This window comes from Leptosomus discolor, chromosome 13 (assembly GCF_034619465.1).
Source record: "Leptosomus discolor isolate bLepDis1 chromosome 13, bLepDis1.hap2, whole genome shotgun sequence".
In the NCBI taxonomy this organism is placed as follows: domain Eukaryota; kingdom Metazoa; phylum Chordata; class Aves; order Leptosomiformes; family Leptosomidae; genus Leptosomus; species Leptosomus discolor.
Window position 1 is genome coordinate 1,814,098 of NC_141403.1, and position 288,358 is coordinate 2,102,455.

The window sequence follows — 288,358 nt, forward strand, 5'->3', positions numbered from 1 at the left end:
TCTCCCCTAATGTTGTTAACACTGTAAGGTGAAGAGACATTTTCTTACCACCAAAACCCAACATCCAAGGCTGATGCTTCAGTAACGCTAAAAACTCTCCTCACTTTCTGTACATACTGATGTTTCTGTCATTCCAAGGGGAGCGATTTTATCGGCTGAGTTAAAGGTGCCCCAACATTTTCTTGTGAATGAACTTTCTTGTTACGGTTAAGCGAACTCCAGGTCATTTCAGAAATCAGTCCATTTGCTGCAAAGCTGTGGAAGAGAAGAATTTTCAACGGGAACTGACAGCCACCTTTTAAGACAGAAACTAGGGAACTCTCAGTTCCTTGAGAACTGTTGAGTGGCAGAGCAAGACTTGTAGAGTGCTTTTTCTTGCCTTTTTGGCACTGGAAACATGGCCTAGCCACTGCACGTGGTCACTAAAACACTTGCAGTTAGCTTGCCATTAATGCACAAGTGTGTCCTGCTTGTTTATTGCTGCTGCTTAACTTTTATTTTCACTTTGAGAATGATGCTAGAATTCCTCCAATGCAGTTCCCAAACCTGTATAGTGGCACTCTGCAAACCTAAAAGCACGGCCTCTGCAACTTCTTCCGTTAAGTCCATCGGTCAGGAGGTGACTAGTAAAGTACCAAGGTGTTCCTCTGACTCACATTGCTCCCTGCAGGTGAGTGAGTTATTTGCAGAAGATTTCCAGATCTCAGCGTACTGAAAGGTATCTGGCCTTGCAGGTCCAGTGTAAGCCCCAAGCACTCTTGTGTGGAAACCACCACATTTCTGGTTCCCCGTTCGGCTGAGGCAATCAAGGAACTACTCCATCACATGTCATGGAGATGTCACAATATAGTCCACATGAAAAATGGTCAGCCCAAACCAGACTCCTCACGTCCCACCCCACAAACTCATGCTCAGAAAAAGCCCTAGGAGGTGAGGAATGCAGGTGTGAATCCCCTTGTGTGATGGACAGTCCTGGCTCACAGGCACCAACATGAAAGAAAACGAGTTTACCCCATTGTGTTTATGTTTGACTGGCCAATTCCTTCCCAAGATGAGGGTATGAGCTTTTGAATCATACTTCTAAGGCACTTGATTCTCTCATAATTTATATGGAACACAGCTCATAGCTCCGGATTTGGGATGATACTTATGGGGACAGGTTTTTTAAAACAGGCATTGTGCTGTCTAAAGTAGATATATCAAAGTTTTTTGGTCAGGCCCTTGGGGAACCAAAGGCTTAGACATCTTTGACTTCAGTTGTCAGTCAAAGCCAGTAGGAAGCACATTTAAGTCTGGAACAGATACCACTGTAGCGCTTCGGTGCTAAACCTGCACTCAAGTTCTGATTCTATCGTTACTGAAACAAGCCGCAGCACACTATCTGATAAAGACTTTCCCCGAAAAAGCTCAGAAGTTGGAGCAGTACTTTCTTCCTTCTTCTCCCAGCTGCATCTGGTTCAGTGTAAAAATCATAAGCGAGATGCACACTTGCAGGAGGTGCGTTCTGCAGGATGACACCTCTTTTTCAGTTTACCCTTAGGTGAATATACACAGCAAATGCACTCCCTTTCTGCAGCACACTGCAGCAGTTTGAATTTTTGCCCGTTCCATCATAGCCCTGCTGTGAATGGATGGGAAAAATGTATGCTTCCCAAGGAAGGGTCTGGTGGCGCCTTTGACCTACGATTTCTAGGGACCATGGTTTGAGAAACCCTGCAATATGGAATATTCATACACAGCTCCTGTGGTGTCCCTAGATAAAGCTTCTCTTTAATGTTTGATGATGCAATTTCCAAACAGTCTTTTAGTGGAAGACAGTTGGTGTTCAGATCTAATTTCATGTGAAGAATGGGAGGTCAGAGTGCTTGTACTGCAGTTTGTTCCATGCCCACCCAAAGAAATTTAACCCCTTTTTCCCTGCTTAAGCTCTCTGGGGAGTCTCTGTATCTCATCACAGGTAAATATTGTAGATGATCTAGTCTCTTCCTTCGTGAGAGATAATATATAAATGCAGTATTTTTATTACAGTCATAGCATATATTTTTAAAAATCATGGTACTAAGACGCATTAGTGCAAAATTGTTATTACAACAGAAACATATATTTTTAATGAGCCCTGAAGCCAATATAACCACAATTACTGATGTAATTCACTACTATAATAAAGTAATTTATTTATCATAATAAATTATCTGAGAATTAGAAAATAAAATATTACTTTAGCTACAGCCTGTCAGAGGGAGCAGATGTAAGTATTCTGCTTTATATGAGACATTGGAACAGACAAGTCAGGCAATTTTATATTAGATAATTAAAGGCCTTTTGAAAACCATTCGCGTTTGGAAGAAAGAAAAGAAAACATAATTCCCAACGGAGCAGAGAATCCGACTTCATCTTTAAGAAAAAAAAAAAGCTAAATCAGAAAGAATTTTTTTTTTTTTTTTTCTTTTGGGTGAACAAAAAACAAGTATAGATCTCAGATTCTAAGGATTAAGTTATAAAAAGCCCCTCAGACTGACCTCTAGTATGTTGGAAGAAAGCCCAGTGTGTAATGAGGGAGTAAGAGAAAGAGAAAGATGGAAAAAGAAACTTTTTTTTTGTTTTGTACACTTACAGAGCCTTCAGGGACTTTATCTGGGTACGCTGGGTAAACACCACCACGGCATTACACCGGTAGTCTCTCCCTCGCGGCATGTTTAAATTATGCAACAACTGTTTGATTGGTGGCTTCTTTGTACTGAAAAGCGCCTGATCCCTGCATCCCACTGCTAAAAGAGAACTTTACTTAAAGGGAAGTGCGTTAGAAAAGAAACCAGCCACATACAAATATTTGGCAGCAAAATCACCGTGAGAAATTGAAGCATCCTCTCTACTATAAGCAAGCAACCCTGAGAACTGGAAGCAAAAGATTTCGAATGGCCTGGGAATCTGGCTGCCTCTGTGGCAGATGCAGTAAACAGCTTCAGAAACGATTGTGTGTTTCTGCTAATCGCTTAGGCCATAAGATAACAGCTAAGTTGACATTATGTGTGCAAGAAGTGAAACTGCTTACTCCTGTTCCCTATTCTCTGTAAGCTTTACAGAGCAGTGACTGTCAGCAGCATACCCTCAGTGCAATAATGTCACAGCACGCTGGCGAAAAGACAACCTTGAGACTTATGGGCCCCCAAACGCAAGTCCTGTCTGAAATTCTTTCATGTTTTAAAATGATAAATGTTACTATCTCCTCTGTGCATCATCTAGTAAGAATGCAAAGAGTGCAAAAAAAACCCAATCCTTGTAGTCGAAGGTTACTTGGGCCTTCCTTTTTTAGAAATATGCCCAGCACTTGCTCTTTAGCTTGCTTTCTTACCACACTTCCATATGCAGTTCCATCACTGCTGGTTAACGGTAATTTCATGACTCGGTGTTGGAATTGGTTTTAATATTAGATGGAATTGGTTTTAATATTAGAACTGATTTAAAACATTTCTCCCTCCTCTTCATCCACAGCTGTACATTTCTGTTTGCACCCAGAGATTCTTCCACCCCAGCTTTGCTGATGAAAGCATTAATTGGACCACACTGTATTTGTCATTGATGATATCATCCTTGTTAAAAACAGCTCCCTTTTTGGGGAGATAGAAGTAGTGTTATAACTAAAGATGCAACGAACCTTTAATCTTGAGGTCTGAGGACAGTTTGCTCTTCACCAGGTCATGTAAAAACTCACTCCCCCAGGTACAGCATAATATTGTTCCAGACCTCCATCTTCTTCAGACTTCTTTCTTCCCATGACCACTTCCTTTTTTTTTTTTTTTACTAAGAAATGCACCAAGACTGCTGTGATCTATTCATGGCTTGAAGGTCATATCACTCATAGTCTGTAATGTCTTCCTCTGATATCATGCCTTTTCTAAAGTTACAGTTAGTTTTAATGCACTGAATCTGTCACAAGTATCACTTTGCTCTACAAAAAAGGAGCGAAATATTAAAAATTGCCTGCCTGTGAAATTGTATTTCACATTTCTGTCTGCACATAAATAGATGCTTACAGTTATTACCCTGATTAATTTTACAGTCAAATGTGTGATTCTAATGCTGAAGAGAGGCTGCATATGATCTTCAGTCACCCATTCTACATGTCTCAGTAGTGAGCATCCATAGCCTCTTTGGAAGAAGCGCATCTAAAATAGGAACAGGTTTGTGTAAAAATCCTGGTGGTCCACCCTTTCCCCTAGTGAAATTACCGAGATTTTGTCAAGGGGTGGGGGAAAGATTTTTTTTTGAAAGCTTGCTGAATGCTTCCATCAATGATATGGAAAGTGTCAGATCGCATAAGGAGTAAATATGGAAAGTAGATTCAATTCAAGCATTTCAGGAAGCAGAGAAAGAAAATACCTAGAGACATGAGAAATAAGCTATACGGTGATAAAGGAGAGTAGAGGTGAATGTTTCCATAGGAACCAGGAGAAAAGAGATTTGTCTATGCTCAGAATCTCTTCAACGACATTTAGAAAGGGGTCAGCAAGTTTCTTGGTACAATTCTTTGTTTTCCTTGCACTCTTGAAAACTCTTTAGATACTTGGAAAGTAAAAAAGAGTTTGAAATGTGGACAGGACTCCAGACTAGGGTAACTTCAAAGTTAATGCTGCCTAGTTACATGAGGCCTTATATGATATCATGCACCTTTAAGTGCTGATAAATGTGTGTATAAAGAGCTGATGAGTACTAACTAGGCTGCATCTTCTTTGGGTTGTTGGGTCTGTGTGATATGGAACCTTTTTCTCCTCTGGCAGAATGATAAGAAAACAAGTAAATCTCACCGAAGCAGAACTGGCCAGAGGAAACATGACTTTCACGTCCCTAGATATACCGACTAAAAGCTTCTTCTCCTGTAAGGGAATATTCTGTCACATGTCCAGGAAGAAAAATGTGATTTGTTTAGAGAACAGAACCAAAATGCTTCCAAAGCCCGGATATTCCAGGAGAAGGAAGTACGTGACATGCTTCATACCAAAAGAGATCTGGGGCTGAAAGCAGGGAAATAGCCAGGTAGGAGTTAGCAATGCATTGCCGTGGCAATAAAAAGTAACGCAACCTTGAGTAGCAAAGCAAGAGAACAATCACTCTGTGAACAGTGTTGTTATTGTACCTCTCTGGTCTAGATCACACACGGACTGTTGACTTCAGTTCTACCACCTACAGCAAGGTGCCAAGATATACAGGGTTAAAGCAATGGAAGGAGGGAGTTAAAGATGAGGAACAATTAAAAGGTCCTCACCGTTTTACTTAGCCAAACAGCAAATATGGAAATGGGTGCGCTGATACATGACAAATATACTTATGAAACAGGGTGAGGAAATGATCTAAACTTAGAATGATATTATGGTTAAATAAATATAGGCTGCATATAAAAACAGTGTGTTTTTTTAGTGGAAATGTTTTCCCCACGGGAATGCCATCATTTTTACAGCAAGCTTGGGGAAAACACTGGAGAGCATACGTCAGAGCGTAATCATGCACTAGTAGTTACAAGAATGCATTTATCATATATTTCTCATTATCATCATTATTATTATTCTATGAATCATACTCAGTTAAAAATAAGAGGGAGGGGAATAGTGAGTTGCAGGAGAGAGGGAAAGGTGTAGTTACATGCTCCTAATTAGGTTTGTAAATGACAATAAGAGTTAATTTCTTTGTAGTTAGGAATAAAAGGAAAAATATGGAATGCAAAGTGTGAGGTAAAGGTCAGTGGGAATTAAGCCTGAGTGCTCAGAGTTCTGCCATGAAATCATAGAAGCTTTATCAAGTAATGTTGAATGGGACATCTCTTCAAGGAAACACTTTTTCCAGAAGTCTGGACTTATTTCCCCCACAACTTGAATATCTGTAAAGCCCTGAGTCGAGGTTTCTGGTAACGCTGCATTCTTCAGGCCACACACCAAAGAAAAGCTTTGCCTTAACGTTAGACGTTAGTGAGAAGAAATACATGAGACAGCCAGACTGTCCGGTTTGGAGTCCCTCCAGCCCGGCAGTGGCATGACCGTTGCCGCGCAGAAGGCAGCTGAGAGCCTGGATTAATCGGGGGAGTTTGTCAAGAATCAATTTGAAACCCATTGTAACAAGGCTAGCAGCTGCTGTTCCAAACAGAAATGAAAAAGGGAACAAACTCAGATATAGTCTCAAGGCCCTCATTCTTTCACCACCATGGAGATTATTGTTCTGACAATCCATACTAGGATCTTGAAAATGACACACTACAGCGTGCTGGAAAGCCAGTCATGTAAAAAGTTAAGAAATAAGCTAGTAAAGAAAATTCATGTTATCCTTACTGGCTTTGCCAGTTGGTTTAAATAAGAATGATAGAGTTACATTTCCTTCACTGGCATTGTAGTTCTTCCTCTGGTTTTCTATAAGCCTGTTGTGGAAGACAGAATTTAAATGTCATGGATCATAGCCAACAGAAAAAAGAAACTTTTCTGGGGTGGGGGCAGAAAATGTCAATAGCTTGTTTGAGCCTCGGATTCATTTTGCAGACACGCAACTCAATTCAAGGAGATTTGGGAGGCTGAGATAAACAAGTGTTGACAAAATGTAGAGAAGAAACAGACTCTCACATACTTATGGAAGGTAGGTAAGCTGCTTCGCTGAAAGGGAGCACTTTAGAGGCTGATCTCATGCCAGGCTTAAGCTGCAGATTGCTATGTAGCTTGTCTGTGTTTCGTTCCTTTCCTTGGGTCAGACGTGGTTTCTCATCCTTCCCAAATGAAAGGCGGGGGGGCAGAAAAAGGATGTTTTTTTTCTCCGATTTTGTTGGTCTCAGAAAGAGAAGACCCAAGTGTAGCACCATCACTGATTTATGTGAAAGCTATCCATACACAAATTAAGAGAGCCTGAAAATATATCTAAAGGAAAGCCCTCGATTTTAATGCTGTACGTTAGGTGGAAAATTCAGCTCTCAGACACTTTTTAGAGTAGAGTTCTCTTTTAATTTTCTGTCAAGACATCCATAAAAAGTTCTGTGCTTCTAGTGCTTTACTGAAACAGACTGAAGGATGCAAGTCTCTGAGCTATTTTACTCCTTGATTTGGTAAATAGATTTTAATGGGATAATTTACATTATTAAAACTAATCACACCATTAAAGCATTTGTCTGAAATAGGGTCCTATGCACTACTAAGATAATCTTTTCCCGAACAGGAAGCAAGATTAGGGCTTTGCAGACAGAATTATCAGTTCTGATTGGGTGGATTTGATGTGCTATTTGTTTCTGATTTTGAATTTGCTTAGTTTAAAGTCAGATTCTCTTCCCAGATTTGTCATCTTTCACAAATTTTTCTGCATGCTTACCACCTATGGAATCTGTACACAGGTACCTGTGCAAACTATTAGTTAACCTTCATTTTGATATAACTGTCCTTATATTTATCCCAAATATTTAAACAACGAAGGACAAAATCTGTCAGTAGACTAGCATGAAATACTCTTCATGAATTTACTATGGCAAGTAAACATAAAAATTAAGTGACTGAATGAAGAGACAATTTCTTATGTATGTTCAAAGTCCTTTGCACACACAGGTGTCCATTTGCACATGCCTCTTGCTATAGGAAATACGTTAGGTGTATCCGAGAGAAACTATATACAACTCCACTTCTTCTGAACTCTCCGTCTGTAGCTGTTGCATTTCCCAAAGGATCAAATATTACGGTTTCTTAAATCCTCTTCAGAGTAGCACCATAATTCAGTCCAAACACTAATTCTTATGAATGGTTCTCACTATGTGCTATGGTGTATTCGATCTGTTTTAGCCTCTGTCTGGGAAATAATAATAGTAACCTGAGCCCTACTTCCACATAGATTTTTCCATATGTTTTTGGCCCAAGCAAAATAAAATAGAGAGAGGAGAAAAAAGAGTGCAGGGCTTAACCTTCTGCCTGTGATTAACAGTCCCAGGACTTTATATTGTCTGATGAAAAGAGTACAAAAATGCTGACTGTACTATATATGCGACAAACAGCTCCATGCTGACAGAGTTCTAGACAAGGAAGGTGAAACAATTGCGTCATCATGTTGGCAAAACCCTTAAATTAAGTATGTCTATAAGTTCTCATTTCAAGCTTTATTAAGAAAATGAGTGCAAATCTAGCTAAGCAAACAAGTACCATGACTTTTCTATCAGTAGGCCGCACCAAAGATAATTCAACATTGCCTGTGGTCCCTAACTGAAGCTGGGGTGAAGGAAGGTGAAGTACTGCTCAGTGAACCCTAGGGTACCCAGTGACTACCCTGTGTTTGGATCCTAGAGCCATCCATGCCCTTCAGCAAGCCTTGAACCAGGATTTTGTGGCATGAGGATGAAAAATAACAAGGGTGACATCCATAAACCGACTCTAGAGCAAAATAAATGTCATCAGTAAAAAAGAATCAGGACCCTCACATTCATAGGCAAAGAGTCTGCACATCATTTTCCTTATTCACTGGTCAGTAACGACAACTAGAAAAAATTATATTTCCATTTGCTTTGACAACAAACACATTCAATCTACAGTTACTGAAGCTAGTTACTTCAATATCAATTTATTAGCAGCATTAACACAAATGCTTATTGTTTTTAAATGTGAAACAATGTCTTTGTCACTAATTTTAGAACTAATTTCAATTTGAACTTGACATTAATATAAACATGACAATGCCACTTTGCCACTATGTATTGCCATCATGTATTTTTATTTTCTCATGGGAACTGACAGAATATGATTCATAATGACAATATTAATATAAGCCTATGAATAACAATAAGGATTTGTAATAATATTAACATATATAACATCATCTGTATTGAATCTGTCGACATTAATAACTTAGATTTTTTTTCCCTACGTGGTATACATTTTCATGTGTCTATAAATCTCTTCATTAATATACATTTATGATTATTATTAAGCTTATGCATAGTCTCTTTTATTATGCAAATAAGGGTCATAACACACTCAAAGACAGCGACTCTCCATACATCACTTTTATCTTTAATAAGTCCTATAAAAAGCGAGTAGGTTAAAAACTCAGCCCCATTAATTAAAATCGGTTTGCGTTCTTGAACTAAAAATGTTCGTAGTAGAGAATGTCTATGGAGCTATTAATTACCCAGCTCTATTTATCTATATAAAATCTGTCACAAAACACTATGACAAAAAAAGTATTTCTCAGAACTGACAAAAAAAATAATGAAAAGAAGGAAATTTACAGCTTGGAGTGAAAGTTTTATCTCTACACACATCCTGATACAACTGGGAACAATAAGACAGCCACAAAGGTGGTTCTACATGATGCATAGTTGTTGGAGGGCATATGGTACATTTTACTCTTAACTGAGACTTTTTCTATCCTTTTAGTGCTTTATGTTAGAATCTTAACAAGATTTGTTAGTCCAGCTTGTTTTCTTTAAAGTACAGTTGCTAAAAAAAGCCAAGGAGGAAAACTAGTGTCACAGCCATCTGTGAAAAGCGCCAGAGCAATAAATGTCTTGAATTGTGATGCGATCTACACCAGTAACGATGAAAGTCTCTGGGGAAATCTTCATATGCTGTTGATCTTCTGCTGAAATGGACCATCAAACACATCACCAACATTACATGGGAATAAAGACTTTTCTCTCCATCTTCCTTTGCTGAAAAAACCCTCATCTGAACAGATTAATAAATAAACTATCTCAAGATGAGGATGTGAGTGACATCTTTTAGCTCCAAAGAGTTTGGAAATTATCCTCCTGTTCTTGTGAGAGTACAAACGGATTAAATAGTCCCTGTTGTCCAGGTTGAAGTAAAAGCTACCTGGAAGTGAAAGCTTTGATTCAAAAAGCTGCTTCAGAATGTCTATAGGCAACTCATATATTCGTGTGGAAACTTCAACTTGGGAGCTTTCCTGGACACGTACTGAAGCTAGTTGCTGAAATCCACACAGGTCAGTAATAGAGGCATACCTAATGCATAATTGCTAAGGCTCCGTACCATAGTCCTTTCTCTAGCTTGTGTCATCACTCATGAGCAGATAAATCTTGTCATGTATGATTTAAAATGTATTAATTAAAATTATTGTGTCAAAAGGTTAACTATATGATTTATGCTATTCAATTATGAGTGACTTCAGAGAAATGTTAGGCTGGATTCCTGTTTACACCAGAAGACATGTTCCCTTTTAGCTCAGAAAGATGAGTTTTACTAAGGGAAAAGAGGAAGGACGGGCTGAGAAAACACTGCTTTTTCTCAGAAACGGCTTCAAGAACCCTTTGCAGCTAAGCTTGTGTGGGGATGGGTGGGGGCAACCCTACTCTGGGCACTGGCCTGACAACGACTGTTGCATACAGAGTAGAAGGAAGGACCGTGGACAATGACTGCTGCTTCTGGGAGGGGCTTCCCAGCCCTGCACTGCAGCACTCCGGGCCACCAGGCGACACAACCTGTCTCTCTCCTTTGGTGGCAGCCATCGCAGCCAAGTTCAACAGCCAAGTGACACAGTCAGGTTCTGGCAGGAGTAAAGCTGGGAGTGGGACCATTTCCCACTGCTCCCAACCTGTCTGCTGTTGAAACGATGGCTTATGTGTCTATGAGTGGCTTTCATGCCAGGGTCAAATGTGGACAGCTGAGGTTCACTTGTAGGAAATGCTGTATGGGGTTACTGCTGCTGCTGTCACAGCCGTGAACACTGCAGTACAAGACACTGTTTCATCAGTTACACAGAAAAACAACTGCAAGAAGTAAAATTAATCATCTTGTTTAAAAATCTTCACCAAGAAATGACACTTATTAGTGCCTTTGGTTTTTGTCTTTTGGGCCCACACAGCATACTAACGGGACTACCAACGTTTCACTCGGGTTAGGATACAGCCTACCACATACTTTTAGATAAAGTTGGGATAGTTCCCACGTAATCTATTGTATTTAAGTTCCTTGTTCTCTAGGGTCTGTGCACAAGATCTTTGGAGGGCAGAATCAACACAGAATTGACTTAGAGAGATGAATCTGCTCCCGGTCAGTCGTTATTTCAGCTGGGTTGAGTGGCGCATTTGCTATCGTTCAAGATCTTGAGATCTGAATCACTCCAGGTGAATCCTGGAAGCAAGGGAATCCCATGGAAAGAGTGTCTTGCTGTCCTGGTTATTATTTTAAAGCTGTCTGAGAGAAAGAGTGAAAGGAAAAGCAGCTGGGCAAGGAAAGAACATTGAGATGGCAAGTTGGATGGAAATTATTTTTTTAGGTGTCAGTGCAAGGGAGAGATATTTCATCTTTATTTTTCTGAACTACAGTTTTTGTCATTGGTGGATCAGTTGTACTCCTTCCACTAGGGTCCTGTGTTGTCTTCTCCCGAACATGTCTTCTCTACATGCAGGATCTGCTGCTGGAGTGGGAGGTGGGGCTAGCAGCTAAGGAAAACAATCTTTTCTTATGCTCTAGGAAAGTTATCTCAAGCAAATCTGTCTGAAAAATTATTGACCTAAGCTGTTTGTTTTCAAATATTCAAAGAGAAAAATCCGAGAATGCCCTCCCAAACCTTCCTCAGAGCAGTGTTTGAGTCCTCCTTTAAATTCAGAAAAAAGACTGAAAGTCCTGACAGAAACCCTTAATTAATGCATGTTCTGTCAAATACCATAAGAATTGTGAAAAAAGGGTTAGGTATGAAGTAGTATGCAGAATATTACATTAAATTCTTCGTTTGTAGTGTTTCATAGGTATGCAAGTCTTGTTTCTGCAATAGGCATTGTGTGGTTGAATTTCTGTGTTTTATTTTTGTTTAAGATGCAAACTGTCCTAGTATAGAGTAAGAATCATGAATTCAGTTAAGAAAATTGAATTTATTTTTTAAATCCTACTGATAGATTTCTTCATAGGATAATGGAAATCTGCTATATCTCAATTATAAGGTGATATGGTACGAATCTTTAATCATGTGTTTTAAAATACTCTATATTATTTTTCATTTGTTCAAAATGCCATTTTGACACCACTTATTGTAGTACTGTAAATGTCACGTATGTAGATATTTTCAGAACATTTGGAAGTAACTTACTGATCAATGCTTGATTGTTCTTGCTTTTTAACGAACAACTAAATCTCAGAATTTTTCCGTTGTCCTTATAGCCTACTCTAAAGCCTGCTGATAAGCAGTTTAATTGATTTTGATGGTCTGTAACTCTAAGACTTTATCAGAGGGGCTTAAAGCCATGCACAAGCTGTAAATTAATAGCTGACTTAGGGAGTCACTGGGAGTGTTATGAAGTGATGACTTTATCAAATTGAGATCAATGTTTATAGCTGATGAAACAAATTTAAAAATATTTGAAAATATTTCCTCCTATCTTTGGATACTGTTCAGTGAGTTCTTGTCTGAGTTAAATTTATGCTTTGGATCTTCTTTATTTTACAACCATTTTTAAAGGGAAGGACCAAGTTGGTGGAGAGTAATTGTTCTCTTGCAGGAAAACGGGACAATTCTGTTATTGTATCAGTTGCAAAATATTCATATTAACCTTTACATTGTCCCCTACTGGCTTCAGCATCATCATTATCTGAAGTGTAACTCACTTCCCTGAGGATCAATTGTTCCATTTAAGAGGCCACATCAAGAACGTGACCTGCACAAGTGGGGAAGAGGGTTGTGCAGTTTTGCAGATGCCACCTGAGAAGTGGTGTTGGAGCAGGTGATGCGAACAAGGGGAACATAATAACAAGGGTTACAACTCCATTAGGCTGTACTTCCCAGTTAATTGCTCTTCCTCCCATATACCCCATGGAATACCCATGTGAATAGGTGATACACACAGGTACTGAAAAGGCATGAGAAAGCTGCAGACAGCTGAGCTCTCTATCTATTTGCTATAGGGAAGAGAGAGACTGTGGGTGTCCATATAAATTAAACTATTGGCTCATCTTCTGCACTATTTTTGCTACTCTTAATCTTCCCTACGAAATGTCTTTTCATGGCCTGTCTCCTTTGAGGAGGAACCTCATGATTTGATGCAATTTAGAACTGCCTTAGTCATGCTGAATTCTGAGAAGCATCGTATGCTTCAGTCTCAGCAGTTCACCAGCTCATGTTGAAAACAATAAACGTAAGGCCTAGAAAATATTTTTTCAAATGAAACTAATGTACAGAAACAGATACAAACATCAGTTAGATATTCACAAACTGTGGTATACTCAGGGCAGCAGAAAAAGAAACAACCTCTGATAGTTAAGTCTATATAATACCACAGACAATTGTAATTGGTACAATTTAAGATCAGTTTCAATAAAAGTATCATCCTTACCAGGGCTTCTGTGAACTGCTGGACATAGGTTTTATTGAATGTTGACTTTCATAGTTGCTTTAAATTATAGACTTAAAATAAAAAAGCAACATGTTAATAAATATCACTGTATTGCAGCACAAAAATTGGGCCAAAGTAATGTTAGGACTCGGATTTAAACAAAGAAAAAGGGGAGATTTAAAGGAATAAATACCCAGGGTGACATTACAGCATAAATTTCATCAATCTGAATTGCAGTCACTGAAGGTAGTTTGTCCTAATGGCTATAATTATTTTGGAGGCTTCCCCTCTGGAGGCAGTTCAGCTTCTCAAAAAGCCCTGTTTCTTTTGTCCTTCTGTTTGCCCTTATGCAATTCTATATGCTCTAAGCCACTGTAATATTCAAATAATGAAATCATCAACAAAGTGTGTTGGGGAAGTGTTCGTCTCTTCAGTTTTGCATGTGGAGATTTGAATTCAAGGCAGAAGTAAAAGGAATTGACCACAGTTTCACCTAGAAAGTCTATGGCACAGCAGGGAATAGAATGCCAGGCTTCTAAATCTAAGGTTAATTTCCTAACTTCTGACCCATCTAACCTCCATAATTAGTCTCTTTCCCCACGTCCCAACTGAGTGTGCCTAAATATATCTCTAAGATACTATGTTGATCCTTGTTGGTTTGCTTTTCCATTGTCTTCCTCTCATTATTACACTTTTATTTTGTCTTTCTTTTACACAAGGTTTTCCTTTTTCTTAGGAGGCAGCATTTAGAAAATAAACAAACAGATCAGTTGGTTCTTGGGGTAGCTGGTATACAGTGCCCCCAGTCCCTAGTGTTGATTCAAATTTTGACAAAGATGTGCACTACACAATTTTGAGGTGTGCCAAAAACTAGTAAGTAAGATATGAATTTCACCTTTGCTTTTCAAATACATAATTCTTAAATCTTAATATTCAGTTAGGAAAAAAAGAGAAGGGAAGGGAAGGGAAGGGAAGGGAAGGGAAGGGAAGGGAAGGGAAGGGAAGGGAAGGGAAGGGAAGGGAAGGGAAGGGAAGGGAAGGGAAGGGAAGGGAAGGGAAGGGAAGGGAAGGGAAGGGAAGGGAAGGGAAGGGAAGGGAAGGGAAGGGAAGGGAAGGGAAGGGAAGGGAAGAAGAGAAGAGAGAAGAGAAGAGAAGAGAAGAGAAGAGAAGAGAAGAGAAGAGAAGAGAAGAGAAGAGAAGAGAAGAGAAGAGAAGAGAAGAGAAGAGAAGAGAAGAGAAGAGAAGAGAAGATGTTCATCCATCCTTTTCTTCACCAAATCTACTGGTCAGGAAGATCTTGTATTGCGTTAGTGTTGGAAGGCATTTGATTGCCAGTTCGGTCATCTTTAGCTGACCACACTCGTGCTTTCATTGCATAAGAGACTGGTCTGTGAGGACCTTATTTGGATGGAAGAAGAAAATATTCTTTCTCAGATAGAATGAGGGCAAATCTAGTCATCTTCAGCTGCTCGATACACAAGCCCCAGTTACGTCAAAGCGAAGTCTCAGAGAGATCAGTAGGGGCACAATTTCTGAACAAGTCTATGTAAGTGTCTTAAAAGGTTAATGTTCTTGCTGAACAAGACCTTCAAAATTAATTCTTTTACAAGCAAGTTGGCTGAGTAGCCTCCTTTGAACCCATGTGACCACAAAGTTGTACAAAAAGTATTTTACCTCACTTTTGGTCAATCTCAGTCCTGACTTTAAATATTCAGAATTTTAGCAATCATAAAATATCCAAATGTGAAGAAGTTTCTGCAGTTAACTGAGGCTGACTTTCAAAGCTATGAGCTTTTTGATCTCCTAAAGATCTGAGAGCATTTTGTAGTTTACACTTGCATAGAGGTGTTTCAAAAGAGATGTGATCATCTCATGTTCATAAAAAAAGCATAATGAGTTATTTTTATTTTTTAAAATATACAAAACATTTATTTGTGCGAGTACTTTTTCCCAGAAAACCCCAAAGGTTTATGAGACAAAAGATGTAAAAAGCATTAACTTTGAAAGAACATAAATACACATGCAAATTTTATATTCATAGTGTTTCTTTCTCATATAAAAAGTGAAAGTATTCCATTAAACTGAAGAAATCTGTAGCTCAATGCCTTTTCTGAATCATATTTTCTGTCATCTTTAGTGGAAGCAAGTACATACAAAACTCAAGGGGCAATAACTGACTGGCAACAGAAAAGTTGCAGATTAAGAGGGAATACTGAAAATTGTTCAGATCTCTATTTTCTGTGTAATGTATGATTTTGGAACAATCTGTGTATGTTTTAAGCAAGTCTAAATCATAATTAAGAGAAGAAAATGAGCTGAAACCATTTCATAAGTCAAAAGTCTTTTTTCTGTGTCATTTCTCGTTTGCATGAATAATCTAAATTACTTGAACACATCAACAAAGGTTAGGATACCCACATTTGGAAATAATTGAACTTTGCTGAACCATCAAACATATAGTTTCCACTCAACTAATTGTTTTCATTGATTTATTTTTTTTTTCCAAAAGAATAAGCAGGTTAGTCAGTTGTATCTGGAATATCTGATATGGAAAGAAGATACATCCTTAAGCATTCTCCACAGGCGGATTTTTGTTCTCTAGAAGTGAAGGAATGTGACATTTTTAAAAAATGAAATAAATTTGCAAGACTGTGTGGAGTTGAGAACAGTTTCTTATTGTTTTGCCAGAAGAACGTTGAGAATGTTGGTTACACTTGAACGGAATACTGTGATTTATTTTAGAGGCTGTTGTTATTCAATTCGGTGTTTAGCCTCCTTTTCATCATCTCTGGGCGTATATCCACTGAGAGCAGAACTTGCTGGGCACTGCTTATGACTGTTTGGTGTTTCTTACCGGTGTACTACGTGGGTTCCTTTGAGATATGCAATACAAATGTTTCTTTCAGCGTGTGTGGCCCAAAAAGGAAAAAGCCCCAAACCGTAAACTCCCCCCTCCTGACTTCTCCAACAACTATTTTCGAGGAAGCTCTCCAGCTCCCTTATCTCATTAGCACACCTGACGGCTCTGCCCAGCAGCTTTCCCATCTCTCTCCAGAGTCCTGGCAATGTCCAAAATGACTGCTATAAGCAATGTGTTTGGCTATTGTTTCAAGTGAAATATGGACAGAATGTAATGTTCTTTGTTTCAATATCATATTTTTCTTTACTACAAGGTATTGTCTGCCTGAACATAATGTCTGATGAAAAGGGAGAGCTTTATGTTTCCTGAAGCACTCAGTACTCTTTGCTTACATAAAACTATTAAACAATATATGTTGATTAATGTATATACATGTAAAAACCAGCTATAAGTTTATAACATTTAGAAAATGCCAATACCAAGATTTTCTGAAGAAATATGAGCTTTTTTCTGCACTAAATGCCCACCTTGTACACACGTTATACTTGGTTTTCCACAGGTCTTGCTACTACCGTACTGTTTTTTGGTAGGGTGCTGGTCTCATTCGTTGCAGAGGATGGATAGTGTCTGTTGAGGTATTTAATACAGAGTTTATTTTCAGTGTGCTCCTGAAGTCCTATTACCCACACCATGTGTAGTTCTGCTCTGGTGACAGAATAGTTTTCTTCCTCTCGGCTTGCTGGCCTGAAGTCTTCACCCACTTTTGCCAACGGAATCTTACCAAGGCCCTGATCCGATCGACTCAATCAGATTTCTTTTCCATTAAAACCACTGCAAAAAGAAAAAGGGGAAGAAATATGGGGAAAAAACTGGAGGAGTAGAGATGGTGCAGTTCTGGATCTTGTTCCATCACGCCACTGGTGTGAGAAGGTGACACATATACCCGGGTGATCCCAGGTGCAGAATTTGTGTGTAGCCACGGAGATATGTGATGTTTTAAAAAAATCCTATCAGCCTTCCATCTGGCTTTCTTAGGTAGCCAAGCACTGCGAAACTGTTTGCTTTATGTGTATAATGAGTTTATCTTCAAAGTGCCCATTAGGTAATCTAAGAAGATATTGATATTCTCCATTTACATATGAGTAAGAAGTGTACTAAGAAGCTGTAGCTTAAACTTTCAAAGATTGAAACACAAAACCGTTGATTTTTCAAAACCTTTAGCATGTTCAAAGCGTTTTTTACACGTAAATGTTTCCCGTGGCTTTAACAGGAGCTGTAATTATTCAGGATCTCAGTAAAACAGAACCCAGGTTCTCAAGCCGGTTACTCAGAAAATAAGAAATTATGAGAGCCATATAGGAAAAGCTTAATATAAGTGACTGGAGTTGTCTGACGCAGGAGTTTCTTGACAAAATTAGAGACAGAATTTACTGCTTTGGGCTCAACTGCCTTAAGTGTACATTCATTCATGCATCCCAAGTTCTGGGGTTTTTTTGGTACAAATATACCAAGTTTTAGTACAAATTTTACTGGGGACCCACAGTTATGAACTGTACCACCTTGCCTCACCTGCAGAATACTCTTCTCTGCACCTCATAAGATTTCCAGCATTCAGATCATGTTATGCTTTTTCCTGCTAAGTTAAAAAACATCCTACTATCAGAAATCTAATAATATTTACATTAATGGTACTTAGAATGTCAAAAGAAGGACTAAACTTAAGATCAAACTCGAGTGAGGGGGAACAATTTGACTCCACTTCAGCTGGAAACATGGAACGTATTGATCTGTCTCCATCTATAATGACTCACACATTTACAGTTCTCTGTTTTCAGAGACCTGGAAATCTAATCCAAATGCTGGAGATTATATTCACAAAGAAGACGTAGAGTGTGCGTACACTGCATACAGAGCATGATTAGAAGACCCAAACTAGAGAGGGCTGCATTGGATCTGGGACTGGAAGGGTACATTTCCATTTGTTTGTACATTTAGTGTCTGGCTTAACAGGTACTGTCTACAGTCAAGGCTGTGCATTAGCAGGACAACGTTACTTTCAATGCTTAGCTTGTGTCTTTGTACCATGCTGAACCAAAATGTGTGGATGTAGAAGGCTGCTCATCAGCTTCATGGATTTTTATCCAGCCCTTGCACAGTGTGGATGAATACCAAGGTGCCTAAACGTCCTTTTGTGTTTCGTTGGCATTTACATTTCCACTCAGCCCTTAAAAATCGAGATGCACCTTAAATTCAGCTAGGAATTTTTCTTCACTGACTCTTTTGGCTACTCTCCTAATGACCCAAGTCCAAATACAGTCAAGCAGCTCAGTTCCAACTTCCCAGCTATCTCCTAGAATGAAGAAGATAACGCTTTATACTCTCTCCCACAACATCTGATGCTGTGTGAGTTTTCTGAGGAGAAAGAAGGCAGCCAACAAGGGGAGGGAAAGCAAACTGAAGAGAGTGATCTGAGCCAGAACTCCCACCTCCCTGAGGAATCCTCTAGCCAGCAATGAAGCCTTCCCCCAAGGCACTGTGATATTCACAAGCGCAACAGATATTGAGAGAGTTTAGAACTGCTTGATTTTTGTTCAGTTTCCTACTTAAATGCAAGGTGCTGTGCTCTCTATCGTTGCAGATGGGAGGAAGGCTACCTGACTGATTTTTCTGGAATATTTTGAGCCAGGCTGCTTTTTCATACCAGAGCAGAGGAAGGCCTGTCTCTATGCAAGCAGCGTGGCCCAAGGCAGCAGTGAAACAGTTGGCACTGCGGACCAAGCATCCATGCGGTCTGCATTGCAGGGAATTACTCTAGTCTGGTTCTGTGGGTTGAATGTCCTTTGTAGTTCTGCGGGTTAAATGTCCTTTGGTGTTTGGAACCCATTGGATGCATTCATGGAGACCTTCTGGTTTCACCCCAAAGAGACAGTTAGTTCAGGTTGCTCCAAGACAGCAAATCTGTGCACTCCTACCCTGAATTAAATAACCAATGGAGATGCTCTTCAAATCCTGGAAGGCAGAATGGGACCTTTACAGGATCACAGAAAGGTCTGCATAGAGCTTGCCTGATGCAAGAAGCAGCTCAGAGTTGCTGCAATGGGAAGAAGGTTGGTTGAAAAGGTATCCACTATGCTGGGGTCTAGTGGGCAGCTGGTAAATCTGACTTCACACCTTTTATTTAAGTGCATCTTTACCATCAGATACAAATTTCAACTATTGACAGATCTAGTTTTTTCTAGTTTGCTCCTTCTGGAGATCTAGAACACATACTTTTACAGATGTAGAAATAGAATAAAAACTAATTGTGTAAATGGGAAGCCTGGCGTGCTTTTTTGTGTTTTCAACAAATGCTAAAGGGCCTGTGGGTTGAGGGGTTCTGGGTCTGTCAGGTTAAAGCAGTAGTTCAAGATGTGTTCAGTCTGCTCTCATTTTATTTGGCTTATGCTGCTTCTTGTCCCTCTGAATTTAGTAAAAGAACCAGCAGGAACAAGATGGATTTTGTGGAATATTTCTCTGTCAGTTTTCACACATGATTTCATCCACAGGTTTGCCACTAGAAAAAGGGGTGTTCAGTCTGGCGCTCGGTTTTTATCCCATTCCCGCTGGAACAAAACTTGCTGGCAACAAATATCATCTTGTTTGAATGAGAGGGACTGAAAAGTGACGTCAGATTTATTTTTACATTTTAAACAAACATCTTAATCTGCTGTGCTCTTTTCAGTTTTAACAGCAATTGTATTCAGTTTGTCATTCCAGACATTTCTTCCTGCAAACTGCCTCACCAGGTTTTGAAAACACTTTTTTTTGTTATGGGAGAAATATTTCACACACCCTCCCCCTTTGTCTGAAAAGCACAGTCATGTGGGAAGTGATTGCTATTCACTGAAAGGATGTTTTCACTCAGATTTAATATAGCTTTATTTAATTTATGACATCACATAACATGATAAATTATGAATTAAAAATATCATTATTCGGTGTGTGAATGCTTGTCATCCATTTTGATAGCAAATTAATCCTGAAGGTTTTGGCAAAAGCTTCCAGCAGCACAGTAACATCCTTAGTAGCTGAAGCTCAGAAAGGTCCCAAACGTTTGCAGATGGGCAACCCTACATCGTGCACTGCTCTGTTTGGCCTGGCTTTTGTGATTTACCAGATTTTCCTGTATAATATGTTGTATTCAAAGCTAAATAGGATGAATTGTTTGACACTCAAACAGCTCTTCTGTAGACTGCAGGATTTAGATATGACACATGCATTGCACATCAATTCTAGTGAGGAAGGAGGTGTGGATCCATCTAACAGTACTTTATCAAGAAACCAACTTACAAATGACTAATTTGCATATCTGCCCCAGCACGCAATTTTGAATATTTTTGAAATAATTTCTTGTAGTTTGCTCTTGTGCATTCTTTTGCTTCCAAATGCAGCCATACATTAGAAAAATATCCCTCATACACCTAAGTGTGTGTCTACAAAGAGCCTCTCAGTTTCAGGAAAAAAATGAGATTAATTATTTCTGTTATTTTAGTATTTCCAATTCTGATTTCACTAGAAATGATGAAGTGATGAGCTAGAAAGAATAATACAAAGCTAATTAAACTGCTTTGTATCCTAGACTGTCTGAATTTGTTTGGCTGAAGTTTCAGCCAAAGATTTGTGCTGTTTCTTGTTTAATCTGAACTGATTCACCCATTCCAGTGAATCCAAGAATAGATTTTCTGTCTGTGTATGATTCTTGACGGCCTGTAATCTGAGGAAATGAAAAAGGAATGAAATGACTTTTACATTTGCTGTGGGACAGTACTTGGCTGAAATTCTTTCTTTGGTGCTCAGTTTTTAAACAAAGGATCCTGAGAACACCTTCCAGCTTACTCAGCATTGCACATAAACTGAATCAACAGCACCTCTACACTGAGTTTCTAGCTATGCCTCTTGACCCAAATATCTCACACTGCATCTGATTTTCTCTTTTTACTGATTATAACTGTTATGGTTTTTGTTTAACCTGGGCTAGATTTTCAGTTATGGAGAAAGCAAATGAAAGTAGGGGGCAAAGATCCAGCACTACACAGACATCATAAATTCCAGTAATATGAACCAGATAAATATGGCTCAGGAAAACGTAAGTGAAGCTTTATTGGTGAGTTTGCCTTTAATATGCTTTGCAGAACTTTAACAGCAGCCAGTTTCGATGGTTGGTCATTTCAGACAGGAAAGGTGAAATGTGATTAGAGCTACAGCTAATTTGGGTGGTCCATGTATGGCTACAAGTCAGTGTCTGCCTACCTTATTTACACTGAGAACAGCTATTTGCGGTGGGTGAGCTGTATAGTAGAGAGAGACAGCTGCAAAGAAAGAAAAAGCAATAGTAAAGGGAAAAGCTTATTCAAAGGTTTCTGCCAGGGGAAAAAAAGTAATCGAGGAAAGGGCAAGCTGGAGGAGATTCTGAGGGTAATTTGCCGGTGCCCAAGGCTCAATATCTGAAATAAAATGCATTCACTGTAAACATGGTTTGTTTGCTGCTTATTCTGGTGCAAATCCTGTGGATTGCACCAATGTCTGTGAGAGGGCAACGTGGTTCCCCCACTGAAATTTAAAAAGCAAGCTGGTTTGGAGCTGAGTGGAGAGGGTGGGATGGGAGAAATCAGATAAGAGAAAAGTTAAGCCCTGGGAAATTTGCTGAGGTGAGACATATGTAAACAAACACCTAGAAGAATCTCGATGATACCCAGAGTTTGGCACTGCGAAAGGTTTTAGCATCTCTCTCTAAGACAGACATTCAGCAAAGTGTGTGAGCACATACAATTTCTGTGCACAGGCAGACCCGTGGAGGTTACTGGGGCAATCTCCAGAGTTGAACGCCTGCATGGGTTTAGGTAGCTTGCACTGAACTCGCGTGTGCCATTTGTAAACTCTGGGCTCTAAGGAACAGCGCATCAAATGTGCTAAAATCTTAGATAATATTAAAATAACTGGAGAAAAGATTACTCTTTTGATAGACATCAGAGCCGGATAAATTTAGCCCCTTGGTGCAGAAGAAAAGAGAGAATGATCAATATTGCCGTTACTCCAATGACAGCTCCGTGAAACTTTGAAAATATTTATTAGATATGTATTACTGTTGTCTTAACTGGATTATCAGAAGCAGCACATAATACACCATTAATTTATTCTGTTTAATGATTGTTTAAACAAAAGGTTTGTAAATTGGTCCTGGCTGCTTAACAAACAATTGGTTACATTGCTAATAGGTAGCAGAAAGAATGCTTTATTAAGGACTACAAGTAAACCAAAGGAAGTAAGCTAGAGCACATAATTCTTTTTTTTAAATGAAATATGTCAGCCATTTGTAACTCTTTTAAAATTTCCATTTTCTAAAGCCAGAGCAAGAACAGGCTTTTTATCGTTAAATTTATGAGGGAGAAAAAAAATGTTATTCCCAAAGCAAAGACTGCTAAATTTATCTTTTTTCTTTTTTTCTTTTTTTTTTCCCCTCCCTTCGCTGTTTAACAGAAATCTTCAAGTTCATACAAGCAATCAGCTCTGGTCCTGTCCATGTAAAACAGGGAGACATAATTTCTTACCAAGAAACAGCTAATACCATAAATATACATTTCAAATACACAACCCTAAAATAAAAAAAAATGTTAACACTAAAGTACTGTAAAGCAAGGCAAAGCAGCATTTTAATGGCAGCCTTAATCCTGTTCCAGCAGCCGTCCTCTCTGCACCATATCTGCTATAAACAAAGCGCACTTTTCCAGGTATAGCAGCGGAGTTCTCGTGATTTCACCTTCGGTGACCAACAAGAAATCTGACAGAACATAGGTCTGCTTTGAAGGAGGTAGAAAGCAATTCAAGGTGGAAAACAATCTACAACCTTGATTATGGATTGACTTGGTTCTTCTCTGTGTATGTATATGCCAAAAGTCCACCAGAAAGCGTGGAAACCACCACAAACAGGATTTTAACACAGGCTTGACTACTTTTGCATTTACACTTGTTGCTGTTACAATAACACTCAGGGCTAAATAGGGTCCCAAGAGTTTGACCAGTTTGCAAGAAACTGTGCCATAAAAGTCACTGGGCTGCTTTTGGTTTTCCTCCAGTGTTATAACTGTGGTGGGTAGAAGACCCGGCTCCTCTCTGCAAAACTTGCCTTGGTCCCTCTATAACAGTATTTAATTTTGCTGTGTGCCACTTTCCCAGTTACTAACTGGAGGGAAGGGCATGTCCTCTGAGCCAGACCCAGACTTGAGCTCTCAGTCAGCTCGCTAGAGGTGCTGACTAATAAACCGACAGTTTAATATAATTCAAGCTATTTTAAACATTGCTATGCTTAGTCAAAGTCATTGCTCCATTGATGCCTGTGCTTCCCATACCTCAAGGCCTGCTGTTGGAGTCACGGCACTGCCATCAGAAAGACAATCATAAAAAGGCAGACCAGGTACCCGCCTCAGGTTCTGTACTGTTTTCATACAGTTAACTGTAAATACATGTTTTCCTCTATCTGCACTGCAGAGTAGAACCCCAAAGCCTTGTATTTTACCTCCTGCACTATCATCCAGATGGGTAGGTGTGTGTTTTATTGTAAAATCTTTATCACTGAAAAAGAGAGGAGAAGAATATTGTCTGCTTTCCAAGTAACATGTGAAGCTGCAGCACTGGCAGCGAGAAGAATCTTGTTTTGAATTGCAAAACGAGCACATTTGATAGAGAAGTCACTGAGGGAGAATAAATGTGAAACACTGAGATATCATTTTTATAGCATCGCTTTTCTGATTATAACAGCCACTTTTAAAGAAAGTAACCTTAGCAATAATTTTATTTATTGTTTATATCTACTTTGAGTAAAGCTGAGACATGGGAATGCAGTAAATAGTACCAGCAACATTTCTGAACAAGCTGAAAAACACTGTATTTATATTCAGCTGCACAGGACAAATGCAAGGAATAACAGAGAGCTTATACTCCTCACACGTACATGTGGCCTTTATTTTTTTCATTAATTCAGACCACTTTACATTTTCACATATAATTAGCTTCATACATTAAATGTGCTACAGACGGAAAATGAAAAAAAAAAAAGCATTAAAACAGCTTTAATTATTGTAAAAATAGATTTGGAAAGTTGACTTTGATATCTGTGGCAGCCTAGGGACCTGAGGGGGTGCAGTAATAAAACACAGTGCTGGGACAGTGTAAAAATCAGAGCAACTTTGCCCCTGGCCTATTCCTGGTATGGAAGTTTTAGTGGTTAAATCACTACAGCAGGGTTAGGTCCTTTCCAAAGGGAAATACAAAACCAGACTCCAGAATACTTTGGAATAGCTGCAAGATTTCATTAAGAAGCAAATATTTTAGGAGAAACAAGAACTCGTAACAGTTTCCTGAAAAGTCAGGCTTGCTGTTACTTGTTTGCGTTACTCTTTCTCGATTCTTTTCCCCCAAACTCTACTACAACAGATCAGATCAACTTATTGTTCTAATTTTATAAACTTGATAGCAGTTACAGTCCTTACAACTGATATTATTCACGAAAACAATGTATTGTATGATACTGGCCATGCTTTGAATGATGAGGGTTGACCCAAATGATACCTATGGCTCCCTTCCAGCATAAATTATCCTATAAATCTATAAAAAATGTGCAGTTAAACTAATGATGATTAAAGGACTAAAAAGGATATCTTTACCTTGGTCTATATCCAGGCAGGGAGCCTGGAAGCCCTGGTAGTGTGGCCATAGGTCAGTATTGCAGCCTTGACCCCGTGGCCAGGAGTCTGAAGCCTGGAAAACTTCATTGTTTTCCGGGATCTGAACTTAAGAGCTGGGGAGTTCTGCAGCATGGGCTGCTATGTATTGTCTCATCATGTTGGTAACCACTTGATCAGAGTTGGGCCTGCCTGAGGTGTGCCATAAAAATGTTATCAGGCTGTCCCAGCCTTAATTTGTGTTCTTCTGCCTTCGCTGAGGTTAAAGACATGGCAACGGCAGCGCAAATCAGGCTAGAAGTGGGGAAAAGCTCCGACAGTTCTGACTCAGGGAACACTCAGGATGTAGTTCTGAAACTGAATCTGTACATAAGCACTTTTGGTTTTGTTTTCTCCTGTGGCTGAAGTGCTAGAAAAAGAACTAAGAACAACCTGAACTTTGAAATACAGAAAAGGAACCAAAGTATTTCTCAATGCTTCTCAGTTGCCATATTCAGTTTTGTTTGCTTTACCACAGTTAAAGGATTGTAAGATAAACCTGATGGGCAAGATATCAGTCAAAATTAAAGCTTAGGAATTAAAATGATGGTCTCACTTTTAGATGAACTTGTGTTGATGAACGTAGAGGTAGGGAAAGTGTAAAGGAGAGACAGAAAGGAAAGAAAAGATCAGGTCTTCATGAACTTTCACTGGTTTCTAATTATTTAAATTAAAAAAAATATTAAAAGATTGACACTTTTAGTTGTCAATAAAATGCTTTTAGCTTTTAGTAAATTTTTTTTCTTTTTTTTTTTTTTTTTTTGATAAAAACACTGAGGATTTTTAACTGAATAAAGTGTATTTCTCAGTTTCTGTAAAATACAAGTTCCCTGGGAAAACAAAGCTTTATTTTTTTTTTTTCTACAAAAATCTTTTGATAAAGAGGTTTTAATCAGCTTCAACTTGTAAACTTCAATTACTTAACTGTTTATACTCTGTGGCCCCTGTGACATACATTACAGTAAGACACATGAGCAAATTGTACTCTCTAACCTGATACTGAGTGCTGAGCACCCCTTAGCAGCAGCAGATACCCACAGATACTTAAGGATATTTCACTAGCAATTCTCATTACGTGTGGAATCAATATACATTTTCTGATGCAGCACCTTCAGAAAGATTTGCTGAAAAGGTGTGGGGAAGAAGTCTCAGTGCATCATAAAACCTGGGTAATGACCCTTGAGTACAGCAGAAGGAGGCCAGAACTGTCGCAAGCAAGAAAACCTGGTAGTATCAGTCTTTGACTCCTCCTTTGAACAATCCAAAAACTGTTCAGGTAGTACGTGTAAAAAAAATGTTCTCCAAGCATCTCCTACTTGCTTCCCATGTACTTATCCTACCTGATCATCCCTGCTTAATTTACCATATATTTCACATGTATTCATCACCAATTTGTTTAGTGTTTCATGATCGATATGTCAAGGAGAAATTAACCCCTAACTGGCATATCTTACACTTGATCATTTTTACTCTGTTTTGGAAACCATGCGTTCATTTTGCAAATACAGAGTTAATATTAGTTAATAGCTACTGGTTCTTTGATAAAAAATGCGAAAATGATCCAAACATGACAAGGTATTCCCTTTCCAAAATAAATTAATTTCCAGCATTTGTTACCTTGTGATGTTTATGTAATTTAGAATCCAGATACCCGAAATTTCTGGGTTTTTTTTATTTAATGATTAGAACCAGGACAGTAACTCAGTACACGCACACACAAATCTGAATTGGACTTTTTTTCAGTGTGCACTGCACAGGAACATTCACAAAACTGATTTTGCAGAAGTTCAGAACAAATAAGAAGTGCTGCGGGAACTAACTCTAAACTTGGTATTTGTGGGAAAAAAAAAGAATTTCTTGCATGATCATCCAACCGAAGATAATTCTGGCTGACTCATCTGGACAGTCACAATGAGACAGCATAGACCAATAGCTGAATTTCAACAAATGTGTTAATAAAAGGCTTTAAAGACGTACAGGAAATCAATTCAAATAACAAATGCTGTTCATTAATATAATGATGCATTTTAATGAATTCATGACTATCAAAAGAAAAGCATTTCTTTGTGACACTTTTTTTTCCTTTCAATGGTAAAGGCTTGGTTTAGATTTAGCCTCATAGAAACTGTGGGGACTTTGGGTTTAAATGGGTGAGTGTTTAATCACTTTGGTGCCACCTCAGCTCTTCGAGTTAATCCTTGCAACCAGCTGAGGTGGTGGAAGAGGTTAACGCGCCTCCTACCCTGCCAGTTAGCTGTTACTGTCCTCCTGCTGGAGAGGAGCACCTCCCTGGCACAGCTGGAGAAAGGAACGTTCATCTGCACCTCCCTTGTTCCAGTTTAGTTAACAGATGTATGTTGAAGGCTTCTACTGTTTTAGCTCTACTGAGATTTGTGATGTTTTTTCCTTCTCTGTTCCCTGGAGGAGTCACAGACTGACAGCTCCAGATGCAGTTAGTAAAGGTGGAGAATCTCGCCCATTAATGGTCTGTACTGGAGCCATGAGAGTGTTTCCAAGACCGTGTCCAGGAGCTGGTCAAATGCTTAAAGGAATCCTCAATTGTTGCATTTGTTAAAACTGTTCTGGCAACCTTTTCCTCAATTCTAAATTCTCATTTAGGCCATACCCTCCTTTTTCTGCACACAGATATTTATTCCATATCTTTTCCTGTAATAATCTAAGCATTTTGTCAGAAGGCTTGTCCATATGTTCTTTTACAAATGGTTTTCTTGCTCTTGTTAAATCCAAGGTATTTTTCTGTTTCTTGGCTGGGATTTTAATTAGTGCTGTGACATAAACCTTCCTAGTCCTTGCTGTTTGTTTACTTTCCAAGAAGCCTCTATTGCTGTAAAAAAAAAAAAAATCTCTAATTTGTTTATGTCTTGCACAGTTTCCCATCTTATAAAAATGAGGCACTTAATTTCTATCACACTGATTTAGGCCTAATTATATCCACCTTGACTGGTAATTGCTCTTTTCCCTTTTGTTTCATGCCCTGTTTCATGCTCTCAAGATACAACCAGTTTCCCAGGAAGCAAAATAGGGGCTGATGAGAAGGTGTCACTTTCTCCTAGAGGCTAATCTCTCCACAGACCGTATTCACTCTAGGGTAACACCACAAAAGTCAGTGAAATTGCAGTAGGGCCACATCTGGACCCAAAAGCCAATTAAACTTCCCTTGTTTCATGGCCTGCTGCTGTTTTCATTCCTCGTGTACCTCTCAAGTTTGCTGAATGCAAACGAAGACCCTGATTCCAGTTACCCCTGTTGTATTTAATGCTGGATGCATTCCTGTTAGTTTAATAACTGAAGGGCAGAAGGAAGAGAGGAAGAGAAGGGAAGAATCCTTCTTGTTCGGCAATGGACATGGTGCTGGAGCTGCTGGCTGTGCGTAGTGGGGCGAGTCCGCACAGAGCGGCTGTCCTCTTCTTACACCCTGCTTGACAAGAACGGCAGGAGGAAGGGGCAAAGTCGGCGAAGGGCTGTGGGAAAGGGTGAGGTTGTGGATGATGAGATCATGCAACTGCACAGCAGCGCTCCGGTCCTCAGAGCTACCTACATTTCCTTTTTAAATCGCAGTTTGTCCTTGTGACCTCCGTTAAGTGAGGCAATCGCGAGGCAAGGAAAAGCTAAGGGTTCCTTTCTCTAAAAAAAAACCCTCCACACATCAAATCAAAAGAAAACAGCCCCTAAGTAATCCCTGCTTCTGTATTTTACAACAATAAAATAGATTTCAGAGCTCATAAAAACAAACTCGCCATATTACTAAGGGAGAGATTGATGGATGGGAAGAAATTTCATCAAAAATGCTTCCATTGCAAGCATTACCCTAACTTCTTTTCCCAGAGCGAGGCAATTAAATTTGGAAACAAGTAACCTGCTATGCTCTCTTATTTAGACAGCTGATCTATGCCATTCTATCAGTCCCGCTCCCTGCATTTGACCCACTAAAATCCCTTATGCAATTTATAAAATCCAGTTCCCTTTGTTCTTTTGTTTCAGCTGCAACCACTCAGAAGTCATTCCTGTATGATAATCGGGCTAATTCTTTAGCATAAGCACTAGATGAGAGCATAACTGTGATAACCACCCTGGAGGCAAGTAACGTTAGGCCCATTTTCAGGGGTCTTCAAACACTTGCTCAGAATTGCCTGCAGACCTTGTGCAAAGCTGATCTTCAACGTATGGGGCTTGTCTGAGGATGAAAGTGGGCACTGTTATACATAATTAAAGAGAAGGTCAAAATTATTTAAATATTTGTTTTTAATGGGAAAAATATTACTTGAATGTATTTTTTTTTATTCGCTACAAAGAAACCTTTAGACCGTGTGCTAAAAGTGATGCTTTCACTGGCATTCACACAAGACTGTGAGCAGATATGGACTATGGTTAAAAATACTAGGTGTATTTGATTTATGTAACATCATTCTTAGCTGCAAATAATAAAAATAATGCAACAAATTGAACCATTTGAGGTTCTGCTCGTATTTTGTCTCCTGAATGTTATATCTGTATGCCATCACCTCAGCAATATGAGCTTCTTTCTTTGCAGTTGAGAGAATTCCTAGGGACTTCAAACTACACAGACTTGCTTTTATTCACTTAAAACTGACACCTGCAAACAACAGGAGAGAGGACTGCCATCTCTGCGACTGCACAGGTTTTCGTGTCTGTAAATTCAGTGTCACCTGGAGGAAATGAGTTTTAAATAGACACTCACTGTATGGGAAAAGAAAAGCGCTGGTTGTTGTGTGAAATGAGACCGTTGTGACGTTGCGGGGCATCCTGGTGGTAAGTCTGGGGTGGAAGTGTGCTGCTGGTGACTTACGCTGAACAAAGAAATTGGAAGGGAATGTTCTTGTGGGAGTTGCAGACGTGGTGCTTTTGCTCACCTAAATTCTGTCTCTGCACTTGTCCAGAGGTGACAGTGTAACTGGCATGCGTCGTTAACCGTGATAGGGAATTGTGAAAAAACATACCTTTATGGTTTTTCTGTTATTCTTTAAAATGAAGGGTCTAGATAAGCCATACAGACACCAGTGCAGTCACGTGACACGGAGAGGGAACAGTAGGCACTGGAAGTGTCATCATAAGCTTGTGACGTTGGCTGTGCTTGTGTTATTTAGCACTCAAATAAGTGTTAGTGGGATACAAACCAAGCAAAGCAAACGGAGACCAAAAGCAATCTGCACTGGGGCTGAGTGGCTGCTGTCAGCATGGAGAAGTAGAACTTGACTCTCGAGTACCTGATGGGCTGTGCCACATCACATCAGCCAGTAACACAACTAGATGTGTCAGTCTGATAAACTGTTGGATTACAATGTGGTTCTTCAAAAGTTAAAAGTAATAAGAAAAAGAAGAAGTTAGCAAATGCTGTTGCCCCGTCTCCTTGCATCAAGATCTCTTCTTGTATTTGGGCAGCTTGTTGTTCTTCAAGCAAGCATATTGAATGAACATAAATACAGAGTAGCCAAAATAAAAAGATTCAACAAATCTAACAGCTCCCTGAGCATTTTTTCATGGTGGAAAATAGGCGACTAGCAGCTCAATGACGCTATAAAAACTATTTAATCCCTGAGTGAACAGGCTAGTTATATTTGTGCCTGTGGGATATTCAAACAACCTTTCTGAATGCATGAAGGGTCACATGCAATCCCTCAGAACCAAGGTTGTCCCTATTGCATCTGATTCAAGCTGTGGTGGACGTGGTGAAAAGCTTGCATGTACGCCATTTGCCCACTCCATTCTATTAGAGCGCAACATTTACCAGCCTATTTGCATCCTTTGAATAAACTTGGCCCACTGAGCATGTAAATCATACCGGTATTTAAACTGAATGGTTAGGTTCAGTAAATGGCACCAAAACGACACGGATCCCTACAACCCCTTGTGAGCTGCTATATATCAGAACCTGCGGCTTTTTGAACACTTTTGATTTACTTTAAACAAATTGCATCCTGTTTCCAAATACCTATCACAAGAGATGTTTCTGGAAGACTGCCTTTTACCTTCAAAGATCTCTCAGGATGCTCGATCTTTAAATGGAGCCTTCTATTACCTTTATACAAAGAGCAGGTCTCAAGCATTTCGCCTCTCTTCAAAGTAGCCGTGTTTTAAATAATGAACAGTTGCCAGGAGCAATGGCGCAGGCTTATTTGTGGCTGTGTATTTGTCTGTTTGATCATTATTTCTGCTCTTTGGCTGTCTCTAACCCGGTAGGTACAAATAAATCCTCAGGGCTTGAAACCTTCCTACAACAAGTTATTTTCTCCGGTCACCTGTCAATAGCCTCTTTTTCTTTTTTTTTATTTTTTTTTGTTTTGATATACACTGAGTTTTTTTAATGAAAACGGACCAAGACATTGACATCCAGTGACTTTATTTCTGTCTCTCTTTGACTATCATTTCTGTGAATATGACTTGATTCTCTGCAGATAGTAGAGTTGAAAAACATGTAGTAAAAAACCATATTGCTCAATATTCTTAAGAACAAAGAGGAAAAAGACCAGCACAGCAGTGAAATGGCTACTTCTTTTAATTTTTCATCTTTCCAAATCCTATGACAGTAGAAAAGGAAAGGGTATATGCATCAATGATGAGCAATAGTAAAAACATGTCATACGTAAACACTATGCCTAATAATGGCACTTCTACATATCCTGGACCTGATCTGCAGCTGGTGCAAGTAAGAATAGTTCAATTGAAATCAACACATCATTTTCATTCCTGGCAGAAATAGCACATCCCATGAATCAGTGGTAGATTTTGTATACTTCAATAAAGACTTGTCATTATACAACTTTTAATGCTACCGTATTTATACTTTGTGTGGGTATTAAAATATCGAAACTGGGGGAACAAATTCTGCAGATCTGACCTAAGACTGAGTCTCTACCACTCTCCTGGGGACTGTTCCCTTGTGTTCAGGATTCTCACCGGGCTGGATAGCAGAGTCATTAGGCTTAGCTCATGTTTTCACAGGTATTGAAAAGAGAGGCCCTCTGTTAACAAAATTCTTGTGTACCTAAGAACATACAGTTGTTTGTTGTGATGGTTTATTAAAATGGAAAGTTCTCATGAAAATGCTCCTTCTTTGCCTTCCATCAGTAAAGTTGATGAGAACAGGAGGGAGAAAGTGGTTCGAGTGGGTAAGTATTCAGCAGCGTATTGAGAATGGGACACTGTGTGTCAGGACGCTGCTCTGAGATGACTTCCAGGTCCTCAGTTCAGAGCCCTAGCAGGGGCTCTGCTGTGTGAGTTCCTTCTTTCTCTACACTTGCTTTTTAAGAATTTGGTTTCATTTTAGAGGAAATTAGGAGATTTCAAAACAGTCACCAGGTTTTGGTTTTCCGAAGCTCAGTTTTCAGAGAAGCAAAACCGCAAAGGACCTTTCCATCAGCAGTCGCTGCGCTGCTGCAGAATACACTCACGAATCATCATCTGCTTAAACCAGTGAATTTGCCTTTCATTTGGATTCAGTAGCTGTTCTGTGAGATTATGGAGAGATGGCATTTGATTTCCTCCTATAATCTGGGAGGCTTGCAAATGTGTTTTCTTTAAAGTTAACCTTTCAATGTTGTTTCAAAACTGCAGAGTTCAAGATCCGGTGAGCTTGTCACACAACGTGTGGCATAACCTGAATTTAATTCTGGAAGTTATTGATCAGGTTTCAAACTCTTCATCTCAATGTACTTAGAGTGATTTCCTTTTTAATTAGATCCTATGAGATGACTTTTCCCTGAAAATTTGGTGATAAGTGACACAGCAAATTCTTTAATTTAAATATCCTGAGCATATTCTAAATCCACCAAGTGATTACATATCTTAATTGGAACACTAAAAACCTTCGGAATGGCTAAAATATTAATATTAATTAATGAGTAATACGGTTCATGTTTGGCAGACTATGGGCCTTATCTATGTGATCAGATTTGATTTAATGAGAAAAAAAAATCTTGGCTTCTTACAAGAAAACTAGGACAGTCAGAAATACATTAAAAATAAAGGTCAATTTTCAACATGAATAGGGAATGCTAGAATCGGTCAGATGATATAACTAGTTCAATATTATTGATGATTACTCAGACAACTGCCTGGCAGTTTTGGAAATGTGCAAGGATAAAAAACTTTCAGGAGTGTATTCACGAATCAATATTAGTCTTAAAATTCTCCTAGAATTATCATATGCTGTAAATTGCAACCTTCTAGTATTTATTCTCTAGCTTCAATGTTTTAGTTATCCAGGTGAAAGAAGAAAAATTACCATACAACCAAGCCACTGACGATAACGACTACTAAATAATCCAAAAAGAATACATCTTAAGGAGATGTTATGTTGAACACTGTTTACCTCAAAAGTGTGCTTATTGAAATCAGCACCGACTATAACAACTCATGACTGCGCAGGATATAAATTTAGAGAGATTAATTTGAAACTTCATAATCTGAATTGTTGTAACAGTTGCTTAGTAAAGCAGAAAAGAAATTACAGGGGGTTTATACTTTGGAGAAAAAAAAAGTGAGATCAAAACTCCCACTGTATAATTTAGCTCTTTTAATACTGCAGCAACCGAGCGTTATTTTATGGAAGCACATGTGTCTCAATAGGCAACTTATCCCCTTATAAACCTTCTAGTGACTTCACAGAGCATGTCAGGAAAAACTTGGTGTTTCCTTTTCTGTCTGGGTCACACGAAAGTTCTGCACATTAAACTGTCAATTCAAGCAAAACCATTCCAGATCTCACCTACTCTAGGTTTCTTAAAGTGTCACCTTCATGGCTGTCTGTTTTGAAACTTCAGATTTTGCGCTGGGGAATAAAAATGGCTCAGAGCTTGAGAATAAAAGAACAAATGGATGAACAAAAGACAGAAAAAGGAAGGTTCTGCCCCTGCTATTTTAGGAAATCCAGGAGATGATTTTTAGAATTTTGAATTTCAGGCAAAATTTTTTGCTGGTAAGAACACGCTTCCTCATATTCTCTTAAAGAAAAAGAATAAATTGCAGCTTCATGGGGCCCGGCAAATTCTAATAGAAATAAATGGTGATATTACTGAGTTAACAACCAGAAAAGAAGTGCCCTTTAATTGCAACAAACCAATCTACTTCTCTTCAGCTATTGAGCACGTGGTATTTGAATGAGAATATCAAGAATGCCCTTGTTCTGTTGGAAGTCATGGACGGTTACCCGATATGGGCAGTACCAAAGCAGGAACAGTTTCCAAAAGGCAGAACATTTAATGTTCTTCCTTTTAGATTCACTTAATTAATCTCTGAATGCAACCCATCCCAGCACATACATATGTATTGGTAGGAGATCGAGTGTGTTTATCTAGCCCTAGTCAAATCCCATTGCTTCTGTTGGAGCTGGATATCGTATTAGCAAAGTTCTGTGTATGAATATTGGCAAATGAATATTAGTAAATGGTAGCCATGCTTTAAAATGACCCAGATGACTAGTCCAGACCTTATCAGTTAAAAGCTGAATCTGTAATTTATTTTCCCATCCTATATAGAATTAAGGCAATATTCAAAAGCAAATTCATAGCTCCTCTGTGTGCTCTGTTCTCTCTACACGATTATGCAAAGTTTGTTTCTGATGAATTAAAATTAGAAGCTGCAAAGTAACCTATTTCTAGGTTAGAATTAAATGAATGAATGAATGAATAAATCAATTAATGAGCCGACATCAGGAAATAAAAATGAGGAAGCCAAGAAGGATTGGAGTGAAGGAAAGGAATCTGCAAAATTATTGCCTTACATTGGTACAAAATGAAAGAATATCCCAAGAAATAACTGCCCAGCTCCCATCTTCTGCCTAAAGTAGTTGAGTAGTTTCCTACAGCTACTGTTCAAAATGCTGGGTGATAAGGGCTTCATTTCAAGTTGGAGGTGCATCATGATGTTAACAAATAATATGGTACAAATCCTGCTGGAGAAATTAAATGCCTCTACCGTTTGAGTCAGATTTGCAACTGATTTTTTACCAGGCACATATCTTTCCTCACTTACTTTTTTCCCCTTCCAGATTGATATCACTGTTGGCCAGACATACATCACACCATCTGACATAATTTTTGATTATGTCAGATAAAGTCAGCCACCTCAGCTCATGTAGGATATTTTCTTTTCGATTCTAGAGGGTCAGTGTATTTTTTCATGTATTTTTCGAAGCTGCTGAAACTTCTCACCCCAACGGTACTGAAAGTAGTTAGCTATTTGGCAAGCAATCATGTCTAATGGGCTGCTTTGCTAAATTACTTTAATTTTTCCCTGTGCAGTTTCTATGAAAATACTCAGCTCCTCAGTGAGTCAGCCATCTTGCCAAAGTATGTAAACCGGGTGTCCTGCAGACGCTGTATACTTCGATAGACGAGGAGACGTTTACACATGCAAATTTTTGAATCTACATCATTCCGGTGTCCTTGTCACAGAAGCAGTAGAAAGGCCTCAGGATCGCTAAGATAGAGGCTCAGAAATTGTTTCAAGCCTGCCCGCTGGCATGGTGGCTTCTGAAAGCTGCAACCCTTGGATTTTCGTGCCATTTGAACCGGGAGGGTGACACTGACTGCATGTGGACTGATGTCAGCCCCCATTAAATGGTTACCTGGGAAGACGAGTGTCCCTGCGAAAATGAGATGACAGCTGAGCTTTCCTCCAGAGTGCTAGAATTATTACTCCATTCAGAGTCACTGAGTGTGTGGTGTGTAGGTACTGAAAGAATTCACTGTAGCGTGGTACATAGTACACGGAGCTGCAAATAGGGTCATTCTTCTGATCAGAGCCCCAATGCCCAGAGTAATTAACTTCACATGCCATGGCTGAATGCTGAGGCTGAGTTCAAGTGAAGTGGTGAGGAGCCCAGCCCTGAAGGGCATGGTTGCTTGAGTTCTTTATTACAAATACAATGAAAAAAGTAATAGTTTTTGCTACACAATGTTGCGGTGCTTCTGCTCAGGAAATGAATTTTTATGTGTTTTGTATCTCATGAATTCTGCATATTTTATTCCCTAGAGTCTAGTGTAAGAAGCACTTTTTGTATTGCTAAGTAACGTGACTAATTGCACAAACAAAACAAACCAGCCTTGTACATTACGAGGTTGAAATGTCAGGAGCCATCAGGAGGTCTCCAGGAAAGAATGCCTATGTCATTTTAAATAGTCTTTACACAGCATTATCTTAAGGCAAACACAGAATGTTTTAGCCAATTTGTGTTTAAGGTTATTAAGAGCAAGAGCTATTTGGGTTTAACTTTATTTTTTAACTATCCCAGGCAAAGGATGTTCAGCACTGCAGATATAAGATTTTCATGTAATGATTTGTGCATATCAATGTAAACAAAGTACAAAGTAAATAATAAATACTGAGAACTCATTCCCTTCTTTAAACAAACCAGCGATCCTCTCAATACCAAACCATCTGGAATGCCTTGAGTTGACTAAATTAGAGCAGTCTACTCTGGATAAAGCAACGCTTTCCTTCCCCTCTCTTTCTAATTGTAGTGCTGATTTAAATCCTCAAATTTATATTACATTTTTTGAATGGGGTCGGGAATAAATAACTTAGGCACCAGCCGCAGGGAAGGCAGTCACCACCAGTGGGCATTCCCTGGCGGCCTGCTTTATTTCTTGGCTACTCGTTCTGCTGCCTACCTAGAGCAGGTCATCCCCATGTTCCCTTTCAGTCTGTGCACTGATAATAATACGTGTGGGTGGATTTTGAGTTTGAGCTGGCTGCTGCCTGCATTCAAGCTTCAGGACAGACAATTTGGAAATCCAGAGGTTTAACATCCTGGATTTTGTTAAACTTTCCCTGGCCTCCTTCCCTATAATCTAGGGAAGCATAGCAGAGGGGAGTGTGGGGGGAAGCGGCTGATAAAGAAGAAGGAAGTTATGCAGACTTCTTTAACAAGCTGTTTGTTGTAAGCAATTTTGTTGTGCTGCATATCTCCCACAGGTTTCAGTGAATTGATGTAGACAATCAGCATGTAAGTAGGCATACCTGTTATTTCGTCTCCCAGGGAAGTTTTGTATCAAAAGAAATAGAAGTGGCTCACAGCAGAAGTCATCCGCAGTGAGTGGTGAATGCGTGAGGGTTTGTCTTGCAGATTATCTTTATTACAGGCCTCAAACCTCTGGTTAGATGTCCTGATGAGTGTGATAATTGGGTAACATCTTCCAGTTTGAAAGCAAGCTGCTTGATGAATATTTTTACTATCGGGAAACCATAGTCTTTGAAGTCCTGTATTTGCAAAATACACTCGATGAAAAATGAGTAAATATGTTAAAGAAATCATGAAAAGGCCTTCAAGAGGCCATCACATCCAGCCTTTTGCTCAAAGATAGAATAAACTGTATCTGTACTTTGTTTTCTGAAATCCTTCGTTCCTGTGGAGAACTACTTCACATACTGTGAGTTATGATTAAAAAGCTGTGGTGAATTACTGAATAGTCTGTGTGTGTGTGAATTTAAATTGTAACCTCCTGAAAAGAAACTTGCATCTATAAAACAGGTTGAAGGACAGAACTCATTGTCCTTACTCGACCAGTAGCCTCTTAAAAACTCTAAAAATCATAAATTTCAAGACAAATATCTTTGAGGTTTCTAGGGAAGGGGGTTCAGTCACTACTCTCTGTAGCAGTAGTTAAAGTGACCTGTGAAGTTCTGGGTCTTTGCCCAGGTCTCGGTAAGCTGTTTAAAGTGGGCAATGGCTGTGAGTCTAAGCGAAATTCACTCTGTCCTAGGATTGATCCCCACATGGAGGTGGCTGTGAATGTCTTCCAGAAAAAATTCTGTAGCCTCTTCCTCAAAACTTCTTATAAAATCCCAGAGTTGTGAGCTGTGATTCACACCACTGGCTGAAACCCTCCAATCTTTTGTTGTAAACCGTACAAGTGGATTTATAGAGCTCCAATCTGGACACAGCTGCTAACCTGTTCTTTTTATCCCCCTGTCATTAAAAAAAAATATCTGATTTGCTCTGCAAATAGGATCAAGCCTTGACAAAGGGTTCCGTAAGCAGTAGAAAAAATAGGTAGCGTTAGTCTGCTGGGCAGAACATGTCCGATAATGGAGCCTCATGTGTACATCATGTGAATAACCAGGCAAATTGTTTAGAGTCAGAATACCACTGCAAATGCTGTTCTGCAAACTGAAATATGATGCAGTGCTGGTCATGGAAAATGGGAAAAGCTGAGGGGAAAAAACCTGCAGCTTGATGGGTCTGAAGGGGCAAGGAGAGGAGATGGAGAAGAAATAACTTAGTACCGCAGGACAGAGCTATGAGGAGCCTTACAGGTGAATACATAAAATTTCAGCTTGACTTGGTTGATCAAGCAGAGGGAGTTAAAAAGGGTCTATATTTTCACCATTATTTAAAAAAAACCTCATGCCTTTTGAATGCATCAGAGGGGAGCAATTAAAATATCAGAGGAAGTATCTTCATCAGTACATTTAATTAAACACTACTGACCTTCTCTTCCATTTATCTATTTACTGCTTGATAGGTACTTTGTGTAATTTACAAGGAACAAATTAGTACTCCCTAGAACGTCAGAGAAATATGTACTCCCAAAATCAGTTGCCAAACCCAGGCTGTTTCTCCTGAATGAATGAGCTCACTAAAGATATGAAGAGTGATTTGAAATTCTCCAACAGGAGAGCATGTGAAGTTAAGCCAAACTGCTTCTTCCCTGCCAGTCTGGTTTTTGTCTTCGGGATAAGTGGCAGCCTCATTGAGCAGTAATACAGATAGCACAGCACTGCCTAAATTGTTAGATACTTATTAGATTAGTTACAATGGGAGGAGGGTTCTATCAAATCCTGGCTCTGTTCATTAAATGACCTCTAAAATTATGGAGAGCTGAGAGAAAAGGATTTCAGCATACAAAGAGACATCTCCCTATATATTAATTTAAAGAAGGGAGAGCAGATATTGCATGTGGTGTCAGATTTGTAAATCTCAAAGGGTAATGTACGATTTCATTATCTTAGATACATTCTCACTGGATAATAAAAGAGTTACCAACAGTACAATTTTCAACAGCTGAACTATGCCTAATGGCACAGATACAGTACAGTACATCTTTTTATACTTTACAATGTAGTGCTGAGAAAGCTCTGGCCCAGTTGGGAGATTCTCACTTATTCAAGTGGTTCTATTTAAGTCAGTGAAATGGCTTGTGCCAGGGCTTCTTTGCCTTTTCATGGGAAAGGACCTCTTGAATTCAGCTGATTGGCACATTTGAATTTCAGTGATAATGGTCTGATTATTTATCAGTTTTTTTTAGAAAGGGAATAATCTTATGAACACCAATATATGCTATTTTTGTCATTCAGTACCAGAAGTGGGGCACTGTTTTATTTTAGAATTGAAAGATTGAAGAGACTAATTTATTATTTGCTTTATGTAGTTTGTACCAAGGCATAACAAAATCTCACTGGATTAAATTCTGTAAATTTCCCAATCCAAAGTTTATTTGAGACTATTACCAACACTAATTGCATTTCTGGGTTGCTATATTTTTTCCCTCCAGATTCACACATTTTTTTAAAAGTTCATTTCATACTTGCTCAGGGCTTTTCTACCTACTGGGAATCATAGCATGTGTGATAGAGGTGCCAAGATTTATATATAAAAACAAAAATTCAGAAGAATTCATAAATTTAACAACTGAAACAACTGCTTTTGGAAAGCATGATAATAGCTCTTAAGAGACAACACAGTTGTACATTTATGCTAATCAGCCAGTTTGCTATTGCTTTCCTTAATGGTGAAAGGTGTTTTTAGTGCACAGAGTTCTGCTTCACGAATGACAGATTGAACATTAGGATATTAACTCCTGTCAGCTTTTCCTCTGAAATTTGGACTGTGTGCCTATACGCAAATACATCCCTATTATACAAAGCAAGTAACTGGTCCTGCTGCTAAGTTAATGCAGGGCACAATTTCAAAGTCAGTTTTGAGAAGCATTTGTCGTTACATTTTTTTGCCATTTCTGGTACTTTAGTGGAATTCCCATAACTCTGTTTATGCCATAAAGAGGGCTCTGAAATTTAGTGACTGGCCTGTTCTGGGCCATGTGGTTGCCCGGCACAGAAACGGGTGGCAGCACTTTGCCAGAGTGGCCCGCAGCTGTCTCACACCCGTGGGGCGCTCTGGTACGGCTGGTAAAACAGAGAAGCGAACACTTTGAAACTGGGTGACTGCAGAGATGAGTCGCAGATGGTTTGAAAAAGCCCCAGTTCAGCACTGAGCTCAAATGAAGTGAGAGTATTGTCAGCTTTTTGAAGCTCTACTGGTTTGTCTTTATGAGACTTGGCTTTCTACACCTTGTCCCGTACTCAACTGCGACTGCTGTTCCAGGCTGAATAGGTGCAATAATAAGAAAAGACAGAGCCAGGACCTGTGGGTTATCTCAGTTATTTCACTGGCTTTAGGCTGATGGTGTGGTTGCTCCAAAAGAGCAGGGAGAGCATGAGGTGAACATCTCTCACAACCTGCTGTCTGTGCTGGAGGCGATTACGTGCCATAGGTGTTGCTGTTCTGGCACGGATCCTCTGAAGTCATCTGATCCCTAGTAAAAGGCCTGCCTGTCAGAGATATCTCAGGTGCCACTTCTGTCTGCTCCCTGATCCTGCTTGCGTCAAGATATAACCACAATAATGAGGGGCTATCACTTAAGGTTGCCATATCAGAGCAGTTAGTGATCAGATAAGGAGGAACAGGAGAAGAAGCAGAATTACTAAGCAAACGCAGCTCCTACCTCCTAAGCAAAGTTTGGGACAAACTAAGATAACTTAACTAATCTCGCATTTAGAGGTATCATTACACTTCTAAAGAGTGTGATTTTTACAAGGAAATAAAACCCCAGGGAATATACCCATGACAAGATTATTTGCAGTAGAAAGTATTGATAGAAGTTTTACAGTATGACTGCTGCCTTCTACATTGGGAAGACGTCTTCTGGGCTTCCTACTTAGCTGTAAGCAAGCAAACATGCTCATTATTTTTAACATGACTTGCTTTCAGCCATGCCTAACGTGTGCCTTTCTGCGTGGGGAAAAGAAAAGAACAAACCAGTAGTCCTTTCCTCATTTTCTGGAGTCCCTGCACGAATGTTCCAGATGCTCTGGGAGTAAAGACTTGCTCCTGAATCCAGATATTTGTCATTTGTCTCACCAAGAGCTGGGACTCGCGAGAAGCTGAGCACTTTCAGCTTTCAGGAAAAGTAGTTATTATCTCACACCGGTCAACGATGAGCACACAGCATCATAAGTGCTATACTTTTAGAAGGCATTTTACTAGCCCTACAGCATTATAGTTTTGCACTTACTTTACTAATCTTTATTAGTTTAATAGACCATTGCATACAGGACACCTGTTGTGCCAATTGCAAACCTGTGTTTTGCTCAGGTACCTGTGCTAGAATTTTAATGCAAGCTGGAAAAATAATGCTTACAATCTGGCTTTTCAGTGGCACGCAGTAATTGTCGCCATTTAGTGTTCAATGCAGTTTTACTGAAATAAGAATGCTGGACTGAAAAGAAAAGCGAGCATTTCAGGGTTGTTTTGTTTCCTCGCTGTATAGATTGCAAGCTTTTAGGAGAAGGCGGACATAATTGTATAAGTGCTGCTTCCATTAAAGAACAGCTGATAAGGCGAATACTTTTGAAACTGTGTAACAGGAGTTTGTAATATCTAAAAATAGCGGCAGCTTTTAGAGACTTGATTCTTAACTCTTAGAATCCTGGGGTGTTAGTGAGAAATCTATTCTGGACAAATAGTTCAATGAGCTCTGGAAAAGGATGGACAACTGAACTTTGTTGTGGGCCAGATGACATTTTGCAAGACACTGCACGGGATATTCTGGGAGTATGCCAGAGGAGGAACAAAAAGGTCTAAAGACTAAAGATGTAAGGCAGTAGTCAGCATCTATATGACTAGGCAGTAAACAAATACTTTATCTTCTTGTAGCTACAGCTGTAATGATATAAAGCAAATGATATCATTATAGTGATGCTGGAAGATTGGTTAAACATTGAGCTATTTGGGGACAAAACACTTCCTTCCTGTTTGGAAGCATCTGGTATTTCTTCTCTCTGGTCAACACGAATTTAATGCAGACTTTAGTACAACAATTTTTTCCTGAGCCCAGCCAAAATTTGTACTGCACTGTAGACAAGACTCTTCTCAAAATCCAGTTTAGGCAGGAAGTTTAGATTTTGATGTAAGTCTATGTATAACTCATTTGTCCATTCAGATATTAGTTCGTCTGTCTCAAGAATGTGTTTGTTCCAGATATAAATGTACATTTATATAATTTGCATTAAAAATGTCCAGGTAACACCTGAGATCAAGGCTAGGGCCCTACACTGCTGCTATACGTCAGCACAATTCTGGTCATGACGTGCCTTACGCAAGGAGAGGCAAATCTGCATAAAATGATCATGAATGATGATCAGTTTGGATACTGCATCAAAACCACAGGCAAGCGAAGGTGCAAGTTAGCCACAAGTCGTGGGATAGCATAGACTTTACAGTTACTGACACGGGCTTTAATCCCCTGTAGCAGGCTCATCTACTGCACCTATGCTTTCTCATTTGTTTCTTGATTGGGGTAGAGAGTAAACACTCATATGCTGTTTATTTAGGAGTTGCCATTCTTCTTATTATGTGTTAACCAGCTATACACAACACTTCTGGTTTGAAAATATGCTGTTTACAAGAAATATGTAAGCTATTTGCTGTAGCTAAATATGGACTGGTATAATCCTTTGAGAAGAGGCATGTGGCACCAATGTGGCAGGGTTGGCACATGATAGGGCACTATCAAAAGACATTTTTTCCCTTTCTGGCAAGCTCCTTGAGCAAACCCACTACATATTATGTTAGGGATAGGGATCTGAGCAGCCCCTGAGCAGGCACCTTGCCACTATTACAAATGAACTGGAAAGAAGGAAACTGTGGATGTCTATCAACTCTTTCTGTAAATATCATAGCTATTTTTCAGGGTCGTTAAACTGAGTGTCCATTGGGATTATGTCTAATAGTCAAAGGTATTTAAGCATAAGTGATGATAAGTATTTATGACACTGTGATTCAGGCTTTCTTCATATAGGTTTGGAAGGTTTATGTAATTAATTGCATTGTACACTTTGTCCAGCTAGTTGGCTAATGTTAGTCTGGAAAACTCGTAAGGTAAGAACAACGAGCTGGGTACGCTAATAATGTCAGTTGTCAAAGAACATTATAATAGTATTACCATAAAAGCCAGAAGTCTCATAAAAAAAAGAAATGTATTCATATCTGTACTTTTGAGGGACTTAAAAGAAAAATCAAGACCTCAGCTGTTTGAAAAGGAATGTCATTTTTCTTTATGAATGATGTGATCCAAAGGAATTAATTAACTGTGCTAGCCCACTTCCAACCCTAAAATGCTGTGAGGACTCCAAAAGCCCCAAACGTCTGTTAGCACAGGTGATCTTGAAGGCAAACCGTGAGAGTGGCTTTTGCCTTGAGACAGTGTCACGCTGCTTTGACAAGATTCTGAGAAAAAGACTGGCTCACTGCATGCTGCACGTCCGAGTGAATATTTCAGCACCCGGTGGGTGAGTTTTCCATAGTACGCATTGCCTGGCAATGTTTTCCACAGTATGCACTCAGACAAGATTATTTTCGTCTGCTATTTCATTCTTTTCCCTCTTTTGCGATAGAATTGCCAAAGAAATGCTATTTGATTTAAAACCATCTCACAACAAATTGCAGGGTCGTTAAGGCAATCCCTGAAGGATCTCTTGGAACACGCAGTGTCTGGGGGGATGCAGAGCCAGGAATAGGTTCCACCGTAGGGACCAGCTCCAAAGCACGGAGGAGCCTGTGATGAAGCTGTCAACCTTCAGGAAAACCTAGTCAGCAGGGAGTAAAACCCCTTGTTTCCTCAACAGTACAAGCTTCCAGAATAATGAAACTTTTCCTTATCTTGAGATCAGCTTTTCACAGAATGACCAGCCATATTTCAGCTCCTGACCTTTGCCTCAAGCTGCTCTGCGGCCCAGGCCCGCCGTGAGAGAAGCTCTGCAGACATTTCACAATGGAGATTGCTCTCTTCCTCAGGCAAGTAGGAAACAGCCATCTCACTGCCAGTGCAAGGCAGCCAGTGAAAGAAAGAGAGGAGCTAAAGCATTGATCAGAAGATGGGCAATGCCATTCTGCAATGTAATTAAGTGCTATCACAGTCCCACACTTTCCATGACTTATAGCTGCAGTTCACAATAAAGTTGGTCTCAGGAAGTGACACGGGCTCTTAAAGACCACAGAGACAGTTAGGACATGCCTCAGAATGTGCTAAATCACGGCAAATGCAAGATATACTGACCTTGTTTACATGACCATGACTTGCTTTCCACAATAACTGTAATCTACTACTTTCTTATATCTAACAATATTTAATTCAACTAGTAAGAGCTGGGTGTTGTGGTTTTTGTGGCAAAGGTTCAATCCTCACTTGGGACCAGAGGCTGTCAGTAAATGCAGCCACAGATAGGCTGCAACTATTAGTGGCCAGGATCTGTTGTGCTGCTTAAATATACAGGTTAAGCTGAACAAAATAGAGGAAGTGGTGTAATGCAAGAATGTGTAAGAGGAGAAGGAAATTGCCGTCAGGCTCAAAGTTGGGCTCGAAGTTAGTTTTTAGTCAGCCTAAGTTCTATTCGCGTAATTGTTAAATGGGGAAAATTTTGTAATACTCGTTACAGAAATCAGTACTTTATCATTAATGTTGAATTTTTGGAAAAGCATGCTAGAAACACGATTTTACTTCTACTTACATTCCCCCCCCTCGCCCCCCCCCGCCTCCAAAAATACATATGGGAATTGTCCTGACCAAGAGGGTATTGTAAGAAATGAACATATAATAAATAAGTTCCTTACATTTACTTGTCCTCTTATAGATCTTGTACAGATGTACATTAAATTAGTTCAGATGGGTAAACATAAAATGAGATTTAGTCTGAATATATAATAATAATAGTGGAGGAGAAAGCCATGTCATATGAAATTTTCCTGATAAGAAGCCTGTTATAACTAGACTTGTAGATGAAAACACCTTGAATTTTGTAATGGGTTTTGAAAATAAAAGACGCGAGTTTCATCAACAATTAAATAATAAAGGTTGCCATCTGAAATTAAATGCATATTCTAATTCCAAGTATAGTAATGTTGGACATGCCATACTTGTTCAAATCTGCCCATACCCCAAATTTCGCACCGTCGAGTGTTTTAGAGACAAGTCTAAGAACTTGCAATGGTCAATAACCTACTTACAGGGAAAGTTTCTTTTTCGAGCCTAACCAGTCGGATGATGACTAGTGCTCAGAAGCTAGAGAATTAATAACACCAAGGCGGTTATATTGGTCTTGATTAACTGGAAGCGTTCATTGTTCTCTTATCAATGCTCAGTCTTGTGCCGGATCACTCTCAGATTTTGACCTCAGTGCCACCCTTGCGGCAAAGACTCCTACAGGTGAATTTTGTGTACATAGAGGATTTCCTTTCAGCATTTTAAAAAATGCTCTCCCTCCAATTTCACGGAATGCTTCATTGCTGGTTTAGCAGGCCGCTTTATGAAAAAGGACTGCTAGGAGTGTTTCTCTCTATACTACAGCTTGTATTAGTACATTTATCATGATCTTTCTTTCATTTTATTTCTAACGAAGGCTTTTCAGTGAACCTATGGGGACATTTTTCTGGGCTTGTTTTCTGCATTTGGAAACTGCCTAGTTACAATTCCACTTACAGAAAGGGACAAAACCCCACAAACTAGAGAAAAGACAACGGTATACATCTGATGTTAAAATAATTGGTACATTATGTATATGCAACTCTGTGAATATATGAAATTTTATATATATAAATGTATTAAATATTTTTTTTTATTTTTGTGTATAACAAAACCACTTTCAGTAGTTAGTATTTTAACATCAATTTTGGGTACATTCCTCTCATGCTTCTTATGATGAGAAGGAAATATTGAGCTATCCTGGGCAATTCCTCTTTTCTTCCCTGACACATTGCAATTAATTTGATGTGTATTAAATTTTATGAGCTGAAGAGACAAGTCAATTTAACCCAGATCCACTAAAATGTTTAGATGTCAGGCAACAGGAAATCTGCTGCAGAGCATAATTTTGCAACCAGGTTAGTATCAGCTTTATCTCTTTGGTTTGAAAGGAATGTGCCTATGAACTCTAATTGGAAGCTTATGACACAAATACATAAAGGACACGAAACAAACAACAAAACTCAATCAATTTTGACTAAGCATAGAAATATTGGACTACCTTTTTTCCTTTGATGTTCCTTTCAAAACAAACAAAAAAATCCCCACCCCCTTCCCCAAACCCCCAACAAAGAAATCAATGAAGTCATTAGAAAAAAATGAACTGCATTAAGGTTAAATTGAAGTTCAGCTGGCTCCTTTGAGGAATTGTCAATACTTTCTTATCATAAAAATACAAATGCATGTGATTTATTGATTGTATTGATTATATTCACAGAAACCATCTGCTGTCCAGTCCTGCAACCTAGAGCTTTGCTTTCCAGTGATGGTTCCTGAAGGCACAAAGAGAAATAACTGGCAAAAATCTGTCTGAAAATCCTTGGTAGCTGATCATCTACCATTCTTAAGTTTTCTACTGTAACAATACTTTTAAAAGTATCTTCTTTAATCATTATTAGCTGGCAGAAAAATCTCCATTGATGCATGATAGTATTTGACAGTCTCAGCATCATGTGCAGAATGATGAATTACTAAACACAAATGTGAAATTTAGGATGGCAGGAATCAATTTATCTGTTGCTGAATATCTTAGAATAAAATTTAGTTCTGATAGTGTTTTAGGAGGAGCAGATAAAACTGAGCAAAATTTTCTTTTATAGCAAATGCTTCACTTTAGGTTGACTTAAAGACCATCTCAACTGACCTGGAACTACTTTGTTCCATTGTCTGGTTGTCTTAACAACCCGCTCTGTTCCTCTTTACCTCACTTTTATATTCCTGTACCTTGGCTTTAGACTGCTTTGCAGTCATTTCAGTGCTAAGATTTCTGGAGTAGGAAGCAGGAATTTGCCCTATCATGTCTATGTCCTGACTTCCTCTTGGTATTAACTTCCCACTCATAAAAAATTTCCGGGAGGTCAAATGCTAAACAGGAGTTAAAAAGTTAAACGATTTACGAGATTCAGATACTTGTCCATAACGGAAGCCACTGACATCTATGCTATTGTGCACGGTGAATGAAGTTTTTTCCCTCACATCTCAGCTTTTTTGGTTTGCCTTTGTTTGCAAAGCTGTTGATGCTTCCATTTTGCTGACTTGACCAACTTCAGTGAGCTAGAAAATATTGTCTTGCTAATCCCAGCTATGATTATAGTGCTAGTGCTTGATTATGGCATGACCAATACACTAAATCTTTCAGACACGCTGTTGTTGTGCTTTTATTCTGTTATTTTTGTGTTTATTTTGGGAAAGAGTTTGCTCTGCTACTTTGCCTTCTTCCTTCTTCCCCACTCACTGTCAAACTTTCTGTGAAAGAAGAAAGATGTCTGAAGGAAGGTTTTTGTCTTTCTTTGCCTGGCAAGACCCTGAATAGGATGGTTGCTATGGTGATATAAATACTAATGGATAACAAACCCTAACTATTGTAAATATACTAACAAAAAGGACAAGAAATTTTCTACTGTACACAGATCATCCTTGATACATTTCTATCAGCTTAGTCTTGCATTGGAGCCTGTAAACTCGGGTATAACACGGACAAAATTTTCAGGAGGAATCAGTGCGTGAGGCCAAAAGGAACTACTACAGCTTGACCTTCCTGGTTATAACATAACTTGAAAGCAAAGAAAAATAAGATACGTTGTTCTTCCCGGTTTTCACCAGAATCTTCAGCTCATTAATACCTTTGCAGTGTGGAGACTGTTATGAGCTGGTTACTATATTATGTCAGTTAAGCAAAGCAGCAGCTGTAAACAAATTAGGAAAATTCAACGCTGCTTATCTGAATTCAAAACAAGAAATTAAATTGAATGTGGGCAATTTTAAATTTGGTCATACTGTAGATAAACAAGGATAAGTAAATATGTACAACATTTGCAAATATATGCAATATTTTAAAACATTTTCTTTTTTTAAACCAAATATTTGCTCTATTTAATAGCTATCTGTTTATTTTTGCACGTGAAATAATTGCTCAACTCTGTCTTTATTAAACACCAGGTTTAGAAAGAAGAGCTTATACAAACAAGAACCCAGCTTTGCCTATATCACGTTGAATTGTTTAAAAAGTAATCCTGCTCTCTTCATAATCTGGTGGTTTGTATTTTAGTTTTTAGTACATAGCCAGACATATCTGTATGGTTTAGAAATATTTAATGCTGTTAAAGCGTATTCCGTAAACTTTTAAAATATTTTGGCACAAGCCTTCATTCTAAATTCTATTTGATATCTTACAAGAATCATGTTCCCACCCCTGCCCCTCGCCTCTGTCTCTCTCCAAAGTAAAGCTGTTAGGAATCTGCGAATTAGTGAAGAGATCTTATACAATAGAGATGTAACATTTTGAAGTATTTTTTGAGAAATAACTGGTACTTTGAAAGGTCACATTCAACTAAAAATAAAAATACATTCTGTCTTAGTGGTTTTGGATCTTTACACAGTAAGTTTATAGGTAAGTATATATTTGTTTTTCTTTACATGCATCTCTAGGGTAAGTACTGATTCATTTGTGTGGGAATGCATCTGCCTTCCTCAGGACAACCACGCAGCTGGAGGTACTTCTTAGAGTGGTGTGCTCATTTGAGTAACACAGCAAAATTCTGAAATAGAAACAGCATCTCTTGGACAAGATTTCTTATGAAAAACAAATACATGAGGCTGTGCAGCCAGATTCATGCGCTTGCTGTTTCCCGGGACTGCCAAGACATGTCAAGCTGTTAATCTTGTTCTGAAGATCATCTGTTGAATTCAACACTCCATTTCAGTAGGAAGTCTCATCACTGAGGGCTCGGTTTTGTGATCCTTTCTCTAGCAGAACTCCCAGCAGAGGTTTTTGCTAAGCAATTTAATAGGATATTGTACAATAGTACATATTCACACGACTAATCTTGTTCTCCTCTTCACTCTTGGCGCAAAAAGAATTTTAGACGAGGTGGGAAAGGAGGAAGTGTTGCAAAAGAGAAGGGCATGGCAGTGCTGGTACAACATACTTTGTTAATGGACAAGAGTTGACTTCTGTTGTGATAGCTTGGTGTCACAACTTAATGAGGTATACCTTTAGTTTCCAATCTACGCAGGCCCAGAAAGATGGAAAATAGAGTAGACTGTACCTGTGATATAAGGGAGACCATTCTTTTCTTTTCATGGTTTATTCTGGATCCATGAGAAACTGGTCTAGTAGGAAAGTGAAACTCTTTTCCCCAAAATTTTGTGAATACTGAAAGAAATGCTGTAAACACACTATGTTTGCCAAGCCTCAGTACCCATTACAAAAAAAGGCACTTTGACAAAGTGCTTTCGTTATTGATTGAGTCTGTGGATGTTGTCTAGAAGGTACTGGATATGAATCTGTCTGTTTATCAATACAAAATTTATTAAGACTCCTTGTTTAGCACAACATTGGCGTTCAACTTACAAGTGGAAATTAAATCTGAGAAAATTCAGAGTTCTGAAGGTGAGAAAAAAAAAAAAAGAGGAAAAAAAAAAGGAACATTGCACCTTTCTTGCCTTAGAAAAGACAATGATGACCCAAGAGGGAGAAAATCTCTCGAACATGATGAATTGAGGAATATTCACTCTGTCAGCCTTTGAGTGATCACGACAATCTTGTGTGTTCAACTCTAATTACAGCTGAAAGCAATCACAGTCATCTGATTTTCACAGCTGGTAGGAAATGTCCTTCTCCACCGACGCCAAACAGGAAGACCAGTAATTCAAAGCGGTTTAGTCAAGGTGCTTCACCGTTGTCCTCAAACAATGACCATGAGGTAACCCTCAAAATGATAAGGTAGCTTCTATATACATTTAAACTATCAAGGAAGTGCAGCAGTGAAACCAGAAACACGATGCCTTTGTTTAGCACCATCTAGAGTCCAGATACCTTTGGATCAAAGGATACTTTTAGAATATTAAGATACAATTAATAGACAGAATTTGTACACATGTAACAGGAAAGGCATGCCTGTTGTATGTTTTATGTTTCCAGGGAGTACAGACACATGGTATAGCATGTATGTTTGTTGTGGAACCATTGTCTTCTTCAATGTTCATAGTATGTTATAGAAAAACAAAGTAGTATGTTGCATGAGAAAATCACTTTGTGGCAGAGCTATGTGAATCTCTGTACATTTAATAAGGCTTGCTGTGAGAAAGAATCACTCTGGCTCTCTGGGGGAAAAAAAATAAATAATGAAAAGAGGCCAATTATATAGCTAATACTACATTATGCAAATAGGCGACTCAGGGAGGTTTGGCACACAATGCATTGATTTGTATGCTGTGTAAAGGCACCTTATCTTTCTGTTTCATTATTTATAGGCTGGACCGTGTGTCTGTTTATGCGGCTGCATATCCAGAGAAAACTGAGGAGCTGCTACTCGCCTTGGTGTCTCAGCCTGCACTTTGGAACTGCTTGAAATGGGAATCTGGTCAGAAAGCAGGGCTTAGCACGCACTCGTACATCCCACGAACTTCAGCGTAAGCTGAGAGCCCTCAGGCAACTTCAAGGAAAGGGAACGAATACTACCCTCTTGGAAGTTTTATTTTTCTTTGGGTGATGGGTCAAGTGAAAGAATGTTTGACAGAGACCATTTTACAATAGATTCCTGTTAAAGTATGGTGGTGAGTCACCGATCTATTTACAGCAAGACGATAAATAGAGGTACTTTTCAATGCAGAATCTCTCTTTTAACAAAGAGGGTTGAATTTAAAAGAGAAGGAAGTCCTCATTCAGAATGATGTCAGAAAAGATATAAGATAAACTGATACAAATTCCTAAGCTATGACTTTGCTTCAGTGGTTTATTGAATAAGACAAGATTTAAGCACGCAAGTTGCATCATCGATTTGGGTCACACACCTCCGTTGATGCTAGGTATAACCAGGGAGTCCCACAGAAGCCTAATTCTGGAAACATACAGAACTAATAAGTACTTCTGGTGGTAGCCCTTCAGGCTAGCGATGTATTTTTGATCTTGCCTTTGATTTGCTAAATTTTTAAAACATGGTTTTCACCCTAGTTCTTGCTAGTGTCAGTGCATGTGAGAACTAAATTAGCATTCCTTCATCCAGTGTTGCTTCCACCAGATGGAACTGGTGATGTTCAGCCTGTCCTGGGGATATAGCTGTCATAGAAACAGTAAAGAGCCATCAGTTGGTGATGGCTTTTGGATATTACTGATGTGGATCAGATTTGATCTGTGAATTAAGTCTTATATTTTGTGTCATTAATTTATAACAGGTTACTGTTCTGTTAAAAAACTGTATTAATCTAAGTTAATTTATGCAAACTTTTCTATGCATGTATTACCCTTCTGTATATGTTCAGGGGAAAAAAAAAAGCTGGAATAGTAAAGTAAATTAATCATAGATCCAGCTTCATAACTTCAGGAAAGCCAGCAAGTTGAGAAAGTTGAGATTTATCATACCATCTTTCAAAGGTGTGGCTTCGTGGTTATAGCACAGTGGACTGAGATGCTAGCAAAAAGTAGCCGGAGACTGTACTAGTGTCTTAGCATAAGTTTCTGAAATGCTTTCCGTTATCAAACAACAGCTCCTGATCTGTTGCAAAGCCACTGATGAATTATCTATCAACCCCCCCTACCATGTTGAGTAAAAGCTCTGGAAAACAGTGATAAATTACAAGACAGTTTCCTTAAAATTCAGCACCAGCAGATTATCTTTGAAATGAACTTTCCTTAGTATTTTTCTGATTTTATGTGACTGGGGAGAATTGCCTCTTTATCAAAGGTCTTTTACCCCAGAGCCAAGATGTTGATGGCTGATGAAAGCGTTACAGAGCCTTGTTACGTTCAGCAGCTTAAAAGCCAATGAAAACGAATTTTTGTCTTGTTGTACTCTTTTTTCCTTTCCTCCAGAGGTCTTTGCTATTGGCAGGGTAAGCTATTAAATGCTGCTTTAATCCGAATCAGAAGACTTTTCACACAAGGCTTAATATTTTCTTTTTAAGTAGCTGTTATCAATTGAAGGAAGGATGAAGACTGGAGAGGCTTCATTTATCTTACCAATGACAAGAAATGAGGGAAAAAAATAGTAATTTCAACATACTATTGAGGAGGGTTGCAGCTTCCTGCGATTGAAAGCTGCGTTACATGTAGATAGCAGTAGTGGACACTGTTCTTTGACAACTGTGGCCATATACAGCACTTTAATTGAACTGTAAACACACGGGTAATCAATACAAGGCAAGATTTGTTAGGATTAAGATTTCATGTGAAAGAACAGCCAGGCTGGAAGCAAGGGAACCCTTATGTCTTATTTGGGAAGAAACCAACACTTCTTGGACTTGGGCCATTTCTTCATTGTCCTGGGAGATGCAGGCTCGTCAGGTTTAAGCAGTGGTCTTGGAAAGTTTTCCAAGTGGTTTTCTGAGCAGCAGTTTGGGAAAATACCTCATCGTACTGCTCTGTCTCCCTCTTTCTTTAAAAACAATTCATAGTGAGGCAGAATATTACAAGTTGAGGATTATTTCCTCTCTTTTGCAGGCTTTACACTGCAGTGAACCCTTGCATGAAAAGAGCCTGGTGCATCTTAGGAGCCACTATGGTGACTACATTTCAAAGTCAGGTTTCTGTCTTTCCAATTTGAACTGATTTCCCACATTTCCTTACCTCCACTCCTACCTTAAAGAAGACAGATGCATCTCTGTGACCTGCTTTGACAGACATTTAGCTGTTTTTCTTTGTTACTTTTTCAACATGTCTTGCTATTCTTACCAAAGCTGAAATCTGAATATCCATCCTGGCAAAGCAGCTGAAGACTGATAAGCCTGTACGACAAACTAATGCTGTCACAAAATTAAACTATAATGCTGAGGTTTATGTGGAGGAATCTGCTTCTATTACTTGATAAGATGCAGATTTTTCCTATGCAGGCTGTGTTAACACTGTTTTCTCCTTGAAAAGTACCTGTTCTCTGTCTCCATTACTTATATCCTGACTGATATAACCACAAATCTCATCATTTTCCCAAAGCAATCAGCTTTCAGATGTGTTCCATTTACAGAAGCTTTTATTCTATCAAGTGCCTTAAAAAGAAAAAAAAAAAAAAAAAAAAAAAGAAGTACTTTTTGAAAACTGATATGGTAAAGATGTCCTGAAATGAATTAACAGCTTCTTAATTTTTCCTAATATTTAGACACTTTCTGTCACAACACAAGTTTCTTCTTTCTACACCCTACCTCTCTCAAATAAGGTGTAAATTAGTCCTTTTTACCTAATTTGGTCTTGTGTGTTTTCATGTCAGCACACCTCTTTATTTTGTGTATTCTTGTAATAAAATGTGTCATTTACGCTCTACCAATGCTCCACTCAAAATTGAACCATGCGTCTTTTAGCCTCACAGCCTCACAGCCCGCTTTCTGCTCTTTATAGACCCACAGCCCTGGTTATTTCCAAATCACAAAGGTAGAAGAAACCTTTGCCCGTATTTCATGGAGATTATTTGATTTGGGGCAAGGCATGGAGATGGCTGCAAACTCGATCTCGAATTTGAAGGTGATTGCAAGCTTAGCTGTCAAGTGACCACAGTAATTGGTAATATGGCAGTCAGATTCACTGGCTACCTCTCACTGTATTATTACCCAAAGCAAAAACCACATGAAATCTAGTCATCAATTTGGAGCCATATTTAGATAATGACAGGGATCTCACTGCTCAGGGGCCTTTTAAGTCATTCTGTGCTCAGTAATGTGGCTTTTGTGTGCTAAATTTAGGCATTAGCCACATGGTTGAGATTAGAGGAATTCCGCTTTCAGCTCCTATGGCAGCGTGTACTTTTTTCCCCAAGTACTTCCCATCGTGGTCGTTATCAGTAGAGGTGAATCCCTTGGAACAAGGGGGAGAGAGCGTTGCTGTAGAGATGATGGTGACCTGAGCGTTTGCTGTGCGCTGCTGACAAACTGCTGGTGCTCTGAACGCGCGTTGTCTCCTTCTGTTAAAATCAGTTAGGCGCAGGATAGTGGTGAGAATGCCAGAGGTCATCAGTGCGAGGTCGAGCCTGAGCATTTTGTTTCCCTAATTGCAACAGAGGCCATTTTGGCAACAGCTCTGTAGCAGATAGGGCGTGACAGGCCTGTGTTTACTGTGGCCTCCTGATTGTAAACTTTCCAGCTCTCTGAAAGCTTGGGTCTTGAGGGTAGCATTATTTACCTTTTGAGTAAACCTGCTCATAATGTTTGGGTTTGCAGGCTTATTCTCATTGTGTTTTATTACAGGGAGATATAAACCAACTGTTATTACAATAAGTTATTTAAATGAAATGTGTTGGTTTATATGCAAGTGCCTGTATCACTAAAAAAACATGATAAAATAAAATAAATGTCTATTACTCTTACTTTTGGTGATATAAAAAGTTTCTAGAACTGCAGCATTGATATTTAATCTGAAACGAAATAGGATTAGGACAGGGAGGGAGGTTACATTTCTGAACATCACTTATTCAGGTGCTCTATCTGTAAATGAGCTGTGCCATATTTCACTAGTGAAGAACCTTCATGTACAAAAGCATGCTAAATATAGGTGCATAAACAAAAGAAAACACACCCATGGGTTGTCCTGTCTCAGGTATAAATGTAAAGACCAGCAAACCAGGGTCCCAAGTGGCTTTGTGTAAATCCAAATGTCTCCGCATTCCTGAAACAAGATCGTACACCCGTATGGAAGACTGTTGGGCTCCAGTTTCTCTGTTACCTCTACTCCATGGATGCAGAAGTCCCTCCGGCTGTACCATGGGCACTTCTCAACCCCACCACGCCACTGCCTTCCCACTTTCACCCTTCATCTGCCTTCTGGCTACCACAGAAACGCAAGGAACAGGTATCCAGAAATCATGCTGAATAGGTACATGATTAGGAAGGTTGCTGGATCCTGAGATAAAACAACTTTCCTGAATTTGGTACCTAGTTTTTTTTTCATGGCAAAGATTATACAGATATACCCTTCAGGAACAGTTTTCCAAACACAAACACAATTTGGGCCATATCTGAAAATCCTGCTGCACCTTTCGGTAACACACTAGGCTGCGGTTTGTAGCCAAAACAGGGTTGGTTCTTGTTTCAAGTAGGACAGATACAAAAAGTCAATATTGTGGATGACCACCAGGTATTTTGAAAGGGTTTTAGCATTAAAATAAAATTCTCTATTTATCTATACCTGTTAAAAGACACAGACCATTTTAAGATTAAACAGTGCCATTTAAGACATTGTAGAAAGTCTTGTTTGTTAAAAAAATAATAGAGAATTCTTAGGTAAAAAGTCTGGAAGAAATGTCCTCAAAAGATTGAGAAACTCTTTATTCCTCACTTGACTAGACTGAAACTTTCATATATACATAAATGTACCTATAAATATTTTGAGAATAAGCAGTAAAAGGATTGTACGTCTGGAATGAAAGTTATATCAGCAAAGACAGCCCTGCCACACTCTTTGTGTGAAGTTCTGGCAAGCATAAGATGTGTTAGGAATTCAAGATAAGGCCTCAGATTTCAACAGGACACCAATTACTGTGTATGAGTTATGAAGCACTTCTATTGTTTCCCTCTGAAATATTTTTTCGAGTCAGTTTAGTACACATGAAAGATATGAGAATGACAGCTCTGGAGAATGAAGGTTTCTGTTTATCTGTATGACAGGCAAAAAAGCAGGCAACAGAGGAGAGAGTTTCCTCAGCACAATTCTGGAAGGAGACTTCTACAACGGGAAGCAGTGTAATATATTTTGACCTTTATTAAATAATCTGAAGAAACCATACAGGCACTGTGAGTCCAAATAATCACGTTCTCTAAACACCCTGCATGCAAACCTAGTTACACGTATTCACGGTTGCTTTGACTAATTACAAAAAAAGACACACACAGAATATTCACAAATAATTAAAAAAGAATATTATCCTCCTTTTTTCTATACTACAATGCTTCGTTTTTCATGCTCAATCAGCCTTTGACCTCTCTGTTTATGCTGCTAGAGAGTTATCCATTAGTGCCAAAAGAGTTTTTGTTTTTTTTTTTCCTAGGTGTTTGCAGAAGCAGCCACGTCCACACTGACTCCAAAAGCACTGCAGCTGGAATGCAACCACTGGACTGTAACAATGACACAACAAAGCAACAGGAACTGGGCAATAGTTTTATTGTCACTAAAACTCGATGCCATGACTTTAGAGTCTTTCTAGCTGTTTTGGTAACACGGGAAAGCAGTTCATTAAGCCAGGCTGGTATTTTTGCTGGTTTTTTTCTTCTTTCTTTTTTTTTCTTTTCGTTTTTCTGATTTACATCAGCAGCAGACACAGGGTCCTGGTAACCAGATCACTTTCTGGTCTCAGTTACATGGCACTTATGCACGTGTCTAACTGAGCAAATGAATAGTCGTGTATTGACTTGTAGGTACCATCTTAGAGCAGCCCAGTTTTTCAGACACAACAATCACCCTTTTTTATACCTAATTCGAAGTTTTAATAAAGAGTGCCAGCAGCTAGAAGGCAAGCTGTTGTTCCCTAGAAACCCTCGGATAAATTATGCGACGTGGACACCACTCTTAGTGCAATTTTACAAACAAGACTAAGCAAAAATTAACGGCCGTCTCTGGAATGGCTGTATGTTTTCAACAAAATACGCTCCAGGGTATATTGACATTTGCCGATTAACAATTAATTACCCTGAAACACCCCAGTGAGGACAGAGAAGAGAAGGATGGCAGCAGTCCTGCAGTACAGCTGTTGGAGAAACCTTTAGCTATCCAAATCACTCTGAATTATCGGTGATGTGGAAGGGAGGGCTTATCCTGCTCCACTTTCAAATGGGTGCTTTTAGATGACTCATATTTTTCTCCACAACTTTCTTGAAAGACACCTCAGTCTCCCTTTCATCATCTTATTTTGTGATCAGTAGCCTTGTGTTTCATTATACAGGGTCCAGGCACCTCCAGACAGTATAGCCATAAATCTTGATGGATGACAGATCATTAAATGAATTGCTGTAAATTTTAAGTGACTACATTCAGGCACTGCTGAAGAAACTCAGCAAGCACGTAAAATGAGACAGCAAATGCTAAGCAAAATAAGAGCAATAACTGAAAACAGAGGTCTCATTAAATAATAGACAGACTTGGGTTTTATTGCTGAATTTTAGTTTCCCAGACCAAGGAGGGGAAATGAAATATAGATGGGGAGAAATATTTATATTTTGCCAGCATAGCAGTGTGTTGTCTTGCATCACACCGGATTAGTTGCAATAAATTGCTTTCCTTCCTTTCTGGGGTTTAGACTTTGAGATTTGGGAGGCATTTTGCAGTCCTGTGTTTCTCTATTCCTTTTGTGCTTTCTATAAGGAGATCAAAGGCCATTTTCATTTTAGATTAACTAATCATAAATACACCTCAAACATGGGTCTTTATTGTGGGCTGTTGCATAAAATTGGACTGATATTCAAGCATTCTGACCACTTATAGCTCATACTAATTCCTGAGTGCCAAGCCTTTTTAAAGTTAATCTCTGAATTCATTTTAGTGTGATTTTTGACAGGGTTCTTGTGGTGTGCCATGTGTGATTTAGATGCACAAGTTTCAAGACTGAGATGATGAGTATGTGGCACAAACACATCTTTAGCTTTAAGCACCTAAGCAGCCAATCTGGTTTCAAGTCTCATGACTAAGACTAGGGCTGGGTTTACGTGGGATAAACACGAGCTTCATCAGAAGAGGGCATGAAGGTCCCTTTCACAAGAATGAATGTAACCCACATCAGTCACAAAGATGACACATCATTTGCTTCAAAATAATGTATTCAGTGTTTTCTATGAAATGTTTGTGGCACTTCTTGCCCTGGGGCTTTTGCTTCTGCTTTCCCACTCACCTGGCAAGTTCCTCTGCTCCGGGCCCACCTAGTGTCAGGCCCGTGATTTGGAAATGTCACCGGAGCAATGGCATAAGAGGGAGGTGAGAAGCTGGCAGACAAGGCTCTGCGTACAGCAAGGCTCTGAGGCTCATGAACTCGCTGTGACAGCAACCTGCGACGGGAACAGCAGAACCTCTCTCTTTCGAATAGGGCAGGATCTGCTCACATGGAAGGGCTAAGCTCCTCATTCCAGACCTGAGGCAGTGTATTTTGTTGCATCCATCACCCTGCACAAAGATTTGGGTTTGACTCACCACACATTTATAGCTCTTTCAAACCAGTACGACTACATGGATTTCAGTGGCTTGGTCTTATTTCAGATTTGAGTACTGGTCACTAGGGGGTTTTGCTAACGAACTGGACCCTAATCCTGAAATTATATCTGCCATCTTTTCATTCTCCCGTACATCACCTGGCAGCTGCATGTGTAGTTGCTATGTAATTTATGCTTTGCAGGTGTCAGTAACTCCATGTCAGAAAACAGAAAGATGCTTGGATGTATTTGGTAATTACTGTGTTACTAACAGGGTAATTGCACACTTATTTCTGTCTACAAATTACATGGTAGTCGCACTCAGAATTGCCATTAAAGACATCTTCAGTAGTTGCCAGTGAATAATTGCTTTTTAATTACAATATAATTACATACTTATTACTGTCTGGTAGAATAAAGCACTGCTTAATTTTGTATACTTTGTGGCATTGTCACAGCAGCCAAAGGTCCATGGACGTCATTTGCATGAACACTGCCTGTGGCAACTCACCAAAATTGTTGAAAGTGTTTTTATCCGTGAAGAAGAAATCGCTGTCTGTAAGGAGCTGGTACCCCTCTATGAGCAAACAGTTCATCCTGCTAGTAAAGTCCCTCTCAGTTAAGGTTAAGCCTGCCATGGTTTTCAAATGTCACTGTGATTTCTGTTTTAAGCTGACAGGAACAGTGTCCACGGATGGACCGAGGATAAGAGTTGGCACAGGGTCTTCCATGAAGAAAATTCCAGCCCAAAGCTCCAGATAGCTGCACAACACTTTCCAGTTGGCGGTGGTGAACTCTCATCCAACAGTTGAATCTAAGTTGTCCTACCATAGCCCGTTCGGCTATGAATTTGAGAGTCGAGCTGATATAATGCAGCATCTGCCATGAGTTCCAGGGTTCCAGAAGATGTAAGGCAAAGCTTAACGTGTTTCTCAGGATTGGCAACTTCTGATAAACTACAACATGTAAAACTCAGTCTAAAGGTGTAGAAAGAGTACTATTTTATTTACTTAATTATGGAATAAAAAAAAAGTATAATTATTCTTTACTCTGTCTTTGTTTATAAGCAACGGAGAAGAGCAGAATATTCAAAACATACATTTGCTTTCAGGGAGGTCCACCCAAATGAATCCCAGGGAATCCAACAGAACCAGTCTACACATCACGTCAGTAGAAAAGCCTGCTCCAGATCTCATGGAGAAACAAACCTTTCACTCACTTGAGATCAGATTCCGCTAAATTTCCTGAACTTTCTCAGCAAGGGGTGCTTTCCTCACTGAGCCTGGCCAAGAGGAGCTACAGACTTTCAGCTACAGGATCACCTTACCAAGAACCATGGACTTGCTGAGCTATTGTTAGTCATGATTAAGTACTTTACTGTAAGAATTTACAGTCTGGTTTACTGCAAATACAATAGGCAAATTAAATGAGGTTCAATTAATTACCAAGATTTGGATAGCCTGAGTTCCACAGAGTGTTAATCACAGTTTAAACAAATAGGTAGCATTTTCAACCGTTTAAAGCGTGCTGTGCTGTTCAACACACTTTACAAATGAATAAAACTCTTCCTGTGATTCTGCAAGGAAAACTAAAACAAACTAAACAAAAACAGCCACTGGAGAAACTCAATCTCTATTTTGACTTCTGAGTCGCAAAAAACCTTTCTGTTTGCTAGTTTGTCGTCCTCCCTAGTGGCACTTTCAGGCAGTGCTTATTCACATAACTTGCCACTTTCAATAATGCACTGATTTGCAGATAATGGGGAAAACATTTTCTATCTCAAGTTTCAACCTGAATCTGATCTTTCATGCAGGCAGAAAGTGAAATGATTAAAGGTAATAGAGATGTAAAGGTTTCAGCTAATCATGGACATTGAAAGAAGAGAAATACTTTCAGTTAACATTCAGCTACATTTTCATGGAGTCTTTCTAGTTGTCCACTCTGCTTACATTTTCCCTCCTCAAGGATACTTTATATCTTGCTCACAAATTCTCTTGTTAATAGGTGAAGTTGAAATTCAAAGAGCAGTCAACAGTCAATGTGAGCAGAGTCACTAAAACTATTTTCTTTTTCGCATACTCCTTTGATTTGTGTTCAGTTAAATCTAATTGAAGGGCTGGCAAAATAACAGTAGGATAAAATAATGAATTTCTTTGTGCTTGTCTAATAATGCATTTTGTTTGAGTTCAGAATTTTCAAAATTATTTAACATACATGACGTATTGGCAGTCTTTATTTTCAGAGACTCCCTTTTTAATCTAAAATATTGCAGCTTATTTTTGAAACAGAGTTGCTGGGGTGGAGAACAAACTGCAGACCACTCAGTGGTATCGCAAATAATTCAAAGGGAAATGCAGTGTTTGAAAGCAGTATCATTCGCTGAAGGGCATTTGCTGGCAGGCAGAAGCATGACACAGAGGTACTGTCTCAGCTGAACTCCACAGAGCAGCAAAGGCTGGAGCATGTGTGTACTGGAATTTAGAAATTAAAGACCTTCTAGTGAACTATTATAATGAGATTTGGATGTTCAAGTAAACAAGGAACCACTGCACTCCCAGTGTTTTCGGAAGCCAACATCAAACCAATAAACCAACATCTTCTTCGTGGTCTTTGGGATGTCTAGCATGATTTCTCTGGAGTGTATATATGCTTTCGGTATCCTGGAAGTTTTCACTAACTTTTTGTCTTTCTAGTGATGGAAATCTGTTTTTGACCTTTCACTTATGATCCATCCAGCACCCAAACCAAAATAAATCTGCATCATGGTTTATGAAAGCTTGGAAGGGTTAACTGCAAGGTTTGACTCTACTGGCAGAGGTACAAGTGCAGTCCCAGGGACTCCTCATTTTGGACTTAGGTGTCCAGTTAGAGTGTACACACTCAAACACACCAGGCTTTCGGAATAAACTTTTTCACCTTCAAAGTTTTTTTGCTGAAGCAGCAATCTTCTGCCAAGAGCATCGAAGCAGAGGACTGTTATACGGAGTGGAGAGAAGCAGCAGCTGATCTGGAAAAAGGCCCATTTCAACTTGACGCATTCATCCTAAAAAAATCCAGTAAAACTTTCATCCTACAGGCTCTCGATTCATGCATGCTCCATTACTGGAATAATTGAACCTTGAGTAGTTCCACTAATCAAAACAAATGTAAAATCAAAATATAGGAGGAAAACAAGAGGATGGAAAAATCTGGTGGGTTGAGGCAAAAGGCCGTGAAGCAAGAGATCTGAGTTCGCAGCTTGCTTCTGCCTTACATGTATGCCATTTGAACAAGACTTTTAAGCTTTCTGTATGACAGTACCCTAGGTACAGCACAGGAACAGCAACCCTTCCTCTGTTTTCCTCTTCCACCCTGACTATTTATCCTGTCAGATGTCTGGCAGATGGGCTCACCTCTCAGTGGCTATTTACAGCATTCCAGTTTTGATGGGGATGTCTGGCTGACACATGTAATTGATACCGATAACACGAATCACAAGTGTTTTACATGGACCTTTCCTGTGTGGCCAGGATTTACAGCAAGTGATTATAGCTGGCAAACAGTGCGTTACCCACTCATTCCCTCTCCACAGAATTTTGAGGCCGGTTTCTGTAGACTCATTAAAAGAAACAAAGAAGTGAATAGCATATAATTAGGCTAGCATCATGTATACAGTGGGTTTGGGCTTTGCTACTAACGTTACTTGCTTAGCAGTATCTGCGTGCTGTATCTGTGCAGGGTCTGGACAGAAAGGCTCAGGAAGAAAGGATATTCTGAAGAAAGTTGGTGTGAATGGAGTTCTCTGCAAAATACAGATGTGCTGCTGCTTGTGCCTGTTTTATATGTCAGACACTTTATGGGAGGAAGTTGAAAATGCAGCTGGAGATGAAGAGCAGCATAGAAAAGAGAGGTATGAGTAAAGCTACAAAGGTGGAAAAGCCTGAAGAAGTGTATGAGGAACGGCTAGTTTGGTAGGCTGCATCGCCTGAGTGACAGGAGGTGAGAGAATAGGGAGGGAGAACAGGAGGTGAGGATGAGTGGTTTTATTTTTAATTGGATGGGGAATCCAGGAGGAAGGTGGCAGCAAGTGGCACCCAGGCAGCCATTTACTTTCAGCGTGTTCTTCTCGCCCTTTCAAAAAGCCACCCATCTTGACCAAATGTTCAGAATTTCTTTTAAAGATGTTGTCAAAAAGACACACATGATCAGTTGTCTATAAATGAAACCTTATCTATGATATTTTGCTGTAAATGTGGATTTGGACACCACAGAGGAAAAAGACGTATTTTATGCACACACTGTACAGAAAAATCCGGTTACAAACAACTAGAGGCTTCCTATCAAAGAGTGTGACATCATATCCAGAAAGAAAGAATAATTTCAGGCTGACAGCATCATTTAAATTTTATTGTAACGTGCCTCTAAAATGTGTTGAGACTAATCATATGAAAAGTTAACATTTATTTTTGAATGGGTGGGCTTAGGTAGGCATAAGAAAGAGTACACTCTCAACGAGCAAATCATTTTTATATTAGCCAAAGCAAAAGCTTCACAGCAAATGTATGTAAATCACTAACTTTCAGTGCACCGAAGGGAATGTTCTTCATGCTATAACTTAAATACTAATGAAATCAAGTGAAAATGATAGTCATTAGTCAGCTGTGCCTTCATAGGGTTCCCTGTGGACTGATATAAATTCACCATTAGAAATGGATTCTCTCACAGTCCACAGCGAGCATTTAATCCTTCTGTAAAGCAGATTTAAATTTGATATTTAATATGTGTTTTTTTCATTTCAGGTCTCTTATGTTTCTGTATTTGCAGCTTGTGTTTAATCTTTTTTTAAGTCACTCTGAGTTTTTTATCTGTATTCTCTCAGTTTTATGTGCGTATTATTGGCCTATACGAGTCATACAGCCACAGGTATTAATGATACTCAGTGCAAGTGAACTAATTAGCACCCACCTCGAAATAATGATGTCTCTTACAATCCAAATGACCCACTTTTGTTTCAGTTCATGAAATGAAGGTGTTACCCCATAGAAATTTAGGGGTAGCATTTTGAATGGTATCCAAGAAAAGGACAGCTATAAACGTTCCTCATCTCTTTCCTTAGATGAAAATAATTTTAAATACTTTTCCAGCTTCTGATTCTGACAAACTGTTTGAAAATAAGTCAGCAGAGGCTTGTACATGCACACAGACACACTCACACACCCAACTTCTGAAACCTTAGCTGAGGTCATTCGAGAGGAGTGAGCAGTGAGGGTTTTGCCAGCATTCCTGCCAGTCAAAGCCTGCTGCGTGGCATGAGGGATGTATGCTGCCCACTCAGGCTTTGTACTAATGCTAGCTCCTCTCAGATCTGCATAGGAGCAGCCCCAAGCCTTCATTTGAGTAGATCTTTGCTCAAGGAAATCTCACATTGAAATGAATACAAACCCTTCTCTATATAGTGAAAAAACATAAGAGAATGGAAAATTCATAGCATTTCTCAGGAATATTGTGCTATCTCCAGGTTTTCTTGGCTTACTACTTACATAATAATACATAATACTTAGCATTAGACAATTGCCAGGCTATGGAAGAAACAAAGCACAGCAGCAGCGTCCCGCCTGCACGCTGCCCTTTTATAGCTGGAAGGGAAATCTCCAGGAGTAATGAGAATTACTGTGGGCCTTGTGTTATGTAACATTATGAATTATAAATCATAATGCTACGTAAAACCAAACCAGAGAGTGAGCTCCAGCACAGACCACTGGCTGTCTGTACGCTCAGCAGTCAGCACGTTCACCGGCTGCGTTTTGGTTCTTGCCAGCCAGCGCTTTCCAACAGAACAGTCAGGGATGGTTTCAGGGATGGTTATATCATTCTTGAAAGAAGGTATGGACAAGACAGCACAAGGTTTGGTTCCCTCCAAACATCCAGAGTAAAGTTTAATCCCCAAAATGCCCCTCCGTACCTTCATTTTATCCTTAGGCGTGCAAAACACACGCTTCTCCCACACCCCCCACCCTGCCCCGCCTTCCGTTCTACCAAACTGGTCCTTTTCCTTATTTATTTAACACAGATGTACATTAAATGTCTTCTGCTTAGTCTGTCTTTATACAAAACCCCTGCATTCTTAAAAACTTATAAAAAATCCCTTTTGGTACCGGATTTGAAGCAAACCGTGACGTTGCTGATGTTGAAGACGCCTTCGTGGCAGACAGACGTATAACAGTTGTTCTCAGCTTCTTTCACAAGCGCGCAGACCTGATCTGGCACTGCCTGCAGCCGGGTGCTGGAGTGCTGCTCTCCTGCTCTTTTGATGGTGTCCAGTCCCTGGGGATGATGCAAGCAAGCTGGTGCCACTCACTTTCCTCCTAGGAAGCAAAACCTTACCTCCTCCCTGGTTGATCTGCTTTTTCAGTCCAATTACAAGTGAAGGGTATTGTTGGTCTAATCAAGCTCTAGCCAGGAGCTCCCCAATCCTGCTTTAAATTAAACAGTTTATACTGACTATACTGGACAGGAATTAAGCTAATTCCTATTTCCATATCATAGCGAGATAAACTAGTGGAAAGCCCCTTCATACATAACTCATGAAATTGTTACATTTGAACTTTATCAGCATGGGGAAAAATGGCAGCTTTTGTGTAGATCTATTGATTTAGGCATTTTGGACTGATTTTTAAAAAGGTTGGCCTTTAACCTAGCAGATTTTACGTGCAAAGGTATAAACTTTCGACCTGTTGCTACTAAAAATCTTAGCTCAGAGCACTACACCATTTGCATGTAAAATCGAATCAGAAAGTATTAAAGAGAAAAGAACTTAGATCAGCCGGAGTTTTCATCACTGACCTGATTTACGCAAGGCTGGATAAGAAGCTGTGGGCTCAACCTGTGACTCCACCTTGCCGTCCTGACTTGAGTCCTTGCGGTCGTGCTGGGCAGTCTGTCCCCTCACTTCCCCAGGCCTCCATCTCCACGGCGTTTGTTCCCCACTCTTCACTTCCACGGTGGTCTGGCCTCTGCCCTGAGGAGCGCTGTTAGGTGGGAAAGCGCAGGGTAAGTGAGAGCAGGGAGTGCTTTCAAAAGCGTGATGAATGTGCCACTTATGTTCAATTTACAATTAAAAGATGTTGAGGCTAAATGTGCCACTTTATGACACATTTTGCTTTCACCGTTGCTGAGCAAGGGGTGAAGTGAAATTAGTAACCTACCCTCTAAATCCAAAACAAATCAAAAAAAGCAAACCTAAACTCTTTTTTTTTTGTGTGTATAACTGCCCTTCGTAACAAATCTGGAAGTGCTGTCTAATAATTTATGCCGGCCTGACGTTAGTTTGTTTTCTGGATGAGTGTGTTGGTCTAATTCCAGAGGAATCTGCCTGCAAAAATACACAGAAAAGAGAAGAGTTTATTAAGCTTAGCCACTGCTTAGAAAATACTCGAGGGAGGAATCGTTAGGTCAGATTCTGGTTCAGCGTTGTGAATCTACTGGACTTAAAAGACTAGTTTGACTAGTAAGGCTTGAAGCCCAGAAACAAAACATAAGAACGAATGAGAACTACTCCCTAAGAAGTGCTAATGACTACTCCTTCCTCAGAAGAGGCTATCAGGTTTTTGGAGAGCCCAATCCTTCCTGTGGGTATGTGAAAAATTTAGTTTAGGGAATCTGAACTGTCAGACGAGAATGCTTTTTGTAAAAAATGAGTATGTGGCCTATTGATCTTTTAAAACAAACTGAGGCACTGACAAGGCAATGACTTTGTTGCTGCTGAGGACACGCACGCATTTTGTTTTAAGAGGGTTTCCAGGTGGAAGAAATACAGGTTTCAGAACTCACTTCAACCTACAGATAGCTACACCTCTTGGTACTTGGTATTTTGGTCCAGGGCACTTAAAGTGTGATCATTTTAAAGATTATAGAATAATAACTTCGGTGTTATATGTATATTTATCAGCAATATCAATCGCAATATACTCTTTTAACAACTAGGACTTCTGATTTGATGCAATTACTTTTCTTGGTGTGTTTCGTAGTTTCTTAAGTGAACTCTGATGGTCAAGAATTCCAGTAAAATGGAGAAATAAAAGGAAATGGAGTCATAGAAAAGGCCAATTTCTCAAGGCCAAATATAATACCTGTAGTACATAGCCTCTCTTTTTTATATCTAGGCTTTCTACAGAAAGTAGCAATGTCTGAGATGTCAGACCTCAGTCTTGGTTACTTTTCACAGCCTCTCCCATTTGCAGGGCCTTACTACCCAGCGGAGAGCTGGTCGTTCCACACTCAGACAAACCAGGGTAGCAGCAGCAGTGAGTAACGTGGAGCTACGGAAACCACATGGGCACCTGGTCAGAAGTGCTGAAGCTAGGGCTTGCTGGGGAGATGTTTATGGCCTCTGGAAGATCTCTTCCAATAAATCCGAATTGACAAGGCACAAGGGCTGTGTCTTTGGCCTTTTTCACAGACAGAACAGGTTCTCCTTGTGCCTGGGCTCAATAGAATGGTGGAAAAAATATGATGGTTAAAATTCTCAGGAATCATCTGCAAAACGCTCTCTCTCCTTGCTCGCTTTTCTCCCCTCAGGCCCTGCACACAGTCTGAAATCAGAATTTACTGCCATTTTGTTGATGATTCAAGAGGCAGTGACCTTCTTTCCCAGAAAAATAATGAGTCATCAGCACAAAGCACAGTAAAATGTGGTCTTTGAGTGGCCCTTTTTCCAGGGCTGGCTATTTATCTAAGGGCTGCGAAATACATCATGAGCGCTAATGTCCATAAATTAGCTGGCAGAAGGTGTGTTGATACTCCTAATCCAGAACAGATTCCTGATGCCTTCAGTGGGATCAACTCTTATTTTAGCCCTACCACCTTGTGGTGAGTTTATTTAGCTGATGAAGACACAGTAGCTTAGCAATATTTAGCAACATGCTCAAGGTCCTGCACGAGCGCTGTGGCAAATCCAGTAATGAACACAGAGATTTTAACTCCCACACCTCTGCTCAAATATGTTTTCTCGGTACGCTCCGTGGATGTTACTCAGACGACTCATAGGAAGCAGATGTTTTTGTTGGAAGTGCCACATTTCTGGCAATAACATCATTTCAATGCGACGGTTATTTGAATAGCACAAATGAGTGGGAGCCGCGCGACCTCCCCGTGCTTTTGTTATATTTGTTTGAGAGTTTCCTTTCTGAATTTCAGCTTGAAATTGTATTTTAAGGGCAGCCTCTGGCACCATTCATAGTAGCACAGCAGCTATTAATTCTGACTGCCCTGCTTCTCTTTTTCTCTTCCCTCTAACGAGTTTTTCCCTGGCTTTCATCAGCGCAGGTGAGGCCTGTGAACCTGGCAAATCTAAAATAGATCTGCGAGGCTCACTCATTAGGCACGTTTTACTTAAATGGGGGTGCAGCTTGCCATGGTGCCAAGCCAGGCAACGCATACAAGTGGTCAGCACAGCCAGTGGTGATGGGAGCCGGGGCTGGCTCAGTGCTCTGCCTTGTCCTCACGCTGCCACATGCTTCGGTGATTAACCTGCGTTACTCACACAAGGCTAGACACACGGAGGAGGCTGTACGGGAGGCAGGATTCAAACATATAAATCCTAAAGCTTCCACTTAAACTATGCATAGCTAACCTTAAAACATTAAACATTTGCTCAGGCGTACAGCTCAGGGTCACCATGTTTGCTACGCTTCGAGGGTCAAAAGTTTTCTCTTTCCTTGCAATGTGACGCAGTTTGCTACACAATGAAATGGTGTGTGCTGCTGGTTGTGTGAGTTTGTGCATATATCACCTACATATATCTTTATACATACGTCTGTATGCATATTCTGTGGTAGGTGTGTGCGTGGCTGCGCAGGACAATGTGCGTACTTACACACGAAGTGTGTGTACACGCAGTCTATGCAAAGTTTATCAGATTTCTCTGAAGCTCTGTGAAACACGTGTCTTTCTTCTTAGTTAAGCTGAAGGAGAAAAAAGAGAAGACCTGTATGACGCATTTTAAACATCTGGTTTGTGCCATCTGATATCCAATAGTGTATGTCGGATCACTGTCCCTTTAACCCTCTTCGTCTGCTTGCTTCCCCGTTATTCCTGTATGCACAAGTTATTTGGCACACCAGAAAATGGACCTGGGTAATGACCTTGCTAGTGCTAATGATAGAGAAATGTTTCCTAGAAAAAAGTAATAGTTTTATAGCATATTTTATACATATTGGAAGAAGAAATATGGCCATTATTAGGTATTTTGTCCCTTCTGCAGACCTCTAAGATGTCTGTAGTATTTGTTTCTACTTTTTTTTTTTTTAAAGTTGGTAAATCTAGACCTTGTTTGCATCACAAAGACTGCAATAGTATTAGGAAAAGATATAGCATACTTCTATTCCTAGATCAAGTAAACTTAAAATTTGATTAATTACATCTCTTTTTACATTAGATCTGCTTAAAAATTCTATTCAAACCATAATGTCATCATTAAGGCTGTTTCAGCATGGCAGAACTGACATTAGTTAGTTCCAGTATGTAATTAGGACATATAAAAATCTTCACTATAAACAGAATTTTAATACCTACGACATCATCAGAGGAGAGATTTTATTTTATGGATTGCTTTTATCCTATTTTGAGCATCTAGCATGAGCTGGTGTCTTTGTTAATGTGCAATGAAACAATGACAAGATCAAGCCTGCTGGCATCCAAATTGTCTTATGTCAGGAGCAGTTTTGGGCTTTTTTCCCCAGCAGCCTCACATGGTTCTTCAGTGCTAAGGCAATGCTGCAGCAATTCTGATACAATATGCAAGATTTGATAGTTTAGACAACATTCCACTCTTATTTAGCCAGTCTCTGTAATTTATTTCCCACTACTGATTTATTTCTTTTCACTGGATGGGAAGATAATAATAGAGCTAACTTTTGTTTTGAATAGGTAGGTGTTAGAGGGTATTCTTTATCCTTCTGTCCGTATGGATTTAGCTGGCATTAATTTTCATTTGCAATCCTGATTGCAAAAGGCACACAGAGAAATCTCATCCTTGTATTGCTCAGTGTTCTTACTGGAGTACAGAGGTGTCAAATACTATCAGGTACTAAATTAGCAAGGACATTTTCACTGAAATTGATTTCTTGAGTCTTTGGAATCCTTGAAATCACTCAAAGTCCTTGTTGCTTTTCAGGTACCCTATTAATCTTTATAGGGCTGTATTGACATTGTTGGCTGCAGCTTTCCTGCTCTGCTCTCTGGGCAGAAGTGAACAGACCACAAATGGGCAGGGATCCATTTCTAATCCAGAAGAATTCACACCAGGTCTCTAAACTGAACAGAAAAATCACATTAAAAGCAGTCATAATGGCAAAGTGTAAATGAGGTGTAGGGTGCTGAATTATTCCCAGATAAAGGTAGCATCCACGTGGATCTCACTGCTAACTTACCTGTGCTTGTCTCTAAATGTGGTTTAAAATCTAGTAAAGAAGTTGTTCAGAGCTAGGTGAGCTTCTTACCAAAACTCAACATCTACCAAAAATTAATAGTAAAAGTGGGGGGAAAAAAAAAAAAAAAGAAAAAAAGAAAAAAGAAAAGAAGGAAAGGGAAGGAAAAAAGCTTGGAACAAGGATTAGGGAGTCTGGTAGAGGGAGGGAAGGAGGTGGACTGCAATTGTAAGACCCCATTTGCAGGGAAACAAAGAGCAATCAATGTAATAGCAGTATAAAGCAGTCAAAAAAGGACAAAGGCTGCAGTCTGACGTCTTTTATTCCTGAGCCCAGGTGGAGCTATAATTGGCAGTCCCAGCACGGAGATGAATACAGTGTAAAAGAGCCCTCCCCTTGGAAGAGCAGACAAAGAAGAGTCTTGGGTTTTCAGAAGAACAGTCAAAGAATACCTCTAGTTTTTTAAGGGAGGGAAAAAAAGACCAAAAAAAAAGTCAAAGTGGCCATGGGGGGATAAAATCCTGGCGTGTGATGAAACTTGTGGCTGGAATCTGTGAATTCCATGGCTGCTTGAGCTCTCTTTACCTTCCTGCTCACAGCCCTGATGGAGCAGCGAGAACGGTCAGCTACAGAGTGCCTGTTACTGGCCATATCTACTAATTTGGGTGCCAGAGGATGACCCTTCTGTTCATGGTTAACGAGGATGACAGAAAATCTGGGCAGGATCAGCCGTGGTCACTGGCATTTAGATTTAACTAAGGCAGAATGGCTGCTCTCTTGCTACACAAGAAAGAGAAGGCATTTTGCCACTGAATATCCTCAGCCACTACTCAGGATTCCAGCTAAAAGGCTCCTTCCATAAAGAAGTATACACAGCCTTTTGCTGAAACATAAAAATATTAAATATAGGCAGACAGGTAAAAGTGATTTATGCCCTTTTCAATGTAATTTACAACCAATACTTTGTGTATCTATGTTTTACTGGCTTCAACTCTGTACATTTTTTTTTTTTATTAAGTTCATGAAGTACCTCTGAGGTACAGATCCCAAAGCACATAGATTTGGCGATAAAGAGTGCTTTATTCCTTTTCTGAAAAACAGCAAAAGACCTCAAGAAAAATATCTGAAAATGTATAAAAGACAACAGCTATGGAAAAAGAGCAGCATTTACAGCCTCTCCTAATAAACTAGTTTCTTAGGGAATAACTGCATTAAAATTAATCAGACACCTACACTTCAAATTAACCAGCAAAAAATGCTCATTTTCTTTTCAGACACTATATGCAAGTGTGCTTAACTATCATTTACTCAGTGGGGGACATGGATAAAAACAGCACATAATGTGAAGGCATTGGTTTACTCCTTTCTTCTGGCCAAGGATAGATCAGGAATAAAGTCTTAGTTCTCTGAGATTGTTAGTTTGCAGTCATTGACCTTTTGTTTCAAGTTTTAATTTGAATTTTGGGTGGAATATTTTATAACCTCTAGAATATTCAGCTTTTGGTTGTTGACCTTCCAACAGAAAGCCTGTACATTTACAACCTTAGAAAGTATTTTTTAAGTGTTTCTTTACATATGTGTGGCTATGCATGTGTCTGTCTACGTCTGTGTGTGTACATGTACATGTACAGCCACATGGCACACCTTAAAACATAATGTAGTGACCATACTGGGTTTAGTCCAGCATTCTCTTGCCAGTAGCGGCCATCAGCAGGTGCTTAGAGTAAGTGCAGTATGAATGTGATGCTTGCATCTAATATTTTCCTAACATAAAGTATTTTCAGCTGAGAGAATTTACTGAGCTGGATGTGGTTTCTGTGTGCTTAATAGTGGTTGCTGTGTTTATCATTCACACGTTTGTCCAGTGTATTGCTGAACCCATATAAACTGTTAAAACACAAAGCTCTTTCCAGAGGAGCTAGCAGGCTTTTGGGATTTAACCCATTGGTTGAATCCTGTGGGGATTTAGGCTGCAAGGTCACGCAGAGTTGTTCTTAGGAAACTAGTCACTGGTTTCCGTATGGACAGAAAACAGGCCTTCCATCGAGTCCTAGTGTCACAGCCAGCTGGCAGGGGAGAGATTGTGACCACACTGTTGTTTCCAACACCCCTGGACCATTCTCTTCACTGACACCATCAGGCGTTGGATACCCAGCATTCGTATAATGTGTTTCATCCTTCAACACAGGGTCACATCATCTGTATTGCCTACTGGGAAGAGTTCTCGTTCCTGCTAATTGCTAAAACATGCTTGAAAATTTTTAAAAGCTATTAATATAGAATCATGCAAGTTGGCTGGGTCAAAAATACACCAGAAGTGTTTCTAGAAGTTTAGTATTATAGAAGAGTGAGTTCCAGTGCTCAGGAACATGTCCAGGCTCCCTTCAATTTATTCCTGCGATCATAGCCTTTTAAGAGCAGCAGCTGCTGGGAACAGGGTTCCTTGCTTTGTTTCCTGACCTGCCACCCCAATCCTAACTGCTGTTCCTGATCCTTTCATGCAAATTCGCTCCCCTCATGCCTACCCTGCTGTGAATTCCGTCTGCTTCTGCATCTTCAGCCTGATCTCTCCCTCTCCCCTTTGGCCTGTTGTTTGTGGAGGCTCCATTGCAGCCACAATATCTGGGGATCCGTACGAGCAAAACGAAATCCCAGTTAGTGATTTTCAGTCCAGATCTCGTGATGCGATTGGTGATGATTCTCCAGATTGCCATCTTCAAATGTATCTTGTGATGTGTAGTCGTCCTTCTTCAGTCCAAGGAGGGCGAGGAGTCTTTAGAGGAAGTCACTATGAAGAGATATGGATGTAGATTTCACAGGTATTTCCTCATGGTGGGCAAATCCTACAGATATGTCCTGCATCTCAAAACGCTATGTCCAATTGTATATAAACTGCTTCAGAGACTATTATTTGCTCCTGAGGGCAAATGTTATGGCCTGGCTTTGTGTCCACATGGCTTGGGTCCGCTCCTCTCAGGAGGCAGCATGACAGCTTTCAGTCTGCCTAGTGGGAATAGGGGTAATCTCCCAAACCACATCCAGGCATTGTCTGGCATGTGCCAAAACTATGCTAAGGAGTGCGATAATGATAAAAGAATGCGACAATCTCAGCAGGGTACTGTACTGTACTTCTGACTGCGCTCTGGCCTTATTTTATATAGTAGAATAGGTGGAGGCTAAGTCATTCCTCAGTTACCCTCCACACGTGGGCTCTTCACAGAGTTCAGTCTATGCAAGTAGCAACATCTGGAAACAGCTGTCTTCTCTGCCCGAGCAGCAGTAGTTGGGTGTCAGCATGCCTTCCTTCTGCTCCCGTTTCTGTTTGGGATCAATTCATACGCGTTTCTCCATGTGTGAAAAATAAGATATTAGATATGAGTGTCTAATCAAATACATAAAGCAGGTGTCGATCTTCTAAACGGCACTGCTTGCAAAAGCAGGAACAGGGAGAGAATGCAAACAGTGGCTGCACGTGGAGGTGTTGGTGAGCAGCCCGAGCGCTGCACGTGCACAGGCCACAGCCCTTGTCTTCACCTCAGATATGCACAGCCTGATTTGAAGCGTCAGCTCAATGAATTCAGTGACACAAATCTGTTTTAAATTCCAGGGCATTTTACAATAGGGGAGCTGATTTCTTTCACCGATTCACTTTGCTACTGGGCCTTCTTATGATTGCTAGGCCTGAATGTCACCCTGCACTCATTTGCTTAATGTCATCCATCAGTTATAAAATGACATCTCTCATTGGAATCAATGTAACCAGGTCGATGAAACGTGCACCATAAACAACAATTATGATGAAAATTAAGGAGAGTTTTCTAGCGGGAGCATACATGTACAGTGATTCAACTGTCTATTCTACCTGGTGCTCTCTAATCTACTTTTTGCAACGCATTTATCCAGACTTTTCTCCAGCCTCTTCTCCATCCCTACAAGTACGAAACAGGTTAATGACGTTGAAGTATATTATTATGTATTAGCTGTATACACGCAATGGACTGAGATGTGCAGGAAAAACACCTACATGTGCTCATGATTAGACGCATTCCGATATACATGGAAAGCCTTATGATTGCTGATAGTCTTTCTCACTCATTTTTAACCTTTTGTGTCATGCATATACATATGGTTTCTGAGCGTATCTAAAATTATTATCATATATTTATTCATGGAATTTATCTGCATGCAAACATGAAGTATTAAGTTTTGTGCCAAAAGAGCTTAAAAATCAGCTGCTAGAGTGCGATGCTGAAGACGGGATAAATATAAAGCCTAGGTAGGAAGTTGGGACACTTGTTTTCTGGTAAATTTTATGCATTTTATTTTTCACTCATCCAGTCTTGTGCTATTTAATCACTTGTGTTTACCTGCTGTACTTGCCATAGAGACTGCAACTGCCTGAGGCAGGGACTATTTTCTTTGTTATATGTCTGTATACTACACAGTACAGTCGATCCTCGATTAGGTGCCTAGGCAGTAGCGTGGTGTAAATAAATAATAACAACTTTCCAGTGAGCGGCCTTTTGTGACTTAATTAAAGACAGAATGGTAAGGTGAAATAGCTGTATTGTAAACTGAAGTCAATAAGGACAGCAGACAAGACTTGTTGTCCCTGAATACACCATAAAAGTAACATGCTGGAGGTTAACAGTGAAACTTTATTTTGGTGCAGAAGAACCAATAACTGGCAATGACATATATTCACTTTTTATTCCTTTGTATAGTTGGGATGACTTTCCATATGGGTCAACCAGGACCCAGCTGGATTTGCTGCCAATGCCTTAGACAATGACAGGACTGACAGGTCTTCGTAATCTGTTAATCCTGGCATGGTCTATCAGTATTAAAAAGGTCTGGCTCATCCTTGTTAATTAATACAAGCAGTGCAGTGTATGAAGTAGACACATGTCCAGTTGGGAAATATTTGGAATAACGTACTCATGGGAAGATATATTGATCATAGAACAGTACAGTTGCAAGGCATTTGTGGTCTTATCCTACTAGCACTAATTTTTTTAAAAAGAGGTATTCTCTCAAGTTTATATCAAAAGCATATGGAACTACTTAATAGCTGGCAGCTCCAAAGGAAGGTCTGTGGGCAGCAGCTTAAGCGTGTGGCTGGGCCCTGCCCTCTTCCTTGATGGCCAGCTTATCCAGCGTCAAATAGCCAAAAGGAGGAAGAGTTAAGGCTGTGAAAACCCGCGTTCAGTCGTCGTAGAGTTTCCGCAGGCACTCTTGGCAAGTGTGCCATAGCTGGACTTGACTGCCTTAGGGAGCCGTGTAGCTTCTCAGGTGCTCAGGAGGCAGCAGGAATGGGAGATCTAAAGGGCTGTATTGGTCCTTGAACAACCCCTGAAAGTGGATTTTAGGGCCTGATGAGGTCCCTGTCGTCTGTGTGATGAAGCTGAGTGGCCATGATAGTCCTCTCTGGACAAAGCTTCTGCCTCAGAGCTCAGCTTATGGGGGTGCGTTTTACTGAGTTCTTCTGTAGGTCACAGGGGCACAGGTAACTAGGATGAGCCCCTCACCTAAAATAAATTGTTGAAACAGCTCTGCTGATCATAAAATTTAGAAAGGAAAGCACTGCAAGGCAGGAAAACCTCTTAGGAATAGAAGGCAATCAAGAAAATCATTATATATTAAAATAAATTATGCTGCAAACCTTATTTCTCAAATTCATAGCTGCCAAGGTCTTTAAAAAATGTCTCCAGTAAACTAGTTTTATTTCTGTTTTCCCTTGATTTTGACTCATCCAGTCTGTTTTTATCCAAGTCTCCATTTCAGGAAAATGTTAAGACAAAGATTTCCTCAAAAAGGAATGTAGAACTGCCTTCATGACAGTGGTGATGTCACCACCTTCATGACTTGGCTAAGCTTATCCATTGCTTTTGACTGTGTGTCAGAAATCAGGGCTACCACAGAGCCTTATGGCCATTGTGGGGCTGAGCAATTGCCTGATCTCATTCTTGGGAAATTCCTGGAAGCAAGAAGCTGGGCCAGCCTCTGAGTAATCCCATCCGAGCCTGACACTTTCTGCCAGTGTAAAACTTGTCTGTTGTCACGATGACCCGTGATCACTTTCGCTGAGAGGCTTATTAACATTTTCTGCCCGATCAAACATTTACTTGGTATAATTTTGATATGACAGAGAAAGACTTGGGTCCTTCTAAACTGATGTGTATTTTTCAACTCTGGGAAGTTCACATTAGAAATCAAAACTGTGAAAAAAGCAAACAAAGTCTGCAAAAGTCTTGAGATGTCGTGCACACCTTAGTGCCTTCCTATAGCACAAATATTTACACGCTGCTAGCAAGAATTGAATAATTTTCCCTGTTCTCACATTTTCAAACTTGCATTAAATTTTAGGGCAGAAATTTATCAAGTATCCCATAGCCACCTGGGACCACCTTAAATAATATGTATGACTCGCCTGAGCTGCCCCATGACAGCTTTGAATTTGCCAGCAGAGACTTAGCGGTAGATGTGATGTGTCATGTGCGGCTGTCAGGGCGGAGAAACAAAAAGCAAGACAGCAAGGGAAGTGGGCAGGCTTGCAAACAAGCGTTCTAGGATAAATTGTTTTCTCTGGATTACATCGTTGCTTCTGTGGTTTGAAGTTTCACGTGCCTCACAAAGTTGTTTATCGGTTCGCAAGGTTCACAAAGGCAGTTGGTGCTCAGAAGTACTGTTTTTCCTGCAATGTGAGCTTGCTTGTCACTCGGAAAGATGTTTGAGCTAATGCAAAATGTTCCTAGGTAAAGAGAATCCTACGCTGTTTAAGTGCAGTACATTCAATTGATGTGTGTGTGTGTGTATCTATGTGTGTAAGTGTATTTATATGTATGTGTGTGTGTATGTATTGTGCATTTAAATTGGATTTTCCTCTCTCCTTCTTTCAGCTTCTTTATTCAGAGTATCTGAGTCTTGGCTCAGTTACTGATCCATTTTTACATCTTAGGTAACATTTTCAAAAGTGCCATTGTGTCTAAGAAAGTAAATGGCATTCAAGCTCTGAAGGCAATTTAGGTGCTTTTGAAAATGGGGTCAAAGTTTCCTTGTCATTTGGATGCATAAAAATTTTTACTTTCCGTGCTTATAACAATTTATTATTAGTATCACAGTAACATAGAGGAGACCCAGTCATGGGAACAGAACTCCATTGTGCTAGGTTTTGAATAAACATATTCTAAATAGGCAGCCTCTGACTCAGAGGATTTAGGAATTATTTTTTTTTCCTCTGTCTGTCCCTCTGTTTTCTTTATATGAGTTGCTTTTAAGCAGAACGCAAGTAATGATAAAATTTAAATCTACAATGTTGTAGTGGTTTGGAAGGAAGCAAAACTGAATTTACTCATCCATGATCTTTAGTAAAGGAAAAGACCAGTTGCAAAGCTGATCTCTCAGAAAATCAAAACAACAGAAATCTGAATAAGCAAACATTTGACTGAACAAGAAAAAAACCTCACAGAAAATAAATGTTAGCATTAAGAAAATCACATTTGTAAAAAAATCAATAATTAATCTAATGATTTTGCCAATATAAATTAATAACTGTAGGATATTTCAAAATACTATAGTATTTGATGTAGTTTTTACTACTTTTTCTGTGCCTTGACTGTGATCATATATGAAATGAAAGTGATTTGTGAATCTGTTGGAAAGTATGGCTGAGCCCCTTTGATTCCAAATTAGCACAGCTGTCTCCCTTGTTCTCTTGTTTTCAGTGAGCGAAAACATTTCAGGGAAATATCTCGACTTTTTGTTATGGAAACAGAAAGGGAGAGAGAATTTTCATGTGAACACTCTAGTATTCAATGGTCAAATTTGTACCTCCAAATCAAGTTCAACGGGTATTTCCAAATCACATAGTTCATTTAATCTTCTGGATGCTGTTCAGTGATCCCAGAAGTTTTCATTTGCTAAGAAACAAAAAAAAATCCCACACAACCCCAAACACAGAAGGTATTTTAAGAACTTGTTCTGTGTCACTCACAGTATAAAACTACGAATAACACACAATCACGTTTTATTCTCTTGGTTGCCTAAATCATCTCTTATTTTGGATGGTACAGCCAAGAGTTGAGCTCTCCAGCAATTCTGTTTTCACTACTTTGTACTGCTGTTAATCACCTGTACAGGCATTTCTCAGATCCTGAAAATTCCACTATATTGGATAAAATAATCTATTAGATTTTCAGGTATTGTACATTAACAGAGATTGATTTACGGGAGTGGGACTGTTGTAATTTCTAAGTATCAGACCCATTGGCTTCCCTTAGCCTCCAGAAGCACCCAAAGGACTCTGGCTGAATAACTGTGGTCGTTATGCTTTGCTTGTGCGGACACGTACATTCGGCAGCAGGGTACAAGGACTTTTCCCTCTCTTCCTCTTTGCATGGCCTGCCTAAAAGCCAGCAAAATTCTAGCCCATTGTGGCAAAACATTTCTTGGAAACTGCAAGCAATGAATAGTATTTCCTTCCCTACTCCACTCTTTGATTAGTACAAAAATATCACTGGTGTCAGCAAGTCTGAGCTAAATCCTGAGGAGATGGATGTGCATCTAAGCTCAGATACTTCTTCCAAACTGACTGGTATGTGTGTGCTGTGGTGTGCTCAGGTTCTCATTCTCTGCCATCAGGAGAGCTCCAGGACTTCTCATTTCTCCATATTTCTGGAATTCTTTGTCACAGAAACCGTCACGTGTGGAGGCTGGTGCTTCCCCTGACTGCCTCACAAAGAGAAGTCAGAAAATGTCTGTAACATTATATCTGGACACAAAAGCTCCTGAGTCTCCCCTGGAGATGAAAATACTAGACGCATTCCTCCACATCCTCAGAGCACCGAGAGGATGGTGCAGAACCTAATTCTCTTGTGTTAAACATAGGAGATCTCAACGCTTTCTCTACCCTTAATGTCTGTGGGCAAATAGTAAGTGAAATTTTTCTGTTGTGTTTGCAAGTTTCCCTAATTGATTAAAACATTTGTACAGAAATTAAACAACTGTGACTGAACCAAAAGTTTGGGAAAAGGGAAGACTAATACACCCTAAACAGGGTTTTTTTTTGATCGGGAGAGGGGAAGAGGGGTTGTTTTTGTTGTTTTTTAAGCTGGAGCTGCCTCTGAACTCACTGGATTGAGCAGATAGTTCAGGTCTGACCTAAAAACAGTGGTGAAATATGAGGTTTCAAGAGCATTTTGGCAGATTTTTAACACAAACAAGAGAATGGAAATGCATTCATATATGGAGTCCATTTCCTCCTTCATTCCTTTTTTTCCCCCTTTCTTTCATTTCCCGTCTTCTTTTTCTCTCCCTAAATATTGATTATTGAAATAATCTGTACACTTGCATCATATTTAGATTTTCAGCTACTAGATGCTGAAACGTAACCGTTTACTAAGTAGTTTTCAAATGGTCCCCATCTTCTTGGGCTCTGGGTGTCTTTTGTTATGTGATTGAGACAGAACACTGCACAGAATGACCCATGCACGGAGAAACCTGCTAATCAATAGAAAACACTAGTGTCAATGATTAATAAAAGTGTCCTGAAAAATCAATGCACAAAAGGGATTTGAAATGTTAGTGATTTCACCAGTGTTTCGAGATCAGCTTTAGCGTCATCTACCAATGTCAGCCCCACCTTAGCACTAAAGTAATTCCATTTGGCAGGAATCAGTTAAGCGTTCAAAGTTTTTAAAATCGTAAGAGCCTTTTTGCTGAAAAAGCATTGTATCTGCACTCAAATGTTCCACTGACCTGGCCACACACACTCGTACACAAAGGGCAAGATTATCGCATTTAAGCTCTGCTCCTTGTAGAAGATACCGGTGGAGCATTAGGGACCCATCTACAGCTACTTAATCTGCAGCCCTGGTCTTGGCAATACTTACAGCAATTACTGTGCTCACTAAAATACATCTCCTTACACCCGTGCAATGATGGAGCTCGGGTTCCACGTGCTCCATCACACCGCAGCAAGTTCCCCTTCCTGCAACAACAGGCAGGCTACAAAGAGCTGGAAAAAAGCAGCTAGTGCAGGCCCTTGGCTCAGCCCAGCTGAGCGAGTTGCTGCTTCATCCATGGTACTGCACTGGAATTTTCCAAAAGCCTACTTTTTTTTCTTTTCCCGCAGCAGGTTGATGCTTTAAACCAGGAAGTTTTAAAAGAGACATTTCGTATGTGAAAGTTTCACATTTACTTTTGTGTCCTATTCTGGCACATTAAAATTCCATTTTAAATGGAATTTGTGATTCTTTTCTTCAATTTTCTGTTCATTCATACTAAAAGTTGTTAACTGCAGCAAAAACAAAACAAAGCCTTTTGGGGAGACGGAGAAGCTTTTGGTTGGCAAACGAAGCAAGAAAAAGAAATTGAGATTTTCCTGTGTTCTTGAAAGTATTCGTCAGAAAATCCATTTCTCTTCCTGATCTATTTCTCTTTGTAGAAGAATTCTTTGCCTGACCTTTGCAGCCAGTTTCTGACCTCTTTGCCTCATTTTAATATGTGTGTGTACATGTATATTCAATGCTCAAAGCTAGCGTACTGGTACTTTTTTTCTCATCTTTGTGCTAGATGAATAGACTGCATGCTAAGGATTTTCTTCTCCCTCCCATGACCACCGTGAATATGTATACACATACACAGAATTCCATCTAAGTCCCTTGTTTCTAAAAATGTTTAAACAAAAAATAAAATGATAAAAATACTTATAGATTGGAAACCTGACATAAGTAGCTGTGAGATCCAGTGGGTTTATGTATAATCTTTCATCTCCTTCTATTAACTCAGGCATGTTTTATTGGTCAGTTGAACTTACTTAGCTAAGAACATTTCCAAAATGTAGATATGCAAATTGTGTTCTGCCTTGGTTTTCCTATAATTTTTATATTCTTGCCACAAACATCTGCTACTAGCACCAGTTGTATGTATGGATGAATAACAAAAAGCTGACAAGATTTGTAAGAACATTTGTAAGAACATTTCTTCTATTTTAGTAAAGAAAGTGAATGCTGCATCTTGATTTTTGCTTAGTTAATCCTATTACTTCCTAAAATAATTCCTCATGACTGGTCAGAATTAAATCTAACAGGAGCAGAAAATGCCAGTTAGGTCTCACTTAATTTCATCCTAATCTGATGGTGGAGGTGGTGACTTGTTTCAGCATGACCTTTACACGTTCCTTTGTTCTTAAATGACTAATTGTTTACTTAATCAAACAACATTATACAAAATCTGGAACACAAAAGTTAACCTTCTTGTTTTAAAGTTTTATTATTACAGACATGGTAAGTTTCTGCAGACAAACAACAAAGAACATCTGAAATATGGTAGTCATGTTTTTGCAAAACATGGTTTAATCTGCATAGAAAAGAGCTAGAGGGATATCGACGGTAAAACTGGCGGTGATCCTGTTGAGAGCTGAGGCAGTTCAGTGCGAAGTTTCTTTGAAGATACCATTTTAGTTTCTAGGTGTCCTTCCAGAAAGCTTTTTTATGAAAGAGAAACTGGAGAGAGAGAGATTAAAAACCGACACCACAGGGAAAGATCTATGTAACTGATGAAAGGCTATAAAGCTTTTTACTTTCATTCTTATGCTACATTAATATAATTTTCAAATCTGAATGAGTTAACTAGTCATGGGTTTAAATAGGATTATGCAAATATGACCCCACATATCAGAGAAACAAAACAAGGCAAGGAACTGCAAGATGGCAAACAACTTAGTGGAAGAGCTGGAAAAGGAAGATAGACCTACTCGGACTCTAGTGTGTGAACATCATTTCCTAAATCTTAAATAATCATATTTTTTCTTCAGAAAAATATTCTTAGAATGTCAAATATTGTTATTCTAGTGATATTATAAGCATTTTTTTTTAATCTGAAAATTGAATCTGATTTTTCTTGTCTGAATTTCCACTTATAATTTTGGTCATTTTAGCATTACTAATCTTTCAATATTGACCTTGATTTTCTTGAAGTAATTTGAAATTGTTATTGTTGTTATCCTTTCAAAATTTATTAGTAGTTAAAAGGAATAGTAGTATAGCAAATTATAAAAAAAGGATCTTTAATTCTGGCTGCAACAATTTCCACTACCTTCCCTTGCAAATTTTTCTTGAAGTTAACAGCTAAAAGTGATAAAAACTGTTAAAATGCACCTGAGTATGTGAAGTCTAGTCCATTGTTAAGGTTCCCAATAAAAAAGGAAAGCAATAAGTATTTTGGGGTGGCTTTATAGACATAAATGTGGCTTGTATGAGCTACGAGTAATATGGACAAAATCAGACTACTACTTTTTTAGTAAGTTCAGGGTTTGGTCCCAGGAAAGGTGAGCTGAAGACTGAAGGCAAAAACATTCATATACAAAAAAAACCCCTGTTTTGTTATCCAAAATGCATTTGATTTTTTTCACAAGGCCTATTACTGCTCACTGATCACACTAGATATAATTAGTCATCACTTCTTGATTTTAAAATTTACATGCGCAATAGCTTATTTCAGAAATGTGAAAGACTTTAATCAAGCAAAAAAAAAAAAAATCTAGTTGTTGACTGATGGGAGTATCTGAAAGAAAAGTGTATCAAATTAAGTCCCCAATGAAACTGGAATTTGAATTCTTTTTCCAAAGAATTTTTAGGACTAAAGTGTCCAAGAGAAACCAAAACAAGTAAACTAGCTGCTGCCATTTGATCCCTGGTGTCAAACTTGTCACCTAATTAATCACCATTCTTCTTCAGGGCCACTTCATGCTCTGACAATGTCCCAGTTTTCTTGCCCCCATCTTGATCCGCCCACTTCCAACAGCTCGGTGTTAACAGGGTGAGACGTGGAAAATAAAGAGTTTGGGGAGCCAGGAGTAGCGTGCTTCGCTTTAAAACTGAGGAGTTGCTGGAGGTACTGGACAGTGTGGTGCACAGTATTCTCTGTGCCACATTTGCTAAATTTCACAGGGGTTTTTGTGTGTTTAATTCCTTTTTGGTTCCCTTGAGTTAATAATGTTCACAGTGCAACTGGGCAGCTTCTATAGCCGTGCAGATTTGCCTGGAGATGAAAGGCCATGGCAATTGTCACATTCGGTGGGAATTCTTAGATGTTTTCTAATGAATTTCGAAAATAACCTTCTCAGTGGCTTTCATTTGTAAGTTCCTTTTTTTTTTTATGTTAAAGCAATGGAATCCAGATTCCAAAGGAACCTGTAAACCGAGAAAATAAAAAAATAAAAGTACAATCTCTCTAGTGTCATCATATGAATTTCAAAAATGCCCAAGACCTGTGTGCCTATGCTTACTTTTTGGTTTAGTACTGTGGCAATGCAGAAGGCCAAACCAATCAATTCTAAAGGGCACTAAATATGTGTCCTTAATTATGGCTTGACTACAGGATGCATTTGCATCCAGTCTCAACCTCAAAGACATTCAGCCCTGATGTTAAGCAGATGAGTCAGGACTCTCCACATCACGAGGGGTTTCAGATATGTGTTCCGTACCTTCCTACTCTTCCATGATCTGTACTTGTGCGCCAGAAGTTAAGGAGAGTTTTGAGGGAAAAGATTGTGGCCATTGTTATGTTCTTCTAAGATGTGGAGGAGTCATCTTCCACTATAGGACCTGCATGCAGCTCCCAGCTGGCAGTGATCCCTCCCTCCCAAGGCGCTGTGTCGGGGCTAGATGCCACACTGGGGGGACAGCTGTGGGGCCAGAGGTATAAAACTGCCTGCTTCACTCTCAACAGGGTGACTGGGGAGCCGCCAGGCAGCCCTGAAGGCCACCAAACGTGTGTGGAGTTGTCTGGAGGGCTGAAAGTAATGTTAGATTTTTTTCCCTAAGCTGGATTTACTGGTAAATATGGCACTAGGCTAGCTAATAAACTACCATCTGTACACTGGTCTTCTTGTTCAGCCACATGTCCCCTAATCAAGAGTTCGGTTACTCTGGAGCCCATAAGAAATTCTTTAGAAGGGCAGCTCTCGCCCTTTAACTTCTGGATTCACCTGACTAGCACAACACATCAGAAGGATAAACAGTGTTTCAGGTGAATTAAAGTGTAGGTTTGGTACTGTTAGGGAAAACAAAAGAAAAATCTAGTTTTGCTTGAATTTGTCCCTTCCTCATTTTTCTCATTACGGAGATATTTCTCCCTCTGAAAATTGTTAGCAATGTATTTTACCTAAATCACATTTTCCTATACATTTTTGAAATGTTATTCCACTCACTTTTGTAAAATTAGAAAATTTCTATAGAAACCGCTCCATGCTTTAAAAAAAGATGTCATTACAGTAAGGAGAACATAAAAATGATGTTGCCTTTCCAACAGAAGAAAACACACCGTTATATTACATCATTAACCTAGTTAATTACGCATCCTATTAAAAATAACTGTTCTTAGTAGTAGTTGATCTTGGTAGCCTCACTTAATTTACATAATAGGGAATAACAGCAGCTTCTGACCGTAACCTGTGGATCTCAAATGACAGCACTGGAAGGGACCTCCAGAGGTCATCTGGTCCAACCGCTCAAGTTCAAGCAAAGACAGTTGCCCAGGACCATGACCAGATGGCTCTTCAGTATCTCCAAGGATAGAGACTCTACAATGTCCTCGGGCAACCTGTTCCAGTACTTGGTCACCCTTACAGTAAAAAACCCCATTCTCACAAGGTAAAGCGACATTTTGAAAGAAAGACCATCAAGCTAGAGACTAAATACACATCTGTGGGAATTTTAGGTTGTTCTGCATCTTTACTTCCTGTTCAGTTCAACAGAAGTTGATGGAGCTGACACTCAAAACCTCAGAAATGCTTTTCTTTACCTGCCAGAACCAAGTCATTTGTATTTGACACCCTTGTTTTTGTCCACTTCAAGGGCTCAAGGATGCACGTACTCCAATTTGTGCACTCAGGGCAGGTAGGTATCTTATTCTGATTGTGCACAACTGGAAGTCAGGATGCATCTAATTTAAAAATACAGCTTTTAGAGTCAGGGTGAGTGTTTAACATATTAAAAGTTCGCCGGCTCCTTGATCTCTTCTGCACTGGTGGCACAACAATTATTTTTGGAGAAACAGCACGAGATGTCATAAACACCAGGTTATGACTTCTCTTAGCTGAAGGAAAAGCTGATTTGCGAGGGAGAAAGCTATTCAAACACTAGCATCTTTAATAATACCAAGGGGAATAAAGAATGTTGCTATCTAAGGAAATTGCTTTTTATATGAATGTGTTTAGGTTGTGGGGTTCTTTTTTAATGCACTCAGCGTGAAAGGCTTCTTTAAAGGAAATAGAAGGAATTTCCTCAGGGTTTTTTAATTTTTCTTTCATTCTTTAAGGAATTCTTCTGTTTTTTTTCTCTTCAAGGAAATTGGAGAAAAAAAGGGAAGGTAATTGATGACACCCACCCCCCATTACTCATCATGTGTTTGGAATAATGTAATACTGACATCATTCACTAATCCTGAGCACAATAATATACTTTGGAGTCTAAAACCTAAAGATCAGATTCCAGCCTTTCTAGTCAGACAGGCCTGTGAGTTATGGCTGGGAGTTTCCTTTGAACAAGGACTAAAGCAAGGTGAACTATTCATGGTAAATACTTCATCTGGTTAATTTAATTCGGTTTTTTATACACGAAAGTTTTTCATGGGGTGAGATTTTTGCCTATTAATTGGTGTGTTTGAGTTTATGTAGAAAAAATGAATACAGTTTATTTTAAGGCATCTTAGCCTGTTATTCCAAAAGTGGTTCCTTCAGGTACTTAATATTTATTTTTGTTAGTAAGCACATGAAAGCACCAAAAAAGCATTAGGCGCAATGTGCACCACAGGCAGAGGAGCGGAAGCGTATTTTAGCTGCTCCATTGACCGATGAGGTGCACGCTTTCACGCCTGCACGCACACCTCAGGGCTTGCATCAGGGCTGCTCTTACACCACCGCACAGAGGGGCACGATGGACATCGCCAGTGCTAAATGAGGGGAGAGGAACAACACAGTTGAATAACTACAGTCTTAAACAGGGATAAGCATTTCCACCGTATTATTTTCGCTATTTACAAGTGCTATTTTTTCCTGTCTTTTCACTCAGTTCTTAGAAAATTGGCTGATTCCTTGGGCACCTTTTTGGGAAGACAGGACTCAAGGAGAGATTTGCTCAAATTTACAAAGGAGAGAAGAGTTTAGCTGGGAGACAACAGGCTAACGTGGCTGAAGGGACAGGAACGCTTGCTTTTATCTTGACTGAGCAAACAGGGCTGGCATATAGATGGACATGAGAAGGTAGGGCACTTGCTTTTGAAGAGAACAGTGTTTATAAGCGAGGAAAACTGGAGCTGTGGAAGTATTTGAAAGCTGAATCTGCTAGGAAAAATAATTAGGTACAAATTAAAGTACTGGAAATATAACGTTAGAGATATGGTTATAGTAGTCATAGACTGTGGAATAGCATATCAAACAGCGAGTACCTTTCTTCACTCATTTAAAAGTAGAATGTAAGAAAAATATCAGAAATATTTAGGTATATATGTAATACATACATGTCAATATATTATAATGTAAGTAATAATATAAAATTATATTCTTTATTATAAATGAAAATATAACACAAATCATTCTTTGATATATGTTCTTAACATAAACAGATTTTTATATTTCTCATAAAATTCCAGAACAGAGCTTATTTATACTCAGTGGTCAAAATGGAAAGCTAGTAGTCCCCCACCTCATTGAGAGCTATTCATCAATGTCCAAAAAGTGTCGGTATCCAAGATTATGGTTCTGAGAAGTGCTGGGAAGGCATCATATATCAGCCCGTTTTGATCAGTGGTTATATTGCCTTCAGTTATAAACTACAGCAGTTCTTTTTCCAGCTGCAGGAAGGAACTTACCATGAAGCAGCTGCTATTATGAGATTTTCATGTGAATTGTTGCTGCTCCCATTTTAGCATGCAGCCTTTGGATAATGTTTGGATAATCAATCTTTTGGCTGCTTATCCAAACCAAACCTAATGTGTTGAGATTTGTCCTTCACCATTGATGTGAATTTGTTTTATTAATCACATCAGTCAGAGTACTTTTAATTATCATCATTATTCAGTAATAACCTCAGGTCTGACAAGAGAAAGGACACCACTGCGTGTTGAACCCCTTATCCAAAAGTAGGAAGGTTATTGAGTGAAATCTGTTTTAGGAAGAGGAAAGGAGCAGATGGAAGGTGATATTCAATGCCCTTCGTAATAGTTTTATAGCTTAGTAATAGACTAATAGATATTAAGATAAACACACGTGTGTGGGTCCCAGATTCTCATGCTGCTTTCCTGTTTGTGAATTCCATTTAAATGTGTGTCTTTATCAAACTTTAACAAATAAGACTGGCTTTTTAGAAGTCCCACTTCCAGTACTTCTGAAGTTTCACTTGAAGCACTTGATTAAAAAACATTTACTGAGGACAAGCTTTCTCCATGGGAGCACAATGAAAGAATTGACCAAACCACTTTCACTCTAATTTGTGAATGCAGTGGTAATACCTCTCTGCTGAACCTGATCTGTCTCACCTTGTACCCCACTGTGTTAGGGATGGGGAAAGAATGTGTTTGAGCACATGTCTAATGGGCTTGAATGGTGTAGGATTGAAACCTATTCTGGTAATGGAGCTTTATAAAAGGCTCCATGGTCTTTGAACCTGGCTCTTTTCCAAAGCAGAGGGGCACTGTTGTAGCTTGCTTGTCATTTCTGCACACTAAATAAAAATGAAATCAGACTCCCAAGTAGCTCCTTCCCAGATCACCTTTGAAAATCACCGAAGCATACTAGCAGGGGGCAGCAATGGAGGAAATTAGAGGCCAAAGGGTTTATTCCAAATATACTGCAAAGCTCCCACGAGTAGAAAGGAGCAGCTGAAGTAGCACGGGGCACAACAGAACAGTCAGTGGGAAGGAGAGTGTTCAAATAGTTAATGTTGGAGATGAACAAATTAGAGTACGTATGCTTGTATGTCATTAATTTCCCTTCTGTTTGTGAATTGTTAGCAAGCGGGTTGTCAGAGATTGATATTTCTTGCTGCACACAACGCACATAAATTTGTGCAGCTGAAAAATAGTGGAAAACCAGTCTAAGTATGTGCATTGAAGAGGGTATAAATTTTTTGCCATTTCATTTCTACTTCAGAGAGGTTTTGAGCCGCTAAAAAGGCAAACCATCCAAGGCATGGCACACTGTGACGGTGTTTTTCACTCTGCTAAGCACTGAAGTTCCAGTCCTGCCAGCACTAAATCCAGTGGAATGAACCATGCCATGAAGCTGATCTTGCGGGATACAGACCTTCACCATCCCACCAGGCAAAACAAGGGAAGCTCAGCACCTCTTCTGAAACGACGGCTCCCTCTTCTGCTTTACAGATGCCTCCCTGGGCTTCAGGAATTTTTCTTTGCAGGTGCCATCTACTTGCAAAGCTGGACCAAACCAGGTGTTTTAGAGTGTTTTTAGACAGCAAAACAAAGCAAACAGATTAAGGTAAGGGTCCAGGAAGCAGAAGGCTATCAACAGTCCTGTGCCTTTGCCTCGTCAGAACCAAATCCTTGGTTGCTTCAGATCATGTGAAGCATGGGCTATAATCAGTCATCTCCAGACTATCCCAGCCACTTCACAAAAGAAGCTTTTCTTCATGCCGCTCTTTTTCTCTTGTTCATATAAACTGGCAAGTAGCTGTATGGACAGCTACTGCATTTAGGCAACTTGTTCTTTGAAAATGTTAACTTTGGGGAACAAAACTGGATCATTTCAGCCAAAGCAGAAAAAATATTGGCTTTGTTTTTGAAAAACTAACCATTTAATGTATCCTAAGTGACGATTTTTAAAAAACATTACTGTCGTTTTCTTAAGGGTAAAAACCTGAATAGCCGAGTTACACATTTCATTTTGGATCAAGGCAAAAGAGAATTGATTTTGTTTTTTCACTTCCCTAAACCAAGAAAAATAAAATATTCTGAAAATATTTTTTTATTTATCCAGTACAGCTGTAATACCAGACCCTGTCCAGTGTAAAAGAAATCACAGACAGAATGTCGCCTCATATGACAAACCCCAGAATTTTATACCTGTTAGCACTAAGTTGGCTCTTTATTACAGATGGAGCTTAATGTTATAATACCGTAATATCTTTGTTCCTTTTGTCCTGTCTGCATTAATCACAGAGCCATTTTGAAGAAATGAGTGTGGTGCCAATTACTACAAAAAATCTTTGAAACTGTGATTCATACCTGTGATTCAGGGGACCATGCTTATGTTCAATTTCTTTGAGAGCAAAAACCAAGGGGAGATTGACATTGCATTCCCCCTCTCTTTTAGATGGAAGTCTATTAGTACATTATCTACTTCTCATGTGACTCATAAAACTCATGTTTCAAATCATAATGTTGTGCTCTTTGTGACAGAGACAGGGTTATTTTCTACAGCGCTCTGTGAAAAAAATTCTTAAGCAAACCCTTAACTCCACTAAGTTGCCTCTGTTGCCTTTTTATTACTATTTGGCAGCTCTGACCTTTCTAAACAGAGTCACTAATTTGCATGAAAATTAGTGGGGATCTGGGCATGATCCCTATTCCAGAAGTCATGCATGAAATATTGCTGCAGTGCTGACTTATGAGCCTGTAGGCCATTTTCTAAGGCACTGAAGAAAACACCATTACAGAAGGAGACTGAGAGGGGGGCGATGGAGTAGTAAATGAGGTTAGGAGACCAGCAGAGGGAGAGCGCATTGATTTTCTAACCCACAATTTTTGTTGTGAGTTAAGCTATTTCGTCAGCCCTATTTTGTTTGTAAGCAACCATTAGTTTTTTGTGTTACTTCTTGATTTTAATGACCAGGCCAGGATCAGGTGCCTGGGGTTTGAAGGTAGATTGGGATGCTATGAAGGAATGTGGGAGAAGCTGTCACCTTTGTCCCTCTCTCCATTTTTGTTTCAGATGTAGCTGTTAGAAACAGTCAAATCATTGAAGAAACACACAAGCACAAAGGAAATGCAGGGCAGGAATTAAGGTCAATTATTATCTTCTGCTTCTACAGTCATTTTCACCTTTCCGAAATGAGCCCAAAGTGGTGCTAAACTGCTGTCAAGGCCAAGCAGCACCAATTCACATCCACTCTGCGCTCACACTTAGGCACTGCACTAAGCGGAAGGTCCTGGAGGATCAGGGCCCTAATCTCTTTATCCTAGTCAATTCATGACGTGCCTTGGACAAATTGCCAAGCCCCGGCCCACTCCCGCTGAGCCCGCAGAGGGCTAAGCCATGCTGTGAATGGAACATATGGCCCTTCTGACAGCACTTAGGCTGTAATCAAGTCTCAGCATGACAGAAGGATATCTCTTAGATCCATTATAGATAGACTTCGGCTCGGCCGTTCCTGTTTGTTGCTTTGTCTTTCACAAACTAGGAAGGATTTTCAGCTCGATAAGCAGGACGCGCGTCCCCGCGCGTTACGGGCTGAAACACGCTACGTGTTCGCATTCGCGGCGAGGCTCTGCAAGTGCGGCAGAGCAGGTCGTTAAGCCTCAGCTTTCTGCAGACACAGCACTGCTCGTAAGGGGCAGACACTGCCGGCCCTGCTCGGTGCTGAGGAGTCCTCAGGTCACAAAGGAAAAGGCAGCGTTGCTTGTGATCATATGAAGGTCACAGAGCTGCGTAGAAGGCAAGGCCTCAAGGATGAAAAAGCCAAGTGAAAATCCTTAGGTCACAGAAACAGTCATACCCTTCCTGGCTGTTGGCAGGGGAGAGGCTCAGAGTTCAGTTTTGATGCACTGCTAACCTGGTCTGACGGCTGACTGCTATTGAAGGCTCCCGAATGCTTGTAACAGACTCTCAAAGACAACTAGCCATGAGGAAGGATGAAGGTCTCTTCCTCACTGACTCACCTCCTGGCAGCTGGACATTAGAAAGACCTGCTTTCTCCCTTCATGAAGGCTCTTAGGGTTCTAGCCAAAGCTCATGGGCAGTTTTGGTGATGTTTTCTTCGGGCAACAGCCTGAAGCAGAGCAGAAAGGAGGTCCCAGATTTCTCCTCAGAACAGAGACAACTATAATGAGTGTGCCAGGGCATTTGAAGGGACATGACAAACGACACTTCAAGGCAGCTTTCCATCCAGTCCAGATTGCCTCCAGTTTCCTCTACAGGATGCTGCAGCTTTGTACTGCCTTTTGCTGTGGGCTGTGGTCAAAACCACAACGTAACCCATAAAGAGTGTTTCCTTTCTAGTTCTTCTATGCAAGCCTACACCGGCAATGTAGTTCTCCAAAGCGCTCCTGAGAGTTTCAAAAGATGAAGGAAATTACGCCCTATCCAAACATAATAACAATGGTAATGATAACATGCAAGCAGATAAGGCTGTCAGTTTAGTACAACAAACTATCCACTCTGAGATATTTTCATTTGGTGATCTATGTTCACAAGGCAATCCAAATGGGAAGGGAAAATGTCTGTAATAAAATAAAGGGATGAGAAAGGAATAAAAAATACAGGGAAGAAATAAAAAAATGGCAGAAATTTAAGGGATAAAATCAAAGAAAATGATGCAGAGGGACAGTCCACACTGACGCCAGATGTCAGACAAGTCTAAACACAGTCATTCCTGTGCGGTGCTCTCTGCCCATGGGTTCAAGTCAGACAGGACAAACTAGGCAGTGATAAGCACTTTTAGAAAAATGCGCAGATGTCTGAGAAAATAGTTCGGAGTGAGGAGCTCAGGGGGAATTTCTGTTTCTGCAAGTCCTTGCTTCTGATTTAGTAAGAGCTATTTAGAGTGCTAGCCCTAAGTAAGGCCTCACAGTAGAGATGGTTCAATTAAGAAGACTTTCTTGAGCAAAACCAAGTGCCCTGTGATATAAAAGTTAGAGGTGACACTACGTGTTTGCCCAAGGATGCCTGTTCAAACCTGGACTTGAGCTAGCACTAGTGCTCCAAGAAGCCAACGAAAGATCCCAAGAGGCCCAGGAAGACCACAAGAAACTGTCTCTCAGTTTCTGTGGCCACGGGCCATAATGCAAAATGAGGGTGATTCTTGCTCGTTGGCGACTGATGCAATCGGTGTAGATTTTGGCCACACCAAATAGGAGTAATGAAATATATCACTAGTGCTTCTGGGCTCAGGCCAGTTCCTCTCCTTGCCCTCTGAAAATGACCTTATGGAGGAGGTGAATGCAGGGCAGGGGAGGGGGCACAACTCCTATGCAACCTATTTATCTATCCTAGCTTTCTGGGCGGCTCTAATGAAGATTGCCCTAGCACTCCAGGGGAAAGATCAACTGGATAAAGCCACACTACCCAGCAAAACGGGAACAGAGACGCTAATCTGTTTTTTTTTGTGTGGTGATCACAAATGACAGAGCTGACCTTTCATGAACTGCAGTTATGGGCAGGTCTGCAGAGCCTAAAATTGGATTGGACAGCATGTCTGCTCAAGCTAATAACGCTGCTGGTACTTGTCAGTGACCGTGTCACTCCTGCTCTTGTAAATTGTGAACATAAACTTTGGTCTGGAGAAACTTAGTGACCCTCAGAGGGACAAATTCATAAAGCTTCACTAGTATAAGATGAGTGCTGGTGAATTTTGATCTGCTGAAATCTTTTTGGGCAACCTTGTCTGGGGGAAAATGCTGTGATGTGAAGTCATTGATAGAGTTATGTAGCTGAGGACTAACTTCACCAAAGAAGGACCTGTGTCTTTCAGAAAGATCAGAACTTGGAAGAAATGCATAAAAACAGAAGGTTGTTTCTACATTTGGCAATTCAGATTTTACCTGATACAGTGATTTTGAGGAGGTGGGAATGGATGTGGTGACAAAAAAGTTGAAGGAAAAACATGTCCTACATTGTATGTGAGCCAAAAGATGTTTCTACTAAAAGGGGAAAAAAACCCCAAAACCCCAAGCAAACTAAAAAAAAAAAAAAAAAAAATAAGAAAAGAAAAGAAAAAAGGAAAAAAAAGTCGAGTTATTAAGAAAAAATGCCTGGAAGGAAATAATTTTCAGAACTTTGAAACTATTTTCTGCTAAGCAGTAAGATTCCACTTGTGAATTAGCCCCAGTTTTCATTACAAGGAAATACCTTTTCCTACAATGCTCTAACAGCAAGTGCAAAATGTATATCTCAATGTAGACTTTCTTTCCAGGAATGCAGTCTTTGAAACTACCTGCAGCTTCATGGAGGGTTATATGATGAGTTTCAAACCTCCAGACTGGATTTGAAGAAGCTCTTAGAGATTCAGTAACTCACAGATGAAGCAGCAGAGGACACATCAGTGGAGTTTGTCTGCATTCATCTGCTGGCAGAACAGCATCAGGAGTCAGTAACTGCTTTTAAGAAACCTGTCTGGGCTTTAGGGAAAACAATGAGGGGCAAAGAGTTCAGAGGCTGGATTCCTGTCCCTACTTTTGAGAACTGCCTAGAACTGTAAGCCTACAAATCACTGGTCCTGACTTAAGATATCTTTTTGCAACTGTCTCTGACTATTCTATGACAGATGTAACTGTCACAAGTTTCTGATTTATGGATTAACTCTTTCATCCCTCAGCAGGATAATTATCTCCACACATTACATCTGGATGTAAAAAATGATTTCATTATGTATCAGACCTGGAACACATCAGATATGGTTGTCTCAATACCATTGTCATGCTTTTGTAGAATAAAATCATAGAATCATAAAATTATTTAAGTTGGATAAGACCTTTAGTATCATCAAGTCCAACCCCTAACCTAGCGCTGCCAAGTCCACCACTAAACCATTTCCCTAAGCATCACATCTACATTTTAAATACCTCCAGGGATGGTGACACAAGTTCTTCCCTGGGCAGCCTGTTCCAATGCTTGACAATCTTTTTGGTGAAGAAATTTTTCCTAATATCCAAGCTAAACCTCCCCTGGCACAACTTGAGGCCATTTCCTCTTGTCCTATTGTTACCTGGGAAAAGACACCAACACCTATCTTTCAGGTGGTTGTAGAGAGCAATAAGGTCTCCCCTGAGCCTTCTTTTCTCCAGGCTAAACAACCTCAGGTCCCTCAGCTGCTCCTCATAAGACTTGTGCTCTAGACCCTTTCACCAGCTTCGTTGTTCTTCTCTGGACATGCTCCAGCACTGTGAGGTCTTCTTGTAGTGAGGGGCCCAAAACTGCACACAGCCTTCGAGGTGGGGCCTCACCAGTGCTGACAGGGGGACAAACACCTCCCTGCTCCTGCTGGCCACACTATTTCTGATACCAGCCAGGATGCTATTGGCCATCTTGGCTACCTGGGCACTCTGCTGGCTCATGTTCAGCTGTCTATTGACCAACACCTCCAGGTCCTTTTCCACTGGGCAGCCTTCCAGCCACTCTTCCCCAAGCCTGTAGCGCTGCATGGGGTTGTCGTGACCCAAGTGCAGGACCCAACACTTGACCTTGTTGAACCTCCTGCAATTGGCCTAGGCCCATTGATCCAGCCTGTCCAGATCCCTCTGTAGAGTCTTCCTTCCCTCAAGCAGATCAACACTCCTGTCCAACTTGGTGTCGTCTGCAAACAGCCTCCAACCATCACGTCACCCACAAGTCCTTCTCTGTTTGCGAACAGGTCCAGCGGGGTGTCTTCCCTACTTGGCTTCCTCACCAGCTGTGTCAGGAAGTTATCATCTTCCACGCACTCCAGGAACCTCCTAGATCATTTCCTCTCTGATGTATTGTATTTCCAGCAGACATCTGGTAAGTACCCCATGAGAACAAGGGCTAGTGACTGTGAGACTTCTCCCAGCTGCTTATAGAATATTTTGTTTGCTTCTTCATCCTGGTTGGGTGGTCTGTAACAGACTCCCACCATAATATCTGCCTTGTTGGCCTTCCCCCTCATTCTTACTCATAAACATTGAAGCCTCTTGTCACCATCATTAAGCTCTAGGCAATCAAAATACTCCCTAACATACAGGACTACCCCAACACCTCTTCCTTGCTATTCCCTTCTGAAGAGTTTATAGCCATCCATTGTAACACTCCAGTTGTGCGAGTCATCCCGACGTGTTTCCATGATGACAGATGTATCATAGTTTTCCTGCTGCAACAATGGCTTCCAGCTCCTCCTCTTTGTTGCCCATGCTGCAAGCATTGGTATAGATTACATGATGAATTGTATATTTTGTAAATGTGATAAAACAAATAAAACCCAAGATCTTTGTATTCCCCGGTTAAAAATGTGGCTTGCTTTAATTTTCTCAACGTTGCCTGCTAATGCTTTGAAAAGTCTCTTCCCTAGGTTGGCATCAGAACTAGCAGAACCCTTATGAGAAGCAGTTATGCCAATGTAAATTTGTTTTTGCTGGCTTTGCTTGTAACGTTTGGAAAGCTGATGGGGAAAAAACAAACAAGCAATCAAAAACTAGCTGTTGGTGGATGCCATATTTTTGCTAGAGCTAGGTGAATGTAGATGAGTCTTTGAAAGAAATCTTGCAAAAAATATTTATGAATGTGTTTTCACTCTGGAACAGAAAGCAGTACTCCCATCCATTCAAATGCTTCGGGAGAAGAGACCATGAGTTGGCCTAAAAATATTTCCAACAATAAAGTACTTGGAAATCATACGGACTGTAGTTAGTCCTGATAAATGCCCCCCTGGGAAGACAATCTTCATTCCCTTGCTACGTTTTGCAGAACAAGAAGGTGACAGGTGATACCAGGTTGATTTCAGATCACTGCTCTGGAATTCCTGACTGCTGCTTCTGTGTTAATTCCTCTAGAACGTGCTGTTTTTCCCCACACCCAAACCTTACTAATTTGCTAAGATTTGTGATCCTTACTTAACCATTCCAACCAAAATTAGACTTGTATCCTTTTCAAAAAGACATATGTGCCATATGGACAAAGAGAAACACGGTGAAGAGTTGAGCTGCTTGCAACAGGTAAAAAATATTGTCCTTTCTCTGGCTGTCCTCCGCATCTCCGTTAAATGATTAAAGACCATATTTTACTCCTGGATTTGTAAAATAATCTCTTGTTTGTTTTTTCCCCTTGGAGACAAAAGTTCCACCTATTCATCACTGGAATTTTGTTGCTCAGCTAATTTTGTCATGGTTTCGGTAGGCTGAGATCCACAAAATGAAGCTACTCTTATTTGTATGTTTGCAATACATTTCTACAGGAAAAGAGTTAGTACGTTGCATTAAGTAGGAGTTTTATTTTTGTAACATTTTTTTTCTTCATTATCAATTTGGTCGTTAATTTTACATGCAGAGGTGTTGATTCTCTGAAATGCAATTCATCTTCCTTGAGTTTAGCTGCCACAATTAAAATAAATGCCCTGGGAATTTTTGTTTGGCTGCATAAACCATAGTCTTAGTGTACACTTTATGGACTGATGTGCTAATTTTCATTGTTTTGGACGAAGAAGTTAGTTTGCCATGTGGCATCTGTTGGATGATTGTTCTACTCCCTGTAAAACTCATGTTTGAATTAGCACTAAGAAATACTTAGCTTATGAATATTTTCAAGATTAGCATATATTGCTGACAACGAAATATGATGAAAAGTCATTCTTTAAGAAATGTCCGCGAAAAGAAAATTTCGAGTTGTGAAGTAATGTGTGATAGTTTGGATCAATGATATAATTTTGTTTTGACAATTTCAACCTGTTTCAATTTGATTTCTTAGAAATATTTTACTGTTTCTACCCTAAGTTGTATTTTGAACTGAAAAATATTTTGACCTGAAAATTGGAACCAGTTTTTGAAGAAGAGAACAACATGTCACATTTTAATATATGTTTTCATTAGAAACGTTGCTAGTTTGAAACTGGTACTATTCTTTAGTTTTTCAGATAGAAACAAAATCACTAAAAATTCCCAATTCCTTTATTATCCCCTATTCCTTCTGTTACGAGGGAGCCATAGGCAGTCACTAGGAACAAGGGCCTGCCTGCCTAATTTATAAATGTTCTGACAGATTCTTTTAAGTCTTACTTTTCCTCCTGAGATGATCCTTGCTGTGCCATCTGTAACGGAATTTAAAAAAATGCACCGAGTGGAGATAGAGTTCCTTCACTGCTTGGGCACATTACCCTTTCTGCATCATCTGAAAGTTGTCATTCTGCACTGTCTGACAGCACCATCTGGTTCAGAATATAATATCTCAGCTATGGCCATTTCTAGAGCTAGATGTGCTGCCACCATATTTAACGTGAGTGGTTTTTGCCTTTGTGCTGTATCTTCTGAAATTGTAATGCTGATGTTGTATCTTCAAATGGTCCAAAAAAACAGACTGTTTAAATAGAAGCAATGAATAATTCACATCAGAAATGGAGAAAAGAAAACAAACAAAAGTCAATGGGCATCTCCTCATTTGCTGGGAAAGGAGGGGGTACACAGTATGCGCTGCTGTCGTTTTCAGAGAGTTTAGAAAAACCTTTGCCAGCTGTGGAGAACTCCTGGGAGCTCTGCTAGCAGTGCCAGCTCATTTAGAAGATCACTGGCTCCATACCACCCCTCCTTAATGTGTCAACCAGGAGTGACCTACAGCACACAAAGATCTCTCTCTGGGATATTTTCCACTGATTTCCGCTCTCCAAGAATCGTAATCACTGGGTACAAGGCCAGTAGTTTTGGGTAGAATTGCACAGTGTATTTCAGACTGCGCCAATCTTACCTAATTTCTTTAATTAGGAAAAATATTTAATACTCATAATAGTGCTTCTTCCATTATCAGGTAGGGAAACCTTACTCTGGGAGATGAATGGAGAAAATCAGTGGAAACTCAAACTGCCTTGCACCACTTTCTGACAAAAAGCATCCATAAATCTGATATTATGTGGCAGTAGCAATAAGCTTCTGACTGCTTTGTCTCATTAGAGTTGTGGAAAGAAATTGGAATATGTCTCTAACCTGGCAAACTAGGCCCTCCACCTGTAAATTATTAAACTTTATGTGTGTCAGGTGTGCTCAGAAAGGAACGAACCAGAGAACAAAGAGAAATAGCGGTTGCATCTTTAGGTGCAGGAACCAGAATAGCAATCAAATGAAAACGAACATATTTTGGTTTGCTTTAGCTTCATTTGCTTATTAAGAAACATGGAACATGAAAACTATCTATGAAAGGTCATGGTGACACAGGGAAAAAAAGTGCACTAGGTACACATGCAGCTGAGTGAACCGTAGCACATGTACTGACTAATATGGGCGTTGATTTTGCAGAAATACTTCGAGAGTCATGCTCAGTCCTAAGACATATTTTTTTCATCATACTGGAAAGAGGAAAAGATGCTCACCAGAACCATACAGACGGATATAGCATGATCCATATTTATGTAAGTACATACGGGTTCTGCTGGCACAGTGGATGCTCAGCAGCAGTGAGTTTTCCACAGGGTTGCTGTATCCTAATGGCTCTACCTAGAATAACTCTCTTGGCAAGTGTCATTTGCTACCATGAGTTGCAGGAGCCCTAACCCACTCTTGATTTGTTGGGGGTGTCAGATCGACCCTGGCACCTCCATGCCTCACAGAGCACCTTACTCAAATCTCCCTCGGGTTTTATTTGAAATGATTTTAGGCAATCAAAACCTGACCTGCCTAGGCTCCATGTTACAACTTTTAGCTGCGTTTTTTCAGGTTGACTGAACACCTGCTTTAGGGGCAAAATAAGATTCAAAGAGTTAAACAAAAATAGGAGTAGTTAAATGTAAAATGTCCGAATAACTGTAGTTTCAGAGAAAAACAAAACAAAGGTAGGCATCTGATATAAAATTATACTGTATGCATTGGACAATGAAGGGCCTGGACTATGAGCTCTTCATAGCAGGTCTGAAAAGGATGTGCCCTTGCATTGTTATGTTAAAGGTTCTCCAGAACAATGTAAGTCATCTACAAAGATACGAGTCTCTAGAGCATAATATTACAGATTAAGCCATTAAGTGCCATTGGGAGCGATGCTGATACTCCTCGGAAAAGTGCCGTTACTGTCCATGGATAAAACAGTAAAAATCTCCATTTATCTTCTACATGGTGTTATTTGGCAATCTGTTTATTTTCTACTTCAAAATCTAGAATAAACGAGGCACAGCTGGGGGACAAGATATACAGGCTGGCTGTTCTGAAGCTTTTGGTAAGGGGCATGGAAGAGGCAGTTTTAAACTGTGTGGGAATCACGCTGCTCCAGAGGGCAGGGTTAGCCGGCCTCGATTCTGGCAGAAAATGGAAAGCATTTGCACTACTTACACTTCACCACAATGTGTCAGCTCAAGTTTGAAGCTCTATGATCTGGCCAAGAATTTGTTTGCTACAGCTCCACACGCATTTTTTTTTCCGAAACATTAAAAACAAGACAAATTCCTGCCATCATAAAATTATCATTGACACAACAAATGCAGAAATATTCCTTTAATATACCAGCATGCAATGATTTGTAGTGACATGTGAGCGCAGAAAGGATGACTGACCAGTGGCAGAGTGAACTCTAGCAGTGTGATTCATTCCAGACATTAAATCCTTATAGCTCTCCTGCATCCTCAAATCAAAACCCCATGCTTTCCACATTGCTCACTAGACACGGAGAATAACATGATCATTTTGGAAGTTCAGTCTTGCCTGCAGGCAAGAACTTGTCCCGTCATAGCAGAAACAAAAGTAGCACAGCAGGACCTTCACTATTAGGAACAGCAGCAGGAATTGTCCTCTTGAAACAGCAGCTCTCTTATGTGTGAGCTTAAACGTGAATATTTCATTTCTGTGAGTGTCATTCTCAACTGCCTCTATATCAACCTAGATACATAATGAGCATAATAATTCTTGGCAAATAATGGGAAGTATAGTTCCAGAGAAAATATTCACAATTTGGAAATGTTTTACGCAGTTACTATGAATAATAGGGAACAAGGAACTGAAACCGCACCGATTTTTCGCAAATTAACCTTTTGATTACTTAAGTAACACCTCTAACAAGTATATCATCTGAAGGGCTACCTTGTGTGATAGGAGACACACTGCTGCTACCTTCAGCTGTACCACCCTTCCCAGCACCCCCTTCCCCTCCCAGATGTTACTTGCAAAGACAAATATGCCAATCCAAATAAAAAGGCTATAATGGGTCAGAATGTGAATGAATATAAAGTCTTATAAAATATATCAACACAGTGATAACTTTTCTTAAAACACACATTTCCTTAATGACAGAGCTATATCTGTCAGGGCTACAGTAACAAAACCAGTTCGTCTATGAATCACATTTACATTGGTAACATCTGGTTACCAGTGACTGGATGCTTTATAAATATATAGATAGATAAATTAACTAGATTAAATAGATAGATGGAGGATGTTTGGGCTGAATAGCCATGAACCCTTACTTAAGGGATTTATCCTATAAATTCTTGTGTAGTAGATTACTTTGTACTGATGGCTTATAGCTATGCAGGCTCTAAATCGAAGAAGTATCAGCTTGCGTGAAGGATGAGGCGTGAGTCATATTGCGTTGTAAAGAAACACATGATACCCAGTTGTCCATTTTTTAATTTGCTACGTGAGGAAACAACACTTCATTTTCTGACTTCGATTCTGTAATGAATTGCAAAATGGCAGAAAGAGGTATAGAGATCTTTAGGCTTTGGCATTAAACAGGCTTTAAGGTCTTCCTGATGAACCATTGGCACCCGCAGGCCGCCTGCTGCCTCGGTGGGATTCTGGTGCACTCATTTGCTATACCACACTCAAGTACAGTGACCCTTGTGTAGGTTAAACGCAGGCACCGCTCAGCAGGCAGTGGGATGAGCTGATCTGAGCCCAGTTGTACAGGAAAAATATGTTAGAGGAGTCAGGTCAGAAATCACGGTATTAGGTACAACTGTAGCCCATCTGCTGTTTGAAACAACTACTTTCATGAATTTAGAAATCATAGCATTCTAAACACGAAGGTGAGTAAGGGAAAGAAAAGCAGCTGTGGAGCAGCAACAACAGAGCCCAGGCAGGAGATCTTTGCAGGGCTTGCTACGGAATGTTTGTTTGATGCTGCAGAACAGTTGATGTTCGTTCCTCCTTCGTTCTTCATTCCGTGGTAGACATTGGTTTTGCAGGTTCTGGCCCTCTGCACTTTAGATATTGGCACAGGGTCTTGTGAATCTTTGGCGATTCACAGCCTGTGGCCGTGGGCCTGTGGGAGGGTGAGGAACGGGGACGGCCCGTGTCGCCCTCAGGTCACACCTCCCAGCACTGCGCTCCTGTGCTCTGTCCAAGCTGCCAGCTTGTCCCTTACCCGCAGCCCCTGCCCCTTGTGCCGTTACACAGGCACGTTTTGCCCTGAACTTGTGCTTGTAACCCAAACACCTCAGGTGTGCTGCTGCTGACTGTGTTTTGTACCCACCCAGAGAGAAACCGCTCGAGGAAGTGTCTCATCTGTGGAACCCAGTGGTTCCCCCCACCCAGTGCTTATGCAGCCTTTGGGTAAAGCTTTCCTCTTACAGTAAAATAATTCTCTGTAATATAGGCATAAGTAGCTGGAACAGCTAGGACATAATGTGTGAATGAAATGTGGTTTAGGCTATTATTTAGGGTCTATGAGACTGCCCCACAAAATGATTACATTTTTAAATTAATATTTGCAAACAAGTTGATCTCTTTCCTTGAAATACACCTTATTCATTCTTCCCTCCATTATTCTCAGATGAAAAATATGCTGATTATTTCATAAATGATTCATTGCTTACATCAAATTATTAAATATTTTCGCTTCTGTCCTTATCGTATGCCTATAGCTACACTGCATATATGGGGTCCTAATTTTCAGAATAAGCTTTTAGTTTGTGAATTTGTGTTATTTGCATTGATATATTTCGGACATTCAATCCTTTATTTAGTAAAGCCTCTTAAAGAACATCGCAAACATTTTCTAATTAAGCATCATAACAGCCTTAAGCCCACAAAATTAGCAATATGTAGTTAATGGAGTGAATTGTCACTCATTACTGAAAGCTTGATATGAAGTGTAGCAGCAGGGTATGGTAGTATTACTGTCCATCTCGGAAGAAAAAAATTATCTCTTGGGGAGATCGTGTTGGTAACCTGGGTAATAGCACTAGGCACCGAATCTGCGTTTGGCAAGGACACTGGGGCTGACTTCACCATTTACTCAAATATCACTGTATAGTCTTGCATCTTGTCCAAAAGACAGTAAATTAGCTTCTGTTCTCTTGTACCCACATGCTAGCTTGGAGCGATACTGTCTGAATGTGTGTTGGTAAAGATAGTTTCCACATGCTTCAAGAGCCCCCAGGTATTCTTTCAGACCTCAGGTGGCCATCATAAATGTACTGGAAGTCATCTGCAAGACTCAGTGGGGTTAAATAATCTAACTGAAAAATACTGTTAAAATTGGAGATGGGTGACATGAATGCCGGATTTTCGGGGGTGTAAATTTCAGCTAATTCACTGAGACTGATGGGATTTATTTTGCTTTTATTTCTCACCTATCTCCCCTTTTAATATACGCATAATCAGTCTGTATGATCCACACTGTTACTCTGGAAGATTAGTAACAACATGCAGGAGAGGAACATACTAGATACACATAGGTTAGAAATGTGTTCTTCCTCGAGGAAAACATTTTCATGAGTTCTTTTGCATTCCTCTTATATTTCTCATCAACTTTAAAAGCATGAAGGATGTGTCACAAAATACATTACATATTTTCTCTGTTCAGTTATCAAGATCTTGATATGTTACTTACTGGTATTTTTTTTTTAAATTTATTTTAAAGATGGCATTAAAATTCACAGCTGTTTCAAAAGGAACATAAAAATCCACTGAAAGGACAGATTTACAGAATTTTAAAGCAAATTTCAAATGCTCAGCTGTCATCATACCATCCGTTGCAAAGCATATAAATAACTTCCCTTTAATATATGGAGAACTGGGAGGGGAGAAGAAAAAGATATTTGCATTGCAAGAAAACTCCAGGTGCTCCTAGAGTTATTTGGGACATTTTCCAGTTGACAATATGGAAATACTGTCACTCAGGCCAGAAAGCTTGTTGCTATGGGGACACAATAGCGGCATCATTTGACAACTTGGCAGTTGTTAGAGTTGGCAAAGAGAAACTCTGAGAGAGGGGCTGTTGGATGATTTCAGGTGGGTGTGAACTAGGGGTGATGGGTGGTTAGGAAGAAAAAACACTGAGAAATTCTTTGACTGTTACAACCTCTCCTTCACATATGCCTTTTGTTTTGTTTTGTTTCGTTTTTTGTTTGGTACAGTATACCTGCTTAGAAGCTTAACATCTTCGAAACAAGAAGGAAAGAAGACCCATATTCAGACATCAACTCGCTGTGCCTCCATCCTGGGACGGATGTGTAGTGAACTTCAACAAAACTATGCAAGAGCTGGCAAAGACATAGAGCTGCAGAAAAAGCCTGTATGATGTTGGCTCTTCCCTCTGAGGAGTCATAACATAAACCAAGAAGATTATAGTTCCTCTATAGTTCTGATGTGATGGCAGTTAGAATATCATAGTGACTGCAGCTCAGCACATAGAAAGCCAGAGATTAACTAGGGAGAATTTAAAACCAGGTAGCAGTAATTATTGAAAACTGGAGACTGATTTATGAAGATGAAAGAACTAACACTGTTTAAGTTGGCTGAATGTCAGATAAGATGCATGTCACTAGTTCGCTAATATTTCAAGAGTTTGAACATCAAAGCAGTTAAGGAAATATTTAGTTGAATAATAGTATTCTTGGAAGAAATTTGGGTGGAACTGAGGAAAATAAAATCCAAAATAGATATAAGGGAAAGAATCCATCTGATGAGTCTATTACATTACAGAACAATCACAGCTTCTAAGGAAGAGTATTCTTCACTGTCCCAACTCAGTCATAGATGAGGAATAGTGAAGTTTCCTAAACTTCAGTGTGGTCTAAATATATTAATGGCTGTGAGATGATATTACTGAGGGAATTTGGGAAGCTTTTCTGTTCTTTAATAGTTTTTTAGGGGAATACTATCTTTCCTGTCTCCACCAGAAGAAAGACACAAAGTGATGAATGTTTTCTATGCTGTGGTACAACATAAATATTAGATGTGATCATAGTTTTTAATCTTTGTTCCTACTGAAAAACTACCTCTGTTTCCCTTCTGGTCTGTTATGATCATGCCACCCAGACTGTTTCCCTTCCCTGTGCAAATCAAAATCAATTAAAAATATCCCCAGAGGACTTGGTTTTCAGAGAACCTACATATCCACACTTCTAATTGAAGTCAATGATAGCTGCAGGCATGTGGCATCTCTGAAACTCTGGCTTTATAGAGCTAAGTAAAGAAAAACATATGGATTTTGTAGGTAATATACCATGGGAGAAATCTCTAAATAGGCCCTGAAATAATGAAGCTACATGTTTTATGCTATAGTCCTACTTGGACTCACTAGGCCATCTCACCACAGGGGAAAAAATGGATATTGAGAGTTATTGAACATTGCTGATTTTTGCTGTGGATCAGCTTGAAGTTATTTAGCGCAGATGTTTCTGTAATTGTGACACACTGGGAAAATCCACATGCTCAATAGCCCTCAAACTTGCACTCCCATCTGTGCAGTGCGATGGTCTACAGTTACTGCACACGGCTGCAATATAAAACATACAAGAATACCGTGGCTTAAGATCTGCTGAAAGATTTTTCTCAGCACCATCTGCACTTTTTTATCTGCATGTCTCCCTACGGTTCTGTGTTTAGATGTGGTGCAACGATAAGAGAGGAAAATATATGTCTAGTGAAAATGAGAATGTGTAAAGAACTGTTCGAAATTTAACAGTGTGGTTAGAAAGCTCTCATGATGTGAAACTGCTGATAGGAATTTAACAGTATATTGTTAAGTCCAGCAGTACTTCTATTTATATTCCTAGGTCAGTTTTGAGCCGTATTAGTAGCGACTGAAAGACAGGATTCTTATGATTGTATTAGAAAAAGAGCATGATTTGACCCACAGCGGTGAAAACCTGGGTTCTGGAAAACATCTCCTCATCCTAATACCTTCTTAGCCTTTGATCACATTCCAAAAACTACAGGAAAAAAACCCCACCTCTTCTGATTTAACAAACATTTTGGAATCAAAACAGTGTGTACCAATCCAGAAAATTATAGAGGAAGACTTCCACTACCTTTGAAATTTAAATAGGCTCGAGTGTTAATTATTCATAACTTATTTGTTCGGTTCAGGCTGAGGCTACAAAGAAAAAAAGGAGGTAATCCTTCAGAATTTAGGCATATGCAACTGAGTGCAGAAAGACAGAAGTTGTTGTTGGTACTAACCAGGCAGTGTGAAAGCTCTGCTGTCACGTATTTTTTCCCTACGTTGCTGCTGCTGTGGGTCCCATTATCTACCTCTGACTGCTCTGTCTAGAAGAGAAAGTGGAAATTTTACCCCAGCCCTTGACTTCATAGCCCTATTAGCAGGGTGGCCTTGCCATTTGATTTTTCTGTATGGCGAGCTGCTACTTTTGTTCTGCAACCCTTCCTTGTGATCTCCCGATCCAGTTTGTTCTATAGCTGGTTGTTGAACTGAGAAGTGTAACAGTCTAAAAGAGGACACTGAAAAATGTTTCCCATCATGCAGCCATGCTAAATAATGTCACAGAATTGCTGGGTTCTCACATTTAACAAAAAAAAGCTCTTCAAACTTTGAGAGATTAAGGAAAACTATCTCACTTCTAAAACAGACCGTAATGTCATAGAGTTTCTGGAACGCTCATTGAATTCTGTCCTGTAGAAACCTGGAGTATTAACTCAGTGTTTTAAATTTTGCTAGAAACACCATGGGATCTGGAACTGTCAGAACCTCTGTTTCACATCTTCCTTTCTTCCCTTCCAGACTTTTGCTCTGGGAGCTCGACTTCACCATGATCTGAAGGAAAGAGCTGACTGTACATCAGTGCTGCAGAACCAGCGTGTTTCTGGGATGTGTTTTGTCCAGCTCTTGACTCAAACTAACTTTTTTTTTATTTAGGTTTATAGATGGTGGGGCTGCAGGTAGATGCACAGTGTGTAGTCATCCAGGGCTACTGCACATCTGTTACCGTATTCACATAACATTTTCTTTCTCTCAAAAAGACAGAAAAGGGCTTGTGCCGCAATACGTGGTGTGGAGGCACCACCTTCCCTGGCTGCAAGAGTAACTTCCTACCTAAAGCGATCAGGAGGCTCCAATACACAGATGGCTTGAGGAGTCCCCTGCAACGGGAACGGCTGAATTTTGTATGCTAAACCTAAAACCTCCACAAAATCTGTGGATGAAGAGTGCTGTGTACTCCATTTTCATATCCTTTCCCCTACGATATTTTCAAGGTTAAATTCATGATGTCAGGACTTCCTTTTCCTTTTTCCTGGGTTATTTTTTTTCTTTCTTTCTTTCTTTCTTTGACTTTTTGGAATGACTTCGGGGAGGCCTTAACAATGTATGTCAAAATGTAAGGGCTGCGCTGCATTGTGAACTGTTTCTCTGCTGACTCATCTGCCACAGCTAATCAAGACTTTTTGGTCTACATACTGCAACATTTTAAACCTTTTAGCAGCAAAGAAATGCTCCTTGCTCAAAAGCTTTTAAATTATAGCACATGGTGGGTGGCTGATAAGAATTTTTATTTTTCTAAAATGGAAATGCTTTTCTTCTTATTGCTATCTGGTCTCCTGTTCTACTTATCAAGTCACAAGGTTTCTGGTGTCTATTAACATTTTTCTGAGCTGGGGAAATTGTTTCCTGTTTAGGCAGCCTTGCATCTTTTCCAGTTGGTTACGACTGCATCCCTTAGTGACACACAAGCCTAGGTTATTCTTTCCTTGTCCCACCACCACACAGGAGGAGGAACAGATGTCCTAAGTGTGTGTGCTTTGGGAATGACGCTGGGGACAGGAAGGAGTACCTGGTTTTCCTTGGGCGCAACGCATTCAGTGCAGTAGAGCGCCTCAGCTGCTCTGGTGAGGACACAAAAGACCACAGCTTGCAGGATTTTCTAGATTTTCTGCTCTCCCTGTTTCCTGTTCCGTGCCGTCTGTATTGTCCTCTTCTGTCTGAAGGTGTTCGCAACCACTGTCCGCTCCAGCAGGTTCCACAGGGCACTCGCATGACTTGGACTCGCAGTTTGCGAAGGAAGAGCCCGTGCAGCTTGACGAACGGTGCGGTCTCTGCCTGGGGTTTCTAAAGCAGAGTTCAAGTGCTGTGTCACTGCTTTCTGTCCTCAGCAGTTTTCCTTTTCGCCCAGTTACTATCACTAGGCGGCTCGTTCTTTCCAGACGAAACAAGATGAATAACTTTTCCTTTGGGTTTCACAGGAACGCGGATAGACGCAGAAATTAGCTGTATTTAGGACCTATATTGAGTAAGCTCCCCATTTTACAGTGGTGTTTACCCCTGTATTTTTCAATACAAACCTTTGACGCTTTATCATCTATTAACTTTTTCCATTTTGGGGTTCATAAAAGTAAACCATGTAATACAGAACTGATTTAAGGATGATATAGAGATATATGTGTTAGGAAAAACAGCATACAATCACTCAAGATATTTTTTAAAGGATCTAATCTTTGCTTCTGAATTTGTGCTTACAAAAACATTGAAGTGGTAATTTTACAGACATAGAGCATTTAAATTCATGTAAGGTCCAACATAACCCTTTTACTGAAGTCATGTTTGTACAGAAGCTATACCTTTAATAGCTTTTTGTTTGATTGAAAAATGATTATCAAAAATTTCAAGATACTTTCGCATTGATGGGGAAGTTGAGGTGATTTGCAAATAAATAAAAATATCAGGTACTCTTGTTCTTCGCAGAATTTTTTTGCGGTGAGACACTGATGAAAATGGTGAAATTGGCACATCATAAATGCCAAAGTTCAATAAACCCATAGTAAGGTTCAGGTTTTTGTTTTCTTGAAGTATTTCTGGAGTGGAAGTAGGTTACAGGTAGTACAGTACAAGTAGACTTTAAAATGTTCTTATCCAGTGAATTACATAGGCTGTGTGCTACTACTTAATGATGATGTATCTTTCTGGCTCAGCTGCACACTTTTCTCTCCTTAACTTCCTACAATAAGAGCTCTGCAAAGGTAGAGTTATCTCTATTTTTTATCTTGGAGGTATTATGTATTTCTGCCAGGTGTCTCTTCCCCACAGTCATATAGTCCAATTCACTTCAGTGGCCAGGAATCACGAAATCCTAGGACCAGAAAAGAACTTCAAGAAATCATCTCATCCCTTTTGTTTGTTTAACTGTTCTTTAAAGCAAGTGCCATCCTTTGGTCTTCTCTACTCTGAATTAAACAACTCATTTCCTTAAGTCTTTCCCCATAGGCAATATTTTTAAACCTCTGATCTATATTTTTTTCCCCCCTAGACTCTCTGCATTGATCTATGAGTTTATTGAAGTGTAGTGCCCAGGACTAGACACAATAGTCCATCTAAGGCCATAGTGTTGAATAAAACATTGAACAGAGCAGAGGGATTACTTCACATTTCCTTCCAGTCATACTCTTTCTTATACATCCTGCTGTACATATTCTGAGGCATTTGTGTTTTTCACAACAGCATGACACTGTTGACTCATGTTCTCTTTGTGACCCCTTACCACCCCTCATTTATTTTTTTATAGAACTGTTTGTAGCCAGTTATTCCTCATCCTGTATTTATGTGGTTAATTAATCCCGACTAAGTACGGCATCTTGCATTTAGCACTATTGAATGTTGTCATATTTTCCGTCCATACCTCTGATTTATTAAGATCATGAATTCTGTCTTTGTCCTCTTAAAATTCCTTCAGTCTCTCCCAGCAAATGGTATCTGTAAACTTAATAAGCCTGTTTTCTATTCCTTTTCAGGACATTAATGAAAATATTGAATAGTACCAAACCCAAAAGAGATAGACCATTAGGATTTGTCCTGCTATGCGTGTATTTCTGGTGAAAAAGAAATGGAAGACACAAATCCATTGCCTTAACATAGACATATAAGTGTTGGCTAAGGACTGACAGTATGATTTTATTATAGGAGTCAAAGATTTTGTCGTAATTTGAATTCAGAACAAGCGCAGCAAATATTTCTCCAAAAAAAGGAATGTGTATTTGTGTAGTAAAAAGATTAATTTTCTAATTTCTCTCTGCCTATATACACCTCTCTGCTGTTGCCATAGATTTCGCCTGTGACCTCAGAATTCCTGCCATCACGAATGGTGTCAAAATCTATACAGTTTTGTGAAGTATTTTGTCATGAAAAGATGTTACTTAAAAAAAAAAAAGTTCATTTTAAAAGGTGCCAAACAGCTCTAATATCTGCAGCTGAACATCTGATTAGCAAAACTTTAGACTAGTTACCAGAAAGTGCAATGTCACCTGACAAAAAGAGATTAAATGGGAAAGAGGAAAAATGGATTGATTTCAAGGAAACCTTTCTGACAACAAAATCTATGGGTCTGAGCTCTCAAGGGAAGATGTGGGAACTTCATCATGTCCCTGCCCATGGTGGGGGTGTTGGACGAGATGATATTTAAAGGGCCATTCCAACCCAAACCATTCTATGGCTCTATGAGTCTGTGAACTTCAGTGCTCAGAATTTTTCATACTTAAGTGGACAAGTATCCCACAGGGACCAGCTCTGCCCTGACAGTCAAATAAGCCCATCTGAGGTCACCAGAGAATTAATGCAGACATTTCACAAGTCTGTAGCTGCCAGTGCCAAGGAGCACATGATTTCCATTAGGCACTGCAGAGAAGGAAAGGCTGTCAATTCTCCTGAGCTTGCTGTAGTTCAGTGCCTGCAATTGTCTACAAGACTTAGTACACTGTGGGGTTTTTTTAGGTTTTTTTACTGGTTTCCCAATGTCAGGAATTTAAAGCAATGGTGCTTTTTTGTTTCTTTGAGATAGTCTAGTTCTTATTATAGCGTGCTTATTATAAACCCTCACAGAGAAAAATCTTCACTGTTTAAGTTTAAAATAAATTCATTCCTCTTTGTAAAAAAAAAAAAAAAAAAGAGCAATGAATACTGTACCAGTGACTGTAGCTTGAAGAATCTCCTTTAAACACGTGAAGGAACAGAAAGCTTTTTTCATAAATGTCTGTTACAGGTTGTTTTCAATTTTTCTCTTTATTTACTCCGTGCAGCCAACTGCCCTACTCTTCCTACTCTTTATACACTATTTTATATGGATAGTAATAAAGTACAAGAGAGAGAACAAACTGCATGTGACAGATGGTAAAGGCGCACATAATGTGCTATTGGGAAAAGTATTACAGAAATGAGGACTATTCAGGAGCATACAGTGAAAAGTAGTACATTACACATAGGAGGACAAAGCTTTTCTGAACAGAGGAAGTGTGAATTTAGCCTAGCTCCAGATTAACCGTGGTCCCAGAGCCACTAATGTGCGTTAGCACTGTGCTGATTTCTAGAGGGAGGTCTTGCAGGGTTAGGGATCTGCAGCTAGAGGCTGGGAAGGTGGTGGTGAACTATGAGGAATACATGCCTCTGACCTATTTGCCAGTCCTCTGCCTCCATAGCTGCAGAAAGTACATTAATCAGTTTTAGCAAAGTTCCTCCTCAAGCCTCAGGACTCACCTTTAAGAAGGGAGACTGAGGTCCCTGCCAGCTGGAGGCAGCTATTTCGGGTCAGGTCGAGGTTGCCAGGAATCCACAAAGAGATAGTTTTCTTTGGTGGATGGTTGTCTACGCCCGGACTTTGCTTATGGACAGCGAGGAGAAATCCCTCGCTTTTCGTATCGCTTTTGTGCTTGATCGGTCTGTGATTGAGTGTCCTCTGTGATGTCACGATACTGTGTTATTGTGCAAGGACAACTCAGCTCTGCTTTTGGCTTTTGTAGTTCAGTTTGGTTTGGATGAAGGAGAAAACGAAAAGATAGGTAAGGAAAGTTTTCATCAGAAAGTATTAATATGTGGGGTCTTTTGTTCATATTTGGTTTGCCTGATAGAAGCAGTAAGTTATTTCCACTGAAATTGTGCTTGGATTAATTAATGACAATTTTATTTAATGTACATTTTTGAAGTTATAAGGGACATTCATACAAATTGAATCTGAATTTGTTCTCCTTCTTGACCTTTGCCTCTTTACATGACAAGCTTGTCAGAAAAGAGATTGTATTTTACTAAGGGTTTGTACATAGTATGACAGAGTGGGTCTGTGATCTCAAGTTGGACCCTAGACACTACTGTAATGCAAATAAAAAAATGTTTTTGCCAACAGAGAGCCTGTATATATTTATCTATCAGGATTTGTCTCCCATTTTTTATTCTTTCCTTTAGAAGTTTAGAGTGTTCTTTGCTAGTCACTCAAGTACTAAATATTTAGCATCAATTCATATGAAAGTTGCTTTGATCTTCGTGTAAATAAACAGGCTCTCTTTCTCCCATAGGACTCTTTCTTGAAAATGATTTCTTTCATCAAGTAGTTTGTTGCATCTCTGTGAACATCAATACTGTTTCCTTCAGAACTTCAAACAAATATTTCCTGCACGTTTACAGGAAACACATTAAACACTATAAATGGCAACCTGCCTTGCACCTGATTCAACAGTTAGAGAGAGGCTTGGGCAATTGAGTGACACAGCCCTCTCCTGACATCATGGCAGATACGTGTCTTATATGCAATGTCTTTTCTATAATAATGTTAACAAACTCACTGATACATATAATATGTGTGTCTATGTATATATACACACACAAATATATATTTCTAGAAATATGTGTATTTATATACATTTACAGACATAAGAACTCTTTCCTTTATGCAGCCTGAATGTTTAAATACTGATGGTATAAACCTTGTAATTATATTTTGTATCTTGTTACCAATAAAGTTCCTGGAAAATCACAAAGCACAACGACAACAACTCCAAGACTGTCATTCAAGTGCAGATCCCTTACGGACAGCAGGGTGAACAAAGAGAAATGTAGCAAACTGGGAAGAGAGGGAAGATAGGAAGCCCATTGAGATGCAAGGTTACCTCCATGAAAATTTCAGCACAGCATTTTGTCCTCATCCAAAACAGACTGCAATCTCTGAGGCCTCATCTGAAAGAAAAAAAAAATGATCCTGCTCTGCCCTCCCCAAAACTACCCCACCCCAAATCTCTGTGGAACTCAGTTTGCTGCCCACATCACAGATCAATGCTTAGTACACGTGGGGGAATGTCACTCATGAAATTCACTCTTAAAGTTTGTCTGCTCTTTTTACACAAGATTTTCACTGATATCTGTGTAACCACATGACCAGAATCTGGTCTTCAGTGTCTAAAATGTGATGTTTTGGGCAGGAAGTCGGGGATGAGTCTATCCCTAGGTTTCAAAATGTATTTTCTGCAGAATAACTTTGTTGAGAATCTGAGGAAGAACAAATAGTTCAGATGAGAGATTCTTTTCCTTCACCAGCTTCCTGGTACTAATTTGTCTCTTTATCCTCTTCACCTTGTCATCAACTCTGCAAATTTTGACTTACCAGGAGGTCATTTGGGAAGTTTTCTGTAGACCTCCTGCTTTCTTATAGAACAAACCAGCCATCTGTGAAGCCTATTTTGATAGCTTTACTGGCTTTGAGTTCCCTTTTTTGCACTTAGAAAGCTCTGAAATTATTTTAATTGAATCAGACTTGTGAATTATAATGTCTGGGAAACACTGCAACATAATCGTCTCATTGTGATATTTACATTCTAACTCAGTCGTCCTCTCCAGTGTCCTGCTTTGGAGCTCCATTTTGACAACGTTATTGATGCTGTAATTGTATGCTTCACAATCAGTCAAGGCCCAACTATATAATTCTAATTTTGTTAAATGATATGAATATTGAACAGCTAAGCTTTATTGTCTTTGAAAGAAGGCACTCTTTATTCTTCCCGTCTTAAGACCCAGTTAATATTCCAAATAAATACACGGCTTCCAAATAGGTACACAAATGGCCTTTAGTTAGTCTTCAACCAAAGACATCAGGGAAAACTCAAGCCTATTTGACCCTGCAGTACATTTGAATCTACAAACATTTTCAGTGCTTTCCAGTCTTTCTTCACAAGAAGCAGCTTTTCATTTGTCATTGTCCAAAATGGGAAGTTCTCTCATTCCTGAATGAGCAGACACACACACACAGAATACGCATGGATTTAGAGCATTTACATACTTAACCAACAGGATCTACATAAAACTTCTCTCTTTCTGTTCCCAGTCTGTATAGATAGTGCTTGCATGTCGTGGCTACCGTTAATTCTCGATTTGATTTTGCTGTTCAAGTGCTGTATATTACCTGGACAATGAATGACTAATGAACCCCCAGAAGCTCAACAAATGAAGTCATCCCTCAATAGACTGGAGTGCTATGGAGACAGTACAAATATTGGCTCCTAGACTCCAGTCCAGGAGTAAGACTTACACAAAGTTGAACACATGTTGGAAAAGGACGTGGCAGAGTCCTAGACGTGTTATTCCCAGCCAGAGTACTAAAAGACAGTACAGAGGCTTACCCTTTTTCAGAAGATCCCTTCCTTCAAAAGAGACATTTGCATTCATTGTTATTTGGGTCACCACTAAGTTGAGACAGGAGTAGGATGTAGGCAGGACTACTGAGTGAGCGCAATGAAGGCATGACGGCTGAGCAACAGGTGAAACACTTCAGTACGTAAATACATTGTTGAAAATCTGAAAATTTGGTAGTGCTTGTTACAAAAACCTCTTCCCTAGAGCCAGTTTGAATTTGTAACCGTTGTCTCACTGAAACACTTGGGAATGTAGGCCATGGTGTCACTTACCAGTCTTGTTTTATCAGGAGCAGGACATAGCTCTGGAAGAAATTTTTGATTGATCCAGGAAAATAATCCCAACCTTCCTATGACAGTATAATTTAGGGGCTTAATATTCTCTTGGAGTCTGCCTTGTGTGTTTTGGTGAAAGCAAAAATAGAAATGACCTCACTTTCTAGAGGTGTGAAAGTGTATTAATGAAACTACATATCTATTAACTTGTCAGTTTACAATATCTCATTTTAGAAACAATCCTGTTATGAGGTTGACATACTGACATATTTGACATTAAGTTGAATGTTTGGAGTTGTTTCACTTTCCCTCTGATGAATGTTTTTAAAAGCTGTGTCTGCTATTTGCTCATGTTGAAATCTGTGACTAAAAATGCACGTCACTGGTAGTATTAACACGTAACCAAAGACATTATCATGGTTTGGATTCTGGTCAGTTAAATTTAAGGGGACTTGTGTTGTGTAAATAGTATGACTGTACTGTTCTCATTCATCAAATGCACATTGTTATAGAATTTTTTGCTTTTTCTTTTTTTTTGTATATGCACCATTTCGTTTTTTCTTACTCAGCATTCTCTGACCTGCTTCTGCCGATCTGCAAGTATGAAAACAGTTTCAGCCAGATCAGTAAAACACAGTGAAGATTTACCATTCAGGAAGAGAGGGGAGTTGTGTTGGTTGGCTGGGAGTCTTTAACTAAAAGACCAGTCTGTTTTATTTTTTAAACTCTTATTTGTAAAACAGCCTTTGTTAGGCAGTAAATCTCCAGTTAACCTGGTTTCTGAGGCCACTTAACCCACCCACAGCAATTACACTGATGGGCCAACGCTATCCCTGGGATAACTCTATTAAGAGCGGTTGGATTACACCGCTGTTGGATTAAATTGTGGTGGATTAATTTATGGTGGATGAAATAACTCCTCGGTATACTTCCGAAAAGATGTATCTCTCTGAACACACTGGATTCAGGTGGTCCAAAACAGCAACGGTTTCAAAAACACATCGTGGGAGAGGGCATTTCAGCCTCTTACGTCCCCGCTGTGCCCTCCCTCCCTCTCCTAGCGCCTTCTCAGTGCCCTCCTGCTGCTCTCAGCGCAGAGAAGTAACTGGGTCAAGCCAGTGGGTCGCTGACAATGCAGTATGCACCTCGCCATGTGATGCCATGAGCTGTACAGGATTACATGCTTAAGTTTCTCAAAGCCTATTTTATAGACCCTAATAAAAATTTACTCTCAATGAGACAGTGGAAAGAGGCAGCCAGTAAAAATCTGCATATTCCAAAGGCAAAGATACTTTTCAGCTACCAGATGTAAACTAAATATTAGTGATAGTTTTAAGCACAGCTTTTATGGAAGGACTTCCAAATACAACATTCCTTTGTTGTCTCTGTTTAAAGAGAAAGAGAAGACCCTCCAAAGTCCAGTCACTCGTAGCTCAGGATCCTCATACTAAGAGGGAAAGAGATCAACTCTTTCACATGCCATTTGGCATCAGTCACATCACGTTATGTAACACGACTGCCTTGTCACAACATAATGCGCCGGGGAGGAATGACAAAAAGCGTTTTTCACAGCTACGTTTGAAGAAGCCACAACACTTCAAACAGGCAACTTAATATATTTTCTTGCTAAAGAACCTGCTCTAAGCATAGGTTGAAAATGTACTCTTTTCCCGAGCCCATCTCTGGAAATACACATGTTCTTCAAACATATCTGTATCATATATATATGAACATGATAAGACATAGCCTCTTTACACCAGAAAAACTACTGAGTGTAGGTACGTACGTCTTAGTTTCTACAGGCTTATATAACAAGCAGAATGGTACGTGCAACATACGCAGTCACACATGCCTGACGTCTATGGATTAACTTCTCTAATCACTTTGAGTTTGGTGATCCCTAGTGCAACAACTGGTTTAATACCTTTAGCACAAACATTCAAGTTTCAGTAAATTATATGGGTTTTTTTCCCGTCATAATGAGGTGAGAATGCTTGTGCCAGTGAACATTTTCTCCATCCCACAGTTCTTATGATAATGGAGATGGTTTATTTTTCCCTATCCATCAGAAGCCACCTTCTGCCTGCTTTATGCCAAACCTTTTTGCCCTCTCCTTCGCCTCATCTGCCCTCCCTACCTGTCCCTTGTGTTCTTCTCAGCTCTAACTCTGGCTGCCTTCCAGCAGGTTTAAAGGCTTCAGTAATGACCTTTGTGTTAATCCCAGGCAAGGCATATCACAGAAATCAGATGACAGCGCTAGCAATGTTGGTTGACTTGAGTCTCCACCAAGACTCCAACACTCGGACTCAGTTATGTCTAGCACCGATGTACCGAGGAGTGCCTGTTCTTTGGCAGCTGCATGGTCTTGTCACCTTTGACTTATCTTCCCAGCAGTGCTGTGTCCTTTGCCACGCTGAACTGCCATTTCTGGAAATGTCACCTCCTCAAGCAGAGCAATTATGGATAGAACAGATCAGTGCCAAGAATGAATGATTCAGTAATTCACTGGTGCTTGAAAATGTCAGTTCTAGAAATACTCATACTTTCTTAAAGTTTGACTGCGGCTCAGGCATGTTAGTCCAGAAAGAAGGAACCCAAAACATGAGAGGAACTGCTTGGCTTGTTATCCACAGTCCTTCTGGGAAGGGCTGGTTTCTCTGCTGAAACTCCTTTACCTCTGACTTGGAGCATCTGAGGGGCTTAGGAAGCCCAATTGTGCTAATTAGCAACGTCATCTAATGATTCTGCAGGATGTGGATTACACCTGCTAGACCATGCCAATGTTAACTATGATCTTATGACTGTGCAGGATGGCCTCAATACGTTTAGGTAATCATTGACATTTGCCTTTATAGTATGAAATCAACACCTACTATTAGCTTGCAATACGGTGGGATTCAGCCTTATGTGGAATAATTTAAGATTTATGAGAGTGTGAATAAAAAAAATGAATGCATGTTGTAACAGTAAATGGAAAATTTTGAGACTCTTAGGTGTGAGTCTTGAGGAAAACAGCCTATTAGCCTTACCAGATGAAAGTACATTAATTTCACACACCTTTGTCAAGAACTACATGCAAACTTCCAGTTTGAAAGTCAGCATAAAATATTTTATTGTTCTTTACATCCACTTGGGGTTGCAGATGTAAAGAAAGAAATAGACATCAATTAAAATCGCCTTAGTGAAATACTGATTTCCATTTTTCCTCGTGAAAGTGGGGTTGGGACTACTACTGTTTAAGTGGATTCAGGATTATTTATTGCTACCAAAAATAAAAGGGTATTAATTCCAATCCCTGACCTAAAAGATATTTTTCATTTTGGAGCTGGGAGAAACTAGAGGAATATTGAAATTCTCTATCCTTGCCTTAGGTTGGTATCTTGGCTTTAAAAGTACACAAACCCCAAGAATACTTGAAACATAATTTGTACTTCTGGGCTTAAAGAATGAAAATGAGCTAAGTTTGAATTGTCAGGTTTTTCATCACAAAGGTCATTGGACTGCAGATAGGTTGTTTACAAACTGAAGCTCATTGCTACTGAAATAAACAATTCCAATAACGTTAGATACAACCTGCTCATTTATTTTACATTTCAACTAGTTTAAACTCAATGCTGATTTTCTTTTCTTGAAACGTATTTCAGATTCTTTTGCGCTAAGAAAGTAAATTTTAAAGGGAAGTTATTGTCTATGGTACATTTTTAAACTTCCAGTATGACTGGTAAAAATAAAAATGTAGCAATGAAGAATGCCTCTGTATTTTCTCTCCAACTAGAGAGAAGGGAAGGAAAAGAAAAGTCAATACTTGGCTGGAATCATGAGCAGCTTGTTGGCTGAGTAAATCAGTCAGGAGCCCTGCAGCTGGTCAGCTTCACCTCACCGATAAATGTCACAACTCACTGCTGTCAATATGAATTACCAGCAGAGGTTTCCTAGAAACTAGGGATGAAGGAGCTGTTTTCCTTTGAATGAATTATACAGGCCAAAATAATACTGAAACAAGATTAGAATAGGTTGCTCTGATTGACTAAGCAATTATTTAAATGTACCCTGGAGGTAAGACAAACCATGGAAAATAACACAGGCCAGGTCGCGGAATGCAGGAAATTTGTGGCTTTAAGATGTATTAAGCCACAAAGCAAGTTTGTTTTAGTCTTCAGTGCTAGGAAGGGTATCTGAGGAAGCACGAGCTTTCTACATAAAACAAAGGCAAATAATGTTTGAAGTTACTCCAGAAAGATTTCTTCCCGAATCACTCACAAGGTGCTTTGTGCAGCTCCAGCAGACTTCCTAACGGGCTCCCCCGCGGAGCAGGGCTCCGGAGCAGGAGGCAGCCACGGAGCGCAGGGCTTTTGTATCTCCACTTTGGGATGAAAAGAGGACTCTGCAAACACACAATGAGCCCAAACTAGTTTCAGTCACAGAGAAGAAGGAGCACCCACCAGTCTGTGAGCCGGCTGGGCGGTAAGCGCTCCTGACACTCGTTACCAGAAATAACAGCGAGTGGGTAGCTGCATTAGCACAGAAAAGCGCAGATTTTAATCGCTGCTTCCACACCTTGTCCTCATGCGTTGCGTGTTAGGCTGCACCCAGCTGTTGTCATTGGACCTGACAGGATGTTGACATGGCAACACGTAATTTGGGACAAAACAATGAAATGGTAACAACTGAAAAAATGCTTTTTTTTATATACCTGGAAAGCACATGTCTGTATTCTACCAGCAGTTACTGGTCAGAAAATGGCATCCCCTTTTCACAGGAAATCTGGACATCGAAACTAAGGAACAGGTTACGATCACAGAAAAAACCAAACAAACAAACAAACCAAACCAACCAAAACAAAAACCTTCTTGCAAGGAGAAAGACTTTTTAAAAACTGAAATGGGAAGTTTATTTTAATTGAAATATTTAATTTAGCAGTGATTAATTATTTCCGTTTCAATAATATCAGTTATTTATATTCAGTGAGGCAGAAAATGGAATTGAACAGAGAAAAATACCTAAAAAAATGATGTAAATATGAATGTCTCTTTTATTCTTAACAGAACCTGAAAAAACTCACTAATCAAAATGTTCACTCATTTTGGATGTTTTATTTTTAACGCAGTTTAAGAAATACTACTGTATTATTAAGGATACAAAAAATAATAATAACCAGAAGCATGATTTCTAAAGGAAGAATGTCAAATACATCAATGAAAAAATGTAGAAATGAAACATTACAACAGCATCTTAATTTTTTCTGAAAAGAATTCTTGGTGGCATCAACATGACTTTGTGGAACATTTTACTTCGGGTGCCTTAAACAATAGAAAATGGTCCTGTCAAGTCTTTCAAGCAACTCTTTATTTCCTTATGGAAAAAATGTTAATGCACTTAACATTTAATCCAGCATACCTACTTAATCCAGACATTTTCCTACAATATTCAAATTAAACCACAAATCAGACAGAGTATTTCCACTTCATTAAAATAATATCTTTTGACTTTATTCAAATGAATCAAGGAATAATAAAGTTTTAAACTTTCTTTCCAATTGAGTCAAGCACCAAAATCGACGAGTACATTCTTTTGATCACAGCAAAATTGCATTTCTCAGTGGAAATAAATGTTCCAGCCCTGCACAGAAGAAGATAACTAAACAAAGGATGCAAAAACAACGAGTAGCAAGGCAATTTGCTTGAGTGTGTATCAGGTTCTGGTACACTAGGGCCATTTCCTTAACTATCTATTAACACTGTATGGATACCGCCTTCTTGTATTTGATATCATATGGAAACAAGGAAGGTAAATTATAGACTACCTATGAGCCTAGCTTCTGCTCAGAGTCCAGGGCTTCTCTCTGCCTGCGTTATTGCTACCAGTTCACTGCTTTTCTCTGTGATTTCTGGGAATCTGACAGTCCAGGCGGAGCCGCAGCAACCACTGGCCCAGGCTGACGCCCCAGCGCCCCTGGCACACGGCCGCTGCATATGTGGAGCCACACGGGCGCCGGCATTCCCCAGCAGGCGCTGGGTTCCTTACGGTCCTGCCACAGAGCAGGCTGGGACGTGCTGCCCGTCGGAGAGGCTGAAGAACAGCTGATGCAGCCCCGTTCCGAGGGACAGAATCAACTTGCGCGCTCTGCAGCACGCTAAAGCCTTTATCTCCGCCTGGTTTCGCAGGCAGAAACTCAAGAGCTCTGCCTGTGCACTTGGATAGCCCATGGGGTGGTAGCAGCTACTCGGGTCCTCCTTTTGAATGGAGTTTCCAGCTAGCATGACCTGATAATGCAAGGCAAATGGCACGGGCAAAGCTTTTAAGCAGGCAGGCAAGGTTTATACTTCCTTTGTGCTGTGAGGTGAGCAGGGCGTACCTGTTAATCCTGCTCAGTATCTTAGCGGGTGCACAAAACCCACTGCAGAGCTTTTAGGCTAGACAAGCGGTACATTCCCGTTGGTATACATCACCAATGGGCAATATACCCATCATTGGAGAGCTGCAACTGAAATGCAGTGCTTTGCCCGGGTTTACTCAGCTTTTTTGAAAGCATACCATGAAAATATAGTCTCAGTCAGAAACCAGGGGTATATAATATTTTTGCAGAATTGGCCAACATCTAGTGTGATAGTACGTCAAGAAAAAGAAAAGTAATCAGTAGAGAAAATAACTCTTTGTTTTCATGATGTGCTTCAGCTTCCTTTATGTTTATTTTGCTCTTTCTCCAGCAAAACTTGCACTCCTGCATGTGCATTGATATTATAACCGGTTTGATAAATCCTTACTCCAGTAATCAGTTTGTTGGGAAATCTGTGTTTTATGGGAGGCAAGGACACTTCCCAGCATGCCAGATGACAAGAATAACCCTTTCTGGACAGATATGATTACAAGGTGCATCTCCTGACGTTGTAAACAGCTCAGTAGACACCACACCAGAGACCACCTGTGGGAAAAGTGTTTATAAACTCGGCATATACGTCGATGTGGTTTAGTGGTCATGTGAGGAATCGATTTGTTCAGTTATACACATCTATTTGTTTTAAAGCAAGGTACACTTGCTTAATTTTTCAATAATGGAAATTAGTTCAGGAACTCTCAGCAAATTTATTCTGAAAAATCTTTTCCTCACTTGACATGAGCTGTGTAAATCACAGTATGTGGATTATACAATGTTGACTGCAAGTAGGAGAGTTTTATAAACAATTGCAATATGTTTTGATCAACTTTCATATTTTGAAGCTAAAACCTGTTTTTTCCAAAAATATTTGTATTAATTAGATGAGATTCAAACTGGTGCTTATAAGCTACCTGTTTAAAAAAAAAAAAAAAGTAATTTTAACTGCCTTCACGCAGCAGTGCAGAATAAAAAGAGAGAAAAAAGTGAAAAAAGAAAAAACTTCCCTAATGAGTCTCATAACCTTGAAGATAAATGATGGAAATATCATTACTGGCTCAGTGGAAATAACTCTGTGAACACTGTTGGGCTTTGTCTCACTTTTGATAGGGGGATTATAAAATAGCTATCAACAAGGCAGAATCTAATGTGGCAGCACTGAATTAGACATGCAAGTTCAGATAAGAGAGAGACTCTTCCCTCTGTCTGGACCTGGCTAGTGTTATTAGGAGCTCTGGAGAATGCAGAAATGCAGCAGAGACAGACAGGAGCCAAGCAGTAAATTGACCTACTCATCTCCCTGTTGGAACTCTCCCAAAGAGCTTTTATTTTATACGATAAACACCTCCATTGCTCACTTGAAGGTCAAGTGACTGACGACATCTCACCACTTTCCAGCGCCTCACTACTTAAGAATTTCCAAGTTATATTAGCTTTTTCTTTTCCCTTCACATCATCAGCTTCTCTCTTTTAGCAGAAGTGGCCATCAGAAAACTATGGCTACAAATAACAGTCTATAAAAGTCCATAGAAAGTCTGTTCTTACAGATTTCAATCTAACACTGCAGGCGATAAATCAATGCTTTGCCCTTATGTAGCATCATTTATCAGCAATGTCAAAGTTCCATGGCAACATTAGCCTCCTGTAAAGAGGAGGAAAGTGAACCTCTAGGGACGCTCTTGGGAGACTGCAAGGACAACATTCATGGAACTGACTTTACATGAAATAAAAAGCAAACTTAGATTCTGACCTCCACTCATTCCTCTTTCAGGAACCATAGAAAAGGAACAACCTTCATCTGTCTTCAGTGAGAAAAAAGTTTCCTTATGTATTTCTTTACAGGACAGCCAAGTAGCAGGCAGAACTATTACAGCTTTTGAGTCTTTGTGAAGTGGAAATGGATATCTACATGTAAATCGCCAAGATAATGTCTGGATCTAAAGTAAAAATAGAAGTCACAAACTGTAACCTTTGGACAGTAGTTATATCCCATTTCCCAATTACCCTATCCCGTCACGTGATGTGTCTAATATAAAAGAGGGACAGGGTATGATAAAAGGTTGCTTTTGACCGGCTGCTATAAAGACATGGATAAGACCACTGAGAGTATTCGCGAGACAGCAAGGAATAAAGAAGTCATGTGTGGCTCCTCTCTCCCAGGGACCACTGCAAAAGCAGAGACTGCCAACTACAGCCCGGAGATGAAGAGGGACTGGGTTGCTGAAGGTCACCCAAGGATCACAACACTCGTTCAAGGAGCCACCAATGGGACTACACTGCCTCCCACATTACATTACCGCTATGTTCACCAAAACATACAAATGTTCTAAGTGCTAAAGATACAAATTTGTGAGAACTACGACTACATTAACACGGTAAGAGTTCCCTAGACTCATAAATACTAAATATCAAACATCATTTCTTTGTGCATGTGCAAAACGAGAAGATGCTTAAATAAGTGTCTCCTATTAGCTATCTCTGACACTTTCAAATGAATAGACATTTATTTCATGTAGTAGGCCTGAAGGAAAGAAAAATCTCAGTGTTAGAAAAATATCCCATAATCACGCCTCATAAGTTTTACTTACTCATTATAACATATTAAATTTTTATAGAATATTATCTTGGCACTGTGAAAGCAAGGTTAGATTGCATCATGATTCAAAACTTATACCCCTTACAGATACCTGTGGTGCACACAGTAAGTGGTCCATTAACATCAAGCCAAGTTGGTAATGCTTCTGATTTTGTCGTGTGAAGATACAGAAGACGGTGATGACTCCAAAGTAATGCAAGAGAAGAAATAACAGGGGAGAAATACAACGAGTACTTATTTGCATGTTTGCCTGTGTCGGTTGTTTCCGTAGCAGTTCCTTCACAAACCTTGTGTCCCTGAAAGAGGTCTCGGGTACAGAGGACCTCCCTCCGCCTTGTCATCTGAAATATCTGTACGCCTAACCCACAGCCCCGGCAGCGCGTTTGACTGCTAGAGCACAGCCTCCCCTCCCACCAGCGCAGCAACACGTGAGCCGAAGCTGTGGCCTCTGAATCTGATTTAGTCTCTCACCTGCTTCCCCGCTGTTCTGAGTTATGGGGTTAAACGTATAATCTGGGTGAGTTTACTGTATTCGGTTTTAGAAAGGTTGTCTGGATTCTCCCTAACTGTTCCCTCAGCAGCACTACCGGTGATCAGCAGCACACTCGGCCTTCCAGTCGAGTCTGAAGAAAGCGGTGAATGATCAACGTACGCAAAGGTATTTTGTGTCACTGCTAATAGGAAAGTACTCGTTAGCATTCTAATAATGCTCTTAGATACTCCAGGAAAGACAGCGTGTCTGTCTCAGAAATGAAACCTGATTTTTTTTTTTTTTTTTTTTTAAGAACATAGTTGCAGAATAACCTGTCAGATCCGCAAGGAGGGATTTCTGCTAAAAGAAACGTGATGCAGATTCTACCGGCAGAGAGAGACTCCGTTTCAGCTGACACAGCGTAGTGTCTGCCAACGGATCAAAAGGGTCCTGGGCTTAGAAACCGTTGCGGCAAAATGCAATGTACACATACTGTCCAGCGAATGAATAGATGGAGGGATCTATACCTGCCCTTGGATCAATCCTGCCTTTGATTGATCCGCATCTCAAAGCTGCCACTTCATGAATTTCACAATTAAGGATTTAACTCGTTGTTCAAATTTGCAGTTAAGTTTCTTGCTGATGTTGCTGTAGATGTTGTGCCTGTAGTTTCCACTTGTGAACAAACTCCCTTGCCCTTGGTGCAGGTAAGGAGTTTTAGGCATCAGAGAAACTCTTTCTGGGAGTAGGATTCAGCCTTATGGGAGCTAAAAGTGAACATACTTTCTGGTAGCATTGGGTTTATATTAATCCTGTTGTGGCAACAAGACTTTTTCTGTTTTCCTGGTTTTTTTCCTCCTTTTTAAAAATTTCCTTTTCCAGATGGCAAATCAACACTATTGTTCTTAAGCAATCATACTTTTCCTCTCTTGACTTATATTTTCAGAGCAATTTGTGCAAAGGCCTCGCTATGGACTTGCTGTATGAGGGTATAAAATTGTCCTACTGATGATTTCTTTGTGTTTGTACTACAGGAGAGGTCACAACATAGGCCTCCCATATACTCCACTTGTATCCAGCCTGCAGGTACAGTACTGACCATAAACACCTCTCTGTTGAGCCTGATAATCCAGCTGTCTGGTAGTTCACCCATCTAGACCACAATGTCCTGATTTAGATACAAATACTGTGTTAAAACCACAGTATCCAATATCTACTGCCTTCACTTAATCCAGAGATCTAGTCATTTCATCACAGAAGACAGTCATCAGGTTGGTCAGGTATGATTTATCCTGTTCAATCCATGCCAGCTATTCCCAACCATCTTCCTCTACTTCATGAGCCTACAAGTGGCTTCCAAGAGGACTTGCTAGATGATTTCTTCGGGGCCTGAGGTGAGGTTGAGCCAGAAGGTTGAGGTTCTGACCAGCCAGAAGTTCTATTGATTATTTTTTCAGCCTTTTGTGAATACGGGTAGAATATCTGCCTTTCTTTGGTCATTGGGACATGCCTTGGTCTCCACAGTCTTTCAGAAATAATTGAGAGCCGCCTCGTAATGTGATTAACCAGACTTCTCGGCACCCTCAGTGTCCCATAGGGATTTCTCAAGGGATTTGTGGCTCAGTTCTCTTCCTCTGCTGGAAGCTCTTCTACTCCTTCCCCAGGAGCAAAGGCTTAGGAAAATTCATCTGCAAAGCCCAAGGCAGAGTGGGCATTGAGTACCTGAGCTTTATCTGAGCCTGGTGGTACTAAATTAGCTGCCCTTGTCATCAGCAGGTCTATAATGAATGAAACCTCCTAAACACCAACTCCACTTGATGAAGGGATATACTACTGCCCACAGGCAAATAATAGAAAGCAGCAACAATAACAGCCCCAGATACTCCCTCTGCAGTTTCATTTTTATGTTTTAAAAAGATCAGCATAAAAGATGGAAACATTTCTTTAACTACTAATAATGGACAAGTTTTCTCAAGTGTTCCTCCAATGTGTCTCACTCCAGGCTTTTAGAAGTCTTTTGAATAGCTAAGAGAGTTGACTCTTTGGGCTTTTAGGTCTTGGATCATCTGGCTAGTCATTACAGTCACAATTTCTGTGATGTCTAGGCTGAACTGAATTTACTGACTCTTCTTGCACATGCTAATGAAAAAGTGGATAAGAAAAATGCCAAAACGATGTTAATGTAATATATTAACTAAAGAGATGGAGGAATGTTCACAAAGTCCACCATAATTACCTCTTTCTCCATCAAAACTTAAAAATGAATGAGAGTAACTGTAGATGTTCTCAATGTGAGTATAAGTGCAACATATGATCCCTCCCTTTGACTTTAGAAGGACTTCCTACATTTCAGATAGTGATCTGACACTCATTTTGAAAGGGGGAAAATGAATGTTGGTATCTGTCAAACCACCTTTATTCTTGATACCAAACTGAACATTCACAATCATGAGATCTTTTCATTCTCTTTGCAGATCATAATTGAAAGAGCAACTGTTTTAAGCACAAAGACTACTGTATACGGTGTTTTTTACTGATTCTTGTGGTTGAAGCTGAATGGGGTGCCAAGACATTTCCTAGTTTTCATTTAAAGAATGCGCAGCTTTCTGGTCTCCAGAGCTAGGAAAAGAGTTCCTGAAAACAGACGAGACAGTTTGCAGAGGGGGGAGACAGAAAAGGGCAGATGAGCCACTCGCCTTTATTTAACCTAATGATTTTTAGGTCAATGATAAAACTTCTTTCGGGCTGACTCATGAATTTTGAAAGCTTGAAGTTAGCAATACTGACACTGATATAAATGCTATCACTGGCTTTCCTGAGGTGAACGGAAAGGAGCTATCATTTTAAGCCTCCTGCAATTTCAATTGGGCATCCCTGGTGGAGTAACTACTCCAGATTTTTTTTGTAAACACCTAAACTTCTTTTTTTTAATCTGTATTTTCCAGTTCACCTAATCATAGCTATTATTTACACACAGTAGCTTCGGAAGTCCTTACACGTAGTTGATTTAAGTCTGCTGTAAACTGGCTGTTTTTACACATACTCCTGTGTGACCAGTGTTTTTTGGAGCTCCATGCCTGAGGGTGTAACTTTTGAGGCTTTTGTAGTTCTTCCAGGCTCAGGTACAACCTGCACCGTCCACTGGTTCCAAGGAAATAATACCAGAAAGGTCTTAAAGAAACTCTGCAGTAGATTTCAAACTCAGAGCTTTTATTCTGTATTTTAAACTCTATAGAATCTTTTAAAGTACCATGCAATGTATACATGCAAAATACAACTACAACACTTGTTCAGACTTATTGTAACAAATGCCTAACACTTTCCATCATCCAGGATAACCTGCCACCATTCCCATGAAGTCTTTACTTTTCCTGCTATGAGGAAAGGGAAACAGTTTTTCTGCTGGAAGAACTGTTCCATATTGAAAGGGTTACTGGATGTGAAATTTGCAAAAGGATTCACTTAAAAAAATTAAAAAAAAAAAAAAAAAAGAGTAAGATCTATTAACACGGAAGGCTGGAACATAAAAAAGGTAATAATCCTGGTTAGAATCCAGGGCCTACTGAATACATTACCCATTTTCTTAGCATAGTCAGCAGCAAATCCTCTATCAAGGACATACAGAGATACTAAATACACAGTAAACTTCCTTCTGACATATCTTACTAGGTTCTAGCATCGAACAGCTTAAGCAGTTTTCAGAATTAAAAAACCATGAAAATCATTCCCCAAAGAAAACATTCCTTCTTCTTCACTAGTTCATATTCATTGTGCCCCTTGTTATAAATGCAGAAAAACTCAAGAATCCCAGAGGTGAGCCAAACAATCCTACTGCCCATCCTAATTAGGTCGTTACAAAACTGGATTCTGTTGCCTTCATTTTCGTTGTTTACTGGTTATGAAGCTACAGAGCTTATTTTGTAAGGACTGCTTTGGGGATTGCATTTAAATATATTGCTTTTGCAGAATGTTCCTCGTTTTCTCCTTGTATCTGGTAGTGCTCTTGATTTGCTGGATCATGTCTTGAATTTTAAGGGGATACACTATTAGTCATGAGAGGCAGGCCCTGCAGTAAATTCGTTGGATGCTATTTGATTTGGAATCTACAGTGTGATGATCTTGTTAAGCACATGGGTAGACACAGGCAACACTTTAAATAAGATTATAAGGCTAAACTCTTCTTGGTGGTGAGAAAGAAATAGAAATAGTGCACTTGCTTGTTCTCACAGCCTTAGGCCTTGTATTAGATCAGTTCTTAACACAAGTTGGGCAAGTTCAGAAGTTTAACTTCCAAGCTAGCTCTAAGATGATATCTGTTGTCCATAGGTTTTAAGGCCTCAGGCTAATGTAGTGCAGTCAAACAGAAGACCAGGAGAACACCCTCTCTCCTAGCTGCTGCATGCTATGCTACAGACACTGAATATCTGCATCAGTGTACACTTACCACAGGGTCACCTTTTCTAAAGCTTTAAGTCATGAAGCTGAAAGACCCTGTTCTGTTTTGCTTTTGTGAATCCCTATCTGGCATTTCTTCTCCTTTACTCCTGGCAGGCTGGCTGACTGACACCGTGCCTAGCTAACTGAGAGCCCTCTCTCCTCCCACCCCCATGCTCACATCTCAAGAGAAGAAGAGAAACAGTCATGCATCGCATGTCTACACTTCATCCACCACCACAAACTGATGTTCTGACTGAGAAAAAAGCAGACCTGAAACCCCACACAGACCTTTCCTCTGATGCCCCAAGCCACCAGAAGGATGCAGACATGACTCGATTATAGAGTTACTGCTCTGCCTTCAGCGCCTGCTGTGGGGCTGGGCTGGGGGACTCGGGCCTGAAGCCAAGGGCAGGACGTTGGTATGGCCCATGGACTTTGTGTCTCTTCTTTGCTTCCCTGCCATGAAGAGTGTTGCAATGATGCTCCACGCCATAACAAGGAATTGCAGGCAAAGATGCTCTGAGGCACCTTTAGTCAACACCAATGGCTGAACAGGACCCTGGCTAACCTGGAAAGTAGGAATTACAAAGGTTACATTTGTGCCCCCTTTTCTGTGTTGTCCTCATGCTTAGAAACAAGTGTGACTGCAAACACGATATTCAAAAGAAAGCAGGACTCCAGAAAGAAATTTTAACAGGTATGTGCAAATAATTTTTTTTACTGTGTAGTGTGCAAAATGTTTACATGCTTTATGGATGTAATTTTGAACACCACTAAAACTTCCTTTTTCATTTTCTTGTTTTTATTGTAATGATGAAATTTATGGGAAGGCCACAAAACAAAGCAAAAGAAAACAAAATCTAGATGAGGTGCTGTTATACATTGGCATTTCATAGCTGGCCAGGTGAGATTAATGGACCTGTCTGTGGTTCATGTATTAGTCTTCCTAGCTAACCAGAAATGAAACGTCATGTGCCTCAACTTATACTTTATTGTTTTTAATTTGTCGCCTATCTTTGGAAAGGACAGAGAATCAATGTCATTGCATCAGGCTCTACCTTTTGTTTTATGACTGTGAACCATGGATAGTCTACTCTTTGATGAAACACTTCATGTTAAATACTTACTCAACAGATGAGAACATGTCTTCTAGGTCTAAGAAATAAATGACATACAAAGAGCAATTAAATGCTATAGGTAGTATTAAATCATTACTGAGACAGAAATACTCTATGGTAGAATTTTGAATAGAATTTTTTTCTTTAAAATGTATAAATAATAATATAATGAATGCTCTTTCTTGAATAAATCTATAATTAGCAGTTGGCTACTGAATTCCAGCAAACTGATGTCCTTAAATCTCAGGGCTTTCTGCTGGTTTTGCCTGTGGGATCACAGTGAAGGCTGGAACATACAGGGTCACACAGAAACATAGAAACACAAATGTACATCTATACAGAGTGAAAATTATCATCCTTGCAAGTATGAGAACCAACAAAGCTTCCAAGCTGGTAAGACAACCACTGCCACCAAATCTCTGCTTTGTGGCTAGGGCTGGGTTGGAAGAGAAAGGTGGCTTCTGTGCGTGTAATGAGGTGGAGAACAGTTGAAGAGAAGGACTAGGACAATAGGAATGAAGTGAGGAAGAATATGAATAGGACCTTAAAGGAACTTGTGAAAGTGGATTTTTTTTAATTCCTTGTGAGCAGCAGCAACGCCAGAGGGAAGAACAATTAAATGGAGGCTTGTACTGAGTGCCAAAGAAGTAATTTCTAAGGGCTTTTCTTTTTTTTTTCATCTAGCATAAGAGAAAGATTTAAATGATATAACCCTTAGGCTCATGAGCTTGGCAAACTTTATTAATTTTTTTGTAAAGACAGTGTTGCTTTGCCAAATAGATTTCACCAAGCTTTCACAGCTCTTTCTAAACCACTCTAGGCAACAAGAAACCATAAATTAAACCAAAATAATAAAGAAATAAATTAAACCAAAATAGTAATGGTAGAAATCACAAATAAAATTCAAACTGAAGGCTTCTTGATGGAAGAATTCTAATGCAGATAAGTAATGGAGTTTCTGTTTTCCTGTTTACATCATTAATTTGTAATAAAACATGAATTAGGAACAGTTTTCTAAAAGTGCCTTCCCCTCTGTTTTGCAATATGAGACTTATTAGGGAATGTAATCTGTCAAATCCTTTCCTTTTAAAGATCTGCTGCTTCTGGCTTGCATTTGAAGTAAGAGTAATTTGTGAAGAACAAATTATGCAGTCTAGATGCATACTGTTATTTTTGCGTACCACGATTTTTCCCCCCCCTGCTGTCCTATTCCATTTAACAAAGCAGTGCATTGTCTTTCAGATTTATGGAATAAAGGTGTGATGACAGCAGACAAGTTGAACATATCAGAGGAGACCACTGGTGAAGGAGCAAACGTCAGTAATACCAGAAACGAGACTGCATTGTTCTGATCACCAAAAGGAAGGTTTCTAGTTGTTCTGCTGTTGACGTGTAGGCAGTAGATCAGAGAAGGGAACTCCATTTCCATTATCCGATAGGAAGGACACAAACCCAATGGCTGAGACCTTCTGTCATCATGCAGAGACAGGACTCCTGAACCGAGGAGGTCAGCAGGTGCCTATCAGGCCCCTTTCTCCCGTTGCCCAGTCAAACCACGCTGCGAGTGTTTTGATAACCTCCGTAAAAGTGACATTCATGTTGTTCAAGGTGAAACTACCAACATCACTATTATTTGCTCTTTTCTGCCTTCCTTGTTATGTTCCTACATCATTAACGCTCTCCCCGAGGCTTTTGAAAGGAACCTGGAGTAAGTCACATCAAGCATCACGTGGCGCACGGTGTGTCTGTGCGGAATTCACCATTCTCCGCTTCACTGTGACTAACGTTTTATCGTGAGGCTCCTGTTGTAAGCATATCTTCTGGCTCCCCAAAAGTAATCAGAAAGATTTGTCCATTCTTCTTAGGCCTGCATGGAGGGAAATAACAGAATCAGAGGTGAATTATGGGAGGAAAGAGGAATGGAATCGGAAAGTGCTGCTTTCATTAGAGTCTTCTTGTGAAAAGAGAAAGGCTACTATATACAATGGTTAATACAGAAATAGACATGGAATGATGCCACACATCAAATGGCATTACTTACATCTACTTAGGAACAATGCTACTAATAAAATAAACGTGAATAAAACCCTTTTATGGGTTATTCAGATAAAAAGGCCTGATTCACTGAAGCTTAAAAGAGAAGACAGGGTAAAAGGCTTTTTTTTAAGAAGAGGAGATTGAGAATGATGCTTTACTTGTCTTCACAAGGCAGCAGAGCAATGACTTGGTATGGAAAGTGTTTCATCCAGAAAAGATCTTTTTCAGAAAAGTAAAGACTTTTAATTGTACTGTAGAATCTATCTAAGAAAGAGCAGGCAAGTATAAGAGGCTACGTCCACATTAAAAAGCAACTTATAGAAAGAATAAGTATGGAAGGGATTTAAAGAGATTAAAAAAAAAAATCTTTGTCTGTTCAGGCTACTCTTCTCAAAACTAAAGGCTCATAATTCTCCCCCCTCCCCCTTTATATTAATTACTGTCCAGATTAATTTAAATTATGCTGCTTAGTGATTAGCACCAATGTGATGTACCCTTACGTGCTGCATGGCTGCCAGCGGGGCGCTCTCTGCTCCTGCCTCCAGCTTTTCCCGTGTGCAATGCTGTAGCGCTCAAAAGGTACATTGATTTGCACCCATCTGCACAACATGAAATGCATCTTGGTCTCTGCTCTGGGCAGCTCACAAAGAGTTAAATTTTCTGAAGAAAAACATTGTGATTATTAAAACAGATTCTTATAGAAATTATTCACAAAAAATGAGACCTATTGTAAAATGTAAGGATTAATTTATTAATCAGAGCTTTCTGAACTCTCACATTAAGCAGCTTTGTTATGCTAATTCCCTTATAAATGAATAATGGACTTATTCTCCCATTATTGCCTATCATTTTAAAAGGCCCATTTAGAAAATGAAGATGTCCTTCTCGCCTGAAAATTATGATGTGTTTTATGGCACAAATTTTTTTAAATTGAATATTTGCTCCCTGTACCCTTCTGTTCCCCCCCTACCCAGCTTGTACTCGTCAGTCAATGTTCAAATCAAACACAGCCATAACCATTTGTCATAGAGATGCATAGTGTGTGGAAAGAAAGCACAATGGAGACCTCCGTCTTTGAGTAGAGAGACCCAAATCTGCAAAACTATTTACTTCTCACATATCTGTGGATGTAGCCTTAGCTCCTACAGACATTTTAAACCAAATTTGGCTGTGAATAATGGCATAAAAGAAGAAAGCAAAGATGGTGCAGCTGTCGAAAGCCAGCGAGTTCAGAAACAACATAGGATTTATGTTAAAAAGAGAAAAAGAAGAGCTCAGTTTTGCCACACGCTTTCCATGTGGTCTTGGAGATTTCATCTGCTCTTACTTGTGTCTCTGCACGCTGTCAATCAAGCATTAGCCTCAGGTCCAAACCTACCCAGCACTTAAATTTACATCATCTGGTCTCTTACACTGAGTTCTGGTGCTTTCTGGGGGAAAGTCCAGGCTAGACTGGTGCCTTAATATGCGTTTTCTCTTGTGCACTGGGCAGGGATTGGGGTGGTGAGGGAGCAGGGTGAACAGGGTTGAATGTACTGCAAACAGCTGGCAAGCAGACACGCTGACACTACGGTGAGAAGTATTCCTGTTCTGATAATGTGCACCCTTGGTCAGCGAACCCGAGTTCCCTCAGTCCCAGGTCACGGCTAATATGACTTTTGGAGGGAAAAACCTTGGCACGTGCCATTTACTGTGTCCCAGAACAGCCTAGTCCATTCACCTTTTCCTTGCACTCTTATGGACTTACCACAACGTTAGGCCAAAATGGCCTGAGGTCCTAAGGGGTCTCTGGCATCTCCTGTGGGAAGGGCAGAAGGGATTTGTGTGCAACCTAAACTGAGGTTGAGTCCAGGCTGCCTGTAATGCAGGCACTGCAGATTGCATCTCCTCTAGAGCTTGCAACTCTGGAAAGTATTACCAGTTACATGCAGCCAAGCAATCAGCACTGTGGGTGAGATTGGGCTTCCTTAGGCCTATTTTGGAAGACAAAGAAGTCTGTCAGAATGGACATTGTCTTGTGTCTTCAGTTCCGTGTCTGCACAACAGAAATAACATTTGCTTTGTTCCCCGTTCACAGCCAGGGCTGTAAACTTTTCTGAAGCAGATGTGATTCTTGTGATGTGAATGCTTCATTCCTACCACAGGATCTCTTCATACCAACACGAGAATGTCTTCTTTTATTAGCAGCTCTCTTTTTAAAGGGTCAGTTATGCTGACATGGGTTGAAGGAGGGGTAGTGTATCCTACTTCTAATGTATCAGGAGATTAATAGGGAGATACATTCAGATCTCTCTCCAGATCCACACCCTGTAGGCCCCATGATCTACTGTGCTGTTGATATAAATACACCTTTTTGCACAGAATTGAACATGCACTCATGACTTCCAGTACCATAAGTAGTAATAAAAATGTAAATGCTTCAATGGATGATTCTCTAGTAGCCCAAATTTAAATAACAGATCTGGTTTTGCCTAAGGAATTGGTTTCCTAAGAGCAATTGAACGCGACTTGATTTTCCAATTCAGCTGTTCTGTTGGTTTTGTACCTGTGAACTCTTAGTCCCTCAGGGCTGAAAGAATAGCAAAGTCGGTGCAACTTTGGCTTGACTGTGGCAGAAATGTGAACCGTTCCTCCTCAGCTGGATGTTGCTAAAGCAAGCGAAGACATAAAGGAAATAGGGCTAGCTCAGAACAGAGTACACACTGTACCTTGTTTTGTCTAACAGGCTGCGATCCATAATGACAAGCAGTTAGGTGGTTAAGGCTTAGAGAGAATTAGAATTGGAATAACACTTTTCTTCTGTGAGCTCCAGTGCTGCTTAGGGACATCACTCTGCTTCACCTACCGTTTGGGTAATGAAAAAGAATGTCAGAGTTCATAGGAGTTGGAGTTGAGACTCTTATTGTAACATAAATTCCCTGTTTTTATGTGAGCTTCTGTGACTTCCAAGAACTGAGTTTGAGAATTTTCCTTCAGTTACTAAATGATTGTACGATGGGTTTGCTACCTTATGGTCTGTTTTGACAACAAGCACTTGAAATCAGGTGTTTTTAAACCACTATCATAATGGTTGTATAGGAAAGAATAGTTGTGTATCAAGCTATTTTTCCTCTAGCTTTGTTTTCACAAACGTATCGGTATTTGAGTAACTAGGGTGTCAGAAGAAAAACCAAAGCATTATTCACAACTGGGGCTCAGTTTTAATTTTTATCTTAGTCTTCTGTGTTAACAAAAAAAAAAAAATATTTTTTTTTTCTCCTTTAAACCCAAATGGAAGTTCTCATACCAGTTCTAATTCAAAGTGACAGAGTCTGTCTGCTGTCAGGAAAGGAGACATCTTTGGGAAATAACTATAGCTCCTTATTTGAGTGTGGGAGTCTAACAGACTCTGGAGGAGAAGTTTACCTCATTTCTTTGGGTGTCAAATCAAGGTGTGATTCAGGCAACGAAACGTATGTCCACTAGATTCCTCGTAGAGCACACACAGAAAGCAATAGACACCTTCAGAAAGTTGGGAAAGAGTTCAGAGTACTAAATCACAAGCCAAAGTAGATGGCATGGCCGTTTTCCTTCATTTTCACTGATGATAGTTGTCGCTTAGAGCCTCTCTGTGAGAAAACACAAAACATGCAGCTTTGAATGCTCTTCGGGTGGGGGAAAGAGGGAAAAATGCCCTCCAAAAATCCTGCAGCTGCCTTTTGGGCTGTTCCATTCTGCAGCTAATCCTTCAGACGTCAGTTGTCCTCCCTGTAGCCCATAAATACTCACACCCCCCTTTCCTCTCGTCCCTGTGGGCACTCCTTTTTGCCAGACTGGTCCACACTGCTCCTACAACGTTCCAAGGCTGGAAATTTGCTTGTGATCGGCCCTGCTGGCTGCTGAGGAGGCTGTGGGAGAGCCACCGCCAGCAATTCGACTGCTTGTGAAACCTTTAGTAAGGGAAACAGCGGAACAAACTGGGCCGCGCTGAAAGTGGGAACAGATTCTATTAGAACTATGTGAAATTAGGTAAATCATCCCTGTATTTTCGACTGCTGGGACTTTCTGAGTGCTGGACCTCATCTGCTTGGGAACCTGTAACAGGAAGAGCGCCAAGCATTTGATCATTATCAATGACTTATGAAACCCACAGATTTTCCAGGCAATTATCTGAAAATACTCCTAGGCTGCTGATAGTCTTGTGCCCTTTCCTATCGTCCTTTTTATTTTAGCGCTGCTGGCCTGTGCTTTCCTCACTGGAAGTTAAAAATATTAATGCATTTTCCTGACTGCTGTGCTGCTGAATTTAAAATAAATAAATAATTCTCCACTGTTTCTCATAAGACAGGTGTTCTTGCTTGTAAGAATCACGTGTAAGTACCCATCTATTCACATTTTTGTAAAGGAAAAGAGGAAAAAAAAAAAAAAAAAAAAAAGAAATATAAAGCCCCCGAAAATGGAAGGCAATTTTTGGTGGGTATGTAAAAGGGAGATGTAAAGTTGAGGATTTGGTGAGCTCTGAAGGACAATACGGAGTACTATTATTTTCAAAACCCCTACACAGTCACTGTGCCTGTTTTACACCACCACCATGTGCCCTTAAAGACACAGATAATACATAATGATCACCCGCAGAGCTGGTGTTCTGACTTTAATGACTGAGGACTTTGGAGGGAAACACCGGAGGTGTTACAGCAGAGGGGCTGGCATGCACCAACCGGGCCAGAGCATTTAGGGGAAGAACCGGAGCTCCAGCGAAGCTGGGGAGTTTGTAAGTTCTTGGGTACAAAATACAGCAGGTAAGCCTCATGTTCAGGAAACTACAAAATGCTCTATTATGAAGCTAAGCTGTCCTTTTCTTTTCTTGGTAAGCTTTAGTTTGCACCTGCAATTTTCAGGAGAGATTTATCCCAAAGCCCTTCAGTTGTGTTTTAGAGTTTTTTTTTTTTTTTTTTTCCTATTTTTTGTTCCTCACCCAGCTTTCAGAACAGATTTCTAACAGTGTTACCTTTTGGGTTTTTTTTTTGTTTTTTTTTTTTTTTGGTATTTAGTAATTATTTTCCCTTCCTCCCTGTCCACACATTTAACATGAATATATTGAAAGATCCTTCAGCGAGACAGCAAGATAGTCCTTTGTTACAAGCAGTGGTTGATTTCAGACCATTATATTTTTTAGCTAAAAATACGGACATTTCACATCTCTGTTTTTCCGTTTCACTGTGTGGTATTTCCACCTGCAGGACACAGGGCACTGCCAGCATTTCAGAGCCTGACCTCTTTCTGCCTGATACAGCAAGAAGGTTGTTTAGGCTGGCAAAGCAAGAAGAAAATGCAAAACCAAACTGCATTTCTCGGTCTATTTAGAAGGGCAGGGATTTAATGCATATTTAGTAACCAGTTAAAAACTTGTTTATAACAAAGAGATCTGTAAGTACCAACTGCTGAAAAGCCCCTTCCACATGAAGACGAAAAATCTATATATATTTCTTAAACCGCTAGTGTTATTACAAATACTGGAGATGGCTGACCTGAATTTTTCTCTGTGTTTTTCTTCACAGTTCATCTCTGTTTGATTCCTCTTCTTGTGATGAAACCATAGTCTTTTACCAGCGACAAGCCAGTGTAATTATCATGTTATGAAAACGGACTGTAGAAGAAAGTGAAATGGACAAAGAGGGAAAAACGTTCTGGGTACTTGACTGCTGTTGACAATTAACTGTTAGCGCTCATTTTTACCAGCAAAAAATTAAAATGGTGCTGTCAAAGACTTCCCCAGTACGTGAAAGGTGTTCTTTAAATAAAGGCGCTCGTTTTAACTTCTTCTGAGGTTGTGAATCAGAAATACTATTATGTTTTTGTTTACTGCCTGCTGAGAGACATAAAGATGAATTCTTATTCCGTTCCATCTTTTTGTCACACTGCATATTTTGTTTATAAACAAAGAGTACTGCACAATGTTTTTGTAAGAAGGCTTCATTCCAAGCAGGACACTAAAGCACACAGAGGTTGAATGTGCAGTATCTTTGTAGAAATTTGCAGATACTGAAAAAAAAATGTCTGCTTTGATATCTTGGAAAGGGAGAGCAAGTATGAATGATCTTGTTCATTTGTTATTGGTAGTATTTTGCAGAATAGAATCGTATTTCAGAAGAAGGGAGAGGAGGTATCCCTTGCTGTTTTTAAGCCTTCTCAGTATCTGAGGGAGAGTTTGGGGAAAAAGCGATTTCTGAACTGTTACAAAACCCATTTATAACAATTGTCCCGGTAACTTGCTTATTTTAGCTGTTTATTTGTGCATTACATTGAATTTGTCATCTGTCTTTCGTCTGTTCCTCTGCCTACCCAAGTACGGTTTCAGGTACTCGGCACCAAAAGCAGTCACCTCTGTTCATGTTTCCACCCTTGGGTGTAGATACTCAGCAAGGAAGAGGGGCCTTTAGGTGACTCTCAACATGACACGGTTGAAGAGGGATGGGAATTGGACGGCCAGTGAAAACTCTGCTTTTCTCTGTTTTCCAGCTAAATTAATAGTACCTTGGGACCACTAGTGTCAGAGGCAATCATTGGATATGACAGCTCAATATGAACATCTGGATTAAATATTAACGAATGTGGAAGACTAGGGTAGAATTTCCTTTACTTGTAAAGGAGCCAAGATTTCACCTTGGTGCTCATCCTTTGCAGAGGAAGACTGTTGTGACAATGTGCTTCATGTTATATGGATAACTGATGTGATACAGGTCAAGGAACTGTTGTATTTTGCATTTACCCAATGTGAGGACAGGAGGTTTCTCATTAAAAACCAGTACAGGCAGGATCAGACTTTACAAACACAAAAGACAGGCACAGTTTAAGATCTGTGCCCTTTTCTGAATCTATTTTCAACCTCAAGCTGCTCTATTTCTTTCTTTAAAAATGTTTAGATATTTTCTCACGGGGTTTGCCACAAATTAGATATCCCAGTGTTAATTTTAGACAAATCACATGAGATAAAACATAAACTGCGATAAAATAGGTAATTATGTCTCATGCACTCCCTGGTTATTCCTTTGTAATTGAATATGTTAGTTGAACAAATGGCCGTAGCAGATGATGAAATAAAAAATAATAATACTTTGCACATATATTGTACTTTGCCTCTTGAAAGTGTTATACAAATTAGCTAATTAATGTAACAATCTTTCCAATTTAAGCTTTTTTGCTAAAGTACGTACTGATGAAAGGCTGTGCTAACACATAGGTTACTGTCACCAGGCATATGGTCTGTATTGGTGTTAACTAAGAAAGATGTAGTAGGAAATGATACAAAGATGTAGTGTAAAGTCAGCAGACTCAAAATTTTGTGGGTTATTTTTGGTTTTGATTCAATTTAGCTAGTAAAAATACCCAAAGAAATAGTTACAAAGTAAGGGCGTTCATGTAGTTCGTGGAATGGAGCATGCAGACTTGATGTCAGTATTTAGAACAGAAATTATTGGCTTGTTAATAACTTTTTAAAACAAGTCTTTTTGTCAAACCTTGCTAGTTCTAACAGGGGCACCAATTCTGAGAAGAATCAGGATGTTACTAATCTTTTCATTTGGTGACGCTCAGAGTTTGAGCTTCCCGGAGCGCTCCCTTCTGCTGTTCCCTTATAGTTATTGAAAGGAAAGAAAACCCCCAGTAGTGATCAGAACTGCTGTATCATCAGTAACATGGACAACAGGGAGTTGTTCTCACCTGTAATTCCTGATGATGTCAATCAGCGTTTTGGGTTTAACTGACTGATGTACGTGAAACTGCACAGCTATCAACCTTATGCGATGCAAGAACAGCAGCAAATTTAAGGGTCAAATTCAGCCACAGCTCTGACTGCTTTTTGTTGCTACAATGTCACAAAACAAGGATTAAGCTGGCGTTGTAACCAGCTAGTTAAAACAATTTTATTCATAGAATCTAAGACCAGGTAGGTCTGCTGTGGTCATCAAGTCTGACCTTCTGCACCACACAGAATTTTATCAAGCGAGTCCCGCACTGGATCTATTAGGGTTGCTGCACGTTTGCTGAAGCAGCACATACAGGTCCAACTGACCCAGATAATCCTGTGAAGTAACATGGGTGGTCGTTTAACGCCTTCCATTCAGGTTGTATTTGACCAGTAGGCGGCTGTGCAGCGCTGGCAACTGCAGAGTCAAGGATCTGTGCTAGTTTAAAACAGTGATGCAAGAACTAGAAGTTGTTTCCTACGTTGGTATCCAGCAAATATCTCTTTTTTAATCTTCTATCATACAATACTGTGCAAAATGCATTTGTGTCACCAGCGCTATTTTATTGGCGGGGAAATGGCGGCATCAGAGGATTCAGCCTTTGCTGAAAGACCTGATTTCATACAACGTGTCACACGCTAGCTGTGCCATACTCCAAGGTGGCTAAATGCATGAAAAAGCTGCTCCCGGAGCTGTATAACCATACAGGATTGTCTCAGCTATTTCCAGTCCATTTCAGAGTGCAGCTTTGTCACCAGGATCACCGGCCCATCACCCCTAACAAACGGGTCTCAGGAGCTCTGGGACAGAAGCTGTTGTCCACCCCGCAGTGATTCACAAAGATATGGTTGTACTTTCTAGTCGAAAAGAATGGAAATTTTACCAGCTCATCTTCTGCTTCATTTTTAATCACTCTAGACCATATTTGTCGAAGTCAAAACTTCTAGGCACACTCTGGGTATGAATCAGTCAAACCCGTCTCTCCCTGGAGCTTGGAACAGAAGTGGGATATGTTATTTCATCTTTTGACTGTTTTTATATATTTTTACTAATATTTTTGCAAGAGATACCAATATCTAATTAATGAACATGTGATGAAGAAGCAAACAAACAAACACCAAATTTCCAGGTGACATTTTATTATCCTATTGAATGTACTGGAGTGGCAGGTAGTAATGTAAGATGAAAAGCTGTTGAAAACCGAACCATCAGAATCCATCAGAAACACTTGCTTTAAATGTTTCCCTGTTCACTAGATTGTGTACAAATCTTGTGAGCGTTCAGCAATCTTCACTGTTTGTAATTTATGTTGTGTTTGTCTTCTGTTTACACTTCGGGCTACCAAATTTACCATAAAAAGCTTCAGTGAAAGTGTAACATCTGTCTTGAATTTGGCACATTTTAGCCGTTCTCCAGTTGCTATGCAGACAACATAGACAGTGAAGCGATCACTCTAGGCTTGCTTACAAAAGAAGTAACTATTTCTGAGTAGGGAATTTTGGCTTACGTGTTTGTCGCCTGTACAGACAGATAGGTAAGCGAAGTCTATCACACCATTCCCATTTCAGTAATCTATCTAGTTAGTCCTCCACGATTTATAGCTTTTGGAAATGGCCACAATTTAAATATATGCCTGCTAATGACAGTTCCATTGTTCTTTAAGCCTTGCTACTTAGATGTATGTAAGGCTCTGAATAGGGAATCTTGTCTTTCTGAAAATCTGTTTTATTTCTTCCCAATAGGAGGTTCATGAAAGTCCTGAAAAAATTCCCGTTGATGCCGTTGTGACTGGAGTCAGGGAGTCAGATCTGGTTGTAGCGACACACACTTCTTGAATTGTTTCACTAACGCCTCTAAGATGCATCGCACTGCAGTCCTCCCCTCCACGGACCCTGTCACTTTTGAAAGCAGTAGAACAGTTTTTCTGGTCATGAAAATTCATTTGTGAAACGTTGCAATGTTGAAATTGGGCATCTCCAAAAAGCAAATATATGTCTGAACTATGTTCTGTGAATTGCTTGGTTCAGAGACTATTAATATATATATTTGATATATGTATAAATAATTTATATGTAAGGGGATAAACCAGGTATCCAAAAGTAATTCTGCTATAAAAATACCAGCAGAAAGGAAGTAAAAATGCATGCATTGCAAGCTCTCTTTCCTGCTCAACCACATTCCTTTGTAAAAAGATGCAGGTGTTCACCACACGAGGACAGAAAAAATGAGATTTTTGAGAGCGTGCTCTATATCTGCAATGAATTTAATGCAATGTACATGTGCACATCTGCTATACATAGGAGTATTTTTACTATCGACTTTAAGGAACGTAAGAAGATAAAAGAACTGTAGCTAACAAGGGAGAAATGGGCTTACGTGGAAAAAGACGTGAAGGTGTTCTGCTTTCAGTGAATGTGGTACTTGGTTCTGAAGCTGGTGAAAAACTAGGGGCGTATTGGGAAGGCGAGCGCAGAGGGTAGCTGCTGTTGACTGTACCAGCTTCCCACATCTGCAGCTGAAGTGACTCGATTCTCAAAGTGGAGACCTTCTTGTGTAGATAGGTTCAGAACCAGCAGGCAGGAAGGGGCTGATGACTCTTTCCGGGTAATCCATTAAAGGTCATATAATTTTTTTGTGGAAGTCCTCCCACTTTCACCCAGTATTCATTGGTTTTAGTCTCTGAGGCTTAGTATTGTTCTCACCATTTCTTGAAAAGACACACTGTAGCCAAAAAATATATCAAAGAAAGGACAGGGACTGTTCCTTCTGAGGAACACAAGATACTTCCGCATCTGCATGGCCAATGCCAGAAAAGATACTTTGATTTAAAACATAAATTATGGTTGATTAATATAAAGTTGCAACAATTCTTTTTCACAAATTAGAGCCTCAGTGAAAGCCTGTGAAAGTTGACAGAAATTTTTCCTTAAATTCAACTGATTTTGAATCAGATCCAGAGAGTTAAAAGGGAATTTCACAAGTTTTTCGTATGCTGTTCTCTCTGGACCTCCTGCAGCCTGTCTTAATAAAGAAAAGGGTATTTTTTGTTTCTTGTCAATAATTACTTCTACTCAGGCAGCTGTATTTATTGGTCATTTTCTTTAATCCACAAAAATGTATTAATTCTAAGTAAACAACCCCAAATCACCCAGTAGAAACATGCAGAGAAAAAACTCAAGCACTTAAAACGGTTTCCCAGGTAGTTTACACAAATGAGGATCACGTAACTAACATTTCTTTGACCTGTACTGTGAACACACACAGCCGAAGTCTGCAAGGTGTGCTGATAGAATATTCCTTGTAGCATTCAAGTAGAATGAGCTCTTTTCCGACCCCAGGTTTTTTACATTTTCCTATTATGTAGATTGACTGTTTTGATAGGCTAAGGTGCCTGATGACAGCTGAGTCTCAAGGTGGGAATGAATCTGATTCTCTGTAAATTAGTAGAGAAATGAATACTCAAAGCAATTGTCAGTTACATTATTGGCATCGTTTAGATGAAAATCAAATAAAACTTTGCAGCAGGTAATAGCTCTAGGAGTGGTCATTGAATGACAATACTGACAAAACTGAAATGATGAGGAGACCGAAATATAATAAGGGAAAAAAAAAAGGGAAAAAAAAGCTGAATATTGTCTTTCTTATCAATATTGTTTTGGTTATTTAGTTCTGAGAAGAGATGAAATGAAACGACCTCTGTGGCAGCGGAAAAAAGGTCACAGGTATCAGCCACAGACTGAGGTCACACAGAATAAAATGGACCTGCTTCCATAAAGAGCTGCATTCCTTTAGGAGAGCTGTTGTATCGATGCTGTATTTCATAAGGTGTTGAGTGACAAATTCTAGCTAGTTGTAAGACTGGCAGCATGTGTGAGGCAATCCTGATTTAGATACCTAAGCCCCAAAGATAAGATACGAGATATAACCTGGTTTTCAGTGAGTATCATCACGTGTAAGCCAGCGAAGAGTCCTCTGGGCTAGTATTGATTCAGAATGACATATCCATACAATGTGCTGCAGATTCATGCAGGATTACTGATTGAGCTTTAATACATTGGTCTGAAAACTGCAATGACTTAGGAGTAATTAAACCTCAGCTGTAGGAGGAGTATGGATATGTGTGTAAGGTAATCACACACTCTCCCGGTTTAATTTGCCACTAAATTTGAACCAACACCAGCCCTTTAGATAAAGATCTGATCTCAATCTTTTTGACAGATTATTCCACAGAGAGGCAAATAGTCTGTGATTCATAACCCAGTCAAGTTCTTTAATGTTTTTGGAAGGCCAACTGTAAAATTATAATGGGATACTCAATATTGAGAAGCTAGTTAAATAATTTTATGATGTCGGAAAAAGCATTGAACGCGATAACAAATGTTTAAAATCAACGCTATTTTAATTAGTTTACCAAGATATTCTGCAAGGCACTGCACTCTTAAAGTGCTTCTACCCAGCAACAGACTCTCACTCTTAGTAAGTTAATGAAATTCATGCTAAATAACTTCTAGTTATCCCAGAGACAGAGCTTGGGTTTAAGAGGGGAAAGAACCGTTGTAGCTAATGCTGAAAGCCCGTGTTGTTTTAAGGTTAACCCATTTGTTCGAGCAGAATTTTTGTTTATGAGAATTGCTAGAACCATTGACACAGCTGCTAAATAGGGAACAATGTTTACCAGCAGAATGTGGAATTTAATGGTAATAACTGCAGTGAATTACTGTGCACTAGAATATCTTCCAAGTCTTGTATCTTTCATCACACACCTTTTTGTGCTCAGTAATCCCTAAACTTACATAATACAGAGAAAATGGCATTCAAAGTGATCTTTATGAATGTTTTTTGTGTTTCATAGCTTGAAGATAAGAGCTTCTGTCTGCTGTGGAAAGTCTCTGTCAACAGAATCTGCTTGATCAAAGCATCCTTTGTCAGTTATTAGTAGAAGGAGTGAAAATCCACTAAATTGTGATTCTCTGTTATCTGTAGCATTTTCAGCTTGCAGCTTTTGCAATTTTCATGCTTCCCAAATTGTAACAATAGTTTAACATTTCAAATATGTTTTTGGCATGCAGCTAGGAGAATATCAGGGGAAGCATTTGCTCCTTTTCTTTGGAAAATTACTGAGGTGGAGTTTTTTTCCCCCTCCTGCAATGTATTTCTACTGCTTGTTCTGTTCTCCCTCCTTTCTGGACTTCTAATGCATGCCGATGTGAGCCATTAGCCATCATAGCTGAATGGGTCCCTGCTTAGCCGTTCCGGTAAACTAAGTTACCATCACGTGCAGGACACTAGCCAAAGCAAGGTAAGAAAAACTGAAACTAAATCAGTCTTTCATCATAAAAGCAAATGGTTCAGGTAGACAAAATTGAAAGACACAAAGACAGTAAGATATGAGATATTGTTGGACTCTCACTTGTCCCCCTGCTGCTGCAAAAGGTGACTTTCCAGCATTCTCTCTCTTATCTCCTGTTATTCCTTCTTCACATTAAAAATCCTAATATATCGTATTTCCCCCTTACTGTTTCCAATATTTTTAAACAATTGAATCACTCAAGTGACTGACTTCCTCCACTATGCCTCATTAAGTAATTGAGTTAAATTGCTTCAAAATAAAGTGACACACTTTATTTCACAATGATCGGTTTGAATCAACATTTTCCTTTTTTTCCACTGCCTCTTCATCACGAGCTTTTTCTCTCTAATGTTCCCAGAGTTCTTTTGTTGTCTTTAGAGAAGCAGGCAGCGAGTATAAGCATTGTTCAGATATAGCTGCAAAGAATACTGTGGCAGAACACTTGTGATCCTATATGATGGTGAGGGCTGTTTTTAAAGTCATAATTACTTTGACATCGCTAAAGAAAGAATCTCAACCAACATTTTTTTTTAAAATTGTCTAGGAAGATTTCAGAGAAAAAAAAAAGAGATGGAATTAAAAAGACTCTGAAAAATAGGCAGAAGCTCGAAAAAGTTTGTCGTAGAATAGAACCAGGTTTTATAAGTCTTCTCAAAAGACATCTGCCAGATTTTTTTTAAAAAAAGCACTTCATATTTAAGGGATAATTGAAAACATATGGGGGGAAATGAGAGAAAAAATATTCCTTTCTTCCATTGAAAAACTGGGAAAAATAGTGACCAAAGTAAAAGAAAGAAAATTCTTGAAGGCATATCATAAAAAAGTTTTGACACAAAGCATTCAATCAAGCCTTTCTGTAATGCCTTTCATTGCATTTATGATTCACTGATTAACACTTTAAACCATTGTGAGGTTTAAGCTGGAGTAACAAGACCAAATGTCTGAAAATGTAAGGATAGATCACTGTAAAATAGATTCCAGATGAATCTCTGAACTTCAGTGCTTTATTAACATATCAGTTATATTATCCCTGACATGAAATTGCACTAGATCGTACTCTTCAGGAAATAAATAACCAGTCTGAAACCTATGTAGCTGTGACACTTCCTCTTCTGAGAGCTGCTGGCAACAGCAGGTTACTTTACTAATAGGAAAAGTGTATTTCTAAAATGTCAGTGATTGCAATCAGATTTTATTTGACTGTATTTACTTAATATAGCAACAGAAAAAAAAAAAGGAAGAAAAGCTGTTTTTCTTTTCTCTTTGGTCTGAACTTCTCTGAGTGTCATTAGAAGAACACCAATGCTTCATTGGTTAGGTTGCTCAACCAGATTAATGTTCCGGTACTTTTTCCTGGAGAATTGATCTAGACTTGAACATTGTAATGTAGCTAATGATCCATTCCTAGTCTTGCTGTTGTTGGAAGATTGCTATTTATAATTTCTTATAAGCACAACGTGCATTTTAAAACATATTACCAAGGGGGAGAATGTTACTGATGCTAACCCTTTAATATTCAAATAACAAAACTATTCCAGTCACCAAGGCTGCAGTAATATTGCCTTGTGCAAATAAAAAATAAATCAGAGCTTGAAAAAACATAGAATCACTGTCTATCTTGTGATTTTGCTTTCCCATATTTCCATTTTTTCTTACAGTTTTGGAAGACTAATTTCTTACTAAAGCTCTTAAAATCCAAGAAGCTACTTTTATGCATGTAAGAGCGGTCGTACGTATGCAATTTTGGTTGAAATGAAAGGGCGTCTAGGTTTGTTATCTCCTGACTTAGGTTAGTATCCACCAGTATTGACTTCACCAAAGTAATTTTTCCATGAACTGGCATAAAAAAGTAGAGAATTTGTTTTAGAATGAATATGTCAAATTAAAAGGTTTGGAATGTGTAGCTCAAATTAAAGGTGGAGAACTTTTATAATAGTAACTCTTTTAGGTTTGTGACCCTTTTGAAGGCCTGTCTTTACCTTTTGCAAATGTCTTACGACCACCGCTGTTATTGATGCTGCTTTCTGTCCCATACTGTCTGCTGTGTTTGAACACAACAAACCCCAAAGGGAGTCGCCTTGAGGACATAATAAAGGAATGCGAGGGAAGCAGGAGAAATATGGAATATGAAAGCAACGGTGGCGCGACAAACTCCTGTTGCATCAAAGCTAGAGAGGCCGATTGTCCTTAGGACACGGACACACGCTTGCAAAATGGCATGGAAAATAAATAAATATATAAACAAACAAAACCAATGTTCAGAAAATAAATGCAAAGGCAGGGAGACCTGGTTGGTCGTGTGACAGACGGAAGAAAAGGTTCAGATCAGGCCTCTGCATTACTAGGCTGAAATAGAGAATAGCAATTTTGTTAACAAATAATTCATAGGACATGTTTGGGAGCTTTGCGTGTTCGTAGGGATTTAGAAAAATTAACTGAGATTAACGACACAGAACTGCGTTGCGAAGGCTGAGGCCTGTGACTGTAAAAATATAGGGCTGGAAGAGACTTCTGGAGGTCATCTAGACCATTCTTCTGTAGGAGGCAGAATCAGTCATACCCAGATCACCCCAGTAACATTTGTATAATTTTCTTAATTATACATAATACGTCTGGTGAAGGAGATTCTACAGCCACCCTGGGTAGCTGTTCATGACTTTTGTTGTTGTCATAATTACAATGCTTTTCCTAATACCAGCTTCATTCTGATTTGTCTTAATGAAGATAATTTATTTTCCTTAACCATCCTGAATGGACAATATTCCTCTTATGACTGCAAACTGGATGAAGAGAAATAATGAGCATGGAGGTTGGATTTAATTCAAGGACAGAGCCATAAACATGGAAACAGTACTTTGCTGAGGTGCTAAACATCGTAAAAATATGTGCCAGGCTGATCTTCATGTATACACATTTTATTACTCTCCTAAGGACTTTGATTTACTTTTGGGCATAATCTGATATAATAAAAAATATTAACTCTTTAATAATGATTCAAGACACATAATACAGGGATTACGTATGAAGTAGCCTTAAATTGACACGTGTAATATGTGATGGACTCACTGTTCTTCTTCACAAAGCAGAATCTGCTGTAAGAGATAATGCTCTTCCTAGGTTTGGCCTTTACAACCAATAAGGGAACAAGACAAGAGGTTCTGTCGCAGCCAGTTCCAGGACACTTAGATGAGGAATTCTTGTCTCCCACCACCAGGTCGCTCTGCTTCAGACACACAAGGCACACGGCTTTGCCGTGTCCTGCTGTGCGTATTAATTCAAACACGGTGGTCTCATAACAGCTAGGAAAAACCTTGTACTTCGGTCTTTGCTTCACTTCATTAATCTCCTCCCTGTCTACACCTATATGGATATACCAAAGGGGATGAATTATTTTGCCATTCCTTAATTTATAGAGATAATAGCCACTGTATGTTTTCTTTATACTCTTGCATTGAAAAATTCAATCCCTCTGTAATGACTTATGAACATTCATATGACTCAGGGTATGCAATCAGAAGGGGGAGAACATTCCTTTGACAATAAATCTGTGAACAAAATCAAAACCAGACAGATAAAATGAACCTTGTTCAGCTCAAATCTTTAAATGCTGAAAAGTGTCTTTTACTCCATACGGCACATAGCGACCAAAAAACATTTAATCAGAAAGAATAAAACCAGTGTTCACTTCAATGTTTTCTGTCTGTTGAAATTGTTGGTAGGAGAAATGGTTGTATTATACAAAAAATAACATTTACTTAGAAAGTCTCATGTCAAGAAAAAGAAGAAAAATACTGACAATATTCTCTTGGAACAAAATATATTTTTTTCAACTCGTATGAAATATACCTGTTTTCCCTTAAATCTGACCACTGCAGAACCTTACCTGATAGAATAGACAGAATAATTTATCCATAAACATGACAAAGTTTATACTTGCATGAAAAAATACCCACAAACTGAAAACATTATATATATATTCTTTATTGAAAAAATATTTGGCTTTGTCAGTCTTACAAGCAAAGACACGAAATTGTACTTACTGGTGGGCACATTTCTGCAATCTGCACATTCTCAACTAGTCCCCTAAAGGACTTGTATCTACTGGAAGATAGTGGGGTTACTTGCATAAGGATTACTTATGGCAAAGTAAAATTAGAGATTTTGCGCACTTTGTTTTATTAATCTTCAGAATCAAATATTTCAAAATATTTTGGCCATTTTCAGCCGTCTAAGCACAAACTACAGAATTTCCATCCAACTTCTCTGCTGAGCACGGAAACAAAACATTTCTGTATGAGCTGTTGCTGAACTGAAAATGAAGGAAAGAGGTAAAAACATTTTTTTTTTTTTTTTTTCCAAAATCTCTCTGCTCATGGTCAGACCCCACAGCAGGAACTCAGTCATCAGCACCATCAATTTGTAATGGTCTCTGCCTGCAGAAGTAATCCAGGAAACTGACTGGACAAGGATGGATTTCTTTCACCTTTCACCTATCCATCCACGTATGTATCCATATCCCCGGAATCGAGCTCTTCAACCACTCCTTATCCAGTGACAATGCACACATTTATTGGGTATTTTCTGTTCAACAAACCAAAAAATTATAATGAATGGCTGTTCCAGTCTCTAGACATCAATGAGAGAATTAAAAATTGAAGTTCTGCAAAAACAAGCTCATAGTCTTTGTCAGTGACAAAGAAATAGGAAATATCCTCCCCTCAGCTCTAGTTCTCCCCAAACCAGTATCACCCCCCAACCTTTTGTCTGAAGTCACCACAAAACAAGACTGCCATTCAATCAAAAGCTATTGCAGAATAGTGAGGTAATACATGCCTGAGGAAACCTACAGTTCTTTTAGCTTGGAGGAGCTGTGCAACTGTAGAGCACTGTCCCCCTCATTCCTTCCAGAAGTCCAAAGCTTCAGGTTTTTTTGTCCAGAATGGAGATCTTCCCTGAGTTTTACTACTCCACATCCACTGCTCAGAATGTCTGCTCAAAATACATACACTTTCCCTCACAGCATTTCTCTAAAATTTGGCAGGCAAGACTACTGGAGCCATGTCTTATACCTGCGTGTAAACCCTGCCTGGCACAAGATGCATTCCTCAGTCGGGGTTTCTTGGCATTACCGCAATGGCATCGCTGATGATACAAGGTTCAGGGATACCTCCAGGGCCAGGAGGCACCTCCCCTTGTTCTCTTCTCCCATCTGTGCTGAGCGTGAGATTCCCCCCGGTGTCAGGTGGTAACATATTGCCAAGTAAGCGCTAAGCAAACATGTGCTGCTGCCAGAAGGATGCTCTTTCTCTGACTCCAGCGCATAAAATGGCTGACCTAACAAGTCAGTGCTGGGCAGCTAGCTGATGGGGGAAAGCATCGCTTGGTGCAATTTATGGCAGAACCTACAGAACATTTTGGGGCTGTAAAGCATTGCTAGCAACCTCCTACAGCTGAACCTGGCTTCATTTCTCAGCCGCTACTCTTTGAACCAATGCCTTATAGATAGGCAGAAGAGCAACTAATTTGTGCCCCAGTTGCCCTCTCTTGGTGGTCCTTGGGAGGCACAAATATAGTTTGTGCCTGTTACTACGAAATAAAATCCCATTCGATGTTGCTAACTTTAAACTGGTAGACCTAGGACTTTGCTAGCTGTCCTTAAAATCCTTCTAGGCTGACATATCTAAGTAGAGGAAGCTTAATTCTCCAAATCAATATACAAGGGGAAAAAAAAGTCAGCTGGTGTTTGACAACAAGATAATACAAGTTGTATGACTTCTTTCAGCCTGCTCAATTATTACGAAGGCCAGGGATTATTTAACACACTTAAGAGTTGTTAATTTTCATAACAGAAGCTTGCAGACAGCCTAAATTAAAACAGACTGCTGCTGTGCTGTTACTTTAGGTAATCTCTCTGTTAGGTGCTCTGAAGTTCCAGACAAGTTCATTAAACACAAACAGGCAGAGCTGCAGAATTTACACGTGCGAAATACTGCCAAACAGATGTCAGAGTTTGCTGTGCTGGGCCAGGCCAATGCTGCATTCTTCTGCTATTTGCATATCACCTCATCTTATCTGGTATTATGACAATTAATGCTGTGTATAGTATGTGCCCACATGTTATCTGAGTTTAAAATAATGTTGCAGCATTTTACCTTGAGACGTAGAATAATTTATAAAGAAGCAGTCAGTGTCACGTATTTTCAATTGAATGCAAAAATGATTGACTTACGATGAAGCAGCCGTGCAGGACTGTGGAGGCTGCACACACCAGGGACCGCACCAGAACCTGATTCAGTTCTGAACAGCATTGGTCACCGTCTAGTTTGTAAACTGTTATCTATTCTCTTCCTGATCAGCTCACAATCATGAAGTAAAATTAGCTGGAAAATGAGGTTGCATACCAATAACATGTTAATAATTTTGAGAAATGTTTATACTGCTTTTGATTGGAACGTAGGAAGTCTGGCTTGCTGTAAAATATGCCTAATGCAATGTTAACTGAGCTGTAAGATAGATTTAAAGCATATGGAAAAGGGTGGTTAGATTTCCAGGTGGAATTTTGGTGACGTTTGCAAAGAATATCTGGCTCGTGGTAAGAGAAGTATGGTAAGGAGAAGAAAAGAAGGAAGATAACTAAGAGAAAAGGGTTATTTTTGACATGATGATGAGGTTCATAGATTCTACTGGTGGTGACAGTGGGGTAGGCAGATTCCTTGAAAATGATTGAAGTGAGTGAATACTAACATCTGCATCATGTAGAGAATATTTACTCCAACATTATTTTTCTGAGTTTTGGCTGGAATGTTCACCGGTTTTATTAGCCATTTAATAATCAATCATGCACCTAAATACACCTTTTTATGCACACAGGGAAAGTTCCAGAGAAAGATTGATTAGCCTGATGCTACCAACTTGAAAAGCACATGAACAAATATAACATTGAAAGAACCACAGGAAATATTTGCTAAGGACAAGAATTGATCAAAGACATGAGCAAATGTTTTCGAAATGTCCATAATAAATATAGATCCTGAACGTGTCAAAACTGGAGTACAGCAGAAGAGGACAGGATGAGAAAACTAATAGTCTGAACTCATTGTCCACCAGCTTTAGAAATTAATTTTTAATTATAAGTTTTAGAGTAAAATACTTATATCAGACTTCATATTTATAGATCACATTCACATTTTTCTACTAATTTGAAACAAAAGTGATTTCTTTGTGTAGACGTATGCATATACATATACAAATAATGCAAGTACAGATATGGAAATACGTATATGTGTAGACATATATATGTATATACACCCACCTACTCATCATTTTGGAAGAACAACGTTTGGATTCTTGCAGAGTTTTGAGGAAGTTGTTATCAAACTTGAATTCTGGAACCTTGATCTAGACCCACACAAAATTTCTTCAGCTGTGCTTTAGCCTCAGACAGAATTGTTTAAAATACAACAAATGACTTAATTTAAGATGCAGTTCAAAATCCCACAAATGTAGAACATTAAGAGCTTATTTCCTCAGAAAGGTGATGTAAATAACTGATTTTTCATGTTGGGAGGCAAAGTGAAAATCTGAAAAGAAACTGTTTGGAACAAACTGAAATGAAGATGTTCCAGGATTTTATTTGTGTTTATTTTTATTCCCCCTCAACCCAGTCATTTAAATTATAGTAATTATAATTTATTATAATAACGATTTTATTATCGTTTGAGCAGCCATGCTCATTCTATGAAAAACTTCTGGATAACTAATGTAAGATGCTCCCTTGAGTAATTTGTGATTAATTATTTCAATATGGAATCAATTTCTTTACCCGCAGATATACAGACTCCTTTTTTCGTGACTCCGCTGTTATTACCTTTTTAGCCAGGACACCCTTTTTTAATGAAATTTATAATGTGTTAGTCATTCAAAGCAACTAAAAGTTTAAAAATAACTGCTTTCCAAACCAAGGTTTGGATGTTCCTCGGAATACATTTCTAGACTTTGATGAGGAAATGGTATCAGTGGTAATAAGGAAGTATAACACACAGGGCAAAGAGTGTCACTTTTAAAGAAATAATAAAAAGTCCGATGCTGAGGAAGAAGAGCAGCATTCGATCAGCACAGTCAGTTTAAGTTAGATGGTAACACTGCCTGACCAGTCAGAAGCATAAGGCCCCCCATAACACAGGGAAATTGGAATAAATGCTTTGTAAATATTGCTGTGATTCTGATTTCTTTTGCAGCACGTGCGCCTATGCTATTGGTTCTAGCTTTTACAAATAATTTATTCACTGTTTCCTTCTTTTCTAAGCCTTTCTTTCCTTTGATAGCTCACTTTGACCATTGGCTGGCAGGCTTTAAAACAGTCTCTTTGACACAGCAAGGCTATGTGCACGTTTTCCCTCAAGTATTGCCATAGTGGTGTTTTACACCTTCTTTTTCTGACGCGGCAAAGACGGGAATCTGGAGTTGTTAGCGTATTTTTTAATAGTTTCAAGACTTGGCATATGCTTGTCCCTGTCAGAATATCTATAAAATCTCAATCATAACAATTCTTGGGTGCCATATTGTTTGGTTAACCTTGAATGAATCTATTTACTGACTGACTGGAGTGCTTCGTGATTGTGGGGAAAATTGTCAGCTATATTGTAGAAAAATTGATTGGATTCAGATTGAGCAGTCTGCCTCTGCGCAAGCAGAACAAGGTCCTTTGGGACAAATAATGCATTTGTTTCTATTTATTTTCAAACATTGCATTCTGTCTGAGGTCTGGGAAGAACTTTACATCAGAACTGTGATCTCAATCCATGCTGGACTCGGCTGAGGAAAAGCCAGTGGTGAAATACTGAGCTCAGTGCTAATAGAAACTCTTAAACAGCATAATGTGATCTGAAGCCATCGAGGCACTGACAGTCATAGCACTTTTAGTGCACTTTTCTGCAATCTTTGTAGTAACACTCAGTGCATCACTGACCTCCTTGTCAATCTGGCTAACAGCTTGAAAGGGCTAGGATTTAAGAACTAGATTTGGTATATAATTTTCCATAAGTTGTTTTTTTTTTCCCTTTTTGATGACAGAATGTGTATTTACTGGAAGAAAGAAGTATATCAAACAAGTTTTAATAAATCCCTGTCAAAACAGATGGAGGTCTTCATCCGTAAGAAGGTATGTTTTGTATCCCACCTGGAAACCAAGGCTTGCATTGTACATCATACTAAGAACAGATTTTGTGTTTGTAGCTTAAGGACTTCTAAGTTTCTATTCCATCCAGATTTCTCTTTTATTTTCTAGGTTTGGGAAGAAACTCTCAGAGATTTTTATTCTTGATACATAGTGGATATTGTTTTGAGTTCTAGGAGCATCCAAGGGAAATCCCTCTTCAGGAATGAATGAGGATACTCTCAGTGAGTCTGGGAATATGGATATTTCATTACATTTATTGTCTGTAAATTTTTAATTGCCCTCATATCAAAATTTTGCTGCAAGTTCCTTTTCCATGGGCAACTTAGGGTACTTTAAAATTTTGGCAACTTAGAATTAAAATTTCGTGTTACAATTTGGAAACCTAGGGATAACTTATGTTTTACCAACTTAACTTTAAAATTGTACGTTTACGAAGTTAACTGAACATCTCCGTCTTTTTCTTCTTGTTAATAACTTAATTTTACTTAAAACCACAATGTGTTCTGTGGATTTGTCCAGGAAACCATTCTGGGAGATTTTTATCAAAAGAAGTCAAGAAACCACATTTTTGGAACTCTGACAGCTGACATGAAAATTTTGATTGTCTGTCAATCAACAATGAGAAGTAAACAGTTTCCTTCTTTGGAGGCTGAAGACATTTTTCCCAGTATCTCTAGAATATTTTGCCTGTGGGAAATCAACAGGACTGATCTGACATGTTTTCACTGACGTAGGACATGAAGATCTCAAATTATAGTGCTGAGCATTTGCTCTTTTTTAAACATAGTTCTTGAAGGGTCCTAAAGGTCTTCATCCTGTTCTCCTTTTTCTTCACAACTGAAGGAAACCAGGACTGCACTCAGCAGGAAGATAAAGTTACAGCGTGTTTTGTCCCTGTGTAGAGAAACCTTCCTACCTCGTGTCTCTAATTTTTCCAAATCAATGTTTGAGGCTTTTGTTTTCCTGGGGTTTGGCAGAAGTTACAACAAAGCAGCTGGCTCAGAATCACTCTGAATAAAACAAGTGATGTGATCCTGGCTAGAGGAGAGCTGGCGTACCTGCCCCTGTCCGATATTTGATACTTGTGTGGCTATCCAGGGCTTCAGTTCTTGTTGTTGTTGGATGATCAGCTTTCAGCAAAAGCCAAGATTACCTTCCCTTATTTGCACGTGCTGTGGAGATTATAATTTTATTTCTGAAGGCCACTTTGTCACTTTGAGACTTTGCCAGCTGCAAGGTGTCCTACTTCAGACCACTCCCTATGTTCATTTGGAAACAGCGTGTTATGAAAATGATAGAGCTCTCATCAGTGTGGGAGACAGGTCATGAAGACGTTGCACTGGTGAAACGCAGCAGTTGCTCACGGTTTCCAAGTTCTGGTTGCAATAAGTACAATTTAAATAGCCTGAGCTCTCTTTCCTTGGGAAATAAACTGTTTGTTGCTTAATACAGTGATTCTCAACCTCTACTAATGCAAAAAGATTTGCAATATTTTTTTTTTAATATTAAAATGAAACAAAATTTTATTGGAAACCTTTACTCTCAACATTTTTGTACTTCTGTTACTTCCCTTCCTTTTCTTCTTGCTTACTTCCAAAACTGGCAGAAGTGTAAGGCTCATTTTCCTTGTAATGTCAATATTTTCTAATGTCTTAGGGACTAGGAAGTATCCAACTTAAGTAACACCAACATGGTAACAGGCACTTCCTTACAGCGGTAATGAAAATGATATAAACCTTTGCTAAAATAGCATGGACCTCCAAAATGGAGCTATTTTCAGTATAAGAGAGGGGATTGAAATAGGGCTTTTTCCTTGCTGAATTGTTAGTTTTGAAACCCATCCTCCCTCCTCTGAAACAGCGTGGATGTGTTTGCCTTCAGGGCATGCTTCAAGGATCCCCGTTTAAAGCTGAATACTGGGAAAGCGGAATTTGCTTGAAGAGCAAATTTTGTAGTGGGATTGTAATTTCTCCCAACTCCTTTTTAGAAAAACAGGATTTCATTGGTTTTTGCTTTATGCAGTAGAGGTTGATAATTTCGAATTATGCTTAATTATCATAGTTACCCAACACTTAAACTTTTTTTAATCAGCCTGTTACAGGTACAGCTATAATAAATGAATGCAAATAAACATTTTCTCCATTTTTCACTGAAATGACAGGACAACGTACTGCAGAACTAACCTTAAAATAAATGACACAGAGATCCTATATTCCTTCATTGTGAAATGTCCTCAGAAATGTTTCTAGAAACACTTCTTAGTTGTTCCTCAACAGAATATATTTACGTAATTTTAATTGCAGATGGCATCTGCTGCTTTTAGAGTACATGGCCAAAGCATGTTTCTTCAACTTGCATATAAATAGATGGTGACTTTTCATCACATCTCTGTATGTAACATAAGTGAGATAAAATGAGTGTAAGTGCAGCGAGAAGATATTTTTGACTGCCTTCTTAAAGATGTCTGGTAGAGGAAAACATGAAGTTAGGTTTAGTGCGGTTTTGAGGACCATTTTCATAAACTTGGCTGTTGCTGTCTGATTGTACAAGCTCGTTTCGGTGCAGAGAGACTTTCCCTGTTCTTCTAGTTTATTTCCCATTGATACATAGAGATGAAATACTGCACGGTGAGGGTATCGGCCAAGTTGCTTCTGTGCGGCATGCTTATTGTGGGACTCATTTAGGATTGTCTCTTCGTCATCTTGAGGATCCTTGACCACTGTGCGGTTTCTCCTTTGTGTGAATCCTTGCTAATTGCCATTGGTCATTGGTGGCATTTGATAGTATTTGAGAAAAATAATGTAGGAAACCTCAACACCTTACTTAAAAAAACCAACTATATCAGCATTTCCTAAGAACTTTAGGTGTCACACACTCAGAAGTTATGTACATGTTTGCTCCTTCTAGAAAACATTCAAACAGTGAGAAGGTCTCCTCTTCAAAATGAACTCTTCTTGATGAATCATTTCTTAGATAAATGTAAGATGTTTTGGTCTTGATTCATGGAATTCCTGAAAAGACCCTTCGATGTCCTCCACTGTGGTCGTTACCTGAGTGTCTTCAATGGATTTTTTTTGCAATATCATTTTACTCCAAGGGTTTAGGGTGCACATACTGGATGAGAATTAGGTGGTAATTGCTCACCTAAGCGATGTGATTTTGCTTCCATTTGTTTGTTCATTGTTGTGCATGTAAACAAAGCTGGAAGGGCTTCTTTCATGTGCAAATATGAGATAGCTTGCTTGAATATTAGTATATACGCTGAATTTTGACTTCTTGGACTTGTAGAGGAAAACAAACAACAAGGCATAAATATTGTCGAAGATAGTTCATCTAAAAGTTCATATGAATGTAAATGGCAAAAGCCCTCTTTTATTCAAAAAGATCTATGGAGTTTAAAACCCACAAGTGTTCCTACAGTTGGAAGAAGGATTAAATGTAAAACCAGTGCATCCTTACTCACCATATTCACGTTTATTTTTGTATTTACTTCTAGTCCAGGTCTATGACATATTTTTATTTAAAATACGGACCTGAACTCTCAACTTTTTCTAAATAGATGAATTGCTATATCCCTGCAAGGCTTCACTGAGCTATTCTGGGTTCAAAAGGTGCCTTAGCAGAGGAAACTTCTGGACTGGGACTTCTGTTGCAGCCCTCGCTTCAGGTCCCACGCTTCACTTTCCATTGTCAGAAGGGGTCGTGAATGTGTAGAGACAGTAGCTGAAATATATCTTATTTCTTTGCTGGGACATATGGATGGGTTTTTTCAGGCATGACAAAGCAGATGTTATATATAAGCATTCAGTAAAAAGTCAGAATAGTGGACAAGGTTAATCCCATGCCACAGGCTCAACTGATCAAAATTTCATCAAAACTCCAGTCAGAGAATCTTTGTCAGAGCAATGTGGGAGTGATAAACAACACAAAAAGGTAAATAACAGAAAAAAAAAGAACACAATCTTAAAATGGAAAATGTTCAACACTTTTTTAATGAAGTACTTTGTGTATTTTTGTGAAAAGACTATCTTTCATTAGATCTGCCACAGCAAAAATACCAGGGCAGATATCTGTCTAAGTATCTTGTGTTTCAAGATAACAGATTTCAGGATTATTCTCATACATATTCATCTTTTAGTTTAAGTGTTGTGTCACTCTTGAGTCTTGACGTCGAAGAAAATAACATCTTTACAGCTCTAATTGAAAACAAGGCCATGGAAGCAAGTGAAAATGCAGTGACCTATGCTTTTGATGTGTTTGGCATCTTTTTGCGAACATTTCACATGGGTCCAGAAAGAACAATGCTTAATTTTCTGATCCTAGATTGAATTTAGAGCTCTGGCAGCCAGAAAATCATCTTTGGACTTGTAAACCATATGCATTTGATTCGGAAATCACTGAGAGAGAACAGATATGGAACCCCACAATGTCATTCATTCAGAGTTACTTTTTGGCATATAATAGCTGGCTTGAAAGAGGAGACGCAAACAAATACAAGTTCATTCAAGCGTAGAAAGACGGGTTTTCCAAGTGAAAACCAGCGTCGTCTCTGTACCAGTCCTTAGGCCATTTCCAACTTTATTATACTTTCAAGGACATTTTGTCCTCACTTGTATAGCAACGTGATTTGCACTCAACACAGTTATTGATACACAAACGTTTATGGAGAAACTTGCATCAATATTTCATTCCTTTTTATCAGGTAATCTAATTCAACTTTATTTATAATATTTTAAGCCTGACAGTGTAATGTTTAAAAGAGAGCAGAACAGGAAGTAAAGGGAGAAGATGGGGGGAGAGAAAAGAAAAAGAAAGCGCGCAAGAGAACAGCTTGCTTTGCTCTCATTATTGCTATCCTGTCAGAAAATGTGCAGAGCCCTCTGTCAGTGCATAGAACCTTTCTTCTTTGTTCTTTTTAATGATATTCTCGGAGAAGTTACATCTAAGTTCCTTATGCACATCCTTCACTGACTGTGAATCAGAAGGTATATGAGGATCCATTCATTTACATCATAATTCTGATGTCAACCTTTCCTGTTACCACAGAAACAGTCTATGACCACGCTTTGTATTAAAAAGGAAATATATGATACCATCAATGATGACAGCTCCCATGATTTAATCCTTGATTTTTGCCATAAAATCTGACCTTTACTTGATCTCACTGCTTTACTTGCATGTTTGATTTTTAAGACTGCTGATAGCTTGGCTTCATTTGCTTCCTCAGTCTGCTCTAATAAGAATTTACAAGGATCGGAGTTTCCCATACGCATCAGCTCTCCGTAGCTTTTGTCTGCTAAATAGAATGTTGTGGTTTCGCCTAACCAGAGAAACAGTGTCCCTAGCGCCTCTAATGCTTATCATAAATTATCTTGTCTTTGATATCTGAAATATAATCTTGCTAGAATATTTTCTTTATATGCCATTGTTCTTTTTTTCTGCCTGGTTAGCAGTTTCTATGTGTCAGACAAAGCACACACAGATCAAGCCCATTCTTAGCTTTCAGGGGTGGTTATAGGTCACAGCCATTTGATAGCCCTTTCTGATGTTTTTTATTTAAGTTCTTTTCATGCTGAGAAATCTGATAAGTGAGTTGTATGTGCTGTTACACCTGCATTCCAACGTCCAGGGTTCAGGGAGCCTGGAAGTTGTCGGTAAAGATCTGAACCCACACATCACCCAGTGTTTGGAGGTTAGCAACATAAATCTTGCAGTAAAAGAGCAGAGGTCTACCAGTAGGTTCACATTCCCTCCGCTTTCAGTGATAAGGAAGCCATTTTCAAAACAGAAATTAGGTCAAACCGTAAAAACGCATACTATAATTTTGTTCTTCATAAAATAGAACCAACATAACCTTACATGTATACTCAGCATGTACTGATTAATGTCTAAAACCTCCAATTTGCCTCTAAATTTGTTCTCTGGTTTTGTGGGGGGTTTTGTGTTTTTTTTTCCTTTTCTTTTTTTTTTTTTATTCCCCCCCCCAACTTTTCCTCTATAAGCTAAACACTCTCTTTGGCTTTATTTTTCTTTCGGACCTTTACATCCCATCTTACTTCAGGCATCTTTCATTATCTAATGAAAAGCACCGTGCATTTGAGGCTGCCACTTTTGGACAAACAGAAACACCTTTTATAGAAAATTCTTTTGTTCTAGTTTAGGTATCAGGAGAAGACTGATGGTGACCACGCAGAACTTTTCTTTTACCCCTTTTAGCTTCCAAGTGCTTTGCAAACATGAACTTCTCAGAGATGGGGAAAGTGAAGGAGGGATAGTGAATCAAGTGTCCAAGGCTAAAGAGAGGGATGGTTGTTAAGCACGATGGAGCTTGTGTCCCTGGACCAGTTTCCTCTTCCTTGGCTCAGATGACCCTTTTCTTTATGGCAGCATCTCAGCTGAGCTGGGGGCAGATTTCGTAGCCTTGATGCATCGCCTCCCACCAATGTGTTTCTGCGTTGACTGCTATGAACATAGTATTCAGTTTGGTCTAGGAGATGAATTTTTTAATCTGATCTATGAAAAGAAGAAAAGGGGCACCCCTCAGTCTTAGACACAATCACACATTTCTTATATTTCTGGAAAGTGAAGAAGTTTAAAGGGAACACACTTTGTAAGAAACTGTTTCTTTTTAAGAATACACTTCTTGTATCTCAGTCAGCAGGAGCAAACTGTACTATGGCAATTTTACCCCTGCCACTGGCTCTACAGGAACTGGGTCAAGACTTTTCACTCAGATTTTCATCCTGCGTAAAATGGATGGAAACCAACTTTTTAAAGTACTGTGATACAATAACTATTATTTTACTGTGTCTTTTAGCCAAAAGGAAAATTAAATTTCTGTGTGGGCTCCTCCAGGTGTGTTGACACTATCCCTGTATCAAAGCTCTTCCTTACCCATCATCTAAATTACAGTTTATTAATGGAATTTTCACAGACTAAGAGATACTAGCCCTCTCTTCTTGAATAGACACAAGATAAAAAGACCTTTTATTTTTTTTGTTTTCTTCTTCAAAAATGGAAGAAAAGAGAAGACGAGAAAGCTGATTTATTTGAATGCTGCTTTTTCAGCTTTGGCCACAGTAACGGGCAAGTTGAGCTACACCATAAGACAATAAATAACAGGAGATAAAAATATGAATAGTTGAAAAAAAAAAAAAAAGAGCTAGCTGAGAGATAGAAATAAATGTAGAATACATGATTATGACAAGTGCCAGCATCATCCTGACTGCAAATAAATGAGCTAATTTGCATGGGATTTTTATTTATGAATTCAAGACTGAGACTGAATTATACTAGGAGTGCAGCCAGGAATGCTCATGTTCCCTACACTTCCTGTGGGATATGGAACACACCAATATTTAATTATATCTATATGGAAAGCAAAGGACAGTGGGCTATACAGAGTTAGGTGGAGATTTCTGAAGGCATAATATCTTAAAAAGGCCTCAGCAGGAGTTCACAACCCAGCTTCCAGTGATGCTCAGTAAGGGTTTAGTTAAGTCAAGGTGAGCATTCAGCACCTTTGACCCGACAGGAGCAAACCCAGGACAGCTACAGAGGCTTGGCAGACACAGCACTGGCCTACAAGTGACTCGTGCCCTTCTGGAGGGGCTACTGGAAGCCAGAGGCACTATCTGAGGTATCTCAAACAGCGCTGGATACCTGTGTCCCTGGGCCACTAGGTAACCCTCGTAGTCAGATGTATGCTTCTGTCAGCATTGCTCGACAGCTCGCACCTTCACATGGAAACCCCATAGCGCCTCTAAAAGTGATCTGAAGAAGTGTGTTTAAAACATGGTTAACTTTTCAGCCAAGCAAATTATGCCTTGTTTTTTCCGAGCTCCACACTGGGACAAAACTGGAATAAATACTAGAAAACTAGTACTTTGTAGTAACTTTACACAAAAAGCAAAAGAATAAAAGAGTTTAAACAAACAAAACCCACCAAGTTTATAGGAACACACTTGAACATTCCTAATTGTCAGATGCCCTCTCTCAAAAGAGTAAGGGATGCTGTAAAAGATTCCAAATAAAACAGCAGAAAAGTCATATCTTCATAATCTGATACCTGAAAGTCGTTAGGGCTGGAAACACAATCTGTGTGCCTTCAGAAGCTGAAGCCTCCCCCTTTTCCGATAGTATCTACTTCATTTGTTAGTCCTATGAGGTCACAAGACATTAAACCTTAAACGTGCTGCTCATACATGGGGTCAAAATTACACCAGCCAGGGCTGCCAGGTGTACACTACTTCAGGAGAGGCTGAAGGTCTCGAATAAGATGCTTTTACTCTCCTAATTCTGATTTCCTGGGATTTAGGCAGATATCCCTGGAGAAAGAGCTGAATTCCTTTGGGATATCTTTTTCAGTAGGAGGAAAAACACTCTACATAAAACACTGTGGGGAAATTTGTGCCAAGGTAATCTACCAAAGATTTCCTCCTCCTAAATCTGTCAACCTGAGCATACCTTTTAAGTACGCCAGCATGGTTTGGAAGGCATGTAAAGAATCTAAGCAAGCATATAAGCAGCTAATTTGAAGTGCACAGATGCACTTTCCCTTGGGAATTATCTTAGCTCCTGAAATTTCATTCCAATAATTACCAAGGCAAATCACAAAGATTTCCATTTACTAATCTGGGGCTTCCTGAAATCCTCTAATTAAACCACAGCAAGACGGTTTCAATAGAGCACGGATTTGCTTTCTGTCCTGCTCTTTTTTGTGCTTCCTTCCCCTCCACCACAGTCATGCGGTCAGATGAACAGCTCCAGTGAGAAGGCACGAAGCTAACGCAGAAGGAAATGATCTGTCCTGCAATAGTAAGATGCTACCAGTTTTCTCCTTCGGTGTTCTGTATCACAAGGATATTATTTAATACAGTCATAAACTGTCCTTACACTATGGCAAGAAAATAAGATGGAGATAAAATCGTATGAGAATATTGATACAAGACCTGTCAAGACCGAAACTTTAATCAGATTTGTAAGATTTTTTTTTTTTTTTTGCTGATTACACTAAGGGCAATTTCTACTCAAATACAAGTGGTCAAAGCTTTTAAACTTTTCTTTCTAATTTCCTCAACCAGAATCTTCCCCAGAGGTGGACTGTCCATTGTATAGCCACGTGACTATGACAGGCTGCCCTCTACATTCGTTATGCAGTGACAAAATCCAGAAAACCCTGTTGTCCTTTAGAGGGATTCTCTCCACAAAGCCCTCCTGACCATTGCTAAAGGCTTCTACTGAAATTAGGTACCTGGAAATGCAGCCACACTGGGAAATAGCTGAGATTAACGGGTGAGGAGCAGTATAGAATGAGTTTTAAACCAGAATCTCTTGTGCACTACTTAGTTGAACTGTGCTCAAACTACAGCCTAACTAGTGAAGCAGAGTCAAACAGACATTGTTGGTTCTACCGACAGTTTAAGGTTAGCTCTCGTTACCTGAAGGTTTATACACCAGCTTCCAGTTTCCGTTGTTAAGAGAGGCTTTTCATGAGTGCACATCAGGTTTATGCTGTCACATAATTAGTCGCTTATCTTCTCACCAGGAAAAAGAATAGGGATGTATGAACCCTAAGGATGGAGGAGGGATGACTGCACAGCTAAGTGTGCGTTATGCCAAGCTGCATGGCTGTGCCAAGTGAGGTGGAAGGGCTCTAGAGCACCCTAACTCCTTATGGCTGCTCTGTGCTTGCAGAGTGCTTGAGCAAAGGGCAAAAGAATAGGGAAGCACACGAAGCACAGGAATGCTTCTGATAGGAAGAGAATAAAAAAAGAATATTTTGGAGAAGAGCCAATTAGAGCTGATCAGCAACATAAACTTCAACATTGAATGGGCATGGCTTCCAGAAATCAAGTTAACATGCAGAGTGCTGAACGCAGATCAGAGGTCAGTGTAGAACCATGGGTTTTAGCTGCTAGTCCTTAATCCTGGGGGCCCTGGATTGCTTCTAAATATCTGCAGATCATCTTTATTAGAAACACAGTGACAATGCCATTAAGCAAGGCCTGTATAGCCACTAGAAAGCCTTCAGGGCTCTGAAAAACAAAAAATGAAAGCCAGTAACATCCAAAGATCAAGACATATTGAGATCCTTGCTGTAATAGGAAATGGGAATATAGTAATGGTGCACAACGAGGGAAAGTGATATGAAGGGATTTTAAAACAAGATAAACTTCCTTGCCCTTTGTCATGAGAGAAGAATAACGAGACAGTAGATGAAACTGAAAGGAAATAAATTCAAACTGATAAAAGGGAGTATCTCTTTATATAACGCATAATTAATCAGTCAAACCCACTGACATAAGATTTCACTGAGACACAGAGTTCAGAAAGAAAAGCAGGCATTTATACGGATAATGAGAACATCTTTAGATAAGATGGAAAAAAAAAGAAGGCTATAAAGAGTAATGCTTCATGACATAAACCAAGTACCGGCTTAATGTGGAAGGCATTAAGAGGATATGGCATAAGAAAGGTAATGCTAACCCACACAGAGATTTTAGTATCCCTTATCAGACTGAACCATTGTCCTGAGCATGAAGGCATATCCTCTCATGCTTTTGACGTGTTGCATTTGTCAGACCTTCTTGGTTCATAACCTCCTGATCTACAAACTAGGACTGTAGGAGCCACAACAGATGTTAACAAGTAGATATTTGGGCACAGAGTAAGGAAGTGTCTGACAGCAAGAGGAACAGGGAAAGCCCAGGCTTGATTGGCCTCATTCTTTCTTGCAGTAGCAAGAGATTGTGTAAGGCTGTGAATTTTAGCATAGCTGAAGTTTAGCTACTCCAGCCTGCTGTTTATTCCTCAGTGGTTTCTGCTTCCATCAGCGTCAATGGGATTGGAATAAGGCCTCAGGGCAAGCATTTAGCATAGACTTACAAACTACAGTTTTATTTAAGCAGCTTCTCCGGGGGTATTGACTGGTAAACCTTTGAAAAAGCATCCTTCCTTGTATATTTTTAAAAAGTCAGCTTTTCTTATATCACATGGTGGTACTTCCCTGCTTAGGAAATGATTATTCTAGTTCTGGCTTGCAGGATGATGAATCACCGGGTGACACACCACTGTGCTTTTAAGACTGTTGTGCTTGCATCAGGGGATGGTTGAGCTGACCTGTTGAAGAGAAAGCCAGGCCAGAATTTCCACTCAAAAATAGATCTGAGGTTCAACAACAGTTGGTAGGTTTTCCCTATTTCACATTTTTCTACTTTGGGACTCCAGCTGTGGCCTAAAAAGGGTAGTATCGTACTTGCAGATTAAGGCTCTGTTTAAGCACTTGACTTCTGAGAGGACCAGGCGTGCAGTGTAGGGAGCCTGTGGACAAAGTTTGAGATCTCAGACAGGCACATGCAACAGCAGGAGACAAACAGACAAACAGCTAAATGGGTTCGTCCAGGAATGTCTAACTTACATTTCCAATCTCCTGGGGGTGTGAGGGGCTGGTACGAGAGCTGCAGCTGAGTGCTAGCCGTGTGAAGATGGAAGAAAAATGTGCTGCTTGGTGGAAAGGAAGGAAAGCAATGTCTGGAGGGAGAGGGGGTGCTGGGAGAACATTTGGACCACTGGTTAAGAGCAGAAGGAAGGTGCACATGTGAATAGTAGAAGAAATGGGATTAGGATGTTCCCATTGTGCCTCTTTGCTGTCTTAAGGCACAAAAGAAGCCAGAGAAAACAGCATCCTTTTGAGCTGCTCAGCCCCATTTTGCAAACCACAGACACGGAAAGTGAGCTGACCAAGATTTCAATGCGCTATAATTCCTTCCTCTCTAATTTTGATACGTGACTTGACGTATCACAGTGTGCTGCATGGTGTGCGGTGTGAGAATGAGATGCCTAGTCTAGGACACTTGGGCGGATGGGTTGAAGAAATGGTTTTTAAGTGTTATATTCAGAATAAGCTTAATAAAATAAATCATTTCAATTAATTCTTAAAAAATCTCTCTCCCAGGGAAGGAAAGCATATAAATATATGTATACACACACATAATGTACCCACCCAGTGTCAAGGTTTTAAGCTCCAGTTTGGCAAGCTATTAACCCATTACAAAGGATTTCAAAAGTTTTCCTCACTAGAAATCAATGAGCATTTGAAGCACCTGTGTACTTTAAATTAGACATAAAGCTGCTAAATCAGCAGCAGAAGGTTTCATTTTTCTCAGCTGGCATTAGCACCTGTGTTTTGGATCACTGGCCTCCCCACCGGCCGCAAATGTTTATACCCCTTTCATGAGCGATGCAAGGAGCTTTTAGCACACCTGGAACTATCTCAAATCTCGGAATAAAAAGCTGGAAGAGAGGTGTGGGTGCTGAACCCTCACCTTATGTGTAACCTCCTTCCTAGCACTGACCTAACTGGGTTGCACGTGTGCTAGTGAGTTCACAACAAAAGCAGGATGGTATGCTTTGTCAGCATATGTGCTCTTTCAGGTGTTATTTCCTTTTTTTTTTTAATTACTCCTTTCAGAGCTGTGCCTGCTTCTTCTACTGACCACGCTTTGACCAGCTGAAAAAAGGTAAAGTCTTCAAATAGCTTTTTTTCCCCATTTGGGGATTTTTGCTCACTCTGATGTTTATTTAACTGTACACATGTATATATTTTATGTAGTACTATATGTTGTAGTTAGAATGCCTTGCGGGGTGGTGAGGCTGGATTTCTTTTGGGAAGTTTGCAGATGTGCCTATATAGAATTACTGCTGTGATACCTGTTCGATCAAGCGTGTTTCCCTTCTTTGTCTCTCTGAGCCTTCAGTGTCACATCAGGATATGACCAACTAGCTCCACACACAGCAGCAGTATTTTTTTTCTCTGGAATTATTTGTTATAGAAGTCTGTTCCTTGCAAACTGGTCACTGCAACTACAAAACAGCATTAGGCAGCATATATGATTAAACTGTTTTTGCTGGTAGAATATATTTATCTACCTTTTTTATTTCTTTTTTTTTCTGAGGGATTTGAGAGCAACCCTTTTTCTTAGCTTTAGTCAAAATGCAATCACTCTCTATTTCTACCCAAATGTGCATATATTGTTCTTGGAGTATTTTTCATTGATAAAGAGCTTCTCTTTTTTTTTTTTTTTTTTTTCTATGCTTATCTTGCAATATGAAGAACCTGTTATTGTTCACTACTGAATAGCAGAGATAATACCCAATTTCCTAACTTTCAAGTGGAGCTTTGTCTTGCACTCAGTGAGTAGAATAAGAGATACACCACAACTGGCTCTTCACATACTTTTACCTACAATTCTTCCACTCAGTCACGTAGTTATACATAATACTGACGGAAAGCTGTGAGGAAGGAAGGGAGAATGCTGAAATTAAACATAAACAAACAAAACACCTGTGCAAAAATCAAGCCTTTTCTTATTGCCTTTCCTCCAGCTTTCCAACAATTATAAATGAGTAACATATACTGAAACCAGAGACTTCCATTTCAGGGAAAACAACATACACATTTTTCTGTGTTCTTTCTAAAGGGTCAGTGACCTTAAAAATAAATAACAATCCATTATCTGAGAGCTCAAGTACTGAAGTATGGGATTTAGCAGGGTCAGATGCAGTCCTGCTGGGAAGGAGGGAGAAACAAAATTCTCTCTGTGTTCTTGCGTAGCTTCATGTGTTTATGCTAGGTGTGACTGGAGGAATTTCTACTCCCTTGGTGTCCCTGAGAAGGGAAGGAAAGTAGCAAAACAATCTAGGATAAAAATTAGGAAGTTGCTTCTGAAGTGAAGGGGTAGCAGGTGACTTCCTTTCCTACAGAAGAATAATCGACTTCGAAGGGTCTTGCTGAAGTGTGGTGGTGTATAGAATTATTCATGAGGTATTGCAACTTGCTTGCCACCTAAGCACACAGTCTGTCCCACAGTGTTTATTACTAAAGCTCATGAAAAGCAAAGCCTGTTGTTCTGAGAGCGTGGGACAGAGGACAATGTGGTCTCCACAGAGGGCTTGGCACCCTTACTGAAGATGAGGAGTGACTTGGGGCACAAATGATGACAGTGCAGACCTTGACACCTCTGGCTGTTTTCCTAAGTTGATTTCTGCTGCTTGGTGATGAAACTTGGTCATCTGTTCAGTGTCCTAAGTGAAATTTTGGCATTTAGTCTCCGTCCAGCTTTTATATGGGCACAAAAATCATTACCACGGGTGTCCTTGTTGGCAATCACAGCAGGGAGGCTAGTGATTATATCATAGAGCCACAGAATGGCTGCGGTTGGAAGGGGCCTCCAGAGATCATCTGGTCCAACCATCCTGCTCAGGCAGGGCCACCTAGAGCCAGTTGTGCAGGACCTTGTCCAGGCAGCTTTTGAAAATCTCCAAGGATGGAGATTGCACAACCTTTCTGGGAAACCTGTTCCAGTGTTCGGTCCCCCTTTATAGCAAAAGAGTGTTGATGTTCAAATGGAGCCTCCTGCATTTCAGCTTGTGCCTGCTGCTTCTGGTCCTGTCGCTGGGCACCACTGAAAAGAGCTGCCTCTGTCCTCTTTGCACCCTCCCTTCAGGTATTTTTAGACATTGATAAGATCCCCCCTGAGCCTTCCCACCCCAGGCCAAACAGTTCCAGTTCTCTTACAGGTGAGATATTCCAGTCCATTAATCTTCTTCGTGGTGCTTCACTGGACTCTCTGTAGTACATCTATGTCTCTCTTGTGCTGAGGAGCCCAGAACTGGACCCAGCACTCTAGGTGCAGCCACACCAGTGCTGAGGAGAGGGCAAGGATTACCTCCTTTGACCTGCTGACAACAACCCTCCTAATGCAGCCCAGGATACCAGGTTATACGATTGTGAGGATTTGTTCTGGCCTCTCACCCACAACCTTGATCTTTTCTGAGCAGGGATGTGGGCAGACCTGCACGCTGAAGCCTGGCCTGCCATCGTCTGTTTGTTATACAGCCATTCTGCTGGTAAACACAGAATTTCAGTCTTTAGGCTTGTCAGCCCAATGTCTGTTCAAATCTATGCTCTCTTTCTCTCGCTTTTCAATAAAAAGGCAGAACTCTGGCAATGACCATTCGCACAAACTCAGTCTCGATATCCTCACCCCCACTGGGTCTGCACACAGGAAACGGCAGGAATGGTGCCAAAAATAAATCTGGCACAGCAGATAAAAACAGCTGCTGTTGTCCAAATGGTATTAGAGTCATTTTCATTCCTGCTATAATACCCCATAGTCTAAGGCACTTATATATTTAAACCCTGAAGTTCTTACCGTAGAAAACAGTCCAATGTAGAAAAATTACAAAGGAATTTTCTGTGTGTGTTTAATTTTGTTTCAGTGGGTATTTAATTAAATGGACTGAATGAGTTGCTTGTACATATCTAATCTGGAAAGATGTTAAAATCGGGAACATTTTTTTTAGTGGAATAACACCTATTCTGCTAGCACTGGCACATAATGCCATTTGGTTTCCTTCTGTAATCTCTTGCTTTAAGTTTTAGCTATTCTTCTTGGTAAAAACATCTTTCACACGTACACACGAAGCATGCTGACTCAGCTGACACACCACCCAAAAAATCGGAGTTCTGCAGAGTGATGAGAGCGTGAAAGGTTTTCAGTCTGATCTGTAGCTCACACCGTACCACAGAAGCCATGCCTGATTTTTTTTCTCTCCCAGTGTAGCCACTGGTAAACTAAACACCAGCAAAAACTGTGCTGATGCTCATAAAGTGGTTATATATTCTTGTGAACCCTAAGCTTTCATCCAGTCTCTAATCAAGTAGGTATAGATCAGATCTTATAAAGGGTGCCTGACCTGATGTTTAAAAAAGCAAAAAACCGCTGCTCATCCTTACTGACTGGTCAACACAGGACACAGTGTAAACCTGCCTAGCTGAGAAACTCCTGTTTGCCCCAGCGCGTGTAACCCCCAGCGCGTGAGGAGACAAATTACTCCTTTTCTTCAAATCTTTTTCTTCCTTTGGAAAGTACGGTAGCTCAGTCACGTAGGGAAAACCAAAACAAATCAAGCCCTTAGACTTGGTAAAGCTTTAAAATGACTGTATTAAGCATCAAACCCAATGATAAATACGGCTTGATAAGGCACATCCATTTACCCACTTCTGCCATGGGGTCCTTGAACATCAAGCAGTTGCTTTATGCACTTTTCAGCATCACTCAAGTATTTTCTGCTATATCAGTGCCTGTAGTCTGTCATTCAAAAGATTGTAATCAAGATCTACAGATTATGTACCCAATATGAATGCACTAAAACTCGGCATATGCATTTTAAATAATCAATTGGTACTTAATTAACACACAATTGCTGCCCTAATACTGAATCAAATCCTCTTAAAGTGTGACCATAATTCCCACTAGAGTGGTAATGTCCTGAGAGTGAAAGAAATACCCTGTGATCATTAGAAGAGTATTGTAATTTATAGAGTTTTTGTCAAGAGATTAAGCAATTCCAGAATCTATTACACATGAAAAAATGCACTTTAGGACAGAAAAGAATTATGGTCCCTCCTTATCCTTTAAAAGACATTTTGGTGCTATATGTTGGTTTTAATAAACAGATTATCTCAACATTCTTTACAACTAATATAAGTAAAACTTCCGCACAGCATTTTTAATCAAATATGACACAGAAAACTGCTTAGGGAAAATGACGCAAACTCAATTTTTGCCAAGCCTTATTATGAAAATGTAGCACAAATATTAGCTATAGTGTCCAAAAAAAAAAAAAAAAACCACTTTCAGGAGACATTTCCTTTAATTTTGCAAAGAGTTATGGCTTGAAGTGTCCCAATAAAAATAAATTTGAGGAACACCCTCTGTTTTCCATTTGACAGAAGTCAAACTCTCTCTTATAATTGGTTACTTCATGAACAAAATAATGAACTATAGTACAAGCAGTCTAATTTTTAAACAACTTGTGCTTCAGTCAGACTGTGCAAAAAAGAACAGATTTAAGGCCAGAATAACGGTTGCTCTGTGCTGATGCAAGGATTATTCAAACCCAGAATTGTGAGTCCAGCAGGTCTGTTGACTAAAGTGTACGTATTCAGCTCAATACACGGTGGCACTTCGCGGGGTGGCACCCAGCTTCTTCCAAGGTGTGGTTTCCCCACTGGGAATTTATCTTCTTCTTCATATTTAGCAGGCTTTTCACCAACTTCCTCCCCCCCCCGCCCCCCTCTCCAAGAACTGATTTTTCAATGACTTTATAAAACTAGCGCTTAAGTTCTCTGGAGGCAAAGATTTCTGTGATCTAGTTACTTACACTGTGAAACAGTATGTCCATTTGTTTAGTCTCACCACCCAACCGTTGTATGGAACGAGTCTCTAGTCTTTCTGCTGTGTTGTATCAGTCATGGTTTTGTGTATTTCTGTCATCCACACTTTTAACTGCTTGATTTCAGTGAGGTGCTGAACACCAGTTCTAAAACCTGATCCACTCAAATGCGAAAGATTTTGTACTGGCAGGTAGTATTGCATTTCAAAAGGGCAGAGTACACATAGGTTAAAGGTTTGCAGTTCTTCATGAAGCCAGTGAGATTGCTGTTGCTGCTCCAGAGCTCCCGTACAGAGCAAAAACTTAGTTTCCCCAACTTGCGATTTTTTTTCTTAAATATATTTAAACTACTTAATTGCATCGGTTATATTGAAACTTCATTCCATTTCTCAGCACTTTCTCTAATAATGACTTTCTCTTTGTGTGTGTGTCTATTTTCTTTGTCACTTAAACTCCGTTGTGGTTGGCCTGAAAGCCCAGAGATACAGTCAAGCTCCACTTTGAGGGGTGCCATAGATAATATGAACTTTACTTTGAAGAGTTTCATGCTAAATTTGAGGCGTAAGCAATTTGCGTAACTGATTTTTGTGGTGTTTTAAGATGAAATCTCTATGTATCCTATAACTGTTGAGTTAATACAGACACCTCTATAACACTTCTATTCATGTTTTTCTACTGTGGTACCTGAGTGCCTTAAGCAATGACTTCTAGCTGGAACACACAACTCTTTCCTTCATCCTTTCTTGGGTGTGGATGTTTAATTTCTTTCATATGCATGATGTATTCTAAGTATTGACTCCTGAAGACTGGGTCACAAAGGGCATTGTGAATTCAAAAAAGTAGGTGAGGCTGGTGGTGACTCTTAGATCTTCTAAGAATTTTTCCCACAGTCTTGGATAAACCCAGAAAAAATCTGTCCTTCTTTCCTGGAAATGATAGATCACTGTAGTGGAATGTTTCATTATGCTTCCGAAACTGACTTAGTTTTGATTTTTTTTTTTTCCCCCCGTGTTACTCATTTTGGAACTTGAAAGAATCCTAGAGACTTACCTTTCTGGAGATCTTAAACCAATGTTCTACAGAGTGAGCGGTTGAATATATTTGATATTCCATGTTGCTTCACAAGCATACAGATTAATTTAGTTTTCTGAGGGATAATGTCATCATCTGGTTAAAAACCAGCAGTTCTATGTGTATTTAAAATGTCATTTTTGTTGTCTCTGAGTCACAAACTAGGGTAGCTATTTTATAATGACAATGAACTCGCCAACAGCACTCTCCATGGATAACCATTGTGCTTTTTTCGTCTGATTTATAAGATGGAACTCAAGCAAAATGTGACATTCAATATTCAGATAGTAAGACTGAAACAACATGAAGGCTTTACACCTTTTCTTGTTGAATGCCATTAAACAATATAAAACCTCTAACCTCTAAAAAGTAAAACAGCTAATTAAGCTAAAACCAAAATACTATATCAATGCAATAGACTAAATAAATACATAAATAAAGTACTTCTACCATGACAGAACGACAATATTTGCATTTTTGTTATAGTTTGCAAGTACTGGTGATGATCCAATTAAAAGTTGTTATCTTTTTTTTTTCAGTTATCAAAGAATAACTGAATTTTTATGGCTAAAAATTTAAATTTTGCTCTGTTTTTACTAGGTTCATAACACTGAATCACATAATTTCTGACAAATATCAACATCTTACAATTTAACTTAGATTTTGGCTCTTTTCCAGTGCACATGGTCTAGTTTAGGTGTCGCATTAAAGAAAATCAGTTTCTGCACAGAATATCCAGCTAAGTACACTGCCTTATTCCCAATTGCCAAATGTTGATGCTTCCTTATCTGTATATCAGATTATTGTTTAAAATAATGTCCTTGGGAATTTCAGCAAACTCTACTTTGTGTTATACACCAATATTATCTGTGGGAGCCAATTGTTGAAAGCGTTATGAACAGATGGTGCACTAAAGAAGTAAGTAGTGTTCAATAATGTAACAGAATGGGCTAGTACACTGCACAGCAATGTTACAAATCTTCCACCTATTTGACACCTGAGGGATAAAATTGACTTGTTATTAGAGCAATGAATCTATTATTTGGATGGGCAAACACTGCTTTTCATAAAAATGCCATTTTTTTGAAATCTTGCTGTAACAGATGATTATTTTCCTGGCTTTGGAGGACAGTTATAGATGTCCCTACATATATGCAGGTGTTCATGGAGGAGTGGGTTCATAATAAGTATTTTCCATTTTCTTGTCTTCTCCAGTTCTTTAGGCCAAGAGTTTATGACAAGACAGCTATAAACCTTCTACCACAAGATTAGATTCTATCCAATTTTTATTCATTTTAAGTTATGAGCAAAAGTGGCTGGGCTGGTCTTCACAGCTCTGAGTAGACAAATTATCCACTGAGTTTTAATCCCTCTGAATGAAACTGCTCTCAGGAAGTCATAGCTAGCTGCTTGGGATAATATCCACTCTTTAACTCTGATTAATTTAGGCGTCTAATTTAAATGTATTTTAGAAGATATCATCTACTAGTTTAATGTGTCTGAATGGTCCATAAATATTACCTGGGACTCATCTGTCATTCAGACCACTCATTTTAGATGCTTGGTATGGAATCCATCTCTTTCATTATATTTTCCTCTAAGGTCCAAGTGACTTCTCACACTGCAGTATTAGGAAGCTATAGATTCCTATAATGTTGGAATTCTAGTTCATAAACAGAAAATAAGGGAAAAAACCTTTAAAAGAGCAGCCTTCGTAATGCCTTCGAGTCCTTGTTTAGGCACCTTTTCTATAGCTTCTGTAGCTGAACAAATAGCTTCAAAAGAGCTCAAAAGGAAGGAATGGGCTTCCCAGAAGGACTAGAAGAGCATTTCTCAGATATCTAACCCATAGATTAAAAAGCAACTTTAAAGGACTGTTTGAATAGGATTAAGTGTTTCTATTTTTGACTAAAATCTAGGAGAGAAATTAATAAATATATGATGGAAAGTCAAAGGAATGTCAGTGTCTCTAACTGACATTTTAGACTAAGGTTTAAGTTTGGAGTAGTATGAACGATTATTTCATTTTATCCAAATCTATTCAACCATCCAGAATGCTAAAAGCAGCATCAGACATTTCCCTCCACCAGTAACACAAAATTTATCTGCTGCAGGAATAGCGATCATTAGGAGTCAAGTTAATTCTTAAATACAGAGTCTTTCTTAAACTCATGAACCTCTTAAATACCTTGTGCTGTTGTCTATTATATAGTTACATGTCTAATGCAGTATCAGTCCCCTCAGAATACATTTGAATTAAGACTATTTTATCATCTACATAACCATGAAATGCTAATCCCTACAGCAGGACTTAGTTTTTCATCTCTCGTTGAGTAACACAATGCTTTGGGAAACTGCTGGTATTCTTAGATACAAAAGCCAGGTAGCGGTTATTAATTACAGCTAAACCTCAGAACTTTCAATTAGAAAAACTGATGTTTAACTGAACATCTCATTAAATAATTTAAACAAAATCTATGAGAATCTTGTGAAATGTTGACACCTGCAACCTCTGGCTGGACTGGCCGTATCATTTCCCTGCACTTTTCTGCTTTCTCCCATTATTGAGCTACAACCCGACAAAAAAACATCTCTAATTTACCATCTCCCACCCCCCAGCTAACGTGTTGGCAGTTCACAGGCTGCCTGCAGATGGGCTGCCTGGGCTCTACTGAGAAAGATGCTTAGCTCTTGGGAATTGTCATGGAAAAGACCACGTTTTCCAAAGGAACCGCTCAACTGACATAGGCCCTGCCCTCCACAGCACAACAAATTTAGTCTCTGAAGTGGCTCATGGAGACCTTGAAGATAAAAGAGTTGATTTAGTTCCCTGACTTCAGGCCCCCCTGTACACTCAGGACCTCCAACTGGTAACAAGTGTTTGTCTAAGGCAGGCTGAGAGATCAACTGGGGAAACAAAAGGTTATTTTTTCCTTAAAAATCTAAGTGTGGTTGGTTGTGGGTTGTTTTGTTGGTTTTTTTGAGATTTTTTTTTTTAACTGACAGCTTTCTCTAAACATTTAAAAAAAAATTAAAAATGAGCTAGTAGCACTAGGAGTAATTCAAAATACATAATCTGATCTGTCTTGCGGCTTTGAAAGGAAGATTTAACAATTTATTTATAGACTAATGATTTTCGGAGAAATAATATTTCACTTTCTATCCCCATTAACTTTGCAAGGAGCAATTTTCACTTATTATGTAAGATTTTTACTGATTTTATGAGATTAACCGTAACAAGAAAATTGCTGAAAATTTTTTACCTACAACTTCCTACAAACAAAGTTAATGAAGAGATGTAAACTTCTGCTGAGGCTTGCTGCCTTATCCCTTGCTATTCCTCCATATGTATCGTACATGTAAAGCCAATTTAGATTACCAATCCCTGGTGTGACACAATGCGAAAAAATTCTTTTCGTATGTCTTTCAAAAAGATGTTCATTTTTATGACAGAGAAATATTTTTTGCTATAGCAGGAAAAGTGTCTTTTAGCTGAAGAATTCCTTTGTCCTATGTTCTCAAAATCATATTTATATGAATATGTGACTCTCTGGATCAGACCCAGAAAGAGAAAAAATTAGTTTTGGCATGACACAAGTGGAAGCTTTTTAAGTAATTTTCTGATTCTGCTGCTGAAAATGAGAAGAGGAAAGCCAGATAGTTTCTCATGATGATCCCTTCCTTCATGGGACCTTAATGTCCCTTGGAACTGAATGCAATGAACAGATAAAATTTCCCCCACAGAAGATCCAACTGGGAAGCATAAGCTTCATGCCACTTCTCTAAATCAAAATTAAAATCAGAGAGAAGTAACAATGGAGTCTTCTGGGAGATGGGTTTAGATCTGAAGAGATGGGCAGTCTAACAAAGGAGTGCAGGCAATGTGCTGAGCATAAGGAGATTTCTCAGATATACAGCTGCACTTGGAGAAGTTTTATTTTAATGTGTAATAAACTCTGGATTTGAGTTTCAGGACACGAGCTTTGCAAACCCATTCCAACAGGGAACAAAAGTATAAACGACAGAATGTTGTTTCTGCAAATAACTATTTCTTCATAGAGAACAAATTGCATGCTGTTTGCTTGTTCGGTAAGTGTTCATCTGCAGCCCACCTTAGGGTGCAACTAGCAGGAAAGTTCTGGGAGCACAACCATAAAATAATGATAAACAAGAGCATAATCAGGACTTCCAACCAAAGTTTGTCTCCCAGAACTTTTTCACTCTATAGAGGGCATTTTAGTGAGACCATTTAGCTCTGCATTTAAAGGGTTCCACGTTATCTTAGTAATTAAATATGTTTCAATTTTTTTAAGCCCTAACAATAAAAATTCCATCAGCAAGAGAAATTACTAGATTCATTTGTATTTGTAAGAGTGAGAGAATGAAAAGGAATGGAAATTCAAAAGATATATTTTTCACTGAGATTTGAAAATTCTAAGTATTTCATTCCTTTATACCACATCTCCTGACCCATGCTCTTCCTCTGGTCTTAAATGCCTTGTGTATTGCTATAATTTTAAGTTTATTGTAAGAGAAAGCTGTTCTCATAAAATAACTTTTATTACATGAATAGGTTTTTTTTATATTCAGTAACTTATATTGCATTTATATTTGTAAGCCCTCTAGTCCTCACTAACATTCTTATGCATATAGCAGTAAAAACCTTGGGGTATACCACTGATAGTCAACAAAAAAGGTGAGAAAAATAGGCAAACAGTATAAATTGTATGCAAAGACTGGAATTAATGTTGAATTTAAGCTTCCTTGCAAGCTCCATTGAGGCTATTTAAGATTACTCCAAATAAATGATGTACAGACAGCAAAATCACTATGCATGAATGCATTTGTTTGCAATTCGAGTAATGAAATATTACATGATTTTTTTAAATGCATTATTATCTGCGATCTTTTTTCAGGAAGAAAATATATCCAAGTTTAGAAGCTATAAAAAATAATTATTTTTCCTTGTGGAATAACTAGATCTTTGTGGCTGAAAGAGAACCTCTACTTAATCTTGCCTTCTTTCTCTGTACACAGTTGGCTCAGCAGCACAATCATACCAAAGGTTCCACGTTAACATTTTTTAAGGCTGTTCTGAATGTTACTGTTGCTGGATCCTTCCTGATACAACAGAAATAATAGCAAAACCACAGTGAAATCAGGAGAAATGGTCTATATATCTGAAGACAGGAAATCACTCAGGTATAGAATAATATTTATCTTAAAACTACTTTACAAAGGGAGACTCTTCCACAGTGTTTTTGAGTCTGATCAAATTTCGAATTGTACTTTCTCCAGACACAATTTCTTTTTTTCCAGGGGGTGTTAATAGTAATGCAGAAAGCAGATGTAACGTGTCATTGAAGGCATTGCCTTCTCTCACCTTATTTACGATTTTACCACTGTCTTGTGAACATTTCCATGTAGTCATTATGCACTGAATTTTTGCACTATATTATTCATTTGTTATGTTTGCTATTTATTTGCCCACTCAGCAGGGTACAGATTGTGTGTGGGCATACATTCTGAATTGTGACTGCACAGCTTGTTTGTGGAGGATTGTAGCTCTCCCAGGACAAGCTCGTGGATTCATAGGTACACGAGAGCTGGCATCGTGCAAGTGAGCCAGTTATAGCCCCAGCTCTGGGGAAGGTGGGGGACAGTGTCCGGCCAGTGTGTCTGCCTCATTCTGCAGATAGTTTATTTGAGAGAAGTAATGGAAATCTAGACCATCCTGCTAGATGATACGGCTCAGATTTTCTGACTCTTTCTGGAAAACAGTTTGTGCTCTGAAGCACAGCATTTTTGTATCTGGAAGCCTGGATGTGCATCATGTACCTCTCACAGAATCAAGCCCTTCATAAGCTGGCCTCGTGCGAAGATAATGATTTTTTTCCAAAAAGTGAATTCTGAATGAGTTTTTCTGAGGAAGCCTCTTAAATCAGCTAGTATTGAGTACACAGGCAATATTTTATACTCATTATATGACACTCAGGTTTTTGTGCTTTTGTGCATATTTATAAAGGGAAAGACTAAACCAACACGTTACCTAAGTGAAAAGATGAGATACCTGCACCTTGTTTTCTTAACTTTATTGAATGGCCCTTTGGGATTGAAACCATGTACCTGAGGGAAATGCCTTGGTTAAGGTAATGGGAAGCTTCAACCACTGGTCATTAGCTTCTAACAATGAACCTCCTAACGAAGCAAGCTCCAAGAAACAAGGTGATTAAATTCCGTTGAAGAGAGCAAGACAATCATGCACAGATACACACTAAAACACTTGCGGGATTTTAGAAAGCAACCTGGGAAGTTGTTCTGCTCCCTGACAGATAAAGTCTTTGCTAGAAAAGCACTCTGACTTGAGAACTTGTCTTGCTGTATCTCATGCTAGAGTGACAGGCTTGGTATATTAGGGGATAGAAATCTAATCCCTCCTAATAGATGATAGAGCTCAAATCTTCTGACCTCCCAGGATAAAAATGAGAACAAATCTTAGATATTTTGGAACGATTCTGGTCCCTTCATATAAGAAAAGAGATAATACAACAAGTTACACTAAGGGCAACAAGGATGATCAAAGCTATGACATGGCTTCTGTATGAAGGATGATTAAATAGAGTAGTTGGGCCTGGAAGAGAAACGATGTAAGATGGATATGGCAGAATGTCGTGAGTGTCAGGGAGAAGGTAAATAGGGAAAGATTGTTTACTGTATCTTCTAATACAAGATGTAGAGGACATCAGACAAGACAAGTATGTGTCAAGTTCTAAACAAATAAAAGGAGATACTTCTTCACATACAGCTATCTGTGGAATTCTCTGCCACAGGACATTAGAGACACTCGGAGTGTAAAAAAACCTGAATGTCACATGCACAAAGGGAGAAATCCACTGACAGCTACACAAGAGCAGTACCTTCCTGTGCGATGTCTCTGACGGGTACAGATTTGACTACCTTCACAGTGTTCGCTATAGATCTGCTATTGGCAACGTCAAGTACATCGAATAGGGATAACTGCTGCTTTGGTCTGATATGATATGACTTAGATTATTCCTGTAAATGTTCCTTGTTACAGAAAATGCTGTTGCCTAACTGTAGCTCCTACCGATGCCCAGGGTTCCCGTTCAGGGTTACGTCTCATTTGGAAACTGATTTCTCTGTTCACAGAGTTAAATAAAACATCTGTAACTTCAGAGTAGTGAGGGAGCTAGAGAAGCTTGCCTTTACACAGACACTACACCGGGAACAAGAAGGACTCTGTGGAATGCTAGGGGCTTAGGGGAAAAACCAAACCATAGCCTTCAGCATAGCCCACTAGCAAAAGTAAATAACATTGTACAGGTACGTAGATTTAACAATGATGGGACAATTTCAAGTACAGAGCGTGTAATTGTCTCTGCATGTGAAACTTGCTCACACCTTGCAGGGATGTGTGTGTATGTATGATGAGTTACAGTAAAACTGCGGGGGGGGGGGGGGGGCAGGGGTAAAGGGACAACTATTTCTAGACACCTTTCAGTGAAATTGTCCGTAACAATTTATATATACAGCATGTGTCACAACATGGAGATATGTTTTCAGATGGGTCTATATACCCATACGAGATTTTTCAAAAGCTTATTTGAAAGAAATGGGACTATTTCTTCTGAAAATGTCTCTCACGATGTTCACCACAATATCTTTTTTTAAGAATCAACTAGAAATAACACTTTTGCCTTGACACACACACCATACTGATATAAAATAAGAGTCTTTCCATTTTCTGAAAAATCAAGAGCAGTTTTGTATAAGGATGTGGCATCTCTATTTTTCGATACTAGGAAAACTATCAGCCTTTGTTATAGACTACACCTTTCTGAACGATGTCTCCATTTCTGAAGAAGAATTAGTGACAGAACAGGATGAACTGTCCTTGTTTACTTGTTATTTGGTTGAAGTACGATGTTGCACAGTAACATTTTTTTGTCTGGTTAACTTTTGATGGTTTTTTGGTTACTAGGGGGAAAAAATCTGTTCACGTATTAGCCCTTTAGACTCTCTCTGACACTGCCTATGACTTCACTCTGTCAGTAATCCGTAAGAGCATTAAACAAAGAGTAGTGGGTGGTAGGTGAAATCGTCATTATTTACATTTAAAATATTTTCATAAAAAAATACCTGTCCAGTTACTGTCTCACAGAATCACAGACTGGTGGGGGCTGGAAGGGCCCTCTGGAGATCATCTAGTCCAACCCCCCTGCTAAAGCAGGTTCACTCACAACAGGTTGCAGAGGACTGTGTCCAGGCAGGTTTTGAATACCTCCAGGGAAGGAGACTCCACAGCCTCCCTGGGCGGCCTGTGCCAGGGCTCTGCCACCCTCAGGGTAAAGAAGTTTTTCCTCACGTTCAGGTGGAACTTCGGGTGCTCCAGTTTGGGCCCGTTGCATCTTCAGATACACCAGAAGGGTGTGCTGCCTTCTGGTGTATCAGTCACTCCTAGTTCTGTGTCACCAGTGAACTTGCTGAGGGCGCGCTCTGTCCCTTTGTCAGGGTCATTGACGAACATGTTGAATAAGACCGGACCCAGCAGTGACCCCTGGGGCACACCGCTAGTCACAGGCCTCCAACCAGACTCGGCATCACTGATCACAACTCTGAGCTCTGTCCTTCTGCTAGCTCTCAACCCGCCTCACTGTCCACTCATCTATCCCACACTTCCTAAGCTTCCCTATGAGGATGTGGTGGGAGATTGTGTCAAAAGCCTTGCTGAAGTCGAGGTAGACAACATCCACTGCTCTCCCCTCATCTAACCAGCCAGTCATGCCATCATAGAAGACTATTGGATTGGTCAAGTATGATTTCCCCTTGGTGAATCCTGAATCAATAAATAAAGTTTGTTGTTTTCTTCTAATGAACAAATGCTAGAAGGAGGGAAAATTTCAGTGATGGTCACATTCAAGACACCAGACCAACACAAGATAACCAAGTTATTGATTTCATAAACTGCGATCATATTAGACCCTTACATAAACAGCTTTGTCTCTTATAGTTTGAAGGCATCATTATTCCTATAACATTTCAAGCTGTTATTACAGAAAAATATGAGGCAGTGACTAATAGCATGCATTTTGGTTGCAATTACCTCCAAATTCAAGCAGAATAACACAAAACTAGGCAAAGTCAGTACTACATCCATACGTACTCTTAATCTCATAAGCACAAAAAATGAACAAGAAGTTGGAGCTTTAGGAGAGGGTTTAGAATGGCTTTTTTTTTTAAAAAAAAAAAAAAACAACTGGTGGATCACAACCGCGGCAGTCCTAAATGTTCATTTTTTACTGGTAAACATCCCTCCTTATTTCTGGCTTCCAAATAATGCTTTAATAAACCAGGTGTGTTACTTTGTTGATCACCTTTTGATTTCTACTACATTTCCTGCATCCTGTGATGGCTACAGATACAGTTAACAAGCAGTTAATCAGCTGTCAGTAATATATTTGTTACCATTTTCAGATAATTGCATTTAGAGTGGTCCTGTCTTGAATGTGAAACAGGTATTAATAATGCTATCCTTTACTTCAAGTAGCTGAGGTTTCTCAGTGGCAGATGAATGCGTCTGCTGTTCTTTTGACGTACACACAAAGCTTTCAGCTTCTAGAGTATCCTGTCAGCTCCCACTCTTCTCACTTTAAATCAAATAATTTTACCTGACACAATTTCCCAACTAATGGTAATTAATTTTATGGTATATTTGGCAACAGTTGCATGTTGATTCATCAATGACTCTGATATTTGGTTTATTATGTTGTTTTAAATTGTACCACAATTAACAGAGCACACACTTCTAAGAGAGTGGTTCTCTGTGAATTTTTTTCACACATCTACTTGTCTGTCCTTGACAGTACTGTGACACTTTAAAGATGGATAAATAACCCTACCAAGTGAAAATATATTGATTTATGTCCATCAGGATCTTGTACACAGAGCATACTGCTGGATAGAATCAAACAATTCCAATTGTACTGAGCTAATACAAAAAATTACCCATTACCTCTTTTATTTTTTCTTACTGGAATGAGGCACATCTGCTGCTGATATTGTCAATTCTCCCATTATTTATGTGTATGCATCAGGGAATCATGAAGTAAAATCAAGAGTGAAAAAACAATGTAAATCATGTTCCTCAAGAAGAGGAAGGATAACTGGTTGGACTCTGCAAACACAGAAAAGCCATACACATCTATTCTGATGCACAGATTGTTCATTTTAAAATGGAGTTTTGTATCGTACAAAACTTTATTTTGGGGGTTTTAGTGAAAATTTTCAACTGCAAGAAAACTGAGTTGACACGAATTCTGAAGTATATAAACATTTGATTTCATAGGTTTTTAAAAGTAACATATCCAGACCTCTTAGATAGAGCTCCACTGTATAGTACACTGCAATAGCAGTATCAGAGTCAGCTCTTACAGTGGAAGCTGTATCCACAGAGATCAAGCAGCTTTGCAGGGTGTTTAAACCCTGAAGGAGGAACACTGCACTGATATGGTTGGATTTTCTCTGAAACTCATTCGGAGGCATCCCTGGTAGAGACTTTGTCCATTGGCCAAAACCCAATCTTAGATTTGAAATTTCACTTTGTTATTAAAAAGGGTAAGATCAACCTACAATTGGCAGTTTTTCTCTTTAAACTTTCTTCTCACATGTTCGATTCAGAGAAAAAAAAAAAAAAAAAAAGAGAAAATAAATCTATGTTAACCTGAAACAATCTATTTTTCCTGTTTGGTTGTTTGGTTTGTTACTAAAATTGTGGGGGAAAAAACCAGACAACCAGCAATGCAAGTACCAGTCACTCAGCACTAATACAAGTATTCTTCAGGGTAATCCATCCTTGTGCTTCCAGGAGCTTTCAGTCTAGAAGTGAAGTATGGAGCTTTGACATTCAGACTGGTATGAGAAGAGTGTTCCGTTCAAAGGGCGCAGTCTGAGAACTGGCTCTTGAAGACGGCCTGATTCACACAGCAGGGTCCTGGTGGCAGGAACAGACGTGAATTGTAGGCTGAAACCTAAATTTCATCACAGGACCTTGAAGCAAGGACAAGAAATTGTGAGATGATTTGTTGAAGAGCCAGCGGAGGGTTTCAAGGAGGGAGTAACCATAGTCTGTCTAATGGCCAGCTAAGCTAATTTTTAATGAGCTAGAAAGAACAACAGTGCTAATCACAAGCAGACCTGAGCTGTCTTCCTACTTGCTGGATAAACTCAGTATTTCATAACCATTTCTTGAAGCTTCTTTTGTAATTCCCTGAATCTTTCCTAGCTATTCTCTTTGCACAAAGGGGCTATTCCTTTCACGGTTAAAGTCTGACAGTAATGCACTGGAACACATCAGCATGAAATATGGGGTTTGATTTTTATACATTCTCGATCATATTTTTAAAGTATAGATACTGAAACTACTTTAGGGCATAACTGAAGAGCCCTTTTAAAACATCCCTGCTGGCTGTACTGTGCTGATGAGCGTGATAGTGAAACTGGCCTTGTTGATAGACCAGTATCTTTGCTAGGCTGTAAACAATGGCTTTAATCAAGATCCTAAATGCTTTACAGACAAAGTGTTCTTTCAGGGTTTCCTGATTTTATGGAGTCAGAGCGAGTGTTTTGCTTTCATTCCCCTTGTGTAATTCTCCCCACCTTCAATGTCTTCTTATCCTTATAGATCTTAACATCTAAAGGCAATTGCTTGAACTATTTTTAATGCACTGACAGCTGTTAATATTATAGATTACTGTATGTTGTAAGCAATGTCTTAGATATGTCTTGTTGAAAAAGAAAGCCAAGATCTGGTAAGACATTTCTCTAGGGAATAAGTTTCATTTTGTTTCTGAAGCATGCACATGAGAAAGTCAGAGTTGTGCACCCCTTTGTACCCAAAACCTTCTGAAAGGATGGGCAACAACATACCTGCACTGGGGAGTTCGTGGTTACGAACAGGGAACCCATGTCTCCACAAGTAAAGTAAGTAATTTGGGTCCATAAATGCACACTTGGCCAGCACAAATGGCTTGCCATGCATGTGGTGGGGTGGCCTCACTCACCCCTGCCCCCTCCACCAGCATGATGAGGGGGAGAAAACAGGCAGAGAGAGAGAGAGAGAAAATACTAGTGGATTGATGGGGGAATTTCAATTGTAACCGCTCAGCAGTGGTAACTTGTGACCAAGGAATGCACGGAGGGCAAGGAGGCCCAACTGCAAGAAGGGGTTAAACTGGCTGGAGCCAGGAATGCCAGAGACAGAGCAGAGTCCTTGTGAGGGAGTGAAGAAGTTTCCCTTCAGAGTTGTCTTGCAGACCATCCTGGAGTGGGAGCACTCAGGGGCCCAAGCTCAAGGGCCGCCTTTGGGCAGCAGAGCTGGGCTGGGGGACGGACCCAGGGCTGGGCTGAGGTGCCCCAAGCAACTGCTCTTGGGACTGGTGCTGGTGAGAGTGTCTATAGGGAATCTGCTTGTGACTTGTGTTTGCAGACTCCATGTAGAACAGCGTATGGCAGAAGGACTCTGCCCAATTCGTTCAATTTTTCTTTTATGTTCAGGCACAAATGTGTGTTTAATTTGCCTCAAGGGGTACCAAAAAAATTCCCCAACAGGGCTGGAAAAAAGGCAAGGAGACCACTTACCAATTACTCTGTGGACAAAACAGACTTGGCTTTGAGGAATTTAATTTCATTTATCATCAATTAATATAAATGTTTGGGTACTGATTAGGATATTGGGATACAAAAGTAAACACGGAAAGAAACAAGCATTTACAGACAGAGGGAAAACACCTCTCCTCCCCCTTTCAGTTGGTGTGAGTTTCCTCAGCTTCCCACCCAGGCGCAGATTCCCTCCACCACTGCACGTGCCTCTCCTCCCTGCGTGGATAGCGCCGCAGGGTGCGCTCAGTCCCTTCAGTGAGGCAATGAGCAGCGCTGGGGTCGTGTCCAGGACATAGTGCTTTGGCTCTGCTGCCCTTTTCCTTATCACCCTTTCCCTCTGCTTCAGCGTGGGCCCTCCGTGGGTCACTGTCCCTTTGGGGGGTGTGCAATGGAGCTCCAACTCTAACCTTGCTGTCCGCTCTGCTCTTTCTCATTCTTTCCTTCCCTGCCCCTCACTCTCCCTACCATTTTCTGCCCTTTCTTGAACACACTTCCCCAGAGGTGCCACCGTGTTGGCTGAGGGGCTGCAGGGGGTCCACTGGAGACCAGACTGTGTCTGGAACTGGCTCTGTCAAGCACAGGGCAGCCCCAATCTCTCCTCATGGAGGTCACCCTTGCAGCCTGTCACTGCCAGCACCTGGGCACCGGCACCCGATACATTTTGCACGCAAATTTGGAACCGTACATTAATTATAGGTCTGTGCATTGCTGGAGATCTTTTACAATAGGGCAATGGGAATAGAAGTTCTTCTAGGCAGAGAGAAACTCGGTTTGCTGTTGCTGCCCGTGTGAGAGAGTTTTAAGTATACCACAATCAGTCACCTGAGTCATTTTGGGAAGGATTTTGATATTTGAAATTATGGCTTCAACACTTACCAGTAAAAAAAAAGCAGAGAAATCAACAGTCGTTTTATTATATTTATTTTATTTTGAATAAGATGACTTTTGTATTTTTTTTTCTTACTTTGGAATACGCAACAGTGTACAAAAGCAGCAGTGAAATGAAAAGTCATTTAAGCCAAATACTAAACACTGCATTTACAAAATGTAGAAATGGAGCATGTTCTTTTCGTCTGGAAGGCAGTTCTTCATATTTGAAGTGTTTTGATATATTATGACTCCACTGAGTTTTCTTGAGGAACTACTCTTACACATACCCTCTTGAAATGTGTTCTATTCCTAGTGACACCTAGAAATCAGATCTGTAGCTTCATCAGCTCTTTTTTGTACTCGTAAGGGGAGGTTCTGAAACTCAAATTTGTTACCTGCACAGAATGCCTGCCGCCTGGATTCGGTAAATTTTACGTAAGGATCCTTCCTCTCCCACTCAAATGGATAGAAAGGGATGACACGAGCTAGGACAGGCATGCCAGTGCATCTATAACCTGCTAAACCTACAAAAGAAACCCCAAACTTGCTGTGGCCTTCAGGCAGTTCTGTTTATTGGGTTAGCATATTACAGATGGAGCAGCTATAGCCCTTAATATCTTGTCCACTGATACTTTCCATGACGAATATGTCTCTGGTGTACTGCATCTGGGGTTAGCAAGAGTCCTTAAATATTTTAAAGAACCATAGAATCATTTAGGTTGGAAAAGATCATCAAGTTCAACCATAAAACTAACATGCCATCTTCCAGTTGGCATAGAGGTTTGTCTATGTTATTCTTTAGGGTGACCAGGGACAGCTGCTTAGGGAAACTGTATGAAATGTGATTAGAGGGCTAGCAGTCATTTTGTGATTCTGAGGCTTGGTGTACAAGTCTGCTCAGGCAGGGTGATTTCTGAACTCTTGAATGTTGTTGTTCCACATCTAGGAACTGCTTTCGACAGAACACCAGTATCACCCAACCACACATCCACACACGTATGCGGTGTTTCAGTGTCTCACCTCATAGGTACATGTATTAAGCAGCACCTCTAAGGCAGATAAAAAAAAGATGGCTACTTCTTCCCTCACCAAAATACCCTCCGACTTGGAGGAAGATGCGTGGAGCCCAGCAAAACAGACATACCCATGTACCTATCTCCATATGTAGCCCTGACCAACAGTAGCAAGCACAAATATTTCTGTGGCCTTCCCACTCCCAGCTACCAAGAAAAAAGTTTCTGAAAGCACTGGGTACAAAATTCAGATGTTTGAAAGGATGAGAGGGGAGGGAACCTGAGTCACGTGCAAGTCATCCCTCACAGAGTCTGTCAGCTACAGTCTGCCTGCCTGTACTCGTTCTGATTGTAAAGTCAGGTAACCCCAGTGTGGTCTCCTGTTTAAGCAGCATGTTCTGTGTAGGGTGCCCTGTGAGCTATGAATTCCTAGAAAAATACGGTTCATATCCCTGCCTGCTGTGCTGTCTGCAGGCAGGAGCACAGAGTGGTTGCACACTTTTGTTAACAGCCACATTTTGAGGTGCCCTGCTGGTGTTTGCAACAGGAATTTTGATGCTATGGACATGTAGTAGATGGAATTGCCTCTTTTCAATTAAGGGAAGTCAAACTGAATGAGTTGAGATTTTTCATCAGACTTAACAGTTGCTTATCAGTCATAATATTTTGGATAAATTTTTTGAGAAGACACTAAAGCAAAGAAAAAAATAAACCCAAACCCCAGCCCACCATATATTGCTTTGTATGGTGGGAAGGATGAATGTTACACTGGGATATGAATTCCGAAACAAACCTTTTATGCATGTAAAATGCAAACTTTAGAGTGCTTTTGCTGGCAAATGGATTTCTATTCAAAAAGAAAGATGTAGGCATATTTAAGGTTCAATAATATGGAATCACAGTTTTAGCAAAACCAAAGAGGTTAGTTTACTGATTTCCATATAGAATATATGCAGGCTATTTTCAAACTGAGATTAGACACAGTTTGCCTTTTGCTGACAGTCACTATTTCCCCATGAGCTAGAATAGACAGGAATGCCATTCCTATGCTAATTGGACAAGAAGACGCATTGTCACAGCGGCATACCATGGAATATTTGTATTTTATATTTTACTATAGATATTTCCCCAGTTACTAAAAGGTGCATCCAATTATGCTCATAAATACATCCATTAGTCCTGATACTATATACATCTGCCATAGACAAGGGAAAATATCAAAAAAATGTAAACTGTTAATGTAATTCTGTCAATGACTTCAAAAGGTTGATGATGCATTTCTGTAGTTTGCAAATGCGTTACGTACTTACCAATAGGAATCAGTAAGGTGCCCAGAAAATGACTCTTACTTGACAGCTTTTCTTTCCTTTCTGTTATTTGTTGTTGTTGTTTAATAAGAAATGTAAACTCACAGGTTGGTAGTCCAAAATAATCAGACTGGACAGTTATTTGGGCAGTGATGAAGGCACTAAAATAATCATAGGAAGTCAAAGAGAACCTGATGAGATGTTGACACCTTGTAACAACCAGTACCTACAGCAAAAAACACAAATCTAAAAGAAACAAGAGAGGGAGCTGCATTACTGTGTCCCAAAGATGTTTTGCTGATTTGATCTACAGTGTCTGGCCACATGCATAATAAATGCCTTCACAAGAATGAGGTAGGACAGTGCCATTGGAGCTATGCCCTTATTCCTCAGTTAAAGATACAGATACAACCTTCACCTTTATAACGCTTCCCCTTTCTATACATACAGAAATGTCCCAGCTCTGTTTTCTGAAGTTTGATATAAAAGGTAACCAATAAGAGGATGCATGGGAGAAAAAACAGCGATTTCATCTTATTAGATGTCTCTTGTCTTTGATCACGCGGTGTTTTTAAAACAAAAAATTCCCAGTCCAAGGCACGAGTGGTAGTTACAGCCACAATCAACGCTGACTGATTCTGCCACCAAGGGCAGATGGCAGTTTGGGCTTCTCTGAGTATTTCAGGGACCCTTTGGCCTGAGAACTCATCACCCCTGGCATCAGCAGCTGAAAGAGTAAGCTGGGAACAACCGAGACAACATCTGAGTCTGAGACTGTAAACCAAGACATGTCCCTTCCAGACCACATTTCAAACAGGAACATTCTCAGTAACTTGTTTGTTTTTCTGACTGGTGGCACCTGGTCCTCCGCTGACCTGTGACCACACAGCATCTTACTCTGCTTTCACACAAGTGTAAATGACCACGTAAGCTTGTGGTGAACCACAGCCGCGGTATTCCATGGAAGCAGCTTTCTGATGCTCTACAGCTTCTTGTCCCTTGAGGATTTAAAGGTGTCCATGGCAGTAAGCATGTAACGTACGGGTTCATTTAGCTATAAGAAAAAAGAAAAAGAAATATTTGACTGTTCTATTAGAATAACCAGTAAGTGTGTTTTTCAGAGTTGAAGTGTTTTATTATTTATTTTTTTGATTGCCTTCTTCCTATATTTTCATATCAGCTCCAAACTCTTATATTCCCTCCTACCTTTTTTCTCTGAAGACTAATAATTTCTGGGACAAGTGTCTGTATTAAATTCATATGCTTTTCCAAATAGCACCATATCCTGCAATCAGATACATTATGGGTCACTCAAGGTGAGTCAGCAAATAGAATTTGCTAGGCAGCTGTTTACATATGTATGTATACAAATGACAAATACAGAACACAATGTCAAAAAGCAAGAAAATGTAATCAAGAATTTATATAGTGCCATTACCATTCAAGTGGAAAAAAGCCTCTATAAAACAATGAAGTCACCCTGGATCTGTCAGTTAAAAGCAAATGCCAATGTAAGTGATTACCACTAATATTACATGTAGAAAAGTAGCATTGGTATAAGCAATAATTTTTTTTAGAGTAGCTATTTGTTGGTATTGAAAAGAATTCTCTCTTGCTTTGCCTTTCTCCTTGAAGGTGCTCTCCTTTTAGGAGGAAGTGCCATGTGAATTGGAATAGATACGAGCACTGGGTTTGAATTCAATTATTTCCTGATTTTCCTTTTAGGGCATGACCTGTAATCCCATAACGATGTGCACGTCTACAAGTTGAAGTTTTAACCAGAGCAACCGTGAGGTCTACTTTAGGTACCCAGTGCTCTTTGATCATTTTTATTTGTGCACTTTATGTTACTGAGTACTCCGCTGTGGCATCACCTGCATTCCAATATTTTGCTGCCATGAAAACACAGAATAAACAAACAAAAAGCTTGTGGCTCAACAAACTTCAAATATACTGTTTAAAATTCTAGGGTTAAATGCCAGAAAAAATATCAGTGTAGAAGAGACAGATGAAAGCAAGATAAAGCTTTCTGCAACTAAGTCGCTTGTGCCCTTGCTTTCCTTGGGTCTTTTCATTGTGCGCGTACACATGTACGCACACAGCCAAGCCATTGTGTTGGGAGTTCAGCAATGCTCACTCCAAAAGCATGTAAACTGGACAGAGCAGCACAGGGAGGGATAGGATTGGGACCAAGACGTACGGTTAATCAAAGAGGTACTGCCCATCCAGGGCTGCTGCTATGAGTGTGTTTCCAACGCACGAGGCAGTGTAACACAGATAACAAAGCTGAAGTCCAGCTTCCTACTTCTAATCGAAATGCAGCACTTCAGAGCTTAGAATGGTCTGCTTTATCTCGCTTTTAATAACAAGAAGAGAAAATTTTCCAGCTAAGACCCCGAAAGGAGTTTGAAGAACAGTCTAATTCTTCTCAGCAACTGCTTACGGAATATTCCAGAGTCAGCTCCTGTGGTCACAATTATCTCGCATATACTAGTCTGACTAAAAGTAAACCCAGTAGCTGTGGTAGCTTAACTGCACTTGGAAAGCAGAATCTTCCATGATAAAGGTAAAAAAAGAAACAACAAAAAATACCCCAACAAGAAAAGGAAGTACCAATGTTAAGACTGATCAGTCAATTTGGAGGAGACAATTGGAAGAATTTACCCCTATGAATATTTTTATGGAAGTTCAGAAAGGAGCTAACTCTTTTTGTTTGGATTAAGCCAAGACTGAAATTTTTCTGAATTCATATTCCATTATTTTCCCTAGAAATCTCATTTATTTTTTTTTTTAAAGGAGGTAATGTTTATTTGAAGACTGCTTCTAGTGAATTATAGGTCTTCTGTAAGTTAAAGCGTGGAGCCTGACATACAGTGAAAAGGTCTTTTGAATGGTTAGATTTGTTCTAACCATTAAGTACTTTTGTCTAAATAAATATTCCTAGTAGTAAATAACACTGATCTACAGCACGTCTGCAAAATCCAGTCGTGCTTACTCTCGCACAAGCTGTCCCTTTGTACTGAGGTGTGTGCTGCCAGTGTACTGGGCGCAAACACTTGATGAGAACAAAATTTATCTCCATACACCCACCTGACCTCTTGATCTAAACTGACTGGACCCTGGTGTTTTGAGGTTGAAGGGGTTTGAATTAATGGCTTGTGCAACAGAGTTCAGGAACTTCAACAATTTAAATCTTCAGAAACTTTCCACCAACGTTACGACCATAAATCAAAGTACTTCAAACTCTTAATAGTATTGACAGGATTTTCAAGTATATTTTGAGGGAACTAAGCTCCCATTTCTCTTTGGCGCTCAGCTGGATCTCTGTTTCCTAAAATCCTGGCTGTATTATTCTGCCCATGACTCTAAGTCACATGGCTTAAAATTCCTGAATTCACAGGAACTTAATGGACTTCAAGTGCAGAAGGATACAACCACGTCCACTGGGAAGTTCTGCATGACCCATGCCATAGAACTTCATCCATTTATTCCTCTCCATGCAAATTACTCATATTTAGTTGATGTACAGCTGTGTTAGAAGATATCAAATGTTGGAAACTCTGCATCTTTCCTAAGCGGTGTGTTTAGGAGGTGTATTTTCATTGCTTTATCACAGTTTGTTTAAAAACAAAAAGTGTTTCATTTAAGTTTAAAGTAGACTAGCTTTAATTTCCAGAGGCTTCCAGCAATGACTTTCTCTATGAGATGAAAGACTTCCATTTCAGACTTTTTTATCCCTATGAAGAACATACATACACTATATATACACAATGTAAGTAATGAATTCTTCCTTTTGGTAAAGAAAAAAAAAAATCATCCTCTTGCTCAGTGGCATTTTTTTCTCCAGTTTTTGTCTCACTTTTAAAAAAACTGCCAAGTTTTTTTCATATCTTTTTTTTCAAACGGTAGGCACGAAAGCTGAAGGAACCGTTCTGGTATCAGTCTTGAAAACGTCACATATAGAGAAATACCTCTGTACCGTGTGATGTTTCTCTATTAAAATCCAATAACTGACTATGAAGATTTTTGCCCCTGTTACATGCAGACGAAAAGGAATTCAGCCTGTAAGGAATAGGCAGTTTGTTAGCTGGCATAAGTGCAATGGACTATAAGAGGTAATAAATATTATGATTCCCCTTTAACCTAGGAGACAACGTTTAGCTTGTTAGCTCCTGAACTAACAAACATTGTCCTGCCAGTCTGCAATGTGTGTGGAGAACATATCAGTGCTGTTGTGACACTAGGTGTCTTGATGCTTGTGTGGTTACCTTATAGAAGCATGTCAACCATGTACGTACCAGTGCTTAGGTTACCCACAAAGTAAAGGAACATGCATGACCACGTATGGCTTTTGTGTGAATATATGAACAGATTATTTAAAAGACAAAATTTTTGAGGGGTGTTTCCTTGGAACTTTTTCTGTAAGACAAGATCTATGATCTCTGCCGCTTACCATGCTGCTGCCAAACCATGAATATGTGAAAAGAAAATACTGGTAGGTTTTGTTCTAACGAAAGAACTTACCCAGATTTTAGCAGTATGTGACAGTAAATTCACGTCTGGTCTAGTTTCTGTTGTGCAAATGTTCAACACCCCAGTAATAACTTCAAATATCGAGTGACTACTCATAGGGACAAGCTTAAAAAAGAAACTGGCCATGCTTCTACCTGGTAGTTGACACCAAGGATTTCATGAGCCTCATTTATCTCACCTTCCCACAGGCAGTTCATGTTGAATTGTTTTCGCTCTGCTATGAACTCCAGATTTTTTTCTACAATCGTAGTTTTCTAGGACACAGTTGCAAATGTCACAGATATATCCTCTAGTTCAGCATCTCTGTGACCTTGTTTCTTTGGCTACGTTAGGACTCATTTAATGACAGGGTCTAATGCAGTCAACAGTTTCAATTGCCTGGAATGAACACCGAGCCACCATTGCTTGATACTCTTCAAATCCGTACGCCATTTGAAAAGCAGCGATTTGATATTTTTTCCAGACCACTGAGAGGGATATTGAACAAGGACAGGTCTCATACTAATGACTGCAGAACAGTGCTGGCAACTTCCCTGTTCAGAGATGGTTCCCCTTTGACAGCTACTTGAGAACAGTCAGTTAGCCAGTGCTTAAACCCTTTAACAGGCACTTGGTTGATACTGGATATTGATATGGAGAGATCATTTTTACATTGGAAAATCTGTGATAAAAAGTCAAATTCCTTACAGAGGCCTTAAGTATCTTACATCCACACATCAAGCAGGAAAACATCAGCAAACTGGTAAAAATCCAGTGCTTTGGAAAACAGAATACCCCAGAATTATTGCTTTTCAACAAAAGACAGAATCCCTGCTTAGTGCCAAAGTTGTGGAAATGAGCATTCATGAGCAGTATAGGTTTAGATGAACCCAGTTTTCAGTTTTATTTGTGACAGAATTCCTTAAGGGATCACTGTGATTCAATTATCATTTCCTTCCTTGAATTTTATAAAGCTTCTCAGGCTGAAAATATGGTCTGCTAGTGAAAAAAGCCACATAACCTTTCCCTGGCTGTATGTGTTAGTTATGCGTGAAAATAAAAGTATGAAAAAAAGAAATCAAGACATTAGAAATGAACCTGAGAAACCTAAGTCTTGTAAATTGTTACATACTTTACCAGGAAAATCTGACTTTCCAGTGAAGTCAGCTTTCTAAATCTACCTCGTTAGGGTTTTCTAGGTTGGCTTCCCACCCCCACCTCCCCAGTGGTGAGAGTTAACCAATACTAAAGACAATTATCTAGGATTGCTTTTCGATTTCTCTAGCCTTTATGGTGTGGTAATTAGGTATCTGGTTAATTTTTTAGATACCAGCTAACTAGAAAATGAAAAAAACCCCACAAATCGTCTTCTGAATATCTTTCTTTAACTTACAAGAGGCATGCAAGTGATTAAATGTTAAAGTCTGTGGAGGTGACTCCTATCCCCTAATATTCATTATTACAAGGTATCATTAGAGTGCTCCAGAGATCTTCTTAAAAGCAGACTTGTGTATGATTATTTCATAGCATGTTCCAATGCACAGTCCCAAGAATAGCTGCCAGGCATAAGCCAGGAGACAAGGTGGAGTAAATAGTGACCCTGAGATGTTGTCACATACATCCTAAGAAAGAAACCAATTTGGTTAAAAGATCTTTCCTGTCCACTCAGACTTCCAGATGCAGAAGTACAGTTACAATTCAGTACTTATGCCAAAGAATGCACAGATTTAACTATAAAATAAGAAAAAAAAAAAAAAAAAAAAAAAAAGAGGGTTTCTCAAGCGAACATTTTGCATCTACAATGAAAAGCAGCTGCGCCACTGAATGTTACCAGAGATCTATCCAGATAAAACATGTGCATTTGCTGCTAGGTAGCAGGATGATGATTTTTATTTCCAGGAAGACTGAAGATCAAAGGGAGCCAGGCTGGGCTGGTAAGCTTGGATGGTGGAACTGTCAGTTGAAAGACATTTTCCGTTCACATCTATTACCACAGATAGGCTGAGACTGTCTTGGAATTACAGCTTCTGGAAAAGACAAGTGCAAAGTTGATGTATTCCTGCACCACTGCTTTTCCACCCCGAGCCTGTTGTTCCATCCTTCGGACAGTCACTGATCCGGTTCTATCCATGGATTAGCACTTTAATCAAGCAAAAGTGGAAAAACACATTTCACTGTGTTTCAGATTCTGGTGTGGGGGCAGAAGATGAGCGTTTGAACTGGGAGAAAGTGAGTGAGTGACTACAAGCATAAGTAATTCCTGTGTCAAGGCTTTGACAAGTCGTTTGTTGGAAAACCTATTTTACTGATTGCAGTCTACACTTAATAGATGTGCCATCCGGGGATGTGTCAGCTCCCTTGCAGCATACCAATTAATGGCAGTCACTGGTGGTGAAAGTAGCTCTTTTAATCTTATTTAAAAAATAGCATACAATATAATTTCCTTTGTGGGAATGTCTGAATGTGTTTTATCTGCCGAAAAAAGAACAACACCATATTTGAACAAGCCAGAAAAAAACCTGCCAGCCAGAAAAAAAACCTGCCAGCCTTCCTGTGCCTTTTGACTAGCTATCTTTGGCTTTCTGATAAGAGTTCACACTTTTTGAATCTGATAAATAGCAAAGCAGTTTGAGTACTTGGGTCCCTCCTATTGACACTTTAACACTACTGGTTGTTTTAAGTTAATTGAAATTTGCCTTGATAACCCTTAAAATATTTCACATGGAATTCAGAGATCCATAAATAGGATTCTTCAGTCTGTTAGACAGAGGTTTTTTCATATTCTTCTTGGGTTTTAATTACATGCATGAAAAACAGATATTATGGGTTAGCTTTGATCTAGAATTTAGACACCTACTTGCACAGTTGCTACAAAAACCTCCGCTTCAATCCTATCTAAACCTCTCAGTATGATCCTCTCAGTATGTGGAGTTGCTTAGATCTTGATTCTTCTCAGTTCCTTGGAGACCACATCCAAAATAAGAGTCTCGGAGCAGAAATTCTCCAACTCACCCCTGCTATGACCTTTTACAGGAGAGACAGTGTGTTGTGCTGGTAAGTGCAGTCAAAACTTCAATGAGTAGATCACACCCCATGACTGGATTGCAAGCCTTTATTTTTCTTGTTCAGGCTGATGTTCAAGAGACTTGATATTTTTGTCCTTAGGGCTGTTCAGGATGTGACTGGACAGGGCTCTTAGCAACCTGATCTGATTCAAAATACTCTGTGAAGAGGATTGGACTATGTGGCCTGCAACCTAAATTAAGTCTATAATTGCTAAATAATTTGGAGGATACTTTGACCACTAAAATTTAGCACTCAGACAAGCGTGGTGAGTGGTATAATGTTTCTGTGAGGTTCTGGGTTCTTTTTTTTTGGTGAAATTACCCTTTTACTGAGGTCAATTAACTTTTTAATCAGATTTCACCAGGAGCAGAGAAACACAAAAGGGTTTTTTTGAAAATGCTTCCTGTAGAGTTGAAATGATTCTTCCACTAACATAACTCCCAGCAAGACAGACATATAATAAATTACTTATTTCCTTGGTTTTTGAAGACTATTAACATTTGTAGACTGGCATTATGCAACTTTCCCTCAAAGTCTGGAAACTTAACAAAATATTAACAAGTGCTAAGGTCTGTCTTTCCTGATCAATCTATCCCTAAAACTCAGCAGCAAATTTTCCTTGGCCTTGGTCACACACTCTGTCATTTCTCCCAAATTCTGTCCCACAATGAACAATTCAAGAACATGTACAGTGTTAGAGACGTGGCTGTCCACCACATAGTGCCTAGTGGTGATACCCAAATATTCATCCATTTTAACCTCCTCTTTTCCCTTATAAATTATAACGTCATGCAAGCCCAAACACTAGTGTTGATTAAGGCCACGTACTAGCATGAGGTTCTTTACTAGTAGGGTGAGTAGCTGGGTTACATCTGACATGATCTTACCGTTGGTAAAAGATGGGCAGGATGCTCGACTGTACGCTGATGGAGTCAGTAGGATTTTGGCACTGATTTAAATGACAACAGGAGAAAGCTTTGCTGTCCTCACTTGCAATACTTCTCTGACTATGTGACTGAAAAGATACTGTTGATTGAACCATTTTATTGCAAGCTAAAACGAGGTGTCCACTCTCTTTGGAGGTTTCTGCCAACATTCCTATTTCGGTTACCTTTCGAGAATGTGTGTTGCGGATTGTTCTTTTATAGTATGATATTTGAAACGTCTGTGCAGGAGGAGACCTGTGGTCTGTGTAATCTTTCAGACTCACCATTTCCGCAGGCCACTAATAGGTGCTTCAGGAAAGGGAGAGGATACTGGTACCAAGCAGGTATGTTATACTTTGCCCAGTGGGAACATGTCTTCCTAATCCTTACTCATGTTATTTTCAAGGTGTGTCAGAATTTGTTAAATCACAGGTTTTTCCTAATCTCTACAAGTTCTTTAGTATTTAGCTTTTGTCCACTTTTGTGTTCACGCTGACAGCTGTATGAATCCTTCTGATCCTGTTTTAAACAGCTTTCAGACTATCCTGAAGGTGCACCTTGCAAAGAATTCAAGTCAAACTTCACAAGCAGTTGGTTTGTTCTCAAGTGAAGAAAGGCACCCATTTAAAGACTGTATTTATACCTCCTTGGAACGTGTCAGATTGTGAGTGGAGGAATTTATAGGCTATATCTGTACATATCTACACAATAAAACAGGTCGCATCCTGTTCTCTGGATCTGAGAACAAATGGCTTGCATGTATGTGCATACATTTCTTCCCCCTCTAAAACAGGGAGGACTAATGGAAATAATCTCAGATCTCAGTTTTATCCCCCAAACTGTCCTTGGCATTGCTTGTTAATGTGGCATTTGGAACTGGTCGTGACTATGGCAAGTATTAAGAGTAGTAGGAACTAAACAGCGTGGACTTCACAGTCCATCACACAATCTGTTGTTGTTTAGTTTATTATTAAATAAACAAACAAATAAAATAAACGAAGCCATTTAAATTCCTTACGGATTTGTTCCTACTCGATCAAAATACCGTGCCGATTGCTATTTTGGTCCAGCAGCCGTGGTTTGGGACAGAGTGTGCGCTGTTACGGCCCTGCAAGTATTGTTACAGACCACGAAGTAGCCACAGCAGTGGCTTTCGACCACACAGAATTATCTGCTCAGCTTCAGTCACTTCTGAAACGTTGGATCAGACATCTGACCTAAACTTCCCAAGTGTTTGATACCAACATTAGAAGAATGTAAACGTATACTCATCTTCAAAGCCATGCTAAACTCAGAGTATTCCAACAATTTTTTCAAGGTTACAAAAAGTAAAAATCATCGATTTGCATTTGGGTGTAAAGATTGTTCATAATAATGGATTAATTGTAATCTGCAGTTAAAAAGACAGAATCCAGTGTTTGATAATCGTCTATTCAGTTTTACCAGTGTTTGGTATCTTCTGTTTTACAAAGCAGGCATATTGTTTATAGAGTCGTTCCATAATGAAGGCTCCGGATGTTGGTACTGCTAATGAGAGACCTGGTTTAATTTTTGTGTTTAGGCAGCTATTTTATTCAGCACTGAATCACCATGCAACCTAGGGTAATTTAAGTCATGCAGTGTGTGCTCTGTTGCTCTGCCAAGTGCCAGCAACAATGCTTCTTCATGGGAGAGTGAATTTGATCTTTGCCGTTCAGTGAGAAAAGGTAGCAAGATTCCAGTTGGGAGATAAACATTTGTGTTCTATTGAGGAGTCATAGCTTCATTAAAAGAAGATTAAGATATTCTTTAAAAAGTGCAAGAGCAAGGAATAAACTTATTTCACAACCAGCCTCATTCATTACCCAGGGGCAGCAGAAGCACCTGGAGCACCTTCTCTGGGCTCTTCCGTAATGGAGTTTACGAGACAGAAAGCTCGGGGTGCCGGCTTGTCTTTGTCACAATTCTGCGTTGCAGAAGTAGAGCTGAAAATATCTAGGTGTTGCTGTGGCCACTGATCCTCTGTGTGAAGAATGGTTCTTACTGAGGGAACAATAAGAGTAGAAATGGGCCTGAGGGGACAATAAGAGTGGAAATGGGCCCCCCAAACTACCTGGAGAACGCATGGGCCTTTGACATAATCCAACAAGACAAATCATCATGTCAAGGGAGATCCAGAGCACCCTTCTGCGTTTTCTAATGTGTAAAATTCATCACCACGACTTTTGAACTACACACTACTGAGTTTTAGGAGAGGATTATTAACTATTTTTATTGGAGACTAGTTTTTTACATCAGTTACCAATTCATTTAGACACAGGCTTTTTTGATCAAGGTTCATACATTAAGACCTGTTTTAGTAAAAGAAAAGGAGAGGAGGGGCAAAAAGAATAAAATGTGGATCAGCTTAAGCTTTTTGGCCATAGTAATTATTTTTTGGATTTGTAAGAACACACTTTTGTCTCCCAAAGCATTTTCCACTATGTCAGTGTGTAATGGAAGTGACAGCATTTTCTGGAGTGAGCTTTTCAGATTTGTGATTCTTTTGATAGATGTGAAAAACAAAATAATTAATGTTTCCCTTACACTTACTCTAAACGTAATAATGTCTCAATAAATCAAACAAAAATTAGACACATATGGATAACGCGGGATAAGTTACATGAGTTGCTGGGGTCATGTTTCCAGAGGGTGGCATTCTTTCAAAGATAAAGATGGGTGGAGAGGGAAGATAATATTATTTGCTTTATTATATAAATATATATAGTATATAATAGACATGCATATACATATTTATAAACATAAGCAATATATGCAAACATGCTTATTTACGTTTGTATACACATATATTAATATTTGCTCATATAAACACATATATACATATATAGTAACATATTATAAAAACATATTATATGTCATATAGTGTAATTTATATCATAAACTAATATATAATAGCAAAATATAGCAACATAGAAAATATTTTATATATATAACACATGCACATATATATAAATTTTGGAAGTCTACAACTCCTTTTTATGGCCCCCGGAACCAGTGGAGGTCATAGAAGGAAATTGCAGGTAACCAAAATCAACAGGAACTCAAGATCTATAAGCTGCGACCTCCTTGGGAAAACCTGTAATTCCGGAGGGCTGACACCCGTGTTGTGTAACGCCGGTTCACAGCGAAGGGTGTACTGCAGGTGGAAACAGAGCGGGGAGCACGGGAGTGCCACTTTCCCCTGAAGAGCAGCGGCGTTTCCATTATCTCAAAATATTTTGAGAATGTCTGTAAGTAATAAGAAAAATAAAGCTGGTGACAGTGAGATATTAGAAACATTCTTTGGGATTTTTTCAGAGATACCAAAGATTTTTAGCGGAAATTGGAAATGCAGAGATCAAGGCTGTTTCTACCTATTCTTAATCTGCTCTTTTTTTAAACCGCACTTGTAGTGACCTTGAGGATAATTTCTCTGAACACACACAAAACAAACTGACGCACAGAACTGAAACAATTAAACAGTGAATTTTGAATGTGGTCTTTCTAGATGTTTAGGGCAGGTGGGATATTGTAAAAATACGCTCCATGCTGGATGCATCCTCCTAACAGCTGCAGAAGACATCTGTCCACTTCCATGGAAAGCCACTACAGTCAGTTCCAAACACTACATATACCTCCAAACTCAGGGACAGCCACAGATTTGCTTAACTTTGCATGCTGTGAACATCTTGACTGACTTTGGCAAAGCTATTTCTGATGTGTAAAGTGAGGCAAGTGCACCAAATCTTGGCAGGATTTGGGTTTAAGACAGTAAGTTTTCGTTGTGCTCTGTAGATGGCTGACGGAGGAGCATCATTTTTGCTAAAAGTGTGCACCCTAATGACTGGAAAATGTGATGTGACTATTCCAGAAATTTTCAAAATACATTGGAGGAGTGAGAACAGCAGATTTCTCATTTGCATACTGTATATGTTCTGCAGTGGGTAGTTACTGATGGCTTTTTGCTGCTCTACTAGCCTTTTCAATATGTAAAATGTTGAGTACCGGTGAGCTGGCATTTCCTACTTTAATTGGCACATGGATAGACTGTTTCTCTCTAGCAGTTTCAGAAGACTGTTATGGGCCTGAGCTGAGTAAAATGGGTGCAGATATTTCAGTAATGCAGAAATTGCTAGCACCATCTATTGGTAAAAAACATAAAAAAATTAAAACTATTTTCACAAAAGATGCATGTACTCAAATTAGACTCTGATTGAGTAAATGAGTGCTCTTGTTTTAATTATTTTAAATGCCATTAAAATATATGTAAATATGTCTTTTTATAACCAGACATTTTGTCTAGGGTTTGCATCTTATTGAAGGCACTTCTGACTTTAAAAACATTCACTGTTTTGTATGAAGTCCTGGTGAGTCTCTGAAAACAGCATTCTTTCCCTTTCCTGGGAAGCTAAGAAACTGTCTGGAATCTTGGCTGTAACACAGGTTTAAAAAAGTAACTAAATTACAGCATTACTCTACACAAAGCCTGTTGGACCTGACTAATATTTATGTTTTATTATTCAAATGTTTTCATTTTCTGCAACAAAGACGACAACAGACACCAAGAATGAAAAGAGCTCACTACCTGTAGGAATTGAGGGAAAGATTTTTGAAGAATAGTTGGCTTTAGGTTAAAGAGAGCATTGTCACAACATAATAATCTAGCCCGTACACGAACGAGATCGTGCTCTTGCTGTTTTCACACTGATTCAGCTGCTGCAGTAATAAAACTAAGTGAAGGACTTGACAGGCTTGACAGGTAAGACACATGTTGACCTGCTCTTGGTATGACAGTGTATTGACTTCTGTGTGATCTTTGAGAAAGGCAGAGACACAAACTACAGCATGTTTCAAATGAGATTTCCAAGGGCTAAGGCAGAGTTTTGGAAAAATATCTATAGAGCTCTTATACTGTTGTATGTCTGAACATTTCTTCAGGTAATGCTGACCTCAGAACCTTTTGTTTTCAAATCAAATTTGACTGCTATAAGAATTTGGTATTGTGAAAACAGAATAAAAATAACTGTGGATATGGTGGCTAGATCTTTTTTTATAGTTATATTTTACACCACAGCATAGAGAGGTTATGCACAAGTTGATGTGTAGTGGTAACATTGTGAGGGATTTCATGGCAGTGACTTTTTTTTCTTTCTGATGTATGGTCTGTCTCAGCATGAGCCGTTCTGTGTTTCCCTGTTTTGGCTAGTCTTAAATTCACCCTGGTAAAGTCACTTTCAGAAAGCGAGTCTTGCCTTGTGGGATTGCCAAAATAACTGGTAGGCCCCCAAGTTGAGGCTAAAGATAATATTTGAATTGTTTTTATGAAGCACTTAATTATGTCTGAAATTCTGATTGAAGGTCAGGATGCATGGGAGCGTAGAAGTGCTCAGGCTAAGTTTTTAATATATTGCCAGTTATAGTAATCACCAGGGAAGATGATTCCAAGTATAACAATGAGTAGGAAGCATTAATTTCTTCACCTTGAACCTAATGCAGCTCAGCAGTTCTTTCCTTTCCTCACAAAAATAATTCCAAAAGCTCTAATTTAGGAAGTGTTAGGTCGAAAGTTTCAGTAGATCTTTGCAAGGGGTGCATTCCTTCGTGGCAGGTATCCAAGGGGACCGAAAGGACATGTGGAGCAAAGGAAGAAGGGAGGCTTGGGGCACTGTCTTAGTTGCTGTGCCCTGCCGTGGAGGTGCTGTAGGAGGACAGCCTTTGAGGCCCAGGTCATCTTCAGCAATCTCTGTCTTTGCATCCTCATTCACGGCTTCCCACATGCTAGCTGCTGCTTTGACGATGCTGTGATGGGCATCACCGAAATGAAGCAGCTTAAGAATGATCCTAGAAACAAAGGGATTACTTTCATCCCATCAGCATTTGTGGGGTGGACTGGCTTACAGGATGACCCTGGAAATAGCTATAGCAGATCGGGTGAAGAGGAAGAAGGTCGCAGACAAAGGAAAGGTATCCTTATGGCTTTTCCATTGAAGTCTCTGTCTTGTGGAGTTACGTGATAGTTTATTTTAAAGGCAGAAGACTGAGAGTGTTGTAACAGGGCTAAAGTGCTTCCGACATCCGAGAAAGGTTACGACTGAACTGTGTTCTGGTCTTTTGCCTTAATCACATGTTCTGCGTTTTCTTAGTGAAATAAAACATCCTCAAATGGGTTTATTTGTGGATGAAATCCCATCTATCTTCTTCAGCTCAGAAAACCGTGCTTCAGATTCAAACAAACAACTGTCAAATGACAGCTGGTCTCTGCTGGGTGAGAGTAATCACAACGGACACAGCAAAACACGCAGGAATTCCCAAGCTAACTCTGAAAGAAATAGTACTAGGGCAAGAAGAGACTCGCTAGCAAGGTCTAGTCCTTAGTACAGCCAAATAGGTTGTGTAAGTATCATGCTAATATGTTTAGCACATTTATTAATGCATAACATTACATCATACACATCCCATGAGACAACCAAAGTCTGCCACACGCCACAGCCTTGACAGGGAAAACCAACATCAAGTCCACCTGGTGGAATTGCAGCCAAGGCAAGCGGAAGGAGGAAGGAAATTGGCAGTTCCTATGTGGTTTCTAGCTGACACTGGCTTCAGAAGTCCCGTGTCAAAGCAGTGACGTCCCGGTTCCCAGAGGGAGCTTTGGGTCAGCTGTCATGTACTTTCCCCTAAGGTCAGGAAAAGAAACCTGAAAACCATAAAGCCTAACATACGATGGTTTATATGCATTATGGAAATATTTGTATCCTATTCCCTTGCAGAAAGCATTGGTTTTCATTTTTTATCACTAAGCTGGCTTCAGATGTGAAGAAAGCTGTAGCTAGAGGGGGTCCTCTTTAGAAGGCATTTCAAAAATCCTGAAACAAAAATAAACTATGGAAAATAATGAGGTTTTGATCCTGGATCTCATAAACCTTATGGGGAAACTTTTTTGCAATCAAATTTGTAATCAAATTAGAATGTTGTTTTCCCTCCAAAGAATCAATATCTCCATGTTTATCGCTGCATAAGACTCAGCAGTCCTCGTTGACCTTTTATGATACATCATCTTACCCCCTCAAAAATCTGTGCAGCTGCATCATTTGCTAAAAGAATTGTCAACCGGGTAAGTGAGTTTGAAAAGCTCTTTGTTGCCTCTCAAGTCTTCTTGCTGTGCATCAGCGCTGTCGTTGCTCTGCTCTACTTCCTGTGTTGCAGGCAAAACAGGCTTTGTAACAAATTTTTTCAACCCAAACTAGCTGTTTCCTACGGGTACTGGAAGATCAAACTTTGCCTTCTCAAAATAAAAGGTTCAGAGATTTAAAATTTTTGGACAGTCAACAATAAAAGTCTCATTTCATAAAATAAAAGAAGCTGGGACTTCTTAATCAGCTATATGCATCACAAAATCCAATTATAGGCAAAATTCGAAAAGTTCCATGTGAGAAGTCGCACAGAAATGTTTGACCCAGCTTGGGTCAAACTAAATAGTTAGGCTTAAAGTAGGAATTAATCCCGATTTGAGACACAAGGACAAAATTACATGTATCAATCAATTTATTATTATTATATTTTTTTAATGGGAAGTCATAATTTCTCAAAGGGCATTCATGGATCGTATACAGAACAATCTTCCAAATGCCATGTGGCTGCTTAACTGCACCACCCCACCCCACCCCACCCCCCGTTGCCCTCTGATCTGTCATGAATACATCGTTTGATTTATTCTGATATGGAACAGGAAAAATAATTCCCCAGCCTTTACAAAACAATAAATTAGTAATACACCTAACTCCACTTTTTTTCCCCCTTGCTGAAAGTCAGTGTGATAACTAGACATTGCCTTCCTAGTACAACAGAAAACTGAAATGGAACCATTTCATGGTTGCAAAATAATTTCAGAATCGCTTTGCTAAATCACTAGAAAAGATAGAATCACATCAGTCTTGCACAGCAAGAGAAAAAAATATTAATGCAATGTATATACTAGATTAATGAGATGAGCCGTGACAGTAAAGCTTTTCAGTGGGGACCCTAATATGGTTGAGGAAACTCTTTCATCCAAAGTTCTATTTTCAAGCTCTTATCCGTTCGCAGTGTGTTGCCTTATGGAGTGAAATTCATCAGGCCGACCCTGCATCCAAAAGGTAGACTATTTTGCATAAGGAGAACTTAGCAATATTCTTTTTTATTGTTTATAAGAAGACAGATATTTCTTTATGGTGTTCACACATTTCAGCCCTTCCCTCCTCGTGTCTGTCGTGTCTCTCTCTCTCCTTTTTTCCCTTGTTGATAGCTCAGAAATGAATTTGTTTTTAACAGAACAGAAAACATACTGCTTTCCCTGAACACAGGTTGTGCTTGGCTATGTTACACACAAACAAAAAGGAAAATGAGGAATAAAGGACGTACAGTCCATTATTTTTCAGTCTGATATCAGAGGCTGATTCTGCGGTGACTCCGCATACAGAACATTCGTTAAGAGCAAAGCAACACAGAATGCCCATACAAATGTCCACCCTGCTGGAATAAATATAGCTGGCATATAAACCTGAACGGACTGTTGATCTGGCTGTCATTTCTAGATGACCTTGATCTTAAATCTGCTCCCTTCTGTGGCCACTGCTGCGCCTGACATTTTCTGTAATGACACGAGGCAAAGATCTATCGTTTCTCCAGAGCAAGTAGGCTTCACCGGCGGCGAGGGATGGCTCCGCTGGAGGTGAATCCAAGTACGGGGTACACACCAGTTTGACAGACTGGGATGTCATTCAGCTCGCTTTGCACACCAAGCCCCTGCCAAACTGGCAGGGAGGGGAGAAGGGCATTTCCCTGCCAGCCTCTTCCTTGGCTCCTTCCAGTCTCCGAGGTGGTTTGTACGATGGTCCAACTGCCCTGCTGTGGGAGCCTGCCCTAGCCTAGAGCCTTCCACGTTTCTACAGCATTTCCTAGAAGGACCACTGGTAAAATGTGAGTGCCCAGAGAATCGTAAAGAAAGGTGTCATGAAAGCTCTGGGAAATACCTTGCGGAGAGAGAGTGTTTTGGAACACGTCTTGGTGAAAGCAGCACTGAGAAGTCTTTTACTTAACAGCAATGCAATTTTACTAAAAACCAAGAGTAATAAAAGGCACTTAAATACATTGGGAAAGAGCACAATAAGCCACAAGTGCTTGGACAGCACCCGTGTATGGATTGATTCTCCATCTCTCAATGTCTTCAAATCAAAATTACACACAATTTGAAGAAGTGAGCCTTAACCAAAAGTAAGTTAATGATTCACTGGGGACACCCAGGCTGACATCCCACCCTGTGTGCAGATGCTCAGACAATAAAGTCTCTATCTACAGCCAGGTACGTGCAGCCCTCAAACCCCAAACTTCAGCCCCTTGGGACGTAACAGCACCCTGTTCTTGCCCACGCAACAGTTCACTGGGGGTGGTGGGTTCTGCCTCAACGGGCCAGAGCAGCTGATACAACAGGCAGTCCTAAAGGGCTTCGTTGGGTGTTCAGTCTTATTATCAAATAAGCTGATAGAAAAAGTGTGAGTAGTTAAAGTAAAAACTGAATATTTAGCTGAAAAAATTGGAACAGATTAAAAAAAAAAAAAGATAAAATAACAAAGCTTATTTAACAATCAGGCTCCTCATTAACTACTGCAATGTGTCGGTTAACTTGGCCTTTCTTCACTTTGGTCTGTGTTGCCCTAGGGAGTTTCTTTTATTCCTTTCTTTAGTACAGTTGCTCTCTCTTCCTGTGCTCACTCTCCACTGGGGCTGTGGGGAGCTCTTTTTTTCTTTGTCCAGGTTGGAATGCTAAATTTTTTTTTTAATCTGCCCTTCAGGAGAACTTTTTCCTTATTTTTTTTCACTTAGAAATCTTGTCCATGACTGACACCAATTATCATAGGTTTTCTCTCTTCTATTAACCTCTGCAAAGGGATTTGAGGTATCATATGCAGATAGAAATATAACACTCTGCAGTCTTTGGAAGCTGAATTTCCCTTCCCTCCACTCCAGTTTTCCCTGATTTCCATTCCCATCACTGTTCTTAATGAATGTATTCTTTCTACCTAAGGTTAACTCCTCCTGTTTTTTCAAAAATGTGATAAGAATGTATGATTCCTGTGTGCTAAGAGTCAGTTATTGTATGAACAGCTTATTAATGCCAGAAGGACCAGTTATCTTGCAGCATTGTATATAAAGCAGACGGAAAAAGGAAAAAGCAGAAATAAACATGTGAGTTGTTAGCTGTCCAAAGTATCCTCCCACTTGCCACACATACTAGTGATTTCAGATTGGACTTTGTTCATGCATTTATTTTATGGAAAGCCAAATTAAATGATCAGATAGCCTTAAACTCTTAAAGCAACAGTCAGGATTGACTTATGTTGCAGAAAGGTAGAGTTACGTGGTAGGACAGCATTGCTCTTCTTTGTTCGGCCCATACAATGAGGACATGGTCAAACCTTACGTTCTGTGGGCCTACGCTATCAGCCAGCTTCTGTACTTCAACTCTTCAGTCAATGACTTGATTCTTCTACCTCTCCCATCTTCCAACGTTGCAAGGGTTTTTCTTTTTTAATGTTGTATCGCAGACCCTCCTCCTAACCCAAAATTTAGCACTAGCTTTAGGAGTTCCCCAAATCTCTTTTGTAAAGTAAATCCTAACATACTTTGCAGAATTATGCAGGTTTTTTTATTGAGATGAGTTTTGTTTTTTTTTTTTTTAATTGGAAAGTTTTTGTGGTCTCTGATGCATTGATTTTGGACCACCTGTATTCTAATCTTCACAAATATTCGTCCTTGATTGACAGCACTGTGTCTCAGGAGACCCTGGGAGCTGTAGTCTCTTACTTAAGAGTTTTCCTCCCCTGTCATCTCAAATGTCATTTCTGAAACGTTTATCACAAGACACTATCATTGGACAAATAAAGGGGCTGCATGACAGTAGCTCAGATATACACAGCCTCTCTGCTTCAGTGACAGGTCCTGCTGTTGGCTGCTTGAGATCATGGAAGAGTTCAGATCCGTCGATAGATGCAGAGGGGAGGACACAGGGCAGCACCCGAAATGGCGCTGCGCACGCTCGGTGGGGACAGGAGAGCTGTCAGTGTGGGGTAAGTGCAGGCTGCAGCAGAGACGGTGTTCCTTGGGAAATGATGACATTTGTTGAAAGGGCAAGAGAGGGATCTGCTCGCAGAACCTGCGCGCCCTTAGATGAGCACCGGTACAGTACATGTATTACAACAATTGTGTTCTGGTTTCCAAGAGCAGCCGTCTGCTTCCTTTACAGGCTTATCAAAGCTTTTTACAGTATTTCTTCTAGTTGTGGCTTTTTTTTTTTTTTTTTTTAAATAGTGAAATTTTCTTGTTAAAGTAACTGAACTTTAAAGCGAAAAACAATTCTCTGCTTGTGGTTTTAAGCGGTAGAAGTTTCCTAAAACAATGACTAGCAAAGAGTAAAAAGGGGAAGGACTGGGCTTCCTTTCCAAAACAACTAAGAGAATAAATCAGCTCGGGGAGGTTTTCAAAGACACTGTGAGGCATAAATAATTCTCCCATGCCTCATTGCTATTGTAATGAAAGGACATTAAGTCTCTGCACCTGAAGGATCTGTCTTGATTTTCACTGAAACCTGAGCTCCAAAGACACACCGTCAGTGTTAATTTTTACAGCTTTTAGAAGGACTCTAAGCATACCACAATGAAAATACAGGCAGATACTGTCCTGAAGCCGAGAAAACTCACTAATAACTCAGTGTTATCCAGCAGGGATTCCTTATTGCGGCGCCGGGCAGCACGGGGGATGGCTCCTTCCATACGTGCGTGCCCAAGCGTTAGGGTTCTTGTCTTATAGTTACAGCTTTCATGGTTATTCATTACATTTCTAAGAAAAGGTTGGGTTATTCTAATTTTTTCATTAACATAAGTTCCTCTCACAGTCCTGCCTCAGTATGCCTCCCATCGGGGGTCCTTGGTGGTCGTTGGGGATGAAGGTCCGAGTCTTCCTCAGGGTTGAACTTTTGAACTTGTCCTGTGGTGTGTGCCCTGTACCAGCCTGGGGCTTTTCCAAATGGCAGGACCAGCTCCTGCTTGCTGTCCTCCCGATCTCTCCTGCTCAGTCTTCTGCGTTCCTTGAGCCCCACAGTCTGACTGGAGGATTCCAACTGGTGTCCTCGGCTTGGAAGATTCTGCTTCTTTCTTATCTTTAAAGTGTTTGTTAGTTAGTCCACAATGGAGATATGCATAACGGTTGGTACAAATCCGCCTCCCTCCCTATCTCTAAAGGCTGGTCAGCAGCACTTTTCTAAAAGCCAGTTTTCCAAAAGCCAGTTAGCCATTCTTTATCACAGTCCTATCCTAAAACAGTACATGGGCTGGGTTTTCCCATGATGTGACAAACAGTGAAAACTGGCAAAGCAGAGACGATGGCAGGAGGAAATGCCACAATCCAGGACGACAACACTTTTAACTTAATTGGAGCATACGGTCCTCATCATGAAGTCCTGAGGTGTTACTTTTGTTTGCTACAAACTGCGCTGTCAGCAGGCTCAAAGAATATATTTCCTTCCTTGCACACAAACACGTATGTTACATACGCATATAGTTTGTTCATAGAAGAAAAGAAAGAGAAGGTAGGAAATCTGAACTGAATGGAGCTGGTAATTAGGAGCCATTAATTCAGTCGTTTTGCGTAATGCTGGTTTTGGTATCGTTTTGGAATAAGTTTGTAAGATAAAGAATGATACATGGAAGCGCCGTTAAATCAGAGTGCTCTTTCCTCCTCCTTAATGTTTACAGGATGCTTATCTGCAGCTACATGAGAAATGACTTTACTATCTGTGGTATCACCCTGTAAAAGTCTGCCATTTGTATTAAAAATTTCAGGTTCGGCAATGTCATTTAAGGGCTCAAGATTCAAAGAGAGCTGATGGAATATTTCCCACAGATCACATAAAATATTTTAGGAACTTTCACCTTTAATTAATAGTGCTTTGAGCTTCTTGGATGAAAAAATGCTATAGAATGCTATTGTGCTAATTTTTTTCTGTAATAAACCAACCTAAAACAGAAACATTTTTTTTTTCTGTAAGGTATTTTTTATTGCTCTGGCCTGTCAATGCGTCTTTATTTCTTAGCTCCTTTGGAATTTTTTTTCTTCCTCTCCTGTGTACTTTCTATTAAACGAAGAGTTTAAACTGTGGGAATAATAGAGCCCTTGTAAGCTCTGTCTGCGCTCAGTATTCATTATTTATCCAGTGACCAGGTACAGTGGAAGCAGGCACAAAGCTAAATGCTATTGGACTAACTTTGATGCAGACAGTTCATTGTCTGAGAAAAAAGCATTTAAGCCTCAATGTTCTCAGTTCCATGATTTTCAACAGTACCTCTTCCCCCCTTCTCCTTTCTCTTTTATTAACTGCTTTACTCCAATGTCCTTTTGACTGCAGCAACTGGCACTGCCTGCAAAATCCAGTACAATGATACTATTCATCCTGGCTGTGCCATTTATAGATTCCATAGCATGCTCCATCCCTATGGTAAAGATCATTCCGCCTTGTCACTTTTCTTCTTTTGAGGCAGTGATTGCTGAAGCAAAGGCCAATATTTGGAATCTGATTAGTACATCCAAGCCCTCAAAAGCTGAAATCAAGAGAGCAGGGTGGGAAACTCGTGCTTGCGCACTCGTGGAGGGTATAATGAGGCACACGGTGTCTCACAGCACTGACATGGTCACGCTTCAGCAGAGAGAGTGCCAGATGCGCTGTTCATTAGTGCGTCCTGCCTGACCGTCCGCGGAGCAGCATCAGTATCCTCTGCAGGGGGGCTGCTCTCCTGCCTTCCAGCTAGTAAAGTACCACAAAGCACCCGGGAGTGGCAGAGAGAGGGCTTTAAGGAAAATATTGGTACTGACAAAGTGAACTCCAAAATGAATGTGTTAATACCAGTTGATCTCTCAGCCAAAGCTATCTAGTTTCTACTGGTCCCACACCGTGCAGCTATGCTTCTTCAAGTTTGAACGTTTTATGAAAGCACGAAAAGTCACTCTTGGGCATGCTGTTGAACGAGTGTTCTCAGTTTTCTTTTTAATTGTTGCTTCACCGGGTAAAAATTGTGTTTTGGGGTTTCTTATAAGTCAGATTTTCATTTTGGTTTTATTTTGTTGTCTTTTTTTTTTTTTTTTTTTTTCCCTTTTACATTTATAGTAGTTATCCTTCTCATCAAATTTCAATTTTCATAAGCGTATCAAAGGTGCATGTTGAGGAACAGATATCAGTGTTAGCATATGCAATATCCTATCCTTATATATGAATCTTGACTTCATCTCCCAAGATGTGAAGGACAGAAGAACAAATGGAAGCAGGGGAGAGAAAAGAAAAGGGGAAGGGGAGGGAAGGGGAGGGAAGGGGAGGGAAGGGAGGAGAGGAGAGGAGAGGAGAGGAGAGGAGAGGAGAGGAGAGGAGAGGAGAGGAGAGGAGAGGAGAGGAGAGGAGAGGAGAGGAGAGGAGAGGAGAGGAGAGGAGAGGAGAGGAGAGGAGAGGAGAGGAGAGGAGAGGAGAGGAGAGGAGAGGAGAGGAGAGGAGAGGAGAGGAGAGGAGAGGAGAGGAGAGGAGAGGAGAGGAGAGGAGAGGAGAGGAGAGGAGAGGAGAGGAGAGGAGAGGAGAGGAGAAGAAATTGGCAGGATGGATGTATGGATGGATGGACAGATGGGTGGAAGGAAGGCAGGCAGGCTGACATGATGCCTGCTTGACAGTCCCAGGAAGAACACACTGTTCATATATAACATAAGTTACATGTTCATAAGTAAAGGTGGCTATGTAACTTGATTATTAACAAATGATAGTCATGATGCCATAGAAGAATTTCTTTCACAAACAACAAAAAATAGAAAAAGCTTAAACAAAATGCAAAACCCTACTGCAAATCTTCTCAAGCAAAATATTAGAGCAGAGGAATTTTGAGCGTTATTTATTCACTTAGTTGTACTGAAAGAAATACACGTAAAAGAGCAACTGTTCTGGGCTTTGCGTAACCTGGATATCTGTTTATGCCTTTTCCTCTTTTACTGTGTCAGGGGTTAAGTATATTGTGCTGTAACTCAGGAAACACGAACAGCAGCATACAAACACCGCGCTGCGAACTCTACCTACAAAATAAATCAACATTACATTACACCATTAATCCTGCCAGATATAAAGCTTCTAAGAGTACCTCCTTCATAAACTTGTGGGTGATATGTATTTCTGACCTCTGTTTACTCTCTTTTTATCTATTCTTTTACTCATACAATCAAAGTTAGACATTGCCTAAACACCTTCGCTGCCTTCATAGAAAGACTCCATTTATGTTTGATTAGTGAAGTCATCCTGGAATGTACTGAGGGCCAGATTATGGACTGCTGCCTCACGGATCTACACCCGAAATCAAACTATTTTTATGTCAAAACATTATTGTTTCTTCTTTTTCAAAAGCATTATCTGAATTTTAGGTCATGGTTTTTAAAAGCAGGAGCTAGATTTTGTGAGTCAGTGAACAGTCGTTGTGGGGCTTCCAGTTTCCACATTTGTTTTAAAATTGTCATCCTGGAGACTTACTCGTTTCCTTTTTGCACTTAATAATAGGTTAAAGAGTCATTACAGTTTAACCTGTCAAACTAATTAACCCCAATCAAACCCCAAATCCTCTCAAGAAGGACAGACTAAAAATCTCTGTGGATCAGTTCATTCTTCATGTCCTAAAAGTCTGTCAGACCAATGATATGAAACTCCCTGGTAAACATGTCTGATAACGTCTTCTTGATAAATGTGGTGAAATCTCCAGCGCTCTGCACAGTTGCCAGTTAAAAATACCTTTGTCTTCAGCCCTTAACACACCTTGAGTTCTTCTACATGGCAAACAGCAAAGAAAAGGAGCATCTGATATTGCTGAGGAAGCTTAGCAGAATGTCTTCAAGCACAGGATGTTACAGAAATTCAGTTTAAGGTTTCAACGGATGGATGAGCTTGGCATGAAGTGAGGGGATAAGCTTGGCGGTTCAGAATAAAAAGTAAAACTCTTTGAAAACAGGGCGACAAGTATTTTGACTCTATTACTCTGTGTGTATAAAAAATATTCTGAGTATCAGACAAGACCCTATATCTGTAGAACCAAGAAAAAAAGGATGAGTAAACTACCGATGCAAGAGAATGCAGCTAAGGAATATTGTCTACAGTAAGACTAGAGTGGCCTGCAATGACCTCGATCTGTGTTAAAATAAATATTAATTTTATATTTATTTTCTAAAATGCATTTCAGCCTCACCCTAAGGAAAAACCCCAGACTGTTACACAACCGTTTTGGCACCTAGCTGAGTGCGCTTTGATGGTTTGACTCGACATTTGTGCACATATAACACGTTTCTGAAATAGAAGACAGTCTTTTGTCTTTTGGGTTTTTTTGGTGAATAGTAGAGAAAATCTTGAAATGGAAAGTGTTAACTAGTTTGTCCATGGAAGACACAGAAGTTTCATATCATAGAAAAAAGGCTTGCACTTTGGTTTAATAATGATATAACACTTCCTTTAAATCTTGCCCCTTTTACTCAAAAGTGATATTATCAGAACTTTTCTCCTTAAGAGATGTAAACTGTGCACTGAAGCTGTACCAGTTCAATTCAACAAAAAATTTTAAATATGAAAATATATTAAGGATCAAGTTTACTCTCTTACTGTAACTAGAACATATCTTGTGAACTACTTACATCTCATTTAGATGACTGGCAAATATAAAGTATAATAAGTTTTGGCATCTGTGTGATGATGAACAGGTTGTACATTTGAAAGAACGAGAAAATAGCCTGATTAATCCAGAGCTAATTTTGTCACTGTTGAGATGGAGTTAACAGTGTTTACATCATAATCTTTTTTATCATGACAGCTTTATTTCCAGCACTTAACTCATTATGTCAACCCATGTCTTCTAATTCTATTTTGAGACCTGAAGACGCAATAGAACTCTCAATGCTCTGCAAAGGAGTAATTTTCACCCAAAGTTTGGCCTAAGTTGTGATGTTTGGCTCTATAGCTTTCCTATTATAATCCAGCTTTATCACAAAGAGAGCTCCTTCTGAAATTTCTGCTTTTGAAACGCAGATTGTCCGATTGAAACTCTAATGTGCTCCTTATTGATAACTCTTTCAAAAAAAAAAAAAAAAAGTTGAACGTTTCAGGTTGTGAATTGTTCACAACCTAGACTAGTCCTTTGAATAACTTTTGCTTGACTGACGGAACAGGAGACAGCCAGTATGTAATACATACCTTCATTGTTCTTTTCATGCAAAAACACCTTTACAAGAAAGGATGCTGAAAAAGACCACTCTGAAAGGCCAACAGTTCCTCCTGTTTAAAAGGAAAACATCAGGGTGTCTCTCATTTGTGCTCAGCAAGCTTGCTACTCCCTTTTCCATTTTCTTTCAGTACGAACGCTATCTTGCAGCAGCGCTGTTAGCAGACCCTGGGGAGGCAAATGTCAGGTTTCCGAATGGCAACCTGCCAGCCGGGTGATACCGCACTGAAAGGCACTGAGGGAATTCACTTTGCGGCAGAAACAAAAGAACATCACTTCCTAACACACCTCGCGTACGTGCTCGCTTCACAACAGCTGATGAAGTAGCCAGAAAAGTTCCAGCAGGTTTCCTCAAACGCCTGCTTAGATAGTGTCACGTTTGTACGTGGCCCCAGCAGCTGGTTTGATTTTTTGCTAATTTACAAAAAGAAGCATCCCTCTTCTGAGAAAAAGGTGTTAAAATCTAAACCCTACCTCTACCAAACTGGCTTATTTTCATCTTAAGCTGAGGCACCTTTTTGTTCATAAAACACTACCTAAAGTTGTTAGGTCGGATGTCTAACATTGTTACGTAATTTTGCCTCTAGAGAGCAAATGTTGCTTTACAAACATAAAGTCTTGAGTGGAAAATTACTTTACTATCATTACTACTGTATTCTAGTATGGTATCTTTATTAAGATAGCAAGTTATTAGAGTACCTGCCATTGGGCAGAGCCTGGCCTGGAAAAAAATTGACACCACTTTATTAGGTATTCTAATGAAAGCTTAAAATGCTGGGATTCCTCTGATCTGAGATGTTATTCCAGCTGTAGACTACAAATGTCTTGCAATTCAATGGACTATCACATGTTGGATCACTTTCTGGTGTAAGAATACAATTGTTTTAGAAACGTAAATTATTTCTTCAAAAAATTCAATTTAATTTCAACGAATTGTACAAGTTTAACTCAGTACTTTCTGTGGGAAGCCCTCATGTTTCCAGGTCTGTACGTGCTGTGGTGAAGTCCTTTGTCATAAGAGCAAAATGTGGCCTTGTTCTACCTGAGGTGAATCTGTCAGAGGCTAAGACACTTCCACGGGTAAAAAGTTAACGGAGATGATATGGCTGTTTTCTGCACTAATCGCCTGTGCTTCTAATTCTAAGTGGATGGTAGAGTCATGTAGAACAGCTTAAAATGCCTTCACACCTATCTTGCACTGTAAAAGTCTTGCCCAAGAACGACAGGATTTGCAGAGGGCAGCCACGTCTCCCGTTGGTCTTTCCTCTGCTTTCCCACAAACAGTAGATGTTGAGCACGGAGCAGATTTCAGCACGGATAGCTTCAAAGTTATTGGGAACATATTTAGAGAAGTATAAAGTATTTTGACTTTCAGTAAAATAATTCTGGAGAAAGGACAGAAACAACACTTGGGAAGACAGCACAACCCGCTGATGGGCGCAAGTGGCCGGTGCAATACGACTGACCTCCTGAGGGACTCTCTCCCCGGCCAGTTCCTGTCAGATCTTTTAAGGTGTGCAAATATCTGTTTTTTTCATAGCAATGAGCAATGTTCTACATCATATTCTCGAAACATACCACTTACTGTTTTATTTATTCCATGTAATATCAGAAATCTGTGAATTTGAGCACTGTCCCTTGTAAGCAGGTTTTTATGAAAAGAAAGTAAAATGAAGTAAAATGTAAAAATTTTTACAGCAATAGAGAAGGTTGAAAATACATTCATACACTCAAACTCATTAATTACTTCAAAACTAAGTTATCTGAAAAGCTACAATAAGGACATTTTACTTCAGCCTACTTAATTTCTTTTTTTTTTTTATAACTTGGTTTCAAATTAAAACTCCAAACAAAACAACAATTTATTACCTACAAAATGCATTTTGAAGTAGATATAATTCATGTGCCGGCAAAATGCCATATTACCATTTTCAGATGCTCAACACGGTACTGTGTTAATGTCTATTTGCATGTGGCTGCAATTACCGGGTTGTATTCAGAAAAGATCATTTACACATACGTTTGTGCATGTTTGTTCATGCGCAAAGTTCATTGCAGCTGTTCCAGCTGTAATTACAAATTTGATCTTCCTTTGTCATGTGGGGCCTATTCAGAACCAAGTTCCATTACTCTATGACCCTGTAATGGTCATTTGGAACTTCTTTTAGCATCCAGCCAACATGTTCAAAAAACATCACAATCTTGTTGTCTAAAATAAACTTTAATAGCATTTCTGATCTAATCAAGATGAAAAAAAAAATCTTGTGAAGAATCTATATCAGCCTGGCAGAACAGAGTTTTGAATGGTTTTGAAAAGTGGCAACATTTTGACTAAGAATACTTAACAAGCTCTATTTTTTTTCTCTCTTCCCTGTTGAGCAAATCCTGTACAGGTACAATTTCACTTCTATTGGTGTTTTTTTTTGGTTTTTTTTTTTTTTTTTTCCCATAGGTAATCGACTGCATTATGAAATAATAAAACAAATTATTCATTGCTGTTTACCATCAAGTGGTTAATGACTCATGTGTAACTTATACATGACCAGCTGGTCAGCCAACTCCTCACTTGAATTCTAGAAGAAAAGTTTATGTAATGTAAGCTTTAATCAAGGAAGGAATAAAACACGTGCTTAACGCTTATCTAATTTGGTAGCTTGCTATTTTACTGCGAGGAGGCTCTGCTGTTCCAAGCTTTTTCTTGAGATGCAAAGGTGCTCTTTCATGAATTAAAGGAGCATTCATGTAGGTCGTTCAAGCGTGCTCATCCCTGTAATACCAGAAAACTCTCAGTACTGCTTTGATCAAGGTGAGGAGCATCTATCACACATTTTGTACCTCCATCCACTGGAGGAGAAGTTTGGGCAGTGTTTTGTTTTGGATTTTACAAATACAGGCGTGCACACAGTGCTTGAGTACCACTTCTGAAAACTATTTTGCAGCTTGCTTATGGTACAATTGTAATGTCAATGGGAGGCAGAATGTCACAGATACGACCTTCCTCTTAGAGGGAAGTAAAATGACACAGCGACAGTCAGTAGCCTGGGAAAGGTGACTAAAATGATCTAAAAGAGGAGGAACTGATGACCTGTTAATGAAACATGGGCAATAGCCCTGCGCTGGTGCTTGAACCATTTTGCATTGTGAAAAAAACCCCTATTTTATTAGAACTCAAATAGAGACGGAAATATTCTTTATAGTATGTAAATTTTGTTTCTCAAGATTTTTCAGCTAACTGCAGGTAGAACTATATCATGACATACAAGTATTTAGTATTTACTTTGCTTTTTCTTAGTTGTTTTAGATCAAAAGGGCAAAAGGTCAACAAACTGTAAAACGCCAAGAGTTCAGCAGTCCTGAACTGCTGCCAGTTTATAGCTTCTTTTTCTGTATTCTTTTTTTTTTTTAACAATTATTATGCCATTCTTATAAGATCTCCTTTTCTGATCTAACCTGTTTATCGCTAGAGTTGGCCCAGTTCACAGGTGAATGCTGCCCCAGCTGCTCAGCGTATCCTATTCTCTGCAGTAATCGCTTAATGGATATTAAAATCCAAGACAGCGTTCGACGGCTCCCAAGAGTATTATGTTCCTCAGCACTTGTAAAACGCCAGAAAACTGCACTTTCTCATTGGAATGTGGGTCAAAATGTCAAAGGCAACTTTACAAATTACTGCCAGAAATACAGGGATGTACTGCCCTCTGGGACCGCGACCCTGGATTCAGAATGCTGGCAAAGTTGGTCCTCAGTATTTTTCAGGGTTTCGAGAAGGTCTGCCAAATCCAGCACGACTAATGCTTCATGTCAGATTTGGCTGCAAATTCCCCGGCTCACACAGTTTTCTTGGGACCTCTACCAGCTGCTCCCTGCCAAATGCCCTCATGCAATGTTTGAAGCCTGGCATTTAGGTACCGCTTGAGCGAGGAGCAGTGTGGGACTCCGAAGCGTCCTTGGGCTTCGCCTGCCCTCTTCAACCCCTGCCAAGGGAAGGACCAGGGAAAGAAACTCCTTTACCCTCATTTGTCTGCTTCCCTCTTTCCAGTGAGCTTGACACCCTTTCCCACAACCAAATGGGGTGATTTGAGTTGCCGGTCCCAGCTTCCCACAAGATGTCATCCCAAAAAGGTAAATAGGAATGAACAGAGCCTGGAATTTGTCCCCTCAGCCTGGCAGACACCAGATGCTTAAACACGCCAGCGCTGAGGGAGGGGATGTCTCCTATGACAGGCGACAGAGCTTTCCTTTTTTTGATTTTGGCTCTGACTCCACCTCACACCGCGAGGTGAGACGCCTCTGGGAGGGGGCAGTTGTCTTTCTGCTGATTCTCATTCCTCGTGCTCCCAAAGGTGGGAACTGGGAAAGATTCCTTCAGCTCCCCTGCAGCTAGGAGCGCCTTTTACACACACAGCGTGGGGGTACGAGGCTGCACAGTTCCTCTGCTGGACATCAGTTGCACTCGCAGGCACACGTGTGCAAACATGCACCCGTCACCCCCCCACACTATAAAAGAGCACATTCACAAAGGCACAGTATATAAAAAATTGCAACTTTTGCTTTCATTTTAATTCTGTCCTCTTCTTCACATAGATTAACTTCTGACTTCAGTAAGATCTGCTGACTTTTTTTTTAATGTCCAGTCTATTCTTCCATGACTGCGAATTTTGAGCTTTCATTTCTTAAATTTGTGTGTTATCAGTTTTCTCAGTACGGTGACAGTTACTTCTTTCCTAGCTATCTTTTAGTGCAGAAACGCAGGACAGAGAATCTTTTACTTTATCCTGGGGTATGACTGTGGATGTTGTGCATGTATAATAACCCAACCCTCCCTTTCTATCCTCCTCCCCATCCTCATCTCACACACTGAATTTCTTCACAGCAGCTATTTTTGATAACACTTTAAAAGTGATTATATCTGTTGTCAATTTGGGTAAATTATTAACATCAAAGCTAGCAGCAGGCTCCCTGACATTAAATTTCAGGATTTCCACTAGCAAAGAAGGGCAAGCTCGGGGAGAGAAGAGTGGGTGGAAGGAAATGGGTGGAGTAGGGTTGGTTGGGAGGAATTATGAGTGTGTAAAAAGAAAATTAATTGATCAGAAAATGACTTCAAATTTTAGCTTGTATTAGACATGCTTTTCTGTTTTCTGTCGTGTTTCCAATAGATGGATTATCATTACAGCAAAGAGCCCTGAGAGTGGAAAGACCCAAAGTCTAGCCTGCGCAGAGGTACAGAGAGCTTAGGAAAATTAATACCTTTTCAACCTCTTTTTTTACCTTGTGTCTGAGCTGTGACAGTGAGCTAATACAGTCACCTCCTGCTTAACAACAGCTTGCTGTTATTACGGGTTATTCAGCAAGGAGTTTCTGACTGGTTTCATAAAACAAGAATTCATTGAATTCTGAGAGACGAACGATGAAGATAAATTGGGATATGTCTAAATGAAATTAAAAATTATTACTCGTACAAAATTTAGAGTGTGGCTGGCTGTACCACCAAAATTGCGGTTAACACTGTTAGGAATTAAAGGTATGTAACTGATAAAGATGGATGTCTCACTTTCTTCGTTCCAACCTGTGCCGTTTAAAATAAATATTATAATAATTGATCTCTGTGAATGATGTGCGTGTGCTAAATGACATTTGATGTATGACACCAGCTTCCTGCTTCTGGCACTGATGGATGAGCTTAGTCTTCCTGTAATGAAAAGATGGTCAAACTTTCAATTACACATATCACACCTCCACAGACAAAGCACGATGAAAATAAATTTGGAACTATTCAGTTACTGCCAACCTAACATTAGCACAGACCAAAAAAAAAGATTTAATCGAAACTCTGTGAGAGTGAAATGGGTACCGTTTTATATTAGCTCCTGAATGTATTACTCTGTGTCATTAAACGTGAAATGCACACCTCCTTTTATTTCAGAGCATTTGTTACATTACCTCCTCTGAGATCAATTGCGCCTGAAGTGGGATTCATGCAGAGTCATAAAGCACCCTGGGGAAACGCAGAAAAAAAGAATCCTACTGCAGGAAAGACAAATTCCTTGCTTCCTCGTGCACACCTTGAGGAACAACAACATCCTATCAACACTATTCTGTGGTACAGGGAAACACTACTAGTCAGGGATTCAACTATTTTTATAACCACGGGTTACTAATGATTCACACATTTTCAGGGTAAACTTAGAAGGTGATGCCATGTTTGCAGCAGTGGAATTTTTCCATGGGAAAAAGTGAAATTTTTTGAGGATCTTTCTGTCCCTCTTTTTCCTTTCAGCAAGTGATGCAAACCAAGAAATTTAAGGAGCACAACCGAGACAGGCAATTGGGTAAGAGTTTTTCTCAAAGTAATGACTACAGAAACCAGCTTCTGCAGGACATTTCATGGGTATTCCAGCTATTTTCCTCTTATATCTGCTGTAATTGTGGATACTTCATTATCTTTACAAATGTCCAATTCTTTTGGGGATTTTTACAGGAGTTGTTGAAGTTAATTTGTGGTGTGGATAATTTATTTTATTTTATCAATCTCGTAGAGACATAAAGACAGACTTTCAAGGTGGCATAAGATGCTGTAACTAGGTATCCAAATTCTCATTGCAGTCTGTTGAAATGAGGTTGATCGAGTCTTGAGAGCTATTTTAGTGAAAAATATAGGCAAACAAGTGAAATGCAGGTATTCTAGACTCTGTTGCCTGTTCTACAAAATGCCAAGTTTCATTTGCCCACACATGGCTGAGACGAGAATAGAGGAGTTTTTCTGGAACAGCAGCAGGAATACTCTGCTATGGTCCTCAGTACCTCAACCGAGCTCCCATTGCACAAACGGATAAATTCAGTCTCAGTGCCAAACTGAGCCGAATCTTCCCCTCTCCTCAACTCACAGACAAGTCTATCCCAGTTGAGTAAACACTTTTTCAGTTCAATTTGAAATTTTCCTTGCACTTAAATATGCATCACTGAGAACCACAAGCAGGTGAGGAAAATAGCATACCTCGTTATAATTCCTCCCAAATTGAGGGACTTTTAGCAAATCTCGTCTTTTCCACAGCCTCTAAATTTCACGTGGCAATATTTTCAAACCCTCCTAACGGACAAGTGTTTCTGTACTTTTATTTACCTACAATACTTCTTTGAAATCTCTGTTCTGTGCATTTGCTGAGACAGGACCTCACTAAGTAATAATTTAAAGACAGCTTGCAATAGATTTTGAAATAAGATTACATTAATTTCAGTTACTGTCTGTCCTATTCCTGACCCAGCTGCAGACCATTACCAGATGTCCTTTTCCAGATCCAGCTGTGTGTGTTACCTTTTTATGTTAATGCTTCCAGCTGCTTACCTCAGCTCACCAGCTGATGGAGGTAATTTCAGCTAACCCTCCTCAAACGATGTGTTTTACGAAGTACTCTCTCCAGGCCTTTCACAGAGCTGGGCAGAAATTAGCATCTAGCAGAACGGCGGTAGCAAGAAACTGAGTGTCAATAACCATCTCACTTGGCACAGTTATTCAGAAATAAACTTCAGTTTGTGGTGCATCAATTCTAGCATTAGTGCTCGTTGGGCAGATATTTTCATTAAGGTGCCCACAGGAGTTTCCCCTGACAGTAAAGATTAATATTAAACTCAGTAATCTAGTGGATATGAGAAATAAGAAGCGTGAAGAGGTTGTTTTCTAAGATTAGTTTCCTCTTCACCCTTTTTTACACATGAAATGCAAGGGGGATACATTCTTTCTGAAGGATTTAAAGCACTGCCCTGGCCAGTATGATGTAGCAATATCTCTTCTCAGACTTTCCTTTCTCTACACTGAATTCCTAATCAGTCTTGGGGAAATTAGTAGGACCCCCTCTGAACTTTTACTGTAGTTTCTGTTTACACATGTCAAGCAAAGGCCTCTTTTTCAGCCTATGAATAATAGTAATTTGTTGTATTTCATTTAACAACATGAATCAAAGAGTCAAGTTCATTTGCAATTGATGTAAAATATCTCCACTAGTTTTTATGAGTATTAAATCATGCAAGGTTGATTTCTGCATTCAGTTACACCCACAATAGTAAAAAAATTCGATGGTGCTCAGAAATCACATCTGCTTCCTACTATGGCATGAGAATTCTTCGTACATGGGCAAGTCAAGGAGTCTATTTTCAGGCATTACTTGCCAGACCCTAGATCTGGCTGCCCTTTAAAACCTACACACCATTTCAGTCAGACTGGTCTTCAAAATGTCTAATAATTAAATTCTAGAAAACATGAGGGTGAGTTTGACTTGGAAGTAAGTGGGTCTTTTTCTCCAGAGGACTGCTCCTTTCTACTTAATTCAATATATTTTGTATTTTCAATGTGCCTCAGATATTGTGTTTTAAAGTATTTTTTGGTGCCTGCATCTCTCAAAAGATAAAATTTCCCCTAAGTAAAACCATAGTATTTATTTGAAATATCCACACTTTGGTATCATTGTGCTATGCATCGAATGTTTCGTTCAGCCACATAATGGCTGTACGGTGCATACAGTTGTTATATTTAGCAAATCTGAACTTAGAGGAACTGGTAAACAATCTAAATCTGTTTATTTTTTTCACATTATTTACCAGAAAAAAAAAAAAAAAAAAGTCGGTTACAAATATATTTAACACATTAATAATAATGTTTTTAAAACTGACTAATTTTGATCTTGGTAGTTAGTAATGAAAAAAAATAACACCGCAACAGATGTTAACATCCACAAAACAAGATCAGATTAGGAAGGGTTAGAGCTAATGTCTGTAGAAGTGAAATTCAGATCAGATCCTGCATTTAAAAACTCAAGTAAATACCTGGTACAATCTGTTTTTACAAGGACTGAAATCTGCCTGATGGAATCAATAATTTCAGTTTTATGGTATTTGATGTTCATTACAAATTTGAACCTCTCTAATGTAAGGGAAATGTAGTGTATTTAAGAAAAGAACCTACTAAAATATATTTGAGACTTTCACAAAGAGTAATATCTCATGGCAATCTGTTCAACAGCGATACAACTGTCAAAATGAGCTGAAGGAAGCTTAGAATCACTCATGTTAAGCAAGTATTTACCACTCAAGAATATTTTAGTAAAGATGAAATCCAATATGAATGTACATTTGACCTTTTAATATACTAAATCATTTCTTGATAGTATTACATTTCAGTATAGCCCTACAACCACAGTGCAGCAGTAAGGAGTATCTCTTATTGGAACTCTCACACTGAGAACGAAGAGGCTGACTATGAGAAAACACTTGTTGAGAAGGTGTTTATGGACATTGTACAAGAAGATGAAAAAACCTTGCAGGTTTGGCTGTGTATTTCTATAACTGCAGGCCCAGATGACAGCAAGATGCTTTACTCTTAATCCATATAGGATTTGCGGGGGCATTAATAGAAGTGGCAATATACAGGAAACAAAGAACAAAGTCCTCCTGTGATAAAGAATGAATAAAACCTAAAAGAGAAACCAATAACAATAAAGAGCCCCAGCATAAGCCCTGCTTCTAAATCTAATAATAATGGGATCTAACTGCCAAAAATACCCAGCCTTTCAAGCCATAAGGGCTTGCTACATGCGGATTGACACGTAGAACAACAGAGTTGTTCAGAGGAAAAAGAGAACGTAGGTGAATGAATTGGTGCCTACCATGCAAGGAGCCTTCCCGTGGAGGAGCTGCCTGTCTTTACCTGCGCAGGTGTGCAGGGGGCACGTGAAGCCAGACTCTGCAGCGCTAGAGAGTGTTAGATATTGTGCTGTGAAAGAAGCTGAAATGTAACTTGTATGAGTATATAACTTATATTTACATTTATCAAACAATATCCTATCGTTAGATACTTCTTTGAGACGGGGAAGTGCTGTTTTCACAATTTTAGAGACAAAGACCTGAAATATCAAAGTTACATCTGAAAAATAAAAGCTTAAATGGCTTCAGTGCAAAGCCTTCCCAAGGAAGTTGAATTCAAGCCTGACGCTGGTGTCCCAAGCACGGGACTTCAGCTACAGGACCTGTTTTACAATTAGCACTAAAAGTGCCTTCTTCCCCAGGAGGGTGCTGGGTGGAGCCGGTTGTTATGGGCACTCGTAGCACAGCATAGCATACGGTACCACATCACGCCATATCAGTTCTTAATTTCTAAGCCTTCCTCATCTCAGTCATTTGGTTTACCTCGATCTCACATCCTAAACGAAAGGATTATGCAGTTTTGGTTCTTTTTTTTTCCGCTGCAAGTCAGAGGAGGGAGAAGATTATTGTTTCTAGTGAGATGGTAGTAAACAATATCATAAGATCAGGAAATGGGTATTCTCATCATATTAAATATACATATAATTAATATATTCTAAATAAAAGAAGCTCAGATGGATTGAAACACCTTTTCAAAGAATTCAGATGAATTTTCAACTTTCATTTACTAACATTCTCATTAGAATTATTTTGATGTGTAAGGGGACAAATGATTAAGAATTTTAAAATTATGGACTATTTGACTTAGCAAATGTGAAAACAAGGATGTTTCATTGATTTTTAGTCTTTACCTTCAAAGTTTTGTCCAAGCATGAAATCTGTCACATTTAATATTTTTTGCGCTCTTTTCTACAAATATGTCCACTTTCAGGATTGACATTTTTTTTCTTTAAAAGATCAAGTCCTGCAAGTAACTAGTCCTCCCACTACTGAAGTTCAAGGGAGTTGGTTTGTTTGTTTGTTTTTAATACCTGTTCAAAATTTTTTTCCAAAATTTTTTCTTTATATGTTTTGAAAAATGGTCCCTTTTCAGGCTCCTTAGATGCAAACACTATTTAGACCAAGACAGGCAGAAAGAAGCAGCACCTTAACCTGATGTGGCATGCATAGAATAGATCTTTTTAACAAAGTCCAATTAAAAAAAAAGGCTAGATATTTTCCCCTGAAATTGTCTGAGGACCTAAGAGCAACTCAAAAAGCTCAACAACAACAACAATGAGTTGAAGTAAGTTCTTCTCATATAAAATTCTCTTCTGCCTCAGAAAGAAAGTATCAGCATAAAACCCCCAATGTTACTCTTGCAGAAAGAAAATAAATATTAATGATCTGGACTTTTTTGACTTTTATAACAATATTAAATAATAAATAATACTTTGATTTAAAATTACTAACAAATTATAGATGAAAAAAAAATTTTTACACACAGGCAAATAAAACAAACATAGCAAAGGTTTTCTGAAAAATTATAAATGAGTTAATAACTTGCTTAGCATCATAAATAACCAAAAGGGAAGAGTTAAAGATATAACCTGGAAAGCTTCTCTAGTACAAAATGGATACTGGAAATAAACCCTAAAAATTATTCAGTGCAACATTCTGTCTTGTTGACTTCTTGTGTTTTATGTAAAGCCTTATGTTCGGAGACAAAAAAAAAAAAAAGACCTAATTTAGGCAAAACATTCAGGGATCAGTTCTGATCTTGGTGTTACTCAGGTGCATTGAACAAGGGCTTTTTTTCCCCCTTTCTTTCCTCCTCCCTCCCCTGCTGCCTGCACACCCCCCAAAAGGAGAAAAGAAAGCCCAAACACCACCACACTCTGTCAGAGGAGGGACAGGTCAAGCCTTTCTGTTACTTGAGGACCGAGGGAGCTTTACATCTATAGAGAGGGGAAGAGGGTCACTTTCTGGTAGCAATTCTGCTTTGTCACTGGCAGGGGAGCTTTGAAAGAGGTGCAACCCAGCGAGGAAAAGGTCGTAAGATCGGAACACCACGCGATGGGCAAATATACATTGTGTGGTGGTTGGTCTCATGGGTCACACACTACCTTCCTACCAGTGGTGTGTTTCGTAACAGAGGACTCTACCGCGATTTGCGAGATCAGTGAGCCAAATTGCTGACGCTTGCGAGCCACAGCACGCAGAAACTCCGTTTGCTGTGATTTACAGGGTCACCATACACCTCACAGACACAGAAAGGTAAAACTGTCTGGAATTTAAAAGGTGTGAGATGCACAGGGGAGACTCACTTCTCAGATATAATCTTCTTCCATGGGAGCAATCTGTCCCAAGACCTAAGTCATTCAGACACAAATGCAAGCCTTGATCATCACCTTCTTTTTAGTACTCCCAATGTCATCACCAGTGTTACCTATTTTGATCTCGTAGCTATCTTTTATTTCCAAGATAGCTAAATAACCATGATCTCTGACTTATAAGCTACAGCTTTTGAGAAGCGTAGGCTCTCCCATGACCACTCTACTCTAATTTCTCAAGTAGAAATTACGAGCCTAAATGAGTTATACAGTCCTATGGCGAATTTCCTAGAAAATTCTGTCAAACGGTCATTGTATGCAGTTCTAAACCGCTGCTTTTTGCAAGAGGGTTTCAGAGGCAGGTTCCTGTGTACCAAAAGAGGCTGGACTGTCTTGATTGACAATGTGACAATATAGAGTGGGAAAAAAAGGAGATTTGCAGATATCCATCACCTAGAAGGTTTTATAGCTTTGGATACACTGGCACTGAATTATAAGGCAGGGTAATCCTTTCAAAATGACAGAATGTCTCACTGCCAGGAAAGAATGGCTCCGTGAATATGAGAAGCCTAAGGTGGCAACAGCCTCCTTAATGACTGCGTGCCACCAGGAGGCAAATGCAACTTTAAAAAAAGAAAGGATCGATGTATTTATAGAAACTTTGCCCAAAAATAGATTAGGCATAAGATTACAATCAATATCTCTTTGGGGCAAAATGAGATTAAGACTTTCAGAGCCTTAAATGAGAGATGGAAGCTATAATTGTACAGAGAAAAAGAAATCTTTCCCGCTCGGTCTCTCTGGAGTTACATACTGCATATCAAATGTACACACAAGGGAATGAAACCGTGAGAGAAAGCTGGTGCAAAAGTATTATAGATCATTTAAGTGTTTACTATGACTAAAACAAAGGTGAAGATGTTGATGGAGTAACTATGTAAAAGGCATTCAACAGTTGCTGTAGGTTACAGACATCTCTCTAATGTGGAGTGATAACACAGGCCCAGGCAACAGCCAGATGGCATCCCATGGTGAGGTACAGGGGCTGCAACCGTAATTCCAGTATATAATCTTTACAAGGGACAACAAAAAAAAGCTAGGGCTATCCCCCTATCACGGGATTGCAGCTCGTTTTTCAGACCCTTTCCTATTTCAATGGTGTCAGTTTGAACTCTGCTGCATCTTTGTTTGATGTGCTGAATGTTTAATAAACCCAGTTATTAAACTGCAAACTCAAAATCCACTTTCGTGCTCCCTCCTGCTTTGTCAAAATTGATTAAAAAACCAGGTGATTGCTCTATGCTAGGCCACCTATTAGTTTAGAGACATTTTCACGAAAGATATCACCAGAGTATACAATAGGTCCCAGTAGTAGGAAATACAGAATTTTGTCAACTAAAATGTTTCATATTTTATACTTGTTTGTGTCTTGTAATTCTATGTGACTGTGCTGCTGACTCATTTTTTCTTCACTGCTGGTCATAATTATGGATTTGCTTGTAGAAATCTTTAGTTATGTCTGTATGCTCTGCAGTTTGCTCTAGAAAGGCTTGCTGAAATATAGACTGATCTCTCGTGAATGTTTGTTTCATAGCAGCTACTAATAAGCATGATATAATTACCTAGATGTCAGATATTAAGGATACCATTTTGTTATCATCAGAAGATGAGACTGGGCACTCTAGGCTTAGAGTATATAGGTATTAGATAAGTCATACATTTTTACAGCAGCTCGGAGGAGAAGAAAATTCCCTTGGCATGGTTATTCATAGGTTTAGTTCAAAAAGAAAGAAATCAGTGAAGTTTCTAACTTCTTGATCCTTTCTTTGCTAATCCCAGATCATACCCATATTGAAAAAAAATTTGCTCCTTTCTAATCTGTTTCTGGGAATGCTTGATGTTAACCTCAGGGCAAATTGCATGCAAGCTTGTCGTTTGCTGAGAATACAAGAGAATACAAATAGATTCTTGAGCATGTGAACTAGTGAACATGATTTCCCATAGATTTGAGTCTTTTTGAGGTGGCTAAGAAGTTATGAGAATTGATCGAAGGTTTTGTCATGATTCTGGCATTTATAAGTATGCTCTGGGTCTGCGGGACAGTAATAGAATTTCTCTTTTCTTCCTGCCTATTTTCATACATCTTCTAGTACCGTTAATTATCTTTACCACACATTCTGCTTGTTCCAATTTTATTGAAATTGGGAGAACAGATATATGACACATGCATAACCAGTAATAATAATAATATATACAGTTTATCCATAGGAAATTAGGCTAAAAAGTGAAAGAATTTCAAATAAAGGAGAATATTTGGCAGTGACAGTGCATGGAAGCTGAATGGAATTAACACACCTCTGAGTAGGAAGAAATTTGTACTACCCACACATATTTGTCTTTTGATAGCCATGCGATCAGTTTAGTCTGTACATCTGGATATCTTTCAGATGTTCAACCTCATTAAAAGCTTCTCTTTAAAAGAAGACTTGCTTTTCCTGTTGCATTATCTTTCCAGTAATAGAATTAGAATTAAAGGAGCAGCCTTCATTATTCCCAGCTGCCTTTTGCAGACTTTCTCCTTACAATGTATTCTTCTGTTTCCTAATTCTATTTGCGAAGAATTTAAGTGATAGGACCTCCATAATTTCCTTGGAGAGAGCATCACATGGTCTAAATGATTACATTCAAAAGCACACTAACTGGGATACTTTTTTCCCCCCGTTCTGATATAAAGAAGTCCTTCAGGACTTTAATGAAGCTAAAATTGACCATTGTTTTTAGCAATACTTCTGAACCTCTTTTTCATGAGGTAATGAGATGCTTTCTTTACAATTTGTGAGACAACAGGAATGAAAAGGCCTGATGTCTAGCTCTGCATTAGAATAATTTACCTTTGTTAAATAACCTATTGTATTTCCATAAGAAATAAAAAATTAATTTTTGATTAGTAGTTATGATTCTTTTCCCCGTGTTAAATGATTTCTCAGAAAAAAGATAAACTCTCAGGCAAAGGAATGTTTGTTCTTGAATGTAGTGCGCTTGGGAAAAACCACAACCATTATTTTAACTGGTGGCTGCTGAATGAGAAGCCACAGCCCTGAAATACTCCCACAAAGCTGACTCTCAGTGTTTATGACCCAAGGATATCCAGGAAGGTGAGAAACCCTGAGAACCCTTCTGAACTGAAACCCCTGGAAGCCTTGGGAATCTCCTTTTCACTGAGTCATCTGGGATTTAAGACATGGATTTGAATTTCTGGGAATCACCGCCCATAGATCCCTAGTGCTATATCATTGCTCTATTCACTGATGAAGAATAAGACACTGGAAAACTTTGTGACCTTTGGCTAATGACTGGAATCTCATTTCCAAATGAAGGCATCATTTAATTAATTAATTTGAGGTCTAGGTTTACACTTTCTTATAAAAAATGCAAACAACCAAACTTTTTTTTTTTTAATTAGTATTTTTTAAAAGTCACTTTGAAAAAAAAAATAATTTATTGGGAAATAAAACCTATACCTTCTGGTCAGTTCTGGTAGATTCCATGCAGTAGAACAAAAACTAGAAATTGATAAGAAACTTGGCTCCAGTTTTAGGATTGAAATATTGGACAAATGGAAATAAACTTAGTTCAGACACCTTCATAGTTCCACATTCTGATCCCAGAGCAAAAGTACTCATGTACTCATAATATTTTCATCGCTTCTGAAGGCAAGAAATCGAAAATCATGGGAAAGCCTTTGCATGCAATATTCCTGTTTGATTTTGCAAAGTCAAGATGCTAACAGGACAGCATTTCAGAACAGGATTTAGAGGTATTGAGCCTTTTACAACCCGTTCTTCATGATTATGGATTTCATTTCACAAGGATATCATGATCTGCAGAGCCCAGCACCCATTTCCTTAATAGATTCTTTTCCACTTAGTGCAGCTAAATATTTGCTTTTTCAGATGGTTCAGCTAAGCCCCTTCTGCTAACGACATCACTCACTCCCCTCTGAATGTGACTGTGTCTTCTTGCCCTTACCTGCATCACTTGGTGCCTGGAGACCCACCCAAAAGATCCATCCCTCTCAGCAAACCTACAGCCGGGCATTTTTTTGAGCTGTGTGATAGAAAGTTTTTAGCTCTGGAAATGCCTGGTGGGGGCATGATAGCCGTTAATATAAAAGCACACAAGCTTGACAGGAGTCCTCTTGTGTGTCCTTGGCAAATATTTGCAGAAAATGGTATCGCTTTTTTTGGTACGCTACTCCCAACTGTGTCACGAGAGAAGTTTTATCTGTCAGTTGAACTTAAACAAGCTTATTACAAATCTCGTAATGCAGAGCCTAGTAAAACTAACACCGTTTGCCCTATCCTACATTAAACAGTTAATTAAAAGACAAATATCATCTTTAGCTATGAATCCATACTGATCCCTCCAATATTGCTCAAAGTAAGACTGCATTTCTGCGTCAAAGAGGTCTTTGCAGATTCTCAACGCCTCCAAACCACACACCTGCAAACTCTATAGGAATGCCAAATATATTGATTTTTGGATGGGTAGGGGAGTGGCGCTGCCCCTCTTAGGTGAAAGTTTTAGGGGAACTGACAGCTAAGTTGAGCGTTCACACAGCTGCTAGTGTAACCCAGGAACAGCCAGAGTTCTTCCTAGGTACCTCTGGCATACACATCAGTACGTTTGTTGCATTGGCAGATTGATTGTGATGATGTTATTTTGAATCCCAAACTGTTGGGTTCTGCAGGCTCCCTTAATGAGTGTAATACCTTTAAAAAATATAGAACAATTTAGTCGCACCATTTTTCTCAGTTTTGAGTGGAGACCTTTCAGAAAACCTTTCATAACAGAACTACAGAGCTGATCTAGCCAGATTATGACAACAGGAGATTTATTTCAGGAATAACTGAAAGGTTTGACCTAGACAGGTGTAGTACTGACAGTGTTTCCATCTTCTTCTTTGATTCCCAGAGGAATTAATATATCATTTGCAAGATAATGTGAGCTTCCAAAGTTAAAGCAAAAGAGAGTTTATACACTTTAAGGGAAAGTCTGATATAGTTAATCTAGCTAAAACTAGTCTATATTTGAATTAAGATCAAGAACTCGGCTCTGAGGCAAGCTTACTGCTGACCTTTGGAATATCCCGAACTTCCAGCATGTAATATTTTGCAGGTTTAAAGTGAAATCAGAAATGATTCAGTGACTAGACAGCAAAGTCAAGAAAACAGTAACTCCAAATTTTTTTTCAGAAAATAAATCCTCCCGTATACTATCCACCCACTCACAGCCCAATACCAAATTATGTATTCCTGATTCAATTTAAAGACTATTAACTCTCAAAAAGTCCCTGGAAGTAATTTGTAACTGCATCTCATATTCTCAGCTATCTCTTCTGTGGTGCTAAACTAATCCTAATTCTGACCAAGCAATAAATAACGTGATTATTATGTTGAAATCTGTGCAGTGATGATGCAAATCTAAAAAGAATGTGGAGCTTAAATTTCCCGTTTACAGTAACTATTTGCTAAATTCAGAAACAGCAGCCAAAGGTCTTTTAATATGTTCCCAAAGCTTATTGGAAAGAGTTATTTAAAAGGCTCCCAACTGTATCAAATTGTGCTAAGCTGGCCTTGCTGTCCTAACTTCCTCTAAAAGGCAAAAAGAACAACCCAGAGAGCTCCCAAATGTATCATGAGACTCAAGAATCCTGCACTAGCAGTCTGTAAGGCTCCTCATGGAGGGTCCTCATGGCCAAATGCCAGGTTCAGATGGACTTAGAGAACTATACATTTATTTTTTTGTCAGAGTGTTCTGCAGAAAAATTTAATGAAATATTCTCTGAGAGAAGAATTCAGGAGCCCTAAGCATCACTGGCTCTCCCCTGTGCACTTTCTTAGGCAGTTTGGTGGTAAAACATCTGCAATTCAAGAGCTGCTTCTCACAGATCAGCACAAGGTTGACTATGACGCTGTGCTCCCTGCTCCAGAGCACCTCTGCTCTCAGAGGCAACATGACAGACAGCTCTGCCTCACCTTCCTCCACTTCTTTCTAGCTGAGCAGACATCCGTAGATAAGCAACTATCCACATCAGAGCTTGGGTCAACGCTCTCCAAACTGAGCCCATCTGGGATAGTGTGAAAAAGCATTGCTTCTCAGCACTTCGTGAATGCCAGGTAGATATTCTGGAGCTCGGGAAAGGTCGGAGGCAGCCCTGTAGGAGTTTGTAACCTCAGCTTTGGGAAAATGTCATCATTTGGCATAGTCGGTGTAGGTTTCTCAGAGTATGCTACCTGCTGAAATCTTAAATTATCTCTGAGTCAGTTCAAATTGCAATTTTAAAAACCTTATAAATTGGCTAACCTTTGATGATTTTCCACAGGGATAACAAAATGTGTACTCCTGACCCCAAACCACCTTCATGTCTTGTTTTCAAAAAGCCACGAGGGGACATGTATGTGCCCATGCTTTAAGACAGGCAGAAGACTGAATTAACATCGTCAGTGCCTCTCTTGAAGCAACTAAATCATTTGAGCAAAATTTTCACCAAATAAGGAAAAATGCTCTGATCTCGCAGCAGACAAAGCATAAGAAATGTTAACCCAAATATGTAAAATTTGTAAAGCTCTGAGCAACTGAAAATAAACCCTTCTAATACAAAATACCTGGCAGCTCTAACAATAGGTGGTGATATCAGCCGTACTTGCAGTAACGTATATTAAATGCAAGTACAAAAGATATATTTACATACCTCAGCGAAACCAGGAGGGGTTTTTAATACCTCCCATTACCATAACAAATTGTTTTCTCAAAACTGTCATTTCATTATATAAAGTAGTGGGAGACAATTTAAAGATTACTGTAATAGCACCCACTATACTATTACTTACTGGCACCATACAATAGATTATACATTATTAAAACCTACTCTAGCTCTGTTCTCCATCTGGACATGAGCTGCACATGCTGCAAGCATTGCACACATGGGGCAAGTGTAGTAAGTCCTTGTAAGAAGACTTGCTGGTCTTACTGGTAGAAGTACTGGTAAGTAGTACTGGTAAGAAGACTCTAATACGGTAGAAGATGATCGAAAAAGGGTGACAAGTCTATTAAGAAGATCTTTCTTTCCATTGTTACCATGGTCTGTACCTTTTCCTGTTGCTGTTTTGACTATGGAAACATGTTAAAAAAGCTGTTTAATGGAAGATTCTCTCAGAGAAATCTTTTGCAGCGGTGGCTGCTTACAGGAACTCGTAAAGAGCACCCTAAGTCCTCTCCAAACTGAAAACACATTTTTCATATGAACTAGGATAATGAGACATAACAAGACTGACTATCTTAGTAGAAAAAGAGGCATAAACGATGCATTAATTTCAGAAGTTAAAAATAATTCAGAATATTCTGTTGGAGATTGCAGCTTTGTGTCCAACTGTGGATGAGGTAGCCATATCTTTGTAAATTATGGGCATTGCATGCAAACAATGGCTTCATTTATTGGTCTGCTGTATGTGTGCTTACAGTGCTTGTAATTGAGGATGATTATGGTTAATGATTCTAGTAATGTGTACTTTCAAACCAGCAGGACAGTGTAATTTGTATCAAACCTATTCAGTATCTCTTCAGGCATTTTGCCTAGTTTAATCTTAACCCAGCACTTGCTGTAGAGGAAACCTCTGGAAGCTTCACAGCTGGCTCAAATAGGAGATTTCATGGTACTTTCACAGTGCACTCAAAAGAAATTAAATCTTCCACAGCCTTCATAGCATCTGGACAGCTCTTAACCTGTCATACTTTAATATGACAAGGCCAAGATCTCTCGTACAGGAAACTGTTGTATACAGGTTACAGGAAGAAAATAAAACATCTGTCTGTGAACAGTTGACAACACATCCACAAGCAAAACTAAGTGTTTCTGGAGAACGTATTCACGCTGCTAATATGTTTGGGATAAGGAAACAAAGCCCGTAGTCAGGTATTCTTTTCAAGAGGCAGGATTAACCTGCTAGGACACTTTATTGTGTGTCTTTAAGCAGAAGATCTTCCTCAGTTTACCCTTTAAATAAGGGCACAGTATATGGGCAACTCTGGAAGCTCTGATCTCTGGGTTACAGAGGAGGAAGAGAGAAATTAGATGCATGTCTAAGAACACGAAAACAAGCAGGGCTGAAAAAGGATTTGAACTTAACTGAGGAATTAACTGGGTTTCTTTGGAGCTCTTCAAGTGCAGGCTTATACTTCTATCCTTTCTCACTTCAGCAGATGTCATTAGTGTGTCTACGTCTCTTTGTTTCCTGGCTGTTTTTTTGTTTTTTTTTTCAATTGTCTCTATTATTTTTTTCCTAGGTGATGTCAGTCAATAATCTTCACATAGAATGAAGACAATTAACAGGACTCTATCAGTTTGCCTAATTTGATCTGACACATTACCTATTTTTATACAGATATGTATTTATTGAAATGTTGGCTTTTATTCTGGAAGGTTTCCCAGACTTACCAAATTGCTTATTGATTTCATAATTACCTGGTGTCTGTGATTGCCTTGGTTTTCTTGCCTTCTGTGTTTTGTTATGCTTGGTCAGTGTCACTTGTGCTCTTTTGTGCTAGGACTTGGAGATCAGCACGTAGCTCAAGCAGTAGGATTGTCGAGTTTTAGGTATCAAGAAGCAAGTGTGAAAGTATTTTTCATCTTGTATCACTTTCATAAGTCAGCCAAGGACTCCAGGCTGCTGGGATCTCTAGACTGTAAGATGGAATAGTGCATATTCACCTAATTCTTTCTTTCTGGATAGGAACTGCAATTTCTATTCCTTTCTGACTCCCACTGTGAGACTGTGGGGGGAGGCTTCAGGGGATGACCCTCCTTTTCGTGTCAACAGTATCTCAGTTCGCCCCCTGAAGCTATAATTCACTGTCTGTAATTGTCCTGCTGTCCCTCCCCTAGGGGAAAAGGCAAACTGTTCCCAAAAGTCTATGCTTTGTATCTCAAATTTCGGTGCGTAGACTATTCACAGGGACCTTTTCCTTCTATTGAAACTTCAAGATGACTGTAAAAGGAAAGAAAAAACTAAATCTTGCCGTAAAATGAGAACCCTATTACCATGGGAGTGCATAGCATAAACATAAGCATCTGATGTAGATCTTTCACAAACAACTTGCCGTCTTGTCAAAGGGAGATGAATGAAATCTCACAAAGACTCTAAACTCCTCATGCATTTTCATAGTTGCAGCTGTAGCTTTCAAGGGTTCCGTTTCAAAAGGGAACAAGTCAGAACTGCTTACATACAAAAATATACAATGATCCTACCGCTCAGGAGGAGCTCCGATTTTGAGCAATGTTATTGTATTGCAATCCAGTATCAGGAAATTATTTTAATTCACTAGATTCTAATGTAAATAGCTGCGATTCTTTTCTGGGGAAGAAACAGCATTTCTGGTCCCAATACAAGGGTATGCTATAACTGAAAAATATTAGGAGGGTTTGGGGAGAAAGAAGAACATTTGCTTTTACAGGTCAGAAGCCAGAAGTTGTGGGGACTAGTATTTGTAAGCTATCAGACAGGAACTAGAGGTGGACTAAATATCTCTCCATTGATTTCAGCAAATCTAGGAAACTTAATAAAGTTATGTTAATGCATTTTGTGTGTATTTTAGATGCCTATATTATAAAAGGAGGGATCTATTAAATTTATAAACCACCAACAAAATGTAACTCACACTGGGATTCTCTCTCTTATAAAGACTCACATTACGGCAAGCACGCTGCAGAAGACAGATCAAGCAATTAGATAGATGAACTTGGCAAAGTTTCAAAATGTTGGGTAAACCTCATCTTGCAAGATTAGAAGATAAACGTGACAGTGCTGGCATTTCTTCAAGAAATGAGACGGACAAAGATGTAATGCCGTATGACTACGAATTCTTATCACCACTGAATTTAAGTGAAAATAGACTGGGTACCTCTTGGTTTCTTTTTCTTGCAAAACTTTGCAACCTGTTTAATACAAGAAACAAAATGACACACGTTTGCTAAACTAAAATCTGTTACTTTCTATTTTTTTTAATGCTGTTTTCAGTAGATGAGGGACTCAAGGCTTGCCATTGTGGTTGCTCTTTGCCTCCCATAATGGGTCAAAACTTGTGTTTCGAAAAAGAAGCAATGACTCATGAAAACTACTGACTGATTGGCATCATAGAAATTTAAATCCAGCTGGAGACACCAGTTCACAAGTCATTACATAACTAAACTGCATCTCTTTCAGAGTTTTTCCAAGTACCATCAAAATCAATACAGTTCTGCACTTAGATGAAACTCCAAACACTTCATTTTTGGATACTTGGATAAGAAAACTTGAACAAAATAATATCCCAACATATAACATGGAAAGCAGACAAAAAGATAAATAAATTCTTGCAATGCTTTCCATTAAAAACCACCTTTGTGAAAAATGTTAACACAGTACAGGCAAAGATATAAGGCATGCAAAGCATGCTAAAACGTCCTTTAATGATTTCAGCCACCCTCTTTCACTAGGTTTTGAGGCCACAAGTAATTTTAATCATTTACTTTTATGACTGGGTAATTTCACAGAGCAACCATTTCAATCTACCTTCAAGTTATGAAAAGCATCTACTCAGCAACCGTCCAGTTGTGAAGCGTTGACACAGTGCTGGCAGTGGGTACATTTGCTGACTTTTTAGTTTGTAAATGTGATATGTGAGGATGTACAAACTCTAAGAAGCCAGAGTTCTGCTTACAACTTCCCACTAGTTCTGGAACTTCAGAAAAAAGAAGACTGAAAGTTACATTATTGTTTTCATAATTTTCTATATACCAGATGACACATGATACAAAGCGAGGTTACCTGATGCTTTATTCTGATTGTGTCTTAAGTGGAAAAATATTTTACGCTTCAACATAAGCAATCCTTGATTTACCTTTGTACAGCAGCTTCTGTTAATAAAATCAGTTGTAACAAATTGCGCGTCACAAAAAAAAGTAATTATTGCAAAACAAACTTCATGCAAGTGTACAGATGAGCAATTTATGGTAAGAAAAATGGATGATTTATTTAGGTGGATGGGATATTCAGAACTTCAGGCAGTGTCTTTTAGAAGTTATTGTTTATTAGTGTAGGCAATAGGATAAATACTTTCTTTTTCATGATATTATCATTTGAAAGCAGATTATTGACTAGGTTTTATACTTGCAAAAGTATATACTTTCCCATAGTGGCATCCAAACTTTGCAGCATAGTAGCTTCACTCTTGAAATTTAATTGAAATTTGCTTCTATATGGGACAGCCTTTTTCAATTTTGTGCAGTGTTAGCAGAGTTAGGATTTTATAACTGCTTGAACCAGACTGACTATATGAAAAGCAATTTCAGGCCATTAGATAAGATAATGATCTCAGTAAAGGGACTAAGAGCAAGCTGAGCCTTTGGGTTTTGCAGCTTTAAAATTGCAAGATCATCCACTTGTGGTTGTTTTGAATAGGATTTAATTTACAAGTAGCTGTGTTTGAATTCCAAGGATGTTCATCTAATGTGCTTCAGCTGTTAGCCTTTAACTAGGGTTTATCACGGCCATGTGTACAGCACAAGTACATTAGGGATCATGAAATTATTGAAGTGAGTCAGAGAACAGATCCAAGAATGAATTAAATAAAAATTGTGTGATTTAGAGAGGTCATCTCTCATTTCTACACATTTAAGAAACAAACAAAAAAATTCGGCTTGTTTCACATTTTTAACCATTCCTTTGAAGCTATAAAGCATCAAAGTTTTGTTACTTGGGACCTTTCTCTTCTCTCCTCTCTCGTTTCGGGGTGCTGTTTTTCCAGTGCAATATAAAAGTGGTATTGCACCACCACAGAATACCAAATTGTAAAGACTTTTATCAGGACGACACTGCAACTCTGAGGCAGTTGTGTTATTGATACAGAGGGTACATGGTGTTTTATGGAGAGACAACATCTCCTCCTCCACGAAAAGAAAAGGTTCTGGGGTGAAGATACTCCTTAGGTATTCTGTGTCCTTACAAGCCTGAGATAACAACCACATTATAATGATATCGTCAAATACAGAATAAGACTAAACAGCAGACACATTTCCCTATTAGCGTAGTATTCTCTTTTCTTCCAAAGCTGGTAACCTTTCGTTGCCTGACATCTACCACAGGGGTATACCATAGAGACTTGCTCTCTAATTGACACCGAATTCCAAGCTCTGTGTACTCCGTGTATTCTTTCAGTAGGTAGGGATCAGAGCAGAAGACATTTTCCTGATATCACAAGCTGCTTTATGAAAGTGACTGTTAGTAGGGGTTCCGGTTTTCATCCGTGGTGGAGGCGGTCACATCACAAATGCAAATGACAATAGTCTCCGCACCTTTTTTTTCACTCAACATTTTCTCTCAACCTGAGAAGCAGTCTTTGTGGTTGTTATGGCAGACCTTTTCTGTGTTAGATGTTCTTTTTAAAGAACTTTACCTGAGTGGAATTGCAGAGTAAATTTCCAGTTTATGCGGGACTTGCCCTGGATGAAATATGTAACATACTGTAAGATTATCTAAATATATGTATATCCTCATGGGTGTGTGCCTGTGTATACAAGTTATCAAATCATCACTGAACGTATTATTCCTGTAAAAAAACTGGCTTTCACTCAATGATATTTTTCTTAATAAAACAGTGTGAGTGACGTTGGTAGAAGGAATAAAATTAATTTATGGGCTGAAAACCTATCGACTGCGAGACAATTGAAATGAAGTCTAGTATTTTTAGTTTTTTCTGAAAACTGAGTTTTCACTTTCAGATCAGCTCTGCTAGTGTCTGGTTTTCCAGGTGGCTTTGGCAAAAATACGCATATATTTTTTCAGGGGAGAAGGCTGATAGATTAAAAAGAAAAAAATCTCTTCAGCAGAAAAAAAAAAAAAAAAAGGTGATTAAGATGATAAAATTATTACTACTTCTCAAATTAATCCAGGGAGAAAAAGCCTAGAGATAAAAGTTCTAAGCCATGTACAGGAATTAATACCCAGCATCACTAACAATGTAGAAAATATGTAATTTTACTTACAGTGAAAAAGAGTCAGATAAAAGTCAATACGGTTGCTCTTCTGCAGGCTTTTGAATACAAGTGTGGTGCAATTCCTTTATAATATATTTTTAATGAGCAATTTGAACATTATAAGACTTCATTTGTCTGTTCATTTTCTGATGTCTGCATGACTCCATGTTACTACTTGAGAGCATAATGAGAATGTAATCTATGAAAACTTGCCTGTATGGAAAAAAAGAGAGACGTATCTACAATAATTTGATGGTCTGTTGTAATATGTATTTTATGAATCCCATCTATTTCTTCTTTCTGTTTCCCATTTAATCTTTTAATATTATGTATTATTGATGTTATCAATTCCTTGGGATGGAAGCTGTATTTTGTTGTGTCTTTATATAGTGCTTAGCAGAACAGACTATTTGTCTAAAGCTCCTAGACATGATAGTAGTGGTAAATAATACTTGTCATTGTCTGCTGTTCCTTTGAAATGTAAGAAAATTTATACTTGTGATTTTATTTTATTTGTTTCTTCCCGATGAAAAATTCAATACTACTGCAAGGCTATAGTGAATCGTATACGCCTGGCAAACTGCCTAATTTACACTAATATTCATAACAACAGAATTATCAAGAGCTTTTATGGCAGTGATCTTTAAAGATCATTGTTCAGAAGCAGTAATGTAGAATGAGGTGCAACAGCCCGCATGGGTTGCAAATGCAACTGTAGATAAATGTTTTATATCTTGCATAGACATAGTTATTTGATGAGCGAGTACCTGCCATTAAAACTCAAATATATTTATTGACACTTGTGTCTGCAGGGTTGTCATGTAGATTAGGCATTCAGCCAGCATTGTGTTAATATCTTGACACTTAATTGGTAGGTTTTTAGGTTTATGACTTTTGGTTTTATTAATATAGTATTATATGATCAGGTATTCGAAATAAATAAGATTCAAGCAAGTGTTGATGTTGACTGTCAACAGTTCTTTCCAAAAGTGAAAACTATAGCCTCAATAGTTTATGCAGAACTATATTTTTCTGAATAAAATTTTCTGAAATTTTACATAAACCCTGATATACCCTCTTGTTTATACGACCATGGTTTCAGTATAATCCCTGACACATATGCAAGTCTTTGCAAAAACTGTATTTACATAAAAGCTATGGATTTGTTTCATTTACAATTTAGTGTTTAATTCAAAGATATTTCATCAAGCATAGCCATTAGTACTTAAAATAGCAAATTTTAACCAGTGTTTCCAGAAAACAAATTTCAAGTGGGAAATATGCACTTAAGAGATGAAAAATAAAACATAAAAATGAAGTTTAAGCGGCTGGATGTGTAACACACACGAGTTGGCCAACCATAACAGATCAAGTTTTGATGCATAATGTCACTCAGTTGTTTAATAGTTTGCCCACCATTTGAGTTTGATATGAGTATGTGTTACTATGGCTATTAAGCTTACATTATTTTTCAGTATATCTATCGTGCTTTGCCTTTCTTTCTCCCCAAACATTTTTTTTTGTTGACAAGGATGCCTTGAGATACATTTCCCAGCAGAATTTTTCCTCCAGCTGACTTTCTCTGAAGAGCTATTTCTCAAAAGAGTTTGTGTTGGTCTTTTTTTTTTCATCTGATTCAGTAGTAAGTCAAATGTCTTCACAGGATTTTTTTCCCCTGCTGCTACAGTCCGGTAACAACCCCCTGCTGATAAATCCGTTCTAATACTGGCTCAAGGTCTCGTGGTGCAGCTGGTACTTGCTTAACTGATACTAGCAGAAAGATGGATTGCGCAGGCCGCAAGTGGATTTAACCTTCAAGAAAATAACAGCTCAGTTTTTGCTTGGCAAGGGTCTTGTTCCAGATCTTTCTTTACTTGGTTTGAAAGTTAGTGCCAGAAACCAGCTGCACATGTGCAGTACAGACCAGACAGTTCATTGAAGCTGCACCCTGTGTTTCATCCGGGAGGTATTTAACAGCTTGAACCTATCTAGCAGTAAGACATTTCATGGATTTTGGTGACTGTCATGTTCTTCCCGAGTTCTCTGCAGTACAGTCCCGATGGAGAGGCTTTTTACCTTGGCACGATGATTTTCATGTGAATTTCTAGCATCTGCTCATACATCGACACATTTTCCACTGATACAGATGTTAACCGTGTATTCAGGACCGATATTTCTACTGAGAAGGAGAAATATCCACCCATGTTACCTTTACAGTCTATCTTTCGTGGTTTTTTCCTCCAAAACTCATACATTTACGAGCCAGGCAGAACGTGCTGCCTCCTGTTGAACACCTGCTGTCAGCTCGGCGGTGCAGGCACCGGCGCACCCGCAGGCTTACGGCAGCCGTCTTCCCGCAGCAGCCGTGCTTTGGCGCCAGAGCCAAATGCTCCTTGGTCCCTGCTGTGAAATCTCCCTCTGTCCCTCTCTGAGTTACCTCACTAGAGGTCCCTGAAGGAGTTGTGGTACCTACACAAAAGGTTGCAGCACCGTGGGAAGGCTGTAACTCGGTCCCAAGAGCAGTACAGCTACTGGCAGCAAGGCTCGATGACTGGGCATGTCGCTCCCACAGCTTTGTGCCGTACATCTGCTATATAGTAGCTAAAATAACTCTCCTCTCTCTCTGTCTTTTTGGTTTCCACGTGTTTCTGCTTTCCCTCTTCCCATAGCCCGAACTCCCTCTTTCATCATACCAAAAAACTTTGGGTGGATTCTTCTGTCTACATGCTGTAAAGTACATGACTACAGCTGAAGTCTTTATTCAGCTTCTCTTTGTAGTTGGGGAGGAAAGGAGACATTTACAGAGAAAAATTTATTTTACCCAAAGGCTGGTGTGTAGAAAGGGTCAGATGCTTACAAGAGCTTTTCTCTTTACTGTTTATAAGCAAAGATGCCTCCATTGTAGATAAATCTAAACTACTGCAAAATCAGTTCGCTATATAACCCAAATTTCCTTACTTAACTATGAAACATGGATATTTCTTAATGTCTTGTTTTTTCTACTTCCCAGTCCCCATAAACACTACCCGAATAGTCAGAATATACTCACACTCTCACTTTATGAAGCATTGCTTTCATAAAAGCCTTTAAAAGTCCTCTCTGAGAGGGAGATACGCGATACTGAAAATGAAGACGCAGTCCCTTCTCACCCTGCACAAAGATCTTATATTTAGTGGCAATTATTTGTCAACTGTAGGAACAATAAACTTCCAAGGCAGAAAATTAATAGCTTTGGTAAAATATTTGAACGTAAGAGTAAGACCAGACTTCAGCTTGATTTGAATAAAGATTAGATTTCTTATATTTGACATCTTTTGTTTGCACATAAAGTGTTTGTGTTGCAGAAGAAATATCCGTTTTACTCAGTAATACGCTTAGTCACTAATCCATAGGAAGACTTGACTCATTAAATACTTACATGCTCTATTTATTATACATTGTGTTTTCAATGTTATTGCGTCTTTATATTTAGATTTCTGCCTATTTGTAAGTGTTCTCAGTTGTGTAATAGTTGCACATATTTGTTACTTTCCAAAATAGAACATCAGTGGAAATTACTATGGTTTGCATAATCTTAAGGGAAACTTCGATTTTAATGAAATAAATTATAAATAAAAGCCTTTGAATGAGTTCTTAATTGTTTAGTGGTGCCACTTGGTATGACGATCTGTCATAGTAGTGTTAATGAGGAATTAATTTGGTGGTGGAGGAAGTGTTAAAGCCAGGAGTCAGTGGATGAATCAGCTACCAAAATATCAGTTTGACAGCCTTTCAAAACATTAAAAGAAGTTGTTGCTGTTCTAAGAAAAAAGAAACCATGACACTTTCCTGATCTTTGCTTCCCACTATTTTGTTTTGCATATATATTCAGTCACCGAAATCTTGTGCGTTACTTAAGCGAGAGGCATTAGAGCAGTCCCTAGGTTAAGTAAACGCAAAATGTTAATTGCGGTGTTGGGGCAATATAATTATTCAGTTTTCTGTACAAACAGCAGCACTGGAAAACATTTCTCACTTCGTATATTCTGTACAAGCAGATGACTCAGGTAGGATTTTCAAACAAATGTAGGTATGGTAGAAAGCTAGTCTGAATTTTTGCTATTTTGGAATCTCAGATTATGGATACTCTTCTTGAAAAATGTTAACTCCACTTCAAAACGGATTGCAGATTCCCAGGCCTAGATTCTCAAGAGATAAGTGATATCTCTGTAGGTAAATTAGGCACCAAGAAATTATCAAAATTTCTAATTAGCTTCCTCCTGTCTCCATAGGGCCAGCAGAAATAATATCGTGTAAAGGCTCATACAGTTTGACAGGTAGCCAACTGTTCGTCCTCATAACATTTGAATAAAAACCTGATTTCTTGTTTCTAGTGTCTTGTGTTTGCACAAAAATCATTGGTGTTGCAGAAGAAATACACATTTTACTCTCTAATTTACTTTACTGCTATGCTTGTATGCTGAGTGAGACCAGATACTTTTGAGGTGCTCTGAATACAGCTCTGTCATGACTTGAGATGTTCCAAAGCAATAGAGTGTGCTTTGGAGGTAAGAAATAAGTTGAAATTTACATTTTGTGCCATGTGCTGAAATCTACCTCTCACCTAAGATGCAGAGTACCCAATTCTTCAGGTTTTTGACAATCCTAGTTCTGAGATTTAATCTTCAAAACCATCCTCCATGACTGCATTTGAGTCCTACTAAGTAAGAAATTTATGTTTCAGTGAGATCCACCTTACAAAACCCTGAGCAAAATGATAAAATCTGGAAATAGAGTATTAATGACGAAGGGAGGTTAGCTTCTGGGAGAGACTAGTTTAATGACCTACAATCCTGCCAAGGTACGTCACCACCTTTTCATCCTCCAGGTTTTTTTCCTGTAACACGGAGTCCATAATGAAAAGCTGGTATTATACAAAGAGTGACCGAATAAAAGTTACTGTAAAAAATGTATCTGTTGCTTCTAAGTATTTTTTTCTTTTTATAAATTGATTCTATTAAAATAAATTTAGCTTTCTAAACGTAATTGTCAAAATGCATGTCAATCTTACCTTTTGACAGAGCACAGAGAGACAAAATTTTTAGAAAAATGTTTTTCCTCTTGGATTTCTTTTGCTTTATTTTTGCTCTATACTCATTTTATCACACTGAAATGCTACCTCAGTTATGAGATAGCCTCGTTACAATTTCATTTCTTGGACTGCAAAGCTTTCTTCACTGCTTTTAATGCCAAACTTGCAGCTTTAGTGGAGGTTGAGGTTAGCAGAATGTCAAGGCCGAGTCATCCATTAGGATTTTTCAGCTGTCCATACTTTATCTTACCCTGATTTTTTTTTTTTTTTTTTAATTTAACAAAGTGTTCTAAGAAGGAATATAAAGATAATAAAGGAAGTAACTAAATCTGAACACATTCTACTCTCACAGCAAAATAGAAACTTAGTGGGGAAGAAAAAGCAGTAAAATACCCTAAAACCTTGTTCATTTAAACTGGCAGAGTCATCTCTTATTATCAAGTGCATGTGTAAACAACAAACAAGTGATTTGAAGACTCACAGAAATGGTAAATGCTAACACAAGTTCCTGAAAAGCCAAAGTACCTTCATAGCGTGAGACTTCTTAACTACATTCCCTGTGAAGTGGAGATAAAGTGGATTTTAGATACTGTCCTGCTTATTGATAATGCACGTGCTGCCACAGAATACCTTATCCATGGAAAAATATTAAGTGTATATCTGATATCAGCCTGTTCCTGTCTGTCTCTCAGGTTCTCTGATAGCACTAATTTGAAGCACTGCTCGTTAGTCTGCTCCCTTGTTCTACTTTTCCCCTCATTTTCTTCTTTTACTTTTTTCTTCTATTCTAGGAAGCTCAGGCCAAATGTCTAGTTTCACACAGCCTCCGGCTGAGAAAGATCTGAACATTTTTGTTTATTTCTTGTTTGTCATTTATTCTGAACATCCTGTGTTTACTTTTTACTGGCAATTTCACTCTTTCAGGAGACTGCAGATGTGATAAGAGGGTGTCAGTTTAAAGGCATGAGAGTGTCTGAGTAAAAATTCCCATTTTTTGCCATTTCCAAGGATAACTGAATTTTATGTGTCAGTATTCCATAAGAATTCTCTTCCATAGCACCCAGACATGATGATGAATACATCATAAAATCATATTGCAGCAAGCCCTCTTAATATTCTCCCTCCTCTGGCAGGAGAATGAAAGCTTCCACGTTATGTCCAAGAAGGTTATCAAAGTTAAGATCATCTAATTCATGACAGCAGAGAGCGCCCATCGGTGTAAAGAGAATATAAGGGCTAACATTTTGGTCCATTCATATCAAGAAGCAATTTTTCCATCTGTTATTGCGTGGTTATCCAGGAGCTGAGCAACTGAGGCAGGATTGCAAGGCTACAGAAATTATAGTGTCAGGTAACATCTATGCTAACTGGACAGGAAAGGAAAAATAGATTAAGGTGTCCTTACTATAATATTTGACTTGTATTTAGCTTGAAATTATTTTCAGTGGTGAAAGAGTTAAGTCAAAGATTCCTGAAAAGCAGTATTTCTGTTTGCTCAATTACTGGTTTGAATGAAGTTCTGCCTTCTAGCTTTTGTAGTTTATGGAATGGTTGCTGCAGATATAAATATCGAATAGGAAAATATTAGTATGTATTCACGGTTATTACCTCACATAATGATTTTTAACACTACAAAACTTCCCATTCATCACATGAATTAGTGTTCATGTAGAATAAAAGAATATTATAAAAATGACTGTTTGTTCAAGGCTCATTTTTCAAATGCACTCTTTAGCTCAGAGAAAGGATTGTCAGAAACACTTTAAATGAAGATGCATACCTAAATAATTAATAGAAGATTAACAGAAATTACTTCTATTTCTTATGAATTATTGACCTTTATTTACTTTGAAATATTTAAAATACAGCTATCCAGAAACCTAGGCCGGAAACAAAGGTCATTTTGCTAGGAAAATGTATGTACAGGGTATCTTGTGCCTTTCCTACATCATCCTGAACAGAAAGTTTTCTGATCTCCCTCTCATCATGCAAGTAAGTCCCTTTTTCCATTTCCTGAATTTTCTTTTTCTTTCGTTGGCATTTCATCCCATGGGAAAAAATGAGAAATTTGAATGGAAGGACACGAAAATCTGAAGCTAGGAAAGCCAGTTCAAAGTGAAAAACTGAAAATGGTTTGTTTCCATTTCTACATTACCACTAAACTTCAAAGACTCTTAGCCCAAAAGTTTCAGCTGGTGTTTATTAAGCTGAGAGAGAAAATGAGAAACCTACTGAAGATAGCTTTATTATAGAGCTATACAGAGTATTATATGATGTTTTACTTAAACTACTACATCTACAGATGATTTATTTTATTTACTATGATGGTGTTGGCGACCCCAAGTTTTCTATCCCTTACCCCACTGTCCTGGTTCACCTGGGACAGGATCCCAGCCCAGCCAGGCCAGGCAGGCCGTTAATGGTTTGAGCCAGCCAGGGCAGCTGCCCTGAGTGAGCTGCAGGTGTGACCTGTACCATCATGTCGTGGTCATTATAAAGGAAGAAGGTTTGCTAAGGAAGGGGATCTCCTGTAGGATTTCTGCTGGGGCTCCTTCTGTCCCTCCTCTGGTTTCTCCCTGCTCCTGAGGACTGCTCTCCTGTTCATTGTGACTGCTGGATATTCAGGTGGCTGAGTACAACTGTGTATACCTTGGTTGGTATTGGTGTTGTTTCATTAATTCTGTTTTCCCTCCAGCCCACGGGTTTCTTCTCCTTTTCCCAACTCCCCTTCCTGACTGGTCACCAGACGATAGAACAACTGTCATAGTTTAGCCCCGCATATGTGCTAAATGCAGACACCCGCTCTATGCTCCCTATGGCAGAGGTCACCCTTGCTGAAAGAAGCAGGTTTTGTGGTGCCCATGGAGGATACCTCATCCAGGCTACTCTACACACAAGGAGTATGACACGCTCTCATGGGGCACTATAGGAGTGGACAGACTGTGGATCAACAGGAGTTGGCCTAGTGGGTGTTTCTTGGTCGTGAATGTGATTTGTATGAGCAGCTTGGAAAAGGCTGAGAAACAAAGTCACGGAAACACACAAAACCTCGGCATTTCTTCTGCTTCCAAGCTTCCGTAAACTTTATCATGGCCTTATCAGATGAAGAGGTGATATATTCAGTGCCTTGGTTCTGGCCTTGACCACAGGGCAGCTGGGACTTATTTCTTCCTCCATCAATAACAACCACTCTTTGACCTTGGACAAGTTGTTCTTTGGGTAAGTGCCTTCATTTCCCCTTCTACTCTGTGTATGTTATGCTCCTTTAAAGAGAGTATGTTATCTTAGAGATGTACAGTGCCTAACACAAGATAAAAAATGAGTAATGAAATATCTGTGCAATGATAAACTTCTGGCTTATCTGACACAGAATTAATAAACCGGAAGAAAAAAAAAATCAAACTAAAAATCGCAGCGGTTTTGATCCATTCAGAAGAATGTTGAATTGAGAGAATATTTTAGGCATTAGAGGAATGCGAGCAAGCTTATGGAACTTTTGTCCAGTTAAAAGCTTTTTTTCCTGCCCTCTTTTGCACGCAAAAGTTGTACATGAACCCAAGATACAAAAATAGCCAGTTTCTGCCTTTGATTGAGAGAGAAAGACACAAGCCAGATTTATTGGCTGTCTAGAGACCTTATGTTCAGTTTTCTCTTGTCACATTCGCACCAATTAAATGTGAGAGTTTATATGTTGTCCTATCTGTACAGATGACAGCCAGATCCTTGTCTGGCTCATTTAATTGTCTCTGTGGGAGAAGTTCCCCCACCCTTGTATAGCAAACAGTATTTCGTATAACTACTGTAAAACCCTGAATATTTTCAAGCGAAAAAAATTGTTCAGAAAAAGTGATTTGTAAGAGGAGATTGTATTCCTTTCTCCAAGTTAGCACAAGTTTTTAAAATGGAATTTAGAAACACATTATTGTTGAAGGTGAAACATCATATAAAATACCTGCTGTACCTATAAAGACATACATCACCAGTAACTGTTCAGGCCGGGTGGTGCTGCAAGCATGCACAATTAAGTTACTGTTGCTCTCAGAATGCACAATCAGAAACCGAAGGTCCAGTGAAGTCATCATTCTCCAAATCAAAATTTAGAAAAGCAGGCAAAATCTTCCAGGCGAAGTAGCTGATCCTCCCTCCTACATTTTTTTTTTTTTTTTTTCCCCTTAGTCTCATTGCAAGACTTCATCATTCTGTGGCACCTTCTTTAAATATCTGGTTTATTCAGTTCCAGGTATTTGACAACTACACCACAAAGCTCAGACAAGGCAGATATTCAGTACATTTCCACATACATGAAAGCCTACAGTGGCTTTTCTATCTTTTTAACAGGATGTAGTCAATAGTAGGAAAATCTTCTGATGAATTTTAAGCATCGACATTGTTAAGAATTCTGCCAGGCTTTTTGGACCAGCAAAACCGATGAACTTGGAAACTGTTCTTTGTTGTAAAACTGGATTCATAGGAATCAAGGGAATCTGAGAACTAGAATACTTTCTGGATGTTAGAGAGTAAATACAAAAACATTTAGTAAATTACATAAAACCTGTGATCTTCACATTAAATATTTCCAAAACAATCTTAAAATTTTACCTCTCTACAGAATGTTAGATCAGTCTTCTAATGCTGAAAAAAATCTCTTTTGATTATGAAGTACCTACAATTAAACTCAATATTGAACTTCATGTATCGTGTGTTCTAATTTTTTCTAATGATTCCATCCTTGTTGATGACTTTCTCCTTCATAATTGTAACTCCAGTCCTTTGTTATTTTGTGACTCTTGCTGTGAACAAAACTGACCTAGCAGCCTGTTACTTGGTTACAAGCTGCTGTAAAGTGAAAAGATGGAGATTTGATAATATCCCAAATGGAGATTTTTGAGAAGCACTGATAGCATGTCCTGACAGTGTCAATGACATGAGATTGTATTTCCAATATAATTGGAGTCATTTACAGTAGCTGTTGAAAGTGATATATTTTCATGAGGATGCATGTTTTATGAGAGGCATCGTAATGTCTTCACATACATTAACTAGTACCACATTCAATTACCGTTTCCACCAGCTTCAGAACAGGTGAAGGTATCAGAATCTATTTCAAAACGAAGGCGTAAGGTGACTATTTCATTATTGTTCTGCTAATGAGAAAATGTCTGCGTTTCATCTTTTTTTTTTTTTGTTCTTGATTCAGTGGAGGATCAACGATATTCTGCGCTTTAAAGTCACACAGTTGGTTTTTTTCAGCATTAACCAGCAAAGTTTTATTGCAAGTCGTTCTTTTTAGCGCTTCTTCTAGATTAAAACTTTCCTCGTTACTTCCGTTTACATGCGTGATACATCGGGCAAGGTCTACTTTTGCTTTCCAAATCCTTTCTGCTTTACTGAAGCAGAGAAGGAGGACATCATCTCCAACTGCTAAGAATCATCTTTCTGCCAGTTGCAGCCATGGAGATCTGCTTGAAGTTAAAACAGATCTGTTCATTTTCTGCCTACCACTCAGTACAGTTCAGTGAACTGTCACACTGAAAAACAAGTAGAGAGTTCCTGGAGCAATGCATTACATTTGCATCTTAGATTACTTTGAACATATTCATTTTAGCTCATTCTTTGAAGCAATTTTCCACCAAATTAGCAGTACTCCGGCAGGCAACTTATACCTTTCTGTCACTTTCAGCTTGTGTTTATAAAGCAGGTTTTCATTCAGATCATGAACCATTTCAGGAGGTAGACTTTACCTTACAGTTTTATCCCAGGTTTTATTAGCAGCTATGGTATAGCATAATGATACAATAAATATTATTTATAACTGGAGGCATCCTGTCACCAATAACATCTCCCACCTATGAGTGGGATGAGTTAAGAAAAGACAGTGTTCAATTTCTTGCTTTTTCAGTTTATTTCTAGATTATTGACATTCATCCTTAGGTTATCTGAAGAGCAATGATCCCATATTAGGCATCTGTGATTTCACTGATGGAAAACACCTTAAAGAATGAAGCCTGCAACAAGACAGCGTGGGTATTCAATGGCCATTAACTGGTAACATATGTTTATTTGAAAAACGGAAGAAATGCCAAGTGATGACCTGCATACCCCCTGTAACGACTGTGCCTTTAGGTCCTGAAAGCTTGCTGAGTTTTGGGGGGTTTATTATTTTTTTTTTTCTGCACTAGAAATACACAGGACTCAACCAGCAAGACAAACTATATTGCAGTAACTCTCTGTGTTAGTGACTGGTAGAGTCAACGATGCATTGCTGATTCATTCCCTTACTGCAGAGAACAATAACGTCTTTTTAGAAACTGATGACCACAGATGTCAAAAACTTCATAATAAAACATAAAATTCAGGAGAAATTGATTAATTTTCAGTTTCTAGGATCAAAACAAAATCTGTGTCTTATTCAGTGTACAATACTTCGAAGGTGAAGGGCTTGCCCTGATTTTCATCTGTCTTAGGTCTATATTCTAAATTGCTCAAGGTAAAAAATTCAAATTCAGTCTTTCCTATCATGTGGTTTTGAAAGAGAAAAGTTTTTGGGGTCCCTAAAACACTGAATCTAATGGCTCATAGTTCCAGGGGTAATTTATACTGGCCAATATTGGTAAATAAGAGAAAGACAGGAAAAGAGTGGACAAAATCAGACAGTCTAAGGTTTAGATTTGAATGATAAACAAGGAAATGTAGAAGATTATTCTTAAAACCCTCTGACAACCACATTTTGACTGATTTGGAGGGAATTAATGCACAGGAAGAGGTGGGCTGTGCCAGCTACATGTCAGCCTCTTCCTGCCGTCGTCTCTTGGCATCGCAACAGTTGTCCCCAAATATCATGAGCCTTCACCACCTCAATCTTTAGAAATAAGATGAAAGGGAACCAAAGGGTTATGATACCTATGCTTGCCTTGGTTAAATCCTCGATGTTATCCTGGACATTGTGACTGGAATTACTGCTTTTTTATTTTTTTCAAATTTACATCCATTCTAATGTGTCTTTTTTTCGTCTCCATTCAGTGGTTCCTTTCCTATCTCTGTTTCCTGCTTTCTGTTTGGAAACAGTCTGACTTTGCCAGCCAAGACAGATTTTTTGCAGTACTGCTGTGAGCCTGTGACCAAAAAAGAAGTTGAAAGCAATGACTTCAGCACGATGACATTGACACAAGTTTGCCAAATCTTGGAGAAACTGATAAAATCACATCCTATGCCTGTTGTTTTTTTTTTTTTTCCCTAAAAATAACCATCTACATAAGAATCAAGAACCGAGCTGACGCTCTTTCTCATTTTTGGGTAGGGTTTTTTTTTTATAAATTTAATTTCTTCCCCACCTTTTTTCTCTTTTGTCCTGAGTTTCTTTGTTTGGATTGAATTCCAACAAGAACAATTGCTCAAGCCTTTCTCAATAAATTATTTTTCTTTCCAAGAAAGGATAGTAATTACTGACATTAATAACATCTGTCAAACACGGCAAGCATTTTTTATAAAAATGTATCAGTGAACGGAAAAAGGAATGAAGTAAAATCTCTGCTTAATTCTTTACATTTCAGTGCGAACGGCTTTAACCATTTTTTCTTGTATTCCTTAAAAATGGTTCAAAAATTCTTGTGCTAATTGTTTTACATGGGGTGAAGCAGGCTGAGGTCTCTATAAAAACCATCAGAGTTAACTGAGGAGTATTGCACAGTGACATTATTAAGAAGCTTGTCTTTCTCAAGCTACTTATTCCATGAGATTTCATATATTACAGTTCCAATTTGGATAAAGAATTTTTCTGATTCTGTTTAATTTTTAGATTGTTGAGTTTCAGGCTGTGGTGTGAAATTCAGGTGAACACCCAAGATCTGGCATAGCAGAGGGCTCATTTGAACCTCTCTAAGCAAAAATCACTGACTTTCATTTTTCTGTACTAATGTTTTACCAAGACTGTGAAAAACCCCCTGAAATTAAATTAAATCATTCTTACATATGGCTTGAAAACTAGCTGGGTATAAATACATCACAGATGAAACAATAATAGAATGAAACTAGAAGGCTGGACTTCCATTCAGAATCCATATTAATATCTGGAAGCATTCAGAGTCAGGACCAGGTTCAGTTCACTATGAAAGATGAGATAAAACTTCAATGCATCTGATGAATGTGCTTTGTAAACATGCATTATGATGATGTTCACCCCAATGTATGGCTATGACTTGAAAAAAGACACAAAAACCCCCATTCTTTGTCAGAAATGATTTTCAGTGGATTCCTTTTTTTCAAGGCATTTGTGAAGTAGTGATCTTCATAACAAAGGATGTTTCCAGATTTTTTTAGACATTAAAAAAGTGGACACTAAAACTTAATTTGAAACCATATCTGAGTTGCTATCTTAGGTTAGGAGGGAGTTGGTGGAATAGATTTTTGAATATGATATAAAACCGTTATTGAAATTCACAAGTGGCTGAAGAAAAATCTAAAGATGATTGGTAGAGAGCTTTGTTCTGCACAAGTTTTCTGGCATGAGTTTTAGCATCCTGAAGGATATTAAAACTGAATTCTTTTGGGGGGATCCAACAGAGTTAGAACAGAAGGATGCACTATCTGTAATTCCTTACTCATATCTTTTAGGCAAAAATCAAGGAGGTGGTAAATATTGCTGTCACTAGAGAAGGTTATTAATCAGAATGGCATTTTATTAAGCAATGGGATGAGCTCCTTCCAGTCCGTACCTGGGCATTGTGTTTGAGCCCACTGGCTGGCAGGCACCAAACTTTCTCAGGGTTTTTTTTCTCATGTTTTACCTGTATGACGATCACTTGCCACTGCTTGTACCTGTGGGCTGGCCCTGTCTGTTCTATTAGTACGAGTCTACCCAGACAGACAACAAAACTAAAAGTGGCTCGTGAAGTGACCAAACAAGAAACAAACCTCACTTTAGGAAGCCTTCAGACTGAAGGTAAATATTTAAAATGGGTATTGGGAAACAAAATTTACGTTTGTAAACAAGTGCTAGAAAAAGGATTAAAAACGTTGACATTGCAAGAAGTAAACAGGAGCGCTGAGGTCACAGGCAGCACTCTCGCAGCCTGAAGACTCTACAGTCGCTGAACGAGGCTCCTCTTCTGAAGGAAAACGTGAGGGAGATGAGTGAATTTGCTGTATATGGCATCTCCTTGCCTAAATGGCAATATTTATTCTGGGGTTAAGTGAATATAGTGTTCTGTATCAACAAGAAAAAAGATTTTCAAATTAATGGACATAATCCTTACATTAAATGCTGAGGAAATCGCATGAATAAAAAAAATTTAATTTCTCAGAAGCTTAGAATAGGAAACAAAAAATAAACATCTTGAATATAAAATGGTATGGAAGTCATGCAAATTATTAGCCTGGATTTAATAGCTAATAATAGGACTTAAAGTAGGACTTTGTAATTTTTTTAATAGGGCTTTCATGCCTAGTTTAACTTCTTTTTTAACAGAAACTGAATAAGTTCTGTGTTTTTTTGGCAATTTTTTTTTTATAATGTTCTTCCATAAAAGGATTATTTTTATAGATATACATGTTTTAGTTCCCCGTGTAATCCTCACACTTCCTAATTCTCAAATAAAGGTTCTAATCTGTTGTTCTGGGTACAATTATTGTGCTGGCAGTGGATTTTTTTTGGTGATGACAATAAGAGGACTGATTAAGCAACTCTCTGAAAAAACTATGTTTGAGCCTGGAGAAAAGAAGGGTGCAGGGAGACCTTACAGCAGCCTTCCAGTGCTTTAGAGGGGGCTGCAGGAAAGGTGGGGAGGGACTTTTTACAAGGGCCTGTAGTGACAGGAGAAAGGATAATGGCTTTAAACTGAAAGAGGGGAGATTGAGATGAGATCTGAGGAAGAAATTCTTCCCTGTGAGGGTGGTGAGGCACCTCACTGGGAACACATTGCCCAGAGCAGCCGTGGCTGCCCCCTCCCTGGCAGGGCTCAAGGCCAGGCTGGATGGGGCTGGGAGCAACCTGGTCTGGTGGGAGGTGTCCCTGCCCAGGGCAGGGGGGTGGGACTGGATGATCTTTAGGGTCCCTTCCAACCCAAACCAGTCTGTGATTCTCTGAAAATTATTTTAACATGGCGCATCATGTTTGATTTCAGGCTCTGGTGGCCTAAGAATAAAAGATATTTAATAAGCTTGATTATATGTTTATTGGCAGATTCCTACTACATTTAAACAATCAATGACTTGTCCTTTATGAACTCTAGTGAAAATGTTATTATTGTAATTGTGATTTGTATCATAGTAGTATTTTTGTTCCTATAATTAGCTACTCAGTATATACAGTAAAACGCAAATCTTATTTTATTACGCTTGGTAGAAAAAATACATAGTGAAGAGAAGGATGTCATGTAATCAAAGCCACACAGAGAATACACAGGAAAAGCAGGAAAAGAATCCTCTTCCTAGAGCCCAGGGTATTGTAGGCAAAGAAAGTTCTCAGATGTACAAGACAGAGTAAGTTTCATGCCTGTACAAACGTCAGCTGCAGATATAGAAAGGATTATTTCATCAGACTGTGGAGCGTAACTTAGCTACAGCTTGACAACGATTCTCTCAAAGTTTTGAGTGAGATTTTACATTGTAAACCAAAAAAAAAAAAAATCCCAAATACTTCTCACATTTCACTTCTAAAAGCAAAGAAAACAAATCCCTCAAAGAGAAACACTTGGAATTGATAACAGCAAGGTCAGAATCAAAGCAGGCAGCAGTCTTGCATCTTGTACATTTCAGGTATTCCACGGGGACAGGCATTTGTTGAAACGTAGAAGTTAGGGTTAGAATTTAGAAATGCTCCTTAGATGTACAGGTGAGAGGCCAATCCTTGGTACAATTCTGAACATCACCAAAGAACTCCAGAATCTGGCAGCTCACTCCAGCACGAGGGAAGGAAGAGAGCAGAAATTTTACCCTTAGCTCAGTTTTGCCATTTATGCTTTCTTCGCACGTGTTGGATAGGTGCTGCAAAAGTCATTTTAGTAACCAAATGTCTCTGAAGGAATCGACAGATGAATCGGGCAGGATCAAAAGGGTAGGTCCTTAGGAAACTCTTGGAATAAAGGAATATGGGGATGAAGATCTGATTTTCCCTATCTTTCCCAAAGCTTTCCTGTTGTCCTCAGGGATGTTTTAAAAGGCAAAGCATACTCTCCGGGTGGCTCTATGGCCAAACTGTAGCCATACAGAAGACGCTTGTGGCTCCTGCTCATCTGCCATGTCAAAGTTACCGCGGCCATTTATGATCACACCACCTACTTTTAGTCTCCCCCCACCTACTCTTTGGATACTTATTCTCAAATTAACAATAGATCTCATAAAAACTCTGTGAAGACACAGGGAACAAAATTCAGCACAAAGCAAAGATCTGTTACAGATTTCTCCTCAGATCACTGAGGGTATTTTCTGTGAGGATTGCATCAGATGATTTTCACTGAAGGGGCTGCAGATGATCACTTCCAAATGAGACAAAGATGGTAAATGCATTCTCTGTCACTTCCTCACCTTCAGAGAGCTTTGCAGCAGGAGGCCACCATGCTACAATTCGTGGTATTTACTGTCCAAAGGTGACCCAGGGAGCTGCATTGTCCTCCTGCACAACAGGCGGCACAAAGTTGTCCCTGCTGAACGTGTCACGCAGGTTTTCTTGTTCTGGACAGCTTGTGCCAACACAGCTTGAGAGAGTTCCCTGTGCCAAAGTAGGCTTGAGCTGGGTTTCTCTCAAGGTTATGGACATCCCAGGGACACACTGGGGTAAAGTCAGCTCGATGCACCCTCAATTACTCCAGGGTTATCAAAACAGCCCATATAAAATGAAAATAGAGATTTAAAAGTGTGTCAAATTCTCATATCAGGCAGATTTGCATAGAATACATCTACCACAGGAGATTTAGGTCAGAAAATCTGAGGGAAAGGATGTAGGAAAGCTCCCAAGAAGCATTTTATTATCCATAATGCTAAATTGGCAATATGCAGCATGTGTTAAAGGGGACTTTTTAGTTTCTGTGTTTAATTGAATAAAAGTGGATATAGTAATTTAGCACCTGCAGAAGAAAATAATACATAATTTAAATGATTTTGTGTGGCTGTGCATGGTGCTTACAGTAGTTAAGCCCTGAAAGCTAGGACAAGACGGGAACAAAACAGCCGCTCAGACAATACCACAGTAAGGCAAGGGTTTGTGATACATGATTAAAAGATGTAGTCCTGCAGAAGTTAACAGCAAACTCATACTGGTTTCCAATAGACTAATTGTTCAGGTAGCCATAAAAAACCCCAAACAATTCCTTTCCCAAACAAACTCTTTCATATGGAGTATCCACAATATGTTCTCAGGCTTTCAGATACAATACCTTACACTTCAGAGATGGCCTAGACTCAAGAATACCTTTTTTGAAGCATCTGAATTTAGATTGATATTGTTTGGTTTAGAAAAAAAAAAAAAAGTTCTTTTTATCGGGAAAACTGGAACATCATTGTCAGGATTTAACTTTTTATTTGCTTTCGGTTTCTATAAATATGATTAAAACTCTCCCTATGTTCCTGGCACAACTACTGACCTTCTATATACAGGGGGAATTTGTTCTATAGGATCTTATTCTCCAGTCTGAATTTTAACTGAAAAATAACACTCCAGCGTATGTCGGCCAGATAGTAATGATGATGATAGGGAATTTTTATTCATCTGAGAACATTTCCATTCTAAATTTAAATGTGTTGGTTCAACTTCTCCTAAAATGGAGAGATAAGACATTCAGAATTGGATTTAGCTCCCAAAGCAGTTCACAAAACAAGTGTCAAGAGATAAATGTCATATCTAGGATTTTGACTTTTGCCCACCTCCTGTTCCTCAAACATTTGGTCAGAAGAAATAGAATTCAGATTTTCATAATCCTTAGGGGACTTCTCAGCCTTATAGAAAGGACAATATATTTTAAGCCACTTAGAAGTGTGTTGACAGTAAAATCAGATCGTACCAAGAAAGGTGCCTGCTTTGAAAATTCACACTTTCAAGAAGCTGTTTAAACACATTCATTTCAATTTCTTTCTTTAGATATGTGCCATTCTCCTAATTCTCTCTATTCATTTTCAGAAAATCTCTATTGAACTGTAGTCTTGGACAGTCTTGTCTCAGCATTCGCTCTCCAGCAGCTTGTAAATTTGATGTACAACAGAGGAGGACGATCTCTGCAGAATAACTTCCACCGCTCTTCTCCAGGATTTGTTTTATCCTAACGGAACAGTATAAGTAATTGAACCTATATTGTTTATACTTCTTCTTTTCTTCTTTTTATTTTTTTTTCTCACAACTGCAAGGTAGTTTTCCATTACAAAATGATGTCCGGACTGTTTTCTTTCTCAAGAATCCTTTCGTTCATCCTCCTCTCATGCATGCACCAGGCCTGTTTCTGGGGAAGGACAAATTTCTTATACAACAGAATCTGCATTTTTCGTTTAAGCCTACCTCATTGTGATAACCACTGACTGATAACAAACGGCAATCACCCTTTCTATGGTGGGGAGCGCAAATACTTAACCGCTGGATATCCACCTACAAATCTAGATGAAATATGTGATATGTTTACAAACGTTGGTATCGGTGAAAGACGTGCTCTCAACCAGCTTTTCCTCACCATTTCATTTAATGCACAATACTGTAAAAAAAGTAAGGTTATGCTTCTTCTTTCTTTTTTTTTTTCTTTTAATTATGAGGGCCCTATTAATCCAAATTTTTAGATGATACCTAATGCCGGATCTTCAGCTGCCTTCCATAAACTGGTGTATTTGCTGGAGTTCTGATCCCAAATGTATTCCTACATAAAAAATAAGTACAGCTGCACTGTGGCTGGAAAGGGAAGAAAGGGAAGGTACTTTACCTCATATATAATAGCAATTAGAAGCTTCCTTTCTCAACCTCCAGTAAATTCCACATAGAAACACATGTGATTATTTTCTCCAGTAAGTTTCAAACCTGGTGACTGATAAGCCAGAGGGATGTACTTGGGAGGGGATCACTCTGTTTTCACCTTGGTCCCTCTAACACTTCCCCAAGCCCCTGCTATGGTTCATGAATGAAAATTGCACACCGTGGAAGACAGAATATAGGCCTTGGCTCAGTAAAAGCTCATACTGTGCTATTTTCGGGTTGGATCCAGGTTTAGTTGTGAAATACGGGTATTCGTGTGTGTGAACAATATCAATGTTGTTGCTACTTTGCATCCTTCTTCCAATTATGAAAGTCAAATATGGCAGTAAATTATATTAAATCTGTTTTGCACTTATTTTGTCGCTCTCCTATTCATGGACAAATGATTCAGAAATTTATAATAATTAAGTCTTAAATGTGTCTACAGGGTAGTTAAGTACGAGTTTTAAGCTTGGGATACAAAACACCATGATAAATACAAAACTCCATCTGATCTGATGTACGGTAGATGACCCATTAAAAAAGCTCTTCAAGTTTTAATAACACACTCTTGTCAAAGAAACTGTGATTTTTAGATCATTTTACTTTACATTTACACCCTGCATATAAACAAATGAATTTATAGTTCTGTAATAATGATAATTTCCCTCTGCAAACTATAACCCATTGCGTGAGGATACGGGCAGTAACAGGACCTGAATTCACAACCCTGGGAACTCCTCCTCAGTCCCACCTCACCTGGACTGCTAGGACTTCTTTCTCTGTAGCCTAATTAGTAGCTTAAATTAAGAGATGTTACCTATATAGCATTCCTCGTGCATCCATATCATGTCTGCATTGCCTTTGAAACATATAGGTTCAAAAATGATGCATCTAATATATCTACAAAAAGAAAAGATTTTAATAAGAAATTGAAGTAAAGCAGTGACAGCAATTAAGTAAATAAAAAAGCTCGTAGAATCCTACCTCTTTTTCTCCTGTTGTTCTTGTGTTTATGTGTGGGGTTTTTCCACTCATGCCATTGTAGGGTTTTTCTTTTCCCAAAAAGTACCTTTATTTCCCACAACTGTAATAAAAACATGTTTCAGTTTGCCTCTCATATATCCTAAGTGCACACATACTAAATACCTGTTCATGGAATGTTTCACCATTTTACGTCTGCTTGCCAAGTAGTGATTTGATTTATAACTTTATCGGTACATCTGTTCCTTGAACTGTAAAAGTCATTGTACCATTCTTTTAATTATCTTCCCAGGAATCAGCAGTACATTATTTGCAGCATTATTGGCATCATCAAATGCTTACTTTGTGAGGAAGGACAAAAAAACGTATGCGGGAAACAAGAGATGATCTAATATGGCTGTGACCTCTGACGTTAAGAACAGGAACTGATGGGAAAATGAAAAGGAACCAAAAAAAAAGAAGGTTACCAACTGCAGTCTTACAGCTCAGGTGTTTTTAACTGATTTGCACCATTTATGAGTACATCCTCTTTCGTGTTTGTTGGTGTTTCTGGGGCCTCAGTAGCAATCCCTGTGAAAGCCTCATAATCTAGCATCATTAGCAACAAACGTGGGCACATTTTCTTCAGTGTTATCACTATGCTTTCTTTTCATACCCCTTTCACACTTCCAAGGATGTACAGCTGACAGCCAAGCTTTGGAAACCATCTTCTAACTTAGGTTAAAAAATCTATCTAGTCTATGTAAATTGAGGGTATAATCTACAGGGATACTTATGACTATATTTTTGTTGGATCTATTTGATGTTTTTGTTTCCTGTGTGGTGCTCAGAATTTTTATCCCGTTGCTAGAAAGCAATAGCACGCCCTAGACATAGCTACTTGAATCTGAATCCAGTTTACTTTATGTCTTGGATTTGTGCCTATGATTGACATAGTAATTAAAGTTCCCTGCCAAAAAGGTGCTGAAAGCAACTTCTGAGACAGATAAAAGAGGTTTAATTAGAAAATAAGCACCAAGCTTGTGTTTCTGTATCACAGGTAGCTGTTCCCTGAAATTGTGTGAACACACAAGCAGTGGGACAAGTTCTGACACAAAAAGCTACTTATAGGGACAAAAAATTACAGCTATCAAGAGCTGGGCTTTTTTCAGCTTGGTTAACAGCAGAGAAAATTTTAACCTCTGCTCTTCTTTTCCACAGCTGAGAGCCACTTTTTCTCTTAGGTTTCATTCTCTATGCACAAGCTAGTGGTGGTCTAAAACACCTGGAACAGCTTGATTCTGGTCCCAGATGAAAGAAAATAGATGTTAAAAAATCATGGCTCTTCTGGCTCTCAGAGGAAGGGGGAATTGTGGGGTTTAATGCTCTAATATTTCTGGAAGGTGCCACTGCATAAGGACATTTTTTCCTGAGTTCAAATGTAGTGTGCAATATTAAACTGTAAATTCTGCAAAAAACCCAAAGCAATCGTCTTTTACCACTCTTTATACATAATGCTGAAACAATCATACCCCCATAGACAGCAACAGTACCCAAGCTCTGTGAAAATACAGTAGAACAACAGTGAAGACAGTCCTAGATTTCAAGGTAGGATTGATGATCAGTTTATAGACAAAAATACAGGTTAAAGGTACTGCTTCATTTCAGGGCTGGGTCAAAAAATGCCAGGTTGCAATGCGGTGAAGCCCAGTAAGTTATTATTCCCACACCATATGCCTTTGAAATTGTAAACCAGTTTTCTTTGTCATTGCATAAGATAGCAGTTTATTTGACCTCTTCCGTACTGGTAGATGCCTTTTACGAATCTCTGAGTCTCCACAGAGGTTTTCTTTTAGGCATGATGACGGTCTGTCCTGGTTCCTACCACTACTTGTAGTTCCACCTCTCAGCCTTGCTGCGTTCTTGACTCTTGCTAAGGCAAATGTAGCGCTCGTGGTTTATCCCTGGATTAAAAAATTAAAAAATTATAATAATCATAATACATTCTAGCATAATTATAATAATTATAATAATATAATTAGTATCATCATTATATAATTTTAATAATGATAATAATTATATTCTTTTAATATTATAGGATATTCTCTCCTTCGGTATCTTTCTTATACAAACAGTGAAGTCTGTTTCTTAGTTATACTCCTTCCTGGGCTCTCAGGTTTAAAGCTGAGCCTGTTAGTCTTGCCAAGACAACACTAACTGGACATATGCTGTAAACCTGTGAGTCTTCCATGTAAAAGAAAACAAACCCCACCACACAAGAAGCAGTTAGGCAGTCAATGCTTTCCTAATCAATTATCGCAGGTATCTCCAGTTCCAATTATATTGAAAAGAGGAGTGATTCCGGACATCGCTGAAAGGTGACTGTGTGGTAAATGCTATCTTCTGAAGCCTAGCACTCTGCCTGTTGTTTTCTTTTAGGTTTGTAGAGAGCAAACCAAAAAGAAAACAACTGTGTAGAGGGTTCAAATATGCCATTGTTTTCCACCGCCTAAAACCAACCTAAAGCAGTCAGTTGCAAGTGAATCCAGCCTGTCTGGGAGCAGCAAACCAGCAGTTTCATGTTCTTCCAAAGAGCTCACGTGGAGGGTTACCTCGCTTCCACTGAAATAGCTTTCCAGTCCAAAGTCCTTTTAGAAGTGGTTTATTTGTGGTTCTGCCATATTTCCTCTCTCACTGAAACTGGAGTTTTCCTGGCGGGTGGGTCTCATAGCGCGATTCCTTGGAGCTGCTCAGGAGCCCCATGTCCGTGTGTAGGGTTTCCAGCAGCTCAAGGCTCCGGCTACCCACAGTTCTCGCAGACTGTGAGATCCAGTTAATCACACTCTGCAACTCACGTTGCAGCAGCACTTAGAGAGCGGCTGCTCTGGTGTGAGGAAGAACAGTTTGTGTCCTAAATAAGGCTATTTCTGGATTTCATAGCTTCTCAGGGTCTAGAGCATGTCTGCTATCTCTGATCTGCTCCACAAATGGCAATGTTTTACATTTACATATTTATCTCCAAAATAGACACTCTCTTTTGAGGCTATTACCTCAAAAAAATAAGAATTATGGTTAAGCTTTATCTGCCATAATACTACAGATGACAGTAACTAAACATGCAATGTGGGCAGTGCACAGAGCTCAGCGAATCTCTTACTGTAATGACACCCCAGGCTTTCCCTGCTTCAAGTGTGGCAGTTTTTCAGAGAGGAATGGAAAGCTCCTTTGTTTTGCTGACACTCAGACTGTATCTGTTATTGATTTTTCTGCATTGCTGATAATTCAAATGCTCCTCCTGCTTCATCTGCCCCTTTGTTTCCAAGGGACTCTGCAAATCACACGGGTGATGTGTTCCAACAGAGATTAGATCACTTGCTTGCTCATTTGTTCTCACTTTTGGCTTCAAAGTTATTTTTGCAATTTACACATTCAGCAGCTAATGTGCTTACCTCAGACAGCCAGACACACCGCAATTTCTGCCTTGTGTCAATGTCACAGCCCTGTAAGCTGGTGGTAATTTCATCACCTTTTCCATTTTTCTTCCAAAATATGGCAAAGAAACTCTACATACCTGCCTAGTATTTTTTTGTGAAGTACTGTTTCAGTAACTGAACCCCACAATGCTAACATATATAAAAATTGTAGTATAATCAATCATAGTGTAATTTTCTATTCTATTTTGATTCTATTAAACTAGCATTCTCTGAGCACTCGTCGAATACAGCTTAGTGTAATCATACCACAGTAGGATCCAAATTTCAAACCATTTAGCTTTGTTGTAATCCCTTTGATAGGCTCGTTGCTGTTTTTGTTGAGTATATCCACGGCTGAAGTGTACAGAACAAACCAGGAGCCGTGCAGGTGGCTGGCTGGCATCTCAAAGCCGCCAAACTTTAATGTGTTCTTTGCTACTGCTGAGATTTCTAGGAAGAACTGGTCAAGACTGACCTCTCCTGCAGAAGGACAGACACCTGTTAATGAAAGTACGTGGGCCACAGGCAAAACCAAGACTCTGGAAATAGCACCTCCCGTTTAGTTGCCCTCTGCAGGACGTGGAAGACTGCCGTTTCTCACAGGGGTCGTGAGGATGCCGCATCGCTGCAGCTGGGGCTGGTCCCTGCAGTCCTCCCCTTCCCATCCATGCTGCCACAGTGCTGTCGGCTGTGACAAGGAATCAAAGGAGCTGCAGTGAGTTCGTAGTTTAAGACGTTTATGGTGCAAAGAGACTTTTCTATTTAATGTTTAAAGTGTTAATTCAAATGAGGCTCACCACAACAGCACTGCAAATCTGGCCTGGTGCCTCTTGATGAGATGAATTACCTCTGCTGCTATTTGAAACAGTCCCTCGTCTATGCCCACATCCTGGGTGGGACTGTCAGATGATCCAAACTGCTGGCATAGACCAGGTGAATGAAGCCACATTTACCTTGTGACTCGGACTGCCCTTTCCCATATTTTCGACACGGAGCAGCAAACGACAATTGCCATGTTTATCTGAAAACGGTCTTAGAAGCCATATGGGTAAATATAAGGTGTCAACAGACCACAGTGAATGAGAGGGTGGCCTCAAAGTACACATTCCTGTGACACCAGCAGCTATAGCACAGTGATTATTTCCATCACCAAGACAAGGCTTGCAAAACTTCCATTATAGCTTTCGCTGCCAATGCAACTGAAGAAAATGTAAAAGAGATAGTACGTCTTGCTGTTCGTATCTGAGACTTCCTAAGGGAAAGGAAATAATCTTAAGCAGAGCCATGGCAGAGAACCAGTCTAACAAGATGCCCTATTATTCATGTATACAATTACTCAGTGAAATTAGGGCAAAATAGTTGTTTTTGAAACAACTTCTAATATCATGATCTAAAACAGTCTAATTTCTGCTGTGAGACAGGTTTGCTGAAAGCTTCAGAGAAGGGATGTATAAGCTATGTCTTGTTTTTCAGTTACATTTCTTTTAATTCTGCAAGCTACCTAGAGAGATCAAAATAATGTGGTTCTGCATACTTTTTGTCTTTGTTATCGTCAAAGTTAGCCAGCCATCAGGGAAAGAATTTGTGTTTCCAGTACCCTGAGTTTATATTGCTTTATACCAGGGTGACTCCAGAGCTTTCAGAAGAATAATTCTTGATTCATAGCAACATAACCCAGAAAAGACTCACTCTCAGGGCAAAAAGGTGGATGGGTTCTAGATATACAACAGTTTCAGAAAGCGGCTGTTTAGAAATACACGGACTGAAACTTATTGTCAAAAACCCACGAAAGGTGACCAGGGATTAAAATGGCAGTGTCAATCCGTGCCACTTCTAAGGCAAAAAAAGGTCGGTATTCAACACAATGCTAATTTTTTTTTTTCTCAGAAAAAGCTCTTCTGAGGAGAGACCCAGAGGATTAAACTGGGGCACAGCAGAGTGTGTTGGATGGCGGCAGTGCTGCAGGGCGCGCATTTCAGCTTCCTGTTACCTGCCAAATTCTACATGCTGCAGGCCCCACAGCTACTCCTCCCCACCACACCCACAGTCCCTCCTAAACCAGGGAGCCACCCCATTTCTTGCTCATACTCCCTCTATTTTCTGATGTTTAACCTAATGTTGGTGTTTTCCTTTTTTTTTTCTTTGTAATCTGTTTCTGAGGAAAAAAAATTCATCCTCAGTTTAAGTAAATCCTGCAGTCTACATTGCTGTTATTATTTTTATAAATAATAGTTGGATCTCCACTTTTCTGTACGATCTTATCAAGCCTAAATGCACAGAGTTAAACCAAAGGCTTTTGAAAAAGGAAACTCTAGGAGATAAAACAGTGACAAGAGATAATGTACTTCTGTGTGGATCACCTAGGATCCCTGGGACACAAAGGGAAGCTTTTAAGTGGAAAATACAACAGGCTTTGCTCTCACTAGGATATTGCACTTTGTTCTTTCCAAACGGATCTTGGCTCAGTGGATATACTAAGGATTTAGAGATGCCAGTTTAAGAAGGAAGGAAGGAAATTAGGGCAGCGGACTGGATGTGGAAAAGTAACAAATGAGTTACAGTAAGTGGTGTGCATCACCAGCGTCAGAGATGGAGAGAACTACATTGGATGACATCTACTAAAGCTTCCAAGAAATATTATGGCACTAAGGAGGTAAAAATGAGTGTTTTTCTGATTTTGTTTTTTCTTTTTTGTAAGTGAGGGGACAAATGACTCATGGCATTATGTTTTGTTCGGTTTTGGGGAGTGAGGGATAGGAAAAGGAGTTTAATTCTGACTACGGTGAGATTCATGAGAGCTGCGTGTTGCTGATACTGTGTGATATCACAAGAACACTACAGCCAGCATTAATTTTGCTTCAGCACCAGTATCTAGTCCAGTTTCAGATACTGTAACATACAGTAATGTAGTTACGTGTATAAGACTTGTAGACTTGTAGAAGCTTGTGCAGCCAAACGCCCTTAAGATAGCCATTTTAGCGCTTCAGTCTTGCAGAACATTTTAAAAACTCGGTTCTTTTCTAAAGACAATTATTTTCTGAGAAGCAAGAACTGGTTTTACCATTCCAGCTAAGTGCACACAGACCAACTTTTCTCTGCTCTTGCCTTAACATTCATCTGCAACCCATGTTACTCTGTTCAAAGTCGATAGATTTCTTTTAACAAGTTCTGCTAATGTGGAATAATGTGTATGAACATTTATTGATACACTGCTTGGTAGGTCCACAGGTTTCTACAACCCAGTTTACCGTGGATATATGGCTTTACTGGTATAAGTATGGCCTAGTTAACCTCAAAATACTTCCAAGGATTGGTCTTCAGCTCCCACCTTGTGCTGACACCCTTGCTTCACTGTGAGATGTACTTCTGTCCCTTGCTGTTCACGGTCGCTTCGTTCTATGCTGTTGTTTCTTCTGACTGTTCTTTGTAAAACTAAGCAATGGCTCAGACTTCTTCCAAATAACTGGTTCCTTTTACTTTGCTGTCTGGAGTTTCTTGCCTTCAGACATCTCATTTCTGTCACCAACAGAAGTTGGTATTTTGACTCAGCGTGATGTGAGTTTGAATATTCAAAGCCAAATATACTTATCTGTGCACATCAGTCTTTGGCACTTGCTTCCTTTGGGTTAGTGGGCTTCCAAAGTTTTTGCCAAATTCAGTGGCGAATTTCCCATTTTCTTCCCTCTGGAGTGGCTAAATCTGGGTTGTCCGGCGTATCTAGCCCTGTACTGGGTGCTTTGTAATCCCTGGAAGGGGCCATGGGAACATCCAGTGTTAGATCATGGCTGAAATTTCTCTGTTGTACGTGGGTTGTTACACCGATTATTGCTTTCAGCTTCTGTTACCTGCCAACGCTGAACGAAGGCTGAAACCAGTCTTACCCCTTGTCTCCGATTCTGCTTCTTTGACAAGCACAGCGAAGGTAAGGCCGAGCGTCAGGTTCAGGCACCCGATGGATGTGTCCAAACTAGTAAGTTGAAGCTGCTTCTTTCTGTAGGGGGCTCTTCCACTCCACTCCTCCACTCCACTCCACTCCCCTCCCTGTAGGACCATTAGACACCCAATTTAGGTACCCCAGTAAATCACCACAACAGCTTTTCCTTTGCAGAGGAAGGAAAGAGAGAAGGTGCAGCGTTCAGTGCAATGCTTGAGGGTTAATCCAGAGGCACATACTCTGCTTTTTTCTTGTCAGCTTCCTTTTGGCTGTATGAAAATTTAATCTTAAGGTCAGAGTCCATATTGGTAGCAAGGCAAAGTGTGCTTTGCAACAGATCCCTACAGCAAGATAAGGGACCCGAGACAGTGACTTCTTCAGGATTTTTTTTTTTTTTTTTTAATCTTTTCGCCTTCTCAGAAGTGCATGCCTGGGCAATGTAGTTCTCTCAGCGATGCTATTTATTTTTAGTCCAAAATAATCAAGGTCCAATATTTTACCTGAGCATCATTTTTAATATAATGGTAAGATTTAAAGCATGTTGTTTGATATAATTTGACAAAAGTATTTTGTTTTAATTTTTAACCGTTAACTGCAAGGCAATGTGAATACTACAATGTTTTTTCTTGTTACATGAATCCATGAATTCCATCTCAATCGTTAGGATTTTCCTCATTTTTAAAGGTATGAGTGACACTGCTTGAATAGAAAAAGATTATTGGCTTTTGCTTTTTTATTAACCTATTGTATTCATATCTTGAAAAATGTATTAAATGGAGGTAAAAGAAAACGAACCCCCCCTGAAGAAGTAGCTCGCTATTTTTGTCAAAGCAGATCACGCTTTTTCAAGCCTCTTGAGGCTCAGAAAAGCATATTGGGATTTAAAGTGAGAATAAAGAGAAGCCTTTCTAAACTAGTTTCAAACCATAGAATAAGGTAGAATAGAAAACACTAGTATCTCACCACATGCCACTTTCCTTTGCTAAGAACCAACTTATTTTTGCACTTTAAGGTGAACTTTGCAGTCCACTTGGGAGTTGGTCCTCTCATGCAGAATTTCCCACATAATAAGCTTAAAAAGCGCTTTCATAACCTTTCTGAAAATCATGGTTTTCTTTTTGTGCATTGTTTTACACCACTCTGGTTCTTGTGTGTGCATATACAGGCAAAACCACAATTTGTGTGATGATGGGGTGTTCGTTTCTCCTCGTTTCTTTGCAGTGTTTTACTGAAAATGTACCAGAGGTGTATCTGCCAGAGGGTATGACTGTTAGCTTGTCCTCATACAGATCAAAAATGCCTTCTGACTGCCAGTAAATTGCTCTGAATCTAAATGTCACCTGTCTTTTTCTGGAAAATGTGCTGTTTCCTACTGCTTCAAAATACTGCATTTCAAGCTGCTGGCTATGAAGGTAAATAAGCAGTGAAGTTTTTGTTCTCACTGTCTTTTTGCAGCTTTGTATGTGATATTAATTGCATTCAATGCTGCTTTATTAACAAGACAAGATGTACAGAAGTGTTGCCGAAGTGTAAAAGAGACAGACTGCTCAGGTGTCTCGTACACCCACGCGGAGCTTCACATGGTGTCTGAGGCTTTGCCTTCCATGTCTGCCTGCCATAACTAGCCATTGCTGCTCCCCTGGCAGATTTTGGAAAATGAAAAGCAAACCTTCTAAGTGTATGTTAGATGTGCAGCCTATGAGGAGGCTTGCTCAGAAAGATGATGGATCCAGCCCTAAAACAAACACTGAACCATAACCGTTGCATATCACAGCGTAGAATTTCTGAGGCAAAACACAGTATCGATGCAGCATCAGCCAGTGTAGTGCGAAAAGATTGGTAAAAGAAGCCTGTAAAAACTCTAGATGAAAGTTTTGAAATGAGATATAACTCTTATCCATTTTTAGGTAGCATTTATATCAACTTGCTCAGGTATTTTTATGCCCTTTAATATATATTTAAACATTATCTGAAGGGTCTTGGAAGGACACGCTAAATTGGGACACACCTTTTTTTTTTTTTTAAGGGGGTAGATTTTCCCTCGGCTTCCACTGAAACTTCCGTTTTTGCAGACATAACTCATCAGAGATATTATTTGCCATTCTTATGCAGATCATCACGCTGAGTTCCAGATCGCACCGATAAGTACAAGTGCAAAATTGAATCCTCTGCTTGTCCGCTCTAAAACCAAATACGTAGTGATTGAAACTTCTTGTCATAAATTTTATCCAACATATCTAAGGTGTAATCTCTCTTAATAGATACAAAATATGGTAATTATAGTGTAATTATTTTTCCAGTATGCTTTTAGTCAATGAACTTTTCAAATGCTTAAAGCAAAAAGTAAAAGAGAAACCTTTACATTTTCTTTTAGTCTGCTGCTTCAGCTTTTCCCAGTTTTACTTCTTTCAAAGGAAAAAAAAAAAAAAAAAAGTCCTTCTAGCATTTACAGTTGAACTTGCTGGATCTGCTGCTTTCTTCTTCTAAATCTCAATCAAGTGGTTTGTCCTGACTGTGACAGCCCTGTAGCACATCGCTGAAATATTACAGCAGTAATTCTGTACCGTAATGTTACAGCAACATCCTGCAGCTTTCCACTCTGAATATGGGAGGAATTCAGGTTTATTTACTTTAATGACTAGATAATGAGTCTGAGCTACACAGATCAAAGTGAACTGCTAAGAGAGAGGCTGTTATGAGCCAAAACTAATAACAGGCTCCAGTTCAAGAAGAGCGATCTATTCACTTGAGTGCAGTGAGAGAGGGGTTAGGTGTTGGGAAGAGAAAAAAAGATGTGCCTCACCACTGTTTAATATAATGTAGGCCAAACACTGCAGCTTTTCCAGTCCACCGTATGGCAGCCCTTTGGACTTTGCAAGAAATTACTTCCCTTCTTTATTAAAGCAGTTAGAATCTCACACTGTTCAGAATAGTTTTATGGAGTTGGATCATCATTTGGAGACTAGATAGGCCCAAATTATCTCTCTGCATGTTGGCAGAGGTTACTTTTTGCTCATAAATGAAGAACCTCCTACCAGAACAGCTACATAGTGATAAAACAGGCATACTGAAGACTTCAGAGACTGATTCCCTTCCATTAACGGAAAAGAGACTGGTGTAATACTAAATGAGATATCAGGGAACTTTCAAGTTAAATGTGTTTTTTGGACAGCTTGAAAAGAAGCCTGAGAACAGAATATTTTGCACTAAAAGTTATTTCTTTTCCCATATGTTCACTTTGATATTGTAAACCATGTTGTCCTAGAGCCATCCATTGCTGGGTGTGAGCACAAGCCAACCTTCAGCTGTTTGATGTTCTCCCAATGAAGTCAAATAACAGCACTGAACCAGGTGACTCTGGAGGAGTAAGGGGAGTGTGAAATTAGTTTAATTTCTTCTCATCTCGTTGTCCAGGTATTTCCAGCGGAAGTGGAATGGAGGAAAATGAATACAAAACCTTGCTCTCTGTTCACACCAGAGTTTTGATGCTTATGCTGTTGAAGGTATTTCATGTTTGAGACTGCTTACTGCTGAGAACTTCTATGTGATGAGCAGCTCCATAAGTGCCTGCATCAGAGCTCCTATAGCATTCCATTGCTGCCTGTACATCTAGTAGTAAAGTGAATATTTAAACTAAAGTGATGACTTTTCCAAACTTATTGGGGTGAGGGGGCAAGGTCCAATCAAGTGGATATTGGTGACTTCACAATCATACTTTTTCTCATGCTACTTTTTACATGGAAAATTCTCAGGCCAAATTCACAAAGCTGATACTTTTTGTTTTTCCTAAACATTACTTTTTTCTTCGTGCACTACATAATGCAGGGAATAATGACCAGTTAAGTGGCAAGTTACTATACAGTTCTCCTAGTATCATGAAGTTCATGTAGATTAAGAAATACACAAAATAATTTGTGAATTGTAAAACACTTGTAAATGCAAAACAATCTTGTCATGTAAACATACGTAAAAGGAGAAGGTTATGAAAATATGATACCATATGCATATGACCTTTGTTTTTCTGTTTCTTAAAAATAATATGAAATTAAGTCTTCAGCTGAATGTAAGATCTTATAAAGAAGACTGGTTTAAACCTCCCTGTGTCTACTTAGCAGTGTGGACAATAAGAATTTCCTTTTCTGTAGTATTGTTGACCATCCTTTTGTTAACCTTCTGAATGTTTTTACCCTAGTTTTTATATAAGCCAAATAAGAAAATCCTTCTCTCCTTCTGCATTTGTCCTGCTTTTGGCTGGGATAGAGTTAATTTTCTTGCTGGTAGCTGGTACGGTGCTGTGTTTTGGATTTTGGTTGAGAACAGTGTTGGTAACACACGGGTGTTTTAGTTGTTAAGTAGCATTTATACTAAGTCAAGGACTTTTCAGCTTCTCATTCCACCCTGCCAGTGAGGAGGCTGGGGTGGGGACAGAGCCAGGGCAGCTGACCCAAATGAGCCAAAGGGATGTTCCATAACATGTGGCATCATGCTCGGTGGCCCCCTGCTCGGGGACTGGCTGAGCATCGTTCAGCAGGTAGTGGGTAATTGTACTGTGCATCGCTTGTTTTGTATATTCTGTTATCGTTATAATTATTTCCCCTTCCTTTTCTGTCCTATTAAATTGTCTTTATCTCAACCCACGAGTTTTACCTTTTTCCAGTTCTCTCCCTCATCCCACTGGGGGAGAGTGAGCGATCGGTTGTCTGGCGTTTAGCTGCCTGCTGGGTTAAACCACAATGGCATGCTAATTTTACCTTCATTTATAGTGTCCAATAAGCTTTAGGTAAATTAATTATCTAGATATCAAAACATAAAATACAGCTTAATGGAAATGTCAAAAAGCACAGGCCACTGATATTTTATATGATGTATTTGGAAATTAAAATTCTACTGCAGTCCCAGTTCTCAAGATGAAAGTTATAGTAAGAAAAGAAAATGGCATAAAATCTCTGCTGCGTGGTATGGATTGTCTTGGAAAAAGGAAACTGTGAAAACTTAATTTTTGGTCCTCTCTCACGATAGCAATCTCACAGTCATTTCTGGATGAAATTAAATAAAAAGGCTCCTTAGCTTTTATTTGCAGCACTGATCTGCAACTGTCTCTTTTTCCAAGCAGTTTTAGGGTAGACACATTTATTATTTAAGGAAAATCCACAAGGAACATTTTTATAGCACCAGAATAGAAATAATACCGTAACAATAAAGATCAAAGATTGATGCAATTGTGAGTACAAGTAATAGCTGCCTTGTGTGGCTGTTATCTCCTCGAGGGAATTCTTTAGAATGGCTTTCATTTTATAAAATGTGTTTGTTTCGCTGCTATAGTATACGAGTAGGGAACTGTATTCTGGTGTTTCTTTTTTGTTTGTTTGTTTCTTTTTTTCTGCTCCAAGAAAAAAAACCCTCATTTAAAATTGGTGTGACTGGTTTCATGAACTTTGAGACTGCTCTGAACTTCAAAGAAATCAAAAATCACACAGAAGCCATTGGTATGTGTATGTAGTTTAAAGGTATTTTGACAAACGTGCTCTTAAACCAGCAGATGCCAGTGGTTCTGATGTTCCTGGAGGTTAATGCTTTTCATGTAAAACAGTCAGGGAATACATCAGTGTCATGCGTTACCTGCTGGCCAGTGCTGTTCAGCCACTCTGCCTCTGTTCTGGAGGCATCAGATCAGAGATGAAGTCGAAGAAGTTTGCATCAATTGAGTACCTTGCCCAAAGGGCCACAATGACAAAAAGATTGTCTTCAAAACAGGGAAGAATTCGGTCCGTACATGATGTAATATGTGTGTGTATGTCTACAGGAATACATCTGTAATATTGTATATTATTTAGTATATATAAATTCATGTATCTCTATATACAGATTAACATAATACATATATTTGTGTGTGGTGAAAGCATGATACCTGAGGGAATGCTGGAACACTCTCCCATTTTCCGGAGCACAACTTGGTTTTAGTTCAGTCGAAGACATTTTGCTATTGGTTTATTAACCATGAAGACAACATTTCTATTCCAGTTGTCAGCAGAAGTATAACAAATGTGGCAAAAAGGTGACTGAGCTTTTAATAAGAATTCCAAAACCAAGAAGAATGTGAGGCACCACCAGATTTTTCTCCTTTTTCCTTCCCTGTTATTAAGTCCTTAGTTCAGTGCTACCAAAGCCAACCAGAACCAAAAATCTTGTGCTATTCCTAATTTAATATTGTCAACAGAAAAAGAAACAAAAAGGAGGCGAGGGCAAGGAGGAAAAAAACCTTGGATTTATATTAGTGGATGTAAAGAAAAAAAGTTGGTTTAGGCAGGTAGAAGGGAGAGCAGAAGTGATGACTTTACTGATGCCCAGATGACAGAAGTTGGGAAATAGAATGGTTTATCATGACACTGACATCTTAGATTGGTGATGACAGCAAAAGAGACATTCATAATGGGGATACAAGTAAAAAAGGAAATAAGTTGTGATACTGTTGTGGTGGATACAGAGATTCAGCTACTGAGAAATCTAGAATTAGTAACGCTGCATGGACAGCAGGTTTCTCCAAGCTGCCAAGGAATGCTGCTTGATGCTTCGTACCACCGTCCTGATGCCACTACAAGGCTTCCAAGAAAACTTGATAAATATTTCACATTTGCATTGTTCATTACTTTCATTACTTCAGCTCACATTTCTGTGAGATAAAAGAGGTGACAGTGTATGACATCGCTCTAACTCTGATTTATATTGCCAATAGGTCCTGCAGGTTTTGTTTGTTTCTTTTCATCGCTCTATAGACAAAGAAACAGAGGCTCACAGCCTCTCTTGGCAAGCCACTTGCTTTACTTTTCTCAGCTAAAATGTATTCCTGCTGTGTAGTCATTTTCTTGAGCTTCAGTCTTCCACATTATTATTGAAATACATTTGCCCTTTGTCAAGAATAGTCTTAATATCTTAACCATAATTTTTTATTACTGAATTGGATGAAGCAGTAAACAGCACATTAATTAAAATGTTCAGTCACAATTTAATGTGAGGTGTTAGAAATGACAAGGAGGCCAAAAAAGATAAATCAAAAAGGGTCAGAGCCAGGAAGTTCAGTCTGAAAAAGATGACTTCATACATTACAGGGAAACAAACAAATGGGAATACAGAATTCTAACACAGAGCAAAGTATTTGGAAGGACTTAATCCCCAAATGTACAGAAGACTGGGGGTGAAGGTGCAACGTAATACAGTGAAAAAAGAAGACTAAAGCAATCAAACTGCGTCATAAAAAAGTGGGAAAGTAAACATTTCTCTACACTGCAAGTAAAACTGCACCCAGCTCTGAGGAGGATTTGGGATATGAGCAATAAAAATGATGAAGGCAACAAGAAGGCCAACTTATGAGGAAATATTAAAAGAGCTAAATCACAGTCAAATGACATCAGAAGGGGGACACGGTGACCTGCTGTAAGAATTTAAAAGGTGTATACAATAGGCCAAAAGGATTTTTCCCTACAGTCCACCAGGGTGCGTTACCTGAAGGAGAGACACAGAGTAAAGCAAAATAGCATTGAAAGAAATATTGGAATTCATTTATTTAAAGGCCCAAGAAAATTGTATTGTCAGGATAAATCTACCAGGACAAGGTAGTACAGGTAGAGAAAAATCTCAGAAAATAATAATGCAAATTAACAGCAAAACAAGGGACAATATCTGACACTCAATGGAAATAAACATATGTCAACTACAACGTAGATTAGTACATCATGAGCATCGAAGGCAGGTACATCAGCATCGGAGTAGTGCAGATAAGCAGTAAGAAACAACAGAAATAAATAAACACATAATATTTGATCACAGGAACCACTGGAAGCAGCCAAACAAATGTAATCTTCCTTAGTAACTAGTTGTCAGCAGCCGTAGAGTCACAGCTCCTCCTTACCCTTTTAGCAGTGTGAACCTACCTACCTTCCCACGAACAGGAGAGATGCCCCACTTATAGAGGAGGCTGAGCGTGGGGGACTACAGCTACTTTCTTCTACGCCTGGAAAGTATTATTGGCAGCACCCTCTGTTTATTCTTTATGTTGCCCTCCCACAGGCTCTACAAGATGTCAGACCAACGGCACCAGGGGGCATTGCTGCAGGTTGTGCTTATTACGTGAGATACAACCCAATGAAAAGCTCCTCAAATTAGGAATGAGATTTGCCCAGATTCTTTTTTTTTGCAGGCAGATTAATTGGCTGATAAATTAATGTAACCTCTTTCCACTCTACATGTCACTTATAGTCAGAGAAGTTTAAACAAGAATACCTAATCATTTCATAGAGTCTGAAGAGCAACCTCTTTTGTTACAGCACACTTAACTTCCAGTTGTGGAGTGATTGATACTCGTAAGGATTCATCAAGAGTGTTCCGAAAGCCCTGAGAACCGAGCTGTCACGATGCCCTGGGTTATTAGTGCTACATCCTTTCTCAGGAGCAAACCACAATCCACACACTTTGACATTCCACATAGCTAGTGTCCATATGAAAGCAAAATGTGTCTATGATAGTTTATCTCCATTTCAAACTAATTTATGATTCAGAGTTGGCAACTACCACACAACCAACTGGAAATTGACATTTCCCAAAACTATTTTTAAATGAATTTACATTTTTAGTTGAAACTACCATATTCTCTCGAGTATATTCAAGACCAGCTATTTTCTAGCTGAGTCCTGTGACATCTGACATGTCATCAATACGGGTCAGACAGTCTTACAGTGTCAGACACATCTCTCCTTTGCCTTCAATGGAGGCATGCCCACTTGCAGCATTTAATGATGTAGTTCAGTGTGCATTAAGTTCAGCCCCTAGAACTGTCAGAACTGAAGGTCTCTGATTTGTGCAGCTATTGCTGTGAATCTGCCCTTCTAATTTCTCACTCAGAAGAAGTTCGTCTGGAAGAAATAACAATGACAAAATGCAGTCAAAGTGGCTGAGCTTGTCATTTTCTTTCTGTGCCAGAAATTGTGTGTGAAAAAAAGATCTCTGAACAAAAGGCCAGGAGTGTTGGAAGTGTTTACCTTGAAAGGGGATAACATGATTATAACTTATAAAGAAAAAGCTGTTCTATGGAAAGAACATTAAGATAGTGTTCTCACTGTCTCATCCATCCTAATTAGAGGATGTCTAGAAAAATGATACATCTACTGTTAACAAACTGTTTTTTTTTTAAAAAGTGTAACAGTGGAAATAATTAACACAGGGTTCAATGAAACGTCACTGGAAACACACATTTAAGCAATATCTTCCCTGAGTAAGGCTTAAGTCAGGTTCTGACTTTTGAGATCAAGGTGGCCTGAACGAGGGCTGAGGTTATTGGTATTAAGGCTTCAGGGCACTGAAAACTGGAAATGATTGCCATGCATTTTGTCACACTAAACAGAAGACCTAGGGGGATAAAATGGCTGATAAAGTTAAATTTTAATAAAGATAATAACCTGACTACGTAGAAAAACAATTTTAACCTTGCCTATACAGTGTGGGGGTCTGAAAGAGTTGCTAATACTCAGTAAGGAAGTTCTGGGTTTATAATAAACAGCTCCACGAAAGCATTGGCTGAATGAGTAGCTGCAGACAAAGAAGCATATCATATGTCAGGAATTCCTACAGAAATAGTGAAAGACAGACTAGAAACCATAAAACTTCACACATCATCAGTGTTTAGGGCAGGACCTACCTCGCTAATTCAAGAAGGATACAGAGCAAAAAAGGGGTTTAGAGAAGGGTGTCAAAGGTAAATCAGAGTTATGGATTGGCTCCCGTCGAAGATAGACAGCTAAGGGAGGACGGGGCAGGGATCTACACAACCATGAGAAAGCAGGTAAAAATGCCCATTGGCTATTTCTTATCCAGGCAGCTTCAGATGAAATCATCACCTCACGACAAGTTTAAAATAAAAAAAGTGTTACCATTTCACCCAACACTCCAACACTGAAATTCACTGCCACTGGCTGTTGTGAATACCAAGAGCTTACAGCAACCTGGGAAGCAGTTAGAGACCTTTACGGTTCAGACGTCCATTGCAGGCAGCGAAATGCAGGGTTCTCTGTCACCTATGGAAGCGTCTATCAGGGAAGCTTGCCTGCTGTGGCCACTTGCACAGATGTAACGCTAGGCTGACCAAACCTTTAACATGACCCAGTCTGAACAGCTCTATCCTGTCCTAATGATGGACATATTTTCCCACAAGGTTGGTCAGTTTGTCTCACAGCACCGGGCACTGTTGAGGGACATGAGCGTTTTCATGTGGAGCAGCACCATGAACATGAATACATCCCCAGCTGGTTTGATTCGCATCCCATGGTGATATCCAAGCACCCAAGCTGTATTCCTTTCTGCTTGAAATATCTGGGAGCTGTGCTCCAGGAGTTCACGCAACGTGCTGCAGCTGCTGACGGGTGTCCAGTGCGTGAGACTGGGCTGGAGCCTGTCACCCTCCCAAACCTGCAGGTCTCGGGTCCTTTGTGCCCCTGTTTCAGTCTATAAATATGCCACACTTCTTGCTGATGAAGACAGCACTGATGGATATTGGACAGCCTGGAGCCTGCAGACACTCTCTCATGTTCCTGTGTTTTTCAGAATAATTTCTCATCATATTGACTACAATGGTATTTCTCCCACAGCTCCTCAAGTAGGAGGTGTCGTAGCCCCCGGCTTGAATGATAGTGGGCAGAACGAAGACAGCATGGTTTCAGTGTATTTGGAAAGGTATATTTTCACATTGTCCTTTGATCTCCTTTCTTTTATTTCCTTCTTTCCTTTTTGTTCTTCCATCTGCTCTGTAGTGCTGGCACAAGGAGTGGTAGTTCGTGGTATAACCTTCTAGATCCTATGGTTGTGGACGATTTCAAATTTCTACAACAAATCTTCATAGAACAAATAACAAAGTTGTTTACTGTTGGCTATAAAACACCACCAAAAGACCAAACCTGACCAGAGTGTCTATCTTGTTGCTACATTTTCTCGGATGTGCTGAAACTCACAGAGTTATGCAGAACTTTTTTCTCAGCAAAACAATCATATTAAAGTAAAAAAGAATGTTCTTATATTGCAGACTGGTTCATTGTGTGCTTTAGATGTACAATTAATTATATAAAAAGACTATTCAACTTCTTCCTATACTGACAGCTTCAGATCTTTGTTTAATTGAATTAGCGTGTCTGAGCTTTGAATGCATCGTCAAAGAAAATCACAGCCACAGGGATTCAAAATATCTTTAGAGTGTTAATCAACAGTAGCAAATAATATGAGCTTGGAAGAAGGAAGAAATGAAAACTGACCTTTTCTCTAGAGATATCATATACATTTACAGTATAAACTGACAAAGTGTTTTTTCCTGATGTTATTGTTATTTTTGGTGTCAGTATTAGAAACTCAAGAAGACTTCAGCTAGCCTCTTTGGGCTGAAGGTGTAACATCATAAAGCTTCATAATGAGTTAACAACAGAGATCTTCTTGCATATCTCTAAAAATTGCCCTTAGCAACCTGTGTGAAAATCTTTATTTACGTTATATCTTTGAGACAGACACTGCAGAAGGGAATTATGAGGCGTCACAGATGAAAAGAGAAGGGCCTGTATTTTAAACTTACAGGCAAACCCATAAAGATGTTGAAGAAACCGGAGCCTCCTGCACAGAATGCAAAGTAAGTTCTAATATATTCATGTGCATTTGCATTTTGGATTTAAACTAAAGAGCTTATTTTGAAAAAAAATCAGTGAAGATTAATCTGTTCACTGACAAAAACATATATTTACTTTTACTCTGCGGTAAAGTGCCTTGTTAGATTTTACCCAGTATTTCTCTCTGGTTGAGCTGTAAGAGCAAGTAACACACTGCACTTTTTATTACAAGCATACGAAATTCAAGGGTTCTCTTGATACAAATTATATTTACGGAAGATCAGATCATGTGGATTGGAGGACTTTTGGGCAGCACAGGGAATTAGAACATCACTCATTTAAGGGTATGTGTAGAGGCACACTTTCAACCCTATCTCAAATCCAAAATGAAAATAAGCAAAATACCGTGGTCTCATTCTACTTGACCACCAAGAAGTTAATTAAAAAACCCGTATTTCTGCTCTCCACTCCCCAGCTATTGCACGCAGAGCTGCGCGCTTCCAACAGCAAAAATACACAGTCTGGCTCTGAGCTAAAGGCTGTCGCTCGTGCTCGGTAAAGCAGATCGCTGCAGCTACTTAAGATATTACCACTGCTCTGCTGCCTGCCTCCTGCGTTTGCTGGAGGTTAAACCCTCACAGCAGAGCTGGCAAAAGGGAGGCTGCGAGCACGTTCCATCTGCTTCGTTCTGGCGTACCAGCCCAAGCTACCACTGCTGGCAGCTTAAGTGATTACACTAGACTGTGACTGGAGTGCTTCAAGTATGCTTTTCTTCTCCTCTCCTGCATGGGCCATAAGTTACTCTCTTCAATCCCCACAGCAAGATTCACCGCAGCGTGTCTGTGCGCTAGAGTCAGTTGCACCTTCTCAAAGCATTTTTCTATTAGGTAATACCACGCCATAAAAATCAAACCAGTCTGCAGACACTAATTTTGGCAATTAGGGAAAGATAGTGACTTATCAGTCAGACCTGTTTCATTTTCTTCCAGTTCCCCTGTGCTGCTTTTCAAAAGATCGGTCTCTCAGTATCGATGTTGAAGGCTTTCCGTCAAGGGGACTGGGGCCTCAGTTGGGAAAACCTGATGATGCTCTGCTTTCCTGGGAGAACTTCGCAGTTCTGAGGAAAATCAAAATGCAAAAAATCCCCGCAGACCAAAATTGCCTTTCTCTGATCATCCTTAGTAAGGCTGAACCATAAAATTAGCTAGAGTTCGCAGAGAGCGATATATTTTAAAAGTTGTCTCACTGTAGGGCAGTTAACATCAGCACTTCAGTCTCCTGCATGGCTTTTTTTGAACTTCTGTATGCAGACACATAAACAAAACCTTTTCTCTATCCCAGGAAAACGCAAAAACATAAACCAAACCAAACAAAATAACTTGGTTATTAACCAGCTTGAGTTTTGCTTCACTAAGATGAAAATTTTCTGCAGTGGATGTCTTCTACAGATACTACTCTATTCCTATTAAAAAAAAGAAATCCTGTGTCCGTCAGTCTGACTGTGCCATCTGATCCCACCTGAGTGCCTGCAAAATTAACTTGGGGTTCAGATTATCTCTCCTCCAAGTTAGAGGTAGTAAAGAGCAACACTCTCCAATTCAGGACTTTGAAAGCAGGAAAGAACTCTATTCTGCACACACACACACACACACACACAAGCTGTTCAGCAAGGAAGACCTGTGATCCAGTGGTTTAATCCCTGTGACCACTAAAACTCAACACAGGAGAGAGAAAAAGTTATTTACAACTCAAAAATGAATCTGAAATCGTGCAGGCCCTTGCTATACAATTCTGTCTACCTCTGGTCTGTATGGCTAAAGTAGGTGATGTAAAAGATTGTAAATGATCTGATGATCTGAAAGATAGATCCTGGCTCCCAGTTAGCTTCAGCCTAAGGAATGATCTCTGTTAAAACCCTCAGAACTTCAGAATATCCCATTTCCACGGGGTTACATGAGAAATATTGATCTTAGTACTGAGGGCCACAGCTTGTCCTTTGTGAAGGCATTCCAAAGTTCAGCAAGTTGTTTTCGACGCACTTTGTGGGTAGGCGCTAAACAGCGTAGCTAACAGCAGCCCAGACGTTGTAAGGAAGGATGTAGTCAAGCTACTAAATAAAACCGCAGTTTTATTTTTGAAAGCAAATCATTAAAATGATTGTTGGTACAAAATATTCTTTAAGCACTAATATGTTAAACCTCAAATGTTTCCAGTTCTTTTTGTTAAATGAAGCACATTTATGGTTTTTGTCATTTTCAGGAAAGATTGCTAGGCAGTATCATAGAGCAAATTTATTTAGTCTAGGAACTCTGATACATTGAAGTTTTGTTAATAGCTCCATTTTTATCTCCCAAAAGACAGTTGGAAAGGTAATTATAACATGCAAATTAGTTTCAATTGGGATGTAAAGTAAAAATTATATACTGATGTACAACATCTAGTATTGCAATGTATGCTTCCTATTTTTTCAGGTAGACTGAATTCTAACAAAGACTTTCTGATTTATGTGGTTTAGGCTAATTTCTCCAAAGTATAGTTTTTATATTCCACCTTTCACTTCTATGTAGTTTTCCTTCTTCAGACCCACGGTTTCAAAATTTTCTTAGTTCACATATTGAAGATGTTTTCATTAAGAAAGAATCTCTCAGTCTTGGGCTGTTCTTTAAGCCTTTGTCTTTGATGAAATGGTTGTCTCAGCCTTTATAGTCTCTCTAATTAACGTAAAAGCCCCAAATCAAAACACAAGTCAGTCAGATTAAAACATTTGCAGTACATTTTAATTATAGTCTTTGTAAGGCTTTTCCTTATGACTATTTTCAATCCTCCTTTTATGAAAGATTAGCAAACAAGGACACAAGGCACTGCCAGAGAGAAAAGGACACCTGACCCAATAAGCCATTCCCTTCAAGTTTATCTCACACCCATTTTCTTGCTTAGTAACTATATCCTTTGATTCCCTCCCTGCTCAGACATGCAGAGTTCTCTCTTAAACTCATTTGAGCTATTTGCTTTGATGGCTTTACTTGGCAACTGCACTAAGTGAAATTCTCTGCTTGAACTCTTTGTGTGCTGTATCTCTCTGCATTTAAATTGTGGTCTCTAATGTCTGAATCATTCAGACTGTGACTATTTTGTCTTACTTTTGCTATCATTCCCCTCTCCTAATTCCAGACATCATTTGGGTCATCTCAAGAGTTTCCCATTCATCTTCATTTAAAAAAAAAAAAAAAAAAATATTAAAATAGTCTGAAAAATCTCATTTCAGTCCAACTGCTTATAACAGATGCTCTAGGCTGAGGAAAACGCCTTAACCTAAACCTCAACATGGTAGAAAAATTTATTGATACTGTTTACTGGAGAACATTATCTTTCAACTTGGTTTTGGAATCTAATTCTTTACTTTGACTTCTGAGATCACAGCATCTTGTATTTCCTCAGATATTCTATGGTTATTTAGCCTGAAATACTTATCAGTCCATTACATTCAATCTCAATTATATTTTTGGCCCATCTGCCTTTACAGTTAAGCAGTTGTTAAATTGAATCCTAGTGCTGTGTTACATCACCTGTGGTAGGGCAAAGAAGATTAAAAGAGAAAAAACTCCACCAAATCGAAACCAAAACCAGCCACAAAACACAGAGGCACCTTGATACAGTTTTTACAGGCTAAGAAGCAGAGTTCAAGTCTTCAAATCATTTTAGTACCCGGCAGTTTTGCCTCAGTCCTGCGATGCAGGGGTAGCTCGTGCTTCATCCTAAAAAAGCCGTGCCTCTATGACAACAGTCTCCAAGCTGCGGTTGCCTGTACCAGGGATCCCTTCCCAGTGCATCCCCTGCCTGCACGCCTGGGCTTGCTTCCAGGGAGAGCAAAGGGAAGGTCTCCTCGCCCCAACGCAGCGCCGTGCTGCAGCTGCAAGGAGCACGGCGGGGTTCGTTGCTGCGGGGCTGCACAGAAACCCAAAGAGCGTCTCTTCCTTATCCAGCAAGTTGTAAGGACCCAGCTCGGTGCTCATGGAGAGAGGTCACACACGTGGGAAAGACAGGCTCAGAGTTCTTAGAGGGGAAAACAGGTTTCTGCTCACCTTACCAAAACTCTTGGTGCCTGTGCAGTAACCAGAGGGAGCAAACTGCAGCCTAACCCCCAGGATATTCACCAGCTTGTGGAGGAGGTCTTTGCTGTGGTGCTGGTTTCCAGGACAGTGCCGGTGTTTGATCCAGCATATATTCCAAGTAAAATGGATGTGTCACAAGGCAGCAAAAGAATGAATTGAGCTGGTTTTTTTCACGCTCTAACTGAATATTTCAGTAACTAGGGTATTAATTAGAAAAGCATCAGTCATGTTTTCAGAGTCAGAAATTGTTTCTACTCTGCTCACCTAAGGAAAGCTCATGCTACACCCTGCCTTCGGTTCAGGACTTCTGGACTAAGGATCCCAAGTAGATTTCCTAACAACTCCAGTGTTCCAAAGTTGGCTTATGAATGTTAAACAATGTGTGTTTGTGGTGGGTTGGCTCTGGCCAGCAGCCAGGCACCCCCACAGCCGCTCGCTCGCTCGCTCCCTCCCCACGGTGGGATGGGGAAGAAAATAGGAAGAACAAGAGCAAGAACACTTGTGTTTCAAAATCATATATAATCACAGAATCACAGAACATTAGGGGTTGGAAGGGACCTCGAAAGATCATCCAGCCGAACCCCCCCGCCAGAGCAGGACCACCCGGAGCAGGTCACACAGGAATGCGTCCAGGCAGGTTTGGAATGTCTCCAGAGAAGGAGACCCCACCACCTCTCTGGGCAGCCTGTTCCAGGGCTCTGCCACCCTCACAGGGAAAAAGTTTTTCCTTATGTTAACGTGGAACCTCCTGTGCTCCAGCTTGCACCCGTTGCCCCTTGTCCTGTCACTGGCCATCACCGAGAAGAGCCCGGCTCCATCCTCCTGACACTCGCCCTAGACAGGAAAGTCACTCACTAGCCGTGGTTGCAGGTAAGAGGGGTTTAACTCAGGGAATGTAACATAATTTAAAACATTTAATTACTGCCTGGAGTATTGGGAAACATAGAAGAAAAGCATTTAAGCACTCAGGGGAAACACCTCTGCTCCCCCTTTCCCAAGCTCACCCCAATGCAGTGTGGTTTGCATTCAGCTTATCTATAGGAACCGCCGTCTAGATCAGCAGGCTTCTAGGTACCGGGCTTGGGAACGAGCAAGTGCTGCAGCCCCTGATCCTTGCAACCCAAGAGGTAAGCTGGACCCACCCCGAGGAGGGGCAGTGGCACACCAGTGGCCTTGGCACACCGTTGGTTTACAACACCAAATGAAAAACTATACCCTAAAAGCAAACCTGGTAGAACCTTTCAAAACCAGTTACAGTGACCTTCCACTGGACACATTAGGCTGAAATATTTGCTTTAATTTGACTTTTTGTGTTTGCTTTCGCCTATAATCATGATTTTAATTTGCCTCTGTTTTGCTGTTTTGGATCATTTTTAAAGTGTTCTGTGTATTACTTGAATAGTAACCTTTGTTTTGTTATTCTACCACACTGACCTCTAATACAATTTCCCCTTTTTGGATTAATAATATCTAGAAAAATATGCAAATATCCTGTAATCTCTTTACTCAACGCTGAGGTTTGTTTTGTCCTATTTTTTCTTTTTTTTTTTCTTTTTTTTTTTTTTTCCCAGTTTTTAATTGCTTTGGTTGGTTCTTATGATCAGCCTCCTGATCACCAAACATGATTTTAATCAACATATCTATGGGGCATTTAATATTCCTGAAAGATGAGAGTTTTTCTTATTAATTCAGAATATTTAGTGGCTAACAGAGGTGTTTTATCTTCATAGCTCCTGGCACAAAAGAAATAATACATTCAGAGATGCAGAAAGCAGGGATAGTTTTACTGCATCACCAGTGCTCGTTTGATTTTTTTTTTTCCCCCAACCACATCTATTGGTCTAGTAAAGGCAGTTTGTGATTCATCTCCATAATGGTATCAAAGGGTGTTACTCAATGGCACAGACAGAGAATCACGGTGAAGCATTTGGCTGTCAGAAGCCACCATATGACTACACACCAGTGCTTTCCCAAAACCAGGCATTAAACTGGTGAGGGGAAAGTTTTATCCTCTCAAAACCCGGCTTCATTATTCAATAATCTCAGCATTGCTGGGAGCAAAGGAAGGCGTAGGCAGAGCTGGCTCCCACCTTCAGGAAGGAGCTGCTCATTCCAGTGGCTTGGGGAATATGGACATTCTGCGGAGGGCAATGCTCTCTCCAGCTCTCATCCCAGTGTCTACCCATATTCATGAGACTATTCTTCACGATCATGACTGACGGGAGAGCTCTGCCTCTTCATTTTTCTTCCTGCCTGACTGCCATCTCTGAGCAAGGAAACTTCTCCTTTTCACCACACTTCTGACATAGTTAACTTGGTCTGGGTTAGGTGGGCAGAAAGCAAATCATTGGGTTTACTCAGCAGCCCCCAACTTGTAGTAAAAGAACTTGTAAGGATTCCAACAAGGCAATCAAATATTGAAACATTTTCCCCAGCTCCTTTAGCACTTAGTTCAAAGCCTGATTTCAAAAACAAATCATAAAATACACAATGGGATTTAAGGAAAAGCCTGGATGGTTGTGCTTATCAGAGCCCTGAGTTCACCAACAGGCTCTAAATGCCCTGACCTGCCTGTAACCACCGGTGTCGACCATGAACTAAGACATGGAGCATCTGTGTATCCAACATCACGTTGGATCAGACCTTTGCAAAGAGCTAAGTTGTGGAAAAAAGCTGTGAAGAGCCCATCTGGGACCTGTGCCCGTGCATCCTCTGCTCTTTGGCTCAGGCACGACGTTTAAGCCCTGGTCCTGAGTCTGACCCATGTCGCAGGTTACTGGTTGCTGTCACCAAACCTGCTCCACTCCTCTCGGTTTGGGCACCGTGGGACTGCGCCCCTTGGCACCGAGGGGTCACCCTGCTGACCTCGCTGCCAGCTTGCTTCCCGTGGTAGAGCAGCCTGCTCGTGCTGCTGCCTCCCCTTGCACCCAAGGTGATTTCAAGAACGTATATCCCCGCAACAAACCCGTTGTGTTGCCTTCCCTGTTGTTTCATTGCCTCTTTTTGCTAGAAGAAGAAATAAATGAAAAATTATCTTTTTTTTTTTATTCATAGTGAGGGTTTTGTTATTTGTTTTTATTCTTTAAAGAAACCCCAAAGAAATTTGCTCTTGGCACTTTCAATGGCATTTAAGCGCTAGGCAGACGTGGGACTCCAACCAAGTGCATTGCTTCCCGTTTCATTTTTTTTTTTTTATCCAACCCCTACTGCGCTGTGCAGTTGAGCTGGAGGGCCCAGATGCCACGGCTGCTCTAAACACCTCTGTAAAATGCAAGTCTGAGGGAGATGCTGCAGCTGTGCCGCCTCCTCTCATTGTTTCAGGGACATCGCTATCCCCAGGACCGGTGGCTGCTGGATGGCACCCTGCTGCTCTGTGCACCGCCTGTTACTGCTCACGGGGCAGGCAGCACTGAAGAGAAGACTGTAATTTGGAGGGTTTGTTGCTATGTGATTTTTAACACACTCCCCCATCCCCACCCCCAATAATTTTTGGCCCTCTTCTTTTCCCTTTGTTTGTAAAATGTTTCGCACTTTAAAGAAGCGTCTTCTTTCTCAAAGTAGACGAAGAGGAGAAATATGTCTGCTCTTGTGAAAACAATAATGGTCCTGCAAATCTTAAGCTTGCTCCAAATTACCCTGTATTTCTCCCCTATAATGCTTTCACGTACCTCAGTACAAGAACTACATTATTGCTTCTATAAAAATAGAACTCGTAATACCTCAGACTATTTTGTTTGTAACTTCTCCTATTCGGTAATTTACCTATAAATGCTTATTTTCAGCAATTCTAAATAAAAACTCAACAACAAAGACACCACCAATTTTGTTGGAATTGTGGGGATCAGCAGCGCGATTCACAGGTTGTTCTTATTACTTGGATGATAGATTTGAACAAGTAGGAAAGTTCGCAGTTAATCTGATAATGGAAAATACAATTAATTATATTTACAAAGCTATTTATAAATCACCTATTCAGGAAACACAGATAATGCCATGTAATTTAGAGGAAAAATTACATAGTATAAATAATGAATATTCTCAGTGATCAGCTCATGAAGGAATCATGAGTTAAAATTTATTGGCACAAGCAATTTACTGAAGAGCTGTAAACAGAAAAATATATTTGTAAAATTCACAACCTGTACCCAGATAATTTGCAAAGTGAACAAAGTGAAATTGTACAGGTTCTATTGTTCTGAACATTCAGCTGGTTGGCTCTACCTGTGGAAAAGAGACTTTTTTTTCCTTCCATTCTGTAGTTTCTTACAAATCATGAAGGAAGGAAATAGTAAGACTTCTCTGAGCTAGCTCAGACAATTGGTGCATTTGGCTACCTCAAATCAGCCTTGTTGGTGCCCTGAGTCTCCTCAGTTATCTCAAACAGCTGCCTTTGTTAAGACCTGAATACATGGAACTGCTGGAAAATAGTGTCCCCAAAAGCTGGATTCCGTGGGGTTTGAATTTATTCTATAAAACCAAAATGAATCAGTAGTGTTTTGAATGTTTACGCTGCCATGTAGTACTCGTCTGTGAGTGTTTAAGGGTTGACAGACAAAACAGAGTCTGCATTGTGCTAGGTGACTTATGAACACCAGACAAAAGAGAGTCACAGCCTATTACAATTTATAATTTAAGTGATTTAAGTAAAAGTATCTGTAATTCTGGTTTGCATAATAACAGTTAGAGTTAATGTCATGTAAAACACATTGCCTGAGATTTCACATTTTTTCTCATGTTTATTTTAAAAAAATCTACCTAGCTTTGTGTCAGTAACATTTCCAGCACAGCCTTTTTTTTTTTTTTTTTTTTTTCCAGAAATACTTGAAGAAATGCAAGACAAGCCTTGTCCCAGGCAACACCGTATTTCTTATTCATGGGGCTGGCCAAGAAAAAAGTGTGAAGTTGAGCTGCACAACAGGCTTCTGGTTTGCAAAGCTCACAATGATATTTTCTCAAAACAAGTCGTTACAGCTGAGAGGGCACATGCCAAGTCACACTGAAATCCCAACAAATATTTACAAAAACTACGCGGCGTATAGTTATTAAGAAAATATTTACATAACCCCCCTGACACAACACACTAAGTTCTGCTTTCAACTCCCTGCAGCGTAGGAGGATAACGCAAGGCTATGCTGTGAAGAAGTCCTTTGTTCCGTTGCTTTGGTCTATCCAAAGCCATCATGAAAATCTCCTGATGAAATGTATTCTGAAGATCACTATTGACTAAAACAAGACCTGGATGACTTCAGCTAAATGTTGCCTGAGTGAGACCGACCACCATCACTCTCCCGATCTGAACTGCCGCATCACAGATTTTGAGGATGAACTGTCCTTTTTTTTTGTTCATTTGTTTTCAGTCCAGTGAAATGGACCAAAATGTTAAAAACAAGGCAGCTTTTAGATCACAAATGCAATTTCTTACGCAGTGTATAGGCTTTCATCTCCAGAATGAAATGACTACACTGAACTGCTTTCTCTGAACTCCCTCTCCAGACTGCGATTTGGCAAGTTCCAGACTGTTACAGCTAGTGGAATTTATCCTTTACCTTTCAACACAAATTGTATTTTCTTACAGTCAAGAAATGTTTTCTTATCAAGCACAAAGCTATATTTCCAGCCAAAAGAGAAAAAAATAAGAAAAAATCGCTTGTTTCTTATGGGAAAACCAGGCAAAAGGACTCTGTTTGAGAATGGTTCTTTCTTTCCTGTGTTTTCTGAGCTGGTAAAAAGCCAAAATGTGGGCACTAAAGTTAAGACTGAATATGAACTCACTTGAAGAAAACCCCATAGGGAATAACAAGAAGTAGCCTCGATGGCATCAGCATCCTCCAGAGAGAGCACTTGACCTGCTCCAGTCGTGACTTTTGAATCCAATTTAGGCATATATCAGAAAGATCTATGTCAAGCTGTGGCTGTAGTATATTATTTTGTGAAATTCCAATACACTGATAAAATACAAGTGGTGAGAAAAGTAAACAATGGCTTTTAATATACAGTTTTTCTTAGACCATTGTCAAAGCTTGCCAGTTTAATAGTGTGGATTGAACTACAGTACACGGGTGTGCAGTGAGGTGATTGGTTTTTATCGCCACAAAACACAAAGGCCTTTTTGCAATAGTTTTTTAAAGGTAGAAATAAACAATAGATCTTTTATTCAAAATCTTTTCCTATTCAGACATCTAATCTGACGACGATGTGGAAATGAAACATAGGAGGATACATTTTGGAGTCTGATGTCATAGGCACTTCTAATCCCCCTGAATCTCAGAACAATATCAAGCTGTTGAAAATTGAGAGGTAGTTAATCCCACTTAATGAATACAGCACCATTTGCTTTTCAAATGTCAAACGTATAAACACAGTGTCAGTTAAGATAAATTCTGCCTCACTTTGAGCGCCTAAAGTCCAGTTTACCCTAGAATTAACCCTAGTTTAACTTAGAAACCTTTTCTCTTTTTTTTTGTTGCCCCTTTTGATTTTCAGGAGACAATCTGCTGTGATTCTTCAGTGGCTGCAGTTGACACAATCCATTTTTCTTCAAGTTACTGGTAGCGTTATCTTCAAATGAGTTCTTCACTCATCCTCTCCTGTTACTCAAAAGCTCCAAACAAGAAATGCTTAATAAGATTATACCCTGATTTATCTAATCTTTAATTTTAAATTTAATTTCTTGTCTATACCAAATAGGAGTTTCTCTGATTTTCGTGTGAATCAAATTGCTCTTCATTGCTAGCATGCTCTGTGAGTGTAGAAGAATGACTTTTTTGTCTTCACATTTATTTTTAAACAGCTTCTTTATCAAATTTACTCCAAATGTGGTGAATAGTAGTGTTATAATTCCCAGACAAGAGTTTGCAAGTTGTGCTTTGAGTTCTTATATCATCATGTGAAAAAAAGGTTGATCTTAATTGTGGCAATTTAGACACTAAATCAAAATTCTAGCACAGATTCTTTGTTTTAATCTTCGGTCCACTTTTATTTTCCAAAATACTCTTGCTTTTCAGTCCTGCAAAACTGTGAGGAGAGGAGTAAAAGACAGCACATGTTTGTAAAGAACGAAACACTTCAAACCACCTTGACTTCTTTTTATCACAGGTTAAGAGGCCTTTTGGAGTGCAGGAACAATAGATGTGACATTTTTTCACTTTCCTGATATTGCACTAGTTTTGTGGTGGCATTATAAACAAGGAAATGTGATTTAGATAGAACCTCTATAATGTAAATACTGAAGAAGTTGTAAAATTGTATTCAAAGAATATGGACAGTATATGTTTTGTGTAGTCATAGAATTCAAAGTAATTTATTTGTCAGTATTGTATGGTCAACAGCGTGTCGTGTCCCAGTCATGCTCTAAAGGTAGTGGAC